The sequence below is a fragment of the Salmo salar genome, chromosome 09, assembly GCF_965601325.2.
Source record: "Salmo salar chromosome 09, fSalSal1, whole genome shotgun sequence".
Classification (NCBI taxonomy): Eukaryota; Metazoa; Chordata; class Actinopteri; order Salmoniformes; family Salmonidae; genus Salmo; species Salmo salar.
In genome coordinates, this window is record NC_138299.1 from 120,263,564 (window position 1) to 120,491,063 (window position 227,500).

Genomic DNA, 227,500 nt, shown 5'->3' on the forward strand with positions numbered 1-227,500 from the left:
AAATGGTGGTCCCATGGTGAATGAAGCATGTTTTTATTCTCTCTGTATCTGGGTCAACATTTCAACATGAATTCAGTCTGCCACTTACATGCCGACCACACGGCTCGCATCGCAAAATAAATGTACACATACATGTGATTCAATCATTGCACCCACACTGCTCGCGCGCGTCAACGAGTGTCTGCATTGCCAGATGCTAAAATAGAACTTGGTTCTATTTGTGATGCTTGACACTCTGCAAGTCCTGCCTCTCCCATCACCTCATTGTTTTTTTTAGGAGCATATTCCCACGTGGGTGATTGAAAGAGGGACTGAGGTCCACTGTAACATCTGCTTCCAACTCACTGTCAAACACATTGATCCCCTGAACGCAGCTCACTCTCCAGATCCCAATCACCTGAATTCTGATCACCTGTTCACACACCAGTAGGTCATTTACACACACTACTTCGTTCAGTTCCTTGCACCCCATCATTGCGAGGTATTGTTTGTTTTTGTTACACGTTCTATTCGGAGCTCTATTTATTTCCGTATTAGTCCTCCCGTGTATCATAGTTTTTGGTCATCCTCACTAACGACGCCTTTTTGCCTATTCCCTGTGTGTATATTTTTACCTATTTGATTTCCTGTCATCACCCTCTTGCCTGATCTCCCGGACTACATCATTAGCCTTTTCCCTGCCTGTACTGTTACCTGTTTGGACTCCCTGTGTATGAGCTTCTCCTGGACCCAGCTACCTGTCTCCTCCTGTGGTCCTTTCCTAATAAACACCTGCTGCACCCTGCGCTTGAAACCAGTGTCTGTCTCCCATCATATTCATTACATCCACACTCCAGTCCAGTTGGTAGTGGTAATGCACCTTAAAATTGGTTGCCACCAGCAATATAAATTCTGAAGAAGAAAAAGAAGCCTGAAGGAGGAGAGCTTACTAGAGCTTACTTTTATCTGTGTATTAGTTGTCAGAGTAGAGGACCTTGTGCATTTCAGGTAAAATAACAACCCAATGTTTATATTCCAGGAAAAATAAGCTAGCAACAGCAAGCTAGCTAGCTAAATTGCCATAGTGTTTAATGCTTTTCAACCTGTCCCCAAATTAATATAGTTGGTTCAGAGTTCGTTTTGATATTTCAACCTGCGTGTCCTGATTGCATCTGGCGCGGGTGGACAAAATCAGTCTGGTCAGCATGTTAGTGTAATTAAAGAGCATGTGAGCTCATTTGAAAGGAGTTATTACGCTGAGGAAATTAGACTTCTGTTTCTATACCACAAGCTCGTAGAAAGACCACAGGGGTTTGTTTTAGGATATAATTGACTCAAGCCTGAAAGATTTCCTCTTCCTCTCTTCCATACATCAATTAATCAACGGGCCCCTCAATGCCAAACACACTCGCACACACCCGCACGCACCGGCACATGCAAATGTGCACTTGAAAAGAGACAGACACAGACTCAACCACGTATACACATACACACACATTCCTGGGCTGATATGAATGGCGGACATTGATTTTTCTCCCTTTGAGGCCTGTTCCCAGTGTGAATGTTGTATTGAACAGGTAAGTGGTAGTAGGTAAGCTGATCTGCCCCTGGGCTCTCTCCCCTCTCCTACAAACACACTGCTATTGTTCCCACTCCATGTTTTCCCATGTCTACCTGCTTCCTGGGCCCCTCTGCTACCTGCCGGCACATTCCAGCCTGTCCTTTTCAGCTCTTTGTGTGTTCTCTTTCTCTCTCTCTCGCTCTCTCTATCTCTCTCTGTATCCATCTCTCTCCCATCACACATCACAAACGCTTGGATTTCAAACGCCGCATCGGACAGCTTCCCACCTACGTACACGGTCATTAAGACCTGTAGTCAGAGAAAAACAAGGCCACTTTCTTTGGATATTTCTTAAAATTATATCAAAGTATAAACAGATTCAGAATGATTTGTGCAGCAGTGATATGAGACATCCGGGAGAGGGGGTTGAATCTGAGAGTCTGTAACCAGTCGTTATGGTTTTGCCCTGCAGGGTTGGATGAAGTGGCTCTACTGCCTGATGATGTGTTGGGGGAAATCTGGCAGCTTTATTGCGGCTCTATACAGCCTGTAAGAAGGCCCTGGGAGCATTAATGGGCAGGTGAAGAGAGAGATTTATAGCTTGGGATAGAGACACCTCTGTCTATCTCACTCTATCCATACCACCTCATCACCCCCTCCCCTCCATAACCCACATAACTCCATCCCACTTCAATACACCCACAACAACCTTTCCCAAATGACCTTACCCTGATGAAATTCCATAACTTTAGCTTGTGGAAAACGTTGATAAATATCAGCTAGTGAATTTAGCGTGACACCAAATGAAGTTGACATTAAAAGGTCAAACCACTTTGAAGATACTTACTTCCACCATCTTTAAAATCTGCTTTAATTCCTGATCTTTACTCTGAGAGACAGATTGTAAGAGAGGTGGGGGAGGCGAGTAGGACAGATATAAAGACAAAGTGAGGAGGCAATTTGGATAGAAAGAAAGAAAGAAAGAAAGAAAGAAAGAAAGAAAGAAAGAAAGAAAGAAAGAAAGAAAGAAAGAAAGAAAGAAAGAAAGAAAGAAAGAAAGAAAGAAAGAAAGAAAGAAAGAAAGAAAGAAAGGAGAGCTGGGACAGATGTCAGTATTTAGGATCTGCCTGCCTTTCCTGTAGTCCTTAATGAAGTACTTAGTGACCCCCCACTCAATAGTTTGAAAGTTTAAAGCCCTTTTCACCCCTACCCCAATAACCCTCCACCCATCCACCCTGAGGCTCCAGTACCCCCTGCTCTAATCTCCTCTTCCCTGCCCCAGTGCCGGTGATGGGACTCCCCCACTCTGGGATGGGACTGTCCCCTGACGTCCCTCACCCTCCCTTCTCATCCCCCTGGGGGCCCCTCTAAGAGCCTGGATGGGTGGTCCTCTTTAAGGGTCAGGGGTTAGAGGTGAGCCCCAGTGGTGTGTGGGAAATGTGCTGCGGTGCTATGAGGAAGGGGTGCAGGCGGCCCGATTTCCTCCCTGAACCTTCAGAGTTTGTTTAATTGGGCTCTCAGGGTCAGTGGAACACGGGCAGGGCGGCTGGTGTCTGTTACAGTAGTGATTTATTGTACCAATTTCTTCTCCAAACGTGCGATTGTTTGGGTAGGGCCGAGTCAGAGCAGACTGTCTTAGGCTGGGGGATCAACAGCGTCGCCACAAGATGATATGAGCACACGTGTATGTGTGTTTGTATGAGTGTGTGAGATAGAGAGAGAGAGAGAGAGAGTGTCTGTATGTGTGGATGTGTGTGTATGTCTATGTGTGTGTGTGTGTGTGTGTGTGGGGGGGGGGGGGGGAGGTGGGGTGGTAACAAAAATATCCCATGCTGTGTGCTAACTCAAAGCATTTATTAGGACTGTCTAGCCAGTGTTGTGTCAAGGGGATCTTTAGTGTGATTTATTTGAATGACTAGTAGCTAGTTATTTAACTGGCAAATTGCTGTGTGTTTTATAAACTACGGACTCAGTTCATTCTACTGGGGAATAAAAGTGACAGGGAGGGAATACCTGGGGGTATTCAGACAGACAGACTCTTCTTAGGCCTGGTGTTGAAAAATGCATGCATCGATGCACAGATGGCACACACGCATTGGGAGCGTTTATTACAGTACACTTTGATTTGATGACATTTTATTTTTGAAAGAGTGTATGAGACTCAACATGTAGTGGGATGCATAATCAGACACTAGAGTGATGACTTGGTTCATACCGGCCTCTAGTCAATGTATGGCTTTTCACCTCTTACTTTGGTAAACACAAATTAAGCATATCTGTGTTATGTGCGTTAGTCTATACGTCAGTTTTCCATTGGAAACATGAAATGGAATGTTGTTTGTGCACTTACGCTTTGTTTTGTTTTAGACCTGAGAGGCGTAAATGGAAAATGTACCAATGGAAAACTTTGTGGGACCCTCTCATTCCAAAGCAGTCTGATAACATATGTCAAATAGGATGTGCTTCTAATTGTCCTGTTTCACTCCATGTACAAGTGGGTAACCTTTACGCGTGTGAGACTCCGTCTGAGAGTGGGGTCACAGCGGCTGATCAGCCATTATTGACTGCGACCCTGGAGCAATTAGGGTTAAGTGCCTTGTGCAGGGGCAGATCGACATTTTTTTCACCTTGTCAGCTCGGGGATTCAAAACTGTCGTCACACATAAAGAAATGGGGCCTTATAGGCCTAATATTAGCTGCTCAAAGCTATCACACGGCACCCAGCTAGCACATAACGTTCTGAGAACCATATGTTTCTTAGTGCTTGATGAGAGCGTGATTGTCCTATGGTTATTTTGCATAAAACCTTCCCACAACATTCTGGGAACGGTGCAGGATAGTTGCTTGACTTTGGAACATTCTCAGCACATTTAAGGAACTTTTTTTTTCTTGGTGTTTCATTACTTTAACAAAACGTTTCCTAAAAGTTCAAACATGGTTAGATTTAATTACAATTTTGGTCAAGTTCTAGGAATGTTCTCCAACTGGTTTGACTTTGGGAATGTTCTCAAATTGTTCCGAGAACGTTAAGAAGCAACGTTCTTCTGTGGGAATTTCAGAACTTCAGCATAATGTTTTCACCAGGTCACCTTTTGATTCTATTTAAAGTCATAATCTCAAAATGTTCTGAGAATGTTAAGAAAACTTTCCATAAAAAACTGAAGAAAACATTATTAACATTCAGAGAACATTCCAAAAATGTTATTTAAACAACCTGATCTCATACTTTTACTTTGGAATTTGCTGTAATTGGATGAACGTAATTTTTTTGGACTCATTCATTCTGCATGGTTACAGAGTTACTTCTGCATGGTTACAGGGTAAATACAGAAACAACTCAAAGAGTTAAGTGAAGTATTAATTACGAGTGGTTAAGGTTAGGGCAATGGTTTGGGGAAGGCTTAAAACAAAATAATTAAAAACAATGCGCTTTTCCGTGAAGTATCATCAAGTACTTTCCCTGCTTGCTAGAGAATTGTGAACTTCCATGGTGCAGTGGACTAAGCAGTGTGCTCTGGCTCTGAGCCTCATGAGTTTGAGCCCAGTACTTTGCCATTGTTTTTTGTGGGAGCAGGTGAGCACTGACAAAGTCATATATCAACGTCCTCCAGGACCTTTTCAATAACTTTATTTAAAATGATCTGTTCTCAGCATCAACAAAACTCTCTCTATCCTCTATCTTTTTAAAAGTGTTCAGGTGTGTTGGCCGCACCCCCTAATTGGCCACACCTGATCTTAATGCGTCAATCTAAGTAACATAATAAAAAAACATTGAAATCCGTCAGTTTAAGCTAGAGATATCAGTTTTTGCGTGGGCTGCGTCACAATCCAATGCATACGCCTATGTCGGCCTTGTGCGTCTGCGGTGGAAGGTGGCCAAGCTACAGCGCCTTTTGTCAGACCATTAAACCTCCTGAAAATTAGTCTTCTCACAAAAACGTCTGTGGCACCCAAATGTTTTGGCCAACTATTATGACCACTCTATGGAAACGGGAGACTCTCATGAACTGTAACGTTCGTCAAAAGGAGTTGACCAAGGTGCAGCGTGGAATATGTTCATCTCGTGATTTATTTAAAAAAAGTCATGAACAAAGAAAATACGACCGTCACGTTCTGTAGGCACACAAGCAATACAAAAATAAGATCCCACAAACACAGGTGGAAAAAAGGCGGCCTAAGTATTGTTCCTAATCAGAGGCAACGATAGACAGCTGCCTCTGGTTAGGAACCATACTCGGCCCAACACAAAGAAATACAAAACATAGAATGCCTACCCCACACCCTGACCTAACCACATAGAGAAACAAACCCTCTCTCTCAGGTCAGGGCGTGACAGTACCCCCCCAAAGGTGCGGACTCCCGGACGCAAACCTGAACCTATAGGGGAGGATCAGGGTGGGCATCTATACTTGGCTGCGGCTCTGGTTCAGGGCGTAGCCCCCACACCGCCCGCTGATCCCCCCGCTTCTGTGTCGCCGGAGGAACCAGACCATGGATCAGCACCGGAGGCTCTGAACTGCCGACCACCGCTGAAGACTCTGGGCTGCAGGCTGCCGCTGAAGACTCGGGGCCGCAGACCGTCGCTGAAGACTCGGGGCCGCAGACCGTCGCTGAAGACTCGGGGCCGCAGACCGTCGCTGAAGACTCGGGGCCGCAGACCGTCGCTGAAGACTCGGGGCCGCAGACCGTCGCTGAAGACTCGGGGCTGCAGACCGTCGCTGAAGACCCTGGGCTGCAGACCGTCGCTGAAGACCCTGGGCTGCAGACCGTCGCTGAAGACCCTGGGCTGCAGACCGTCGCTGATGACCCTGGGCTGCAGACCGTCGCTGAAGACTCTGGGCTGCAGACCGTCGCTGAAGACTCTGGGCTGCAGACCGCCGCTGAAGACTCTGGGCTGTAGACCGCCGCTGAAGACCCTGGGCTGCAGACCGTCGCTGAAGACTCTGGGCTGCAGACCGCCGCTGAAGACTCTGGGCTGCAGACCGCCGCTGAAGACTCTGGGCTGCAGACCGCCGCTGAAGACTCTGGGCTGCAGACCGCCGCTGAAGACTCTGGGCTGCAGACCGCCACTGAAGACTCCGGGCTGCAGACCGCCGCTGAAGACTCCGGGCTGCAGACCGTTGCTGGAGGCTCCGGACTGGGGAGCGTCGCTGGAGGCTCCGGACTGGAGAGCGTCGCTGGAGGCTCCGGACTGGAGAGCGTCTCTGTAGGTTCCGGACCGGGGACCTTCGCTGCAGGCTCCGTGCCATGGATCATCACTACTGGTTCAGCGCCATGGATCATCACTGGAGGCTTTGTGCCATGGATCATCACTGAGGGCTCCGGGCCATGGATTATCACTGGAGGCTTCGTGCCATGGATCATCCCTACAGGCTCCAGGCCATGGATCATCACTGGAGGCTTTGTGCCATGGATCATCCCTACAAGCTCCGGGCCATGGATCATCACTGGAAGCTTCGTGCCATGGATTATCACTACAGGCTCCAGGCCATGGATCATCACTGGATGCTTCGTGCCATGGATTATCACTGGAGGCTTCGGACCATTGATCATCACTGGAGGCTTCCTACGTAGAGCTGGAACCGGTCTCACCGGACTGGGGAGACACACAGGAAACTGGGTGCGCAGAGCAGGTGCAGGGCACACTGGGCCGTGGTGGCGCACCGGAGGTCTGGAGCTCAGGGCTGGCATACCCCGTCCTGGCTGGATGGTCACTGTAGCCCAGAAAGGGGGGGTGCTGGTACAGGACGGACTGTGCTGCGCTGGTAAACGGGGGGTACCGTGCGTAGAGCAGGCGCAGGATAACTTGGGCCGTAGAGACGCCGTGGAGACCAGATACGCTGAGCCGGCGCACTTCTTCCTGGCTGACGGCCAACTCTAGCACAGCAAGGATGAGGAGCTTGTACCGAGCGCACCTGGCTGTGAGTGCGCACTGGCGACACAGTGCGCATCAACGCATAACACGGTGCTTGCTCGGTCACTCGCTCCCCACGGTAAACACGGGGAGTTGGCTCAGGTCTTAAAACCGCCTTAGCCAATCTACCCGTGAGCCCCCCCAAAAAATGTTTTTGCCGCTGCCTCTCGGCCTCCTGTTGCTTGCCTAGCCGTTCTTCCCAGTATCGCCGTTTCGCTGCCTCTATCTCCGCCGGTGAGCGGCGATACTCTCCCGGCTTTGTCCAAGGTCCTGCCCCATCCAGGATCCCCTCCCAGGTCCAGTCATCCGGCCCACGCTGCTTGATCTTTTTGTGGTGGGATCTTCTGTAACCTTCGTCAAAAGGAGTTTACCAAGGTGCAGCGTGGAATATGTTCATCTCGTGATTTATTTACTCAGAACACAATGGTGTTCTCTGTGTCATGGGACTCGTCTGAAGGCAACCCTTACAAACAAATGGAAGTATGGTAGTTATGTGCCAATAAAAGTAAAGGGTTAAATACATTGTGTCCAACAAAAAAAAAAAAATATTTCCTGAGCTTTCTTATATCTCCTAGAACTTCCATGGAACCAAATGTGTTACCTGGTGTAGTGTCTTTGGGGGTACCATTAAACGGAAGATATGTTTATCAATTAGCTCCCTGTAATTATTATCACGCGATTAAACTGATTAATCGTTTAATTGTAATTAACTAGGAGATCGGGGCACCAAGGAGAATATTCAGATTACAAAGCTATAATTTTCCTAATATAACTTTCCTGTACTATAATATTATATTCTATTATAGTATAGGCAGATTATCTTCTAGTTTAATTGGTGTATTTACCTCTAGTCCAGTCTCATAACAAACGTCGTAAATTGTTGTATCTGCACGAACCCAGTCTTTACTAAAATCATCCATACATCAATTGTCTTAAAATCATTTATTTACTACACTAAGTAATTAACAGAAAAACATACAAACAGTCATTATCATCACAAAGGATTGGTATCGGAATGTGCCCTACTGGCTAAACAGGCAGGTGGGCCTGTTGAACAATGGATCATAAAAGGTCGGCTGAGAAGTTACACAGGGTTCATTAATATTAACAATTGACAATTGAAGGCTCACTCATTCGGGAACAATTACAATCAATATATATTTACGCTCAGTGTGTCGTTCTGATTCTTGTTGGAGAGTAGTTCTGTTGGGGAGTTTTGTCCGTGTTCTCTCTCTCTCTCTCGGTTAGAATGGATCTTTCAGAGCGACATTCATTAATGTCGTCATCGAATGGTTGGTTCGTTGGTCTTCGCGTTCAATGATATAATTTACTTAGCTGCAGACTAATAATTAATATCAAAGACTTGTTCTTATTCTGTCAGTATCGATAGTCTAAAAGTTAACCACGTGGTATGGTTCACTTTCAGTAGAGGAATTGGAAGGTAAAACGGAGTGTAGGCCTGGTCTGGGGGAAATGTAAATCAGGGGGTGTTTTATAGTGCCCATAGAACAGCTTGTCAAATGACGCCTAGTCCTGTATGGGTCCCTGGGGGCATGCCTATGACTGAGTTAGATTTGGTTACAGAAATACAATTCTATCACATTACATCAGTACATAGCATCTCAATGTCTTACAAAAGCTTTATCCTTATTAATACATTCTATACAACCATTATGATGCTATTATATAAACAGTTTTATGGTAATATGGCTATATTGTCTCTTCTGAGTATCACAAAATTGTACCAAGCGGATTAGTTCGTAGCTGGATTCTTCACCAATCTTACATACCTTCTCCAGAACACAAAATGTCGCTTGGCTCTCCAATTCTATGAGTTGGAAGAATTTCCTTTGTCTCTCTATGGGCCATGTGGCCAGAGACTCTCCTGGAATTTTAGAGTTTTTACGACCCTTTACACACAGGGTCGATTGGGGGGGGGGGGGGGGTAGGTTGGGTGGTGGTGCAACAGGGAGGGGGTCAACTGTCCTCCCTGTACCAAAAGAGGCCAACGTCATGACATACCCCCCCTGGTGGTTTGGATCTTGTTTATCCTGCAAGTTACAAATCAACATAAAATCATGACCACGTGATGTCCCATTGGTAGATCATCGTTGCAGTCCTCTCTGGTGGTTGAACTTGGTAGGCTCTCTGAAAGTGGAGCCGTCCACCACAAGGATGGGCAGTTGATGTCCGGTTGGTGATCGCCTTTGCGGTCTCCTCAATTGGTGTACCTTGGTAGGTTCCCTGGAAGCTGTAAAGTACCCCAGGAAGGGCCAGGGGATGTCCTGGTTGGTGATCGCCGTTGCGGTCCCCCCCTCTGGTGGTTTACCTTGGTAGTCTCTCTGACAGCGGGCATGCCGCCACAAGGATAGGCTGAGGGTGTCCGGATTTGGGGTCGCCGTTCCGGACCCGTCGTCCAGACTGGAAGATCTGGGCAGTAACTTAGGCAGATGTTAACAACGCACACACACTCATGAAATATATATAATTACATTCATTCCCCAATGAGCGGCGTTGTGGCACTAAGTGATGGTTGTATGGGGACTTTGTTTATGGCTCTATCACTTCCTAAGTGTCAAAGGAACTGAACCGAAAAGGAATGAAAGCATAAACAAAACAAAAATATACAAAATATAGTTCACACAAAAAATCATCTAATTGGACTGTATTCTATATACGTCCAATGTTCTGGCAGAATGATTATCATGGCATTGTCTCTAATGCCATATCTAGGGTTTTCCTACTTGGTGTGTTGCTTGGGCGCTATCCTAAGTTGATAACTATATGATAAGTCTACAGCTGTAATGCACTAGTTTTGGGCAGTCTACAGGTATGACCTACGGACTTCTGGGAAGAAAACTGGTGAGTGCTGTAGAGTCAAAGGCCTAGAAGTAAATGTTCAACTTTACTAAGGCTGGTATATTGCTTGGGCCCTTAAGTGGTCCTAACATAAATCCTAATTGGATGTTCCGTTGTGCATGTGCGTTTATGCTTACACAAGCGCGCATGTCAAGGGAAGAAAACCAAGTATCCGGGCAGATTACAACTTGTTCAGAATGAGTCTGACGTAGTCAGGTAATTTTCAGGTCAATGCCTGGAGGTCAGTCAGAATTGGTGTCAAGGGAGTCTGTAGTAGTTTTCTACAAGTCACTGTCTTCCACTATTGTAGTGGCGATAGGTATGAAGTCTATTTCATAGCTATGTTATCCACGGAGGAGCTAACCTCACGACGGAAGTACTCTTTAAGTATTGGACCAGTCATACGTGGTGTGATCATGGTTCATGACTTCTAATAATTTTACTCCTGAATGGAGGGTCCTATTTATTAGTGACATGTGTGTTAACCATTGGAAGAGTGCACTGGAGATTCCCCTCCACGTGTTGCACTCTGAGTGACTCCTATGTCGCTGTTGTCAATGGTAATTTGATTGGTTAAGTCTCTAACCTTCTTACTGATTGTAGCTGGTATTGGTACTGGTACTCAAGGGGACCAGTTATCCTACCGATTTATTCTGAAATATTATCTACCGGAACACATGATTGGAGCATTTTACTAGTTGTATTGTAGTTGAACCTACGCATGGCAAAGAATGATTATTGATGCCATTAGTTTTGGAGGTGGACAAGTCCACTGGACTTCCTTTACGACCAGTGTGGTACACCTCAGTACTATCTTAGATGTCTTCTAAGATAATCCCCGTCTAGGGGCCTGTCTGCTCCTCACTGTTCTCATAGGAGAGTTTACAACTAGATTTGATTTATGCTCTGGCGGCCTCGTACGGTGTTGTCCGTAGTCTTGACCCCCCCACCGGCCTCGATGAGGCTCATCATGGGTCTGGGCTACTATTCCCCCCCTTTGTGCCTCGGGACCCCCCCACCAGCGGGTGGTGTTGGTGTCCGATGCGCAAATGAAAAGGTCGGACCCTATGTACGAGTTGTCAGCGGCCGCGTTTTTATGAGAGTGGCTGTAACCTTTCAACCAAATCTCCTGGTGTTTGTGCTTCAAAACGCTCAGTGGCTGTCGAGGCATGTCAGTCACCACCGCGTCCGCGTGTGGCAACCTCTTCATTACCTGTGAACTGAGACGAGGATATCGGTCTGTGATATCGCAAAGTGTTTCACAAGTGGGAGTCATCGGGTCAGTTGCTGGACTGACGCCATTAGTGTCATTGTAAGGGGTGACAGTCCCCAACAAAGCGGAAGGTGTATCATCGGAAGCAGAGTATACTCTGCGCATCAATGTTTTTCTTGCTGGGACGGCCGCAGTGCTTGCGGAAGTGTCCAAAGGGAAAGAAAAGTTCATCTCAACTACCGTATTACATGACTGCAAGGAAGAGGGAAGTTGCTTATTCACAGAGACAGCTGGCTCGAAATCATGAAAAGAATGGTCAATCAGGTTGGCTGATGGAATGTGTCGAGATATCGTACTATCTCCGTGGATCGGATTTTGTACCAAGAGGTTTCTAAACGTCTTTTTCTCAAGGGGTGCTTTCGACAGATACCCCTCGTGAAGGACTGCGTTGCAGCTAGCGTTAGGGGGAGATGGTGTGGTCAGTGGAGAAGGCACTGTGGCCTGTGACCATACCTGGTTGGTTTTCCAATCCATCAATGGGAGTAACCGATCCATCAAGTCTGCTCCAAGTAGCAGGGTTACAGTTTCGAGGCTGGTAACATACACAGGGTGAACGAGCGATACGTCCTGGAAGTGTAGTTTCAGCATGACTCTCAATGTGAGAGGCGAGGTAGTCTGAGTGACCCCTCGAAGTTTAGTGTCGCATCGTTCCACTTTTAACCAACGTTTAGTTGGTTTCAAAGCCCTTTTGAGATTATCAAACAATGTTTGAGAGATGAGTGATATTGTCGCACCCGAATCAATTAGCGCATGACAAGCTAAGCAGTCCTCCAGGACTGTTTCCAGGTATGGCCGTTTAGATTCGTGGTTAGTGGACATATTCCCCACAAAGTGGAGTGGTCGTTCGCAACGACGTGATGTGCCATGTCTGTTCAAGTTGGAAGCAGATTGACTTTTCCGATTTTGAGTGGGCTTGGCTTTAACCTCTTACATCTAGACGTTCTGCTAGCGGAACACCTGCTCCAATATCCAATGATAGGCGTGGCGCGAATTACAAATTCCTCAAAAATACAAAAACTTCAATTTTTCAAACATATGACTATTTCACAGCATTTTAAAGACAAGACTCTCCTTTATCTAACCACACTGTCCGATTTCAAAAAGGCTTTACAGCGAAAGAAAAACATTAGATTATGTCAGCAGAGTACCAAGCCAGAAATAATCAGACACCCATTTTTCAAGCTAGCATATAATGTCACAAAAACCCAGAAGACAGCTAAATGCAGCACTAACCTTTGATGATCTTCATCAGATGACACACCTAGGACATTATGTTATACAATACATGCATGTTTTGTTCAATCAAGTTCATATTTATATCAAAAAACAGCTTTTTACATTAGCATGTGACGTTCAGAACTAGCATACCCCCCGCAAACTTCCGGGGAATTTGCTAACAATTTACTAAATTACTCACGATAAACGTTCACAAAAAGCATAACAATTATTTTAAGAATTATAGATACAGAACTCCTCTATGCACTCGATATGTCCGATTTTAAAATAGCTTTTTGGTGAAAGCACATTTTGCAATATTCTAAGTACATAGCCCAGCCATCACGGGCTAGCTATTTAGACACCCGGCAAGTTTAGCACTCACCAATATCAGATTTACTATTATAAAAGTTTGATTACCTTTTGTTGTCTTCATCAGAATGCACTCCCAGGACTGCTACTGCAATAACAAATGTTAGTTTGGTCCAAAATAATCCATCGTTATATCCGAATAGCGGCGTTTTGTTCGTGCGTCCCAGACACTATCCGAAATGGTAAATCAGGGTCGCGCGCATGGCGCAATTCGTGACAAAAAATGTCTAAATATTCCATTACCGTACTTCGAAGCATGTCAACCACTGTTTAAAATCAATTTTTATGCAATTTATCTCATAAAAAAGCGATAATATTCCGACCGGGATTCTCCTTTTCGGCAAACAGAGGAAAAATCACAAAGACGGGGGCGGCCAGGGCACGCGCCTAAGCCCACAGTCCCTTGATTGGCCACTTGAGAAAGGCGATAATGTGTTTCAGCCTGGGGCTGGGATGACGACATTCAGGTTTTTCCCGGGCTCTGAGCGCCTATGGACGACGTAGGAAGTGTCACGTTAGAGCAGAGATCCTTTGTAAAAGATAGAGATGGCAAAGAAGTTCAAGAAATGGTCAGACAGGCCACTTCCTGTAAAGGAATCTCTCAGGTTTTGACCTGCCATTTGAGTTCTGTTATACTCACAGACACCATTCAAACAGTTTTAGAAACTTTGGAGTGTTTTCTATCCAAAGCCAATAATTATATGCATATTTTAGTTACTGGGCAGGAGTAGTAACCAGATTAAATCGGGTACGTTTTTTATCCAGCCGTGAAAATACTGCCCCCTAGCCATAACAGGTTAACGAAGCGTTTGACCTTTTTCTTCGCAACTTTTGTATCAGAGTCTATAGACAGAGCCCGGGGGCTTGTTTCTTGATCAAGCGGGCCCTGGATAGGGTCTTGAATGAGAGCGGGAGAAATTTGAACTTTAACGTCCTTGCTATGGGTGTTAATTCCTGCAGACCTGGTGTCCGGTAATTCCCCGTCTAGTCCTTGTGACTTATCTTTTACCCTTTTATCAAATTGTTCTCGCTTAAGTTCTTCCCGTAGTGGGACTTCTGGAGAACATTGGTCTACGTTTTGATCGTCCTTCAACCCTTTGTTACCCTTGTGCTCTGACACTTTTTGTGGGTTGGGTGCAGGAACGTAGCGAACGGGTCGATTGTAGCGGTAGTCATGTTGATGGCTACGTACTTTACAGTTATTTTGACCGCGGAGGTTATTGGAATCATGGTTTCGTGGTAGAAACTGTTGTTGTGCGTCATCTCTCGACGCTCCAATACCTGATAATGCACCCTCTAACTGGAGTGAGTGCTCCTGGTTAAACTTCAAAACTGAGTGGTCAGGGCTCTTAGCGTTGTGAACTTTTGATGCCTCAAAAGCTGTGCTTGCAAGCTCTCTGAGTTGTAAGATAGGCAAGCCAACGTGGGCTGCAGGGCCCAAGTAGGTAATGAAGGTGGGATACATGTTTGACAGAAACATTTGTTTGAATGGTAACAGCTCTTCCATTCCTGTTTCAGTGAGTAGGCCAAAGTAAGCTGAACGAAGCCTATGATAGTAAGCTTGTGGGTGTTCGTTCCGAGCTTGTTTGACGGTGTTAGCCAGTGAGCTATCGTGTTTGCGAGTCGCAGAACCACTGAATTCTAATTTCAAAGCTGTGGCAAGTTTAGCATAGTCATTTAGCACGTGTTGCTGTTGTAGACGAATGAACCTCGTCACGTGTCTATTCGACTTTCGCTTCAACAGGTAAACCCTGTCAGAACCCGTAGCGTTCGGGTAGCCACCCAACGCGTCCTCTATGTCAGCTAGGAACATCTCAGTATCGTTAGGCTGACCTGGAACGGGGTCAAAGGTGGGGAAATTCTTGACGAGTTTGTCAAGGTATTCCGCGCCAAGCGGGCGGAGAGGGTTGGCTTCATCCTGTGGAGAGATTGGGGCCGAAAGGCCAAGAGAAGAAGCCAAGCCTTGTTGTTGTTGGCCAAGAGGCGCCATATTACTCAGTGCCGAAGGACCAAGAGGAGAAGACTGAGGGACACATGAGGGAGGCAAGGTCTGAAACCTATTGTCTCCACTCCTGTGAGTACAGGGCTCCGGTTGCTTGGATGGGAAGTCGCGCTGTAGAGCGTGACCATTCTGGATTTCCTCCAGATGGTACCTAAGGGTGGAATTCTGCTGCATTGCAGAGTCCACTTGAGCGCTTAGAGTACTGATTTTGGACACGTGAGTGTCACACCTGCTCCTTTCGGTCTCAAACTTATCTGTCATGGTTTGCAGATAGAGGTCTTGAGTACGGAGCGAGAGATTCAGTGATGAGATTTCCTCTGCTTGCTTAGAAATCAATATTTCCAACCTCATCACCTGAGTTCTCTCATCATTCATTTGGTCAGCGACTTCAATAAGTTCTGCTGATTTATCATCCAACTTTGTCATTGTGTTCATTAACTGATCGTCTTTGGTTTGCAGCGCTTTGAGGAGCACCGTGTTATTTTGAGTAATGCATGTTGTCAAGTTGAGCGCTCCTGTTTGTAGATAACTCTTCAGATTTATCTAGTTTGGCATGGACATCATCGTATTTAGTTTTGGCTAAATCGAGTTGTTCCTGTAGAAAACGATTTTGTTGAAGAGCTTGTGCTTGTTCATCGTCATACGTTTTTGCAATTACATTTAATTGTTCAGTTTTCGAAAACAGTTCCATAGCTAGCAGAATTTTTCCCTTGTCTGCATTGGTCATTGGTTTCCCGGTTCTCTCCACCTGTCCCTTTATGTCTACCGTTACCTGCTCGTGCTTCAGCTGTGCACTGCGGTATTGGACAGATGGCAATCTCGGATGGCAAGACAGAGCTAGACTGGAGAGAACCTTTACGAGGCCTGCGCCCGATGGTTGATTTTGGAAAACATTGTTGTCTGCTTTTCCACTAATGGCATAATTAGGGTTCTTATCGCTGCTGAGGTCAGAGATCAATCCATTTACGGGTGGAGGTTCACTAATTAGCGGGCGAGTGGGGACCACCCCCTCTGATAGCCTGCACATTATTAGAACATTTGAAAGGAAAAAATGTTTTTCCTAATTTTCCAAAATTTTGGAATGTGGGGAGCTGCAAAGACGATTTTAATCTATTTATAGACGTTAATGAACCATCAGTACTGTACAGTACTGTGGAAGTTGGACGTGAATGAATTTGCAAAAGCAAATTGAATTAATCAATGCCAATGATTAGTCCTACCTGGGTAGGCTATCTGGGTATTAAACTTGAATTACCTGAGAGGTTGCTTCATCCCGGTTAATATGCAAAGTTTAAGTTGTCTCATTTAATTGGAAGAACCTAGAAAGGTATGTTCGACAATTTAACTAAATAAATTGAATGAGACGATAATCCATACAATCTCCATTGATTGAATATCATAAGTGTAAACCGTAGTTCAAATGTTGGGACCCTTCACCACTAGGGTACGCTCCTCCCTGGGGCTGAAGCCACATGGGATTCACCCCCGTCAGTAATGGGTTTGGTGAATGTGCTTTGCTAAAGCAGATTTTACTGATTCATCTATTTATGATATATCAAACATGTATAGGCTATCTGGGAATTAACTTTGAATTACCTGAGAGGTTGCTTCATCAAGGTTAATATGCAAAGTTTAAGTTGTCTCATTTAATTGGAAGAACCTAGAAAGGTATGTTCGACAATTTAACTAAATAAATTTAATGAGACGATAATCCATACAATCGCCATTGATTGGATATCATAAGTGTAAACCGTAGTTCAAATGTTGGGACCCTTCACCACTAGGGTACGCTCCTCCCTGGGGCTGAACGTCAGTAAAGGGGTTTTACTGACTGTGCCTTGCTAAAGCAGATTTTACTGATTAATCTATTTATGATATATCAAACCTGTATAGGCTATCTGGGAATTAACTTTCAATTAACCTGAGAGCATTGCTTCATCTAAGTTAAGTTTGGAAAAAGTTAATCATGTCTCATTGTAGACGCCCAATCAATTTTGGATATTATTTGAAAGATCCACTTGAAAAGGTAAATCTGGCAATTTCACTTGTTAGTTAAATTGAATGAGACGCCATATCCAGTCAATTGTGATTGTCTGGATATGTTACCGTGCTCCACGTTTGAATTTCCCCTAGAGATGTACTGGCAATTCTTCACCACCAGGGTGCAGAATGCTGAAATTAAACGGAAGTACAAAGGTCGGACTTCCGTCGCGCTAGCGGAGAAATTTTAAACGTGTTACGGTGGAGGGTAAAATGTTCCCTCTCTGTTAGCTTACCCGTAATGCTAAGCTATTGCTACTTGGTTCAGGAGTATCCTTCCAAGCACCAAAATAGGAAAGGGTGGGTTTTCTAGTGACGTCTCACCTTAACCCCATTCAGCATATTCTGCTAGCGTTTATGCTGACCGGAGCGTCACGGTACTTAAATATCGATGCGCATACGGTCTGCCCACACTGTTTTAGTGCGGTAGGCAAATTATTCGGCTCGGTTTACCGGACAGTTAACTTCTAATTTCTAACCTTACTCTAGAAGTTAATATTGACCGACAGAAATAGTACCGTTTGGCCTAACGGACTAAATCTGGAATTTAATCCTCACTGCTATCGACATAAGACCGGAGCTACTCTAAATAGCTTCTCTCAATGGAAAATGCACAATCACTTTGTTTACATAGCAGGGTGTTTGTACAATTCTGTTTGCACAATTAATATATAGAATTTCACAGCAAAGTCCAATTCTATCTTAGATTCCTCGCACGGGGGCTCCAATATGTCGTGTCTTTGGGGGTACCATTAAACGGAAGATATGTTTATCAATTAGCTCCCTGTAATTATTATCACGCGATTAAACTGATTAATCGTTTAATTGTAATTAACTAGGAGATCGGGGCACCAAGGAGAATATTCAGATTACAAAGCTATAATTTTCCTAATATAACTTTCCTGTACTATAATATTATATTCTATTATAGTATAGGCAGATTATCTTCTAGTTTAATTTGTGTATTTACCTCTAGTCCAGTCTCATACCAAACGTCGTAAATTGTTGTATCTGCACGAACCCAGTCTTTACTAAAATCATCCATACATCAATTGTCTTAAAATCATTTATTTACTACACTAAGTAATTAACAGAAAAACATACAAACAGTCATTATCGTCACAAAGGATTGGTATCGGAATGTGCCCTACTGGCTAAACAGGCAGGTCGGCCTGTTGAACAATGGATCATAAAAGGTCGGCTGAGAAGTTACACAGGGTTCATTAATATTAATAATTGACAATTGAAGGCTCACTCATTCGGGAACAATTGCAATCAATATATATTTACGCTCAGTGTGTCGTTCTGATTCTTGTTGGAGAGTAGTTCTGTTGGGGAGTTTTGTCCGCGTTCTCTCTCTCTCTCTCGGTTAGAATGGATCTTTCAGAGCGACATTCATTAATGTCGTCATCGAATGGTTGGTTCGTTGGTCTTCGCGTTCAATGATATAATTTACTTAGCTGCAGACTAATAATTAATATCAAAGACTTGTTCTTATTCTGTCAGTATCGATAGTCTAAAAGTTAACCACGTGGTATGGTTCACTTTCAGTAGAGGAATTGGAAGGTAAAACCTATTAGCCAATGGGAAATGGTCTGGGGGAAATGTAAATCAGGGGGTGTTTTATAGTGCCCATAGAACAGCTTGTCAAATGACGCCTGGTCCTGTATGGGTCCCTGGGGGCGTGCCTATGACTGAGTTAGATTTGGTTACAGAAATACAATTCTATCACATTACATCAGTACATAGCATCTCAATGTCTTACAAAAGCTTTATCCTTATTAATACATTCTATACAACCATTATGATGCTATTATATAAACAGTTTTATGGTAATATGGCTATATTGTCTCTTCTGAGTATCACAAAATTGTACCAAGCGGATTAGTTCGTAGCTGGATTCTTCACCAATCTTACATACCTTCTCCAGAACACAAAATGTCGCTTGGCTCTCCAATTCTATGAGTTGGAAGAATTTCCTTTGTCTCTCTATGGGCCATGTGGCCAGAGACTCTCCTGGAATTTTAGAGTTTTTACGACCCTTTACACACAGGGTCGATTGGGGGGGGGGGGGGGGGGGGGGTAGGTTGGGTGGTGGTGCAACAGGGAGGGGGTCAACTGTCCTCCCTGTACCAAAAGAGGCCAACGTCATGACACTGGGCATTCGAGTGATTAGTTATTTTAGCACCACATTGTATTTTTTGGATTGGATTGTGATAATAAACTATGGATTTCACTCTGCCGAGTTTACAATATAAATCTTAGAAAACGAGGCTATGTCCCAAATGACCCCCTATTCCCCATAAATTGCCATCTGGGACACAGCCAGTCACCCCAGGCAAAGTAAATGATTTCCTGAATCTCACTGTTTTATTTTCCTGAATGTAGAGACCAACACAGAGAAATCTGATTATCTCCAAAACCCCAAACAACAGCAACAATGTAGAAGAGATCTTATCTGGACCATGTGACAGCTCTCAGTAGCATTTCTCTCTCTCTCTCTCTCTCTCTCTCTCTCTCTCTCTCTCTCTCTCTCTCTCTCTCTCTCTCTCACACACACACACACACACACACACACACACACACACACATCATTTACAGTAAAGTAGCATGATTCAGAGGCTAAATTGAGCTTATAACGAGGTGGGAGGTTGGAGGGACCTCTCAGAGGTGAGATTGTGACATCATGGAAAAGTGAAGCCTGTGTGACTGTAGAACCCAGGTGAGCGCTTTGATTGGGTCCTGACACCGAGTGTGTGTGTGTGCATGTGTGCGTGTGCCCATGGTGGAGCTATAGAGGGGAAGGCAGGTCGTTGGGGCTGCTTGCCCTAACCTCCTGCCAGTCTCTGCTCTGTTTCTTATAGAAGGAAGGCTGATTCAGCACAGCTACTGGTAAACCAATCCAAAATAAACCCCCTCCTACCTGCGTAACACAATGACACACACACATGCGCTCGCACACAAAAAAATCACCCCCCCCCCCCCACAAACACACACACACACACACACACACACACACACACACACACACACACACACACACACACACACACACACACCACACACACACACACAAATATCCTGTTCCTCAGGCTTGACAGCCAGCAATGGAAGCAGTGATAGATTTGCCCTCTATTGAGATTTCACCTCAGAACTCAGACGTTTTCCAGCTGAGTTGGATTTTCCATCATGTAAAGATTAGATTCTGACATCCTCCTCGGCAACCCTGTAGGGGTATCCTAGGATCCTACTGTGTCCCAGGACCTGGGGATGACTGGAGGGTCTATCTCCCTCAGTATGAGGGCGGTAAACCACTTCAACAGCACTATTGTCTCCAGGGTCGAGAAATGATCGATACAATAGAGCCTTTCTCCCTCAAGTGTGTAACTACTGAACTGACACACAGAGAAAAAGGTGGTAACAGATAAGAAGGGGGAAGAAATTGAGAGTATGTATTGGAAGTAAGCAAAGTAAATGAATATGTGTGTGTGTGTGTGTGGGGGGGGGGGGGGGGCACTGTTGTCATGGTAACATAAAGAGACGAGGTCAGCCAAAAAATGACTTGGGATCAAAAGGACTCCCCCTCCCCTCCACCGGTTTCTAAACTGGTCACTTCCACAATACCTAATGCTTCTGTCCCATTGTGTCCATTCAACTCCTCTTCCACCCCCTGGAGCCTCTCAGAGTGGTGTGCTGTGCTAATCTAATCCCAGGCTCTCAGGGCCTACTGTTTGGTGTGGGATTTACCTTATTAATTGAGGGTCTTTCAAGGCAATGTGTCAGTCAACGCCACTCTGGCCCTTCAAACAATCCCTAACTGTCATTCCAGTAAGGATAATAGTGATGGAGAGGGAGACAATGGGGGCTGGAAGGGGTTTTGACTTTTAATTGAACCTAGATGACATGACTGTGCCTTGTTTGCTGAGTGAGGGAGAATGAAGCTAAATGAAGGGGAGGGGTTAAAGCTCCCTCACGACGCCAGGACAGCGGAGTCAATCACCACCTTCCGGAGACACCTGAAACCCCACCTCTTCAAGGAATACCTGGGATAGGATAAAGTAATCCTTCTAACCCCCCCCCTTAAAAGATTTAGATGCACTATTGTAAAGTGGTTGTTCCACTGGATATTATAAGGTGAATGCACCAATTTGTAAGTCGCTCTGGATAAGAGCGTCTGCTAAATGACTTAAATGTAAATGTAAATGTAAAGTCAGCCAACAGACACACAGTGTCACTCCCACTGAGTGGGACACAGATAAAGGCCCCTTTTAAACTACAAAACATTCACAAGAGTTATCAAAAGAAATACCCATGGATATGCATAAAGATATAGAAGGAGTAGAATTGCCATGTTGAATAGACAGCCATATAGCTACTGTAATTATTATATTTCTATGGGGACAGACATGTGGGGAGAGAGAGCAGAGTAGACACAGTCTCTGTGTACTGGAGATAAAGAGTCACATCTGGACCAAGGCTCTTCCCCAGACAGACGGACTGACAAGGTCCCATTCAAATAATGCCTCATTCACTCCCTGCCTACAAGTTTCAACATGCTCCCCCACGTGTGTGTGTGTGTGTGTGTGTGTGTGTGTGTGTGTGCGTGTGTGTGTGTGTGTGTGTGTGTGTGTGTGTGTGTGTGTGTGTGTGTGTGTGTGTGTGTGTGTGTGTGTGTGTGTGTGTGTGTGTGTGTGTGTGTGTGTGTGTGTGTGTGTATACAGGCACATGAATTGGTGAGACAGACATTAGAAACAGTAATTGGACAAAAAAAGCCAGGCATACTGATGAGAGACAAGGTGAGAAAACCAAGGCAGGGATGCATGGAAAACACCCGTGCACGTGTGAGCGCGCACACACACACACACCTGCACATCTTTGTGTCAAAAATACAAGGAAAAGACCGTGATGCATCTGTTGGTGCTTTTATTACTAATAACTGTAAAAAAATATATATATAAAAAACCACACAAACACTGTACTCATCCGCTGGAGAAGAAAGGGAAGACAGAAAAGAGATTAGGAGGGGTAGAACAGTGGTGAGCTGGAAAGTGTATGAAGAGAGCCTTCAGTGGAGGGGGGATGGGCCACACACTTCCCTTTGTCCAAGCAGGTAGAAGGGAGCACAGGTGTGGAGGTGGTGCACCTGGGGGACTGTGTCATAGCTCGCCCGAGACTGACCTGTGACCTGTGGCTGTAATAGAATGGTCACTAAAGCAGAATCAGCAGTAAAAGCTGCATAAGGAAACATTTGATCCCTTCAGCAGTTATCTTTAAGGATCAGTCCACAGCCTCATGTCACTCTGAGATTAGCTTTGTATGGCTATGAGAAAAGTGGTACCAGTTTGTTGGAGATAACGTCTTTGCATCTGTCGAGTTGTCAAGCTCTCTTTAGCATTCTTTAGATCAGGGCTCTCCGACCATGTTCCTGGAGAGCTACCCTCATGTCGGTCCTGTGCAGCTCAGTTGGTAGAGCAGCGGCCTGTTTACCACCAGGGTTGTGGGTTTGATTCCCATGGGGGACCAGTACAAAAAAAAGGATGAAAATATATGAATGCTCTGGATAAGAGTGTCTGCTAAATGACTAAAATGTAAATGTAGGTTTTTGCTTTCACCCAAGTTGGGCCCCCTGAGTGGCGCAGCAGTCTAAGGCACTGCATCTCAGTGAAAGAGGCATCCCTACAGACACCCTGGTTCGAATCCAGGCCGTATCACAACCGGCCGTGATTGGGAGTCCCATAGGGCGGCGCATAATTAGCCCAGCGTCATCCAGGTTTGGCTGGTATAGGCCGTTATTGTAAATAAGAATTTGTTCTTAACTGACTTGCCTAGTTAAATAAAGATTAAATACAAAAATAATAATAATAACTTGCTTAACAACCATCTAATTATTATAATCAAATGCGCTAGATTAGGGTTTGAGTGAAAACCTACAGCTCTCCAGGAACAGGGTTGGAGAGCCCTGCTTTAAATAGTTATGATGCCACACTGAGGTAGGTAATTCCCCAGAGCGGGTGTCTTCATGGTGAGGTAGGTAATTCCCCAGAGCGGGTGTCTTCATGGTGAGGTAGGTAATACCCCAGAGCGGGTGTCTTCATGGTGAGGTAGGTAATTCCCCAGAGCGGGTGTCTTCATGGTGAGGTAGGTAATTCCCCAGAGCGGGTGTCTTCATGGTGAGGTAGGTAATTCCCCAGAGCGGGTGTCTTCATGGTGAGGTAGGTAATTCCCCAGAGCGGGTGTCTTCATGGTGAGGTAGGTAATACCCCAGAGCGGGTGTCTTCATGGTGAGGTAGGTAATTCCCCAGAGCGGGTGTCTTCATGGTGAGGTAGGTAATTCCCCAGAGCGGGTGTCTTCATGGTGAGGTAGGTAATACCCCAGAGCGGGTGTCTTCATGGTGAGGTAGGTAATTCCCCAGAGCGGGTGTCTTCATGGTGAGGTAGGTAATTCCCCAGAGCGGGTGTCTTCATGGTGAGGTAGGTAATTCCCCAGAGCGGGTGTCTTCATGGTGAGGTAGGTAATTCCCCAGAGCGGGTGTCTTCATGGTGAGGTAGGTAATACCCCAGAGCGGGTGTCTTCATGGTGAGGTAGGTAATTCCCCAGAGCGGGTGTCTTCATGGTGAGGTAGGTAATTCCCCAGAGCGGGTGTCTTCATGGTGAGGTAGGTAATTCCCCAGAGCGGGTGTCTTCATGGTGAGGTAGGTAATTCCCCAGAGCGGGTGTCTTTATGGTGAGGTAGGTAATACCCCAGAGCGGGTGTCTTCATGGTGAGGTAGGTAATACCCCAGAGCGGGTGTATTCATGGTGAGGTAGGTAATTCCCCAGAGCGGGTGTCTTCATGGTGAGGTAGGTAATTCCCCAGAGCGGGTGTCTTCATGGTGAGGTAGGTAATTCCCCAGAGCGGGTGTCCTCATGGTGAGGTAGGTAATACCCCAGAGCGGGTGTCTTCATGGTGAGGTAGGTAATTCCCCAGAGCGGGTGTCTTCATGGTAAGGTAGGTAATACTCCAGAGCGGGTGTCTTCATGGTGAGGTAGGTAATACCCCAGAGCGGGTTTCTTCATGGTGAGTGAGTGTGCAGATGCATGACCTGCTTGTGGACACATGGACTCTGTGGTCGGTGAAGTCATCCCTCATGGCACTGTCATCATCCTTGGGGGATGACTGTTTTCTCTCACAGACTCGGCCACAGGCTAAGTCTCTAGGACATGCACACACACACCAGAGCACATACTTTTACACATGCACTCTAGACATACAAACTCAGCAAAAAAAGAAACGGCCCTTTTTCAGGACCCTGTCTTTCAAAGATCATTCGTGAAAATCCAAATAACTTCACAGATCTTCATTGTAAAGGGTTTAAACACTGTTTCCCATGCTTTTTCAATTAACCATAAACAATTAATGAACATGCACCTATGGAATGGTCGTTAAGACACTAACAGCTTACAGATGGTAGGCAATTAAGGTCACAATTATGAAAACTTAGGACACTAAAGAGGCCTTTCTACTGACTCTGAAAAACACCAAAAGAAAGATGCCCAGGGTCCCTGCTCATCTGCGTGAACGTGCCTTAGGCATTCTGCAAGGAGGCATGAGGATTGCAGATGTGGCCAGTGCAATAAATTGCAATGTCCGTACTGTGAGACGCCTAAGACAGCGCTACAGGGAGACAGGACGGAGAGCTGATCGTCCTCGCAGTGGCAGACCATGTGTAACAACACCTGCACAGGATCGGTACATCCGAACATCACACCTGCGGGACAGGTACAGGATGGCAACAACAACTGCCCGAGTTACACCAGGAACGCACAATCCCTCCATCAGTGCTCAGACTGTCCTCAATAGGCTGAGAGAAGCAGGACTGAGAGCTTGTAGGCCTGTTGTAAGGCAGGTCCTCACCAGACATCACCAGCAACAACATCACCTGTGGGCACAAACCCACAAGCTCACAAGCTGGACCAGACAGGACTGGCAAAAAAGTGCTCTTCACTGATGAGTTGTGGTTTTGTCTCATCAGGGGTGATGGTCGGATTCGTGTTTATCGTCAAAGGAATGAGCGTTACACCGAGGTCTGTACTCTGGAGCGGGATCGATTTGGAGGTGGAAGGTCCGTCATGGTCTGGGGCGGTGTGTCACAGCATCATCGGACTGAGCTTGTTGTCATTGCAGGCAATCTCAACTCTGTGCATTACAGGAAAGACATCCTCCCTCGTGTGGTGCCTTTCCTCCAGGCTCATCCTGACATGACCCTCCAGCATACAATGCCACCAGCCATACTGCTCGTTCTGTGTGTGATTCCCTGCAAGACAGGAATGTCAGTGTTCTGCCATGGCCAGCGAAGAGCCCGGATCTCAATCCCATTGAGCACGGCAGGGACCTGTTGGATCGGAGGGTGAGGGCTAGGGCCATTTCCCCCAGAAATGTCCGGGAACTTGCAGGTAACATCTCACAGCAAGAACTGGCAAATCTGGTGCAGTCCACGAGGAGAAGATGCACTGCAGTACTTAATGTAGCTGGTGGCCACACCTGATACTGACTGTTACTTTTGATTTTGACGCACCCTTTGTTCAGGGACACATTATTCAATTTATGTTAGTCACATGTCTGTGGAACTTGTTCAGTTTATGTCTCAGTTGTCGAATCTTGTTATGTTCATACAAATATTAAGTTTGCTGAAAATAAATGCAGTTGACAGTGAGAGGACGTTTCTTTTTTTGCTGAGTTTAGATGCACCATCAGGCAAATGTGCACACCCATCCCTAGACTCATAGACTGAATTTTTCTAGACTGTTTCACTGACCTAGATTACCTCCTGGACTACATTACCCTCTGAGTGCTACTGTACGTCTGGAAAATTGATAACTTGGACATTATTCCATCATTCATGGGGAAGACAATACAATGACATGAAAAGATTTGGAAACCAGCTATAGCTGAAATCAGGGCTTTGTTTAATATCACACTTTTCTATTTCTTCATGTTACGCAAATATAGATGATTGATTCTATAGTGTAAAGTCAGAAATGGTTACACAAGTTGCCTTTACATAAAACGGTGCTGTAATCAGGTAATTATGGGATTATGATTGCTGTGTGGAGAAGAGGACTTCTCAGGTGTATTGACAAGTGAGGGAGAAGATAGAGGGTGGGGGACAGGGGGTTAGGTGTATACTGTGCCTGGGGGGTGGGGCACCTGAAACTCCCCTGTGCCTCTCTCAGAGCGTGAGAGGTGACCGCTTGAGCTGCATGTGTTAGTGTGGCAAATAGAGGATCAGAGGTAATCCCGAAGAGAGAGAGAGAGAGAAGAGAGAGAGAGAGAGAGAGAGAGAGAGAGAGAGAGAGAGAGAGAGAGAGAGAGAGAGAGAGAGAGAGAGAGAGAGAGAGAGAGAGAGAGAGAGAGAGAGAGAGAGAGAGAAAAACAGAAACGTGAAGTGAGTATTGTCTGGGTGAGAGAGTGAGAGAGAGAGAGAGAGAGAGAGAGAGAGAGAGGGGAAGAGAGAGAGGAAGAGAGATAATAAGAAAGCTTTAGAGACTAAATTCCCCCCCCCCCCCCCCCCCCCCCCGCAAAAGCAAAGGTTGAGATTGTTTTTCCACGTGCCGCTTGGTGCATGTGTGAGAAGGTAAGGGTGGGGATGGGGGTTCTGGAACTGAAGGTGCTGAAAGATGGAGTGACATTTATGCTTGCATAATATTCCATAACACATATGAGCATTTCTGAATGTTTACTATGATGGAGGGAGTAAAAATCAATCAATGCCTGGACACGAAACAGACAAGAGTTGAGTTGACTGACAAACAGTCTGCGTTACATTTGGGGTGCCTTGGCACTTGGGTCACCATTCCCCTCAATGCCCCAGGGACCTGCCAGCTGAGATAAGTTACATCCAGCATAAGCCTTTACGCATTCAGGGCATCCAGCAACCCATAAGGCTCCCCATACGTTAATTGTGTCATAGGGCTGAGGCAAGAATATGATTAATGGTTTTAATTGAAGGCACATTTTTTTTTTACATTTTGCTATTCATGTGCTTATCGTTCTCGATCCCTACTTCATGATTGGCTTGCAATGTGCAATGACTTACGCAATGGTGCTTCATGCCAACCCTATCTTGTGGAAATATGAATTGAGAAACAATGTGCTTCAGCTATCTTGCAGTTTGTATTTCTTCTTAAAGGTTCTTTAAGGTTAGAAAAACAGCACACAGACCATTGATGCTAACTATGGTGGTGGCTAATGGCAGTGGCTATGCTCATTCTGTGTAGTCCCCAGATAATTATACCACTGTGTTCTCTGTTTGCTTATTGCGTAACGCTATTGTAGGCAACGCAGATTGTGGAAACCTAACAACTGGAACATAAAGCAATACAACCAACATTGTCTTTTCTTTCAGGATGTAGCTGTCATCACTTTTCCCTCATTGTTCCTTTTCCTGTCCCTAACAATTCTCTATTCCTCCTTCCTCTCTCTTCATGTTTCTCTCTCCCGTGACCACAAAGCATGTTATTTTACAGACTTAGCACAAATATACTCAGCGTATACATTAGTGTGCATATTATGTCTGCCAAGGCACCCCAAACAAAGATTATTCCATGTCTCTGTCCCTTTCACCTCTAAATTGTTCTCGTTCTTTAAGAACACAAACACATTGCAATCAGTGTAAAGTTGGTGTTACCAAAACACTTCAACAGCAAAAATGACTGGTTCCCCACCCACCTCACTCCCTATCCTTTCCCCAGGGTGTGATGTGACAGTGTGAAAATAGGAAAAAGAGGAGGAGGAGGGGGTGAGTGTGGAGGTGAAGAAGGGTGAGTTTACAGGCTGTAACTCATCCCTGGTTAGATAGGAGGATACTGAGGATCAGATAGCAATCTGGGACTGAAGGGGCCAGTGGATTCTTTCCACTAGACATGGCCTGGCCTGTCCATACCCTTAACCCGCTCACCTCAGCCTCCCTCCCTCCCTGCAGCCCCAGGTTCCCAGGGTAACCCAGCCAACTCAGCAGAGAGAAGATCTGAGAAACATGTGTCACGTTTAAGCATGCAGGCCCTGCTTAGTACTCTGACATCCACTCACAGTGTTACCATGGCTTTGGGGCGGTAGTGAGAGGGGGTCGGGGCTGTTTCCCCCTAGGTTTCAATAGATCCATATGGGATCAGCAATTACTGAAACCCACTGCAGAACCTATTAATGTCCCAAAGCTGCCATATTGTATACATTTACACGTTTCTTGAATATGTCAATGCACTAATAAATGTTAAAGAGCGACTGCCCCTAAAAACCAACGAATCCCTTTGAAAACAGCCTATGTGGCATCGATATGAGTCAGAAATATTTATTATAGTATCAAAATTGACTACAAAGTGTAAACAGGATCATTTTTGTCATAAAGTCAGTCTTGTCTAAAACTGAGTTTGTAACCTCAGTGCCTCACAACAAGTAAATGAAGGTTGGGTTTGGATTAAGCTCCACGTGCAAATCGCACCTCCGCCCGCTTCGTCTTCCCTTCATGGAATGGGGCTCCGTTGTTTCATTGCCTCCAACCAACGCATTCAAAGGATCACGGCTGTTTGAGACTGATAGCCATACACTCTACGGACTGACCATGCAATGCATGCTTCCAGCAGGATGCACAGTCAACAACTATGGTTTGCATGCCCTGCCGAAGGACCCTATATCATGCGCAATAGGTGGTTGGAGTTCGTTGGTCCACAGTGGTGGTGACTATCCCGGTAACTACACCATAGACTGGGGAAAGGGGGGATACCTAGTCAGTTGTACAACCGAATGCCTTCAACTGAAATGTGTCTTCCGCATTTAACCCAACTCAAAACACCAGTCTCAACGTCAACAGTGAAGAGGCGACTCCGGAATGCTGGCCTTCTAGGCAGAGTTCCTCTGTCCAGTGTCTGTGTTCTTTTGCCCATCTTAATTTTAAATTTTTACTGTCCAGTCTGAGATATGGCTTTTTCTTTGCAACTCTGCCTAGAAGGCCAGCATCCCGAGGTCGCCTCTTTGCTGTTGATGTTGAGTCTGGTATTTTGCGGGTACTATTTAATGAAGCTGCCAGTTGAGGACTTGTGAGTTGTCTGTTTCTCAAATTAGACACTAACATACTTGTCCTCTTGCTCAGTTGTGCACCGGGGCCTCCCACTCCTCTTTCTATTCTGGTTAGAGCCAGTTTGCGCTGTTCTGTGAAGGGAGTAGTACACAGCGTTGTACGAGATCTTCAGTTTCTTGCCAATTTCTCACATGGAATAGCCTTCATTTCTCAGAACAAGAATATACTGACGAGTTTCAGAAGAAAGTTCTTTGTTTCTGGCCATTTTGAACCTGTAATCGAACCCACAAATGCTGATGCTCCAGATACTCAACTAGAAGGACAGTTTTATTGCTTCTTTAATCAGGACAACAGTTTTCAGTTGTGCTAACATAATTGCAAAAAGGTTTTCTAATGATAAATTAGCCTTTTAAAAGGATAAACTTGGGTTAGCTAACACAATGTGCCATTGGAACACAGGAGTGATGGTTGCTGATAATAGGCCTCTGTACGGCTATGTAGATATTCCATTAAAAATCAGCTGTTTCCAGCTACAATAGTCATTTACAACATTAACAATGACTACACTGTATTTCTGATCAATTTGAAGTTATTTTAATGGACAAAATTCTTTGCTAATGAACAAAACAAAGACATTTCTAAGTGACCCAAAACTTTTGAACGGTAGTGTATATATATATATATTTGCAAAATATATATGGGGGATTGGAAGTGATGCAGACAATTACATTGATGGAAGCTACAATCTATCTGCAATATTAAAGCTGATCTACCACTTTAAATATATATATCTATATATATATATATATATATATATAATTAAAAGAAAAAAACATTGCCATCTCTCTAAAGTCAATTTGACAACATCCTAATATGGCAAAGTTGTTTCCTACTATACTGAACAAAAATATAAACGCAACATGTAAAGTGTTGGTCCCATTTTTCATGAGCTGAAACAAAAGTTCCCAGAAATTGTCCATACGCACAAAAATATGATTTCTCTATCAAGAAGCTGATTAAACAGCATGATCATTACACAGCTGCACCTTGTGCTGGGGACAATTAAAGACCACTCTAAAATATGCAGTTTTGTCACACAACACAATGCCACAGATGTCTCAAGTTTTGAGGGAGTGTGCAATTGGAATGCTGACTGCAGGAATGTCCAACAGAGCTGTTACCAGAGAATTTAATGTTAATTTCTTTACTATGTGTCTTGTCTTTTTCGAGAATTTGGCAGTACATCCAACCAGCCTCACAACTACAGACCACGTGTAACCATGCCAGCCCAGGACCTCCACATCCGGCAGGATCTTCACCTGCAGGATCGTCTGGGGAGAGGGAGTGCTGAGGAGTATTTATGTCTGTAAAAAGCCCTTTTGTGGGGAAAAAACTCATTCTGATTGGCTGGGCCTGGCTCCCCAGTGGGTGGACCTGGCTTCCAAGTGGGTGGGCCAATACCCACCCAGGCCCTCCCATGGCTGCCCCCCTGCCCAGTCATGTGAAATCCATAGATTAGCCCCTATTGAATGTATTGCAATTGACTGATTTCCTTCTATCAAGTGTAACTCAGTAAAATCTTTGAAATTGTTGCATGTTGCATTGATATTTTTGTTCAGTATAATTATTTGCCTACGTTAGCAATGTCATGGTATTTCGATGTCACTCTAAGTTAGAGTAATTTAGATGAAACAGTCACATTAGCCACATTAGCCATGTCTAGGGCACAAATTGGATACAGCTATGGTGGTACTAGCTTACTCATGTCTGACTACACCAGTGTTCTAACTAGCAGCAACAAACTCAAACTAACCCAGGGCCATAGCAAAACATGCCACAGTTGGTTGCATAGTGTAAGGGCGTCACCGGCCTGAATCTAATCCAATCTGGAGCCAGTCAGTCTACATCTATAAAGCATAGAATTAGCTTCCAAACAAGATTATGTTCTTTCTCGAGCTATGTTTATATTTGAGGTATGATGATAGATGTTGACCGTGTTTTTTATTTTAGACAAAGTGCACAGTTGGGTGCCAGAGTTATCCCCTGGTCATGAACGGATGCCGAGACCTACCAGAAGGAGCAAAGGTGGGTATCATAACATATCCAGCAATGTGATTGCAATGGCTTAGCGACCTCCAAAAATAATTGTATTCACTGTTCACCTGCTATTGTCACAGCTTGTCTGGCAAGACCTCAGAATAAAACTGTGCAATGCGACATAACTACCCTCGTGACACCTCCTCCATTGTCGCCAGTCTCCCTCAAATCCTATGTCAAGGACAGGCCCTCATGATGACACAGACGGCTTCATCAACAATGACAGGTAATGATGTGTGTTATGTGAAAAGTTGAATTTAAAAAAAGAAACCGCTTGATAAACTAGTAGGCTAATTCCCCAGCCAAGCAGCTACAACTAGTAGGGTCATTTTGGTTGTGAAGTGCAATAGAAAAAGACTTTGGCTGTTTATTATATCACCGTGTCACAGACTCTCCCAGTCAATGCCGCCTCATAAGATTGCCTGCTGCAGTTGTTCGAGAGCTGTCCAGTTTGAATCCGAACATGCAGCATAGAAAAGACCAGTAAGGGGGTCCATATTAGCATCATGGAGACAAGCCCTCGCTGTGAGCATTCCTATGAATGGAACAGTCAGCCATATGTTGGCAAGTATCCAGCCAGCAGCCTTCACCTGTCAACAGCAACAGTTTTCACAAGCACATCATTTGTACAAATACAGAAGGTAAACCACTTCATTACTTTGATACCTTTGATAACCCAATTGTGAAACAATTTATGTAAACGGACATTATTTGTTGCTTATTTTCTACTTCTTAGATGCATATAACGTCTAGAGCATAACCAAGCCTGGTGGAACCAGCCTGATCGAAGTGAATTAGAATGGTGAACGCAGCGTTCAGCTTGGTTCCACCAGGCTAGTCATAACCATCATAACCACCACTGATAACGTAATCAGTGCTGTGCGTGTGTGACGGACCAGTATCTTTGATGAGTGGCCAGGAGCTGATCTACGCTGCTATGTACATCAACAGGGCTCTGGCAAAGACCTCACCTCCAGCCTTGCCTCTTGCCTGCTCACCAACGGTGGTCGATGGCGAGAACAGAATTAGGTAGGTTTAGGTAGACCTATTCAAACTTCAACATAGCATATGTTTGTGTCAGATATCACCTATCCCTAACTGCCGCTGGTAATAGAACAGTGTGTGTACCTGTTCACAGATGCATAGAGACCTGACGCTCAACCTATCCACTCATTACATCCACAATGAGGTGATTACTAATAATACAGTACAGCCTAAATGTCCAGTAATAGCAACACCCTTTTCATTCCATGTGTCGCTGACGAACTCTGCTTCAACTCTGCCTATTTCTACAGACGGACTGGAGATGCATTTGCCAGACGGCAGCCTCAGTCGTTTGATGGGGAGACCATAATTGGGTAGGCTTTATCTGACCTGTTCAAACTTCAACATAGTACCTGTCTGTGTGTCAGATATGACCTATCCCAACTGCCATTGGTAATAGAACAGTGACTATGTGTGTATGTGTTCACAGAAACAAATCCAGACTGAGAGAGACCTGGCACTCTGCATTCAAATTTTTACGAGACACAACGTTTACTTTGAATTATTGAATTGAATGGTATCAGTCAATATTGGGAGAGAAAAACCCTGTGTGTTCTGCACCAGGATCAGGAAACTCCTGTTGTATACTGGGCACCACACAGGAAGTTATGACTACTCTGACATGTTTGCCAAGGTAGCCCCATTACCATCAGACAAAATGTTGATAGTCACAGTGTCTGTATCAGCTGGGAATGACAATGAAAGACGAAAGGTTAACATTGTTATATTAGCAAAACACTGCTTCTATGGTATTATGTAAAGGGTTGATTATTCTTCATGGACCAGTTACTACATTTGAAAGTTATCAAAACACGTACTTTAGAATATCTACATGAATGCTGCAATTGCATTCTTCTCATAAATCTGTAGGCTATTGACCTATTCAAAGCTTCCTCCGGCATCTCACCATACATCTGCCTGTAGTTACTGAACTCAAACTGCAAGAGTTCTTTTGTTGTTGTGATGGCGTTTGGGGAAGCAGCTGCTGGCAAGGTGAGTTTGTCTTGGTGGTGGCAAGGACTCCTCAAGAAACACCCTCATTAAACTACACCCCCAAAGCAACTCATGTTTGGCTTCTTTCATGGCCGCCAGCATTTCTTGAGGAGAAAGCCAAAAAATGAAATCAGCGGATGCAGTTCCACTTTAAATGTCATGAATTGTTGGTTAGCAATAGAAAACAACAACTTTTTGTGACAGATTATGTTTCTCTTCCTTTTCTCGTTTAAGTCAATTTCAGTCCTCTATTAAAGCCCACCAAAATCTAAGTTGAGATATTACTAACATATACTGCCGTACTTCCTTGTAAGAAAAGTGGAGATAAAATGGAAGCTGAATCACTCATGTGACGTTTTAGGATGTAACTTTTTTTTTAAATTGTAAGACATCCAAATATTTGATCAAATATGTGAAAAATCCAGACTAGGCTTTATGGGTACTGAATGTGTACTGAACACCCATGGGTGTTCCAAATAATCCCACCTCTTAAACAGTCTATTTGAATTCATTTCCAAATGTTAAAACGTACAAATGATTTTAATAATCTCCCTTAAAGTTATTAAAAATAAACTGACGATTACTATTCATCATGAAAGTTGCACTCTGCCAACCAGTAAACACCTGCTTCAACTTATCAACTAAACAGAGACTTCAATCAAGACATGATTAGTTCAATCAGGTGTGTTATTACTTGGTTAGAGCACAAACCTCTGTCGATAAGACGCCACCACGCACAAAGACCATAACACACACAACTTTCAACAAATTATCTGAAAGCTGATTCACATTTTCTGTACTGCTATTCTTGTTAATTAGTTCAACTTGTCTTCCTAAAGCCTGTCTGAAGAAAGTTTAAAATATCCCTCTCCGCTGTTGGATTATAAAAGGCACACGTAGGGGACAATATTTCTTTTTATCTCCTGCATGAATGAAGGACAACAATAGGACAAATCCCCGACCCAAAATGCATGAGAAGTCAGTCGTCCAATAGTCATCTTCTTTTCTCTCGTTTGTTTGCATTTTGGTCCACCACTTGAAGGTCTTCTATCCCTGATATCCTTCATCCCTGATCTAATTATTCTCTATCTGCATCAATGACGACCTGTCCACTCCAAACATCTTGGAGAGAGTTCAGGAGTTTCTAATTGTTCCAAATGGTTTCTAATCTTGTTAAAGGCATCATGGCGACATGCCTAATACGCACAACTGTAGTTTTTGTGTGTTTTAATCAACTTAAAAACAACAAAAAAACATTTATGCTCAGGTTCATTGAATATTACAGATATCAACACACTATCCCCATGTGTTTCAATGCAAACCGGGCTTAATAGGATCATACAGTGCCTTCAAAAAGTATTCCCAACCCTTGACTTTGTCTACATTTTGTTGTGTTCCAGCCTGAATTTAAAATGGATATATATTGAGAATGTGTGTCACTGGCCTACACACAACACCCCATAATGTCAAAGTGGAATTATGTTTTGATTAAAAATGAAAAGCTGAAATGTCTTGAGTCAATAAGTATTCAACCCCTTGGTTATGGCAAGCCTAAATAAGTTCAGGAGTAAAAATGTACTTAACAAGTCACATAATAAGTTGCATGGACTCACTCTGTGTGGAATAATAGTGTTTAACATGATTTTTGAATGACTACCTTGTCTCTATACCCCACACATATAATTATCTGTAAGGTCCCTCAGTGAATTTCAAACACAGATTCAACCACAAAGATGAGGGAGGTATTCCGATGCCTCGCAAAGAAGGGCACCTATTGGTAGATGGGTAAAAAAAATATATATATATAGCTTTGAGCATGGTGAAGTTCTAAATTACACTTTGGATGGTGTATCAATACACCCAGTCACTACAAAGATACAGGCGTCCTTCCTAACTCAATTGCCGGAAAGGATGGAAACCGATCAGGGATTTCATCATGAGGCCATAGGTTACTTTTAAACAGTTAAAGTGTTTAATGGTTGTGATAGGAGACAACTGAGGATGGATCAACAACATTGTAGTAACTCCAAAATACTAACCTAAATGACAGAATAAAAGCCTGTACAGAATGAAAATATTCCAAAACATGCATCCTGTTTGCAATAATGCACTAAAGTAAAACTGCAAAAAATGTAGCAAAGAAATAAACTTTTTGTCCTGAATACAAAGTGTTATATTTGGGGCAAATTCAACACATCACTGAGTACTATTCTTCATATTTTCAAGCAGGGTGGTGGCTGCATCATGCTATGGGTGTGCTTGTCATTGGCAAGGACTAGGAGTTTTTTTAGGATAAAAAATAAATGGAATAGAGCTAAGCACAGGCAAAATCCTAGAAGAAAACCTGGTTCAGTCTGCTTTCCAACAGACACTGGGAGACAAATTAACCTTTCAGCAGGACAATAACCTAAAACACAAGGCCAACTATAAACTGTAGTAGCTTACCAAAACGACATTGAATGCTTCTGAGTGGCCTAGTTACAGTTTTGAATTAAATCGGCTTAAAAATCTGAAATGTCTCGAAGAATATAAAAAATAATAACGTGCAAATATTGAACAATCCTGGTATGCAAAGCTCTTAAAGACTTACCCAAAAAGACTCACAGCTGTAATCGCTGCAAAAGGTAATTCTAACATGTATTGACTCAGGGGGTATGTAAATTAGATAATATTTCTGTTTCATTTTTAATAAATGTACACAAATTTGGGATATAAATATACACTATAGACTACAATATTATTGATCATATTGAACCATAATTATTTATTGACATTTACATTCTGTATAGAGGGTGTGCTTTTTGTGCTACTGTACCCTTTCATTTAAGCCCACCTGAGAGAAATGTCAAATTTACAAAAATGGCATCTATGTTCAAATCAAATCAAATCAAATGTATTTATATAGCCCTTCGTACATCAGCTGATATCTCAAAATGCTGTACAGAAACCCAGCCTAAAACCCCAAACAGCAAGCAATGCATGTGAAAGAAGCACGTTGGCTAGGAAAAACTCCCTAGGAAAAACTCCCTAGAAAGGCAAAAACCTAGGAAGAAACCTAGAGAGGAACCAGGCTATGAGGGGTGGCCAGTCCTCTTCTGGCTGTGCCGGGTGGATATTATAACAGAACATGGTCAAGATGTTAAAATGTTCATAAATGACCAGCATGGTCAAATAATAATAATCATAGTAGTTGTCGAAGGTGCAACAAGCACGTCCGGTGAACAGGTCAGGGTTCCATTGAAACTGGAGCAGCAGCACGGCCAGGTGGACTGGGGACAGCAAGGAGTCATCATGCCAGGTAGTCCTGAGGCATGGTCCTAGGGCTCAGGTCCTCCAAGAGAAAGACAGAAAGAGAGAAAGAGAGAATTAGAGAGAGCATATTTAAATTCACACAGGACACCGGATAAGACAAGAGAAATACTCCAGATGTAACAGACTGACCCTAGCCCCCCGACACATAAACTACTGCAGCATAAATACTGGAGGCTGAGACAGGAGGGATCAGAAGACACTGTGGCCCCATCCGATGATACCCCCGGACAGGGCCAAACAGGCAGGATATAACCCCACCCACTTTGCCAAAGCACAGCCCCCACACCACTAGAGGGATGTCTACAACCACCAACTTATCGTCCTAAGACAAGGCCGAGTATAGCCCACCAAGATCTCCGCCATGGCACAACCCAAGGGGGGGGCGCCAACCCAGACAGGAAGACCACGTCAGTGACTCAACCCACTCAAGTGACGCACCCCTCCCATGGACGGCATGGAAGAACACCAGTAAGCCAGTGACTCAGCCCCTGTAATAGGGTTAGAGGCAGAGAATCCCAGTGGAAAGAGGGGAACCGGCAAGGCAGAGACAGCAAGGGCGGTTCGTTGCTCCAGCCTTTCCGTTCACCTTCACACTCCTGGGCCAGACTATACTTAATCATAGGACCTACTGAAGAGATAAGTCTTCAGTAAAGACTTAAAGGTTGAGACTGAGTCTGCGTCTCTCACATGGGTAGGCAGACCATTCCATAAAAATGGAGCTCTATAGGAGAAAGCCCTACCTCCAGCCGTTTGCTTACAAATTCAACAATTTAACAGGAAAATAAGGCAAAATGAATTCAAAGATGTAAGCCGTGAATGCCTGAAATACTGTATGTTATCTTGTTGTAGTTCACCAAGTTATGTTGCCACTGTGTGACTTTGACATGCAGGCATGACTCCAAGCATGAAAACACCATATTTTCAATTGGCAAGAAATAGTAATTAATGAATGCCCGTGAAATATGATATCGTGTACATATATTAGCACATTCATCTCTTAATTTTACATAATGTATGATCACTTATCTGAGAAGGTACTAAAACTATCTGAAAAAAGTGTTTATCGGAGGGTCGCCTCAACACCGGAAAATGTTTGTTTTTGTTATTTTTATTTGAATCCAAAGATGGAAGTGAGCAAAATGGGTACGTGGGCTATTAAGGTACACTTACCCTATCAAATTTGCCATTTGGTTTGTGTGTTGTCTTTACCCCTTTGTACCCTTCACACCACTGTCCTATGGTGCCACCTTAACCCTCACATCAATGCCCCCTTGGACCCATCTCCAGCCATGGCCTAGGATCACTATGCTTACTGAACCAGAAGGGGAAGCAGGAACTTCAGGTGAGACCGAGAGCCAGCAACAACACCTGCTGTTTACATTGTAAATTACGATGCCTCATGTGTTCCTTTCTTCTTGTAGTATTGTTATTTTCCACTTAAACACAAGTCTACATATTCAGTGGATTATCATCTATAAAGAAGTGCTATTCAGTGGACCATTAACAGCTCCCCAAAACACATAAAATGATCCAATAGAAAATCTAAGGAACAGATAAAGGTCCAGGCATTCAAGGGTGGCAAAATAAACATCATGGCTTTTCCTGTTTAATAAATACAATAGATCTCCGGGTAGGTTCCGATGCCTCGATCCTATTTTGGAACCCTTGCATCAATAGCATAGTTTCTTCCTGTTGTGACTCTACCAAAATTCACATTTTAGAATGTGACCTTCTCTCCAAAAGTCAGATTCTCAAAGTAGAAGCTAGTTTCTCAAACCAGCTTCTCCAATCAGATGCCAGATAGCAGTGTGTCCAACCAAAAACAACTTTTTCAAACCAGGTGCCAGGCCCTCCAATCAAAAGTCAGACTCTCTTGTGAGAATGTAAGCATCAATGGGGGGGGGGTATCAGTACGGGGCATAACCAGAACCCCACCTATTCTGATCCTATTCCGATCTTGTTGCTACAGCAGGGTCCCACGTGCAGCTCTGGCAGTGCAGAGCTTCCTACCACAGACTTCAAGCATAAACCACCTCTAATCTTTTATTACACCTTTATTTAAACAGGAAGTCTTATTGAGATAAAGGAGATAAGGAATCTATTTTCTAAAGGAGACCTTTATAAAGTGGTGATAAGCTCTGTACATAAGAAAGAGAGGTGACGTGGAAGCTAAGGCCCAAGGCCTTTCAAGTTTTAACCCCTCAGTGGTGAAATGGTAGGCTTATAGAAAAAGGGACCTAGAAATGGATGACAGCAGATTCACAGTACATTCCAAATACGGGCTTTTAGTTTGACTCTCCAATTTACAGTGACCCACGGAATGACTTTCAAGCATGCTTGCACGCTCTTTATTTTGCGACATTTCTTCTTCAAAGATATTTGTCTTTGTTAAGGTGTCATTTTCCTCTCCTCGCATTTCTATGCTCCTCCGTGGATGAAGCTAGTGGAGTAGATAGGCTACTAGATGCTGTGGCATGTGCCACACTGACCCGCAGTGTTACACAAGCAGAAGGCATGGTAAATACATCCCTTCAGAGCAACTCAGAGCAGCTCTATTCTCTCACCCCTAATGGTGTCTCCACTCACTACTCTGACAGAAAATAGGTTTGATTTGAGTCCTTCTGTTCCTTTCCACACTGCCTCCAGAGAGCTCAGAGCTTTGACAATGCTTTCAATATAGAGTACATACAATATACACAATATGTGTACATATACAAAGCACATATCATCACAGCTATTTATTCCAAAACCACTTTGTCTCTCTATAAACAGCAGGTGTTTCACTGAGTTGCTGGGATGACTAATGAAATGTATACCTTGTTGTTTATAACCATGTCTGCCAAGTACTCTGTGGCGCTCACCTGGGGTGATTCACTGTGGTTCTGCAGTGGAAAATGATTCATTGTTGTTAACACCATGGATCTTGTGTGATTGTCTGAGCCTGAAGGGGGCTTTTCAGCTAGCACATAATGTTCTGAGAACTATACCCAGCTAGCACATAATGTTCTGAGAACTATACCCAGCTTGCACACAATGTTCTGAGAACTATACCCAGCTAGCACATAATGTTCTGAGAACTATACCCAGCTAGCACATAATGTTCTGAGAACTATACCCAGCTTGCACACAATGTTCTGAGAACCATACTCAGCTAGCACATAATGTTCTGAGAACTATACCCAGCTAGCACACAATGTTCTGAGAACCATACCCGGCTATCACATAATGTTCTGAGAACCATATGTTTCTTAGAGCTTGGTGAGAGTGTCGTCGTCCTATGGTTATTTTGCATACAGCCTTCCCACAACATTCTGGGAATGGTGCAGGATAGTTGCTTGGCTTTGGAACATTCTCAGCACATTTAAGGAACTTCAAAAAATAACGTTATTTTGGTATTTCATTACTTTAACAGAACGTTTCCTAAAATTTCAAACATGGTTAAATTTTATGTAATTTTTGGTAATGTTCTATGAATGTTCTCCAACTGGTTTGACATTGGGAATGTTCTCATAGTTAAGAAACAACGTTCTCCTGTAGGAATTTCCATGCTTCAGCAAAACATTTCCACCAGGTTTCCTCATGTTTCTATTTAAAGTAATGTTCTCAAATTTTTCTTTGAATGTCAAGAAACAATGTTCTTCTGTGGGAATTTCAATACTTCAGCATAACGCTTCCTACAGGTTTCCTCATGGTTCTATTTAAAGTCATGTTTTTACAGTTGCGTGTATTGATGGATGCTAAGGGAAGCCAGGCTTCCCCAAATGTTTGACCAATAAAATAAACAATTACAAAATCATTCATCTTTCGTCTCTCTGTGTTTTTATAATTTTACATCAATTCGCAAGTGGCTGAATCTCACTGGAGAAATCATCTGAGCGAGGGAAACAGTGCACCTCTGTCTCAGTATGTGTAGCCCATGTATCTGATGCTTTCTGGAACAAAAGAGAATGACGTTGCCGCTGTAGCATTTAATTGATTGACGCCAGCAAGGATTTGGCCTCCCTTAATAAATAAATAATAATAATTAGATAATCAGTGTTGAGCTGAGCTCAACTGTGGGTTGTCCTGGTGCAGCAAAACACACCCCCAAAGGAGGCCAGTTTGGATTTGGCTTTACACAATCAAATCACATCCTAAGCAAAACGTCATCATTGTCAGACACACGTGTCTGTTTCTGGTGTACTTGCGTTGATGTCCTGCAGTAGCTAGCTTGCTAAATCGTCCCTTCCTAAACCATGGATGGAGATGGGGATTTGGACTTGTGATTTTGACTTAATTCTCTGTACAGGCCAATGATCTAACCATAAATTAATATATTGTGCTACTGGACTGAGACGATTGAAGTTTAACGCACGCACAGACACACACACGCAAAGACAGAAATCAGTATCATGGACAGCCTCATGATATTTAGCAACACTGATTGGACTAAATTGTTTTTATTATCTTTAGGTTTGTTTTCAGAGTATTAAACTAAGTATATTCTGCCACTGTGTGACTGTTGCCTTTTTGTTGTCATGGCCATACTGTATATCACGGGGGCGTATGAATGAATGGGTTATAGGGCAAACAAAGCAAATATCACAAGGTTGTAATATGGCTTTCTTATTGGCTTGGCTTGGCTTTCACAGTGATTTTACCCAAGCACCCGGTACTGTGTTCTCAGAACGTTCAGAGAACATTAAGAAACAACGACGTATTTCTGTGGAAATTTCAGTACTTCAGTGTAACGTTTTCTGCAGGTTTCCTCATGGTTCTATTTAAAGTCCTGTTCTCAAAACATTAAAATAACTTTCCATAAAAAACACAAGAAAACATGAGTAATGTTCAAAGAACGTTCAAAGAATGTTATTGAAAACCATATACATTCTGTTCTCAGCGTCAACAAAACTCTCGCTATTCTCTATCTTGTTAAGTGTGTTCAGGTGTATTGGCCGCACCTACTAATTGGCCCCACCTGATCTTAATGAGTGCTTGTCTACTTTGAAATGGTGGCTGAATAGATAAACAGTTTTGTATAAGTAAAAAAAACATGGCATGCTATCTCCATCCTGGTGGGGCAGTGGACTAATTCTATGGATAGAGAACAGAAGATCAAAGGTTTGAATCTCGCTGATGCCGTGCCCCAATAAAAAAAATACATGTTTGTTTGCATGATTAATGCTTAAGCAAAATAATGTAAATGTGTTGTACCTCTGCTTGGAGTTACAAACAGTTAACCTAAGCTAGCAATGTTATTAAATGTCTTATTGAAACATGTTCTCAGAATGTTATTTAATTACCTTCAAATAACCTATGTTCAAATAACGTACTTCCTCAGAACGTTTATAAAAACCTCCCAGGTTTAAAGTAAAACATTCTCAAAACCTTCCTGCAACGTAAACATTTACGTTCCCAGAACATGCAAAATTTTCACTTTCATTCTCAGAACATTTAAAAAACATTGTTTTAAATGGTCAGGAAATGTATAGGGGCCTGTGATTTCTTAATCCGGGCCCTGGAGACAGCATTGAGATAGGAGAACAGGGAGAGGGGGAGAGAAGATAAGAGACAGGGTGTGTAGTAGACCTCCAGCGGTTTTTCCACAGAAGAAAAAACATACATTTTTTCCCTCCCCCACACCTCAGACAGTGTGTAGTCGAGTAGCGACCACCTTAAGAAAACATCCGTGCCCCCACACGACGTTGTGCCTTGCTCTTCCTTCTCTCTTTAATGTCAGTGAAAAGGCCTTTTAAACAGGGCTGGGGAGGCTGAGGGGGAATCTGACAGGGCAGAACAAAGGCAGGGAGGAACCAGGGGAAATAGTGGTTGTGGAGGGCTCTGTCATTTATCACCTGTTGTCCTTGGGCGGTCCTCCCCTCCATTCTGTGCTTTGAATGTGTGTGTGTGTGTGTGTGTGTGTGTGTGTGTGTGTGTGTGTGTGTGTGTGTGTGTGTGTGTGTGTGTGTGTGTGTGTGTGTGTGTGTGTGTGTGTGTGTGTGTGTGTACGTGTTTAACTATTCTTGTGGGGACCAGAAGTCTCCAGAAGAATAGTAAACAAACTAAAATTTGACCAACTGGGGACATTTTGTTAGTCCCCACGAGGTCAAATGCCATTTCTAGGGGTTTTAAGGTTAAGGTTAGAATTAGTGTTATGGTTAGAATTACGGTTTTTTTTTATATCTTTTTTTTCACCTTTATTTAACCAGGTAGGCTAGTTGAGAACAACTTTTCATTTACAACTGCGACCTGGCCAAGATAAAGCAAAGCAGTACGTCACAAACAACAACACAGAGTTACACATGGAATAAACAAACATACAGTCAATAATACAGTAGAGAAAGTCTACATACAGTGTGTGCAAATGAGGTAGGATAAGGGCGGTGGGGCAATGAATAGGCCATAGTGGCAAAATTATTACAGTATGGCAAATTAAACACTGGGGTGATAGATGTGCAGAAGATGAGTGTGCAAGTAGCAGTACTGGGGTGCAAAGGAGCAAAATATATAACAATATGGTGAGAAGGTAGTTAAATGGGCAATTTACAGATTGGCTATGTACAGGTGCAGTGATCTGTGAGCTGCTCTGACAGCTGGTGCTTAAAGCTAGTGAGGAAGATATGAATCTCCAGCTTCAGTGATTTTTGCAGTTCGTTCCAGTCATTGGCAGCAGAGAACTGGAAGGAAAGGCAGCCGAAGGAGGAATTGGCTTTGGGGGTGACCAGTGAAATATACCTGCTGGAGCGCGTGCTGCGGGTGGGTGCTGCTATGGTGACCAGTGAGCGGAGATAAGGGGCTTTACCTAGCAACGACTTATAGATGACCCGGAGCCAGTGGGTTTGGTGATGAATATGTAGCAAGGGCCAGCCAATGAAAGCATACAGGTCGCAGTGGTGGGTAGTATTTGTGGTTTTGGTGACAAAACGGATGGCACTGTGATAGACTGCATCCAATTTCCTGAGTAGAGTGTTGGAGGCTATTTTGTAAATGACATCGCCGAAGTCGAGGTTCAGTAGGATAGTCAGTTTTACTAGGGTATGTTTGGCAGCATGAGTGAAGGATGCTTTGTTGCGAAATAGGAAGCCAATTCTAGATTTAATTTTGGATTGGAGATGCTTAATGTGAGTCTGGAAGGAGAGTTTACAGTCTAACCAGACACCTAGGTATTTGTAGTTGTCCACATATTCTAAGTCAGAACCGTCCAGAGTAGTGATGCTGGACGGGTGGGTAGGTGTCGGCAGCGATCGGTTGAAGAGCATGCATTTAGTTTTGTTGCATTTAAGAGAGTTGTATGGCATTGAAGCTCGTCTGGAGGTTAGTTAACACAGTGTCCAAAGAAGAGCCAGAAGTATACAAAATTGTGTCGTCTGCGTAGAGATGGATCAGAGAATCACCAGCAGCAAGAGCGACATCATTGATGTATACAGAGAATTGAACCCTGTGGCACCCCCATAGAGACGGCCAGAGGTCCGGATTACAGGCCCTCCGATTTGACACACTGAACCTAAGGGTTAGGACCTAGGGTTAGTTTTAGGGTTAGGAGCTAGGGTTAGGTTTAGGTTTAGGGTTAAGGTTAGGTTTTTGAGTTAAGGTTGGCATTAGGGTTAGTGTTAAGGTTAGGGTTAGGGTAAGGGTAAGTGTACGGGTTAGGGTTAGGTTTAGGGGTTAGGGAAATAAGGATTTTGAATGGGACTGAATTGTGTCCCCCCACAAAGTTAGCTGTACAAGACTGTGTGTACGCACGTGTGTGTGCTAGACAGTATGGCAAGGTGATGAATGAGAATGCAGGCATTCTTCATCAAAAGCTCAAAAGACACTGCTTTGTTAAACTTTTTCAAAAGAGAGGAAGAGTCAACTTCTTGCCAGCCCCTGCAAGTCCACACACCCAACCCCCCTCCTAACACACAACCAGACTTCCTGGTAAAATAAAGGTAACAGAAAGACTAAAAGACAGTAGTACATAAACACACTTAACCACAAACCTATGGAACACTATACAGACTGGTCATATAATGACAATACTAGAGAATAGCTTCTCAGCTAGATATACAGTGGGGCAAAAAAGTATTTAGACAGCCACCAATTGTGCAAGTTCTCCCACTTAAAAAGATGAGAGAGGCCTGTAATTTTCATCATAGGTACACTTCAACTATGACAGACAAAATGAGAAAAAAAATCCTGAAAATCACATTGTAGGATTTTTAATGAATTTATTTGCAAATTATGGTGGAAAATAAGTATTTACAGGCCTCTCTCATCTTTTTAAGTGGGAGAACTTGCACAATTGGTGGCTGACTAAATACTTTTTTGCCCCACTGTAGATAGGTAGCCAAATGGTTAGAATGTTGGTCTAGTAACTGGAAGATTGCAAGATTGAATCCCTGAGCTGACAAGGTAAAAAACTGTCGTTCTGCCCCTGAACAAGGCAGTTAACCCACTGTTCCTAGGTTGTCATTGAAACATAGAATTTGTTCTTAACTGACCTGCCTAGTTAAATAAAGTTAAACTAAAGAAAACATTGAGCAGTTTATATTCTATTCCAAAAATATTATCATTAAACTTAAACAATTATATTAATTCAGGTTTAATGTCATATCATCATATTATATTTAATGTAATTTCATGTCTTGTCGTAGGCCTGTCAATGTTTGGTCTAATAATTCTCAGATCTAGCTCCATATACTACAGGCACAAACCCTTATCTGTGCCTGCCATCGCGTGGCCAGCTATTGCAACTAAATACAATGCAGAGCTGCCAACGCTCACGCACTGACCGTGAGACACACGCATTTAACCCTCACACGGCACACCTCATATCTCACGCATTAAAAACGACTGCTTTTATTTTTATAAATCCATTGTATAGTGCGTGAACTTTTCAAGTGTAGGCTACTTCAAATCGTTATGAAATCGGAGCATCTGCGACTGGAACCTGTATCGTTGTCCTGTCCTTCCATAGCAGTGTGAACCGCGGCACATTGAAGCATATGATTGGTCTAGTTATGTAAGGGACCAAGAGGATTGGATGCGCGTTTTAATGAAACGCCCCTCAAGATTAGAGTGGCGCTGAATGGAGAGATAAAACGTTCTCCGCTGAGTTTATAAAACTGTAAAAAGAGTAGCACGGTAGCGCTGTTTTATGTACAATTTTGTCAACAAAATTAGGTGGCTTTTACTTCGTTCCAAATAGACTTTTGACAGCATGTACTAAAGTAGACATTCTTACCATATTTCTCCAATGTCAAACCAGTGTCTTGTTTGCAACAGCTGTTTGCAAATAATAAAATATTAGACATCCTTATGAATTTAAGCATGACACTTTCAAAAGTGACCTTTCCACTCAGACAGACGCCTGAGCAGAAAAATGTGACAGTATTGGAGGATTTGGCTAAACCAACATCTATGGATAGAATAATTGTGTTTGTCAAACAGGCAGGCCAACCACGTTTTTAATAGGAAGAAATAGGCTCCAATTCTATATGACAAAGGATCCAATTACATATGTAATTTTATGATTAGGCCAATAAAAATATTTAGTGCGTGCGTCCACATATAGGAGGTCCCTCACCGGGCAAAAATGAATTTTACTTTAACCCCATGCATCGGAGAGTTACAATGTTGCAATCACTATGCAGCCAGCTGCCGACAGTAGGAAACCAAGTTTCTTACTAATAATGTGACACCTGTTATCACACATGGCACGACCCCACATTTGTTACAATAAAATTACACTTTTATTTGACATATAATTTCATATTCCTGTAGAACTGTAAAAAGAGTGAGATAATTTGAGTTTTGGAAACAAGTGCTTTCATAAATGCATGGCGGGGCTCGTTTCGCTAGATCAGTGTAAAATAAGCTTTCTGTCAATGTATTTTTATTTTATTTTTTTAAACATGTATTTAACCAGCCAAGTCAGTTAAGAACAAATTCTTATTTACAATGACAGCCTACCCCGGCAAAACCCAGACGACGCTGGTGCAATTGTGCGCCACCCTATGGGACTCCCAAACACGGCAGTGACACCTCTATGCACTGAGATGCAGTGCATTAGACCACTGCGCCATTCGGGAGCCCAATGACACAGCCTTAACGAATTTCGTTTATTTGCATATCGAATTTGATTGTCGAACATCAGTTTCAGCATTTCTTCATTTCGTGGCCCGCCTGGAGTGGCCTCTTTCGCTGCTGTGGTGCTGCATTGCAGTCAGCGATATTTTCTCTCAGTAGCTGTCCATGATCCTGAAATCAAATAATCAGAGAGAGATTAGGATGTAGTCTATTTAAGTCTAAACAGTATATAACAAACAGGCGATAGATAATTAAGTAATCTTACAAATTACTCAGTGATAGAATTATTGAGAGTTTATGATCAACTCTTACCTTTTCAAAGACAAGTTGACTCGCCTGACCTTTCTGGAAGCAAAAGCATGCACTGCTTCTTGGAGTGTCACGCCCTGATCTGTTTCACCTGTCCTTGTGATTGTCTCCACCCCTCTCTAGCTGTTGCCTATTTTCCCCAGTGTATTTATCCCTGTGTTTCCTGTCTCTGTGCCAGTTTGTCTTGTATGTTAGTCAAGTCAACCAGCGTGTTTTTCCCGTACTCCTTTTGCTGTTCTCCTTTTGATAGTATTCCTGGTTTTGACCCCTGCCTGACTCTGAACTACTTTCAGAGGTGAGAAGTTTGAGTCTCCGGTATCCGGGAGAAAGGTGGCCAGCAAACTGCTTGTCAAAACTCCCGTAGTGTGGCAGACTACGCGATGGGCTTTTGCATGTTGGCCACCGAGAGTGCCTGGAATCTGGAGTCTCTTTTCGATACTTTTCTGCACAGATAATCTGAGGAAGTAAAGGATGAGCTAGCTGCTCTTAAGCCTATGTAGTTGGGGAGAACTAGGCTATGAGTTTGGGAGCGCTCACGGAGGATGAATAATAACTGTTGTCTGTACTGTGGAGGGGCAGGACATTTTATAGCTACCTGTCCTATTAGGAAACCCTTGTCCATAGTGGGTACCAGTACTATGGTGAGTCAGACCTGGAGTTCCCTAATTCCCATCACCTGCACACCCTTTTTTTTGTGCTTCTGTTGTGGGGAGACCAATCTAAGTCTCTGAGTGCTCATTGACTCTGGGGCTGATGAGAATCTTATGGATGCCACAATTGTTTCAGAGCTTGGTATTCCCTCTCAGCCTCTCTCTGTCCCCATGGATGCTAGGGCACTGGCACTGGATGGCCGCTCTATAGGGGAAGTCACCGATAGTACTGTGCTCGTTCAATTACGGGTTTCTGGTAACCACAGTGAGACCATACAGTTCCTCCTCATTGCATCTCCACTTGTTCTGGTTGTTTTGGGATTTTCCTGGCTCCAAAAGCACAATCCTGTGATTGACTGGACCACAAGCTCCATCCTGGGTTGGAGCCCATTTTGCCATTCCCACTGCCTTCAAGCAGCACAGCCTTCTCCTAGTCGTCTTCCTCATGATGTTAACAAGACTGTGGAGGTCTCTGCTATTCCCCACGGAATACCATGACCTCCTGGAAGTGTTTAGCAAGGCATGTGGGGTGGGGTTATATCCTTCCTGTTTGGCCCTGTCCGGGGGTATCATCGGATGGGGCCACAGTGTCTTCTGATCCCTCCTGTCTCAGCCTCCAGTATTTATGCTGCAGTAGTTTATGTGTCGGGGGGCTAGGGTCAGTCTGTTACATCTGGAGTATTTCTCTTGTCTTATCCGGTGTCCTGTGTGAATTTAAATATGCTCTCTCTAAATTCTCTCTTTCTGTCTTTCTCTCGGAGGACCTGAGCCCTAGGACCATGCCTCAGGACTACCTGGCATGATGACTCCTTGCTGTCCCCAGTCCATCTGGCCGTGCTGCTGCTCCAGTTTCAACTGTTCTGCCTGCGGCTATGGAACCCTGACCTGTTCACCGGACGTGCTTGTTGCACCCTCGACAACTACTATGATTATTATTATTTGACCATGCTGGTCATTTATGAACATTTTAACATCTTGACCATGTTCTGTTATAATATCCACCCTGCACAGCCAGAAGAGGACTGGCCACCCCTCATAGCCTGGTTCCTCTCTAGGTTTCTTCCTAGGTTTTTGGCCTTTCTAGAGAGTTTTTCCTAGGGAGTTTTTCCTAGCCACCGTGCTTCTTTCACATGCATTGCTTGCTGTTTGGGGTTTTAGGCTGGGTTTCGGTACAGCACTTTGAGATATCAGCTGATGTACGAAGGGCTATATAAATAAATTTGATTTGATGTGCTACTTCCCTTCCCCCGCACCGTCCTTATGATTGTGCCATTGATCTTCTCCCAGGCACTACACCACCTTTGGGTCAGTTGTACTCTCTGTCTGAGATCATTGCTATGGAGGAGTACATAGAAGAGTCTCTGGCCACTGGGACGTCCGTCCATCTGTATCTCATGCCGGTGCAGGGTTTTTCTTTGTTGAGAAGAAGGACAAGACCCTGCGCCCGTGCATTAACTACTGGGGACTTAACGATATCACTGTCAAAAAATCATTACCCCCTACCTCTCCTCGGCGTTGAACTTCTCCAGGGGGCTACCATGTTTTCCAAGTTGGACCTTCGGAATGCCTACCACCTGGTTCGGAAATGCGAGGGGATGAGTGAAAGACAGCCTTCAACACAGCCAGTGGACATTATGAGTATCATGCCATTTGGACTCACCAACGCCCCCGCTGTCTTCCAGGCTTTGGTCAATGATGTGCTTTGGGACATGCTAAACCGGTTTGTGTTCGTTTACCTGGATGACATCCTGTTTTTTTCCTGATCTGCCCAAGACCATGTACTCCATGTCAGACGGGTCCTTCGGCACCTCCGGGAGAACCAATTGTTCGTGAAAGCCGAGAAGTGAGTTCCACCACTCTTCTATCACCTTTCTGGGATATGTCATTGCTGAAGGCAATATTCAGATGGATCCTGGAAAGGTGAAGGCAGTGGTGGATTGGCCTCAACCAACGTCCAGGGTGCAGTTGCAATGGTTTCTTGGGTTTGCAAACTTCTACCGCCGTTTCATTAGGGATTACAGCATCCTGGCGGTCCCCCTCTCGGCACTCACCCACCTAAGGTACCGTTCACTTGGTCTCCAGCTGTCGACAAAGCCTTTGTGGACCTGAAGCATCGGTTCATAACAGCATGTGGGTGCTTCGGATGTTGGAGTGGGGGCCATCCTGTCCCAGCGACCTGCCCAGGACCTGAAGCTTCATCCCTGTGCCTTCCTGTCCCATCGTCTCAATCCTGCTGAGAGGAACTACGATGTTGGCAACCGAAAACTCCTGACGTTGGAGGAGTGGAGGCACTGGCTGGAAGGAGCAGAACAGCCATTCCTGGCCTGGACCGACCATAACTTGGAATATCTCCGTTCAGCCAAGCGCCTCAACTCAAGGCAGGCTCGGTGGGCCCTCCTGTTTCCCAGATTCAACTTTACCATTTCCTACCGTCCAGGGTCTAAAAATGTGAAGCCTGATGCTCTCTCCCGCCTATACAGTTCCTCTGGTACACCCTCGACTTCTGAAACCATTCTCCCTACCTCATGCCTTGCTGCCACTGTGGATTGGGGTATTGAGAACCTGATTTGCGAAGCTCAACGCTCCCAGCCTGAACCTGAAGGGGGCTGTTTGTCCCTAACCCAGTCTGGTCCCGGGTCCTGGAATGGGCTTATTCCTCCAGGCTGACCTGTCATCCAGGGTCCCGTCGTACACTAGCCTTCCTTCAACAACTTTTCTGGTGGCCCACAATGGTCCCTGACGTCTCTGCCTTCGTCACCACATGCACTGTGTGTACTCGAAACAAGACTCCACGGCAAGCTCCTTCTGGCCTCCTGCAGCCACTACCGGTTCCTCATCGTCCCTGGTCTCATATCTCTAGACTTTGTCACTGGGCTCCCTCCGTCTGATGGCAACACTGTCATTCTGACGGTAGTCGACCAGTTCTCCAAGGCCGCCCATTTCATCCCTCTCCCCAAACGAACTTCTGCAAGGGGACAGCCCATCCGGATTCCATCCCCAAACTAACGATTAGTCAGAACAAGCCAACCAAGACCTGGAGACCACCTTAAGGTGCCTGGTCTCAACTAACCCCGCTACCTGGAGCCGTCAACTGGTCTGGGTGGAGTATGCCCGGAACACTCTTCCCAGTTCTGCCACGGAACTCTTCCCCTTTCGAGTGCTCCATGGGGTATCAGCCTCCACTCTTCCCTGAACAAGAGCAGGAGGTCAGCGTAACCTCGGCCCAGATGTTTGTCCGCCGCTGTCGACGTACCTGGAGAAGAGCCAGGGTGGTTAATCTGAGTCCAGGTCCCAGATAGTAGGGTGCCTGCTGGCATTGTTTGAAGGTGTGTCCACCCAGAGAGCTGTCATCATCGGTGGAAGTGGATGGCTCGGACTCCTCTGTTTAGCCCTCTTTGCTGCTAGAATCATTGAACGAGGGCTCATCCATCTCAGCGACTGAACGGCCTGTCTTAGGAGGCATGTTGTTCTACACACTGGCTGATGAACATTGCTGCATGAAGCAAATCTCTTTGGTTTAGAGATTGTGGTGCTTTTCTCTTTCGTTTTTTAAAAAGATTCGCTTCCTGATAGTTTTTGTCTCTTAGACATGGTAGAAAATTTGGTTTCAGATCTCTATAGCTTACTTTTACCAGAAATGATTTCCTCTAGTAGCTTGCTAACGTTAACAGGCTAGGTTCGGCTACAGCCTTAATTACTGATCTAAACAGGATAGGTTAGGCTACTGCCTTAATCACTAATCGTCTTTGTCACGCACAAACATTAAAAAAACAACACAATAGTTTAATTGGCACATTTATGTTTCACAGTTGAATAATCCCGTAAAAATACACACATAGCTACCAAGGATAGTGGGAATGGGGGAGGGGGCAAACTGCAGTAACGGCTATGAGCTGGCGGCTGGGGCGCCACCGACAGTGTAGTAGACAATAAGGGGCGCCGGAGGGTGGCAGCCAATTTCCAAAATGTCGCCATAGTCGACCGCCTAATCTTGCCTAATGGGAGGGCCGGCCCTGGTCCCCTCATTTTGTGATTGGCATTTAGGATGTGACAATCAAAAGGGAGCAGACAGACCTACTGTCTGTTTTAGCAGGGAAGTTTGGTAGGGTGACCTGATTTGTAACTATAAAAATAATTTGCAAAACAGATTGTGAACCCAAAAGTGTACATTTGATTCTAGAGTGGGGGGAAAATAAATATAACAACTATTTGGTTAGGGTGTAGGGGCAAATCTGTCATCAGGATATTTTATTATTATCAATTTACTTTATTTAGTCTGATCAGTTGAACAATTCTCATTCTTAACAAAGGGCTAAAATAAAGGGTAATTTGTCTGGTGAGTCAGCAAGAAGACTACTGTTATTTACCACACTTACAGTATTTTATTCCACATCTTCACAATTTTACCAATGTCTGATATGCCTACTTGTGTCTTTGAAATGAAATATATGAGGCTATTTATTTTTTGCAGCCATTCATGGACAGTTTTGAATAAGTCCTAAAATAACTTTAGATATTCATTGCTCCGGGCCATTTTAGTATTGTGCACATGCTAGGCAGAGATGGTAGGGGGACTCACAACTCATAAACACATCATATATTGTGTCTATGTAGAGTAAGATGATGGAAAGGATTTTCAACTAGTTGGCATATACCACCTGAATACTGATATTCATTTGATCTTTTTTTTTAAGGTTGGGGGATTGAGAAATTAATTGTTATTTCAAGAACATTTTCAAGCACACATTGGGAAACATAGATCAGGGGTGGACAACCCTCCTGGAGAGCAAGCAGGGTTTTCTTCCAGTCCTATTTAAAGTTCACCAAAATTACAAAATGTTTGTGTCCTTACCTTGAAAGCAGTCTATGGACAAGGAAATGCAATCTATGATTTGGTTACCCACTGACATCAACCCTTTAATATGAGTATTTCCTGTGCAGAGCATTCCCACTGGCCTTCCCACTGTTTCTCCCATTTGCCTGTCTCCCCATCTAATTGCATTACTGTCTGAATAAAGTGTCAAACCACCGTCAAAAATATTAGCATACTTTACATTTTATCCCCAAAAATCTCAAAGTAACAAAGTCGTCGAATTTTGAGTTTTCATTTAATGTTCAAAGCATTCTGAATCACTAATAATAATTGCTGTCCATAGACAAAATTCTTGACCAATTTGTTAAGAGACTGGATTCAATATACTTTCGTTACTCACCAAAATAAAGAAACTGTTTAGCATGACAAGGAGTGGAATGTTAACTCAAATGCTCTCTGATTACTCTGATTATGCTATAGAGATCCTATTAAATTAAGTATTCTACTTTCCAAATATATGGATTATGCCCTGAAAAATCACGTAATGACGTATACATTTACCCGTCATAACGTAAGTGCGTGGTTGTGTTGTTGGAGGAGGAAGGGGAAACGGTGTGGCGAAGTCAGAAATCTAAAGGGAGGTGTAATTGCTACTTTAAAAAACACGAAAAACAACACAACATCCTTCACATACGGTACGAAGAAACCAACTAAGAAAAGCCGTCTAAGTCCATCGTTTTTAAAGCGGGGGCCGACATGTCTGAAACATACGGTACGTTTACTTAGCCTGCCAGCTAGCTAGCTAGCCAAAGATGGTGGATAAATGAAGATAGTTCGCTCAGGCTGTTTATAGTTGAACAAAAATGATCAGTTCCGGTCTACTTAATGGGGTGGGTCTCCTATAGACACAAATGGAATAGCAGCTGGAGCTCGTTTACTTAGTTCGTTGATTAAACCAGAAAAAACAGCGAGTGGGCTGTCTCGCTTCCTCATCCGTCTCTGAGCTAGGAAGCTAACGTTACGTGTATAACTTCTGCTGTACCTGCTTGGGTCATGACGCTTGTTTGTGTTTGCAGATGCATTCAGCACCGTCATTTCCACTAGGTGTCTTGAAAGTGGGTAGAGAGAAGCGTGGTGTGCTTCCTAAAAGCGTCAAGAAGTAGCTTTTGGACACAACATCTGGAGTCTTTGTATTGTTTGGGACTCGCAGAGGGAGTTGTGAAGTTGGTCAAGTAACTTATCAAAAAATTGGCATAACTAACTTGGGTGGCTAGTTTACGGTAATAAGCGTAGTAATCACTAGAAGCTTTATTTGCAGTCGTTTGGCTTAATTTAACCGACCCCCTTCAGATTTAGCTAGCTAGCCACGTGTCCTTGGGATTTAAAATTTGGAAGTGGTGGGGTTAGCTAACATGTCAAGTTATGCAGTGTTGCCTTTTGCTAACGACCTGTCATGTATCTATCACAGGGCTAGTCAACCATATTTCTGGAGAGTTAAAATCCTGTAGGTTTTCACTCCAAACCTTAATCTAGTGTACCTGATTTATAATAATTAGCTGGTTGATAAACTCAATCAGGTTAGTTACAACTGGGGTTGAAGTGAAAACTTACTGAAGGGTAGCTCTCCAGGAACAGGGTTGGAGAGCCTAATCTGATGCTGTTGCATTGACTCCACAGCCCCAGGGGCCAGATAACAACATCCTCATCACTAGCTTGTTACATTTTTCTTCAGATGAGATCTTATCTGGAATTACATGATTAGTCAGATGTAATATAGTAGCTAGTTCGATTAAAACGTTTACTTGCTTTGCAAGAAGAACGATTTCCCAAATATCCCAGTTTTACATGGGAACATCTGAAATCACTCTAAATGCAGAAAATCGGCAATCAAAATAAATGTTCTACCACGTTATTTTTGGGAAGCATACTTAATTCTGAGTTCGGACATATAAAGTTTGTGTGTGAACTACTTCTAAGACGCATACGTTAAGTTGTTCCGAACACACTTCACTTGCGCTAAAGAGGGAGGCTCGTTCAGCTGGTGCTAGCAGATGCTCAGATCAAATACACTGCTGGAACACATATTAAGGTGTTTATATGTCCTAATAATTTGAAAGATTCTTCAGAAAACCAGGTGTTTTAATCGGTGTATGCTTACTTCGATTTTGACCTTACACCGATTTAAGATGAGCAGAGTTAGGCGTTTACATTACTATTGCATAATCTGCCTTCTGACATCAGTTTAATATCAAATTATTTGTGTGCATGTAAACACTAATTTTTAAGAGGTTTCAAAGCCTGACTGGTTTTCAGAACGGTAGAAATCCCAAAACAAACATCTTTTGTCGTGTGCGTGCATGTTTACATGAGCTGTGTATGTGCGGGGGGCATGTATGCTAGCTTGACTTGTAAGGTAGAATGGGGATTCTGTTAATTCTATTCCACATTAATCCAACCTCCTGAATGTAAACTCTTCTCATGTCATTTTTAAAAAACTACAATGTAACCTACATCTTTTAAAATCAAAACAAGGTAAGTGTTTGTTGGCCCATTTACATATACAATTCTATGGGGGCCAATCCAAGACATTTACATTGGTTTGTTAGTAACAAACCAATCTTTTTATTCTCACCAATGGAAAAATTGCAGTGTTATCTTCCTTTGACCACTCTCTTGGAATCTTTATTCTTAAATATTAATTTGAACTTTGTAAGCATGCTTTGGACATGGTGTCCAGTGGTAGCTAAGTGTTGTTTTACTGTAGCCAGGCCTATTCATTTTCTTATGGTGTGGCTGTGGTGAATGGATTGGTTTTTGCCTCAGCACACCATGCATACTCTCCTCTCTACTGTTGCAGCTTGCTCGACCCCCTGCTGACACGTCTCTCTCCATCTGTCTCCCTCACTCGATAATTATGTAGTCTTTCCTTGCTCTCTTCTGTTTCTGTCTCTCTGAAATGCTACACCAGCAGGTCAACATTAGAAGTGGAGTGCTCTACACTAATGTTATATAGACGACAGCTGTAATAGTCTTCATTGATTTCCTGATTGGCTTTTTTCCCCTTACTACTAGAAGGGATAAAGGAGGGTAGAACAACAGTGTCACAGGGGAGCCACGTGACTACACAAAGCAGACTGTAACATAAGCTGCATTCACTAATTCACTTTGGCATGTAAAGTACAGTAGGAATGGGCCTGCTTTACACAAAACATCACACAGTCTTACGGTTAGGTGAGAGGCTGACTTAGTGTGTGTACACACACACACACACACACACACACACGGATGAAGCCCAGCACTGTAAGAGATTATATGGCTTGGCTCCAGAGGTAACACAGGGGTCTCATTCAGAGCAGGTGGACTGAAGGGCAGACTGTAGAACAGGTGTGTGTGAGGTCGTGCTCTTATTCCTGCCAAAACCTACCAACTGTTTACTATCGCTTATACACAACAAAATTATTGTTGTTATTATGGTGTAAATACAATATGACTCAACTACTTCTAGACAGGCTTTTTCCATCCGTCACATTCGCACACAGGTTGTCATTGATAAGTGTGGCCGCTGAGAGACAGAAAACAAGGTGTGATAAGGCCTTTAGTGGGTACCTACCTTGCTATGAATGTGGCCTCAAGGTTATGTTGGTTGAGTAAACAACACACACACACTAGTATACATAGGCCATGGTTGATTTATGGGTTGGAGAAGAGCTGGCTGCAGGAGAACTGTGTTTTAAATGTCACAGAAGAACAAAGGATCAATCTCATCCCCTGCGCTTTCCTTTCATCAGTAATTTACTCCAGTTGCCATATTGACTCTGTATTTGACTGGCCTGCTTTGGCACAGTGGCACATGTAGCCTAGCTGATTAGCTTACAAGCAGCAGAGTGGTAAATAGCATCCAATCTGCAAATCAGTCAGAAAGTTGAGGAGAAAAGTTTGGCACTGACAGAGTTGGAAATGTAATTGAAATAACAAGGCTTGAAACTCAGTGAGGGGCCATGCCTCCTGTGTGTTTCTCCTGCAGCCTGACTCACTCCAGTGTGTGAGAGAGAGACTTATGGATGCTGCACTCTATGCCACTGCTGCCCCTGTCCACACACAGCCAGCCTCTCCCGCTTCAATTCCCCATTGTTCCTTGTATGGCTTGGTGGAACCCTGGGCTGCGCATGCAAATTGCCATTGCCCTATCTGTGGTCACAGCACAAAGACCATCTTTGGACCGCTCTCTGTCCCACACATCAGGGCCTCAGCCAGATGGTCATGTGCGTAGGACGGGTCAAGTACCAGACCCGGTCCAACACATCACCAGAACTTTGCAGCTGCCCAGTGTAACCCATCTATATTGTGCAGATGTACTCGGGCCGGTTGGCTATGCATAGAGTGTTTGTGAATAGACTGCCTCCATTCCTATACACTTGCCGTCAAGTAGCCAGCTCAGTGTTTCCACTAGGATCTTTTTCAGCAGCGGTGTCAAAGATAGAGGAGGGGTAGTGGGTGTGGCAAATGTTCTATGAGATTGAGGTCAGGGCTTTGTGATGGCTACTCCAATACCTTGACTTTGTTGTCCTTAAGCCATTTTGCCACAACTTTGGAAGTATGCTTGGGGTCATTGTCCATTTGGAAGACCCATTTGCAACCAAGCTTTAACTTCCTGACGGATGTCTTGAGATGTTGCTTCGATATGTCCACATAATTTTCCTACCTCATGATGCCATCTATTTTGTGAAGTGCACCAGTCCCTCCTGCAGCAATGCACCCCCACAACATGATGCTACCACCCCCGTGCTTCACGGTTGGGATGGTGTTCTTTGGCTTGCAAGCGTCCCCCTTTTTCCACCAAACATAACGATGGTCATTATGGCCAAACAGTTCTATTTTTGTTTCATCAGACCAGAGGACATTTCTCCAAAAAGTACAATCTTTGTCCCCATGTGCAGTTGCAAACCGTAGTCTGGCTTTTTATGGTGGTTTTGGAGCAGTGGCTTCTTTCTTGCTGAGCGGCCTTTCAGGTTATGTCGACATAGGACTTGTTTTACTGTAGATATAGATACTTTTGTACCTGTTTCCTCCAGCATCTTCACAAGGTCATTTGCTGTTGTTCTGGGATTAATTTGCACTTTTTTTCCGCACCAAGGTACGTTTATCTCTGAGACAGAACATGTCTCCTTCCTGAGCGGTATGACGGCTGCGTGTTCCCATGGTTTTTATACTTGCGTACTATTGTTTGTACAGATGAACGTGGTACCTTCAGGCGTTTGGAAATTGCTCCCAAGGATGAACCAGACTTGTGGAGGTCTCCAATTTTTGCTCTGAGGTCTTGGCTGATTTCTTTGGATTTTCCCATGATGTCAAGCAAAGAGGCACTGAGTTTGAAGGTAGGCTTTGAAGTATATCCACAGGTACACCTCCAATTGACTCTAATGATGTCAATTAGCCTGTCAGAAGCTTCTAAAGCCATAATACCATTTTCTGGAATTTTCCAAGCTGTTTAAAGGCACAGTCAACTTAGTGTATGTAAACTTCTGACCCACTGGAATAGTGATACAGTGAATTATAAGTGAAATAATCTGTCTGTAAACAATTGTTGGAAAATGACTTGTCATGCACAAAGTAGATGTCCTAACCGACTTGCCAAAACTATAGTTTGTTAACAAGAAATTTGTGGAGTGGTTGAAAAATGAGTTTTAATGACTCCAACCTAAGTGTATGTAAACTTCTGACTTCAACTGTATATCTACATAGGCATACAGAGGCCCATTATCAGCAACCATCACTCCTGTGTTCCAATGGCACGTTGTTAGCTAATCGAAGTTTGTCATTTTAAAAGGCTAATTGATCATTAGAAAACCCTTTTGCAATTATGTTAGCACAACTGAAAACTGTTGTCCTGATTTAAAGAAGCAATAAAACTGGCCTTCTAGTTGAGTATCTGGAGCATCAGCATTTGTGGGTTCGATTACAGGCTCAAAATGGCCAGAAACAAAGAACTTTCTTCTGAAACTCGTCAGTCTATTTTTGTTCTGAGAAATGAAGGCTATTCCATGCGAGAAACTGCCACCGAACTGAAGATCTCGTGCAACGCTGTGTACTACTCCCTTCACAGAACATCGCTAACTGGCTCTAACCAGAATAGAAAGAGAAGTGGGAGGCCCCGGTGTCACAACTGAGCAAGAGAACAAGTACATTAGAGGTTCTAGTTTGAGAAATAGATGCCTCACAAGTCCTCAACTGGCAGCTTCATTAAATAGTTCCCGCAAAACACCAGTCTCAACGTCAACCGTGAAGAGGCGACTCCGGGATGCTGGCCTTCTAGGCAGAGTTGCAAAGAAATAGCCATATCTCAGACTGGCCAATAAAAGATTAAGATGTGCAAAAGAACAGACACTGGACAGAGGAACTCTGCCTAGAAGGCCAGCATCCCGGAGTCGTTTCTTCACTGTTGACGTTGAGACTATCACTGATGCTATCTGTCGCGTACACCCTGAGACAAGCCATACCAAACAGATAAGCTTGGTTTTTCATTGAGGTAAATCGGGGTTAGTTCCAAAGCCTGAGGAGACCGACAGGATGATACAACTCAATCTCTCTCAAAGCGAGGAGCGATGACCTACGGGGTCACCTGTCAGTGGTTGACAACACAACGTCTCTCATGGTTAGTTTTAGAAGTCTCTTACCCCGTCCTCCTTTAGCTCGTCGCTTAGCAAATTAGCGTCAATGTTTACATGCCATCACACTCACACGCAAGGTAGTGATTAGCCAGCTAATTTGGGACCATTGGCAGCTCTGTTGACAGGGAGCAGCTCACAGTCACAGGGAGACTTAAGGATTGGTCTCAACAGTTTGAGCTGCTGGTGTTGTATTGATTTCTGTCCCCGCTCTCTCTCATTTCAGACTTCCTGTTTAAGTTCCTGGTGATTGGCAGTGCTGGGACAGGGAAATCTTGCCTCCTGCACCAGTTCATTGAGACCAAGTGTAAGTAGTACCAATGCTGGTCTCCCCTTGTCCTGCAAGTAAACGACACCCACATGCATTGTTTATGCACGATAATATAGAAACGTTACGTGCATCTCTGCACACTGACCCGCACATACATACAGTGCATTTGGAAGGTATTCAGACCCCTTGACTTTTTCCCACATTTTGTTACGTTACAGCCTTATTCTAAAATGGGTTAAATAGTTTTTTCCCCTCAACAAAATGTGGAAAATGTCTAGGAGTCTAAATACTTTCCGAATGCATGTCCACACACACACACACACACACACACACACACACACACACACACACACACACACACACACACAGATGTGTAAATGAGATTAAGACCTCTAACTCCCAGTGCTGTCAGTAGTGTGAGAGAAGGGCTTTGACTGTGTTAATATCTGGACCTGGGAGAGGCAGTAGCTCCCCAACCCTCTGGTATGCTGAAGAGGCTTCTGAAGAGGCTTCTGAAGAGGCTTCTGAAGAGGCTTCTGAAGAGGCTTCTGAAGAGGCTTCTGAAGAGGCTTCTGAAGAGGATTCTGAAGCTAACTGTTCTGGTCTTTAAACAAGCACAACGCACCAGCACAATATAGATCAGCACTGTGACTCTGGGAATTAACCAGGAAATGTTTCTGTGAAGTCTTGGCAACTTAGGCCTAATAACTAGGCAGTCACACTATTAGGTGTTTTACCTTTCAGTCAAGGTTGTCTTTCACAAACCAGCCATCTGGAAAAACCGACATATTTGAATAAAATATATAGGAGACAAACAGTACAGTGATGGTTGTGGCTTCTCTCCTGGTCTGTCTCTGGCTGTGCAGTCAAGCAGGACTCCAACCACACCATCGGGGTTGAGTTTGGTTCCAGGGTGGTCAACGTCGGGGGTAAGACGGTTAAACTACAGATCTGGGACACAGCCGGACAGGAGCGCTTCAGGTAATGACCTCCGATTGGTTACCCAGAGGGGCCGTTACCTCTGACCCGTGCTCTCATTGGTTGACAGATTGTATTCTGGTTCTGTAATTGGTTAACGGTGCTGTCTGTCTGCCCTCCCCCAGGTCTGTGACTCGCAGCTACTACCGCGGAGCGGCAGGGGCGCTGCTTGTATATGATATTACAAGGTAGGTCAGCCTATGATAGACCCATGAGAAAAGCACGTTGGTTTCACTGGTCGCTCGTACACACACAGAGGACGTGGGAGTCGGCATAGACAGAGCACAGAGAGACCGAATAGAGATGTTGAATTTCAACAGGCCCATGGAGAGTGGGTCAGGAGCACGGAGTCAGAGATAGACGAGGTGTATGGCAGCACCAAGCCAAGGGTTTTTATTTAGTCAGCCCAGAGTTGCCATGTTGCATCATCAAGATGGAGTGAATTGTGTAATGTTAGGTGACAGAGCTTTAATAAAGTGTGTGATGCAGAGTGACAGTGCTGTAATAAAGTGGTGTCTCCAGGCAGGCGGCAGCAGCCCGGAAAGCAAAACTCCATTAGACAGAGTGTCAACTGAGCGAGAGAGAGAAGGACGGGAGTGTGGAATAGAGAGAGCAGGGAGGGGGAGAGAATATGTTGGAGAGGGAGAGAGATGGAAGCAAAGTGTGGGAGGAAGGGAGAGAAGAGGGAGCCGTGTTCAGGTCAAAGGAATAGAAAGAGAGGAGACCGAAAAGCGTGTGGTGTGAGAGCTACACCGAGGCAGAGGGGTCGTCATCGCTTAGCTCTATGCTGACGTCATGGTTCAGCCGCCTCACTGCAGCTGTGGGACAGTAGTCTGACCCCTTCTGCTCACTGTTCTCACATTGCCATGGACACCAGCATGCGGTCACCATGGTGATGGGTGATTTCACCCCCACCCCCCCAAAAAAATAGTTTCTAGGAGGTGGGAGCTGGTAATCAGACTCCATCTGTCCTTGAAGAGGGGAAAGGCAGGGATGATTTTCTGTACTTCCTTTCTCATTTGGAGCAAAAATAACATTAGCCCAGAGGTATATATTGAAAAGTGTACGTTTTGAAAACTGCTAATATTCTCAATGTCTATCATCTCTACCTCCTAAATTCTTCTTGTATTTGACCTCTTATGTTGTAAGGAACGCACAATTAAATATACTGATTTTTCAAAAGTACTATCCCATCCTACTGAACATTCCTGTCCTAATGAAATGCTTCATGCGATTTAACTCAGTTTTCCCCTCGTCTGTATCTGTCTGTCGTGTCTATCTGGCGTGTCTCTGTCCTCTAGTCGGGAGACATACAACGCCCTGACCAACTGGCTGACAGACGCACGGACGCTGGCCAGCCCCAACATCGTCATCATCCTGTGTGGGAATAAGAAGGACCTGGATGCGGACCGAGAGGTCACCTTCCTCGAGGCGTCCCGCTTCGCACAGGAGAATGGTAACTGTCCGTCTCTCCTCACCCCTACTCAGGCCATTTCCCCTCCCTCTCATTTCATAACTGTCTCTCCCCCTTCCTGTTCTCACTCCATCGCTCCCCTTTTCGGGCAACTCTCTATTCTAAGATAGTAGTTTCCATCAGCTTTTAGGCCTGTATTAGTTTTCCTAGGGAGTGAGGGAGTACTGACTGTGTTGACTGTTACAGAGCTGATGTTCCTGGAGACCAGTGCTCTGACAGGGGAGAACGTGGAGGAGGCCTTCCTCAAAACTGCCCGCACCATCCTCAACAAGATGGAGTCAGGTAAGAAAACGGTACATGTGTTTACTTCTGAGATGTGTGTGTGCTAAAACGGTGTATCTGTTTGATTTTGTTCATACAATCATATGTTGAGCGTGTATGTGGATGTCTGTGTGTTTGCTCATGTTGTTTACACCTGTGTGTGTGTGTGTGTATTGTGTGTCCTTGTCTTTCTTCGTATATGTGTGTCAGGTGAGTTGGACCCAGAGCGGATGGGTTCAGGTATCCAGTATGGAGATTCTTCTCTGAGGCAGCTGAGACAGCCCAGAGGTTCCACCTCACAGATCAAGCAGCAATGTAACTGCTAGGGGCCGGACCCCCACCCTCACCCTTCAACCCCACACTCACAGGACACCCCCTAAAGGTCAGTAGACTGCCATGCTATGCTTCGATTAAATGTGGCTTTAGAGAATAATTTGATACAAAATATATAAACATTTCTATCCCTCTCAGCTCTAGGTGTTTTGGGATGTGCAGGACTCCCCCCCCCTCTCCCTTCTGCAACCCCTTACACACTTACAGCATACCTGGACCAGTCACCATGGAGATGACCTGCAACCCCTGACCATTGGTAAGAGTATATACTTCCTGCCAAGGGAGTTTCCTCGGTCCTAGGCCGGGAGACCCTGTGGTGTGAACTGTGCTGGGAACATAAGACAGTCAATATCTGGGATGACTGTCAGGGTCAGGGGTTGTGTGTAGGGGATGTTCCGTTTTTACCCTTTTGTTGTTTTTATCAACACACGCTTGCATGCACGCACACATACACACCACCTGTAACTGAAAGTTCATGAAGGATGAATTGCAAAACACACATGGTCAACTTCCTCATTCATACGCAGCCTGTTAGACTGCACTATCAGGTTGTTTGACAGTTGAAGTTCTTGTGTTTTACCCATCACTCTCTATTATTATTATTATTATTATTATATTTCTTATCAGCTGAATTTAACCTTTGTTTGCACTGAGCACTACTTCTTATCAAGCCTGCTATTCACCTTCTGATAACCAGGCAAACCTAAGTCTACCCAAACTTGACTACTCTGCAACCCGAAAAGAGCCGTTTACCACCAACACCCAAGCATGAGCTGGTTGTTGGGTCAGTTGTGAATGCTTCCTCAATTATTGTCCAATCTTTTCCCCTGATTGTTCTCCTGGCTTCAGATGTACACATGTCACTGATTCCACCGGTCGAAATGTTACCACATGTAACTTGACTTTGGGTAAAAATGGCATTGATTCTAATCTAACGGACAACTTCTCCAAGGTTTGATTTCAATTAATGAAATTTATCAAGTGGAGTAGAGAAATGCTTGACGTTGTGGATGTATACAGTCCCCTCAACGCCACCCTCCCCCCCAAATTGTCATTACTAGCACTTCCCAAAGGGAAATCGATTCAGGCACTCAAAGGCCTGCGGGTCATGTCCATTGCACAAGGATGAGTAAGGTTTCAGTTCAGTCTTCTCTTATGGTTTTCCAAAGGACCCCAATGACCACTTGTTGTTCCCCATTATCAGCTGCATATCTAATGTCATATCTAATGCTTGCCTTTGCCATGTAAGGGTTACACTCTGTCTCAATCTCAGGCTCTATCGCGCCCTGGGGGTGGGGAGGTTATCTCTGAGAATGTAAGCCCATCTCTGCCCTCTTCATTTCTCTGCTGCTCTGAGTTCACATCTAAAGACCGGTCACAGGAAGCTAGACTGGTTTCAGTGTCACTAGTGGGAAATATTCAGGTTACACGGCCAGGCTGCAGTCTGTAGCATTCAACTGCACTTCTTGTTTTTACATGTCTTACATCTTGTCTTACATCTTGCCTCTTCCACCTATCATTTTCTGACTGTCATATAGAATCAGGTTATGAAAGACAAACATTTAGAATTTCAGGCCCTTACCTAGGGCCCTTATGCACCCTTACCTAATTCCTAAGCAATGCTACTGTTTGGACTCCACTAAGAGCAGTTTATCTGTTACACTGAACCAGCCTTGAGAAGATGGCTATCAAAATGCCACTGTGACATCATCAACCTGAGAAAGACTGGTCCCATTTTGTGTAAACAAACGTTTTTTTTTAAGTCTGCTTTGTTACTTTTCTTTCTTTCTCCTCTGCAAGTGCACTTTTACGTGAGATTGTTTTGTTTATATACTGTATCTATAGAATTGTACAAATTGAAATATATACTGTAATAAAGAGCAATTGGAGAGGTAATCATTCCTTACTAAAGAACAACTGAGATTTTGTCCTTTCTCTCCCGGTATCGACTGACTGACCCAAGCCTCCTGTTCTATTCTCCCTCTCCAGGGTTGTGGTAAAATGATTCACTCTGTCAATTTTTTTGGGACTCGTTGTTTGTAGCTTCCTGCTGCCGTTGTAGGGGTGATGTAACACTTGGCAATTACTGTGACTTCCTGAGCCCGGGTGAGTGTGCAGACCCACAGACTGACGGCAATCAGTCAGGTCTCACAACAGTAGTGATGCACTCCATGCTGCTTGACCCTAAGACCATTGAACCGTGGCCTCAATAATGTCTTGTGTATTCTATCGTAAGCACTTAATCACATGGCCATTAGCCTATAACTAACTTCCTTCAGTCTCCTGTCATTTCGAAACGGAGCAGAAACTCAGTTGTTGCTTAGTAACCAACGTGGTGGAATCATTTTAGGAACTACTGTACATCTGAATAATCTATGCTGTAAATACATTTTCAGATTGTGTTTGGCAGGGAAGGGTTGCTTGTTCGTTTTAAGATGTATTCTAAATAAACATAGCTTTTTAACTCTGTGGTGAATTAGATTTATTACAGATCATGTCTTGACGTGTGTGTGCACACATTCATTGTCAACCTGGTTGCCTATCCGCCACAGACCTCACAGCAAGAGTAGGGTTAGTGTATCAGGAGACTACATATGGTAAAAGCTTTGTCTGAATTTCAATGGAGTAACAGGCAGAGTGCGTTAATGTAGCTTAAGTGGATATATTGATTAATTTTATAGATCACTGGGAGGCTGCAAGAATGACCTCAGAGGGCGGATTCCAAAATGTGAAGGCTAGGCTGGATTAATACCACTAGATGGCACTAATCACAAATTATACGTTTTCCAACTTCAGTACTTAATCTGATGTTCGTCACACAAACATTCACAGTATAAAAAGCACAGGTTTTAACATTTTATTTAGTACTTTGATTTTTATATATATATACACACACTGACTGGGTAGTTTAGCAACAGGAGACCTCAACACATCTTTCAACCATCTCAGACAGGTGGAGAGGGGAAGCAGTACATCGCACTAAATCCAAATAAAAACTAACAAACCATAATAGTAACATGTGAAACCTGTGACGTGTCGGGAGGTGCAAGACTGGACATGGTTACAATGACAGACGAGTTACAAGGCGGTGTTGTCACAGACCTACTAGACAAGTGCCTCTAGAGTTTTGGTCATATCATTTGGCCTCTGGTTGTTGGAAACCCCATTTATGTCGTGGGAATATTAATGGAATTTCCTCCAATTCAGATCTGTGTATTAAAACACTCGGTGAGAACGAGACAGGCTGGGGAATGGCCAATGGTTTCACACATAAGATACTGTTTTTATGTACACCATACAAAACAAACTTCACAGTACTGCTTTACTTAAAATATATATCACTGTATAATTTCCCTTAAAGTATTTGTGTGTATTTAAAGTTGAACATATCTGGATGTGACTAACAAGCACCATATGTGGAGTGGAGACGCATTGTCTGATATACAACCTGACATGATACTGACAGTTATTTAAGACAGGAGAACCTATTTAATATCACAGAGTAGCTACAACCCTGCACAGGTTGCCATTACCAGACCTCTCAACAGCACACTTAGAAAGTGCACTCCACTGAACTGTGAACCATCACGAGAGGTCAATGGCTTCGATGGGCATTTGTAGCGGTGGTTTAGTCACTCCTCAGCTCAAACTGTGATTCTTCCAGACAAGACGTATGGTGCAGAGAAGACAGGGATATCACAGGCAGTTTACAAGGGTTTTCTGATGTTTTTTTATTTTTTTATATAGCTACTGTAGTGACAATGGGGTTGCCAGAACAGTGAATCCTTGTCATCCTCTCTCCACTAGTATAGGTTTGATGGCGGGATGTACAGGTGAATAACTGGCAACCTTAATCTAAGTGCAGCCTCCAGCTTGAGACAGGGCATAGAGAGAACATGTATTTTCAGTGCTGCAAATATACTCATCCAGATAACTTTACTTGAACTGGTGGTTAAGAGCCGTATCTGCAGCATCAAAATACAGCCTTTCTGGGACATAAGAGGTTGAAACTTTCTCATTGTTGCAGATCGAAATGTAATGTGTAGAGCCGACTCGATTCCGATTCTGCATGACCCGAAAACGATGTCTGTTCTACGCCATGCATTTCTATCTGAACGTTCTGTGACTGCACCCTCGTGAATAAGCCCCTGGTTTCTGTAAGGGGTGGAGGATGGCAAATGAGAGGGGGTCCTTTCCAGAGTGACATTGATGGTGGGTGGGTGATGGACTGGTCAAGATGGCTACTCGAGGGACTGGAGCATTAGCAGCTGCTTGAGGACCTTGGTCTGGCTTGTCTCTCTGATCTCCCCCGCCAGGAACATCTCGTCCACCACCGTGTACACCTGGGACAGAACACACAGGACAGGTTGAGGCAGGTTAGGTCAGAGGTCAGCCTACTGCACTGGTCAAAATCCCTGTGCGCACACAGCTTTAACCTCTTTGGGCTGGGGGGCAGTATTTTCACATTCGGATGAAAAGCGTGCCCAGAGTAAACTGCCTGCTACTCAGGCCCAGAAGCTAAGATATGCATATTATTAGTAGATTTGGATAGAAAACACTCTGAAGTTACTAGAACTGTTTGAATGATGTCTGCGAGTATAACAGAACTCATATGGCAGGCGAAAACCTGAGAAAAATCCAACCAGGAAGTGGGAAATTGAGGTTTGTTGTTTTTCAAGTGATTGCCTATCCAATATACAGTGTAAATTTGGTCAGATTGCGCTTCCACTAGATGTCAACAGTCTTTAGAACATTGTTTCAGGCTTCTATTGTGAAAGGGGAGTGAATAAGAGCTGTTTGAACCAGTGGTCTGGCTGAAAGCCTTTAGTTTAGTCACGCGCACGGCCGTGGGCACGAGCTCCGTTCATTTTTAAAGACGAAGGAATTGTCCGGTTGGAATATTATTGAAGATTTATGATAAAAACATCCTAAAGATTGATTCTATACATTGTTTGACATGTTTCTACAAACTGTAATGGAACTTTTTTGACTTTTTGTCTGGACTTAGACAAATGCGCCTTGTGCATTTGGAATAGTGAACTAAACACGCAAACAAAAAGGAGGTATTTGGACAAAGATTAACTTTATTGAACAAAACAAACATTTATTGTGGAACTGGGATTCCTGGGAGTGCATTCCGATGAAGATCAAAGGTAAGTGAATATTTATAACGCTATTTCTGACTTTTACTGACTCCGCAACATGGCTTGTTTAGGTGGCTGAGCGCTGTACTCAGATTATTGCATGGTGTGCTTTCACCGTAAAGCTTTTTAGAAATCTGACACAGCGGTTGCATTAAGGAGTAGTTTCTTTAATTTTATGCATAACACTTGTATCTTTCATCAACGTTTATGATGAGTATTTCTGTAAATTGATGTGGCTCTCTGCAAAATCACCGGATCTTTTGGCAGCAAAACATTACTGAACATAACGCGCCAATGTAAACTGAGATTTTTGGAAATAAATATGAACTTTATCAAACAAAAACATACATGTATTGTGAAACATGAAGTCCTATGAGTGCCATCTGATGAAGATCATCAAAGGTTAGTGATTCATTTACTCCATTTCTGCTTTTTGTGACTCCTCTCTTTGGCTGGAAATTTGGCTGTATGTTTTTTTGTGACTAGGTGCTGACCTAACATAAATCGCATGGTATGCTTTCACTGTAAAGCCTTTTTGAAATCGGACACTGTGGTTGGATTAACAAGAAGTTTATCTTTAGAATGGTGTATAATACTTGTATGTTTGAGGAATTTTAATTATGAGATTTCTGTTGTTTGAATTTGGCGCCCTGCACTTTCACTGGCTGTTGTCAAATCGATCCCGTTAATGGGATTTAATCCCTAAGAAGTTTTTAAAAAATGGAAGTGTTGGGAGAACTGTATAGATCCTGCAGATTCATCTCCACCCCATTATGTAAATTAGCCTTTCTAACAGTGCGTAGGCCTTGCTGCTGTGGCACTAGATCTAATAGAGAGGGGGTTGATGTTGAGGCAAGCTGTTTGCCATCATGTCGCTTTCTGACACTTTCTGTTTTATTCGTGAATCCGAAGACATCACAGAGCGTAGCAACTTTTAGCGTGGGCTGCGCTTCTTTAAGGTTCAGCGAGTGGGCGAGTACTCAGAAATGCCTTACGTAATTGACACGATAACTGCTTAAAGGGCAGTCATCAGAGGAGTCTTAATTGCTTAACATTTCTGGCAGAGGGAAAAACAACCCCCACCAAATTGATGTGGATGAGCCTAGTTGACTGATTGTTGTAATTATGCATCCCATCCTCGTTGCCATAGCACCCCCCCATTGCAACGAAAGAAAATAAATTAAAATGGTATTTTTTCACCTCCCCCGGGTTTCTTCCTCTCCTTTCTGTTTTTCCTCTTAGCACAGAGTTTGTGGTTTTAAAATTCATCTCAACATTTTTTACTCTTACCTTGTAAAAGTTGAACACCAGGTCCAACTCGCACACATTGTGGAAATACTCATTCAACACCTAAAGGGGGAAAGAGGACACGGGGGTCAGGTTTTGTTACATTAACTATTTAGTCTAATTCATAGCTAGGATACAGTGTAATCCATAGTACAAGGCTGTGGTCTGAAGTAGTGCACTAGCCTAAATGATTCCCTAGTATATAGGGAATCATTTAAGGGCCTGAGGAAGTCCAGCATTCCAGGTTGCGGTGCTCTTGAACCCGAGTGTCAGGAATCTCTGCTGTTTTCCTTCACGGCCACATTCCGCCTGCCCCTCGGACAGGGAGCACAGTGCGAGCTGTTCCGCCATTTCCCCTCGGCCCGGGACGAAAGCCACTCAGGCAATGCTTTTTGGGAATATGAACGAAGACCACCAGAGAGATTCATCCTTCCCCCACTTTGGTGTTTTGGTCTTACTTTTGCGTCGAGTCAGACTCTATATGGGGCGTATTACACTGGGTAAGAATGCATAGAAAATAGAGCCCCACAGTCGAGGTGTCATAATACCCATAAGACCTAGCGGTCAAACAGGGAAATGGTTCCAATTTTTCCACCAGGCATTTTTTTTCCCATAGGGGATTTTAGAAACACTTAAAATTAGTGATGCACCGATATCTGATATTTTCACTTGCCAAAAACCCCAATACCGATATTAAACATTATATAATGCTTAAAAGGCCGCTAGTACAGTTAAATAGTTCACACACACACACACACACCGGTTTAAGGCACTGCATCTCAGTGCAAGAGGCGTCACTACAGTCCCTGGTTCGAATCCAGGCTGTATCACATCCGGCCTTGAATGGGAGTTCCATAGGGCAGCACACAATTGGCCCAGCGTGGTCTGGTTTTGGCCAGGGGGAGGCCATTGTAAATAAGAATTTGTTCTTAACTGACTTGCCTACTTAAATAAAAAGGTTACACAGACAAACACAAGCTTGTTGACCAATCAGGACCTGAATATGACTGAACGTCACATAATAATTTAACGCGTTCATACATTTTGTACGTAGTTATTACACATTGATTACACTAACACCAGTATTTCACATGTCACAACGATTCATCGATACGTATGCTATGATGCTGGTAAAGTTGTCTCGCGCACCTACAGTGCTGGTCATAAAAAAAGCTAGCTAGCTCATGGATGCAAACAATGTTCTTCCCCAAAAACATAGGAAAACGACAACCTGTTTCAGTAGCTATAGTTAGCTAGCTAAGTATATAGCTAGTTATCATCATCATCATCTAAAAGAAGATCAGTCTTATAAATTAGGGTTATTTGATTAATGGTGGTCGGACCCACCTATGAAGCTAGCCACAAGGATTAGCCACAAGTATGCCATTGACATTGACAGTGATGCAAATTAATACAAATAGTAGAATTATGCCATAATTGAATAGATCATGCTAAATAAGGTTGGAATGTTATATAAAATCAACAAAAGGCAATGTTAATTTGACAAATCTGTTAATCACACTGGATGTATTATACTTTAGAATTGGATTGGGGTCGTACTTATTTCACTGTTCAGCCTTACCTATGGATTGTGGATCAGTGACATGCGGTATCAGTCTACTCAGTGACACCCAGAGGACATTAGCATCGTAGCTCTTATTGTGGGACTCTGAAACAACTGAATTGAGCCAAATTTATTATCAACCTGTGTGTATTGAACACTAGTGCCTAGGAAAAACAATACTGTGTGGATGTTTTGGAGTCTGATAACTCCGAGGAGGACGTTGGGGGAAAAAATTGGGTATTGATTAGACTCTCACCCATTTCATTGATCCCCAATCCTCAGGGAAAGCTGTACATTGCAATATGAATGCCAATATACACAATAGGCTGACTGGGGAGGTGATTTCACAGTCACAGTCCTGCGATAAGAGCTACAACGCTAATATTTGCGTAAATACAGTTGTGTTCTGTGGGTGTCACTGAGTAGACTTATAACCCATTTCATTGCTTCACATCATATAGTCTAAATATGGCATGATTCCACCAATTGTAACCTTCTGCATCACTTTCAAAGGGGTACTTTTATTTTGAAGGCAAACCGCAAATTCCACTATAGTGCCTAATCCTTATTGTGGCTAGCTTTACAACACATAACCCGGTTGAGGCTCACTAGCCAGATGAAGCTAGCTGGCTGCTTATAACATTAGCTTTGGGCAACAGGGTTGAGTAGCTGGCTAGCTATTTATTTTCATGAACTGAAGTTCAATTTCAATAGGCAAACAACAAGGGACAACCTAGCTAATACTTACTCACAAGGATTCCTAAATCATTTCTAAGAATAGTGAAAATGACTGCAGTTTCTACTGGTAATTGTTTTCAGCCTGGTTGTATTTGTGCCAGCTAGGTACCAAGCTAAAGCTAGTTAGCTACCGCAGAAGTTGCGGTCGAACAAATAATGCTTTACTACCAACGCGGTGTTGTAAAAACATCGTTCGTGGCCGGTGTTTGCAGACTTTTTTGTACAGCTTTGCTACTGATAGTAGTGGTGGCGTTTGGCTTGCACGTGCAAATTCAGAACACAACATTCTACAATAGAACAGTGTTATTTGACATGTGAAATTAAAAGCTTCAAATAGTGTTATTGTCAAATACTGTTATTTGACACACAAAGACCCAAACGGCGTTCCATAGTATGTCGTGAAGCTTATAGCAGTGACGCTATTACTATGTAACTCCGGTAGGGCAACATCTGAACAACAGCACACTTGGTAACGTTAGTGTGTACCGGTGCTCGACCAGTCGCGAAAGCCAAAATCACCCATGACAGAGAACGGTTGATTGTCAAGGGCAATGAATTCCATTATCTTGGATTTCACCTTTGAGTTGTCTCGCTGAAATGTTGTTACTCTTTCGGATGACTGCTTGATCCACACAGCAGACATTGTGGGCTAGGTTAGGAAAGCAACATTTTACGTGCGTCATTACATCATATAGGTATGCACGTCAGCTTTGACATCGGTTTTTCACATCGGCGTGAAACTAGACACCGGGCCGATACCGATGTTGACATTTTTAGCAAATATTGGCCGATTCCGATATGTTCACCGATATATCGTGCATCCCCACTTAAAATAAGGGCTGTGTTTCATGTAGGCTTACCCTGGAGTGACGATTTGATAACCAATTAAATCTCTCACGGACAAGGTGACTTTTCAATACATTCGGCTCTATTTACTCTCAGATTCGAAAATGCTAATTAGCATCAAAGTAGACATCATGCAAGATTACAAATCCCTGCAAGCTCCTGCACGTCATCTCTAGCTGACACCTTTGTTAACAGGTATTGTGTCCATTTAAAACTTGCACAAGACAGTTCACAGAGTTGTCAATTAATAGAAATGTTGCCAATTTATTCATTACTATATTTAGCTAACAATCGATAGTTAATCCATATATTCTTACCTGTGCTTCTAGTCAGCAGACTCATCCAAATCATCATAGCATTTGTAGTTCTTTATGATAGCCACATTAACAGCCACATTAGCAGCTAATTAGGATTTCATTTTGGGGGGTAGATACAGGCGAATATATTGATGAGGCACTATATTCGAGAGATTTATACGGTTATCAAAACGTCACACCAAGGCAAGCATACACGAAACACAGCCCTTATTTTAAGCGTTTCTAAAATCCCCTAGGGGAAAAATGGTGGGAAAACGATTCAAACTATTGCCCTGTTTGACCGCTAGGTTTTATGGGTATTATGACTCATACTGTGGTACTCTATAGGTGTGTTCGTAAATTCGTTCTGGCTATCTACTCCGATTTCAGAGCACTCGCGTCTGAGTGTACCAGAGTGCAGAATAACTGATGAATATACGAACACTCAGCACCCGTTGAATATGGCCAGTGTCAGTAAACGTTGGCAAAAAAAAGCGTAATTAAATAATTGTTGCCAGCAGCACAGTTACAGTCACCAATGCTCTGGATAACCAGCTCGGCTAGGGTGAGTAGAATGGTCAGAGTGAGGTGTTCTCTCATTTATGTCTGGAAGTAGCTAGCATGCTAGCCAACGTTAGCTTGGGTGCTTGACTGCCGTTGTGAGGTCAGAACCCTCAGATCAACCCTACTCCTCGGCCACAGCATCCAGTGTGCTTCCTGAACACTCCAAGAGTGAAACGCTCAGAATTTACAAACAGACAATCTGACAACGCTCTGAATTTACGAACGCCTAAAGCGCACTCCAGATTAGAATATAGGGTGTGTGCATAAATTCAAAGAGCTGTAGGAGCACATCGATACGATCATTTACCAATAAAACATGAATAATCATTCAGCTATGAATGTGGAGATTTGATGAGCCCACATTCCTTCACATAACCAGCCAAAGAGTCGTGGACATAAAACAGCCCCCACATTGTGTGTCATCGTAATAAACAGTCTACGTCTGAGTTAATGTCATATCATACCTCCACAAAGTTGTGAATGCCCTCCAGGTATGCCAGGTTGTTGTCTGTCACATCCACACAGATACAGAAGTACAGACCAGCATAGCGCCTATAGATGATCTTGAAGTTCCTGAACTGAAGACAAGACAATTGTCTCAATATGTGCTTTTTCATTGAAGAATAATTAATAGCATATCGAATTCAACCTGGTTAACCAATTAGTCCCGTGTGGCTCAGTTGGTAGAGCATGGTGTTTGTAACGCCAGGGTTGTGGGTTCGATTCCCACAGGGGACCAGTATGGGAAAAGAAAAAGATGTATGAAATGTATGCATTCGCTACTGTAAGTCGCTCTGGATAAGAGCGTCTGCTAAATGACTAAAAATGTAGTATATCAGTGGAAAATATAGCCTATTATCCACTGCCTCTTCAGTGTCACAATGTATGCTACAATTTAGGCCCATGTCACTGTAAAGCCAAGTAAAAAGTACGCCAAATGCAGCTCCAGACCTTGAGTTACTGTACCAGGTAGCTTCCAGCCTTGCTAGAATGGCCAGATAGTGACAATGAATACAATTGCCAGAAACAAATAGCCTACATTAGGGCACCCACATGGCATCGAGTAAATCCTTCTGCCTTACCTCCACAAAGTTAGTGTGCTTGGCATCACGGACAGTCACCACAGCGTGCACCTCCTCAATCAGCTTCTGTTTCTCATCGTCATCAAACTGCATGTACCACTTGGCCAGTCGGGTCTTCCCTGCTCGGTTCTGAATCAGGATGAAGCGGATCTGAATGACAGGAGCAGGGGAGGAGAGAAAATGAAGAATGAGAAATGCTCTGCAGTCCGGGAACAGGGTTGGAGACCCCTGTACCAGAGAGCTACCCTCCTGTAGGTTTTTGCTCCAACCCCAGATGTAACTAACTTTGTTCAGCTTATCAACCAGTGTGCTAGATTAGGGTTGAGTGAAAACCTACAGGACTGTAGTTCTCCAAGAACAGGGTTGGAGAGCCCTGCTATAGTAACTTAGCTAACTACATCACAACATTCTGAACTCGGCATATAGCCAAGCTAGACTAGGCCTGAATGTAATGTGGCTATAGAACTTGATTTTCCCGTTCTTCTTGTCAGAGAGTCAAAGTTCTACACACTTAATTTCCATTTGAACATTAGGAAACATTGAACGCTCGCTAGCCTTGTCTTGAATACGGCTTCTCAGATCTAACTATAGGTAAGTAACGTTAAGCATTTCACAGTAAGGTCTACAACTGTTGTATTCGGTGCATGTGACAACATTTTATTTGGTTCACTGGATGTTCTCACCACTCATGCATCATCAGTTTCACCTATAACCTACAACTATAACAAACACCAATAACAGTGCATTTCTGAGCATGGATTGGTTAAGTGTGCAGACAGATTCGCATTCCTTTACAACACCTACCGTTAACTAGTAATCTAACGTTAGCTAGCCACACCCTTCCAGGTCAAGATATATAGCTAGCTATGTTAACTAGCTAGGTGGCTAACTAGTCTAACGTTACTGACAAATGCAATCCAGGCAGTTGCTACTTTTAAAAAAAAGTCGGGAGCCGGATGTAGCTAATCGATTCATTTAGTTAGGTTTGTTTGTTTAATTCGAATATATAACGTTATCTAGCTAACTATACTTTATAGGCTTCTCATACATTTCACAGGAGAGATTGGCGAACGACATTGGCTAGCTAGCGGCTATGCTAACGTTAGAGCAAAGTAATTGGCCACATAATGTACCCAATTGCAAACATACCATTGTCTTTTCTTTGAGTCAGTTGTTTTTAATCAAATAGGAATTCCCTTAGCCTGATGACTTTTATTAGATTTTTCATAAATTCTCCAAATGACCAGGATTGTTTTGACGACCGATTGCCCGCTATCTTACCGAGCAGGGTGTACAGGAAAAGCTAAAGGCGCAAGGCATTGCGGGAAATTTAGTTTTATTAGACCAGTAAATTCGTTAAATTAAAAAGTTAAGAGAATGATATATCCCTACAAGAACCAGCATGCACCCCTCTCCAGCTTCTTGTGTCAACTGCAGATTCGTGAGGTCATGTCACATGAATATTTGGCTCAGGTTTGGCCAATCATGTAAAAAAAAATAAAAATCTGAAGGGGAAAGTGCAAATTTTGTAGTATAAATAATTTACAGGCACTTATTGTAATTTATGGCACATTATATAACGGGTAAATCAGTTCCTGAATTCTGATAGTTACAACCGCATTCCAGCCGGTCTATTCCACAAGTTAGCGCCGGCTAAAACTGACATTTAAATTGCCTATTTACTCTGTTCCATTTGACTGTGCAATCCACTGTCTCATCAACCCAGCCGGGTTATTTATGAACCTAATCCCCACTATTAAAAGCATCTAGACATGATCTCACATTCATTTTAGACTAACATTCGTTTTCAACGGGAGATTTGTATAAACCTTGCAGTCTGTCTCCGACATTTGCAACACAGTAATGAACGTGTCTGGATTTAGGCAGGCAGCGTTTCTCAGCTGGCATCTTTTTTATGGATAGAAACAAATAAATATACATTGAAAAAAGGTACAACTAAACGAAGTTTAGGTAGTTTGCAGTCTTTCAAGCTTCAGTTTGAAGTGATTGTTAGCTGTGTTGTTGGCGAGCTCCTCTGAACAATAGCATCCTGACGATTGAGCACATTTTCTATGCCAGGCGAAATCACGCCGCATTCGCTCATTGTTATGGATGTATCCAAATAAATGTCACTAAAAAAACAGCTTAAACAAATGTGGCTACTTTGTTGTACTTTTTGCCGTGACCGTAAATTAGCCGTAGTTGGCTAGCTAGCAAGCAAGGGTTAAGAACGTTGCCAGCCAGTATTGCAATTGAGCATTCAGAATGAACGACTGGGTCGTATCTAGATGCAGAACAAAGAGACTTCCCTGGCAACAGAACGAACGACCAGCTGGCTTGGGTAGCAACCCTTGATTTGTGTCGGGACTATATATTGTGGAAGGATTAAATAGTATGAATAAATTCGTCAAAATAACGTTTTTAATGGAAATATTGCAATCATTATTTGAATATGTTGGTAACCCCTTTGTGTAAAAGTAATAATGCCCTCGAACCCAGTGTTTGGAGGATATATTGGTACGTTTGCCGGCCCGAGACAAAGTCTGGGGCCTAACAACACCCGTGTCAATATATCCTCAAAATACCGGCTTCTCCGGCATGATCACTTAGGGTGTGTTCCTAAATTCAATCTGGAGTGCCAGAGTGTGTTCTGGGCGTTCGTAAATTGGGGGTGTTCAGAGCGCACACTGGACGAACTGGTCGAGGAGTAGGGTTGATCCGAGCGTTCTGACCTCACATCGGCACCCAAGCTAACGTTGGCTAGCTACTTCCAGACACAAACGAGAGAACACCTCACTGTGACCATTTTATTCGACCCAACAGAGCTGGTTTGGCTCTTTCCATGTTATCCAGAGCGTTGGTGACTAACTGCTGCTGGCAACAATTTAATTACGCGTTTTATTGGCTGACGTTTACTGACACCGGCCATGTTCAACTGGTGTTGAGCGTTCCTAAATTCATCAATAATTCTGCGCTCTGGCACACAGACGAGTGCGCTCTGAAATGAGAGTAGATAGCCAGAGTGAATTTACGAATGCACCCTTAATTATACATTTGGTTGACGTCACTTCAAGTACGTTGATAAAGTATCACTTCAAGCTAAGTGGGGGCTCCCGAGTGGCGCAGCTGTCTAAGGCACTGCAACTGGTTCGAATCCAGGCTGAATCACATTGTGATTGGGACACACAATTGGCCCAGCATCGTCCAGGGTTGGCCAGGGTAAATAAGAATTTGTTCTTAACTAAAGTGTTATGGTCTTTGTGAGTTGCTGTATCCTATGAGGAATCCAATTATCTGAAATAAAATGGAAAAATGCAATATAGTCTACCACTGTGCTTGATTATGAAAAGGAAAAAGAGCCAGATATATTTTTATTTAACCTAAGAACAAATTCTTATTTACAATGACGGCCTACCAAAAGGCCTCCTACAGGGTCTGGGATAAATAAACAAAAATATATATAATAAAATAATTTTAAATATGAAGTTTACATACACTTAGATGGGAGTCATTAAAACTAGTTTTTCAACCACTCCACAAATTTCTTGTAAACAAACTATAGTTTTGGCAAGTCGGTTAGGACATCTACTTTGTGCATGACACAAGTCATTTTTCCAACAATTGTTTACAGACAGATTATTTCACTTATAATTCACTGTATCACAATTCCAGTGGGTCAGATGTTTACATACACTATGTTGACTGTGCCTTTAAACAGCTTGGAAAACTCCAGAAAATTATGTCATGGCTTTAGAAGCTTCTGACAGGCTAATTGACATCATTTGAGTCAATTGGAGGTGTACCTGTGGATGTATTTCAAGGCCTACCTTCAAACTCAGTGCCTCTGCTTGACATCATGGGAAAATCAAAATAAATCAGCCAAGACCTTAGAAAAAAGATTGTAGACCTCCACACGTCTGGTTCATCCTTGGGAGCAATTTCCAAACGCCTGAAGGTACCACGTTCATCTGTACAAACAATAGTATGCAAGTATAAACACCATGGGGCCACACAGCCGTAATAGCGCTCAGGAAGGAGACGCGTTCTGTCTCCTAGAGATGAATGTACTTTGGTGCCTAAAAGTGCAAATAAATCCCAGAACAACAGCAAAGAACCTTGTGAAGATGCTGGAGGAAACAAGTACAAAAGTATCTATATCTACAGTAAAATGAGTCCTATATTGACAAAACCTGAAAGGCCGCTCAGCAAGGAAGAAGCCACTGATCCAAAACCGCCATAAAGAAGCCAGACTACAGTTTGCAACTACACATAGGAACAAAGATCGTACTTTTTGGATAAATGTCCTCTGGTCTGATGAAACAAAAATAGAAGTGTTTGGCTATAATGACCATTGTTATGTTTGGAGGAAAAAGGGGGACGCTTGCAAGCTGAAGAACATCATCCCAACCGTGAAGTTTATATTGAAGCAACGTCTCAAGACATCAGTCAGGAAGTTAAAGCTTGGTCGCAAATGGGTCTTCCAAATGGACAATAACCCCAAGCATACTTCCAAAGTTGTGGCAAAATAGCTTAAGGACAACAAAGTCAAGGTATTGGAGTGGCCATCACAAAGCCCTGACCTCAATTCCAAAGAAAATGTGTGGGCAGAACTGAAAAAGCATGTGCGAGCAAGGAGGCCTACAAACCTGACTCGGTTACACCAGCTCTGCCAGGAGGAATGGGCCAAAATTCAGCCAACTTATTGTGGGAAGCTTGTGGAAGGCTACCCAAAACATTTGACTGAAGTTAAACAGTTTAAAGGCAATGCTACCAAATACTGAGTATATGTAAACTTCTGACCCACTGGGAATGTGATGAAAGAAATAAAAGCTGAAATAAATCATTCTCTCTACTATTATTCTAACATTTCACATTCTTAAAATAAAGTGGTGATCCTAACTGACTGAATACAGGGAATTTATACTAGGATTAAATGTCAGGAATTGTGAAACTGAGTTTAAATGTATTTGGCGAAGTCGTATGTAAACTTCCAACTTCAACTGTAGATAAGGACAAAACACACATCACGATGAGAGAGACAACACAACACTACATAAAGATACCTAAGACAACAACATAGCAAGGCAGCAACACATGACAACACAGAATGAGCGCAACACAACATGACAACATGGTAGCAGCACAAAACATGGAACAAACATTATTGGGCACAGACAACAGCACAAAGGGCAAGAAGGTAGAGACAACAATACATCAAGCAAAGCAGCCATAACTGTCAGTAAGAATGTCCATGACTGAGTCTTTGAATGAAGCGGATGAGATAAAACTGTCCAGTTTGAGTGTTTGTTGCAGCTCGTTCCAGTTGCTGGCTGCAGCAAACTGAAAAGATGAGCGACCCAGGGATGTGTGTGCTTTGAGGACCTTTTAACAGAATTTGACTGGCAGAACGGGTGTTGTATGTGGGGGATGAGGGATGCAGTAGATGTCTCAGATAGGGGGGAGTGAGGCTTAAGAGGGTTTTATAAATAAGCATCAACCAGAGGGTCTTGCGACGGGTATACAGAGATGACCAGTTTACAGAGGAGTGCTGTGATGTGTCCTATGAGGAGCATTGGCGACAATTCTGATGGCAGAATGGTAAAGAACATCAGTCCGCTCGAGAGCAGCCTCACCTGTCGATCTATACATTATGTCTCCGTAATCTAGCATGGGTAGGATGGTCATCTGAATCAGGGTTAGTTTGGCAACTGGGGTGAAAGAGGAACGATTACGATAGAGGAAACCAAGTCTAGATTTGACTTTAGCCTGCAGCTTTGATGTGTGCTGAGAGCAGGACAGTGAACCGTCTAGCCATACTCCCATAATCAAGATGTCTCACATAATTTTGACCTATTCCATTATCATTGATTTCTGTTCACCATATTAAACCCCAGAGGAAAGAAGCCATGCTACTTTTACATTTTTACACAATGAAACGTACATTACAAACCCTCGGACATCATGCCTTCAACCACAAGGCCTATTTGTAGGGTGTAACATAGGCCATTATACAGGAAGACTGGGGCACAACCCTAAATCTCAGCAAAAACAACAAAACACACGTTGTCTTTCACAGCCTGTGACTTTCACACCAAAGGCAAGGAATACACTTTTGTTCCCAATCCCACACCAAGCAGTAACAGAAAGGAGAGTCCGACATTTATGTTACATCCCTTTGGCTGTTTTCTGCAAAATCATGGCCCCTGGGTTTGTTAACTGGTCTGGTGGGTAGCCGAGCCGCAGCAGAACATTGTCCAGACAGCTTGGACAGCTCCTCTGTGCTGTGCGTTAGGCCGGGGAGGCCGAAGGGGGAGGGTGGTGATTGTCAGGGATTGCACAACTGTGAGTGGGAGGAATGTGTGTGCCCCTGGGACCCAGAAATATTTCAGCTGCAAAGCGAGTTGAGATGGGATAGAGAGAGTAAAGGGGGAAACCAAGTAGAAGCAAGGCAGCTTCTTTCTCTCGTTAGACTGCTTTGCTGTCTTGTTTTCCAATGGGTTTTCCAAGGCTGTTGTGGCTTTAAATGAATAGGAGCGTATGAAACAGTTCAGAGCATTTCCTCAATTTATACTCTGGTTAAAAACCAAACAACGTTCAGAAAGGTCTTGGTCAGAGAGATTGGTATAGCTGGGCCAGCTTGTCGCAGTGAGTATCCCAGTAGTAGTTCAGTAGTGAAGGAGAAAATGAAAAACGGGGATAAATTATGAATGAAACTTTGACCGCTGCTAGTCTTGCTCTGTGTGACTGGGTTCATGCAAATATTGCCGTGAACTCACTGACTAATATGATTGGACAGCAAGCAGCTTGTTGACTCGGAATGCTGTACTTTCAACTTTGTTTAAATGGAGGATGTTCACCTAAAACATTTAAAATACACAGATCAAGAGTAACTGTTAGTATGTGGGCTGTTTTAGAATATTTAGCAAAGTAATTATGATAAAATGTTCTGCCAATAAAGAAAGTTATCCAACACCCAAAAGAATACATAAGGGTCAGTTAGTCACAGCCTGATTCGGACTGCATGTTGTAAGGTGTTGGGGGGGGCTTTCTCAGATCTTGCGGGGGGGCATGTGAAACTGCAATACACCTGTGTGTGTGAGAAACAGGGAGAGATTCAATGTGTAACAAAGTCCCCAAGCCACTAAACATCTGAGTTGTAGAACAAAAAGCTGAAGAACATAAGCACATCCAGGTACTTTCTGAAAGGTGCTGGAGTTGTAGACAAACTCATGGAAAAGAGAAAGGAAAACACTGCACACTGCTGCTCATGCTCCCAGGTGATATTTATTTACAACCTTTTGACCCGTAGGTCTTCATCGGGCATTGTAGAACAACAATCATATTTAGTATTGCAGTACATCATTTCTGTCTCTGTGGAATCTCTATCTTTAACTTCCATGTGTTTGTGGTTTTATATTGTCAAGTCGTATACTCGTGAGGAAGGCCATAGAATTTAAGCTGACATGTTAAAATCAGGACTACTGAATTCTTCTCAGGAGAAAAAGTTATTTCCAACAATTCAGTGAACAGCCATATGGCATGAGTAAGTCTAGAGGACCGGGAATAACCTTTTTGAGTTTATAGTTTTTCTGAATGGCTAAATCATAATATTCTCTTTCCCATTCTCCCTGTGTGCTGGATCAGATATATGATTAGTTAATATTGGGAAGTACGATTTGTGAGTGTCTGAAGCCAGTGAAGCTAGTAAGTTAGACATCCGTAGCATTTTATATCAAATACATCAAATGCAATACAAGTATGCTATTTAACTGAGTTTACGTTTGTGGTGAATGCATAACTGACATGATATTGTGAAAATGGTTTATATCTTTAATTGCCAAACATGGATACATGTGTTCTCCTGCTAGAGTTTTTTTTAAATACACATTTGCTGGAAGTGTTTTTCCAGTTCTTGCAAGTTGCATCTAATTTCTTGTCCTAAATTGCATTGACCTAATTTCCTAATTAATCTATCAATTAAAGGCATGTGCAGTTAAAGGGGCAATCAGCAGTTGAAACAATAACAACGCTTTTTCCCAACCCCTGTTTTGAGCCAAAGCTGAGGGATGAGGCTGGAGAAAAGTAACCACTCTACAATTCATAGACAGAGCTATGGATGCAAGGACTGACTGTCCATGATATCAAAATTATACACTGAGTATAGCCAACATTAGGAACACCTTCCTAATATTGAGTTTCACCCCCCACCTACCATTTTTTCCAAAGAACAGCCTTCATTCATCGGCAATGGACTCTATAAGGGGTCGAAAGCATTCCACAGGGATGCTGGTCCATGTTGACTTCAGTGCTTCCCACTGTTGTGTCAAGTTGGCTGGATGTCCTTTGGGTCGTGGACCATTTTTGATACACATGAGAAACTGTTGAGCGTGAAAAACCCAAAAGCATTGCAGTTCTTGACACAAACTGGTGTGTCAAGAACTGGCACCTACTACCATACCCCATTCAAAGGCACTTAAATATTTCCACCCTCTGAATGGCACACATACACAATCCAGATCTCAATTGTTTCAAGGTTTAAATATCCTTCTTTAACCTGTCTCCTCCCCTTCATCTACACTGGTTTGAAGTGGATTTAACAAGTGACATCAATACGGGATCATAGCTTTCACCTGATCATGTCAAGGAAAGAGCAGGTATTATTAATGTTTTGTATACTTGGTGTAATTTGACCACGTTTTGAGTTATAGTGTTTTACACTTACTTTGTTTACAAACATTGTATTAAAACAAGCTTATAATTTGCGTCCTGATGGGGTCTGACAGTTAAACCGAGCTCCTGAGGCATTTATATATAAGCTAAATTCTTCAAGAATCAATGGGTATATCCAAAAATGGATGTAGAAAATGCAGATTGCCCCTTTAATTTTTTTTAAAAGTATATTATTAATACAGCAAAAAATGAAAACGAATTATGATGACTCACTAATTATTAGGAAAATATAAGCAATTATTGTATTTAGAAACATAATGTGCGTGTTGTAATTGTGTCCATGTGCCACTGGGCGAGACTACAGCTCTCTCTCTCTATCTATTCTCTCGGAATAGGACGGAGGAGGAGAGGCTATATTCGGGAGAAGGGCCGGGCCGCCATTATTGGGAAGCTGAAAAAAAAGATACATTACACACGGTCATACATTTGGGCAGTCTGTGAAGCGATACTCATAGGAAACACAACATTTAGGGTTGTAATTATGAATTGAGCACTGCGCATCAACTAACACCGCATATGATGTGTACGCGTATGGGCATATCTGTATATTGGACACAACAAAGGAAATAACAATTGGTCAAAACAACGTGGTGAACAAAAAGGAAAACACAACGAATCAAGTATTTTCAACGCCCCTCTTTCCTAACGCGAACATCCAGGGGACAAGAAATTGAAGTTCAGCATTTTTCGAGATAATTTAGGTGTTTTGTGTCCAAAGGCAAGAAGAGGAACTCCACATGCAGATGGTACCGAAAAGTTAATAGGCTACTTGTGAAAATGGAGTCTTGATTTCAGGGTAAAAAATATACCAAGTGTTCAAAAGGGGAATATAGATATTTATGTGACTGTTCGAGGAGTAGAATTTCCTCTCTTTGTTAAATTCTCGAGGCGTTGGGAGTGCTGTTTTTGCGAGTTGCGAAGGAGGACATTGGAGAGAAAGGAGTGAACGAGAGAAGAGGGAGGAATGCTATGGTATGTACCAGTTCATTTAGCCAATGTGTTATTTGGTTAAACGGTTCAAAAATGAAAACAATTTACGTTAACTGACTATGATGGTGTGGTGTGGCATGGAAAACAATGTTCCGCATAACAGTTATTTTCCAGGATTAAATGGGTAGTTGGGAGTGAAGTGGGGGTAATAAGTGAATCTCGTTCAGACAAGAAAAAAATGTGTAGTAAACGGGTTTGCAATCTCTGTGTGGACTGGGGCTTGGTCAGGCCAGGCCAAGCTCTTCTGGGAGATTTAACCCCTCTTGCGTAAAACAAATCTTAATTCATGTGCCCAATTAAACAATAAGTGTACTTTTGGAATAGATAATTGTCAATGCGTTTATCATCTGTGTCAATTACTGGCAGTGTTCTATTGTTTTTCATTCATTTGTTCACAATTACATGTGAATGGACAGAAGGTAGCATTCATTGGCGAAAATGTCTTCAGCAATTTGGAAATATAGTGTCCCCATGCCATGCGTAATAGCCCTATGTTATGGGCCGAGAAAGTGTAAATGTTTTTTGACGAATAACAAATAAAATCAGGTCTTATTGTTGGCTACGTTGCATCACCTTCCGATCTGTCATTTCCCCTCTATTCAGGGAGAATTTTACACTAGTGGTCGGTCAAGGCCCCATGTCAAAAGAGTTCTGGACGCATAATATTCGTAAGTTACTGCGTAATAGGTTATAGGCTAGACTATCCTATCGACATTTTATTTATATGGCAGTTACTCTTGTTTCAAAGCTTACGGCATAATGCCAATATTCCCATAGTATCCCACTAGTTTGGGGCAGCTGGAGTGCAAGGCATGTTTTTAATCCGTCACCATGTTTTGATATTTGTTTCCTACAGAAACTGAACGGTTTCGGGAGGACGTTTTTATGGCCTACCCATCGAAATGTTATGACCTATTTTAATCTACAATTTCCAATCCTATGAAGTCGCATGTCTCGAGTTCGTGCGTTTTCTGTTTTCAGTGAACATTCATTTTGAACTTCAAAATGGAATGTTCATATAGACTGCGCACCATACCCATCATTGTTTGTGATGCAAGTTGCAGCATTGTATATCTAAGTGTCTTACAAAAGCAAGTATTTCGTCCAATAATGTAACTCCACAGATAGGATGACATTTCCCTTAATAAATAGGCGTTAATTTGCGCTTTCGCTGAGAATGAGTGAAGTCCGCATTGTGGCCACTCCTATGTTGGAGTGCGTGTGGTATCGTGTCCTATGCTATCCAATATCGCTCAGCGCATAGAGCAGTGAATTTGTGAGCGGTTTCCTCTACCGGTGTAAAGGCTCTGTGACATATTGACAAACAGCCACGGTTTGTTTGCCTTCCCGGTTCTCCACTCTGTCAATTGTCACTGTTGTATTTATGTCTGCCAGTTATCAAGTTCGAGACGGTCTTGTAGTTAGACACACGTCTAGTTTTACACATTTTGGTGAATTGTAGGCTATTAGGACCTATAGATTTTCTGTCGTTTTGTAACCAATCTCTTTGCATTCAGAGGTCGAGTTAAGTCTGACTGTTTTGTAGTTCTTCAGCAGTGTTTGTTAATATGGGATGCCGTTTTGTTTCGTTTCGAGGAATAGTCAGATGGCTATGTAAAATTTCAACAGGCCTGCGCAATAGAGGAATTTGGTGACCACAGATAATTGAGTTGAAATTAGCCCATTCCTCGGCTAAGGTCAAGTAGTCAAAAGTTTATCAAACCACAATGTGTGTGTTTGGTGAGTTTGCCCTTTGGAGAGTTATTTTCACTGCTACAAAACAAAAACAAATGCTGATCAAAAGAGTGATTTGTTAACCACAGCCTACCAGTGGAGGCTGATGGGAGGAGCTATAGGAGGATGGGCTCATTGTAATGAATGGATTACATAGCACATATCAAACATGGAAACCACATGTTTGACGTGTTCCGTTCCAGCCATTACAATGAGCCTCTCAATATCCTAGTACTTCCAGGCCGTTTGAGTAATGAATTGGTAGGCTCCCTTGTCTCTCAGCCCTGCTTCTGCAGATAGTAGGATCTGAGTAGACCTCCCACCACCCAGGGTCTGTGATATGGAGTGCCTGCTAAGAAAGGAATGCAGGAAGGGTTTGACCTGCTCTGTGCTGGGGGGCCCGGAGAGGAGCCAGGGCAGGAATAATAATTATAATAAGATTTATTTTATATAGTGCTTTTCATTACAAACAAGAATCTCAGTCTCTGAACACATGGAGGGAGGGAGGGATTGAGCTCTCATTCCTCCCTCTGTGTGGAGAGGAGCAGAGACGTGTTTAGGTTTTATTTGAGGGAATAAGTTTTACAAAGGTCAGAGGAACTACAGCACCTTCAGAAAGTATTCACACTCATTGACTTTTTCTACATTTTGTTGTTACAGCCTACATTTAAAATTGATTACATTTAGATTTTGCCACTGTCCAACACAAAATACCCCATAATGTCAAAGTGTAATTATGAGTCAATAAGTATTCAACCCCTTTGTTATGGCAAGCCTAAATGCGTTCAGGAGTAAACATGTGCTTAACTAGTCACTGAAGTTGCATGGACTCGCTCTTTGTGCAATAATAGTGTTCAACATGATTTTTGAATGACTATCATCTCTGTACCCAACACATACAATTATCTGCAAGGTCCTTGCCTAGTTAAATAAAACATTTACGTGAATTTCAAACAAAGATTCAACCAAAAAGACCAGGGAGGTTTTCCAATGACTCTACATTGGTAGATGGGTAAAAAATAAAAAAGCAGACATTGAATATGCCTTTGAGCATGGTGAGGTTATTAGTTACACTATGGATGGTATATCCGTACACCCAGTCACTACAAAGATACAGGCGCCCTTCCTAACTCGGTTGCCGAAGGAAAACGCTCAGCGTTTTCACCATGTCTCCAATGCTGACTTTAAAACAGTTAGAGTTTAATGGCTGTGAAAGGAGACAAACTGAGGATGGATCAACAAACATTGTAATTACTCCACAATACTAACCTAAATGACAGAGTGAAAAGAAGGAAGCCTGTACAGAATAAAAAATGGTTGTCTAGCAATGATCAACAACCAATTTGATAGAGCTTGGAAAATGGTACAATCCAGGTGTGCAAAGCTCTTAGACTTACCCAGAAAGACTCGCAGCTGTAATCGCTGCCAAAGGTGATTCTAACATGTATTGATTGACTCAGGGGTGTGAAGACTTTTGTAAATTAGATATTTGTGTATTTCATTTTCAATAATTTAGCAAAAATTTCTAAAAATATGTTTTTACTTTGTTGTTATTGGGTATTTTGTGTAGATGTTTGAGAGAAAAAAATTATTTAATCAATTTTGAATTCAGGCTGTAACAACAAAATGTGGAATATGTCAAGGTGTATGAATACTTTCTGAAGGCACTGTAGCAGGCTCTCAATACTGGATCATTGGTCATGCCAGGGTTGTATATGTGGATTTCACTTCCTCCTTGAGGCAAATTCCGCAACCTGCTCCAGATAGGAGAGTAAAGGTGGACGTGGAGAATAATCTTCTGCTGTGTTGGTCTATGATGGCCTGCTATATCGGAAAATGGATGACTGAACATTTTCCTCGATCTCAATCAACCTCATAGGAAAGACCTTTCTCACTGGACACTGCACAAACCCATGTGTCAGACTCATGTGAACACCACCAATAACATGGAGCTGCTATATGGTACCACTCTAAATACTTTACCAGTATTTAAATTCTACATTCTATCCAGTTATCAATCTACTCTTCTGAGGAAGGGTTACAGGCTACATTATCCCCGTGAATTCAACTGCACTCGTTTGGCTAGTTGCTCTTCCACTGAACCGATCACAAACCCACTTTTGGTTTTGTCGCTCAGCTAGCCTGCCTCTCTGCACCCAGGTAACGTATTAGCAGTCAGGACTTCCTGGTCTCAGCCTGATTGGGCCCTTTGCGGCACAGTCACACCTCACCAGGAAGCCGCGTCCCTCACAAACAGCTGTACCGTTTGCTCAAGCAGCAGGCCCTCCGCCCTCCTGTACCCGCTCGCCCTTGCCCCTCCCTGGGCCGCAGGTTGTGCCGCGAGTCCTTGGTCCGCCTCCTCATCCACACACAGCGGAGGGCCCAGGCCATGTCATAGACATCAAGTCCCGGGACGTACTGATTTGGGTCGATACAGACAGTGATATATATTTTTTTATACGAGGCCTCACCACATGTTTCAGGGGATAGGAACATCAGAGGTCTTCAGCTTCTCTAGGAGCAAGAGCACCTCTCCACCTCCTCGCCATCGTCCTGTTTATTAGCAGGTCCTGACCGTCACAATACACCTGTAAAAGATTTTCAAGGCTTATACTATACATGCTGTAAATAACGAGGTCCACTAGTTCTGAAGCCTCATTTCCCCATCTACTAGCCCACACAGCCATGCACGTTCAGTCCCTTTGGTTCTGACAATGACCAATCAATGGGTCTAACATCTATTGTCCAGCCTTCCGAACAGACTAACATTGTGTAGTGTTCAGATCACAATTCAGCTATCAGCAGAGTTAATGCACACAATTCATGTATTGTGTAATCTATTGTAAAATGTACTTTACTGTTTTTGCTGGACCCCAGGAAGAGTAGCTGCTGCCAATGTATGGGAATGCATAATAAATACAAATATTGTCCACGAAACCCTTAAATCTATCCAACAGTAACCATGCCACATCTCATTAAGTGATGACACACACTGGTTTCTCAAACCACCTTGCCTCTGAATGAAATTATCACCTGTTCATTCACAGATCTCACATTGCCGCCAGCCTAGGGAGACGCCATATTTCGTGGGAATGTTTCACAGAGCGGGAGCTGTTAAACCGTCCCTGTGTCTTACTAGGAAAAGTGTTGTTTTTGAAAAGTTTGATTGAAAGTGGAAGCCAGTGTTTTGATAGAGCTAATTATAGGCAGCAGCTTGAGAATTTGTTGGCCAGATTAGTGGCTCGCTTCTGAATGGCTGCCTTGTTTGAGACCCGAGTATAAGGCGGGGGAACGGCAATAAGAGACGATTTTTATCCGAACCATTAGAAAGTGTGCATGAGTTGAACTGGTGTTTCTTCCATGTTTTCTTCCCTAAATCATTGCTGATTTATGGATGACGATAGCTTGTTACAAAGGACTCCAGGTTCTTGTGCTGGTCCAAAGTCAGTTTGATCTGTTGTCTTTGAGTGGTCAAGGCCAGAGTTGGGAGAGGAAAACTGACCCCACTGCAGCATAGGGGAATATATCTCCTCAAGGTTTTATGGGGTTGAACAATAACTAGTCCTGTCCTGCAGAAGCCCATATAACCAATGTTTCCTAGAAATCCTTGTACACCCGTAAGCGTGTAAAATATTTCCCAGGACATCAATAAGAAAGTGGATGCAAGGTCTCCTCTTATCGATCACAAATCCCCATCCCTCCCTGAATTGCAAAGATGGTATATGCCCACGTTACAAATACTGCGAATGGAGCGCTCCAGTGAAAGGTATGGGTGAGCTGTTGTGTGAATAGGGGTTATCGGCCTTTGTGAGGGGAGTTTGAATTGCCCGCCATGTCCTGGGTGACAAAAGGGGGCCATGATGTTTAGATGAATGGTGACCATGGAGATGGAGGCCCAGGATGTGGGCCACTGTTCGCTGCAGTGCTCCTCGAGACAAGATACAATTGCAAGAGGGAGAAAGGGGAATGAAGGAGATTAGAAACGAGAGCAAGAGAAAAAGGAGTGATGGAACGAGGGAAGAATGCAGGATTTAGTCAACAAGGAAAGAGAATCGAAAGGAGTAAAAAGCGAGGGAATGAGACTCGGAGCGATGGGGAAAAAGTGACTGACAGAGAGAAATGCACATTTAGTGAGCTGTTCCAATGATGTAAGGCACAGTTGGCCCTTTAGGCTGTGTTCCTGGTAGGTGCCCCCTCAGTTCTGTGCTGAGGGATCAGCAATCAATGGCAACCGTCAGTAACCCTGCTGTCTGGCTATTGGCCACAGGGGATTACTCAGCACATTCAGCTGAGGCTATGAGTAATGCTGGCGAATAAGATGAGGGCTCTGAACTACAATGGGCAGGAACAGAGATGCAGACATCCAATGGGAGTTCTAACGTTTCTTTTCCAAAGCATTCTTTGGCCTGATTGACAGCAAATGCAGCCTAAAGTATATCTCGGAGTATATCAGTACAGTTCCAGTGTATCTTAGTGGGGCTCAGGAACCTCCATCTGTGGTTGTGAGTGACTGAGCCAGCTGTTTTATCTGGGGCACTTTGTTTCTGAGAGGCTAGAGACCCACAGGAGCACAGTGGAGTGCGAGATCATGGGAAGAGCTCTCAGCGAGAGGAACTCGCGCATTCCACCCACACGGAGTTAGCAGGCTAACCAGAAGCACGTGTGGGTACCTGCATGTGCATAAAAGATCTTATTAAAAAAAATATCGCTCCAATATATTTTCTACATATTTTAAATCTGGTTTGAGTCGTTTAAGTTTACACTGAAAACATTTGACCATCCCACCGCTGCAAAATGAATATAGGGGAAACACTGGAATTGGACTTTTGGGTGTGGAATTGGGCCTCCTTTTCTGTGATTTAGTACATTCACCAGTGGAATGGTCCCATGTGCTTTCTGAGTTTGGGGAGACTTGCTTTAGAGTAGATCCCGAGTCATTAGAAATCCATAGACCCTTCTAGAACATGACCTTAACTGATGTTTAATTTGTATTATCTGTTCCCAGCATCTGAGGGATTCCAGGTTCTCTTATGTACTGTCACCGCTGGAAGCGTTGTCTTTTATTCTAACTGTCTGGTACGTCGCTACACCTGCAGCATAGAGAGAGCGCACTGTTCCACTTCCACCATATTCTAATTAAAGGTGACAGGTTTAATCACCGACTGATAAGCTGCCAGGAGAGGAGGGAAAAGAGCCCACAGACGACTAGAGGCCTTAAACAGCCACTCTTCTGAGCTTAGCTCTTTCTTTTGACCTCTCTCTCTCTCCCGCCCCCATCTGTCTCCCTCCAGCACTCCACATCTCTTCGTAGAATCGTGGTGCTACATTAGTGTCAGCAGTGGTACAAGACAGTGGAAGGGCACCACCTTGTCACAAGGCGTTAGTGTGGGATGCCATTTCGGGAGTTCTCGTGACCAGTATGTTGCTCTTTACCACTTCCCCATTGGCCCAGGCAGAATGAGAGGAGAGGGGCACACACAGGTTTCCTATCAAACCAAGTGTGACTTTGTGTTTTATGTCTAAGGTCATTTCCATGTAAAATGACCCATGAGCACCAAATGAAAGCAATCTTTTTTGGGAAAGAAAGGCCTAGATATGTTTTTCCATTGAAAGTAAAAGACTCAACAACAATACTTAATAACGGGACACATAGAAATAGTGCACATAGAACAGATTTACCGCTTCTTAGACTTGCTTTCAATGAGAATTACAGATCTATAACTGACATTTCTATGTGAATTTTTGGTCGGGTTGCCCATATAGTTAAATATTGCCACTTTTTTTAATAGGATATGATAGTGCTAAGTCTGTGTCAGTTCCTCTTTTTAAAGTCTCCTTTAAAAGCTCAAACAGTCCAAACGGCTTTAAGATTATCTGGAAGGGCGTTCCATAGGTGTGGTATGTGGGAGGTAGACATGATCCCCCATTGTGCGTTGCCTGGTCCTGGGGGCATGAAGCGGTTTGGCGTGGTTTGAAAGTAGGGTGCATGTAGTAGTCAGAAACCACAGTTGCAGTAATATACGCTATTGTACTGTATTTAACTATATGTTACTGTAATGTACTGCACTCTACTACTGTGCTGTACTCTGATGCCCAAACTTGTGAAACATAGACATCTATGATTGGTACAGATTTTGTCTTGTTTGGGGGTGGAGCTCATTAGAATAATAGCCAGTGTGTAGAATAATACCCAAGCATGAGGATATTACATTTTTCTACCTTTGTGTACCTATTCAGGATATCACCATGAAGAGAATGACATTCAAACACTGAACAATAATATAAATGCAACAATTTAAAAGTTTTTACTGAGTGACAGTTCATATAAGGAAATCAGCCAATTGAAATAAATTCATTAGGCCCTAATTGATGGGTTTTCACATGACTGGGAATACAGATATGCATCTGGTCGCAGATACCTTAAAACATAAAAGGTGCGTGGATCAGAAAACCAGTCAGTGTCTGGTGTGTGAGCACCGTTTGCCTCATGCAGCGCGACACATCTCCTTCACATAGAGTTGATCAGGCTGTTCATTGTGGCCTGTGGAATGTTGTCCCACTCCTTTTCAATGACTGTGCGAAGTTTCCGGATATTGGCGGGAACTGGAACATGCTGTTGTACTTGTCTATTCAGAGCATCCCAAACATGCTCAATGGGTAACATGTCGGGTGAGTATGCAGGCCATGGAAGAGCTGGAACATTTTCAGCTTCCAGGAATTGTGTACAGATACGTGCGACATGGGCCGTGCATTATCATGTTGAATTAGGTGATGGCGGCAGATGAATGGCACAACAAGGGGCCTCAATCTCATCACCGTATCTCTGTGCATTCAAATTGACATAGAAAAAAATGCTATTTTTTTTATCCGTAGCTTATGCCTGCCCATACCATAACCCCACCGCCACCATTGGGCACACTGTTCACGACTTTGACATCAGCAAATCCGTAAAGAGCACACTTCTCCAGAATGCCAGTGTTCTCTGTTGGCCATTCCTACAGTCAGCATGCCAATTCCACGCTCCCTCGAAACGTGAGGCATCTGTGGCATTGTGCCGTGTGACAAAACGGTACATTTTACAGTCACCCTTTTTATTGTCCCCAGCACAAGGTGCACCTGTGTAATGATCATGCTGTTTAATCAGCTTCTTGATATGCCACACCTGGTCAGGTGGATGGATTATCTTGGCAAAGGAGAAATGCTCACTAACAGGGATGTAACAGATATTTGTGCATGAAATAAGATTTTTGTGGACATGGAAGATTTCTGGCATCTTTTATTCAAGCTCATGACAAATGGGATCAACACTTTACATGTAGCGTTTGATATTTTTGTTGAGTGTAATTATGCTTTTCTGTATAATACAGATCAAGGACCCATGATGTCATTATGTTATCTTCATTCTGTTTCTGGGTGTTGATGCACTTCACTTACTGTAGTTTAAAATAATATTTTTTGTTGTTGTTTTTTTCTTAACTCAAGGTGTCATGTCATAGCTGATGCCCCATTCTTTCAGCAGACATCTTTGAATCTTAGTTCGGAGTAGATATTTCAGTTTTAGAAAAACGTGGTCACCTAAGAAATGGAGGGAGATTGGTAACGGTAAATGACCGTACCAAACTTTGCGTCTGCACTTTTCCTCAAGTAAATGTGTTTTAGTGACGTCTGCATATACAGTGCATTCAGAAATGATTCAGACCCCTTGACTTTGTCCACGTTTTGTTACGTTACAGCCTTATTCTAAAATGGATTAAATAAAATAAAAAATACTCATCAACCCACAACCCCATAATGTTAAAGCAAAAACTGATTTTTAGATAGTTTTGCACATTTTATTTAAAATGAATAACAATACCTTATTTACACAGGTATTCAGACTCTTTGCTATGAGACTTGAAATAAAGCTCAGGTGCATCCCGTTTTCACTGATCATACTTGAGATTGATTGACTGGAGTCCACGTGGTAAATTCAATTGGTTGGACATGATTTGGAAAGGCACACACCTGTCTATATAAGGTTCCACAGTTGACAGTGAATGTCAGAGCAAAAACCAATTCATGAGGTCAAAGGAATTGTCCGTAGAGCTCCGAGACAGGATTGTGTCGTGGCACAAATCTGAGGAAGGGTACCAAACATGCCTGCATAATTCAAGGTTGCCAAGAACACAGTGGCCTCTGGGATTCTTAAATGGAAGAAGTTCGGAACCACCAAGACTCTTCTTAGAGCTGGCCGCCCGGCCAAACTGAGCAATCGGGGGAGAAGGGCCTTGGGCAGGAAGGTGACCAAGAACCTGATGGTCACTCAGACAGAGCTCCAGAGTTCCTCTGGTGGAGTGCTGCAGAGATGGTTGTCCTTCTGGAAGGTTCTCCCATGTCCACAATCAGGCCTTTATGGTAGAGTGGCCACTCCTCAGTAAAAGGCACATGACAGCCTGCTTGGAGTTTGCTAAAAGCCACCTAAAGACTCTGACCATGAGAAACAAGATTCTCTAGTCCGATGAAACCAATTTAACTCTTTGGCCTGAATGCCACATCTTGAGGAAACCTGGCACCATCCCTACAGATGGTGGTGGCAACATCATCATGCTGTGAGGATGTTTTTCAGCGACAGGGACTGGGAGACTAGTCAGGATCGAGGGAAAGATGAACGGAGCAAAGTACAGAGAGAGCGTTGACAAAAACTAGAGGTCGACCGATTAGGATTTTTCAACGACGATACCGATACCGATTATTGGAGGACCAAAAAAAGCCGATACCGATTAATCGGATGATTTATTTTTTATTACATATATATATTTGTAATTATGACAATTACAACAATACTGAATGAACAATGAACACTTTTATTTTAACTTAATATAATACATCAATAAAATCAGTTTAGTCTCAAATAAATAATTGAACATGTTCAATTTGGTTTAAATTATGCGAAAACAAAGTGTTGGAGAAGAAAGTAAAAGTGCCATGTAAAAAAGCTAACGTTTAACTTCCTTGCTCCGAACATGAGAACATATGAAAGCTGGTGGTTCCTTTTAACATGAGTCTTCAATATTTCCAGGTAAGAAGTTTTAGGTTGTAGTTATTATACGACTATTTCTCTCTATACCATTTGTATTTCATATACCTTTTGACTATTAGATGTTCCAATAGGTACTTTAGTATTGCCAGCCTAATCTCGGGAGTTGATAGGCTTGAAGTCCTAAACAGCGCAATGCTTGAAGCATTGCGAAGAGCTGCTGGCAAACGCAGGAAAGTGCTGTTTGAATGAATGCTTACGAGTCTGCTGCTGCCTACCACCGCTCAGACTGTGCTATCAAATCATAGACTTAATTATAATGTAATAAACACACACAAATACGAGCCTTAGGTCATTAATATGGTAAAATCTGGAAGCTATCATTTCGAAAACAAAACGTTTATTCTTTCAGTGAAATACGGAACCGTTCCGTATTTTATCTAACGGGTGGCATCCCTAAGTCTAAATATTGATGTTACATTGCACAACCTTCAATGTTATGTCATAATTATGTAAAATTATGTGTTTGCTCAGAAAACCAGGTGTTTTAATCTGTGTATGCTTATTTCGTATGCTTATTTCGATTCAATCCAGCAACCTTTCGGATACTGGCCAACACTCTAACCACTAGGCTACCTGCCAGGCTGAGTGGCCCAGCCAGAGCCTGGACTTGAACCCAATCGAACATCTCTGGAGAGACCTGAAAATAGCTGTGCAGCAACGCTTCCCATCCAACCTGACAGAGCTTGAGAGGTTCTGCAGAGAAGAATGGGAGAAACTCTCCAAATACAGGTGTGCCAACCTTGTAGTGTCATACCCAAGAAGACTCAAGGCTGTAATCGCTGCCAAAGGTGCTTTAATAAAGTACTGAGTAAAGGGTCTGAATACTTATGTAAATGTGAAATATCAGTTTTCTAAAATCCTGTTTTGCTTAGTCATTATGGGGTATTGTGTGTAGATTGAGGGGGGGGGGGGGGGGGATCATTTTATAAATTTTTGAATAAGCCTGTAACATACAAAATTTGGAAAAAGTCAAGGTGTCTGAATTATTTCCGAATGCTCTGTAGGTGTATGTTTGTTCAACTTTTGAATCAGAAGTTTTTGCTTGGCATATACTTTTACACTTTAAAAATAAGTTATCGTGGAATTGCCCCTTACACATGTATTTGTGCGTGCACGCTCACAGAATATTAAGTGCGCACACACAAAAATAACATTTTGCAAGTAGGGATGGCAGGTGAGGATCCATTTCTAACTGGAAGCTTGTTTAAGGTACTTTTACCTTCCAAATTATTACCTACTTGGGGATCTTTTATTTTAATTTGTTTACCTAGTGAATTTAAACTCCGAGCACAGAGACACTGATATGTTGTCAACGAAGTCTCGAAAGCTGGAATTATGATTTATTTAAAGCAATCACAAGGACATCTAGATAGATAGCGCAGATGACACTGGCCCCAACCCATTACACACACACACACACACACACACCACCTTCACCACTGACCCCTCTTTACCACTGATCCCTCTTTACCTTCCCCCACCATCTTACTGCCCCATAACCTATCGCTCAGAGTTGTTATAGCTATTACATGACCGTGGATAAGAGAAGGTGGATGTTCATAGCCATTCTTTAATATAGCGGCCGACACATCCCTTATCTTGCCCGGGTCCAGGCCAGGCCCAGGGCTTGCGGGCCTCTGCTTAAGGATGACTTGGCCCGGCGTTATCGATCGGCCTGTCATCTCGCTACCACTTAGCTAATGATGTCAGTGTTATCCAGCCGGGAAAAGGGCCATAAAACCACAAGCGCCGCCACCCAGAAGATGGATGGGGCGCTCCCAGGACAGGAGTCATGAGCCGCTCGACTACGACCGCTTCACACGGTCTCTCTTCTCTCTCTCGTCTCTTTCCTATCCCTGTCCCCTTTCTCCCCTCTTGCCCTCGCGCTTTAGTGTCTCTCAGACCAACCTGTGCAAAAGTCTCTTCTTTGTTGTTGATATGGCCAAGAAGACATTTTGAATGATCGCTGTGAGATGCCAATGTCGTGCCAACAAGCAACACATTCAGTCACATCAAATCCATTATTACCCCAAGGAAGTTACCCCAAAAGGCCTATGCTTTAGGCTAGCTGTGGTTTTGGGGAGGTGATGTGGATCATCAATCAAGGGCAAATCATCTTTCGGCATCCTGATTCCCCAGGATGCAGCAGGACTCCCAGGATCCAATGCTTTTACATCACAGTTAATTTCCTTTTGTAGTTTAGAGGTATTTGAGCTCTACCATTTTGTAACAGCCCTGTGAAAACTGAAGAAATGGTGACTTGGATGATAAGAGCAAGAAAGACATTACATTATCGAGTAGATACTAGGTCAAAGACTAAAGGCAGATAAGGGCAGGACCATTTATTGCAAGTGGTTCATCATTGGAGTTCAACCCCATGCCAGGGAGGGCACCTAGTTGAACTACAGCTCACATATAGACATTGGGTACAGTTACATGCACACAATAATGCGATTTATTGTGGATAGTCAGATGAATATAATAGCTAGGTCGATTTTTAAGATGTTTACGTGCTTTGCAAGAAGAACGATTTCATCCTGTTTACATGGACACATCTGAAATCACACTACTTGATGGCACTCAAAATAAATGTTCTACCACAGCGACCATGTTATTTAAGGGGGACCAATTTGTTTCTGAGTTCGGACATATTTCAATGTGAACTATTTCTAAGATGCATACTTTCAGTTTTTCAGACCTCATTTCACTTGCGCAAAAGAGGCTGGAGCTCCGATTTTTAAAGGGGTTACATGTCCTAATAATTTGTAAGCTTGCTCAGAAAACCAGGTGTGTTAATCTGTGTATGCTTATTTAGATTTTGACCTTATGCTGATTAAATGGCGCCGACGGATAGGGCTCTGGAGTATTTAGTTTTTTAATGTGTTATTTCTTACATTATTAGCTCAGGACATTTTTTTGTTTGTTATTATATACAGCCGGGAAGAACTTTTGGATATCAGAGCGGCGGTAACTCACCAGCATTACGACCAGGAATACAACTTTCCCAAATCGGATCATTTGTTCGTACCCCCCAGGGCAATTGAACTGATTCCAGAGGCTGTTCCAAAATACCGCCAGTGGAAAAAAGGTACTCGTAGGGGACTTTTAGTCTGACTCAGGAGGCTCCCAACCACCCACCGATTCCGAGTATATTACTCGCTACTGTTCAGTCTCTGGACAATAAAGTTGACGAGCTCAGGGCGAGGATTTCCTTCCAAAGAGACATCAGGGATTGTAACACACTCTGTTTCACGGAGACATCTCTCTCGGGATATACTGTCCCCGTCCATACAGCCAGCTAGGTTCTCAGTTCATCGCGCAGACAGAAATAAAGAACTCTCGGGGAAGAAGAAGAAAGGCAGGGGTGTATGTTTCATGCTTATCTACTCATAGATTGTGGTAACATACAGGAATTCAAGTCCTTTTGATCACCCGACCTAGAATACCTCATAATCAAATGCCGACCGTATTACCTCCCCAAGAGAGTTCTCGTCGGTTATAGTCACAGCCGTGTATATTCCCCCTCAAGCCGATACCACAATGGCCCTCAAAGAATTTTACTGTACTTCATGCAAACTGGAAACCACATATCCTGAGGCTGCATTTATTGTAGCTGGGGATTTTAACAAAGCAAATTTGAGGAAAACATTACCGAAGTACCCGTGCTAAGGACTATTCAACACTGGTCTGACCAATCGGAATCCACGCTTCGATTGTTTTGATTACCCGGACTGGTATATGTTCAGGATAGCCTCCGCGAACAATGTAAACTCAGTCATTGTATCAGTGTATTCGTCTATCAGGAAGTGTATAGGAGATGTTGTACCCACTTTGACTATTAAAATCTACCAGAAACCCTGGCTTGATAGCAGCATTCATGCAAAACTGAAAGCACAAACCATCACATTTAACCATGGCAAGGTGACTGGGAATATGGCCGAATACAAACAGTGTAGTTATTTCCTCTGTAAGGCAATCAAACACAAACAGGAGAAATGTCAGTATAGAGACAAAGTGGAGTCACAATTCAACGGCTCAGACACAAGACATATGTGGCAGGATCTACAGACCGTCACGGACTACAAAGGGAAAACCAGCCATGTCGCGGACACCGTCTTGCTTCCGGACAAGCTAAACACCTTCGCCCACTTTGAGGACAGCACCGTGCCACCGACGCAGCCCGCTACCAAGGACTGTGGACTCTCCTTCTCCGTGTTAACCCTCGAAGGGCTGCTGGCCCAGACAGCATCCCTAGCCGCGCCCTCAGAGCATACACAGACCAGATGGCTGGAGCGTTTACGGACATATTCAATCTCTCCCTATCCCAGTCTGCTGTCCCTACACACTTCAAGATGTCCACCATTTGTTCCTGTACCCAAGAATGCAAAGGTAACTGAACTAAATGACTCTTGCCCCGTAGCACTCACTTCTGTCATCATGAAGTGCTTTGAGAGACTAGTCAAGGACCATATCACCTCTACCTTACCTGACACCCTAGGCCCACTTCAATTTGCTTACCGCCCCAATAGATCCACAGACGATGCAATCATCATCGCACTGCACACTGGCCTGTCCAATCTGGACAAGAGAAATACCTATAAGAATGCTGTTCATTGACTATAGCTCAGAATTCAACACCATAGTACCATTGACCATAGCTCATCATTAAGTTTGAGGCTCTGGGTCTGAACCCCGCCCTGTGCAACTTGGTCCTGGACTTCCTGACGGGCCGCCCCCAGGTGGTGAAGGTAGGAAATAACACCTCCACTTTGCTGATCCTCAACCCTGGGGCCCCACAAGGATGCGTTCTCAGCCCCTTGCTGTACTCCTTGTTCACCCATGACTGCGTGGCCACGAATGCCTCCAACTCAGTCATCAAGTTTGCAGATGACACAACAGTAGTAGGACTGATTTACCAACAATGATGAGACAGCCTACAGGGAGGAGGTGAGGGCCCTGGGAGTGTGGTGCCAGGAAAATAACCTCTCACCCAACGTCAACAAAACAAAGGTGCTGATTGTGGACTTCAGGGAGCACCCCCCCTATCCGCAGTGGAGAAGGTGGAAAGCTTCAAGTTCCTCGGCGTGCACATCACTGACAAACTGAAATGGTCCACCCACACAGACCAGTGTGGTGAAGAAAGCGCAACAGCGCCTCTTCAACCTCAGGAGGCTGAAGAAATTTGGCTTGGTGCCTAAAACCCTCACAAACTTTTACAGATGTACAATCGACAGCATCCTGTCAGGCTGTATCAACGCCTAGTACGGCAACTGCACCGCCCACAACTGCAGGGCTCTCCAGAGGGTGGTGCGGTCTGCCCAACGCATCACCGGGGGTAAACTACCTTCCCTCCAGGACACCTGCAGCACCCAATTTCACAGGAATGCCAAAAAGATCATCAAGGACAACAACCACCTGAGCCACTGCCTGATCACCCCGCTATCATCCAGAAGGCGGTCAGTACAGGTGCATCAAAGCGGGGACCGAGAGACTGAAAAACAGCTTCGATCTCAAGGCCATCAGACTGTTAAATAGCCATCACTAGCACATTAGCGGCTGCTGCCCTAATATACATAGACTTGAAACACTAGTCACTTTAATAATGTTTACATCTTTTGCATTACTCGTGTGTGTGTGTGTGTGTGTGTGTGTATACTGTATTCTATTCTACTGTATCTTAGTCTATGCCGCTCTGACATTGCTCGTCCAAAGATGCATATATTCTTAATTCCATTCCTTTACTTTAGATTGTGTGTGTTAGATATTACTGCACTGTTGGAGCTAGAACACAATCCTTTTGCTACACCCACAATAACATCTGCTAAACACGTGTACGTGACAAATACAACCTGATTTTGATAAGCAGAATAAGGAGTTAACTCCGTACTCAGTCTACTGACATAATCAGTTTATTGAATTATTAGTGTGCATGGAAACGTACTCGTTGTCTAGTTCAAAGAAGGAAAATGACCAGAATTCCATGTTGACTCTATTTGAGGTTCTTTTCCACCATGTTGATTTGTCATGTACTGTATGTCATAAGTCATGGAGATGAAAGGGGGAAACATGGTTGAAGAATGAAAACATTTCTGTGAGGCGGTTGTTTTGAAATGTGGAGGGAGCTGCTCAGAGTGCTAGCAAGATTCCGCACCGTGGCTTGGATTAGTCGCGGCCGGGCAGGGGAACACAATGGAGGCCTCGTCACCCAATCGGGTAAAAGGCGGTTCAGAATGCTGTCCGTCTGGTTGGGATGTGCTAGGCCCTGTTCTATTCCACTGTGACTGACTGGTTTGACGATGGGAGGGTGTGACGACGAGAGCGGGAGGTGGAGAGATGAGGCTCTCTTTAATCTGCATGGGGGTGTTGACACAAACGTGTCTAGTTTGTGACGTTGCTTTGTGTGTAGGACAGTTGTCTGTTTGTGTGGAGGTTTTTATGGTCGTGCTTTCTGTGACTAGCCTGCCCTTGAACCAGAGATTGCCTGAATTATACATTAGTCCACATACACTCAGTTTTACACTTCTATGATGGTTTGATAAATGAGGGCCATTGAGTGCAAATAGTTACATACTCATGCTATGTCATCTCTACATCCTATAGTGCCCTGTACCTCTAAGTCCCACTATGTTGCCATAGTTGCGCAGTTTCTGGAAAATTGTGCAATGCTGAGCATACACGCATCCAATTTATGGACCACTGAGCCCAATAACACATCCATGGGGCCTCTCCCCGCCATCCCTGGGGGTCAGAGTTTGAAGGAGATAGTCCTCATGGTCCGGGATGTAATTCCGGAATAAGGGCGGGAAGTGGAGGGGGAGGAGCGGCCTCGCTGTTGCTCAGTTTGTCAGGTTTGGGCTGCACTCTAAAGGTGTTGGCATGCTTCAGTTCGGCTGGCGGGTAGCCGAAGTCGGCTAGGCGAACCCAACGAGTGTGCTCGCATACACTCTTAAAAGACATTCACTTGAAAAATGAAAAAAAAGCAGCAATAGTACTTTGTCCATTTTGAGACGCCATAGCCTCAAAATAGTCATAATTAATCTAACTCAAGAAATCTGTCTTTAATGTTGATGTTTTTGCAGAGGAGATCTTAGCCGTGCAATTTTACAGTAGATGGTGCAGTATTTCTAAATGGGGAAAATGCATGAAAACGAGTCGTCTGTCTATGAATGACAACAGGCTTTACTGAATAATCCCTACTGTTGACCAATCACCGACGAAGGGACGTTGACTTCAGCTAAATATGGTGTGCCTGAACAACCCCCCCAAAAATACTAAATAAAAACTCCAGTCCAAAACGAACGGAAACTGCAAAATGTCATCATAATATATGCCCACACTCTACCAAACTGTTTTGGCTGAAGTGTGTGTGTAGTGATGTTTGGCGTAATGAGCATTGGCATTTTGTGCAAGACCCTCTGGTTCTTACTGGGATCCTATGACCTCTAAACCCTGACCACTATGGCCCAGAGGTGCAGTGATGACTAAAGGCCACGGCAAATAATAAAAAATGAAGGGCAAGTACACTATTTGTTCTTAGTTGAGGGTTCGAGTTAGTAAATGTTAGCAATGGGGACGAGGTTCAGATATGCCTTGAAAAGCATGCTTAGGAAGTGCCGGCCGTGTCTCACTTCTACGACGACATTTCTCCGCTTCCAGGACTGCACAGCTAGGTCTGCCTGTTTGTTATTTTATCATCTATTTTCTGTTGAGTTGTTTTGGAGGGTGGGGGGTGTTGTTTTGCATGCTGCAGGGGATGTTGATGGCTCAGACTGCTGTAGGAGGCTGTGGGGCGATACTCTAGGGGCTGGCTGGCTGATGTACTGTGGTAAATAATGCAATGTAATCACAGCTGGAGCACGGTGACAGTTTCCTGCAGCGCGTGTGGAGAGATCTACAGAAAGTGAGAGAGCGGCGAGGGAGAGTGACTGACTGGGAGGTAGTTCGAGTGAACGGAGGGATGCTTTGAAAGCTTGCGGGGCAGGACACAAACTGATAAAGGGCGAGGGAGGGAAGGAACGAGAGGGGAACTGATTCTACATGACAGACCTTCAGATCTCACACACGCACATACACGCTCATCATCATCATCATCAGTGTGTTGAATCTTGGGGCGGAAAACATAGCAATAATAGCGCTGTGTCAAATCCTATCTCCTGGATGTGTTTGTTAAGAGGTCTCCCAAATTCAGCTCATAAAGACAAGGCGGAGGACAAGTGAGGGATGGGGTTTTGTCGTCTTATCTGGCGCCAGATCGGGACTGATGGGCTTCAGCAGAATGGCTTAAGTGAATTACTGTTCCAGCAATGAGCAAATCCCTCCTATCAGATATGATCTTTCTCTATCCCCTCCATGTCCCTCTTTCTCTTTACTACATCCATCAGCCTCTGACACCATCTCTACCTCACTCCTTTCTTCTCCTCTCTAGTTTTTCTCGATCTCATTCGCTCTCATTCCCACCTCACCTTGTTTTATTTCTACCTTTTTCTAGGTGGGCCTGTGTGGTGTAAGTTTTTGTCTCGTTCAGCCAAATATCTCTCTGGGATATTTTCTTCTCTTCTCTCCATGGCGGGAAACGCTTCCATGTGGGAGGTTGAAATGGAGCGTCCCGGATTAAGTTCTGTGGATTTATACAGTCTACTCGTCAGTCATACTAACTCTTGTCTTCTAATCCGATCAGTGAATGTTGAACTACGGTTTTAGGGATACTTCGGGATTTTTGGCAGTGAGGCCCTTTATCAACTTCACCAGAGTCAGATGAACTAGTGGATACTATTTTTAGCATGTTGGTAGATAGACTTCCAGTCATTGCGCTAAGGGTAATGCTAGTTAGCATTGGATAGCGAAACTACTTATAACTTTCTTCATACTGGACAGCGACATAAACATGGTATCCACAAGTTCCTCTGACTCTGGGGAAGTAGATAAAGGGCCAAAATCCCGAAATATCCTTATTAATAGGACAGACCCGTTTCTGAGGCTGTAGCAATCTTGCCTGGCCCAGTGGTGTGTAATCACATTGATGATGTAACATCCTGTCTCGGTGATGGAGGTAGTACTTGTGTTTAGGTAAGGGGGAGTGTGTGTGTGTGTGCGTGTGCATGTTTTAACTTCCTAGCTGGCCTGAAGGAGCTCTGGCATGGCAAACACGCTGAAGCGAGACCCCCTGATGTCTGAACAGTGCCTTCAAACGGCGATGGCCACAAAGCTGCCACGGCTCCAGGGTGAAATATGGTGGCTGACGTCAGCCATCCAACCACGCTGGGCTGCTGTTCCCTCTGCGCTTTTAACCGCCACCAACCAGCTAATTACAGGTAGCACCGACCGAACTCCCTAGTGACACGTTCTGCGTCTCATAACGACACAAACTGCATGCACCTCCGGTGTCAAAGGTTAACAACCACCTTTTTGTCAATGGAATGGGGTGCGACATTAAATGGGTGGTTGTATCTTTTGGGGGTGAGTAGTAGCCTCAGCCTTGGTTGTCAAATATGACATTATAAAGAAGATGCTATTATGAAGACCGTTATTGGTAAGAGGGAGGTTGCTAGGGACGATCCGCCATGTTGCGCACATCCACGCCTCCTGTTGTCTCGTAGAAGTGTCTGCCCTCTCCGATGCCAACGCCTCTGCATGAAGCTAATCTCCTTGGCATATAAAGGACACGCAGAATGAATTTGTGTAGTTTGCCACTGGAAGAAAAGGAAGAAATCTTTTGAACAGGTTGACAGATAAGGCTCTTCTCCTTTCTGTGTGGCGGTTTTAAGCCACGTTAAGCTGCTTAATTAGTCATAATCTACAGGCCCCAGGCTGAGGCTGAACTAATGAAGTTAAGACGCAAATTCCATCCCACCATCACCGCCGGTGTTGCTGCCCGCCCACCGCCTGGAGTTGGACATGACTGGAGGAGAGATGGAGAGACTCGTCCCCCAGAAGGAGGGAGGGAGGGAGACGAGGGAGGGGGGACAGCACAAGGGGTTAGAATGCATAGGTGGAGAGAGGGGATGATTTGGTTCAGAGAAGGTCATGGATTTTGATAGGATAGTTGTCCTATTGGAGGACTATTTAAGGACCACACCAAGCCTTGTGTGATCATTTCAGTTAGGATCAATTTACACTGTTTGCAAAGCCCACTGTATGTGATTAAACATGTTTTTGTGTTGGTCTGTGCGTGTATTAGGAGTGATGTGTGTACTGTATAGGTCGTTAACCCTTAGTGTGTTGTGAGTGATCCTGCCCTGGGGCTGTGGCTGCCCTGCTCTCCCCTCCCCCCATGGTAGAAGTGCTTCTCCTGTTAGTGACACACTTCCTGCCTTTCCCATCTGACCCTCAGGCTGCCCTGGCCCTGCCCACTGATGTGTCTGTCCGTCCTATTCCCCTTTCACCTCTGACCCCGGGGCTGCTCTCCTCTCTCTCTCTCTCTCTCTCTCTCTCTCTCTCTCTCTCTCTCTCTCTCTCTCTCGGCCCACTGTAGGCCTAAGTAGGTCTCAGTCCATAGTCCCCGCTCTCCCGTCCCCCACTGTGTATCATAAGGGCTATAGTTTACTGTCCCTCTCTCAACGCTTGCTATAGCAAAGAGGCTACATCCCAACATCCCAAATGGTCAATGATGGAACAGACGGGAAATGTAGGCTGGAGGATTGGCCAAAATGTACTGTAGGTCTGGGCTTTCCTCATCCTTCGTTCCCTCTTCCCCTACAAACCATGATTGTCTTAGAAATGATCATTACAAGCTCTGCAGCAACAGTGTGTTTTATTCTATAGTGTTTTGTAACTTAGCTGTTATTCTTTTAAACTGCGGTCACTTTGTTTCAGAGGAGTGGCCTCTGCTCGCTCCAAACATGCATTAGCTGTCTGAGAGAGATTTCAGTCATCCATTGTTGAGTTTCATCAGAATGAATGCAGCGCTTTGGTGGAGAAATGACCTCGCACTTCTTTTTTGAGGCCCTTTTTCTTTTCTTTTTTTCCCCCTTCTCTACCTATCCGTCTTCCTCTCCTCTTTCTCCCCCGTCTCCCATGCACCACCTATCCAACTCTCTCTCTCTCTCTCTCTCTCTCTCTCTCTCTCTCTCTCTCTGTCTTTCCACCTCCCTCTCGCTCCCCTTCTCTCTTTCTCGCCCTCGTCTTAAGGACGGAGACCATTCCCACGGCTCCACAGTATCACATAACCACTCAGTGAAGCACAGGGTATTGTGGTCTTACTTGATTAGAGTCATTACTGTGTGTGACGCTGGAGGCCGCTTTGTTTTGCTGCTGAACGTGCCGCTCCACCGAGAGGATAGAAGGAGAGCAATGACCTCTACTTCTGTGGAGGGGGAAGATAGCTCTGTGTGTTTAGAAATGCTTAGGTGGACAAAAGCCGTATCTTCCACAAACACAGCACCTGGTAGCCTGCCTCCTTCCCTTCTATTCATTGACTTCGGTGGGCTTGTGCGTGTGTCAGACGAAAGGCACATGTGCAATTGCTTTGAAAAGGAGAGCACACCCTTCATCTCTTATTACGTTAGTGTTCCTTTTTTACAGAACACGCGAACACATGCGCACACACACGCTGAATCCCTGCAGTGCAGCACTTTAAAACATGCATGGGGAGGTTTCGTGGCAAAAACAGAAAGAAAAGACTACAAAATATGATTTATTGTTACGTACACCGGATATGTGCAGTGAAATGTCGTTTTTGCAGGTTCACCCGTAGTATTTTGGCGCCCCTGAAACAAATTAGGGTTAAGTGCCTTGCTCGGAGACATCGTTCGATTTTTCACCTTGTCGGCTCGGGTATTCGAACCAGAAACCTTTCGGATACTGGCCCAACGGTCTAACCGCTAGGCTACCTGCTGCCCTTAACCTTTGGAGGGAGGGGCCAGGTCTGTGCAGTACTTCCTCTGTGTGGTGAGAAATACCAGCATCACATTAGCATGTTACTCTGTTAATATCATCCACACAGTTAAACACCACACGCACTGTCTGCTCAGGACGCATTGGACATACATACAGGCATATAGACTATTGGGTGACCTAGAGCGACCGAAAGTTAACTTTCAGAGGGCTTTTGGAAGACCTTACTATGCACACACCATCTGTACCTCCACCAATCCCATCAGACAACTCCGGGTTAACAAAATCCCTGTCAAAAATACACACACACTACGAAGGAAAGCGTTGTTTACACTCACAAAGCCATCCACGCTACTATTGACCGCTAATCTCTGGCTAACCCAACCAATATTTTAACTGTCCATCAGTCTTCTGTTTGTCTGTGCCCCTGCTCACAAGTCCAGTTCATATCAGGGGAAGTGAGACACCAGGGTCAGGTTGACAGTTGGTAGGGTAAAGTATAGTGAGTGCTATTGGCTAGACTGAGAAGTTAAAGCAGTGGTACAGAGTGTCTCAGGGTGCTCCCAGGACCTCATTGGTGTTACAAAGGTGTATTTTGGAGAAAGTAGGGAGATTACCCTTTTGATCTCACTCCCCCCCTTTTAATTCCCTTTCTCTCTTCCCTTTCCCTTCATCCTGTCTCCTAGTTCCTTCCCCCTCTCCTTTTTTTGTAATTTCCCCCCTCTTTTTAGTCCTCCATCTCATTTTTTACTGTCTCTCGCGTCCTTGTACAGTCAGATAGGGGAGAGAACATGCACACACACAGAAGGCTGAAATAAAGAAGCCCCCTTATCTTCCCCACCAGAGTCTCAGTTAATGCACTCGCATACAAATGAACATGTCCCCGCCCCCCCCCACGCAAACATGCGCCACACACACGCCCCTCTGCTCTATCTCTGTGGTTGCAAACGCACACACAGGCTGTGCCTTGTGCTTGTGTGTGCTGTATGCTGTGCTTGTGTGTGCTGTATGCTAAGCTCTGTGTGTGCTGTATGCTAAGCTCTGTGCTTGTGTGTGTGCTGTATGCTAAGCTGTGTGTGTGTGTTCCCAGTACACTGACTCCTGTCACTGTGAGGGAATGTACTGTCTCCAGGGCCAGACAAGGTGATGGATGGGAGGGTTTGTCACAGTAGTCGGGTCCAGAGCAAGTGCGGTCCGCTTGTTTGGGCATTCATGTCTTTAAAGTGTGATATGTTTCTGGGGGGAGTTTCTTTTGGCAAATATGAACTGTGTGAGAATGTTAGCACGCTTCTGTGTGAGGGTTTGTGCCTTCACACGCCGCCTTGCGTGTGTGCTCGCGCCGAGGGTGTCTGACGTCCCCATTTTTTTGTTTTGTCGCAGTCACACCTATGGTAGCATGTGATGACCTGTGGGCCACACCCACTGGATCAGATCAATGCTCTGTTCATTTGGACGAGTGATGTAGGCAGAGATGATGGGGGGGGGGGGGGGAGAGATGGACCCCGGTCTCTCTCGCGCTCGCTCTCACGTCTTGGAGTGAAGGAACCTTTTTTTAAAAAGGGCTGTCGTGGCAAATGACACTGTCTACACACACATTGAGAAAAGGTAGTATGAACACATTTACCCTACGATGTGAAATGTGAGCAGCGTCTGTTTTTAGCTGTCCTTTTTTACAGCTGTTTGAGACGCTTGTATTCTAGTCCCATTAGGACTACTTCAAGAGAGGAGGAGGAAACTCCTGTTTCTGTAGTCTCCCTCTTCTATGTAGATCACTCTGGATCAGCCTACGAAAGGAATGTTTCTCAACACTTTGGAACTGTGGCTAAGAGTCTGGCCTATCTGTATGCTTGTTTGTGTCTCCCTTTGTCGGACTGTAACCTGTGTCTTTTGGGTTGGTCCTGCCTGTGTGTAAGCTGTCATTGCACTCTAGGAACCTGTCTGACTGTGTCCTGTAGGAACCTGTATGTTGTTATCCTGTCTGTGGGCTATATTTTTAATTATTTAACCCGGCAAGTCAGTTAAGAACAAATTCTTATTTACAATGACGGCCTACCATGGCCAAACCCGGACGACGCTGGGCCAATTGTGCGCCGCCCTATGGGACTCCCAATCACGGCCGGATGTGATACAGACTGGATTCGAACCAGGTACTGCAGTGACGCCTCTTGCACTGAGATGCAGTGTCTTAGACCGCTGTGCCACTCTGGAGCCCATGGAAGCCTGTCTGTCTGTTAGCTGTCAGTGGGCTGTAGGAATCTGTCTAAGTCTGGTGTAGGACGCAACGTTCACAGGCCTGTTCCAGGGGCCTCTCTCATGCCATTAGCGGAGCTCACTGGAGACTTCCAGATTTTCTCTGTTTTACCATAGTATGTGTGTTTGGGGGGGTTTAATGTAACAAGGGTCAGGTGTAACAGGTAGGCCCACATTATATTCACAGTACATGATCCTTGGTTGGCTGAGTGCCAGTGGCAAAATTCAAGACATTCAAGATAGCCTAATGTTTGTGATGGGTAACCCTCAGCCTATTTATTTATAGCTGCTATGCTGCATCAGATGGCCCACTTCAGGTGATAATGCTTATTGCTGAATAGCACACCTGATAATATGGACCAATATGTTATTGGGCTCATTTCTGAAGGGGGGGATTTATATTTTTAGATCTCAGCATCATTTTATTTTCATTCATTTTGGAGTAGAATGGCCTTTTTATCACCAGAACGTTCTCACAGTCATGCTCCTCCCCAATATTCTAGCATCTAAATGGGACTCTAACTGTGTGTAGACATGTGGCTTGATGAGGTGCATGGCACACACAGACTGGCTGATGGCTATTGAGAGTAATTTACTGCTGAAATAAACATGGGCACAGGAGGAAATGTATAGGTTCCCTACATGCTGGATATGTATTGCCATAAGGCAATATTTTCTTTCCATTTAGTTTCTTGCCTCAGTTGTTCTGTTGGTCCAGATATATACTTTCTTTAGTCAAAATGTTTGGTTTTATTTAGCCTAGCTCTTTCACTTCTTTCTATTGTTCCTAGCTGTTTTTCTCAGGCTAAGTGGCTCCCTTGGAGAACTCAACACTAGAGGAGTGGCCCTCCTGGGATGTTGGCCAGCCACACTGCTGGTTACCACACCATTTACCATAGCCAGTAAAACATAGTTGGACAATTCTAGGAACATTTGAGATAGCATATGAGAACATTTCACTGCGTAGGCAAGTGACGTTGTTAGAATGGGTGTAGTAACTGGTTTTTGGTCTCTAGAGAAGACTTCCATTGGCCTCTCACCACTCTCTTTTTTTTTTTTTTGTCTTTCACCCAGTTCCTTTTGAAAACCTTCTTTCCTCCTTCCCTCTTCTCTCATTCATAGCATTTCGTCTCCAGAGTGCAGTGGGAGCAAAGGTTTTAATTTGTTTATTTGTTTCTATCCGGACCTTTTTTCCTCCGAGTAGATTTTATCACGTTTGCTTGTTTTCTTCCCCCTCCTACAGCTGGCGTTATGAATGAACCCGCTCAAGGTCGTTTGGTCAGTGTTCCTGTCAAGTCTTACGGAGAGCTTGCACGTATTTTCCTTATCTCCGAGAAAAATCCAGAAGTTGTTGACTCTTCAACCCAACACCCCCCCCTCCGCTCCCTCTGTTCTCGAATCCCCATGGAGACAGGAGAGAGGGAGAGGCTTAAGTCCCCTACCGCGGAGCAGACACCCGCAGCGTAATCCTTATTTTCCACCACATGACAATCACAATAATGACCTTAGCCAGGGCTCATTGATGGAGAGAACAAGACAAGGGCAGGCAGTTGGAGGGTGTGCGTGTGCGTGAGGTGGTTTTTGACAGCCCTTTGGCGTCTCCTATATCTGAGCCCCTGGATTAGAGCGCTTATAGGTGGAGACCCCAGATGTTTGTGTTAGAGGTGTGCTCTAACTAAGGTGACGTCACATCAGTGATGGAGTATCTGTGTGGTCTTCCATTACTGGCTGCAGAGGATGCCGTTATCTGTGTTTGTTTGGTTAGTCGAGTACAGGATAGTAAAAACCTCCTAGGCCATCCAACGACAACATTTATTTTCCATTCCAGAAGCCTTTTGATGTCATAGGGCTTGTAGGCTCTGCTTAATTGGTCGGTAATTCGAGGCGAGAACCCTGGTAAGTGAGGTAGCGGGGAGCAGCGGTGCCAGTCATGAGGCACAGACTGGGGTTTGAGGAGGGGGGGTTGGCATTTGCATGCTGCCTCTAAGCAAACAAATTCAACAGGTGGGGTTCTAAACCACACGGATCAACACAATCAAGGCAGCTGTAAAATAATGTTTTAAACGCCGTTTCCCCTCCCCTCCCCCTTCTGTCCTCTGAGACTGGCGTTTGAGGACAGGCCAGACTGAGCCTTGAGGACAGGCCAGACTGAGCCTTCTTGGCTGGGTGGTGGTGGTGCTGACTGCGCTTCACTGGTTTAACGCCCCCCCCTTCCTCTTCTGCTCCATAGCACCCCTTGGCAGAGGAGTGTGGTTTTTGCACAGGCAATGTAGAACTGTTTCACGGGAGCTGGTGGCCTCCAACTGCCATGGTCATGAGGGGAGGGGATAGAGGTGATCTTTGATTTGGGCCTGGTAATTGTACAATTCACACATGAGGTGTTCATATAGCCTGGTCCCAGATCGGTTTGTGTTTTTGCCTACTCCATTATAATTCGCAAGCCAAACATGGCGTGACAATTTCATAAGGAGTTGGCAAGAGAGCAGAAACAGTCTGGCACCCAGGCTAGTGTTAGTCCCTGACATGTCCGCTGCCTACTAGTCCATAACAGTGAGAACCTCCCTTAACACCTTCACCCAACCCCACACCAGAGATGACCCTTAACCCCCAGCGAGCAACATTCCTCTGAGAGTGTTGTGGGTAGGGGCTGGGCAGTGGACAGATCTAAGTAAATTTCAGCCCTGGACCGGCAGGCAGGCAGGCGGAGAAGGCAGGAAGCAGGGCAGAGGCAGAGCTCTAATGGCCGTGCTCCCCCTCTGTCTGGAGGCTCATTTAAAATGGATGAGCAAGCGTAACCCTCCAACCTCTGGACTGCTGTCTGCCCCAGGGCCTGTCAGCTTCCTCCCGTATCTGCTCACACTGGAGGGAGGTCAGACCGCAAAATAAACGTGCACGCGCACACAAACACATATACTGGACAGCGAGTTAGGCTGCAGGAGAAACACACATGGGGTCTCCTCATTCTGGGTTTCAAGCGTAGCTGTTGCAGGTCTAGTTTGTTTTACAGAACTGAAAAGAGGATGCCATTTTAGCGAGGGGTTATTAAAGCAGGTAAATAGGCTGTTTATCAGTTTGCCTTTTTAGTTCCTCCTGCATGAATCACACAGGGGAGAGGGGAAAAGAGAGAGCTGGGGGGGGGGGGTGCATCTGCAGCCATCTGCCTTTGCACCAAGAGTTGGTTACTGTGGCAACAAGTAAAAAAGTAATTATGTCTAATTGACACTATTGCAGGTTCAGGTGTTTTCAATTGTGTCATTTGCTTTTCTCACTGCAGAGTGACTCATCGTCTTCTTTGGCCGCTCTCCGTAAATACTTTCTCTCTTTTTCCCCCTCATTCCTCGCTTTCTGTGCATGGCGTGTATCTTTTGGCAGCGCAGAGTGATTCAGGGCGTGGGTCCCTCTCTTCTCTGTCGGTGAGGTCCCCGCCCCACTGCCTCTGCTGTGTTATTCATCAGAAGGAGAGGGTGCGAGAAAGGAGAGCGAGAACGGTTACACATGTCCCTGGGTCAGGGGTTTTCCTCCACGTTGAGGCTTTCGAAGTGCATGAGCCCTAAGTAGCCCTGTGTGCCATTAGCCAAGCACAAATGCTAAGTGTTTACCTGAAGCCCGTGTTAACCCTCGTCCTCCCATGCTCCCTTTCTCTCCTCCTCACTTTGTCTTCCTCTTCCTCATTTTGTCTTCCTCTGTGTTTTGTCGGCTTTCCTTTATGCATCCCTTGCTCTCTTTTCCTCTCATCTCTTGCCCTCTGTCCTCCTCTGTGTGTCCGGTAAATCATGTATTGGGCCTGCCCTGGCTGTGTATCAGAAAGCTTTTAAAAGCTCGGTGTTGTGGACCAGTTTTATTACTCCATCAGCTGGCTCTATTAGTCCTGTATGGAGTTGAGATTGGAGTGGAAGTGGTGCATCTATTGCTTCCCGTTCCATTGACAGCAAAAGGTAACACAGGGTGGCAGTTGTCCAGGCAACCATGTTGACGCCCGTAGCTCTTACATACAAAAAAAAAAAACATTGGATATGAAAACAGACACACACACACACACACACACAACCCCCTATATGTTTGCTAACACCCTGCAGTGTTGTTACATGCAACATGTTTAGTTATTCTGCTGTACTCTTTCCCTCCCATTTATCCCCCCCCCCCCCCCATCTTTCGTTCCATATTCTGTTTTAATTGGTCTCCGGCAGGGGTGAAGGTAGATTTAACTTCTTCCTGGTACGTGACCTCCTGTGTGTGCACGCACGTGCAATATTATTTTTGATGGGAGGCAGAACGGTGCATCACACCACACAATTTCAACTAATATAAGGTGTGTTTGTCTCTTTATTGACATATTATAGCTTACATGTCAATTATTTGCAACCCGGAGAAATAACAAACATATACAACTTACAGTGGCATAATTCATATCTTCAACAAAATTTAATATTTTATGGTGCTCTCACATGTTTCTTTTGTTGAATTTTAGATTTTCTTGTAAAAATCCCTCAGGATGCTCCCATTTTTCAGCTCTCACGACCTCTCATTACCACGAGCTGACATGCTGAAAGAGAAAACGCAAAAGAATTACTTTTTTTTAGGTGAAAATGATCTATAATGCACCATAGGTTTAGGCTAGGCCTACTCCACCCCTCTCAATCGTAAAATTTTTTTTTTAAACAGTTGACAAAAAAAATGCAACCTACGTTTTACCTCATGTGAAAGAAAGTCTTCAAGCTGTTTTGAAGTAGTTCTTAACCATATCTCCAATTGGAAGGTTTTGACACCGATACATGTCTCTGACCTGAAATAGTAAACAACAAACAACATGAATATAAATATTGATGTGATTACATGAATAATAATTGAATAATAAACTACAGCTAACAAATTAAATGGCAACAAGAACGTACACATTCCGAATAAGTCATGTTTTGTCTAGCAAGAAGATCTTGGAGCTCCCCGTGTTTGATGGTTTTCCATTTCACAAGTGTCACGATTTGTTGGGAGAGCTCGCTGGCTAGTTGAAAAGCAAGGCTCAGTGTCCAAAGCCCCCCCACCTGTAATCACAATCACACCCTGTGTAACAATGCAATTGAATCAGACTAACAATTCAATTGTAGCCACTCATGATCTCTTAAGCATCACCTCTAGTGAACACGTTGGACCATTATCACTTCTGCCTCTTGGATACAGCCTCTTGGTGTCCTCTCCTAGAGCACACACAAAAGACACCATATCTGAGTTTAAAACAGCTGAATATTTGTGAATGAATCAAACTCCAATAGTCATCTATTTTGAGGTCTGGAATAAATAACGCGGGATCTCACAGTATATATGCTACAGCCTATGTTCAGAGCCGTATTTCTAAATATGTCTCTGCCTATAAGGTCCATTTGTAACAGGTTAAAGAAATTGACCTACCATGGCAAGATCATTGAGGGTCTGGCGAGTTTGACAAAGATAACACATTTCCTCTTTTCAGTTACTGCCTTTTAGGATACGCAACTGTGTAAAGAACAATTATACACAGATGATGCACCAGAAGGGACACATTAAGAGTTACCATATGTACAGTTAGTTGATAAATCCCTGAACACTTCTAAACGATGGGCTACCAACCCTACCTTGTTTATAGCCTCCCTCATTGAAATGTCATGAATGAGGTAATATGTAATTCCCAACGTCTAAAATTCTGTTCATTCACCTTGCGTTGCTGTTTAGGATATTTAGCATTCCTGTCCTCTGTGTGCAATGATGCTCAAAGGCGAGGGTAGATTACATTTCTTCCCAGTATGGCACCGTCCTGTACACCTTTTTATTTTAATTTACATTTTATTTAACTAGGCAAGTCAGTTAAGAATAAATTCTTATTTACAATGACTGCCTACCAAAAAGCAAACGCAACCTAGGGTGGCAGAACGTACAGAGTCGCTTTGGCCCTAGGCGAGACAAAACAATTGGCTCCCCGCTAAACTAGAATGGTTGATTTGATGAAAAACAGCTTGCTATCAAGAGAAAATGTTTCAAAAGATAGGTGGATAATGAAAATAAGTTTCGCGGAAGAATGGACAGAAGTCATTCATATTTCTCCAATTTCAAACCAACAGTTGCTGTATACATCCTTATGAATCTAAGCATGGCACTTTTCAAATGTTACCTTTCCTCCCAAACAGAGGCTCGATCGACCCAGATACATTTTCAGCTTCAACTGCTGGCTACGCATCCAGAAGTGCTTCCCTAAAAGCTGTCTTGGTTTAAACATTTTCACTTTCTGAAAAGAGAGAATCTCAATTAATAGGGACAGAATAGCAAAGTAAATGTTTTGTCTAGTATTGAAGGCCGCAGCTCAGCTTCAGAATTATTATAGAGAAGAATCTATATATCTCCATGTTGACCAGTCATGTCATTTGTGGTCATTTTAAAGCTTGTTTCTAGCATAAGGCATCAGAGTTAAGCATTGTTATAGAGTGCTTTATATTATCTGGATACTTTTATTTATTTCAAAAATATAAAGCAAACGATAGGTATTATGTCTGTGGTACATTTGGTCTGTGGTCTTCAGAAAAAAACACAGGCTACTACTGTAGACTACATCATTTATCTTAAAATGATTTTTGATGGAGTGTTGGTGGAGAGCTGCGTCTCTCCGACAGCACCCTGGAGAGGCGTACTGGGAATCGACAATCTAAATATTTTGCTCCCCTGCCTTTGGCAAAGTGGGCACTGCTTATCATGGGGCGACATCAGCGCTCACCTAAATAGCCCTCGTGCCACTGGGTGACAGAAGTTATGATTGTTCTCGGGCTAAATAATGTGAGGTGCTATGTGTCGTTGGAGATGCGTCTTAGTCTGTTTAGCTCGGAAAATGGCGCCCTAGACGGCGGTATAATGGGTGGGCCAGCCGTCGGGCCTAAACAGTTATATTTAGAATCCCTATGAATTCAATAGCATCTCTGTGGGCCTAGACAAAGATTTTGTAATTTTACTTTTAAAATTGATTACCTTTTATTGTGGCATAAACTCAACCAATTTTGATGTTTTCATCTGATTGTCAAAGTCAGTTCAAATGGCTCCTTTACCAGGCTAGCAGCGCACGTTCATCCACTTCCAACATATTTCAAGCCTCCAAACAGTGGTGAATGCAAAGAGACATCTGTTACACAGAACACCAAAAAGTGTAATGATATTTGCCGATTGTCATAAGGCCAGAATAAATGCCTCCACTGCTGTCTACGCACGTCTCTGTCAGCCACTCATCTATGCCTTTTCAAAATATCAGTGTTCTCGTCGAACCACATCGCGTTTTGGAGCATAGGCTATACCACACGTTTTCAAGTCCATTCTCAAATCTTTCATGCCTCTGACATACGGTAATGATAAATAATGTTGTAATAGCCTCCAGTTTTCTTGACATTTTCGTTTTAATTATTGTGATAGGCTCATGTTTTACCGGTACGGCATACTATCTCTTTTGCTGGGATGCCTTACTGCCTTACTTTCACCCCTGGTCTCAGGATTCAGTAGTGCATGAATGTTTCTTGATAAAACGCTCTCATTTTAAGTAGAGGGCATGATAGTTAATGTGTGAGCAAGTGTGAATCTCGGGTATCTTTGCTGGAGCATATGGTGTGCCATGAGTGTATGTGTGAATCTGCGTTTACGCGTGTAAAGGCCATCTGTCCCCTAGCTATGGGTATTGGGTACAGAGCTTTCTCATTGGTGTTACTCTTTAAAGCCTCCCCCAGGACTTCACAACACCTGTTTGGTTCCCATGAAAGGTTGCAGGTCCAGGCAGATTACTACTGAGTAAGACTCCTAACCTAGATAGCAGCTGTGCGTGTACTGTGGGGAATATGAATGGACACTCTGTGAAAACTGTCTAGCGATACAAGTCACTCTGGCAGGAAGCTAATCATAATATTTCAGCAGCTTTCTTTCTTAGAACCAGCTGGGAAATGCCCCTGACAGTTCCCATTAGCCCCGACTCTGGTTCAGTTCGACGTCTCTGCTGCTAATAGTTTGGGTTAGCATTTAGATGTGGATCAGCAGGTCTGATGTCAGCGTTTTTAACAGTGGTTCTGATGTAAGCAGAGCCTCAGTGATTGGGGGAGGGGGGTATAAAGGTACAACACCTGTGTTGTCAGACCAATTACACAATCAATTAGCCTGCAAAGCTCTGACAATCATGCGGGTGACTGGCATCTGGATGGGGAGATATAGCTACCCCAAAGGAGGAGGGAGATGCTGGGATATTTACAGTTCTCTACGGCCCCCGCGGCCCCCCGGGCCCCGCCCCGCGGCCCGCTCTGTGCTCTCTCGTCTCGGTGCCCCCCCTCGTGTGCCTCTCTCTCTTTCTCTGTGCTCTCTCTCTCTCTCTGTCTCTGTGTGTCTCTCTCTCTGTGTCTTTTCTACCTGTTTATTTTATGTGGCTAGGTGAGTGAAAGATGCATGCCTGTGTTTATTATTAGTCGTCTGTCTGTGTAGTGCATGGTTTGTTTGCACTCTGTATTGAGTTTGGCTGGGACGGTGGCTGTATAAGGTGTCTCTTCACACCGCGTTTTGCTGACAACCCCTTGACTCCAGAGTGAGATCAGATGTGCTAATGCCAGCTCAGCCTCCCTGCTCGTCTGACAGGGACTGGGTTTGTAGGGTTAGGCAGGAAGACACGCAGCTCTACTAGGAGAGAGCGAGGGCATACAAATAACTCTTTGTCCCGGAGAACAGACAGTCATGTCTCTCTGACCTGCTGATGTCTTGCAGCTGTTGATGTTGTTGTAGCTCAAACCTATCTTACCATGTCGGCACGGGCAATTTTGAGTGACAAGGAACGCTGTGTTTTAAATGCACACTGACCCAGAGGATGGTGGGTAGCATTTCTTGCAGTGGGATAATGTCAGCTGAAGGTTGTCGGGCTGTCGGTGTAGGGAGTCGCCTCGTGGCTAAGCCAACGCTTTCGCCCTGGCACTGCTCGACTCAGACGTGGTGTGTGGCCGGAGAGGGAAGGACTCGTCACTGAAGAACGTGTCGTGTGGGTGGGATTAATAGCTGTCACCGTGCATGTTCCTGACGGGGTCATTTGACTTGTGTTGTCAAAGAGGCCTCATGATGCTTTGGAAGGGTTAAACTCGGTGACACCATCTTGATCTGCTCAGCCTCTCCCTCATTTCCCCCTCTTTCTCTAGTAGGCTCTTAACCCCCTCCCTCTCTGCTAGGGCTGGGCGATTTTTATATCGAATTAATTCGATTAAATTTGAATTTGCTTTTGCTCGATATTCCAGATGCCTGTATTGCAGAGTCCATTTTTTGTTGTCGTATTTTTCGATTTTACATCCACTTGTCTTTTTGGTCTCGTCTCGTTCGCTCCTTTCTGTGCTGTGTACACCTTCCCATTTGCCCCAGTTACAACTCGCTATTTGCATTTGAGGTTTGTTCCAACAGAATCGGTAATACGGACACCGAAACACATGGAGACACAATTTTACTGTAATAGAGGAAGTTAAACAGGGTATGGTTAGAAAGGTTATGTTTCAACTCCTCAAATTTCAAGCAGAGCAGATACTACTGAAACAGATGTACCAATCAACATTGCCTCTGGAAAATGAATGCTCAGTTTGTTGCTCGTGCATTACAGTACCACGTTTCACTAGCAGCATTTTGGTCAAATAAAGATTGTTATACTAGCTGTTTAGTCTGTTTAAGAAATGTGCAATAAGCATAAAATAATTATGTTATTGGCAACTCGTTCTCATTCAGAGAAATAAGGCAGGCCACTTGATTTCAACCTCTGAACACAGTGAACAGGCTAGCATGCTGTTCAAACAGTTGGAGACGGACAGAAGGGTGTGTTCATTACTAGTCAACGGTTTTGCCTTGTTAGTTGAATTCAGAGCTTGTGAAATTATACCTAGATCCAAATTGGTTAAAATTGAAATGTAAATATTAGCTGGCCACTAGCTAGCACGTGGGCTTGTGCTTGAGAGATTGTGTTAATTTTCTATAATGCCTGCTACATTATTAGTGAATGTGCATTATGCATGGTTCGGGTTACATTTGTAACAAAAATGTCATTTTTAAAGACATACCTGAAAGCCAGATCAGTGATTATTGCAAAAAAAGCAGGTAGAAGTATTTTGATAAAATAAATTATTACTGGGTCTCAAGGTTGTGGAAAGCATATATTCAGCCTAGGTATAACTACACGAGCTCTGAATTCAATAGGTTATTGCTGACTGTTTTAAATGCAGTGGATTTGACCTTTAATTATACAACAAAGCTTATTTAGAGAGAACATAACAAAAATCGATATCTCGTGAATCGTTTGCAAAAATGGCGATATGAGTTTGAAGCCATAATCGCCCAGCCCTACTCTCTGCTTCTCTCTGTGTTAACCAAACAATGGTTTCTCCATCTTTTCAATCTACGACACCTTCCTTTTCCTCTATTCCTCCCACTCTCCCTCATGCAGTCATTCTCTCCCTCTCGTCCTCCTCTCTACTTTTCTCTACATATTTAACCAAACTATCTTTTTCTCTCTAGGGCTCTTTCCTTTTTATCTCCTGCTCTTAAACAAAGCAATATTCTACTCCATGTTCTCTCTCCCCCCCCCCCCCCCCTTTCTGCTTTCCCCCTCTCCTTCCATCTCTCGCTACATAAGAACACAGTGGCCTGCCCTAACACCAACTCTATCTCTCATGCCCCAGGCAGGGAAGAAAAGGAAATTACCTCAGTGTGGTGTCTTGTGTGACAGGGCATGGCAGGGTAAAACCCAATGAAATAGCTGCTGGACTTTGGCCTGGCAAAGGTCACACAGTACTCTGCTAGTAAACAAGCTGCTTGCTGGGAGAAAAGCCACTGCGGAGAGCTCCACAGAGAACCCTGCCAGGATTTGATGTACTACAGGCCTGTTTTATTAAGGAGTGTTAAAGCGTTACAGAGCTTTTTTTGTGTATGTGTGTTATCCAGTGGTTTGACAGAGCATCCTAAGGGGATTTGGGCAGCAGATCTCTGGCTTGATGCTACGTGAGCAGAGCATCGTACTAATACATGCTGTGATAAATGAAATGTCAAAATGCAAAGGGCCCTGGTAATCCAGAGTTTGTGTAATCCCACTGCTATCTGACCATCCTTCCTGGTTTACTGCCCCTGTGAGGTGTGCGTGTGTGTGCGTGTACTGCAATGACATCGGCGTCAAGTGTGTGTGTGTGTGTGTGTGACTGTGCCTGTTAAGATAATATCATGACAATGGTGACCTCTGGAATTAGTGAATACATGACTTGTGCAGAGTTTGTGTTACATGTTTGTTTACTAGGAACAATTTGTGTGTGCTATATTTGGAAAAGTAGTCTGTGGTTTGTTTGTTTGCATGTGTACACTGCATTAGTGATAGAATAGGGGTGTGTGTGTTTCCTGTTGGTAAATGGAAGAGGGATTCATTGCATTAGTGAAAGAGGTTAATGATCTGTTTTAATTTATTTGTGCTTGCGTCACTGTATTAATGTATTACAGTGCATACGTTTGTGTGTGGAGAGAATCCGTGACCATTGGGTCGATGCAGATTAAGAGGGCACACAGGGAGGGAGTACATTCTCTGCTCTGGTTATGCAGAGCGGTCATCACAGACACACACACACTGAATTTATCTCTCCCTTCTTTCCACACCCCTCCCTTCTTCCCTCCATCTGTTTTCTGTGAGAGAACCTCGCCTAGGCAGGAAGTGGTGTCCGTGTGAGAGTTCTCTTCCCCTATGCCCTCACTAATGGAGGGCAGGTCTCCTGTGAAAGAGAGAGAGGGAGAGAGAGAGAGAGAGAGAGGGGGAGGAGGGAGAGAGAGAGGAGGGGATATGATGAGGGCGAGAAGGATGAGAGAGATGTATGGAGGGGATGACTGAGTTCAAGTTAAAGATAGAGATTGAGGACGAGAGGGAGAGCGAGAGAAGGAAACGTGGGTAGAAGATGGATGGATGTGGAGCAGTTTGGCTGTTAGCAGTGCATTAGAGCAGGCTGTGGGAGAGAGAGAGATGGGCCCAGAGAAGGCATCATTCTCAGTAAGGGGGGTTTACCTCTGCTACAGCTCTCTATCATCATCACCATCAGAGGTTATGATTATTTTATGAAATATGGTATTGTCAATGACAACCCCCGGTCCCCTGATATATGAAAACGGCGGCAGCTCTTTCTCAGAAACCACTCCGAGAGAGTTTTCTAGTGTGAAATATCGGAATAACTCAATGTGCACAGTGAAGTATTTTTTTCCCCTCTTAACAAATCAGGCACAGCTCATAAAGATGTATGCCTTGCATACATAGGCTTAGGCTAACATTGTCTTAGTTCTCATGGCGGTTGGTTCTCAGGGCTATGGGTTATTTGACAGGCCTGAGAAGACCCAATAGACACCGGCTCAAAGTCAGGCCTTGTTGACAGTCTCTGGCTAACGCCCTGTAATGAACCATTGGAATGCTTGGATCCTGTGGGCTTGGCCCTTTGGCTAGTCAGCTGCCCTCTGACACGCGTGTTAGTAAACTTCACGCCCTGGTGGCCACCGCGGCACCGGTCCCTATCGTTCCTGTGCTTCTGCTTATGGAAGAAATGATGCGCCTCTCCAGGCCTAGCCCCAACCTCATCCCTGAGGGAAGGAGAACAGCTCGTATGACCCAGGTCTCTGACCTAGCGCCCCCCCCCCGGCCGACCCGCTCCCCCCTCCATGTATTTCTGGGTCGGAGGTAGATGGAATGTAGACCCTAACCTATCCCCTTCAGCCAGGAGCTAGCGGTGAGTATGTGGCAGGACATGCGCACCAGACACACAGAGAGGGCCTCAGGCTGCACTGGAACACTGTCTGTGGCTGGACAAACGGAATCTGGATAGTATATAGCTAGCGCTGTACATTCTTTCCCTTTTACAGATATATTACCAAACTATCTTGACGTATGTACTCTTGCAGGGTAAGGTTAAGGCTAAAGACTCAAGGCAATATTTTGATTTATTTCATAGTTGCCGTTTACCCAGGAACTGTTTTATGAATTGTTTATGGTAGAGTTATTTTGTCATTTAACATGCTAATCTGTCAGGGACTATTTTCCTTGGTCTCTATTATTAACGGTCTCACAACAGTTTAGATGGAATGCTGCTGGTTTCAGTTGTTTACTTCACCTTTCCTTGGCCTGTCACAAGAGCAGCCCGGAAAACAGGAAAAATTGCATTACAACTGTTTTGTTTGGCCTTCTTGCGTAGGTTGTTTCTGAAAATATTGCTGAAATACCCAGCTCTCAAGTATTGTTGCAGTAATAAGTGTGTGTGTGTGTGTGTGTGTAAACATTTTGGCTATCAAGGAAGAGCTTGGAAACGTGCAGCTGGGACAAGTCAAGCAGATGTTAGCAGCACATATCCGGGTGCCTGCTGAACTGTATGGCTGGGCTTCAGACCTGAGGGGAAACTATAGGAGAGGTCCCTTCATTTACACCAGTGACTCACTCAATTCGGCATGAACCAACAGGCCAGGCTAACTTAGTCAGTACACCTGACCCAAATGAGTCTGTTGTTCCCACATGCTTCAAGATGTCCACCATTGTTCCTCTACCCAAGAAAGCAAAGACAACTGAACTAAATGACTATCGCCCCGTGGCACTCAATTCTGTCATCATGAAGTGCTTTGAGAGACTAGTCAAGGAACATATCACTTCTACCTTACCTGACACCCTAGACCCACTTCAATTTGCTTACCGCCCCAATAGATCCACAGATGATGCAATCACCATCGCACTACACACTGGCCTATCCCATCTGGACAAGAGGAATACCTATGTAAGAATGCTGTTCATTGACTATAGCTCAGCATTCAAAACCATAGTACCCTCCAAGCTTATCAATAAGCTTGAGGCCATGGGTCAGAACCCCGCCCTGTGCAACTGGGTCCTGGACTTCCTGACGAGCCGCCCCCAGGTGGTGAGGGTAGGAAACAACACCTCCACTTCGCTGATCCTCAACACTGGGGCCCCACAAGGATGCGTGCTCAGCCCCCTCCTGTACTCCTGTTCACCCATGACTGCATGGACACGCAGGCCTCCAACTCAATAATCACGTTTGCAGACGACAACAGTAGTAGGCCTGATTTACCAACAATGACGAGACAGCCCACAGGGAGGAGGTGAGGGCCCTGGGAGTGTGGTGCCAGGAAAATAACCTCTCACCCAACGTCAACAAAACAATGGAGCTGATGGTGGACTTCAGGAAACAGCAGAGGGAGCACCACCCTATCCACATCGACAGGACCACAGTGGAGAAGGTGGAAAACTTCAAGTTCCTCGGCGTACACATCACTGACAAACTGAAATGGTCCACCCACACAGATAGTGTGGCGCAGATGGCGCAACATCGCCTCTTCAACCTCAGGAGGCTGAAGGAATTCGGCTTGGCCCCTTAAACCCTCAAACTTTTACATATGCACAATTGAGAGCGTCCTGTCAGGCTGTATCACCGCCTGGTACGGCGCAACTGCATGGCTCTCCAGAAGGTGGTGCGGTCTGCCCCACGCTTCACCGGGGGCAAACTACCTGCCCTCCATGACACAGGAAGGCCAAAAAATATCATCAAGGACAACAACCACCCGAGCCACTGCCTGATCACCCCGCTATCATCCAGAAGGCGGTCAGTACAGGTGCATCAAAGCTGGGACCGAGAGACTGAAAAACAGCTTCTATCTCAAGGCCATCAGACTGTTAAATAGCCATCACTAGCACATTAGAGGCTGCTGCCCTAATATACATAGAATTGAAACACTAGTCACTTTAATAATCTTTACATATTTTGCATTACTCATCTCAGATGTATATGCTGTATCCGATTCTGCTGCTCATCCAAATAGTTATATATTCTTAATTCCTTTACTTTAGATTGTGTGCGTTGTTAGATATTACTACACTGTTGGAGCTATTTCGCTACACCCACATTAACATCTGCTAAACACGTGTATGTGACAAATAAAATGGTGTGTGTGTTTTACATGGTTAGCGCATGTGGGTCATTGCTAATCTGTGTGGTCACTGCAGATGTCGTGGTTATTTGTTAATGTAGCCTTTTCCATGGCACTCCAGCATGTTGCTACTGGTCATTCCCACGTAAAAGGATCAATGAGCACCAATGTGAAGTTTTATAGGAGCATGTCAAATGAAAGCTAAGAGTCCATCTTTAAGAAATATATATATTTTCCCATCCCAAAATGTAGGAGTAAGTAAAGTCTTTGATTTATGGTCAAACAGATGGAAAAGGGGTCTTAGAAAATATCTAGCAGAATAAATCACAACTTTTTTTTTATGCACGTGAACGAACGTTCACACGCTGGTTGACGTAATGCGCTTCAGTTCGAAAGCAAGTCTGTTTGTCGTCACGTCTTCGCGAAGCAATGCCGGTAAAGTGAGCGGATAATTTGACAGAAAATAGAATGTTTGTTCATTGTTACGTCTGGAATTGTGACATGTGTAGTTGTTTATTTAGCGTTGATACGTTTAGCTGCCAGTGCCAATAATGCATATTTGAAAACAATAACTTTATGCCTACCTTGGTTGATTTCGAGCACAGGCATATAGCCTAGACTGGCTATAGCTGGGAAACGCAAAGAACTCCGTTCAAGATTGAATACTGTGTATGTAGAAGGAATGAGACTAGCTAAATTCTTTATAAACTGATAGGGTGTTTTAGCTACAACTCTCCTCACATTCTTGAGGCAACGTAACAGGAGGCAGGTACGGTGGCTCCTGTAGGACATATAAGGTGAGACAAAAGGAACACGCAACAATAATTCACAAGGGCAACATAGCGAACATAACAAATACAACTGTTTATTATAGATTCGAGTGACAGACTGCGTAGTGTATGCTAACTTAACTATCTGAATTGATGCTCTACTCTCATGCGCAAATTTTGACTCCGTTGATGGCGTCTTTTCCGTGCGATTTCGGCTTAAGTATTAAAAGGTATCAGAAATGCATCAAAACACAATGTTGAAGACCCCTGCCAACTAATATCGACAGTTGTATTTAGAAATGTTTCTGCCTTCTGTAGTTTTTGGAAGTTCTCTTACCCAAAACCCACACATCTTTAAGATATTTTCACATTTCTCTCCCTCATGAGGGAGGATTATGAAATGTCACAGAAGTGACAAGTAAAGGTAGACCTATCAATTAGTTCGTGTTTTTACAGATATACATTTTGTTTATTAATTATTACGTGATTTAAACTTAATTTCGTTACCTAGTCGGTAACGGAATTTCTGCAATTGAATTGGCTACAATGGGAAATTATAGTAGTTGCAGAACCATAGTTCACAAGTTAGTACAATAGAGTACAGTAAAATAAGTACTGTACAGTTCTTTACTGTAGAGTACAGTAGTGCACATTAGAGTTGTACTGAACTATACTTTACTGAACTATGCTGCGCTGAACTGTGCTGCAGAGCTCAACATTAATGCTTGCCTGGGGCAAGTGGGGGAAAAAAAGTTGGACAAGCAGATTATAGATTTTAAATTGTCCGATTGGATAAGTAAAATAAATCACTATCAAACAATTGGGCTACTCCGATCATAATTGTATCATAATTGTATCAGTGTCCTCCGGATGCGATGTTTTGCTCACTGTCCACCCAATCTCTGCAGAGTGCATCGGAGTATAATTATTGTAGGCCTGCATTGACAGGCATGAGTGGTCTTTCAATCATGCAGTCGCGAGGTGCGTTTTTGAGATCCAAGCGAGCATAGCCACGTTTTAAACATTGGTTGATTAATTATTGCTAGATTAGTTATTTGCCCAGTTATAGCTAATTTTTGGTCAGCAATGAAAATCCTGGAAAAAGTCATGGTGAGGTGAGATGCACAACAGGTAAAGTGATATACAACAGAGTAACTGCTGTAGATAACTAGCCAGACTACACTATGATTTGAGTTGGCTATCTCGCTAGCTAACTTTAGCCTTTTAACATGTTTTATTCCACTGGCACAAGTGTATAACCGCAAATGGCCAACGCGCAGTTAATGAGTGCAGTTGATGAAAACAATGCTGTATACTCCGATAGTCAAGTGCTCAAAATTGGCTAGGATTGTCCTTTATTCAATACTGGCCATGTAATTATAGCAACGTTAATTAATTAGTATTACAATAGCCTAATTGACAAAGTAACCTATGCTGTCAAGATCCCCTTGAACACTGAATATTTTAACCTTACAAATAGACAAACATCTTAGTTAGCTACCTCACTCACCTTAGCCATTTGATTCCTGGTTCATTGAATGAGGGAATTATTTTATAAAGACATAAAAAGTATTTGGTTGTAATTGTAATGTAGCAGGGTGGCCAACCCTCCTCAAAGAGATTCCAGGAGAGCTAGTTCGTGTGCAGTCTTTTGTTCCAGCCCTGCTCGAACACAAGACGTTGTAAAAAAAGAAATCAGCCGCTCAACAGGATCTTGATAAGCTGACTCTGGTGTGTTTGAGCAGAGTTTTATAAAAAGCCCTGCCCACCCAGTAGGTTTCTAGATGGAGGGTTGACGAACCACATGCGTTTTCTACTGTAGCCTATCAGTGCAGTATTTTACTTTGAGGGGGGGTTAAGTGCCTTGCTCAGGACATATAAAACATGGGATCATAGAGCAGCAGCCTTCCATTTCAATACCAGTGATAGTAATGAAGGTAAAATAATAAAAGTGGTTCCTAGCATCATACAACACAATTCTGTCACCTTTTTGGTCTGTGGTGTTACAGACCTGTTTTTTTGGGGAGGGGACAAGTCACGTGAGCTTTCGGACAAGTAAAAAATCTGTCCTACTTTTCCGAAGGACAAGTGGCTAAAAAGGTTCATGTAAAGCCCTGCACTGTACTTTGATGTCCAAACTTGTGAAATATAGAAATCTATGATTGGTTCAGATTTAGTCAGGTTCGGACCAACCAAATTTGGTCTTGTTTTGGGGCAGTAATAGCCAGTGTGTAGTGAAATAATAGCTAGTGTGTAGAATAATACCCAAATATCAAAAGGAGGATATAGCATATTTATACCTTTTGTGTAGGATACATCACCTGAAGAGAATGACATTCACATCCATAATTATGCATTTCTGTGATTTTACAGATTAGGGACCCATGATAAATTTCCATTAACGTAATTCCGTTACCGGGTTTAAATCCACTTCACTTACTGTAGTTCAATAACCAAAATCAATTTTTTCAAAGTCAAGGTGTCATGACACCCCATTCTTTCTTCAGACATCTTTAATTCGAAGCAGATATTTCATTTTTGGAAAACGTGGACACACAAACTGAGGGAGATTTTGCCATTCTGTTACCAAACTTTGTGTCTACACAGTTCTTTCAGTAAATGTGTTTTTGTAAAATCTTAAGTGTCAATTGTTAAGTGGTCTTTGTGCATACAGTTGTGTGGTTTGTTCAATGGTTTTTGTATGGCGTACATTTTAAGTGAAAAATCTTGAGTTTCAGCACAATTCCATTCCCGTGGAATTGCCCTACTACAAAACATATCATAGCAACTCCTTTGCGTAGCGAACCATTTTCACATCCCTGTTTATATTTAGCATAGCCTACCTTGATTTTTCTACATGCCAAGATTTGCATAATGGTGTTCCGTGCCACCTGTTTACCACACACAGTGGAACAGGTCAGCCCAGGAATTGTCATCAGTGTGGATTACACTATTATCAGTGGTAACGTAACATGAGGGACTGATGGATACTGAACATCTAATGGAATGATGGCTGTCTATCTAATGGGTTCTGATGCCTCTGATCTCAACCAGGCAGGGATGATGAAGGCAGGTAAGCATTGTTGTCCTTTAGCCTATCGTTAGGCTCAGGTCAAAGAGGTTTAATATGTAACTAATTGAGACGATACTCTCTGTAGTCTGGACTGGAGCTGGTCAGTGTTGCGGTAAAGGTCCAGTTATCCCTGCTGATGATAATAGCATTCTACTGGAGGTCGGATCAAATCTAGAATGGTTATGGCACTTTATTCCACATGGAATGCGTTTGTCTATGCTCTCAATTTCTATGCCCTGTCAGTTTTGTCGAACATTCTATCAACTGAGCACGGCCCTGGTGTGGGCATGGCTAAATGCCAAATGATGCTTGATCCGAAAAGGTGGTCGGAGGCTCCGTATGGAGGGTATGATGCAATTGCACAGCCTCCGGAGGCATGCCAGAAGCCAAATTGAGCTCCGTACCGCATCGCTGTGCGCCTCCCAAATTTTGAAACGATGCGGAGGACTCCGTATTGCGCCACATTGACCTGATTGGTTGACGGTAGGTGAGGGCGGAGGTCCTGTATAAACCCAAACTCACTTCCTTGACAACTGTCTTCACAACAGCTTTGTGCTGCTCCGCGACGCGCAGGAAGTATGAATTCCATGACTTCTGCAGAGGCCGTGTCACCGTAAATACTGCACAGCCAATGCAGACATCGGATTGACCATGCAGCGCCTTTAAGGGGACTAAGGGGACCAAGGAGACTGAGGCAATGCCCAGCCCTGCATTTCAGGAAGTACAATCCACTGGCTGCTTGACCTACTGAGCAGCAAGCGGAACTGCCCCTTTCTACCTTCAGGCTATGCGCAAACCCTACACCCCAAACCGAGCACTCTGTTCTGCCACCTCTAGTCTCTTGGCCGTCCAAGCCCTACGGGAGTCAGCTCTTTGTCCTGGTACCCCAATGGGTGAACAAGCTTCCCCTGACGCTAGGACAGCAGAGTCCCTGCCCATCTTCCAAAAATATATAAAAACAATTAAATTCACTTGTCTTTTCCAATGAGCACTGTCTTTGCTGTTAACTTCTGCTTTATTGTGGAGAAATGTATTTACTACGACTGTGATATGTGGTTGTCTCACCAAGCTATCTTAAATATGTAATCCACAGTAGGGGGAAACGGCGCCGCAGGCCCCCCCCACCCCCCACCACCACCACCGTTGTTATTGTTTTTGTTGCCGAGCTGAGGATTGTTGTGCTGCATTTTCCAAAAAACAGAGAGCACAATATGCACTGCAATCTCACGTGCAAGGATGTAAACGGATGTGGCTGTTTCATCATTAAGGATTCCAGCTTTAAGATGAATGCGCTACTACTGTAAGTCGCTCTGGATAAGAGTGTCTTCAAAATGACTAAAATGTAAACAAAAATATGTGTTGTCCTGCTCTCTTTTCTCTGTGAAGGGCTCATTGATCTCTGGCTAATCACTGCTGGCCAGCCCAGAGCCCTGCAGCAGGATGTAGAGCAATGAATTAACCATGGGTGCCCAGGTCTTATCACCAACCAGCCCGCTATCGACCTGCAGCCCAGGCACAGGCTCCCTTCGTTACACAGACTGGGTGTACTGGATCTCTCAGCCAGACCCCTTTTTTTGATGCATGTTTTACTCTGCAAATATCAAAACACAAGACATTCCTTTTGATATTGATCTCTTTTGTGCTGCCACTTGGTGATGCACCTACTGTAGTAGGCGTGTGCTGCTGTAGTGTTACAGTAAACAGAGTCTGGGTAGCTGGAACTTGCTTTGCACAGTAACTTTTGAATCCCTTATATTATTGTCCCCGTTCTACTATTAAACCTACAACCGTCCTACCTGTGGTCGTGGTGTGTGTGTATATTATCTACAGTGTCTGGATTCGTCTCTGTCTCTCTCTCTCTGTGATGGACTTTGAACTCTTCTCTTTCTCTGCAGATAGTTCTCTTTTCATAGTGACTCTCTGACTAACTCAATTCAGTGGGTATTATGTATTCTCCAAACCCTGCCTCAAAAGCCCCATTCATTCATCATTAACAGTGGTTTTAATGTGTTTACTAAATACATGGATGAATTACCGTAAACTGGGTGTGGGTTATTTTTACTGTACACAGCTGTCTAGTGCTTTGGGGCTTTGTCTAGTGGTTTTCTTGTTCCCTGCGAGCCTGACTGCTTAGATAGGGCCTGCCTATCAAAAACAGCATGAATGTTATCTCTCATTCATTTCTACCCATAGGAGCTCTATTTATGATTTGTAGGCCTGTGTTCTGCCAATAGGATCTGTTGTGTAGTGATGAACTTTTTTGCTCTGAGGACATTGTGCGAGGCATGGAAAGAAACATCTGCAAGTGATATCTCCAGACGGCATGATACCAAATTGAACCTCTATTACATCTCGGCAAATGTGACGAGACATGCAATTTGAGATCATAATTAGTGATCACAGTCTGTCCGCGGAGTCTTTTTTTCAGGACCAGAGGAAAACATTTTTTTTGATATAGAGGAAAGCAGCGAACATTCAATGCAGCCTTTTAAAAGGCAGTTTGGTCTTCCCTAGTTGCCCAATTAGTATCTCTCTCCTCTCTCCCGCTATGTATGTGGATTTGTGTTTGCGAGAACTATATCATCACGTCTTTTAGAACTGCTGCTGGCTTAGACAACACTGTTAGATGTGAGATAATTATGTATCGTTACATAAGGTCCTGTTCTGCTTTGTAAGTTTTTCAAACAAGCCATAAGGAAACTACTTTAAGGATGGTGGGTAGTAGAATGTCAAAAAGAGGTTAAATGTGAAGGAATGCGTCAGTTAATAGTGACTGTACTGCAGTTGTCTTAAGTAAGGTGTAGCGTTCCAACAGCTTTGCTTCTGACCTCAATCTCTTCAGGAAACATTCAGCGCTGAAATTTACATTTACATCATTTAGCAGACGCTCTTATCCAGAGCGACTTACAGTAGTGAATGCATACATTTCATACTTTTTTTTTTTTTTTTTTTTTTTTTTCTGTGCTGGCCCCCCGTGGGAATCGAACCCACAACCCTGGTGTTGCAAACACCATGCTCTACCAACTGAGCTACAGGGAAGGCTGTAGCAGATTAAACATTGACATCACACAGCAACGATGTGGGAATTTAAATGAGACATGGAACACCCTCCAAATAATGAATTGAATAATGACAATGAATCTTTCCCACAGTCTTTCTTATTTATATATTTTGTTCTCTCTTTCTCTCCTTCTCTTGTAGGGTCAGACCCAAGGCCAGTAAGAATCTTTGCATGGAAAGATCGTCCGGCAGCCTCCTCCCTAGAGCTTGTGGGCATGGCAGGATGAGTGCCTGCGTTCGATGATGATGGCAAAAAAGCAAGATGCAAAGGCGCCCACCTACAACCTGGTCGTGGTGGGCCTGTCCGGCACAGAGAAAGAGAAGGGGCAATGTGGTGTGGGCAAGTCCTGCCTGTGCAACCGCTTCGTCCGCCCCAGCGCAGACGACTTTTACCTGGACCACACCTCCGTGCTAAGCACCAGTGACTTCGGGGGACGTGTGGTGAATAATGACCACTTCCTGTTCTGGGGGGAAACGGGGCGGGTGCTGGAGGAGGGGCCGGAGTGCAGGATGCATGTGGTGGAGCAGACAGAGTTCATTGATGACCAGACGTTCCAGCCACACCGTTCCACAGCCCTCCAGCCCTACATCAAGAGGGCTGCCTCCAACAAGCTGGCCTCTGCAGAGAAGTTGATGTACTTCTGCACGGACCAGCTAGGGCTGGAGCAGGACTTTGAGCAGAAGCAGATGCCAGAAGGGAAGCTGATGGTGGATGGCTTCCTCCTCTGTGTGGACGTCAGCAGGGGCATGAACCGCAACTTTGACGACCAGATGAAGTTCATCACTAATCTCTACAACCAGCTAGCCAAGAACAAGAAGCCAGTGGTTCTGGTGCTCACCAAGTGCGACGAGGGGGTGGAGCGCTACATCAAGGACTCTCACACCTTCGCCTTGGCCAAGAAGAACCTCCAGGTGGTGGAGACATCAGCACGCTCTAACATCAACGTAGACCTGGCCTTCCTTACCCTAGTGCAGCTGATAGACAAGGGCCGGGGCAAGCCCAAGATCATCCCCTACTTTGAGGCCCTGAAGCAGCAGAGCCAGCAGATTGCCTCGGCTAAAGACCGCTATGAATGGCTGGTCAGCCGCATCGTGAAGAACCACAATGAGACGTGGCCCAACATCAACCGGCGCATGCAGACCTCCTCAGAGTACAAGGAGTATGTCTTCCTGGAGGGCACGGCTAAAGCCAAGAAGCTCTTCCAGCAGCACGTCCACAGGCTCAAACAGGAACACATTGAGCGAAGGCGAAAGGTCTATCTCAGCACCCTGCCTCAAGCACTGGGTTCCCTAGTCCCTGAGCTGGACGAGATCGACCACTTGAGCTGGTCCGGGGTCCAGAAGGTTCTGGAGACTAAGCAAGACTTCTCCCATTGGTTCGTTGTGTTGGATGACACCCCCTGGGAGACCACGCCACACATAGACAACATGGAGGACGAGAGGATTCCCCAGGATCTCCTGGAGACCCCTGTGGCTGAGACGATTTACGAGAGCCACCTGGAGCACCTGAAAAATGAGCGCAAACGGGCGGAGATGAGGTGGGAGTTCAAGGAGAAGCTCATTGCCTCTCCCTTCATCACAGCAGGCAAACCCTGGGAGGAGGCACGCAGCTTCATCATGAATGAAGACTTCTATCAGTGGCTCGAGGAACCAGAGTACCTAGACATCTACAACAGGCACCAGAAGGAGATCATTGACCGAGCCAAGGAGGACTTCCAAGAACTGCTGCTGGAGTACTCGGAGCTCTTCTATGAGCTGGAGGTAGACGCCAAGCCCAGTAAGGAGAAGATGGGGGCCATCCAGGAGGTGTTAGGGGAGGAGCAGAGGTTCAAGGCCCTGCAGAAGTTGCAGGCAGAGAGGGACGCTTTGGTTCTCAAGCATATCCACTTTGTCTACCACCCCACCAAGGAGACCTGCCCAAATAGCCCCCACTGTGTGGACTGTAAGATTGAACAGGTTCTAGCCTCCAAGTTCCCCACTCGATACTCCTTCTTCGATAGCCATAAACCGGGCGACGGGAACGCAGATCGGATAAACCTGGTCATTCTGGGTAAAGATGGCCTTGGTAGAGAACTGGCCAATGAGATCAGGGCTTTGTGCACCAATGATGACCGGTACGTGCTGGATGGGAAAATGTATGAGTTGTCCCTCCGGCCCATAGAGGGTAACGTGCGTCTGCCGGTCAATTCCTTCCACACGCCTACCTTCACCCCCCATGGCGTCCTGTGTCTCTACAACTCTAAGGAGTCACTATCCTACATTGTGGAAAGCATTGAGAAGCTCAGAGAGTCCACGCTAGGCCGAAGGGAAAACAGTCTATTTCAGCTGCCCATGAACCTGCTCCTAGTCACCAAACGGGGAGTAGGGTCCATCAGGGACATTGGGGGGGAGACGGCCCACACACTTATTCTCCAGGGGCAGCAGGTGGCTGGGAAGCTACAGTGTGGTTACCTAGACCCTGCCTCCCCTGGGGTGGGCTATGGACGCAATGTGAACGAAAAGCAGATCAACCAAATGTTAAAAGGTCTGTTAGAATGCCGTAGGCCCCCTGGGAGCATAGGCAGCAGCTCCCCTCCTTTACCTCCTTCCTTCAGAGACTCTCACTCCCAGCCCATCCCCGAGACAGACCTGCGGATAGTCATGTGCCTGATGTGTGGGGACGATTATGATGTGGAGCAGCTCCTCTCGCCTCTCCTGCTGCCCCAGCACTGTCGGCCGGCCTCCAGCCTGAGCAGTGGCACGTCCGTGCTCCTAGAGCTCACGGTGGGGGCCCAGAGGCACACCATCGACCTCTCCCTGCTCTCCTTCCACTCCTCATTTGCCCTACGGAAAAGCCGGCTGGTGCACGGCTACATTGCCGTGTATTCTGCCAGGCGCAAGGCGTCCATGGAGACCCTGTGTGCGTTCCTATGCGAGGTGCAGGACATCATCCCCGTGCAGTTGCTTGCGGTGGGGGAGAGCCAGGCTGAGCTGTCGGACTCTGAGGTGGCCAGGGACCAGGTGAGGCAGGGGGAGGAGCTGGCCCGGGAGATCGAGGCCAGGTTTAACACAGTAGTGTGCGGGCCTGGAGGGGTGGTGGGAGGCCTGCACAGGATAGACCTCTTCCAGCCCTTCCTGAAGGAGGTTGTGGAGAAACGCACCATAGTGGAGGCCACACACATGTACGATAATGTAGCAGAGGCCTGCACCACTGAGAGCATGAGCCCGGCCCGCTGCAATTCCCCCAGCCCCATCAACACCCTGCTAGACTCTGAGGAGGACGTGGAGCCCTCGCCTCCCTACCCTGACGTTACCCTCACCTCCCACCTGGGGGGCTTCAAGCTCCCCGACCTGGAGTCCAGCGACGCCTTCTCAGTCATCTCCGAGATCAGCACCTTTGAGAGCAAGCTCAACAACAAGGTCCCCCCCCAGGTGCGGCCCAAGCCCACCATACGGAAAGTCAACCTGGGGCCCTACATGGACCAGCAAGGGACCAACCGCCGCTCCTTACCCCCTGCTGTCACCTGGGCACCGGGCAGCGACGGTGGCTATGACCCATCGGACTATGCCGAGCCCGTGGATGCCGTGACCAAACAGAGGCCCACAGAGGAGGAGAGCATCTACTCAGTGCCCCATGACAGCACTCAGGGCAAGATCATCACCATCCGCAACGCCAACAAGCATTCTAACGGCGGGGGCAATGGCTCGGATAGCGAGGCTGACAGCAGCTCCCTGGAGCGGAGGCGGAAGATGTCTGCTCTGGGGGTGAAGCCGCGGCTGTACCGCGACCGCTCGAAACGCCTGGGCAAGTTCAGCAGCTTCCGCACTAGCTTCTCCATCGGCAGTGATGATGAGCTGGGGCCGCCCAAAGCACCAGAGGAGCTGGGCGGGGCGCACAAAGGGGACAACTCCATTAACGAGGAGGGTGAGGACCCCAAGAGAAGGAACATCCTCAGAAGCCTGCGCAGAAACACCAAGGTATGTGCACCAGTGTGTTTATGTCTGTGTATTGTTCATCAACATCACGTCAGGTTGCATACTTTCAGTTTTTGTATTATTTATACCGGTGACATACTGTATATAGAGCATCTCGAGAAAGAGAAAAACAGCTGTGACTCATTTAGATTTCATCCTATGACTGACTTCATATACAATCTCTATCAATCTATTATAGACTACTTAATGATTTTCATCTGTTTAATAGGGTTTTGTCTTCACCTACCACCCTTTATCAAAGTTACCTAGCAACAGTGTTCCTAATGCACTGATCAAATCAAATCCAATTTATTTGTCACATACACATGGTTAGCAGATGTTAATGCAAGTGTAGCGAAATGCTTGTACTTCTAGTTCCGACCATTCAGTAATATCTAACAAGTAAACTAACCTAACAATTTCACAACTACCTTATACACACAAGTGTAAAGGAATGAATACGAATATGTACATAAAAATATATAAATGAGTGATGGCTGAACGGCATAGGCAAGATGCAGTAGATGTTATAGAGTACACTATATACATATGAGAAGAGTAATGTAGGGTATGAGAACATTATATAAAGTGGCGAGTGATAAATTGATTACATCAATTTTTCCATTATTAAAGTGGCTGGAGTTGAGTCAGTATGTTGGCAGCAGCCACTCAATGTTAGTGATGGCTGTTTAACAGTCTGGTTTTGAGATAGAAGCTGTTTTTCAGTCTATCGGTCCTCGCTTTGATGCATCTGTACTGACCTCGCCTTCTGGATGATAGCGGGGTGAACAGGCAGTGGCTCGGGTGGTTGTTGTCCTTGATAATCTTTTTGGCCTTCCTGTGACATCGGGTGGTGTAGGTCTCCTGGAGGGCAGGTAGTTTGCACCTGGTGATGCGTTGTGCCGACCTCACTACCCTCTGGAGAGCCTTCCGGATATGGGCGGAGCAGCTGCCGTACCAGGCGGTGATACAGCCCGACAGGATGCTCTCGATTGTGCATCTGTAAAAGTTTGAGTGCTTTTGGTGACAAGCCACATTTCTTCTGCCTCCTGAGGTTGAAGAGGTGCTGCTGCGCCTTCTTCACCACGCTGTCTGTGTGGGTGGGCCATTTCAGTTTGTCCGTGATGTGTACGCCGAGGAACTTTAAAACTCTCCACCCTCTCCACTACTGTCCCGTCAATGTAGATAGGGGGCTGCTCCCTTTGCTGTTTCCTGAAGTCCACGATCATCTCCTTTGTTTTGTTGACATTGAGTGTGAGGTTATTTTCCTGACACCACACTCCGAGGGCCTTCACCTCCTCTTTGTAGGCCGTCTCGTCGTTGTTGGTAATCAAGCCTACCACTGTAGTGTCGTCTGCAAACTTGATGATTGAGTTGGAGGCGTGCGTGGCCAGGGTGAACAGGGGAGTAAAGGAGAGGGCTGAGAACGCACCCTTGTTTTTACCTACCCTCACCACCTGGGGGTGGCCCGTCAGGAAGTCCAGGACCCAGTTACACAGGGCGGGGTCGAGACCCAGGGACTCGAGCTTAATGACGAGTTTGGAGGGTACTATGATGTTAAATGCTGAGCTGTAGTCGATGAACAGCATTCTTACATAGGTATTCCTCTTGTCCAGATGGGTTAGGGCAGTGTGGTTGCGATTGCGTTGTCTGTGGACCTATTGGGGCGGTAAGCAAATTGGAGTGGGTCTAGGGTCTCGGGTAGGGTGGAGGTGATATGGTCCTTGACTAGTCTCTGAAAGCACTTCATGATGATGGAAGTGAGTGCTACAGGGCGGTAGTCATTTAGCTCAGTTACCTTAGTTTTCTTGGGAACAGGAACAATGGTGGCCCTCTTGAAGCATGTGGGGACAGCGGACTGGGATAAGGATTGATTGAATATGTCTGTAAACACACCAGCCAGCTGGTCTGCACATGCTCTGAGGATGTGGCCGGGGATGCCGTCTGGGCCTGCAGCCTTGCGAGGGTAAACATGTTTAAATGTTTTACTCAGGTTTGCTGCAGTGAAGGAGAGCCCGCAGGTTTTGGTAGCGGGCCGGGTCAGTGGCACTGTATTGTCCTCAAAGCGAGCAAAAAAGTTTAGTCTGTCTGGGAGCAAGACATCATGGTCCGCAACGGGGCTGGTTTTTCTTTTGTAGTCCGTGATTGACTGTAGACCCTGCCACATACCTCTCGTGTCTGAGCCGTTGAATTGCGACTCCACTTTCAATGTACTGACGCTTAGCTTGTTTGATTGCCTTGCGGAGGGAATAGCTACACTACATTTACATTTAAGTCATTTAGCAGACGCTCTTATCCAGAGATACTTACAAATTGGTGCATTCACCTTATGATATCCAGTCAAAAAATACACTGTTTGTATTCGGTCATGTTTCCGGTCACCTTGCCCTGATTTAAAAGCAGTGGTTCGCGCGTTCAGTTTTGCGCGAATGCTGCCATCAATCCACGGTTTCTGGTTGGGGAATATTTTAATTGACGCTGTGGGTTCAACATCACCGATGCACTTGTTAACCTGTTAGGGCTAGGGGGCAGTATTGACACGGCTGGATAAAAAACATACCCGATTTAATCTGGTTACCACTCCTACCCAGTAACTAGAATATGCATATACTTATTACATATGGATAGAAAACACCCTAAATTTTTAAAACTGTTTGAATGGTGTCTGTGAGTATAACAGAACTCAAATGGCAGGTCAAAACCTGAGAGATTCCTTTACAGGAAGTGGCCTGTCTGACCATTACTTGAACTTCTTTTCCATCTCTATCTTTTACTAAGGATCTCTGCTCTAACGTGACACTTCCCACGTCTTGCATAGGCTCTCAGAGCCCGGGAAAAAACAGAATGTCGTCTTTCCAGCCCCAGGCTGAAACACATTATCGCCTTTCTCAAGTGGCCGATCAAGGGACTCTGGGCTTATGCGCGTGACCCGACCGCCCCCGCCTTTGTGATTTTTTTCCTCTGTTTGCCGAAAAGGAGATTCCCTGTCGGAATATTATCGCTTTTCTACGAGAAAAATGGCGTAAAAATTGATTTTAAACAGCGGTTGACATGCTTCAAAGTACGGTAATGGAATATTTAGAATTTTATTGTCACGAATTGCGCCATGCGCGCGACACTTCTTTACCATTTCGGATAGTGTCTGGAACGCACGAACAAAACGCCGCTATTCGGATATAACGATGGATTATTTTGGACCAAACCAACATTTGTTATTGAAGTAGCAGTCCTGGGTGTGCATTCTGACGAAGACAACAAAAGGTAATCAAACTTTTATAATAGTAAATATGATTATGGTGAGTGCTAAACTTGCCGGGTGTCTAAATAGCGAGCCCGTGATGCCTGGGCTATGTACTTAGAATATTGCAAAATGTGCTTTCACCAAAAAGCTATTTTAAAATCGGACATATCGAGTGCATAGAGGAGGTCTGTATCTATAATTCTTAAAATAATTGTTATGCTTTTTGTGAACGTTTATCGTGAGTAATTTAGTAAAATGTTAGCGAATTCCCCGGAAGTTTGCGGGGGGTATGCTAGTTCTGAACGTCACATGCTAATGTAAAAAGCTGGTTTTTGATATAAATATGAACTTGATTGAACAAAACATGCATGTATTGTATAACATAATGTCCTAGGGTTGTCATCTGATGAAGATCATCAAAGGTGAGTGCTGCATTTAGCTGTCTTCTGGGTTTTGGTGACATTATATACTGGCTTGAAAAATGGGTGTCTGATTATTTCTGGCTTGGTACTCTGCTGACATAATCTAATGTTTTGCTTTCGTTGTAAAGCCTTTTTGAAATCGGACAGTGTGGTTAGATTAACGAGAGTCTTGTCTTTAAATAGCTGTAAAATAGTCATATGTTTGAGAAATTGAAGTAATAGGATTTTTAAGGTTTTGAAAATCGCGTCACAGGCTGCAAGTGGCTGTTACGTAGGTGGGACGAATTCGTCCCGCCTAGCCCAGAGAGGTTAATGAACTCGCACACCGACTCAGCGTATTCGTCAATGCTGTTGTTCGCCACAATGCGGAACATATCCCAGTCCACGTGATCGAAGCAATCTTGAAGCGTGGAATCCGATTGGTCGGACCAGCGTTGAACAGACCTGAGCACGGGTGCTTCCTGTTTTAGTTTCTGTCTATAGGCTGGGAGCAACAAAATGGAGTCGTGGTCAGCTTTTCCGAAGGGAGGGCGGTGGAGGGCCTTATAAGCGTCGCGGAAGTTAGAATAACAGTGGTCTAGGGTAAAGCCAGCCCTGGTAGCACAATCGATATGCTGATAGAATTTGGGGAGCCTTGTTTTCAGATTAGCCTTGTTAAAATCCCCGGCTACAATAAATGTAGCCTCAGGATATGTGGTTTCCAGTTTACATGGAGTCCAATGAAGTTCTTTCAGGGCCATCGAGGTGTCTGCTTGGGGGGGAATATACACGACTGTGATCGAAGAGAATTCTCTTGGTAGATAATGCGGTCGGCATTTGATTGTGAGGAATTCTAAGTCAGGTGAACAAAATGACTTGAGTTCCTGTATGTTGTTATGATCACACCATGTCTCGTTAATCATAAGGCATACACCCCCGCCCTTCTTCTTACCAGAGAGATGCTTGTATCTGTCGGCGCGATGCGTGAAGAAACCAGGTGGCTGTACCGACTCAGATAGCGTGTCTCGAGTGAGCCATGTTTCCGTGAAACAAAGAACGTTACAGTCTCGGATGTCTCTCTGGAATGCTACCCTTGCTCGGATTTCGTCTACCTTGTTGTCAAGAGACTGGACATTGGCGAGTAGTATGCTCGGGAGCGGTGCGCGATGTGCATGTCTATGGAGCCTTTACCAGAAGACCGCTCCGTCTGCCCCTTCTACGGCGCTGTTGTTTTGGGTCGCCGACTGGGATCCGATCCATTTTCCTGGGTGGTAGGCCAAACAGAGGATCCGCTTCAGGAAAGTCGTATTCCTGGTTGTAATGTTGGTGAGTTGACGTTGCTCTTATATCCAATAGTTCCTCCTGACTGTATGTAATAAAACCTAAGATTACCTGGGTTAACAATGTATGAAATAACACAGAAAAAAACGAAATACTGCATAGTTTCCTAGGAACGCGAAATGAGGCGGCCATCTCTGTCGGCGCCGGACATAGAAACTGCAAGGCTGATTTAAAGAGCATAGGTGTGTACTTCCTCACCTGTGTGAGTGCATGAGCTACGCACAGGTTTTCTGTGTTGTCTCTGCTCACTGGAGCCCATCTCATTGGAGTCTGACTTGCTATAGAGGGTCTAGGTCTGGGTTTCCTTCCAGGCTCTTTAAATCAGCCTTGCCTTCTCTCACTCTGTGGGCCTACTTTTCTCCTGCTTCACAGTAGTCCTCCAAACTAGCCCAATCATGGGTGGAAGCAGAGAATCTTCAGCTGTTGAACTCACCCAGCTCAGGAGAAACTGTTTTATTGAATCAGGAACACAGTGGACGCTCAGGCTATGGCTAGTTGTGTATGTGTGTCTGTTTCCCTTCATATGCGTGCGTGTGTGTGTTTTGTAAGTGTTTGTGTGAGCTGTCCATTATTCCACAAACAGACAAAATTCTCATACTTGAATCCATGCTGACATGGCTCACTATAATTTGACACAAACGCCGTTAAAACTGAAGGTACATTTTTTGCCAGCATAGTTTGACATTTCTTTCACCGGTCCCCCGAATGAGGGCATTAACTACAGTAAAAAGAGAGAATTATTATACCGGTCTCTCTGTACAGCAGTTTTGTTTTATCCTGGATTAAAGCAGCCCTAGCTCTAACCCACTCATTACAAATTACAAACCTGTTACTGCCACAGCCCTAGCTGCAGTCCCATAGGCTGGCTTGTTTTTAAAACACACTCTTTGGTAAGTAGATCTGTGCAGATTAGACCCAATGGCTTTATGAAATGCTTTGTTCAGAGGTAGGCTTTTCATTAAGTGAATAGAGAGCGATTGGCAGCTGAGTGATCCAACTGTGCGCCACCAAAACATGCCCAGAAACTAGTGGGACATGCCCAGAGACTAGTGGGACATGCCCAGAGACTAGTGGGACATGCCCAGAGACTAGTGGGACATGCCCTGGGTTTATTTTCTCCTCCTCCCACACATTCTCCTTCCCTCCCCCATTCCCTGACTGTCTCCCTCTCTTTACCTTCCTGCTGATGAAGCAGAATACAGTGAATATAGGACTCATACATGGGCGTCACCCTCCCTCCCTCCCTCCCTCCAACACTCTGCAGTGAAACATTTGACCCAACACCGTCAGTCTTATCTGCCTGCCATAGCTCTCATTCACACAGAGAGGCTGACACGTAAGTGCCACCTAAGTGGGAGCGAAGGCAGTGTATATGATTAGACTGGCTGGGAGAGAGACACAAACCACCCTGTCGCTGTGTGTCTGGCTGTGTGTGTGTGGGTGATAATTACCATGGGTGTCAGTAGGGAGGACAGGGTGATTTATGTTTTCACACACAGTAGTGATGTCCCTCTACTCCATAAACCATATAAGTGTTTAGTTGTATACTGTATGTCCTGAACGATGCTCCGTAACATCACAAATCTAGAGTGAATTTGGTTGGCGGAACCAGTATAGGGGAAACTTAATTTAAGCCACCAAAACAAAACTGCTTAATGGGACTAAGATGGCGACTCCCCAGACTGCAGAGCACAGCCTTAGGGCTGATCTGGGGCCTGTGTCTCCGCTCCACTTACATTAAAGCCTTTATTACTTAATGGGAGCCATAATGTCATCAGGTTCCCAGGTCAGCTGTCACTCTATTGATGAGGGTCGCTATAGAAGCAGCTGTAGCCTGGTCAGTATAATAAACAGAGAGTGTCCCTGTAAGTCTGATCTGAGGTCAGGGTAGAACCAGCCAGTCTTGTGTCTGCCTGGCCGCCGTTAGGCCTCAGCAGTGAGTACACAGTAGAAACTAACTAACCCTCTCTCCCTGTTCAAATACATTCACCCCAGGCTGTGGCCGGCTGACTTGGCAGAGGTCTCTCTCTGCCTTGTTCATTCTCTTCTCTCCCCAGCCTTTTTAAAACCTCTTCAGCCGACAAGTGGAATAATTTAAATTCCTGCATCACCTAGTTCCATTCTAATACGCCGCACACAGAGAGAGGGAGACATTGGTGGAATCCTGGTCTCGTGTTTTTTACTTTTATTATTAAGGACGTGTATTATTTTCCTTGTGTGGTAGAGGTATGTTGTCTTCTCAGCGTTGGCCACATCCTGTCTCAGTAAAAGAAAAAGAAGCAGAGCAGAGTTTTGGGTTGTGACTATAGCCGGGTGAATGTAGGGTGGTGGGCAGGTCGGTAGGGTGGTGGGCAGGTCGGTGGTGGTGGTGGGTAAAGTAATGGGGGGGTGTAACTGGAGCAGAGGGGGCTGGTCTGAGAGTATCATGCTGCTCTGCTCTGCTCTCGCTGTCTGGGGTGGGGGTGGGGGGGCGGGCTTCTCGGGACAGCAACACATTTCCGCTGAACACCATTTAAGTGCACCCACCGTACAAGTGAAGTTACGGCTTGAACGGCACAGAAGTAGCTGTAGTAGCTTATAAGAACAAATGAAATGCTGATAACAGCAGGAGGTTAGCGGCTTACTAGAAACGATGATTGCGTTTCGGTAGGGACAATGTTCGAGGGATGCAGTGTAGAGGAAAGGGAGTATGACAATGGAGAGGAAAGAGTGCAGAGGATAAAGAAAACAGAGAGAGGTGAAAAGTGGAATGAAGGTGTGTTATCACACCCACAGCTAGAGATAGGAATGTACGATTCTTATCAGCTTGAGAAGAATCTACTGCAAGGGCGTGTATGTCTGTTGTGCTGATTTGATACAGTAGATGCCCATGTTAAGAATGAAAGTATTAAAATTGCGTCCATATCTATGGTCCACAAATCTATCCATGTCTTGGATGGATGATGAACAGAGAGGATAACACCGTTCTCATCTCTCTCCCCCTCTCTCAGAAACCGCGGCCCAAGCCCAGGCATTCCATATCCAAAGTAGAAAGCAACTACTTTGGCGTGCCATTGGCCAACGTGGTGACACCTGACCGACCCATCCCGCTCTTCATCGACAAGTGCATCCGATATATTGAGGCAACAGGTAAGCGTGCACGTGTTACACAGAGGCTGGATTGTTGTTCTGAATGGATGCTGTTGATTACTGAGACTATTGAGGAGATCAATATAATGGCATATAGATGGAGAAGGTGGCTTTATTGATTTACTCCTGTACTCGTTCCATATTACTATTCAGGGAGCAAAGGTTGCAAGCCTCAATATCAGCAAGGTGTCTGTCGCTCTCTCTCTGTCGCCTCTCTCGTCGCTCGCCCTGCGCTCGCTCTCTGTCGCTCGCTCTCTGTCGCTCGCTCGCTCTCTGTCGCTCGCTCTCTCTCTGTCGCTCGCTCTCTCTCTGTCGCTCGCTCTCTCTCTGTCCCCCATTGGCATGGGAAACATGTTAACATTGCCAAGCAAGTGAAGTAGATAATAAACTATAAAAATGAACAGTAAACATTACACTCACACAAGTTCCAAAAGAATAAAGACATTTCAAATGTCATGTGGCTGTGTGTGTGTGTGTGTGTGTGTGTATATATATATATATATATATATACATACAGTGTTGTAACGATGTGCAAATGGTGAAAGTACAAAATGGAAAATAAATATGGGTTGTATTTACAATGGTGTTTGTTCTTCATTGGTTGCCCTTTTCTTGTGACAACAGGTCACAATACTTGCTGCTGTGATGGCACACTGTGGTATTTCACCCAGTATATATGGGAGTTTATCAAAATTGGGTTTGTTTTCAAATTCTTTGTGGATCTGTGTAATCTGAGGGACATATGCGTCTCTAATATGGTCATACATTTGGCAGGAGGTTAGGAAGTGCAGCTCAGTTTTTACCTCATTTTGTGGGCAGTGTGCACATAGCCTGTCTTCTCTTGAGAGCCATTTCTGCCTTTGGCGGCCTTTCTCAATAGCAAGGCTATGCTCACTGAGTCTGTACATAGTCAAAGCTTTCCTCAAGTTTGGGTCAGTCACAGTGGTCAGATACTCTCTCTCTCTCACTGTGCACTCTCTGTTTAAGGCCAAATAGCATTCTAGTTTGCTCTGTTGTGAATTCTTTCCAATGTGTCAAGTAATCACATTTTTATTTTCTCATGATTTGGTTGGGTCTAATTGTGTTGCTGTCCTGGGGCTCTGTTGGGTCTGTTTGTGTTTGTGAACAGAGTCCCAGGACCAACTTGCTTAGGGGATTCTTCTACAGGTTCATCTCCCTGTAGGTGATGGCTTTGTTATGGAAGGTTTGGGAAACGCTTCCTTTTATGTGGTTGTAGAATGTATTGGCTCTCTTCTGGATTTTGATAATTAGCGGGTATCGGACTTATACTGCTCTGCATGCATTATTTGGTGTTTTACGTTGTACACCGGGAATATTTTTTAGCAGAATTCTGCATGCAAAGTCTCAATTTGGTGTTTGTCCCATTTTGTGAATTATTGGTTGGTGAGCGGACCCCAGACCTCACAACCATAAAGGGCAATGGGTTCTATAACTGATTCATGAATTTTTGGCCAGATCCTAATTGGTATGTCAAATTTTATGTTCCTTTTGATGGCTTAGAAGGCCCTTCTTGCCTTGTCTCTCAGATCGTTCACAGCTTTGTGGAAGTTACCTGTGGCACTGATGTTTAGGCCAAGCTATGAATATTTTTGTTGTTGTGTGCTCTAGGGCAACGGTGTCTAGATGGAATTTGTATTTGTGGTCCTGGCGACTTACTGGGATTTACTGTCAGGGGGCCCAGGTCTGGCAGAATCTGTGCAGAAGATCTAGGTGCTGCTGTAGGCCCTCCTAGGTTGGGGACAGAAGCACCAGATCATCAACAAACATTTAGACATTTGACTTCAGATTCTAGTAGGGTGAGGCTGGCTGCTGCAGACTGTTCTAGTGCTCTCGCCAGTTCGTTGATATATATGTTGAAGAGGTTGGGGCTTAAGCTGCATCCCTGTCTCACCCCACGGCCTTGTGGAAAGAAATGTTTTTTTTGCCTATTTTAACCGCAGCGGACATGGATTTTATAATATCGTATGTTTTTTCCAAGGTAATTGGAGAATCCAGTGGGATCTGGTAGTTTTTATTAGTCGATTCTAAGATTTGTATTTGATCATGTATATGTTTTTGCTGTTTGTTCGTTGTTATAGAGCCAAAAAGATTGGCTCTCAAAGATCGGCTATGAAAAAGCCAACTGACACTTACTCTTGAGTTGCTGACTTGTTGCACCCTCGACAACTACTATGATTATTATTATTTGACCATGCTGGTCATTTATGAACATTTGAACATCTTGGCCATGTGCTGTTATAAAATCTCCACCCGGCACAGCCAGAAGAGGACTGGCCACCCCTCATAGCCTGGTTCCTCTCTAGGTTTCTTCCTAGGTTTTGGCCTTTCTAGGGAGTTTTTCCTAGCCATTGTGCTTCTACACCTGCAATGCTTGCTGTTTGGGGTTTTAGGCTGGGTTTCTGTACAGCACTTTGTGATATCAGCTGATGTAAGAAGGGCTTTATAAATACATTTGATTTGAAAAAGATTGGAGAAGTGGTTTACCCATACATCTCAATTTTGGATAGATAGCTATTTGTGTTGTTTGTTTAGTGTTTTCACATTTTCCCAGAAGTGGTTAGTCTGTGTATTCTTCAATTACATTGAGCTGATTTCTGACGTGCTGTTCCTTCTTTTTCCGTAGTGTATTTCTATATTGTTTTACTGATTCACCATAGTGAAGGCGTAGACTCAGGTTTTCTGGGTCTCTATGTTTTTGGTTGGACAGGTTTCTCAATTTCTTTCTTAGGTTTTTGCATTTTCTCTCTCTTAATCTTTCTTTCTCTCTCTCTCTCTCTCCCCTTTTCACAGTTTTCACTTTCAGCCCACATACCTCTACCTTTCCATTCCTTCTTTATCTCGTTCTATTCCTCTCCCTCTCTTATCAATCCCAAGTCAGTGATTTATCAGTAGTTTCTGGTGGGACTGTGGTTCTCCCCGGAGGAGGCTTCTGTAGTTTTCTCTAAGTCAGAGCTGTTCCTGTGATAAGAGAGCAGGATGTCTCTCTCTCTTCCCCTCTGCTTCGCTCTCTCTGTTGGAATTGTTCTGCTGTTCGTGTTTGCCCGTGGCGCTGTAGGAGGCCATAGTGACAGTCAGCAGTGGCCCTGGGCAAAAGTAGTGCACTATGGAGGGAATAGGGTGCTATTTGGGAAGCGGCCTCTGTTGTATTGGAAACTTCCTGGGAGCTGTGTTCGTTGTGCTGTGTGGTCTGCATTAGTTCTGTACAAGGGATAGTTTTATGCAGTGCTTCTGGGTTAGTGTATGTTTGTGTGTGTGTGCACGTGCACATTGATGTGTGAGAGTTTGACACTGTGTGTGCTCGTGTGTGTGTGTGTGTGTGTGTGTGTGTGTGTGTGTGTGTGTGTGTGTGTGGAGCAGATTAACCTGGCACAGGTTCCTTGACTGTTGTGTGTGTGTGTATCTTTCTGTTTGTCGGTCTGTCTCTGTCTGTGTGTGGAACTGGGTGCACAGATGGGCCTGTGCTCAGTTAACCCTGCTGCCACACTCTGCTCTAATGCCCCTTCATAATACCTCACTGCCCTGGGCCCACAAGGGGCACGTCGCTCAGCCTAACATCAGCTGTTACTCAAGCCTCCTAGGAGACTAGCGCGTGTGTGTGTGTGTGTGTGTGTCTCAGGAAGGTGGTTGAAGTGACAGGTCTGAATACACAGGGGAGTTATTATATGGAACCTCTTTGACACTCTAGCAGGAAACTGATTCCATGATGCGAATGTGAGCGTTGACTGTAGAATGCTAAATCGAGATCACAGTATTCTGCGTGTTGCTGTGTTTGTGTGAGGATGCAAAAGCCATGACATGCCTTATTGACATTCTTGGCAGTGCATTCCTGGGTTATCTCTTGTCTGATTTTTAAACCTTTCCCACACAGGGATTAAAGTCAGACGCCTCTGCGCTGTCATGTGCGGGTAAAGGGGCCAGAGATACGCACTTGAGTCAGGGCACCAGCGAGGCGCTCGCTGCCACCCTTGCCTACCTGAGTGCATATAGCTACCACAGGGGGCAGAGTGGAGTGGCACACACACACACACACATCACACACACACACACACACACACACACACACACACACACACACACCACACACACACACACACACCTGCTCCTTAGTTCACCTCCTGCCTGCCTCCATCACTTTTTCACCTAATCCACCATTTCCTCTCCTCTCTTCCCCTGCAGATTCCCTTGTGTCCTCGTTTGACCCTCTCTCCATCTAGTCTTTCTTTTACTCACTTCTCTCTACCCCACTGTCCTCATCTGCTTAGTTTTTTTCTACACCCCTGTCTCTCTTCCTTGCACGCTCGCTCTCTCTCCCCTCTCGCTCGCTCTCCTGCGTGATGCCAATGTCTCTGTCTGTGTTCAGGGGTAGTGGTCATTTTCTGCCCTATAGCTCCCTTCGTCAGATCGATATCACAGAGCAGGAAATTAGAACAAGCTCAGCTCTTTTTTTTTTTCTCTGTGTGCAGCAGGAGGGAGGAGGAACCCACTGCAGCAACACAACGCACAGCCCTTAGCCACATCCTCTGATTACACTCTCACTATGGAGTCCGTGTGTTCACACACACATATGAATAAATAAAGGCATGCACAAAAATATGCACACACACACACAAACGCGCTCAGATGGCGATACACCCAAATGTTTTACATGAGATACACTAGCAATAAATGGGAATATTCTCACTGTGAAACACAGTTCTGCTCTAACTCACACACTGACACACACACTCCGACTCAAACTTAAATGTGCCGTCCAGTTTTATAAGTCATGGAGGCTATTTTAAGGATGATGTTGCCAGTGACATTCATGTTTTTGATCATGACGGCATCGTGACATTCAATGGTGTTAGTGTCCAGAGAATGTTGTTCAACACTTTCACTACAATTTACTTATTACGGTAGTGTACTGTAATATTATTTCTGCGAAGTAAACTTAGTCGGGTCGTGTGTGTGTGTGTGTGTGTGTGTGTGTGTGTGTGTGTGTGTTAGAGGTCGACCGATTATTATTTTTTTTCACCGCCGATACCGATTTATTGAAGGACCCTAAAAAGACGATGCCTTATTAATCTGCCCATTTAAAAAAATATATATATATGACAATTACAACAATACTGAATTAACACTTTTATTTTAACAATATAATACATAAATAAAATCAATTTAGTCTCAAATAAATAATGAAACATGTTCAATTTGGTTTAAATAATGCAAAAACAGTGTTGGAGAAGAAAGTAAAAGTGCAATATGTGCCATGTAAAAAGCTAACGTTTAAGTTCCTTGCTCAGAACATGAGAACATATGAAAGCTGGTGGTTCCTTTTTAACATGAGTCTTCAATATTCCTAGTTAAGAAGTTTTAGGTTGTAGTAATAATAGGACTTATAGGACTATTTCTCTCTACCATTTGTATTTCATATACCTTTGACTATTGGATGTTCTTATATGCACTATAGTATTGCCAATCTCGGGAGCTGATAGGCTTGAAGTCATAAACAGCGCTGTGCTTCAAGTATTGCAAGCTGTTGTGCTGTTTGAATGAATGCTTATGAGCCTGCTGCTGCCTACCACCGCTCAGTCAGACTGCTCTATAAAGTATCAAATCATAGACCTAGTTATAATATAATAAACACACAGAAATACGAGCCTTAGGTCATTAATATGGTAAAATCCGGAAGCTATCGTTTAGAAAACAAAACGTTTATTCTTTATCTAACGGGTGGCATCCCTAAGTCTAAATATTGCTGTTACATTGCACAACCTTCAATGTTATATCATAATTCTGGCAAATTCAATTACGGTCTTTGTTAGGAAGAAATGATCTTCACACAGTTCGCAACGAACCAGGCTGCCCCAACTGCTGCATATAGAGAAGTGACGCAATTTCCCTAGTTAATATTGCCTGCTAACATGAATTTCTTTTTAAATAAATATGCAGGTTTAAAAAAATATACTTGTGTATTGATTTTTAAGAAAGGCATTGATGTACATTGGTGCAACGACAGTGCTTTTTTTCGCGAATGCACTTGTTAAATCATCACCTGTTTGGCGAAGTAGGCTGTGATTAAATGAACAGGCACCGATTTGATTATATGCAACGCAGGACACGTTAGATAACAACTACACATGGTTGATGATATTACTAGTTTATCTAGTGATTATGTTAAGATTGATTGATTGTTTTTTAAAAGATACGTTTAATGCTAGCTAGCAACTTACCTTGGCTCTTTGCTGCACTCGCGTAACAGGTGGTCAGCCTGCCACGCAGTCTCCTCATGGAGTGCAATGTAATCGGCCATAATCAGCGTCCAAAAATGCAGATTACCGATTTATGAAACGTGAAATCGGCCCTAATTAATCGGCCATGCCTTCCTTGTGCCCCCCTCTTTTTGTTGAGTGTGACGGAGGAGAGGCAGAGGACGGCTCTATGATTGTAACACTAAAGGTGTCCAGGGCGTTGGGGATAAGTGACGTTATGGATCAGACCTACATCCTTCCCCTCTCCCTCACCCTATACCAAAAATACATACCCGCCCTACGTTATTGTCCGAGCTGCCCACTGCTCTCCTATACACATCCTCTTATCCTTCCTCCATCCCCCTCTCAATGTCTGTGTAAGGGCGCTCCCACCACCCCCACTCGTCTTCCAACAGTCTCTCCCTCTGTCCTCCCTCTTTACCTTCATCCCTCTCACACCTTTGATAGTTATTCCCTTTCGATCCATCTTCCCGTACTCCTCTCCTTTTGCATTCCCTCCTTTTTGTACCCCCACTTCTTTTCCTCTAATTTTACTTTCTCTTTCTTCCACCATCTCTCTCGCTCTCTTTCTCTCTCTCCATCCCTTCCGCTCCATACGGAGTAAGGTTTCTGTTCCCACCCAGTGAGTTGTGTGTATTGAGATGATGAATGCGTGTTAGCGTGCGTGAGCACGTCTCCTTGTTCTAGCGAGCTCCATAGCGACGTAAAGGGCAGCAGCCAGTGATGGCCTATGAAAACGGCTGCTTGTTGCCAGCGGCCATGAGACCCTGATACAAACCCCACATCTGGGCTGAGGATCAGTCTGACCCTTGTCAGAGATGCTTTGCCAACACGCCTCCGAAGCCAACTGCCACTCTCTTCTGTGTGTGTTTGTCATGATGAATGAGTGATAGGAAGAGAGCGAGAGCTGTTCACACATTCTCAGTTTAATGCTTATCGTGGGCATGTTTGTGTTTGGGACATCACTTGATGGTGTCTGATATACTGTAGGTGGAAAAAGACTGGGAGAGATGAGGGGAAGAAAATGTAATAAAAATATGTCATGATTATGAGATGGGATAGTCCTGTAGAAGCAGGAGATGGTTGCTCAAGACAGGATGTAGATGAGCTGTTCACAGGAAGTGCTAGTGTTTGGTTTGACCCCGGTCGCTGCAGAGGAAAGGAAACTGGTCCAGAGCTGCTCTCAGAACAAAGAAGGTGATGGAAGTTGACCTTGACATCACGCTCTCTGACCTCTGCATTTCCACTACCATCCTCCCTCTATCTCTCTCCCCCTTCCTCCCCTGTCCTTGTTACCTCACTCTGGCTCTGTATGGTAAGAGCATGGCGGTAGCTTGCCAGAGTAGTGCTGTGGCGGTCATTACATTTTGTAAGCAGGTGATTGTTATGCCTACACCACAACAATAAATCTATTTATTTTAGGCAGGCCTAAAGAAACATGATATGAAGGAAATGTAGTCTATTTCAGAAGAACAGAATAGCATACTCTGAGTCGTCCTTATGTTAGGTCCTGATCTGACTATGGCTGTGGGCTACACTATAATTTCTGTGGCATTATTTTAAAGTAAGAAGAATACAATTCAACATAGCTAAATAAAATAGAAAGGATATTTTTCCTAAACGATTTCCCGAGGGAGTGCGCGCATGCGACTATTCTGTTTTGAGCTGTTAACAAAGAAACAGATCCTTCTATATGCTTCATTTAGTTGTTTATGCAACTTTAGTTGTGCTACAAACATCAGGCTATATGTTTTGATGTTTAATACATTCTAAGTCTGCATGATGTGACTGTAATGATGATTTGAAAAAAGTTCCATGAAAGACATGCTATGCTCTCTGCTGTTTCTTGTGCAGGCTGCACACACTTCGTCAGTCTCTCATTCACCTGGATTCATCTGGTCAGTCTGTCATGGAAAGAGCAGGTGTTCTTAAAGGAATAATCCACTCCCAGAAATTAATATCATAAAACTCGATTTGGTGAAAGCCTATATTCTGTCAGTGGGTAGGTAAAATACATGTTTTTGGCATGATTTAAATTCTAAGTGGTCCACCTGTGAAAATCAGGAAATCGTGAAGGAAGGCGTCGTAGCTAAATGATGATTGTCACTGGAGATGGGGATACCACACTATCATATTTCACACCGCTTTTAAAACAATTACCTGCACTCCAGATTGCCAAAATCAGCCAATAGATGGTATGGGCATTTTTGTCGAACACTTCCTTCTGTTTTATATCGTCATGACAAAGTACATATTTTTATTAATGTGCTCAATCTAAACAGTGTAACAAATTATGAATTTGCATCTGTCGCAATGCGCCGTGTCTGTAGGAAATGGAGATAGGAATCCCATTATGAAATGAATGGAGAAACGGCTCACCCGACTGACTGTCGACCCAACGCATTCACATTGTCATGCTGCGTCACGCTGTTGCCAAACTAATCATCACGCAATCCGATCCTAATGGAGTTTCCATCCCCTCAAAATGATCTCTGTGGGAAATCAACGTAATGTTGTTCTCGCTCAGGGCAGAGACCCCGTTTTATAGCTCTGTGGCAGAGACAAACTGCAAGTTGAACTTGGTAAGTTAGACTCCTAAATTGATTGACCGGTTTGTTTTAGGTAATTTTACAGCTAATTAGCTTCTTCACATGCTCATATTGAGTTTGGTATTATTGTGTGTGTAGCTATATTTTCTAGCTAGCCAGCCATTCCAGGGAGAGAGAGAACATACAGTAGAATTGTGGGTTTTTGTAGTAGACTTGAGCTGCAACATATTTCTCCAAAATGATATTCGCATGTTTCTACCAACCTTGTTATAACAGCAAAATGAAACATTTGTTCACAAAAAAATGTGTTATTTAACACGGTTTAACACTCTTAACAATAGGAATTTGTAGTTTTGGGTGGATTATCCCTTTAATGTTTTGTATACTCTGTGTGTGTGTGTGTGTGTGTGTGTGTGTGTGTGTGTGTGTGTGTGTGTGTGTGTGTGTGTGTGTGTGGAATAATTTTTTATTTACAATGGCCCACAAAAAATAAAATTCATCCGTAACCTGCACTCGAATAGCAAATGGAGGTTACGTGTGGTTACGTTTTTAATATGCCAGGCAGGCTACATCGGTTGTAAAGCGGATGAATGTGCTTCATTTTAAGAATTTAGTAATGAATATAGCATCACAAAAGCTGGGACCCTCTTGTAAGAACACATTTCACTAGGCTTTCTGTAGGCTATGGGCTCTCCAAATATGTTCCAGGGGTCCTAGGCCTATCGGTTACGTTACAGTTATTTGGCCACTTTTGTGATACAAACCTTAACAAAACATAGGCCTATGGGCTAGGCTACATGTTGCATGCAACTATGATTTTTGAACAAGTCACAAAAATAGGGAATTCACTTTTTCTTCCCTTAGACTGCATGAGCTGGGTATTATTCACAAGTGATAATATTCTCACCCATCTGAATTTTCTCACTTTTATCTTATCTTTACATAAACGAAATAAAGCTGGAACCGAGAGACAGTTTCTATTTCAAGTCCATCAGACTGTTAAATAGCCGTCACTAGCCGGCCTTCACCCAGTACCCTGCCCTGAACTTAGTCACTAGCCGGCTACCACCCGGTTACTCAATCCTGCACCTTAGAGCCTGCTGCCCTACAGTGGTTCCTTCTTAAAAAGTTGTGAACTTGCACCGCGGGACTTGGAGGTACACAGTGCCACGGCTTCATTGCTCTAGACCACCACAAGGGGGGAGGTAGAGCACTCATTATGCATTTGGGTCCCAAAGTTTTTATATGACCAATCATATCGAGTGGTTCCAATGATGAATTTTGAATCGAGCCACCCTTGCCTTGTGGTGTTTTTCAACAAAGATGGCTGATTAAAACATTACGGTGGAACCAGATGTAAGTTGTTATAACGTCATAACGAGTCAAGGAACATTTTTACAATTGAGAGCAAAATGTTACTTAATGTAGAGATAAACGTTTGCATATTTTTTCGTCATAAAGTTAACTTACGAAAATCGCTATTTAGCAAGTTATCTGACTAGCTAACATTAGCCAGCTAGCTAGTGTTAGAATTCATTTGTAATTCGTGTTATTTAATGTTTTTAGGGACTCCTGGGAAAACCAGCAAACCAGGCTGTTGTCTTGTGAAATAGTGGATGTAAAGAATCTAGCTAGCTAAAGCATTTACTGCAAATTGAATGTACAATTGTGTAAGCTTGCCTTGCAATGCGGCTGAAGTAACATAGCTAGCTAACTATTTACTTGCTTATTGTGTAGTGGAAGATAAAAATAACTGTATGCCTATGGATGTGTAGACGATCTGTAAATGGACCCTGAAACGTTAGGTTCTGAACTAATATTCAAACCAATCTATGAACCTCAGCTATCATAGTTGTTGTATCAACTTCAAGTGTGAATGGCATTAATGAAACCATGGATAGAGTAGAATATAACTTTATTGTGCCAAGGATGCAAGTCCTATATACACATGTACTGTAGTTATTACCACGCATTGTAGCCTGTACATTGTAGCCCACATTCCCACATTGTAGCCTGTACATTGAATGTATTCTTCCTTGGCAAATAAAGGTGCGAATGGCAAATTCAGGTATAAATCTGAGACATTCTTTTTCAAACGCCATTATTTGAATGATGCTGTGTCTGCATGTATGTATTACAATTATACACTTCAACGGTGTTTACCGCTCCTGGGACGTCAATGATTACACATTGTAACTATGCAATAGACTAGAAACATGATTGATTTGTAATCCATATATACAGAGAGAAGAAAATATGCATATCTAACTCCCTCCATCTGCATTAATCTGAGGACACAGGATACTATTTCAATGAGATTACTTAATTTCAACCAGTGGAGAATGTGAAACGTTTTATTGAAAGAAGTTCATTATCCAGGTGTTATAAATGCATTATAATTCTAATTGTAATATTATAAATATGAGTTCAATCTGTACTTCAATGCACATATGGTGTGCATTATAAAACGAGGAAGAAAGACGAGGTGGGGAGAGAGGTGTAGAAGACAGAAAGCCTTGGGCCCCCAGTTTGGCCTGAAGGTTATCTTAAGAGTGGGTGAGGTGGTGATGACGGGACTGGCTTCCTCTCTCACATCAAAACATACCTGCAGACGAGAGAGCATAATTAAGCTTTTTTTTAAATTTTATTCGAACATTGTCAGTCATCTTAAATCAGGAGGTGAAATACAAAACTGACCTTGGGGACATTAACTCTGGGACTACTACAGCTCTGTCTGTATTTCAATGTAAAGCATCTCTTTAATAATACTTCCTGTTGACCCGACCAAGTGACATCTCACCTATGATCATTCTGTGTCAGCCTGTTCAGATGCGGGAGGGGTTCACCAAAACAGCTGATGTAACCTAGCGTATTTGGGGAGAGAGAGATGAAGTGAAGGAGAGAGACTGTTATTGTGTGTGTGGTCTCACCTTGTGTCCACACTAAGTGGCTACAGAGTACTTTATGCTGAAAAACAGACACATGAGGACAAACAATAGAAGATACTGTATGTGACGCGGACACCCATCGGAGTGTACCTGAAACATTTAAATATAGAGGGTTATGTGTCTCACCACTTGGTTATTGCAAGGCTAACCCCCAGGGAAATCATGACTTGGCAGCAACAGATAGTCCAGTGAAAATGGCTGTGTTTATGTGATGTAAATCTGAAAATTAGCAGCTGACATCTGAAGGGTTTTTTAATTCATGCACGTGAGACAGGTTCCATGTACAACAAGACAGGCAGAGATGGAGGAAAAGAACACAGAACAGTTTAATTACCTTTGGTTATGGACACTTTTGCCAGCAATAAAGCTTCCACGGTCTGTTCCTCGGACAGTGAACATCTGGCAATATATACATTTTCGACCCCTTGGTCAGCTCGCTCTCAGCTTATTTTTTTATAGATATTAAAACAATAACTGAGATATGACCATTCAATCTAAAGCAACAGATGTCATTTTTAGGATACATCAATACAGCCCAGTGCTGTTTACCTGAGATGCCATCTTCTTAGGTGGCTGCTTTGACTTAATTTGTGTCTGGAAGAAAAGTTGCTTTCAGAACAATTATTTTTGATAGAAAATGGAAAAGGTTTTGCTCTCGACAAAGACACAAATGTACCTCTATAGCATATACCAATTTGCCTGTGAATAACTACACCTTCATACAAACATGCTACTGTATGCAGAATTCTTGACGCACAACCGAAGATGCTGCCATATCCTGCCAGGACGCCCACAAGCGAGTCACTCCGGAGCACAATGATGACGCGTGGAAGAGGGAAAGGAATGAGATGGAAACAGCAATTTGTTGCAAGTTGAGGAGGAGGGCTAAAAAAAATATTTGCCCAACGACCAAGCGGTAGCTTGCTACTCAATGTAATAAAGTAATGACTTTTCAAATAAGTTGCCTTACACGTTATGTTGGCTGACAATTTGTTAGCAACACTATCATTACGAACCACAGCATATCATTACAGCAGTATATACCGGTATGTTAGCAGGCTACCTAACGTCAGTAGTTATACATCAAACTTGCCAGTATATTAACTATAGGCTATCTAACTACACAACGTTTATTGACTTGATTATTCTCGTCATTCTTAGCTTAGCTAAATGGTATAGTCGTGCTTTCTCAATGGACATTCGGGTGCTTTTGTAAATTTGCTCTGGCTATCTATAGGCCGGACAATAGAACGAGTCAAAATTCACCCAAGGCTGAAAAACTGCTTAAGAACGTTGGCTAAACTGGAACACTAGCGCGAGCCCATAGCAAATTAATTGAATCGAACGTTCGCAGAGCCTGTTTTGACTGGAGTGATGCTTAGAATTCCATAAAAAATGTATCCCTTTTTATTTTAACACAATCTGTATGTCAGACAACTGGGGGGGGGGAAAAAAACTTGTGTAGAAAGTAAACATCCGCACCTCGATGGTGTTAACTGTGCTTATGTCTGCGTAATGAAAAAGTAGGGAAAACATTTACTTCTGACTATTTCTGGTCTAGCGATCGATGACAAACGAGCACGCTGCCCAGACTTACATAATTACAAAGAGGAGATGATTCCCGTGTAACAGTTCTGCTTCCGTCCCGCTCCTCGCCCCTACCTGGGCTCGAACCAAGGACCCTCTGCACACATAGACAACGGCCACCCTCGAAGCATCGTTACCCATCTCGACAAAAGCCGCGGCCCTTGCAGAGCAAGGGGAACAACTACTTCTAGGTCTCAGAGCGAGTGACGTCACCGATTGAAACGCTATTAGCGCGCACCCAGCAAACTAGCTAGCCAATTCACACCTGTTACACCCGAATTGAAAAGAAAATCTAAATATACACATTACGAGATATTTGGCGAAATAGACACATACCTATATTTCCCCCATAGGAAACAATGGGAAGACCGCAGAGTTCCAATATTATTTTTGTTTACATTTTAACTATAAAATGTGGGCATTGTGACATTGAACAATACGCTGGGAATAGAATGTTCGGAAGGCGAGTTGGTGCCATGGTGCTCAATAGAACTAATAGGAGCTGACAGGGTGAAAAAGGCACTAAAATAAGACCTTTTTTTTTTTTTGCGACTACTTCAAAACGACGGCCTTACCAGCTCTACTAGGGCGAGTGAAATGGTCAGAGTTGTCTCATTTGTGTCTGGAAGTAGCTAGCCAACATTAGCTTGGGTGCTTGACTGCCGTTGTAAGGCCAGAACGCTCAAATCAACCTAACTCCTCGGGCCGAACGTCCAGTTTGCTCTCCGAGAACGAAATGGCCTGAATTTACAAACGGACAATTTTTCTGTGAATGGAAACACCCTAATATTAATCAAAATAATTAAGCTGAATTTCTTAAAATCAATCCCATATACTATGTTATTAAAAAAAAGGTTTTAAATTCTCTGGTAATGCCGATACGGAATATTATCAAACGCTTCTCAAAGATGCCCTCTGGTGGTCAAACTAGCAATAACTTGCAGTAACAGAAGAAATGGCTGAGAATTAAATGATGTGCCACAGAATGCTGGGTATGACGTAACTTTTAAAGGAGGAACCACTGTATGTAGATAGACATACAGTGAGAGGAAACAAGTTTTGTACATTTACCCACTGACAAAGAAATGATCAGTCTATAATTTTAATGGTAGGTTTCTTTGAACAGTGAGAGACAGAATAACAACATAAAAATCCAGAAAAATGCATGTAAAAAATGTTCTAAATTGATTTGCATTTTAATGAAGGAAATAAGTATTTGACCCCCTCTCAATCAGAAAGATTTCTGGCTCCCAGGTGTCTTTTATACAGGTAACGAGCTGAGATTAGGAGCACACTCTTAAAGGGAGTGCTCCTAATCTCAGCTTGTTACCTGTATAAAATACACCTGTCCACAGAAGCAATCAATCAATCAGATTCCAAACTCTCCACCATGGCCAAGACCAAAGAGCTCTCCAAGGATGTCAGGGACAAGATTGCAGACCTACACAAGGCTGGAATGGGCTACAAGACCATCGCCAAGCAGCTTGGTGAGAAGGTGACAACATTTGGTGCGATTATTCGCAAATGGAAGAATCAAAAAAGAACTGTCAATATCCCTCGGCCTGGGGCTCCATGCAAGATCTCACCTCGTGGGTTGCAATGATCATGAGAACGGTGAGGAATCAGCCCAGAACTACACGGGAGGATCTTGTCAATGATCTCAAGGCAACTGGGACCATAGTCACCAAGAAAACAATTGGTAACACACTACGCCGTGAAGGACGAAAACCCTGCAGCGCCCGCAAGGTCCCCCTGCTCAAGAAAGCACATATGCATGCCCGTCTGAAGTTTGCCAATGAACATCTGGTGAAAGTGTTGTGGTCAGATGAGACCAAAAGGGAGCTCTTTGGCATCAACTCAACTCACCGTGTTTGGAGGAGGAGGAATGCTGCCTATGACCCCAAGAATTCCATCCCCACCGTCAAACATGGAGGTGGAAACATGCTTTGGGGGTGTTTTTCTGCTAAGGGGACAGGACAACTTCACCGCATCAAAGGGACGATGGACGGGGCAATGTACCGTCAAATCTTGGGTGAGAACCTCCTTCCCTCAGCCAGGGCATTAAATGGGTTGTGGATGCGTATTCCAGCATGACAATGACCCAAAACACACGGCCAAGGCAACAAAGGAGTGGCTCAAGAAGAAGCACATTAAGGTCCTGGAGTGGCCTAGCCAGTCTCCAGACCTTAATCCCATAGAAAATCTGTGGAGGCAGCTGACGGTTCGAGTTGCCAAACATCAGCCTCGAAACCTTAATGACTTAAAGAAGATCTGCAAAGAGGAGTGGGACAAAATCCCTCCTGAGATGTGTGCAAACCTGGTGGCCAACTACAAGAAATGTCTGACCTCTGTGATTGCCAACAAGGGTTTTGCCACCAAGTACTAAGTCATGTTTTGCAGAGGGGTCAAATAATTATTTCCCTCATTAAAATGCAAATCATTTTATAACATTTTTTACATGCGTTTTTCTGGATTTTGTTGTTGTTATTCTGTCTCTCGCTGTTCAAATAAACCTACCATTAAAATGATAGACTGATCATTTCTTTGTCAGTGGGCAAACGTACAAAATCAGCAGGGGATCAAATACTTCATTCCCTCACTGTACGGTGCGTTCGGAAAGTATTAAGACCCATTGAGCTTTTACACATTTAGTTACATTACAGCCTTATTCTAAAATGGATCAATTAAAACAAAAATAAATCATACATTTACACGCAATACCCCAGAATGACGAAGCAAAACGTTTTTTTTTTGTTGCAAATGTATTAAAAATTAAATACGGACATCACATTTACATAAGCATTCAGACCTTTTACTCAGTACTTTGTTGGAGCACCTTTGTCAGCGATTACAGCCTCGAGTCTTCTTGGGTATGACGCTACAATCTTGGCAGACCTGTATTTAGGGAGTTTCTCACATTCTTCTCTGCAGATCCTCTCAAGCGCCGTCAGGTTGGATGGGGGGCGTCGCTGCACAGATATTTTCAGATTTCTCCAGAGATGTTTGATCAGGTTCAAGGACATTCAGAAACTTGTTCCGAAGCCACTCCTGTGTTGTCTTGGCTTTGTGCTTAGGGTTGTTGTCCTGTTGGACGGTGAACCTTCACCCCATCTGAGGTCCTCAATAATCTCTCTCTACTTTTCTCTGTTCATCTTACCCTCAATCCTGACTAGTCTCCCAGTCCCTGCCACAGAAAAACATCCCCACAGCATGATGCTGCCACCACCTTGCTTCAATGTAGGGATGGTGCCAGGTTTCCTCCAGAAGTGACACGTGGCATTCAGGCCAAAGAGTAGAGTCTTGGTTTCATCAGACCAGAGATTCTTGTTTCTTGTGGTCTGAGAGTCTTTAGGTGTCTTTTGGCGAACTCCAAGCAGGCTGTCAAGTGCCTTTTTACTGAGGATTGGCTTCAGTCTGGAGACTTGGTGGAGTGCTGCAGAGATGGTTGTCTTTCTGGAAGGTTCTCCCATCTCCACAGAGGAACTCTAGAGCTCTGTCAGAGTGACCATTGGGTTCTTGGTCACCTTCCTGCCCAAGGCCCTTCTCCCCCGATTGCTCAGTTTGGCCGGGTCGGCCAGCTCTAGGAAGAGTCTTAGTGGTTCCAAACTTCGTCCATTTAACAATGATGGAGGCCAGTGTGTTCTTGAGGACCTTCAATGCTGCAGATATGTTTTGGAACCCTTCCCCAGATCTGTGCCTCGACACAATCCTGTCTCGGAGCTCCATGGACAATTCCTTCGACCTCGAGGCTTGGGTTTTTGCTCTGACATGCACTGTCAACTGTGGAACATATATATTTGTGTGTGTGCCTTTCCAAATCATGTCCAATCAATTGAATTTACCACCGGTGGACTCCCAAGTTGTAGAAGCATCTCAAGGATGATCAATGGAAATAAAATGCACCTGAGCTCAATTTCAAGACTCATAGCAAAGGGTCTGAATACTTAAGTAATTAAGGTATTTCTTTTTTGTATTTTTAATACACTTGAAACAAATTCAACCTGTTTTTCTTTGTCATTATAGGATATTGTGTGCAGATTTTTTTTTGTTAATAGATTTTAGAATAAGGCTGTAACATAACAAAATGTGGAAAAAGGGAAGGGGGTCTGAATGCACTGTATATACGCTACATTACCTAAAGTATGTGGACACCTGCTCGTTGAACATCTCATTCCAAAATCATGTGAATTAATATGGAGTTGGTGTCTCCTTTGCTGCTATAACAGCCTCCACTCTTCTGGGAAGGTATGCCACTAGATGTTGGAATATTGCTGCAGGGACTTGCTTTCATTCAGCCACGAGCATTAGTGAGGTTGGCACTGATGTCGGGCGATTAGGCCTGGCTCGCAGTCGTTATTCCAATTCATCCCAAAGGTGTTGGATGGGGTTGAGGTCAGGGCTCTGTGTAGGCCAGTCAAGTTCTTCAACACAGATCTTGACAAACCCTTTCTGTATCGATCACGCTTTGTACACGGGGCATTGTCATGCTGAAACAGGAAAGGGCCTTCCCCAAACTGTTGCCACAAAGTTGGAAGCACAGATTTGTCAAGAATGTCATTGTATGCTGTAGCGTTAGGATTTCCCTTCTCTGGAACGAAGGGGCCTACCCAAACCATGAAAACGGCCCCAGACAATTATTCCTCCTCCACCAAACTTTACAGTTGGAACTATGCATTGGGGCAGTTAGCGTTCTCCTGGAAACTGCCAAACCCAGATTCGTCCATTGGACTGCCAGATGGGGAAGCGTGATTCATCTCTCCAATGGCGGCGAGCTTTACACCACTCCAGCCGACGCTTGGCATTGTGCATGGTGATCTTAGGCTTGTGTGCGGCTGCTCGGCCATGGAAACCCACTTCATGAAGCTCCTGACGAACAGTTGTGTTGACGTTGCTTCCAGAGGCAGTTTGAGTGTTACAACCGAGGACAGACGATTTTTACGCGCCATGTGCTTCAGCATTTGGCGGTCCTGTATTGTGAGCTTGTGTGGCCTACCACTTTGTGGCTGAGCCGTTGTTGATCCTAGACTTTTCCACTTCGCACTTACAGTTGCCTAGGGCAGCTCTAGCAGGGCAGAAATTTGTCGAACTGACTTGTTGGAAAGGTGGAATCCTATGACGGTGCCACGTTGAAAGTGACTGAGCTCTTCAGTAAGGCCCTTCTACTGCCAATGTTTGTCTATGAAGATTGCATGGCTGTGTGCTCAATGGTATACACCTGTCAGCAACGGGTGTGGCTGAAATAGCCGAATCCACTAATTTGAAGGGGTGTCCACATACACTACCGTGAAAGAAAAGCAAATTCTTAGTCCATTTAAAATAAAATTGATCAGAAATACAGTGTAGACATTGTTAATGTTGTAAATTACTATTGTAGTTGGAAACGGCTGATTTTCTTCTTTTTTTTAAATGGAATATCTACATGGGTGTACGGAGACCCATTGTCAGCAACCATCACTCCTGTATTTCAATAACACGTTGTTGTTAGCTAATCCAAGTTTATCATTTTAAAAGGCTAATTGATCATTAGAAAACCCTTTTGCAATTATGTTAGCACAGCTGAAAACTGTTCTTCTAATTAAAGAAGCAATAAAACTGGCCTTCTTTAGACTAGTTGAGTATCTGGAGCATCAGCATTTGTGGGTTCGATTACAGGCTCAAATTGGCCAGAAACAAATAACTTTCTTCTGAAACTCATCAGTCTATTCTTGTTCTGAGAAATGAAGACTATTCCATGTGAAAAATTGCCAAGAAACTGAAGATCTCGTACAACACTGTGTACTACTCCCTTCACAAAACAGCGCAAACTGGCTCTAACCAGAATGGAAAGAGGAGTGGGAGGCCCCGGTGCACAACTGAGCAAGAGGACAAGTACATTTAGTGTCTAGTTTGAGAAACGGACGCCTCACAAGTCCTCAACTGGCAGCTTCATCAAATATTTCCCTCAAAACACCAGTCTCAACGTCAACAGTGAAGAGGCGACCGCGGGATGCTGGCCTTCTAGGCAGAGTTCCTCTGTCCAGTGTCTGTGTTCTTTCACCCATCTTAATATTTTTATTGGTCAGTCTGAGATACAGCTTTTTCTTTGCAACTCTGCCTAGAAGGCCAGCATCCTGGACACCTTTCCTTCGGTTCATTTTCATGCCAGCCAGGTAGGCTATGCCGATTTTTATATATATTTTTTAATTTTTTAATAATTATTTTTTGTTAAAAATTTTAGGTTAATTTTTTTTTTAAGTGAAGCAATGTGCTTAATATTAGGAAAGTTGAGAAATAAATATAGTTATATAGCTTATAGAAAACTGATGAGATCCTCTTTTTAATAGAGGCTATCAAAACTCTGTTTTCTCACACGATATCCTAGCGTCGCCTATAGAAATGTCGCGCAACATGGGCTTATATGAACACTTATTTAATCCCATGCATCAACCGGCTATTGGGAGCTGTCTCTCGCTGAGCAACAGGTGATCCTATTCCGCTCAAACTCTGAATGCCAGGGCTCTCCTGAAGTTTGATTTGATTTCCAATAAATTTGCATTGATGTCAGAGTGGTTAGAGGGATAATAGAGCGCTGAGTACCAGGCCATTAGCGACTGGACGTTAGCAAGTTTGGTAGGCTACTAATGACCATCAGCGGTTTTGGAGAAGCCTGGTTACCATGACTCAGCGGTCACGTGGAATTTGACTATGGTCATGACTCGTGAGTGGCGGTAATACGGTCACCATAACAGCCCTACGCCAGGGTCGTGGGTTTGATTCCTGCTGGGGCCACTAATGGGAAAGGGTTTGCACTCTCTGTTGTAAGACGCTTTGGATAAAAGCCTCTGCTAAATGGCATGTATTATTATATAGTATGTCTCTTCCTCCTCTCCTTTTGCTATTCTCTTCTATTTTTCACTCCCTCCATGTCTCCCTTCCACTTCCCTCTGTCTCCCTCCTCCCCTCTCCATCTCGCTTTCCATCCCCTGTTCCCCTGGAGTCTGGCTAGAAAAGCTTTTGTGGATAATTGATCGACAGAAGGAGGGGATCGATGCCGCTCGTCTTGACTGAGAGACTAATTTCCTCCCGCCTCTCCCTGTCTCGGGATTTGTCTTTGTCTGTCTCCCTCCCTCCTCCTTCTCTCTAGCTCTCTCACTCACCATCTTTCCACACCCTTGTCCTGTCCATGACTGTGGTAAAGGCATGGATTGCAGAGAGAGGAGATGATGATAAGCAAAGAGGAGGAGAAAGAACGGGATAATGAACACATGGGACCAGAGTTCATTAAGTCATTTTTATGGATCTTGAACTCTAGTAGCCCCAGTAGGACCGAAAGCACCGGAACACTTTCTGCAAGCCTGCCCTGGTGCTTTATGAGTTTCATTGATAGCGCTTATGATCTGTCTCGGTGGGAGGCCACTAATAGACTCTCCAATGTGTCTGTTGTTTCATTACTACACAATCTCTGCATAGAACACTGCTTCTAACAGCACTCTATTGGACCTGCTTATGCAGAGGATATATAGGGGTACTTGTCGATGTCTGCGAGTGTGTGTGTTCAGACTGTGAGTTGGATTGATGATAAAATGTCTTGTTGAAAGCATCAGGTGGATAAAGTGTACTGAATCTCTCTCTCTCTCTCTCTCTCTCTCTCGCTTCTCTCTCTCTCCGCTCTCTCTCTCAGGTATCACTACAGAAGGGATCTACAGAGTGAGTGGGAACAAGTCAGAGATGGAGAGCATGCAGAGGCAGTTTGACCAGGGTGAGTCACCAGAACCTCTCTTTTTGACCGTAGACATTCAACACACACACACACACACACACACACACACACACACACACACACACACACACACACACACACACACACACACACACACCAACAATATGAATTGTCAACAATATGCTATACACTCAGTGACCAGTTTATTAGGTTCACAAAAACGGTTCACCCCTACAGACAGTCATGTGGCTGACTATATAAAGCGGGCAGACAGGGTTTGAGGCATTCAGTTACTGTTCGATTGAACATTTACAATGGGCAAAACAAGTGACCTAAGCAACTTTGAGTGTGGTGTGATCATCGGTGCCAGGCGTGCCGGTTCCAGTATCTCAGAAAGGGCCGGCCTCCTGGGCTTTTTACCCGCGAGTGTCTAGGGCAAGTTTTCCCAAACTCTGTCCTCGGGACCCCAAGGAGTGCACATTTTAGTTTTTAACCCTAGCACTACACAGCTGATTCTAATAATCAACTAATCATCAAGCTTTGATAATTTGAATCCGCTGTGTAGTGTAAGGGCAAAAAACCTGTACGTGCACCCCTGCACGCTGGTCTAGGGTTCACTGAGAACGGGGCGACAAACAGAAAACAGTCCTGTGGGTGAAAACATCTCGTTGATGAGAGGTCGAAGGAGAATGGCAAGAATCGTGCAAATAACGGCGCAGTACAACAGTGGTGTGCAGAACGTCATTTGATAAAGCACAACTCATCGGTCCTTGTCATGGATGGACTATTGCAGCAGGCGACCACACCGGGTTCCACTCCTATCAGCTAAAAACAGGAACTGGCTGCGGTGGGCACGTGCTTACCAACACTGGACAATTGAGGAGTGGAAAAACATTGCCTGGTCAGACTGAGTGTAATTATTGTAGAGTCGTCAGACCCCGTGCCACCTGTGGTCAGTGCCTATGTGCACATACTGACCTATGCGCGCACACACACACACACACACACACACACACACACTCACCAATACACAGAAACACACTCACATACCTAGGCACAAACAGGCCATGGAGGTGCAGTGTTAGTGTGTTGTATCTGTCCAGAAGCCTGTTGTCTAATGGATTCGCCTAATTAACCTGGGAGCATCTGTATCATGGATATGCAGGAAGGAGAGGCCTTCCTCACATCGTAGCGTAGCGTGTGTGTGTGTGTGTGTGTGTGTGTGTGGGCTGTTAATTTCCTCCCAGATTGGTTTGGTTAATGAAGCATGCTCGCGCGCGCGTGTGTGTGGGAGAGAAATCAGTGAGGCTGAATCCGGCTGAGGTAATCAGAAGCGAAGTCCTGTGTCCAGTCGAACAGGACCCTAGACCAAGGTGACAATACAATTACACATGAAATTACAGCACCGGTAGACCATAGCACCCAATCAGCTGTCACCTAGCCACCCCTTACAGCAAAGGTAACCCATGGTGATGGAGCCACACAGCCAGTTCAGATACAACAGCCGAGACCAGACTAGTTTTAGAACTTCTCATGTCGGCTGCTGGAGTTTCCAAAGTTCAACATGTCAAATCTTAGCTAAAGACTTGGGATGAGACGGATTTGTTTAGCCAATTAGAGAGCAGTGCCCTGACGTTCTGTGTTTAGCCAAGCAAACCGCTGTTAGCTATTTTGCTGCCGTGATATTTATCTGACAAGTCCGTGTGCCCTGTTTCTGGTGCATGTATTTCATGATACTTGTTCACTACAACACCGTGCTATAACAAGTGGCAACTTTGTATCAAAGTTGTATCGAGTCATTGTGAAGATTCCCTGTTACCGTGGAAACAGTCAACTACCCATCTCGTCTTCTTGATCTGAATGCCCTGTCTTTAGTGAGCTATTCTTCCACACATAATTCTAAAACTGGCTAGTTCTGTCTCGTCTCTCCTTATGTCGGCTGTTTTTATCTAAACCGGGCTTCAGGAGCACTGAGATCTGGAGCTCACTCTGAGGCCTGGTCTGAGAACAGGTCTGAATCGGAAGCACTAGGCATTACTGGGTGAGAACTGACTAGGGACCAGTGTTATCACTGAAGCTGCTCTGTTATGTACACAACAGGTCCTATTTTCCTTCTCTCTTTTTTCTGTCTCTTTCATCCTTCCTCGCTATCCCCTCTCCCACACCATTGCCATCTGTCTAACTCTTCCATAATCAATCCCCTACTTTCTATTCCTCCCCGCCTCTCTTCCTCCACATTTGTCATAGATAGGAGAGAGTAATCAGAGAAGGGTTTTTAACAGTGTATATATTCTTATCCTTTTCTCCCCTCCTTCACCCCTTCCTTCTCTCACACTTTTTCTCTGTGTTTTGAACAACAAGCCCGTGGCAGCAGGACAGGCGTCGCCTGTGATTACTCTTGGTTTATAGTTTTAATCAACAGTTGTGCTTCTGGTGCTGCTGACCTCGTTCCCATTCTCTCCCATGTGGTCCCTTATACTGACCTGCCACACTGAATAAAAGAGACTCACCGAGGAGCTGGGGCCAATTGGGTGTAGTTCCTTCTAACGGGATAAGCGGTGTTCTCTAAGATATACGGAACTTGTATTGTGTGCTGGTGTTGTGGTTTGTTTAGTCAGGTATTTTAGTCTATCACCAGGTGGGGTGATACTATAGCAGTAAAACAAATGAGTTTAAGGCAGACCTTTTGTGTGTGTGTTTCATATTGTTGTCTCTTGTAGATCATGTCCTAAATCAGGTGTCTCTTCCATGTCTTATTCTAATGAACCTCTCTCTCTCCTGCTCTCTGTCTCCCTGCTAGACCATAACCTGGACCTGGTGGAGAAGGACTTCACTATCAACACGGTGGCCGGGGCCATGAAGGCCTTCTTCTCCGAGCTGCCAGAACCCCTGGTGCCCTACAGCCATCAGATCGAACTGGTGGAGGCCTTCAGTAAGACATGGGTCTGGGGAGAGGGGACAGAGGGGGCTGGGTAGAGTGGGGTGGAGAAAAGGGAGCTGGGGAGAGGGGGGGGGGGGGGTGCGGGAAAAGAGGGCTGGGGGGGGGGGGGGGCTGGGCTGCGGAGAGGGGTAGAGAAGGGGGGGCTGGGGAGAGGCTTGGGGAGTGCTGGGGCTGGGGAGAGAATGTATTAGGGTTGTCCTTGCTCTATGAAGAAACCAGTGGCGGTCGGTGCTGTTTAAGATGAGGGAGGACACTTTTTCTTATTTTTCTTTTTTCTTTATGATCATGGCCTTATTTCTATTACAGCATATTGGATGACTCATTCATATTCCATTCACCCAGCTTAATGTAACATCGTTAGGTTTAAGCCACTACATGATACTCAAATTTTCCCTATACCCATCATGAGGTTGCTACAAACTATGAATGAAAGTTTACAACGTAGGTGCACAGGTCAAGAGAAATGTGACTAATCAAGGTGACAGACACATTCAATACCGCCTTGCGCTCTCTTGCCTGCATCTAGCTGATCTAGAGTGTAAACATTAGTCCAACAGTTGCAAACGAGAGTTTCTATTGGACATAAGCAGGTATGTTTATCCAAGTTTCGTTCCGTTTGCTTCCGTTTAAGATTGTTTTTTGTTTTTTTTAAACTGAATTGGCGGAATGAATACACCCCTGATCACACGCAAAAACAATTCACTTTCATAGCAGCCACATACAAACAGCATGATCCTTCTGATCGTTGTATAATTCCTTCTCGCATCTACCTGCTCTCCTCCTCTCACCTTTTCCTTTCGCTTGTGGACTTCAGTGTACAACACATCAGTTTTCTGTGACCAGACAAAAAAAACGTTCCAAGCCAAACCTTCATGTCATAACCGCTAACCGCTCCACACAGCCTATATTGTCACCATATTAACATCATGGTCAACATGGCTACTAGAACTAACGCGTTAGTAAACCCGTTACAATCATGCAGTACAGTCAACAGCAAGCAGTTTATCAGTTTCACCGGTGGGCCCTTGTTCCCATAAATTAATAAAACAAAAGCTTACCTTACTTGGAAGGGTTCCAGTGTTGGATATCTAGCTAGCTAACAGCATCCCTCTCTGTTTGAGCCGGGTGTTTGAATAGGCTAAACTAGCTAGCTGCATTTACTAGCAAAGAAAGTGGGGAAAAAAAGACAACTAAAAAGCTCTCTTGCTTCTCCTTCATTTTTGAAGAAATTACTTTAACTGTTCAACTATTGTCTTTCTGTCTCTGAGTCAACTACTCACCACATTTTATGCACTGCAGTGCTAGCTAGCTGTAGCTTATGCTTTCAGTACTAGATTCATTCTCTGATCCTTTGATTGGGTGGTCAACATGTCAGTGCATGCTGCAAGAGCTCTGATAGGTTGGAGGTCGTCCTCCGGAAGTTGTCATAATTACTGTATAAATCTATGGAAGGGGGTAAGAGACATGAGCCTCCTAGGTTTCGTGTTGAAGTCAGTGCACCCTTCCAAGATGGCGCAGCAGTAAGATGTTTGTTTTCGTCCCATGTAAATATTGTCTTTTTTGTATACATTTCATTATATTTCAATCTCTTTTTTTCCATTTTTGAATTAAATATACCTTCCTGCAACCCGCCTCACACAATGTGGTCCGTATCTGCTATTTTTTTAGACCTTATAACTGGAACTTCCATCAGAAGCTAGCCAGCTACTTAGCTACTAGCTATTTAGTCATTGTTAGCCACTGCTAGCGGTCTTTACCTTTAGCTTCTCCACCAGTCGCTTTAGCCCGGAAAACACCTGCCAGTCTGCACAGAGCGATATCAGCCCTGAGCATATCGGACTTATTTTTTTCCACACTACATCACCGGATTCCTGTCGCAAGCTCTGGACCAATACACCAGATCTTCGCAGCTAGTTAGCTGCTACCGAGTGTCTACTGTGGCTAACTCCCTTGTCCAGAAGCATGCACCAGTTAGCCTCGAGCTAGCCTCGAACTAGGCCCATCTCCCGTCTAGCAAACGAAGTACACCAACTACAATACCTTTCTTGGCAGTTGACCTGGACCCTTTGTCAACACAGAGCCCCGCCGATCCATCACGACTGGTCTGCTGTCGTAATTCGGCCGATGTGCTCTCAACCGGCCTCTGCGTCGTGGATGTTGGTGATGAACCAACTGCTAGGCCTGGCCCACTAGCTTCCTGAACGCTGTGTCTACCGCTCGCCTAACGTAGTAATCGACTACCAAATGGCTCCCTGTTTCATCTATTGCTGCACATTGGACCCTATGATCGCTCGGCTACACAGCTGATGCCTGCTGGACAACATGGTACTTCATTTTGTTATCTGTCGGCCCCAGCCTCAAACTCTTGCCCTGTGTGTAGCTAACTGATCCTCTCTGCTCATTCTGCCCATTTACCCGTTGTTGTTGTCCTAGCTGTTTACCCATTGTCTCACCCGTTGTTGTCTTAGCTCTCCCAATCAACAACTGTGATTGCTTTATGCCTTTCTCTACTGTCAATATGCCTTGTATACTGTTGTTTAGGGCAGCTCTCATTGTTTTATTTTACTGTGGAGCCCCTAGTCCTGCTCAACATGCCTCAGGTAGCCCCCTTGTCCCGCCCCCTTGTCCCACCCCCACACATACGGAGACTGCACCTAGCTTAACTGGCGCCTCCAGAGATGCAACCTCTCTTATCGTCACTCAATGCCTAGGTTTACCCCCACTGTTCTCGTACCCTACCATACCCTTGTCTGTACACTATGCCCTGACTCTATCCTACCACGCCCAGAAATCTGCACCTTTTATTCTCTGTTCACAAAGCACTATACGACAAGTTCTTATAGCCTTTAGCCATACCCTCATCCAGCTCCTCCTCTGTTCCTCTGGTAATGTAGCGGTTAACCCAGGCCCTGTGTGTCCCCAGGCGCTCTCATTTGTTGACTTCTGCAACCATAAAAGCCTTGGTTTCATGCATGTTAACATCAGAAGCCTCCTCCCTAAATTTGCTTTATTCTCTGCTTTAGCACACTCCGCCAACCCTGATGTCCTAGCTCTGTTTGAATCCAGGTTTAGTTCGAGCTTCTATTTTTAAAGATCCACCAAAAATTCTGAAATTTCCATCCCCAATTACAACATTTTCCGTCAAGACAGAACTGCTAAAGGGGGCGGAATTGCAATCTACTGTAGAGAGAGCCTGCAGAGTTCTGTCATACTATCCAGGTCTATGCCCAAACAGTTCGGGCTTCTACTTTTAAAGATCCATCTCTCCAGAAATAAGTCCCTCACTGTTGCCGCTTGTTATAGACCCCCCTCAGCTCCCAGCTGTGCCCTGGACACCATATGTGAATTGATTGCTCCCCATCTATCGTCAGAGTTCGTACTGCTAGGTGACCTAAATTGGGATATGCTTAACACCCCGCCCGTCCTACATTCTAAGATAGATGCCCTCAATCTCACACAAATTATCAAGGAACTTACCAGGTACAACCCCAAATCCGTAAACATGGGCACCCTCATAGATATCATCCTGACCAACTTGCCCTCTAAATACACCTCTGCCGTCTTCAACCAGGATCTCAGCGATCACTGCCTCATTGCCTGCGTCCGTTATGTGTCCGCGGTCAAACGACCTCCCCTCATCACTGTCAAACACTCTCAAAAACACTACTGCGAGCAGGCCTTTCTAATCGACCTGGCCCGGGTATCCTGGAAGGATATTGACCTCATCCCATCAGTAGAGGATGCCTGGTTGTTCTTTTAAAAGTGCTTTCCTCACCATCTTAAATAAGCATGCCCCTTTCAAAAAATGTGGAACAGATATAGCCCTTGGTTCACTCCAGACTTGACTGCCCTTGACCAGCACAAAAACACCCTGTGGCGTACTGCACTAGCTTCGAATAGTCACCGCGATATGCAACTTTTCAGGGAAGTCAGGAACTAATACAAACAGTCAGTTTGAAAAAGCTAACCATAGCTCTCCTAACAGAAATTTGCATCCTGCAGTACTAATTCCAAAAAGTTTTGGGACACTAAAGTATATGGAGAATAAGAGTACCTCCTCCCAGCTGCCCACTGCACTGAGACTAGGAAACACTGTCACCACTGATAAATCCACAATAATCGAGAATTTCAATAAGCATTTCTCTACGGCTGGCCATGCTTTCCACCTGGCTGCCCCAACCCCGGCCAACAGCTCTGCACCCCCTTCAGCAACTGCCCCCCCCCCCCCCCCCCCCCCCCCCCCGCTTCTCCTTCACCCAAATCCAGACAGCTGCTGTTCTGAAAGAGCTGCAAAACCTGGATCCCTACAAATCAGCTGGGCTAGACAATCTGGACCCTCTCTTCCTAAAATTATCCGCCGCCTTTGTTGCAACCCCTATTACTAGTCTGTTCAACATCTTTCGTATCGTCTGAGATTCCTAAAGATTGGAAAGTGGCTGCGGTCATCCACCTCTTCAAAGGGGGAGACATTCTAGACCCAAACTGTTACAGACCTATATCCATCCTGCTCAGCCTTTTCTAAAGTCTTTGAAAGCCAAGTGAACAAACAGATCACCGACCATTTCGAATCCCACCGTACCTTCTCTGCTATGCAATCTGGTTTCCGAGCTGGTCACAGGTGCACCTCAGCCACGCTTAAGGTCCTAAATGATATCATAACTGCCATTGATAAAAGACAGTACTGTGCAGCCGTCTTCATCGACCTGGCCAAGGCTTTAGACTCTGTCAATCACCGTATTCTTATCGGCAGACTCAACAGCCTTGATTTCTCTAATGACTGGTTCACTAACTGGTTCACTAACTATTTCTCAGATAGAGTTCAGTGTGTCAAATCGGATGGCCTGTTGTCCGGACCTCTGGCAGTCTCTATGGGGGTACCATGGGGTTCAATTCTCGGGCCGACTCTCTTCTCTGTATATATCAATTATGTCGCTCTTGCTGCGGGAGAATTCTTTGATCCACCTCTACGCTGACGACACCATTCTGTATACCTCTGGCCCTTCTTTGGACACTGTGTTAACATCCAAACGAGCTTGAACTCCATACAACACTCCTTCCGTGGCCTCCAACTACTTTTAAATGCTAGTAAAACTAAATGCATGCTCTTCAACCGATAGCTGCCCGCACCCACCTGCCCGACTAGCATCACTACTCTGGACGGTTCTGACTTAGAATATGTGGACAACTATAAATACCTAGGTGTCTGGTTAGACTGTAAACTCTCCTTCCAGACTCACATTAAGCATCTCCAATCCAAAGTTAAATCTAGAATCAGCTTCCTATTTCGGAAAAAAGTCTCCTTCACTTATGCTGCCAAACATACCTTCGTAAAACTGACTATCCTACCGATCCTTGACTTCGGCGAAGTAATTTACAAAATAGCCTCCAACACTCTACTCAGCAAATTGGATGCAGTCTATCACAGTGCCATCCGTTTTGTCACCAAAGCCCCAAATACTACCCACCACTGTGACCTGTATGCTCTCGTTGGCTGGTCCTTGCTACATATTCGTCGCCAAACCCACTGGCTCCAAGTCTTTATAAGTCTTTGCTAGGTAAAGCTCCACCTTATCTCAGCTCACTGGTCACCATAGCAACACCCATCCCTAGCACTCGCTCCAACAGGTATATTTCACTGGTCATCCCCAAAGCCAACACCTACATTGGCCGCCTTTCCTTCCAGTTCTCTGCTGCCAGTGACTGGAACAAATTGCAAAAATCACTGAAGTTGGAGACTTGTATCTCCCTCACTAACTTTAAGCGTCAGCTGTCAGAGCAGTTTACCGATCGCTGCAGCTGTACACAGCCCATCTGTAAATATCCCATCCAACCAACTGCCTACCTCATCCCCATATTTGTTTTGTTTTTCTGCTATTTTACACACCAGTATTTCTACTTGCACATCCTCATCTGCACAAATATCACTCCAGTGTGAATTGCTAAATTGTTATTACTTTGCCACTATTGACCTATTTATTGCCTTACCTCCTTACTTCATTTGCACACACTGCATACAGATTTTTCTATTGTGTTATTGACTGTACGTGTGTTTATCACATGTGTAACTCTGTTGTTTTTGTCACACTGCTTTGCTTTATCTTGGCCAGGTCGCAGTTGTAAATGAGAACTTGTTCTCAACTGGCCTACCTGGTTAAATAAAGGTGAAAAACAAAATAAACAAGAGGACGGAAGCTAGCTGTCCTCCAGCTACACCATGGTGCTACCCTACAGAGTTACTGAGGCTACTGTAGACCTTCATTGCAAAACATTGTGTTTTAATCAATTACTTGCTAACGTGAATATAGTTAGTATAGTTTTATGAAATTCAACGAGTATGGTCCTCCCCTTCCTCCTCCAATGGAAGATGCACAAATTTTCTGTGAAGCAAACAAAATTCATACAGAATGTTAGATTATCAAGTACACTTCTTTCCTCTCTGTTCTTTCACTGCCATTGCATTTTGTAATCCGTTGTCGTGGAGACTTAAGGTGTAGCGTCGCGGCCCAGAGATTTACCTCTACTCCGGAGGGCGGTCATCATTCAGCGAGCGGAGTGAGTGTGTGTGCGAGGCCCCTGAGCCGTGACAAAACCCTGATGAAACCCTGCGGCCTGCAGCAGGAGAGAGACTCTACACACACCATTTAAAGAGTAGTTAGAAAAGAAACACTTACAGGATGGATTGCAGAACTCGGCGTATGACCCTGTAGACTGCAGAAGAAGTGAACACATGGTTTGAAAAAGGAGCTGGATAACATGTGAAATGGTGTGTGTGTGTGTGTGTGTGTGTGGCTCCATCTGCCTCGCTCACATGGAGACACAAGACTGGCTGTGTTGGAGTGCTGATATCAGCTTGTCTGACTCACTCCTATCGTTGGGCTCAGCACACCCAGAGGACCTGTGTGTGTGTTCATGTGTGGCTTTAGAACTCTGTGTGTGTGAGATCACTGCTATGCATTGTTGAGTCATCTCTGACTCTCAGCTGTGATTTCAGATTGTCTTCAGTTTGTGTGTGTGCGCTTTCGTTCTTTCCCTCTAACCTCTCCTGTCTCCTTTCGCCCCAATCAGAGATCAACGATCGGGATCAGCGAGTTCACGCCATGAAGGACATCCTGCGCCGCTTCCCCAGGGAGAACTACGACGTCTTCAAATACGTCATCAATCACTTGAACAAGTGAGTGGCTCAGTGACAGGGCTGTGACAGCCATGCTGACCACAGTAACAGTCGTCCACCCCGCAACCTTTGACCTTCCACCCTGCCAGCTACACCCCTGGCTCTATTGAGTCAGCTTTATATGCAGTCAGTTGAGTCATAGCACAAACACTGGAGAGTTTAGATTTCTAGATTGTTACTTTATGATTTCTTGAACAACTTACATTGTTTTCTCTCTCTCTGTCCCTCCCTTCCTTTCTCAGGGTGAGCCAGAATAACCGTTTGAACCTGATGACTAGTGAGAATCTATCCATCTGTTTCTGGCCCACTCTGATGCGGCCTGACTTCACCACCATGGACGCCCTGACGGCCACGCGGACCTACCAGACAATCATCGAGTCCTTCATCCACCAGTGTGCTTTCTTCTTCTACAATCAGCCCCTGTCTGACACCCCTGGCGGGCACGCCTCCCCCACAGCCACCATCTCCTCCCACGGGGGAACCTCGGCCTACTCCTCCTTGGCCTACAACTCTCCCTCCCTCACACCGGCCCCGGCCCCTTACGTCATGCCCGCCACGCCGCCCGTCATCCCCCACTACGGGCCGCCCCATACCCATACCCAGATGTCCCCGCCCCACACCCCCCAGTCCCCCATCCAAGCCCTACTGCCCCCCCTGCACCCCCATCACCCTCCCACGGAGCAACACATGCTGTGAACCAGTGATGGAAGGAAAGAGAGATTTGAGAGGGAGATGGAAAGAGTTTGAGATTCAGAGGTATGAGGGAGCGGTGAGAGAAGAATGTAAGTGAATGAGATTTTGAAAGGGTGGCGAGAAGTATGGAGGAAACGAGAGGAGAGAGAGTTTGAGAGACAGGGAAAGCGAATGAGATGATGAGGGGGTGAGTGAGATGCAGTACATATAGGGGAAAACTGTTGGGAGAGGGGGTTATCCAACCCCCATTTGCGTTTTAAAGATATACACACACACACACACTACACACGGAAGGGGGTGGGAAAGAGAAACTTTTGGGCCACTAGTACATGCGTCTTCCCGTACCACTGTAGTCTCTTGACTCTTCTCCCTCTACCATTTCTTCTGCCCCCTTCTCCACTGCCTTGGAGAGTACCTCCCTCTTTCCCCATCCAACACACACAAACGCCACGTGTCCATGTCCCTCCCCAACCATAAGGGACCTCAGAACTGCTGACCGTAGCCAAGCAGGGTATCTGTGGGGGAAGTGTGGGAGGACATTGAACTATATGGACCTCCTAGCTGGACTCTAAAACCACTCCCCAGCGCCCCACCTTTCTCGCCCCACCACTCCTCACTGCGATGGGGCTGTGGTTTGCCAGCGACTGCCCTGTCCTCCCAGGTTGATCCTGGGTCCAGGTGGAGGGAGGACCTGACCAGTAGCTTCTCTATGTTTATTTGACCACTGTTACCAGGAAATGGACTAGAGGCATGCTTCACCTCTCCCCCATGGACTAGTTTCCACTTCAGTAGACTCATTCCTAAACCTCCGCTTCAGTGTCTGCTACAGCCAGAGATAATTTAAAGAACAAAAGTCTCAACTAACTGGATCTGCAGGGAGGCTGGAGCACGGAACTTTGGGTGCTCTCACACCCTCGGCATCTTGGGAAAGCTCCTTCCATTCCTCTCTCTCTTCTGACACATGCCCCCGAGCCTCCAGGCAATGCTGGAAGACTGTTGTTTTTCTTTTGATTAAAGAGGATATCTTTTACCCCCCCAGTTTCTTCCTGATGTTTAATGTTCCACCTTTCCTCTTTCGTTCCCCCCTATGCTCCCATTTTTTGATTTTCAAACTGTGGATCAGTTTTGGAGTGTTCCGTTGATGACTGACCAATCAGAATGCACTCTCACACAGCAAGTCCCTCCCGTCAGATATCAGTGCTTACTTCTTATTGGCCCATGTGCTTTCTGTGAAGGGTGGGAATAACTGTCAGGGAGATGTAGGAAGGACTGGGATATGGATTGGGATTTTGAAGGGGTGGGATTCAGGGATGCACTTTACGGACTCTAAAAGGCATTTTGGGCTCTTAGACACGGAATGCCAAGAGGAACAACCATAACGATTCCCATAAGGATCCCAGGAGGCATTGGGAAGTGGTGGCAGGGAATTCATACTTCCTCCTGTTACCAATGAAAGGTTTGGAAGCCTGGAGAGACATGGGGGGCATGACCTGTGTGTGTGTGTGTGTGTCTGCGTACATGTGTGCACATGCTTCTAATATGGTAGAGAGCGGGAGAGTCATTAGTGTAGAGCTCTCTGAAGTTTATTGAGATTGAGAGACTGCAGAGCACTTTTGGGATCCTCTTTAGTGCGAAGTGCGCCAACACTTTCTCACCACGTCTAATGCGTTGTGAAGTCGTGTAGCCACCTTACTGAGAACACACCATTGCCATCTGGTGGATAACATAGTTACTGCAGCTATGACCTCACCCACCACTGCATGGGCGGAACACCATTCCCCCCCCCCCCCCCCCCCCGGGTGTAACATTAGATCTTTCTACATTCGTAATCCCTCATATTTACCAATTGAATGTCAAGTCAAATGGGTTTATTGAGCCCAATAGGAATTCTTTGTATATAACGTAAATGGAGAGTCTATACTATGAAAGCCATATAAACTGCATTGAGATTAGCCTGTGGATGAGGATCATATCTGTTGTTGCTAGGCTGCCAGCACTTTGCTACAGATGTATATACTCTCCAGAGTGTGGTGTTGAAGGAGTGTATGACAACATTTCATGTCAGCTGTCCATGATGCACACAGTCCAGTGACTAGTCCAGTGACTAGTCCAGTGTCCAGCTGGGCTCTGCTAGTTGGCGGTATGTGGTGATGTGTAGTCATGTGTTTTTGTACTGAGGCTTGCTCTGGATAGCTGTTCAGATCCATTCCAGCTGACTATGACCGGGAAGGACACGAAGGAAAGGAGATGAGGAAGCTCGTTCAGAGTATTGAAACGCAGCCAGTGGTGTTGATAGTCCCTCAATGCCATCCTGTGTTTATTGGTGTCCCACTTCCTGGTTGGCACCACTTGGTACCCCTGCCCTCTTTTGAAACGGCACCGTTCCCTGGTCCAGAGAGGCGCTCCGGGATGGAGCAGAACAGACCATCTATTCATCTGTGTTGATGACTGCGGAATTCCATGGTTCTGTCTGTGGTTGTCATAGAAACCTGTTTGATCGCTAGAGTGTGTGTGTGTGTGTGTGCGTGCGTGCGTGCGCTCGCACACGTTAGAGTGAATCCAAGGTCATGTAATTTGTTTCATTTTGACCCTGCGCTTTACACACTCATGCCTCTCTCCAGTTCCCATTTGTCTTGAATGACAGGCCTCCCTTCCAATCACTGGAGTTATACCCTGACGCCAACCCAATGGCCTATCATGCACTACCTATATGACGTTTGTCTGTGTTAAGGACTGATGTCATTTGAGCTGTCGTCAGTAGCCAGACATCAGTGTAAACTCGACACTTAAGAAAGACCATGTCGCTTTATAGCGGAGAATGTATTTATCCTCACGGTCATTATCCCACTTAATGTAAACTGGGCCTGACCACAGTTATCCTCTTAGTTACCTATAGGTTTACTTTTCACAGATGGAGAGTGAGTCAGTGAGAGAGGTGAATGGGATCATTATTTGGGAGATGAAGGGGGGGGGGGGGGCAAACTCTGGTACTTTTGAATGCCGGCCAGTGGCATTCCCTGTGTATATCAATGTGTTAATACTGAACAGACTGTGAGGCAGCCAAAGACTGTGCAACAAAAAAAAAGGGTGGGGGAGAGAGGAAGCAAAGCGACAAGTGGAGAAAAAAAAACTATCGTATTAAAAATGTGACTTTGGTTCTGCAATCTTGTGGCTGCGTCGCTTTTCTTTTTCTTTATTCTTTGCAACAATGGTGAGAGACGGTCTGTTAAGTTAAAATGAGAAACAAGCAAACTATATTCAAATGGTTGTTTATTTGTATGTTAGAGGGTCTAACACTTTGCCCTTTAGTCAATGGTGATAGAATTGTTTTTCTTTTTTCTTTTAATAATAAAAAAAACCCAATGTTTTTTGAACAGTTTTGTAAATGGTGAAGAGACCAGCCTGGTATAGTGCATGACATTTTCCCAGGCAAGGGAGGGGGCTCGACCACTCTCAGTATTTAAGACAAGAAGATTAAAAAACAATGAAATAATGGGGGAAAAGTTAACCTGTATAAAAGATAAAATGAAGTAAACTGAAAAAATACGTCAACACAAAAAAATTGCTGTCATTATTTGCTAAGAGTATGGTAATTTGTCTCAATAGGAATGGTGTATACAGCAAGGCCTTACGTGACCTGTATTCTAGTTAATAAATCAATCTTGTAAAACCTGCCTCCTGTCTGTCTGTCTGTCTGTCTGTGCAAAACCCACTGACTCATCTCCTGGCACACCACACACAGCTCTGCATATACATGTAGTATTATCAGTGTGTACTGTGAGAATAGGTGTCAAAGATTAAACTATGGATTCATACATACGGCCATATTTCATTGACTGGAAAATGAATGAAAGGAATTTAATAACTTATTTCCACAGAAATAATCGGCTACTCCTGGAACCAAGTGGAGAAAACTGCCCAATGTTGAGTTCGCTAGAGAGACCGGCGTCGTTAATGGCCTATGCTCCGTGGGGCGACGGGCCTAAGTACTTTTCTACAGTTGACAGGTGTTTCTAATCATTACATTCTAAAAAGACAGAGTTAACTTCTAGTGTAGTCAAGTGACTTTTCCCAACGAAAATTGCCTAGAACATTAGAATAGCTTTACTAGAGTAACGATTTGCTACATTTGACTTAATCTCTTTCAGTGGTGTAAAGTACTTAAGTTGGATCTGTAAAGAAAATGTACTTTTCACTCCATACATTTTCCGTACATTTTGAATGTTTAGCAGGCCAGGAACATGGTCCAATTCACACACTTATCAAGAGAACATTCCTGGTCATCCCTACTGCCTCTGATCTGGCGGGCTCACTAAACACACATGCTTCGTTTGTGTTTGGAGTGTGCCTTTCTAGCCGTAAATTTAAAAAAACGAGAAAATAGTGCTGTCTGGTTTGCTTAATATAAGGAATTTGAAATGATTCATACTTTTTTTTTTACTTAAAAAAAAACTTTTGATACTTAAGTATATTTTAGCAATTACATATAGTTTTTATACTTAAGTGTGTGTGTATGTATATGTGTATATATACTGCTCAAAAAAATAAAGGGAACACTTAAACAACACAATGTAACTCCAAGTCAATCACACTTCTGTGAAATCAAACTGTCCACTTAGGAAGCAACACTGATTGACAAATGTCACATGCTGTTGTGCAAATGGAATAGACAACAGGTGGAAATTATAGGCAATTAGCAAGACACCCCCAATAAAGGAGTGGTTCTGCAGGTGGGGACCTCCGACCTCTTCTCAGTTCCTATGCTTCCTGGCTGATATTTTGGTCACTTTTGAATGCTGGCGGTACTTTCACTCTAGTGGTAGCATGAGACGGAGTCTACAACCCACACAAGTGGCTCAGGTAGTGCAGCTCATCCAGGATGGCACATCAATGCGAGCTGTGGCAAGAAGGTTTGCTGTGTCTGTCAGCGTAGCGGCCAGAGCATGGAGGCGCTACCAGGAGACAGGCCAGTACATCAGGAGACGTGGAGGAGGGCAACAACCCAGCAGCAGGACCGCTACCTCCGCCTTTGTGCAAGGAGGAGCAGGAGAAGCACTGCCAGAGCCCTGCAAAATGACCTCCAGCAGGCCACAAATGTGCATGTGTCTGCTCAAACGGTCAGAAACAGACTCCATGAGGGTGGTATGAGGGCCCGACGTCCACAGGTGGGGGTGTGCTTACAGCCCAACACCGTGCAGGACGTTTGGCATTTGCCAGAGAACACTAAGATTGGCAAATTCGCCACTGGCGCCCTGTGCTCTTCACAGATGAAAGCAGGTTCACACTGAGCACGTGACAGACGTGACAGAGTCTGGAGACGCCGTGGAGAACGTTCTGCTGCCTGCAACATCCTCCAGCATGACCGGTTTGGTGGTGGGTCAGTCATGGTGTGGGGTGGCATTTCTTTGGGGGGCCGCACAGCCCTCCATGTGCTCGCCAGAGGTAGCCTGACTGCCATTAGGTACCGAGATGAGATCCTCAGACCCCTTGTGAGACCATATGCTGGTGCGGTTGGCCCTGGGTTCCTCCTAATGCAAGACAATGCTAGACCTCATGTGGCTGGAGTTTGTCAGCAGTTCCTGCAAGAGGAAGGCATTGATGCTATGGACTGGCCCGCCCGTTCCCCAGACCTGAATCCAATTGAGCACATCTGGGACATCATGTCTCGCTCCATCCACCAACGCCACGTTGCACCACAGACTGTCCAGGAGTTGGCGGATGCTTTAGTCCAGGTCTGGAAGGAGATCTCTCAGGAGACCATCCGCCACCTCATCAGGAGCATGCCCAGGCGTTGTAGGGAGGTCATACAGGCACGTGGAGGCCACACACACTACTGAGCCTCATTTTGACTTGTTTTAAGGACATTACATCAACGTTGGATCAGCCTGTAGTGTGGTTTTCCACTTTAATTTTGAGTGTGACTCCAAATCCAGACCTCCATGGGTTGATAAATTGGATTTCCATTGATTATTTTTGTGTGATTTTGTTGTCAGCACATTCAACTATGTAAAGAAAAATGTATTTCATAAGATTATTTCTTTCATTCAGATCTAGGATGTGTTGTTTAAGTGTTCCCTTTTATTTTTTTGAGCAGTATATATATATATATATATATATATAAAAAACACTGTTAGACTTTTACTCAGGTTGTATTTTACTGGGTGACTTTCACTTTTCCGTTAGTCATTTTCAATTAAGGTATATTTACTTTTACTCCGGTATGTTTTGTATCAAAAAGTAGGTTGGGCCTCTTTGTATGTAAGGAGATAAACAAGAAAATGCTGCTATCTCCAAATAATCTACAAAGCATAAACTTCCTATGTATTTATCATTAATTCAATTTCCAAACGACCTTCCCAGTCTCAGGCTTGGATAACAGTGAAGGCCCCTTCAGTCTCCACAAAGTTGGGTAAAGCTGCTTTTAGGACTATACATGCTTTTCTGTGAGATGTAAGACTTTCTCGAGAATTAACTATGTTTTAACGTCTACTTATATTCCAGGTAACGTGGAACTTATAAAAACATTACCGGCCATTCGATCTGATCATAATCCCATTCTTTGTCAATTTCAAATCTTCCCAATGAACAATTGTGCACTGAGATGGAGGGTTAAAAATACTTTACTACACAACTCTGACTTCATTTTTCAGTTTAGATCTAATTTAAAATTATGTTTTGGAATAAATTACTACTCAGTGGACTCGGCTATAGTATGGTTAGCTGTAAAATGTTTCATAAGAGGAAACTACACATTTTCCCTCTAATTTATAGCAATTAAGACTTCAGAAGATCAGTGAATTTGAAAATCGTTGTAAAATGCTGGAAGATTCTCTTTTAAAACAACTATTCAACAGAGAGAAATTGAGCTAAAAACAAGTAGATTGGAACTTAATGACCTGTTGCGACGTAGAGCAGAATTCATTATGCAGAGGGTGCGACAAAAATACTATTTTCAAGGGAGTAGCCACTTACCACCGCTGCAGCTGAAACAAGATCATCAATACAGCTGATCAGATCTCCTACTAAGGGACTGATATCTAATCCGACAGAAATAAATACAACTTTTAGAGCATGTTGTTCAGATTTATAGAGTTCCTCACAGAGCTTTATTACTTCTGCTTGTCGGTAGTTCTTGGAGGACCTTACGTTGCCCAAACTCAAGACGAAACCGTTTTATTAGAGGAACCTGACACTTTATCTGAACTGAAAGCTGCTTTTAAAAAAATATGAATAAAGATAAAGTGCCTGGTATTGAACTCATTCTCAACTTTTGTTATGAGCTAGGACCAGTTATTCTTCAATCGCTTAACATTGCTATTGAAAAAAGACAATTCTACAGAGACATCAATACAGCTATTATATCCCTAAGAAAGGAAAATACCTCACAAATTGTGCAAATTTTCAGCCAATCAGCTTAATTGGAGCAGAAATGAAGATGTATTCCAAAGTTCTAGCCCTGAAGAGAAAGTTATTAACAAGCTCATACATCCTGACCAAACAGGGTTTATAAAGGGTTGTCAGGCAGCCGATAACATGCTCCACTCGTTTCATGTGGTTGCTGAGGCTTCCAATCTGGATACCCCGTGTGCTGTGTTATCATTAGATGCAGAGAAAGCCTTTGACTGCTTAGGGGGAGAATATTTATGGCCTTGTTCTTGAACATTTTGGTTTTGGAGCTAGATTTATACATATGATCTGCACCATGTATGTGAATCCTTCTATTATATCTACTGGAACTACCCATTCTAATCCATTTATCATACAACAAGGATGTAAACAAGGTTGTCCCGCCTTCCCTATGCTATTTGCTCTCTCTTGAACCACTGGCACAAAGCAAACGTCAAAATTCGGCTTCCTCACATTTCAAAATCAAACAAACTGAACAAGCAATTTCTCTGGACGCAGATGACACTGCTCTACGCCGCAAACGCTCAGAAATCCCTCCAGCCAATAATGTCTATTTTCACAGCATTCAGCTCATGGTCTGGTTACAAGATCAACTGGTCTAAATCAGCTCTACTACCTCTTAACTCAGCTATGGGAAGCGTGCAACTACCACCCATGATCCCAGTGAAGAAACAAATCAGCTAATTAGGCATCACCATATCCCCCTCTATTCACACTACTGGCAGGAAAAACTACTTAGAAACCTTTCAAAAGATCCAAAAAGACATAAGATGGTCCGCTATGGCCACTTCTGTGCATGCTATTAAAATTTATGTCCTCCCTAGTGTCATATTTATGGGTTCCATGTTTCCACTGCCTCCTCCTATATACCATTGGTCTAAACTTGACTCTGTCATAAAGAAGTTCATTTGGGGGAGAAAGAGGCCACAGATTAAATATGCAACACTACAGAGAACAAAATCTTCAGGTGTACTTGCAGTTCCAAATAAATGTTTTTATCACCTATCATTCCAAATACATTTCCAGAACACCTAGTTAAACCCAGAGGTTTCTGTTCCTTGGTGTGCTATAGAAGAGTCAATAGTTTCACCAATTAGATTACAAGATTTATTATTTTCTGGATTGACAACTAAAAAATGTGCATTATTGTTTGGACCCATTATAGCATACTCAGTAAATGTGTGGATATCTACAGAGAAGCATATGTGATCTAATCTTAAATGGCATTTATACTCTCCAATATTGTGTAATAAAGAATTCTTAGCGTGTAAGAAACCATTTATATGAGATTCTTGGTCTAAGAAGGGTATTTATACTTTCAAAGACATATTCAATTTGAATGGACTCCTCAGTTTCCAGGAAATCCGCCAGTGTTTTAATGTCCCAGGCTCATCATTTTGTCTTTACCTTCAACTCCGCCTATCCAGCAGAACTAGCAGTACACCCATTGGTCAAACTTCTAATGGACAGATGCCCCTCAAAAGGAGTTGTTTCTAATAGCTATAGTCAATTAATTCTAGCCGTACAAACACCATTACCTCTATCCAATGTACTGGAAATATGTAAGAATAACACATAAAAAAAATACATCAGATGGGTTTTAGTCCATCGGCTTAATGTGAGTTCTGCACCACAGGGGATCTTGGTACTTTTCAGCATGTGCTGTGGAAATGCCCGAGGGTGGTTTAATTCTGGGGGAAGGCCAACGATGTCATCTCTGTACTTATAGGGAAAATACTGCCATTAGATCCAATTGTGATATTGCTTTGTGATTACTCTGATTTGCACTTGTCAGAACGCCAAAGGAGAGTGTGGTTGGCAGGAACCACAGCTTTTAAGAAAATGAAGCGTCACAGCTCAGTTGAAAAATATATGGCAAATAGAAATCCAATATGGATTGTGTTGAGAGATAGATGAGAGGTGTTGAATAGAGCTGAAGGGTGGGACTAATAACACCAAGATAACAAATGTAAAACATATTGGGTCTGTAAAATGTATATAGGTTCAGGACTTTTGTGAAATAGCACAGTTACAAAAATATGGCAACTATAAATCAAACTGAATGGACATGAGAAATGAAGGGCCAGGAATAAAAACAAACAAAATATAACTATTGTCAAATAGATTGTGTCCGTAAAATGTGTATAGTATGTACAGTTGAAGTCGGAAGTTTAAATACACTTTAGCCAAATACATTTAAACTCAGTTTTTCACAATTCCTGACATTTAATCCTTGTAAAAATTCTCTGCCTTAGGTCAGTTAGGATCACCACTTTATTATCAGAATGTGAAATGTCAGAATAATTGTAGAGAAAATGATTTATTTCAGCTTTTATTTCTTTCATCACATTCCCAGTGGGTCAGAAGTTTACATACACTCAATTAGTATTTGGTAGCATTGCCTTTAAATTGTTTAACTTGGATCAAACGTTTCAGGTAGCCTTCCACAAGCTTCCCACAATAAGTTGGGTGAATTTTGGCCCATTCCTCCTGACAGAGCTGGTGTAACTGAGTCAGGTTTGTAGGCCTTGTTGCTTGCACATGCTTTTTCAGTTCTGCCCACAAATTTTCTATGGGCCGGGCTTTGTGATGGGCACTCCAATACCTTGACTTTGTTGTCCTTAAGCCATTTTGCCACAACTTTGGAAGTATACTTGGGGTCATTGTCAATTTAGAAGACCCATTTGCAATCAAGCTTTAACTTCCTGACTGATGTCTTGAGATTTTGCTTCAATATATCCACATCATTTTCCTCCTCATGATGCCATCTATTTGTGAAGTGCACCAGTCCCTCCTGCAGCAAAGCAACCCCACAACATGATGCTGCCACCCCCGTGCTTCACGGTTGGGATGGTGTTCTTCAGCTTGCAAACCTCCCCTTTTTCCTCCAAACATAACGATGGTCATTATGGCCAAACAGTTCTATTTTTGTTTCATCAGACCAGAGGACATTTCTCCAAAGACTACGATCCTTGTCCCCATGTGCAGTTGCAAACCGTAGTCTGGCTTTTTTATGGCGGTTTTGGAGCAGTGGCTTCTTCCTTGCTGAGCGGCCTTTCAGGTTATGTCGATATATGACTTGTTTTACTGTGGATATAGATACTTTTGTACCTGTTTCCTCCAGCATCTTCACAAGGTCCTTTGCTGTTGTTCTGGTATTGATTTGCACTTTTCACACCAAAGTGCGTTCATCTCTAGGATACAGAATGCGTCTCATTCCTGACTGGTGTGACGGCTGCGTGGTCCCATGGTGTTTATACTTGCGTACTATTGTTTGTACAGATGAACGTGGTACCTTCAGGCGTTTGGAAATTGCTCCCAAGGATGAACCAGACTTGTGGAGGTCTACAATTTTTTTCTGAGGTCTTGGCTGATTTTCTTTAGATTTTCCCATGATGTCAAGCAAAGAGGCACTGAGTTTGAAGGTAGGCCTTGAAATACATCCACAGGTACACCTGTGTGTATGTATGTATGTATGTATGTATGTATGTATGTATGTATGTATGTATGTATGTATGCATGTATGCATGTTTATATATATGTGGGTATGTATGATTGTGTATGTGTATAAATATATTTCCCCCCAAAACTCTATGGGGGATTGGAAATGATGCAGACAATTACATTGATGGAAGCTACAATCTATCTGCAATATTAAAGCTGATCCATCCCCTAAAGAAAAAAAGAAAATTATTGTACAGTTACCATTGCAACAATGACTGCTCACATTTAAGGAAATTGTACTTATGGAGCTCTCCACAGCCAGGATCCACAGGGCCAAGGTGTCCACTCTGGACACATAGAAAAAAGTATGTATGAATCCTATGAATTTAAATAATAAAAACTTGATGTAAAAGTAGTATTTTACTAGATGATTTTCACTTTTAGGTGTCTTTACTTTTACTCAAGTATTACCATTTGGTACTTTTTACACTACGGGTTTCTTCCTATGATGGGTTTGTTTGGAGGTCACAGTGGCAAAGCAATTCCCCTAGTCCCTGTGAGGGTGCAGGGTTGTGTGCCATTTTGGGATGCCCTTCCTCTGACTTTTTCATCCAGTCAAATGCAAAGTATATCCATTTTCATGACCTTTGTCATGCGTCTTTTCATTCTGGCGCTGCAAAAAAAGAGCTGATGATTGGGACTGAAAAGGGCAGCCTCATGAGCGCACAGGAAGACTGACCTCTGAACTACGACCTTTAGGGGGTGTCAACGGGGAGTTGTGGATGGTTTGATGACCTGGAGATGGAGCCACCATCGCATTAATGATCAGGGTATAGGGACTCGGTTAGAATAGAGGTTGTGTCTAGTACGCCACTCCTCATTTCCTTCCCCATTAGTAGGTCAAGGTCTGGATTGGACTTCATCTTTTTGGTTTCAACCAATCAAGTCATCTTAAAGAGAGACAAGGACAGTGATGGTAAGGTTTCTTACCTAGACCACTTACCAGCAGGCAATAGAATTTCCTGATTTAACAAAAATATAAATGCAACATGTAAAGTGTTGGTCCCATGTTTCATGAGCAGAAATAAAAGATCCTAGAATTTTTCAAGACGCACAAAAAGTGTATTTCTCTCAAATTTTGTGCAGAAATGTGTTTACATCCCTGTTAGTGAGCATTTCGCCTTTGCTAAGATAATCCATGCACCTTACAGGTGTGGCATATCAAGAAGCTGATTAAACAGCATGATCATTCGGGGTCTCCCGAATGGCGCAGCGGTCACAGGCACTGATCAGTGCCAGAGGCGGATCCCGGGCTGTGTTGCAGCCGGCCGCAACCGGGAGACCCATGAGGCAGTGAACAATTGGCCCAGCATCGTCTGGGTTAGGAGAGGGTTTGGCCGGCTGGGATGTCCTTGTTTCCTTCACGCTCTAGCAACTCCTTGTGGCGGCCGGGTGCATGCACGCTGGCTTCTGTTGCAAGCTGTACGGTGTTTCCTCCGATACATTGGTGCGGCTGGTTTCCGGATTAAGCAAGCAGTGTGTCAAGATGCAGTGCAGTTTGGCGGGATCGTGTTTTGGAGGACGCATGGCTCTCGACCTTAGCCTCTCCCAAGTCCGCACAGGAGTTGCAGCGATGGAACAAAACTGTAAGTACCAATTGGATATCACAAAATTGGGGAGAAAAGGTGGTAACAAGTACCATAAAACAACACGATCATTACACATGTGCACCTTGTGCTGGGTACAATAAAAGGCCATTCTTAAATGTGCAGTTTGTCACGCAACACAATGCTGCAGATGTCCACATTTTCAGGGAGCGCGCAATTGGCATTCTGACTCAGGAAAGTCCACCAGAGCTGTTGCCAAAGAATTTAATGTTAATTTCTCTACAATAAGCCGCCTCCAATGTCATTTTAGAGATTTTGGCAGTACGCTCAACCGGCCTCACAACAGCAGACCACGTGTAACCATGTCAGCCCAGGACCTCCACATCCGGCTTCTTCCCCTGCGGGATCATCTGAGACCAGCCAACCAGACAGCTGATGAAACTGAGGAGTATTTCTGTCTTTAATAAAACCCTTTTGTGGGGGAAAACAAATTAAGATTGGCTGGGCCTGGCATCCCAGTGGGTGGGCCTATTCCCACCCATGGCTGCACTCCTGCCCAGTCATGTGAAATCCATAGATTAGGGTCTAATGAATGTCTTTCAATTGACTGATAGGAACTGTAACTCAGTTAAATCGTTGAAATAGTTGCATTTCTATTTTTGCTCAGTATAGTTTGATTTTGAGCGTAAAGGACATAATTGTGGTAAAATACATCTGTTGTCATATATAGGCCTACAGTACATTGGCCTACACACCAATGATGTATGTAAACTCAGCAAAAAAAGAAACGTCCTCTCACTGTCAACTGCGTTTATTTTCAGCAAACTTACCATGTGTAAATATTTGTATGAACATAACTAGATTCAACAACTGAGACATAAACTGAACAAGTTCCACAGACATGTGACTAACAGAAATGGAAAAATGTGTCCCTGAACAAAGAGGGGGGTCAAAATCAAAAGTAACAGTCAGTATCTGGTGTGGCCCCCAGCTGCATTAAGTACTGCAGTGCATCTCCTCCTCATGGACTGCACCAGATTTGCCGGTTCTTGCTGTGAGATGTTACCCCAACTCTTTCACCAAGGCACCTGCAAGATTCCGGACATTTCTTGGGGGAATGGCCCAAGCCCTCACTCTCTGATCCAACAGGTCCCAGATGTGCTCAATGGGATTGAGATCCGGGCTCTTCGCTGGCCATGGCAGAACACTGACATTCCTGTCTTGCAGGAAATCACTCACCGAATGAGCAGTATGGCTGGTGGCATTGTCATGCTGGAGGGTCATGTCAGGATGAGCCTGCAGGAAGGGTACCACATGAGGAGGAGGATGTCTTCCCTGTAACTCACAGCGTTGAGATTGCCTGCAATGACAACAAGCTCAGTCCGATGATGCTGTGACACACCACCCCAGACCATGACGGACCCTCCACCTCCAAATCGATCCCGCTCCAGAGTACAGACCTCGGTTTAACGCTCATTCCTTCGACGATAAACGCGAATCCGACCATCACCCCTGGTGAGGCAAAACCACGATTCGTCAGTGAAGAGCACTTTTTGCCAGTCCTGTCTGGTCCAGTCTGGTCCAGGCGACGTTGTTGCCTGTGATGTCTGGTGAGGACCTGCCTTACAACAGGCCTACAGTCCAGCCTCTCTCAGCCTATTGCGGACAGTCTGAGCACTGATGGAGGGATTGTGCGTTCCTGGTGTAACTCGGGCAGTTCTTGTTGCCATCCTGTACCTGTCCCGCAGGTGTGATGTTCAGATGTACCGATCCTGTGCAAGTGTTGTTACACGTGGTCTGCCACTGCGAGGACGATCAGCTCTCCGTCCTGTCTCCATGAAGCGCTGTCTTAGGCGTCTCACAGTACAGACATTACAATTTATTGCCCTGGCCACATCTGCAGTCCTCATGCCTCCTTGCAGCATGCCTAAGGCACGTTCACGCAGATGAGCAGGGACCCTGGGCATCTTTCTTTTGTTGTTTTTCGGAGTCAGTAGAAAGGCCTCTTTATTGTCCTAAGTTTTCATAACTGTGACCTTAATTGCCTACCTTTGGTAAGCTGTTAGTGTCTTAACGACCATTCCACAGGTGCATGTTTATTAATTGTTTATGGTTCATTGAACAAGCATGGGAAACAGTGTTTAAACCCTTTACAATGAAGATCTGTGAAGTTATTTGGATTTTTACGAATTATCTTTGAAAGACAGGATCCTGAAAAAGGGACGTTTATGTTTTTGCTGAATTTATTAGTGTTGCGCGGGTTGACTCATAACCCATGGTTATATCTGCTTGGCAGCTGCATTTAAGATCATTAAATATTGTGTGGACGAAGGGTGGCGGGCCGGTTAAATAAAGAGAAAACAATACCTTAAAAAAATCAAAAAAAAATTCATTCTTGTGCAATTTATATCTATATGCTTTTTCATTATTTTAGGCTATCTAGCATTAGTGCATAAGCATTAGGGCCTCACTGTACATGCCCAAATAGCCTACACGCCAATCACCAAATGCTTTTGGTAACAGGCAGAAAAAGTTAACGTCAATCCACGGAGGCAAAAAGGACAATGTCGGAGTCAGTGGAAGTCGGTGCCATTTAAGATGAGGGATGCTATTTTTGAGCATGGCCTTATTTCTATTACAGCATATTGGATGACTGTCATTCATATTCCATTCACCCAGCTCAATGTAACATCGATAGGTTTAGGTTTTGACATGATACTCAGATTTTTCCCTATACCTATCATGAGGCTGCTACAACCTAGCCTAGGAATTGAAGTTTACAACATAGTTTAGAGAAATATTTTAGTATTCAATGTGACAGACAGTGACACATTCAATACCACCTTGCACACTCTTGCCTGAATCTAGCTGATCTAGGGTGTAATCATTAGTCCAACCGTTGCAAACAATAGTTTTTATTGGACAAATTCAGGTATGTTTATTCCCATTTAGTTCGGTTTGCTTTAAGAAAAATGTTTTTCAACAGAATCGGCGGAATGAATACACACCTAATCACCTGCAAACACAGTTCACTTTCATAGCAGCCACATACAAATATCATGATCATTTTGCTCATTGTATAATTCCTACTCACATCTACGGGCTTCCTCCTCTCACCTTTTCCCTTCGCTTGAGGACTTCATTGCACAACACAACAGCTGTCTGTGACCAGGCAAAAAAACTTTCCAAGCCAAACCTTCATACCATAACTGCTAACCACTACACACAGCCTACATCATTGTCAACATATTAGCTAGCATCATAGTCAACATAGCTACTAGAACTAACGCATTAGTAAACCCGTTACAACCATGCATTACAGTGTACAGCGAGCAGTTACACCGGCGAGCCCTGGTGGCAATAAATTAATAAAACCAAAAGCTTACCTTGACTTGGAAGAGTTCCAGTGTTGGATAGCCATAGCCAGATAGCTTACATAACACCCCTCTTTGTTTGAGCCAGTTGTTTGAGTAGGCTAAACTAGCTAGCTGCATTCGCTAGCTATGTAAGCGAAAGTGAAAAAATGTATTTGTTCAAAAACTGTTCAACTATTGTCTTTCTCTTTGAGTCAACTACTCACCACATTTTCTGCACTGCAGTGCTAGCTAGCTGTAACTTATGCTTTCAGTACTAGATTAATTCTCTGATCCTTTGATTGGGTGGAAAATATTTCAGTTCACGCTGCAAGAGCTCTGATAGGTTGGAGGATGTCAGGATTGTCATAATTACTATAATATAATAATAACCATGAGCCTTCTCGGTTTTCAATTGAAGTCAATGTACCCAGAGGAAGATGGAAACTAGCCGTTCTCCGGCTACACCATGATGCTACCCCAGAGAATGCTGTTGAGGCTACAGTAAACCTTCATTGCAAAAGTGTGTTTTAATCAATTATTCGGTGACGTGAACATATTTAGTATAGTTTTATCCAAAAATGATTTTTTAAATGAAATTCACTGAGGAGGATGGTTCTCCCCTTCCTCATCTGAGGAATCTCAACTGGTCAGAGTTTAATTCAATAAGAGAAAAGGTGCAAAAGGAGAGTTGAAAATAAAGAGAAGAGAGGATCAGAAAAGTAATGTTTGGGAAAGATTTGGTGAAGTGGTAAAAGAGGACGATAGCATAACGATGTTATGTGTGATGATTGTGAGGCGCTATACAAATTCGACAGTCACAAGATGGGGACCTCAAATAGGCATATGGCATTTCAAGGGATCTGTAGCCTACTGTTCAGATGGGTTAAATGGGAACTGAAATCTGGACACTGACTTTGGGTCTATAACCTCTGATAGTCTTAATATTAACTCCTGCAAAATTAAGCTTTTTTTTTGCACTAAAATTATACACCAAATGTACTGTAGGCAAAATGTTTACTCAGGAAGAGGAGTGGAGAAATATTATTTATTTATTTCAACATCTTGAGAGAATGCAAATGCTCAGTTAGATACCATCTGAAGAGGTGCTATCATTATCAGCATCATAAAAGCTGATAGTATTTCAACCACATAAAATATGCTTAGAAGCCAAACTGAAATATGATCAGAAACATGTTGGGTCGTTTTCACAGCTTTCTATTACTTTACAACTGGTCAAACTGATGCAATTTGGAAATTTTGCACAGAAAATCATTCCAGTTTTTTGGGAGAGTTATTGCATTTACTCCCTTGTCCCTAAACGTATTTGCCCCCCGAAAAAGATGACAGAGAAAACGTTACCAATGTCAACTAGATTGAAACATTCATTCTATTGATGTATGACATTATTCTGGTGATCAAGGGTTTATTTAGACCTCTAGAGCAACAGAGGAGAAGCTGCATGTATCTAATTATAGACAAGTTGATTAACAAATAGCCTACCAAAATGTTGAAAAGTATAAGCAGAAACATATCTAAATCACGCCCCAAAAAATCCTGCACCCCCTGTCAAAAAATCGTTCCGTCATCTTTGATTGCAGCCTACAGTGGGCCTCATATTTTTACTTTATAACATAGTAGCGCGGTTGCTGATGGGCTATTAGCAATTGCGGACGGCTGCGGGTGAACAAACAGTTGACCCGCGCATCACAGGTATATGTAGGCCTCATACCGGTAATTGGCCTACACGCACTATGGGTCTGTACTTATTTACCATTATGAACACTGCCTATGTTTTTGACATGAAAGATATAATATGTTACTATTGCAATGATAACAAGACCACTGAAATTATTGTTAATTTTTTTATTCTTGTTGCCAAATACTTCATACACAAACAAAAATCCAAAATTCTATACCAAAGTTACACATTTTTCTGATTGAATTCAACTATCTTATTAAAACATTAACCCTAGTGAATAACAACAAGAATAACATCTTCCTGAATCATTATACTAAGATTTTTTCAGAGTGAATACAATTGCACTAAAATTGTTTATATTTTTGTATTATTTTATTGATATTTTTTTTATGTTTGAGTATTTTCTTGTTAATACCTGTGTTTTGTTTTGTTAGACATGTTTGATGTAGCAATGTAAGTTGATTTCTGTATTATGAAAAAAAATAAAAATAAAAGGGGTCTGTGCTGCGCTTACCCACGGCTACCACTAGGCGGCTTCCTTGTCACACATTCAGATTTTCTGTCTCATTGCCTCTGTGCATTATTGCCAGTGAGACAGGAGTACGTGGGCCGAGGTTTGGGTGTTAACTCGGAGACAACGCTTAATACGGCACATTGTGACCAATATAATTTAAGGCGGCCCATCTCAGATGTATAATCTTGACGTTAAACCCTGACTCTACTTCTCTCATAGCATGAACCGTGAAGTTCAACCCAGAAAACTGCAAAAGCAGCAGGTAGGCCCTCTGCACAGTGCTCAACCCAGAGATGTTAAACAATACATTATCCTACTTCGAAAGACAAAAAAAAAAAAGGTCATTTTATAGGGCTACGTAGCCTACCGTTGTTTTATGCTACAAGGTGTGATTGAAAAGTTCTGGGGAAAGTGGAGGAGAAAGAGAGAGAATATTATTGGTTCTGGTCCGGCTGCTCTTATGATCAGTCGAAGCACGTATCTCCGTTCATCCGTGTCTTTCTGGAGCTCACTTGCAGCTGCTGGGGGTATTGAATTCAGATGAGGCAGTCTCCGGCTCAAGCGCTCCCATCGCTACAGGTGGAAATGCTCTTATCAATAGCGCTGTCCAAGCCTGACTTGGGGCCGATCACTCTCATTGATGCATTTTGGTGCCCTCACTCTCCCCCAGGTAGGCATCGATTTTAATTCCGCTGATTCTGTTGCAAAACGTTTCTTTAATAGAAGCAAACATAACGAAACGGGGATGGACCTACCTGAATGTGTCCAATAGAAACTCTCGTTTTAGTTGCAAAACGAAACTCTTTTGCAAGTGTTTGGACTAACGATTACATCATGTTGTAGCCTAAACATATTTATGTTACATTGAGCTGGGTGAATGGAATATGAATGACAGTCACCCAATATGCTATAATAGAAATATGGCCATCCTCCTTAATCTTAATCGGCACTGACTGCCACTGGAATTTGACCAGTGTCCATGACCCCTCTTGCTGCCACATACAGTATGTAAGCCTCAACCCCCATTAACGTGTACATCAACCCAACCATCCCAGCGAGCGCTCCCAGTGCACATTACCGAAATACCACACTGACCCAGAAAATCAATGCCTACCTCGCACACACAGTGGGATGGAATCTTCTCTTTGTGCCAGACTGGGTTAAAGTGACTTCTGTTTCCGTTTTCTTTTTTTGTATTCATTTATCTGTCGGGGGGGTGTATGTATGTATGTAGTGTATGTATGTATGTATGTATGTGTTATTTTACTGCTCTAGGGATGTAATTATTGTTTGGATAACCTTATTGACTATTATGTATTGATTTTTCACTGCGCAATGCAGAGAACACGGAAGAATAATTATAATTGAATTACCATAGTGAATTATTGTTATGTTTGTTTATGGATGGACTGCCAATTGGCGATTTGACACGAAAATAAAATGTCATTCATTCATTTACAGTTAATTTTCATAGCAGCCACATACAGCATCCTCACTTTTCCTATTGTATAATTCCTTCTTGCATCTACGCGCTCTTCTCCTCTCACCTTTTTCTTGAGCTGTCTCTGTGACCGGGTGAAAAAACCTCTCCAAGCCAAACCTTCATAACATAACCGCTAACCGCTACACAGCTACATCATTGTCACCATATTAGCTAGCATCATAGTCAACATAGCTAGCTACAAGAACTAACACGTTAGTAAACCCACAATTCAATCCATGTTTACAATCACATAGTAAAGTGCACAGCAAGCAGTTTAGCAGTTATACCAGCGGGCCCCGCTGGCAATAAATTAATAAAACCGAAAGCTTGCCTTGACTTGGAGGAGTTGTAGTGTTGGATAGCCTTAGCCCACTAGCTAACGTAAACAAAATTCCATTCTGTTTGAATCAGGTTGTTGAGTAGGCATTAGCTAGCTAAGCAAGTGAAAGGTAAACTAAAATGCAATTATTTCTCTCTGCTGCTTCTACCTTAATTTTTGAACAAATTAATTTGTTCAAAACTGATCAACTATTGTTTTTCTTGTTGAGTCAACTACTCACCACACTTTATACACTGCCGTGCTAACTGGCTGTAGCTTATGCTTTCAGTGCTAGATTTACTCTCTGATCCTTTGATTGGATGGACAACAAGTCAGTTCATGTTGCAAGAGCTCTGATAGGTTGGAGGACATCCTCCGGAAGTCGTCATAGTTACTGTGTAAGTTTAGGGAAGGGTGTGAGAACCATGACCCTCCTAGGTTTTGTATTGAAGTCAATGTACCCATAAGAGGACGGAAAATAGCTATCCTCTGGCAACACCAAGGTGCTACCCTAGAGGGTCCTGTTGAGACTACTGTAGTCCTTTGTTACAGAACAGTGCGTTTTAATCAGTTATTTGGTGACATGAATATATTTAGTATTGTTTTATCTAAAAATAATATCTATATATCTTTTTTAGTCGTTCCTGAAGGAGGCCCCCCTCCTCTGAGGAGCCTCCACTGTTTTATAATAGTTCAATGCCGTCATGTGTAAAATGTGCAACTGGAACGTAACATAATAGTAAAGAGCGATAGTAGCTGCTGATAGTTACGTTCATGTCATGAGGAGGGAGAGTGAAGATGATAATGTGAAAAATAAACCGTTAAGTCAAACTGATACCGGGGGCACCTTTAGGGGTCAGTGGTCCTTCAAAATGGGTGGCTGGCCTAACTGTCGTGTGCTGTGAATTAGTTGGCCACAACATGTGCGCTGATTGCGTTTTCCTGAAGTGGAAAAAATGCAAATAATAAATGTATGAGCTACAGTACGTGCTTGTTTTTTGCTTGATTAATTATGCTGTTTAATTCTAGGTCCACCAAGCTCTGCCGTAATTTCCCCATGGTCTTTCTACTGTTTCTTCTCCGTCTCTCTCCTCTTCTCCATTCCCGAAATCAATCATGGCTCCAACCATTCCCACCCAGGGGAGAGCGGCGTGAAAGCGAATGAGCTGACCGATCATGAGAAAAATAGTTTCTACACACAGATAGACAGAAAATGACCTGGCTCATCGTGTTGTGTGGCAACATAATGGCATCTGTGGTTTGGCTCTCATGAAGTTAAAACAAACACAGGCTTGTATCTTTATCCACACCTTACCTCAAGTCATGATAAACGCATTATGTGGGAGACACAGAGCGCCACTCACATCACCCTGCCCCTACCATTCCCAGGCTGGCCGCCCCTCATGCTGCCTGCTGACAGTTACAAGTTAGCATTTTCCCTCTCTTCCCGACTCTCTTTTCTCTCCCCTTATTCTCCCCTCTCTCATCCTGACTCTCCCCCTGATTCTCCCCCTGGTTCTCCCCTCTGGCTCTCCCAGGTCTTTCCTGAGAGTACTGTTCAGATCCAGGCCTCTGAGCCCCAAAGCCGGTCCTAATCCTCCCAATCGATCACCCTGAGAATTTCCTCTAGGGCACAGCAGGCCTCCACTCCACAGCGAACACACACTCTCTGACCCTACCACTTGCTCCCAGGAAGTGAAAGAGGGGGAGAGAAAGAGAGGGGAGGGGGAGAAAGATAGAGAGGAAGGGAGAGAGAGAGCGGTAAAGGGACCATCAGTGAATAGAAGTCTTGCAGATGTTTTAAATTCATGTGTCTTTCGATCTGACCTTTCCTCTGTCTCGTGACTCATTGGATCATTGTCCCCCATGATGAAATCGGGGAAGGGACTGTGGATCTCCATCCAGCCGTCCATCTGTCTCCAATATCTCAGAAGCACTGGCCCAATTTTGACGTAACTTGGGTGAATGATGCGTCTTGCCATAGAGATCCGGCATTTACAAAATGACACAGATTGGCCCAAGGCGGGAGCTGTAGTAATTAACTGAAATGTGTTAGTCACAGACAATATCTCAATTGCCCCAAGGGGGGGTGTTGCAACATTTGCGGGGGACGACATGTTTATTGTTGCCTTGTTTAATATTGCGTCATTGGAACAGTCATTGTACCTTTTCTGGCAGTTGCGGAGGGTGACTTGCATTTATCTATAGTTGTGATCAGAGGCTCTCCTCTTCCAGGATTCTGTCTGAGACAGATTCAAACAGTAACCACTGGCAACCGATATTAGCATCTTCAGCTGTGTGAGGTAGGCCATCGCGCTGGATGCTAGAGTGAGGAGGCAGACAATGATGGTAGCCTACGGTTTGATTGCCCAGGATGTGGCTTTCATTAACAGTGAATTTGAAGATGTAAAGTCAAGCAAAACTGTGTTCAGTATAGGCCTGTTCGACAAAAATAACAAGCAGGATGATGAAAGGGACATAAACTGAACTGATTTAAAATATAAGTAGGCTAGCGCTCTTTCAAAATAAGACACAGGCTTCAAATATGCACCGGCATGCTGACATGTCCCTCTGTCTGGCCAAGACAGTAATGACCAGGTTTAAATAGGACACACCTTACCCAGAATGCAACCAGAGCATACCAATTTCCTAATTAACCATAAGCAAAACTAGAGCATAGGGATACAGACATGCTCTCCCTGAGAATTAGAAACATTAGCCTGACCAGCAACACTGGATAAACCTTGCACGCTCAAATGCACTTCTGTTTGCCTGTCAAACTGCGACCTGGAAACCTGACGAATCCCCATTTTTTTGGGGAAATATAGCTAAATTATATATTTTTTAAAAAACATAATCACATCGTAGCTCAGTTGTAAGCTTTAATTAACAAATGCAAGAATGGAAACCGAGTAGGAATATCTAATGGAGCCCAAACAAAGGTTTGGCACCAAAACCAATCCGGTTTGTGAGACAATATGTCTTTTCAATAAACAGTTTTGCTTATTTGCTTGTTTAAATTGATCAGTCACTGAAATCATAACCGTGTCCAACTGTGGACCTAGCTGTATGCACTATAAGCCCTATTCTATTTTGGGACTGGAATGTGATGTGGCATATGCATTAGAGAACAACAATTATCGGCCAAGCCGATATATCTGGCTGATATTGGCCTTTTCTAGTCTATCGGCTATCGGCCTTTCTCTATCGGCTTTGCTGAAATACCCTCTACATAGCAAAACTGCTGCTATGCCACAAGCTCTGCACAATGCCGAGAAATGTCTAGCTGGGAAATTCATCATCATCAGCAAGCTAGATCATTCTCCAACAGAAAAGTGCAGTATTGAGAAATGGATGAATTCACAGTGACTAAGATCAGTTGAAAATATTAGTTTAGTTAATTCACTAATAATAAGGCTTGTGTTGACATGCCCTGACATGCATGCAATAAGCAAGTTAGTTAGCTAGCTAAGCAGATAGCTATGTGACCTGTTAGCAATATTACAATACTTAACCCTTTCATCTGTGGTGTTAGCTAGCTAGCTTGCTGGCTAGATAAACATAGTGCTAAGATATCAGATAGGAGCTAATTGCCAACGTAGATAGCTAACGTTAAATGCTTATCATTTTGAACATGCACAATTTTTGCCAACGAGCTATCTGACTTGCAGTGTAACGTTAGCTATTTACTGATGTGCTGATATGAGCATCCCCAATCGTATCCATAAATGTACAGCTGATAGTTGAATTAGATGATTGTGGTAATAGGAAAAAAGGAAGTGTTTTAAAATGCCTAAATAAAGGTTGGCAATAGGTTTAGCTACCTGCGAATCTTCCTGCATGTTCATGGACCAAGAAAGCTGTAGATCAGCGCTCATATGTGAGTTCTCACTTCTCAAACTATGGGCAGGTTTGAGTCATTCAGACAGAACGTGTAGCGTCAACTTTTTTACTGCCCTCGCTCTCCTTGTTAGATATTATGCACATTGATGGCTTGTTGCAAATGTCATCTCCATTGAGCTAGTTCTCATAGTAGCAGTAAACAGCAGTAAGTGATACGAGCGATGGAGAGAGATGTGAGGAGATTTGAAAGGGAGAAGATAAAGCCTGTATCCAATTGTAGCAGTAGGATCAAATTACAACCCGCCCATTTCTTGACAGATAGCTGAAATTGCCAATTGAGTTGTATCAAATTTCATCCTGGCAGCTGCGTTGTTTAGAGATACTTCCTGACAGCTGGGAAAAAATTTACTTTGTCCTGATCACAGACAATGACTAAAAACACTCGTTTCATAAGTAGCCGTGATCACAAATCATGATGTTATGGTGGTCGGTCCCATTTGCATTGAATAGATGTTCTTTCATATTCTCAAACTAACAGCGGTGCCTATATGATGTCTTTCTATACAGGCGTGACATACTGGGGTGATACTTCAATGCAAATGTTGCTGATCAGTAGGCTAATATAAGTCCCAGATGGAAGACAAACAGATTGTTTGTCATCTGTAGCACCATAGACTCCACTGATCAGCCAAAACAAGCTCAATAACTCAATGCATGCACACACTCAATGCATGCACACATATTGAATATGCATACCTGTATTGTGAGTATGCCTATGCCATATTCATTTTCCCAGTTTATCAAAAGATTTACCATTCAAATACAATTATTACCATTATGTTATCTAGTTAGATTGGTAAAAACAAAGTCAAATGTATTGTTTGATTTTAAAATTGATGCGTTAATGCATACATGGCTGTCTCTGGGAAATGTTGTCATCAAAACACAATATTTCCAACAGTTTTCTAAGAATTGGCAGAAAGCTGATAGGTCTGCTGTTAGAACCAGTAAAGGCCGCTTTAACACTCTTGGGTAGCGGAATTACTTTGGCTTCCCTTCAGGCCTGAAGACAAACACCTTCCTTCTCTAGACTCAGATTAAAGATATGACAGATAGGAGTGGCCATAGAGTCAGCTACCATCCTCAGTAGCTTTCCATCTAAGTTGACAATGCCAGGAGGTTTGTTATTAATGATTGATAACAATAATTGTTCCACCTGTCACAAACTAACTTCCAATGTTTTTCTTTCATTATTCGTTTTTTTATGCATGAATGCGATGGCTCACTGCTAGTTGTTGGCATTTCCTGCCTAAGTTTGCCCACTTTGTCAATGAAGTAATCATGAAAATAATTGGCAACATCAAATGGTTTTGTGATGAATAAGCCATCTGATTCGATAAATGATGGAGTTGAATTTGTCTTTCTGCCAATAAATTCATTTAAAGTTTTTTTTCCCATTATTCTTAATATCATTGATCTTGTCTTCATAATACAGTTTCTTCTTCTTTTTGTTGAGTTTAGTCACATCATTTCTCAATTTGCAGTAAATCAGTCAGATGTGCATGTCACGAGTGCTGTCTTCGAATTCCCTGTCATAAATTAGCCAAGGCGCAGCGTGCCAGTAGTTCCACATATTTTATTTGTGAACTCGAACAAAACAATAAACAGGTGAAACTGAAACAAACGTGACGTTCTGGGGCTGCACAAACACAGCTGCACAAAAACAAGATCCCACGAAAACGCAGGGAAAAACAGGCTGCCTAAGTATGGCTTCCAATCAGAGACAACGATAGACAGCTGCCTCTGATTGGAAACCATACCCGGCCAAAACATAGAAACAAAAACATAGAATGCCCACCCACCTATCACACCCTGGCCTAGCTAAACAGAGAAAACACAGCTCTCCTAGGTCAGAGCGTGACAGTGCAACCAGGCTTATTAGCCACTCATTTTGCCCCATCTCTTTCAACCATACAGTTTTTCAATTCCTCATCAATCCATGGAGCCTCAATAGTTCTAACAGTCAGTTTCTGAACAGGTGCATGTTTATCAATTATTGGAAGAAGCAATTTCATAAATTCATCAAGTGCAGCATCTGGATGCTCCTTATTAATCACAACAGACCAACAAATATATTTTAGATCATTTGCATAAGAGTCACAGTCGAGTGTTGGACCAGTAACCGAAAGGTTGTGAGATCGAACCCCCGAGGTGACAATGTAAAAATCTGTCGTTCTGCACCTGAACAAGGCATTTAACCCACTTTTCCTAGGCTGTCATTGTAAATAAGAATTTGTTCTTAACTGACTTGCCTCGTTAAATAAAGGTTAAATAAAAAATCTCTTATACAGTATTTTAGGCCCAGCTTTTGGAACCTTGGTTCTCCAAGATATAGCCACTATATTGTGATCACTGCATCCAATGGGTACGGATACAGCTTTAGAACAGAGTTCTACAGTATTATAAAAAATATGATCAACACATGTGGGTGATCTTGTTCCTGTAGTGTTTGTAAACACCCTGGTAGGTTGATTAATAACCTGAACTAGATTACAGGCACTGGTTACAGTGAAAAGCTTCCTCTTGAGCAGACAGCTTGATGAAAACCAGTCAATATTCAGGTCCCCAAGAATGTAGACCTCTCTGTTTACATCACATACACTATCAAGCATTTCACACACATTATTTAGATACTGACTGTTAGCACTTGGTGGCCTATAGCAACACTCCAATAATTGGCTTTAGATGAGGCAGGTGAACCTGCAGCCACAGTACTTTAATGACACTTGACATGAGATCTTGTCTAAGAATTACAGGGATATGGCTCTGAATATATACAGTTCCAGTAAAAAGTTTGGATACACCTACTCATTCAAGTGTTTTTCTTTATTTTTTACTATTTTCTACATTGTAGAATAATAGTGAATAAATCTAAACTATGAAATAACACATATGGAATCATGTAGTAACCAAAAAAGTGTTGAGATTCTTCAAAGTAGCCACCCCTTTGCCTTGATGACAGCTTTGCACACTCTTGGTATTCTCTCAACCAGATTCACCTGGAATGATTTTCCAACAGTCTTGAAGGATTTCCCACATATGCCGAGCATTTGTTGGCTGCTTTTCCTTCACTCTGTGGTCCAACTCATCCCATATCATCTCAATTGGGTTGAGGTCAGGTGATTGTGGAGGCCAGGTCATCTGATGCAGCACTCCATCACTCTCCTTCTTAGTTAAATAGCCCTTACACAGCCTGGAGGTGTGTTGGGTCATTGTCCTGTTGAAAAACAAATGATAGTCCCACTATGTGCATAACAGATGGGATGGCTTATCGCTGCAGAATGCTGTGGTAGCCATGTTGGTTAAGTATGCCTTGAATTCTAAATAAATCACAGACAGTGTCACCAGCAAAGCACCATCACACCTTCTCCTCCATGCTTCACGGTGGGAACCACACATGCAGAGATCATCCGTTCACCTATCAATCAAATTCAATCAAATTTATTTATAAAGCCCTTCTTACATCAGCTGATGTCACAAAGTGCTGTACAGAAACCCAGCCTAAAACCCCAAACAGCAAGCAATGCAGGTGTAGAAGCACCTAGTCTGCGTCTCACAAAGATACGGTTGCAACCAAAAATCTCACATTTGGACTCATCAGACCAACGGATAGATGTCCACCGGTCTAATGTCCATTGCTTATGTTTCTTGGCCCAAGCAAGTCTCTTCTTATTATTGGTGTCCTTTAATAGTGGTTTCTTTGCAGCAATTCGACCATGAAGGCCTGATTCACGAAGTCTCCTCTGAACAGTTGATGTTGAGATGTGTCTGTTACTTGAACTCTGTGAAGCATTTATAACTCTAATGAACTCATCCTCTACAGCAACGGTCACTCTGGGTCTTCCTTTCCTGTGGCAGTCCTCATGAGAGCCAGTTTCATCATAGCGCTTGATAGTTTTTGCGATTGCACTTGAAGAAACTTTCGAAGTTCTTGAAATGTTCCGTATTGACTGACCTTCATGTCTTAACGTAATGATGGATTGTCGTTTCTCTTTGCTTATTTGAGCTGTTGTTGCCATAATATGGACTTGGTCTTTTACCAAATAGGGCTATCTTCTGTATACCACCCCTACCTTGTCACAACACAAGTGATTGGCTCAAACGCATAAGAAGTTAAATTAATTTTTAACAAGGCACACCTGTTAATTTAAATGCATTCCATGTGACTACCTCATGAAGCTGGTTGAGAGAATGCCAGGAGTGTGCAAAGCTGTCATCAAGGCAAAGGGTGGCTACTTTGAAGAATGTCAAATCTTATATATATATTTTGATTTGTTTAACACTTTTTTTGGTTACTACATGATTCTATATGTGTTATTTAATAGTTTTGATATCTTCACTATTATTCTACAATGTATAAAATAGTAAAAATAAAGAAAAACCCTTTTGACTGGTAATGTATATAGCAACACCTCCCCCATAAGCTTTCCTGTCTCTTCTATAGATGTTATATCCTTTGTCGTGTCTTTGGGGGTACCATTAAACGGAAGATATGTTTATCAATTAGCTCCCTGTAATTATTATCACGCAATTAAACTGATTAATCGTTTAATTGTAATTAACTAGGAGATCGGGGCACCAAGGAGAATATTCAGATTACAAAGCTATAATTTTCCTAATATAACTTTCCTGTACTATAATATTATATTCTATTATAGTATAGGCCGATTATCTTGTGGTTTAAATGGTGTATTTTACCTCTAGTCCAGTCTCATTCCAAACGTCGTAAATTGTTGTATCTGCACGAACCCAGTCTTTACTAAAATCATCCATACATCAATTGTCTTAAAATCATTTATTTACTACACTAAGTAATTAACAGAAAAACATACAAACAGTAATTATCGTCACAAAGGATTGCTATAGGAATGTGCCCTTGTGGGCTAAACAAGCAGGTCGGCCTGTTGAACAATGGGTCATAAACGGTCAGCTGAGAATGCACACCTACAGAGTTCATTAATATTAACAATTGACAATTGAAGGCTCACTCATTCGGGAACAATTGCAATCAATATATATTTACGCTCAGTGTGTCGTCGTGATCCTTGTTCGAGAGTTCTGTTCTGTTGGGGAGTTTTGTCCGCGTTCTCTCTCTCTCTCTCTCTCTCTCTCTCTCTCTCTCTCTCTCTCTCTTGGTTAGAATGGATCTTTCAGAGCGACATTCATTAATGTCGTCATAGAATGGTTGTTTCGTTGGTCTTCGCGTTCGATGATATCATTTACTTAGCTTTATTTATTCTGAAATATTATCTACCTGAACACATGATTGGAGCATTTTACTAGTTGTATTGTAGTTGAACCTACGCATGGCAAAGAATTATTATTGATGCCACTAGTTTTGGAGGTGGACAAGTCCACTGGACTTCCTTTACGACCAGTGTGGTACACCTCAGTACTATCTTAGATGTCTTCTAAGATAATCCCCGTCTAGGGGCCTGTCTGCTCCTCACTGTTCTCATAGGAGAGTTTACAACTAGATTTGATTTATGCTCTGGCGGCCTCGTACGGTGTTGTCCGTAGTCTTGACCCCCCCACCGGCCTCGATGAGGCTCATTATGGGTCTGGGCTACTATTCCCCCCCTTTGTGCCTCGGGACCCCCCCACCAGCGGGTGGTGTTGGTGTCCGATGCGCAAATGAAAAGGTCGGACCCTATGTACGAGTTGTCAGCGGCCGCGTTTTTATGAGAGTGGCTGTAACCTTTCAACCAAATCTCCTGGTGTTTGTGCTTCAAAACGCTCAGTGGCTGTCGAGGCATGTCAGTCACCACCGCGTCCGCGTGTGGCAACCTCTTCATTACCTGCGAACTGAGACGAGGATATCGGTCTGTGATATCGCAAAGTGTTTCACAAGTGGGAGTCATAGGGTCAGTTGCTGGACTGACGCCATTAGTGTCATTGTAAGGAGTGACAGTCCCCAACAAAGCGGAAGGTGTATCATCGGAAGCAGAGTATACTCTGCGCATCAATGTTTTTCTTGCTGGGACGGCCGCAGTGCTTGCGGAAGTGTCCAAAGGGAAAGAAAAGTTCATCTCAACTACCGTATTACATGACTGCAAGGAGGAGGGAAGTTGCTTATTCACAGAGACAGCTGGCTCGAAATCATGAAAAGAATGGTCAATCAGGTTGGCTGATGGAATGTGTCGAGATATCGTACTATCTCCGTGGATCGGATTTTGTACCAAGAGGTTTCTAAACGTCTTTTTCTCAAGGGGTGCTTTCGACAGATACCCCTCGTGAAGGACTGCGTTGCAGCTAGCGTTAGGGGGAGACGGTGTGGTCAGTGGAGAAGGCACTGTGGCCTGTGACCATACCTGGTTGGTTTTCCAATCCATCAATGGGAGTAACCGATCCATCAAGTCTGCTCCAAGTAGCAGGGTTACAGTTTCGAGGCTGGTAACATACACAGGGTGAACGAGCGATACGTCCTGGAAGTGTAGTTTCAGCATGACTCTCAATGTGAGAGGCGAGGTAGTCTGAGTGACCCCTCGAAGTTTAGTGTCGCATCGTTCCACTTTTAACCAACGTTTAGTTGGTTTCAAAGCCCTTTTGAGATCATCAAACAATGTTTGAGAGATGAGTGATATTGTCGCACCCGAATCAATTAGCGCATGACAAGCTAAGCAGTCCTCCAGGACTGTTTCCAGGTATGGCCGTTTAGATTCGTGGTTAGTGGACATATTCCCCACAAAGTGGAGTGGTCGTTCGCAACGACGTGATGTGCCATTTCTGTTCAAGATGGAAGCAGATTGACTTTTCCGATTTTGAGTGGGCTTGGCTTTAACGAAGCGTTTGAGCTTTTTCTTCGCAACTTTTGTATCAGAGTCTATAGACAGAGCCCGGGGGCTTGTTTCTTGATCAAGCGGGCCCTGGATAGGGTCTTGAATGAGAGCGGGAGAAATTTGAACTTTAACGTCCATGGATGTTAATTCCTGCGGACCTGGTGTCGGGTAATTCCCCGTCTAGTCCTTGTGACTTATCTTTTACCCTTTTCTCAAATTGTTCTCGCTTAAGTTCTTCCCGTAGTGGGACTTCTGGAGAACATTGGTCTACGTTTTGATCGTCCTTCAACCCTTTGTTACCCTTGTGCTCTGACACTTTTGGTGGGTTGGGTGCAGGAACGTAACGAACGGGTCGATTGTAGCGGTAGTCATGTTGATGGCTACGTATTTTACAGTTATTTCGACCGCGGAGGTTATTGGAATCATGGTTTCGTGGTAGAAACTGTTGTTGTGCGTCATCTCTCGACGCTCCAATACCTGATAATGCACCCTCTAACTGGAGTGAGTGCTCCTGGTTAAACTTCAAAACTGAGTGGTCAGGGCTCTTAGCGTTGTGAACTTTTGATGCCTCAAAAGCTGTGCTTGCAAGCTCTCTGAGTTGTAAGATAGGCAAGCCAACGTGGGCTGCAGGGCCCAAGTAGGTAATGAAGGTGGGATACATGTTCGACAGAAACATTTGTTTGAATGGTAACAGCTCTTCCATTCCTGTTTCCGTGAGTAGGCCAAAGTAAGCTGAACGAAGCTTATGATAGTAAGCTTGTGGGTGTTCGTGCCGAGCTTGTTTGACGGTGTTAGCCAGTGAGCTATCGTGTTTGCGAGTCGCAGAACCACTGAATTCTAATTTCAAAGCTGTGGCAAGTTTAGCATAGTCATTTAGCACGTGTTGCTGTTGTAGATGAATGAACCTCGTCACGTGTCTATTCGACGTTCGCTTCAACAGGTAAACCCTGTCAGAACCCGTAGCGTTCGGGTAGCCACCCAACGCGTCCTCTATGTCAGCTAGGAACGTCTCAGTATCGTTAGGCTGACCTGGAACGGGGTTAAAGGTGGGGAAATTCTTGACGAGTTTGTCAAGGTATTCCGCGCCAAGCGGGCGGAGAGGGTTGGCTTCATCCTGTGGAGAGATTGGGGCCGAAAGGCCAAGAGAAGAAGCCAAGCCTTGTTGTTGTTGGCCAAGAGGCGCCATATTACTCAGTGCCGAAGGGCCAAGAGGAGAAGACTGAGGGACACATGAGGGAGGCAAGGTCTGAAACCTATTGTCTTCACTCCTGTGAGTACCGGGCTCCGGTTGCTTGGATGGGAAGTCGCGCTGTAGAGCGTGACCATTCTGGATTTCCTCCAGATGGTACCTAAGGGTGGAATTCTGCTGCATTGCAGAGTCCACTTGAGCGCTTAGAGTACTGATTTTGGACACGTGAGTGTCACACCTGCTCCTTTCGTTCTCAAACTTATCTGTCATGGTTTGCAGATAGAGGTCTTGAGTACGGAGCGAGAGATTCAGTGATGAGATTTCCTCTGCTTGCTTAGAAATCAATATTTCCAACCTCCTCACCTGAGTTCTCTCATCATTCATTTGGTCAGTGACTTCAATAAGTTCTGCTGATTTATCATCCAACTTTGTCATTGTGTTCATTAACTGATCGTCTTTGGTCTGCAGCACTTTGAGGAGCACCGTGTTATTTTGAGTAACATTCAACAAAACAGCATGCATGTTGTCATGTTGAGCGCTCCTGTTTGTAGATAACTCTTCAGATTTATCTAGTTTGGCATGGACATCATCGTATTTATTTTTGGCTAAATCGAGTTGTTCCTGTAGAAAACGATTTTGTTGAAGAGCTTGTGCTTGTTCATCGTCATACGTTTTTGCAATTACATTTAATTGTTCAGTTTTCGAACGCAGTTCCATAGCTAGCAGAATTTTCCCCTTTTCTGCATTTGTCATTGGTTTCCCGGTTCTCTCCACCTGTCCCTTTATGTCTACCGTTACCTGCTCGTGCTTCAGCTGTGCACTGCGGTATTGGACAGATGGCAATCTCGGATGGCAAGACATCAGAGCTAGACTGGAGAGAACCTTTACGAGGCCTGCGCCCGATGGTTGATTTTGGAAAACATTGTTGTCTGCTTTTCCACTAATGGCATAATTAGGGTTGTTATCGCTGCTGAGGTCAGAGATCTCCTGATTCCTGCTTACAAGCAAAACCTGAAGCAGGAAGTACCAGTGACTCTCTCAATACGGAAGTGGTCCGATGACGCAGGTGCTACGCTACAGGACTGTTTTGCTAGCACAGACTGGAATATGTTCCATGATTCATCCAAAGGCATTGTGGAGTATACCACCTCAGTTACCAGCTACATCAATAAGTGCATTGAGGACGTCGTCCCCACAGTGACCGTATGCATATATACCAACCAGAAGCCATGGATTACAGACAACATCCGCACCGAGCTAAAGGCTAAAGCTGCCGCTTTCAAGGAGCGGGACACCAATCCGGACACTTATAAGAAATCCTGCTATGCCCTCAGACAAACCATCAAACAGGCAAAGCATCAATACAGGATGAAGATTGAATCCTACTACACCGGCTCTGACGTTCGTTGAATGTGGCAGGCCTTGCAAACTATTACAGACTACAAAGGGAAACCCAGAGTCTACCAGATGAGCTAAATGCCTTTTATGCTCACTTCGAGGCAAGCAACACTGAAGCATGCATGAGAGCACAAGCTGTTCCAGATGACTGTGTGATCACGCTCTCCGTAGCCGATGTGAGCAAGACCTTTAAACAGGCCGCGTAGCCAGACGGATTAGCAGGGCGTGTACTCAGAGCATGCGCAGACCAACTGGCGAGTGTCTTCACTGACATTTTCAACCTCTCCCTGACTGAGTCTGTAATACCTACATGTTTCAAGCTGACCACCATAGTCCCTGTGCCCAAGAGTGTGAAGGTAACCTGCCTAAATGACTACCGCCCCGTAGCACTCACGTCGGTAGACACCAAGACAAAAGGAACACCTATGTGAGAATGCTGTTCATTGACTACAGCTCAGTGATCAACACCATAGTGCCCACAAAGCTCATTGCTAAGCTAAGGACCCTGGGACTAAACACCTCCCTCTGCAACTGGATCCTGGACTTCCTGACGGGCCGCTCCCAGGTGGTATGGTCAGGCAACAACACATCTGTCACACTGATCCTCAAAATCGGTTTCCCTCAGATGTGCATGCTTAGTCCCCTCCTGTACTCCCTGTTCACCAACGACTGCATGGCCAAGCATGACTCAAACACCATCATTAAGTTTGCTGATGACACAACAGTGGTAGGCCTGATCACTGACAATGATGAGACAGGGAGGAGGTCAAAGACCTGTCAGTGTGGTGCCAGGCCAACAACTTCTCCCTCAATGTGAGCAAATAAAGGAGATGATCTTGGACTACAGGAAAAGGAGGGTCGAACAGGCCCCCATTTACATTGATGGGGCTGAAGTTGAGCAGGTCGAGAGTTTCAAGTTCCTTGGTGTCCACATCACCATCAAACTATCATGGTCAAAACACATCAAGACAGTCGTGAAGAGGGCACGACAACACCTTTGTCCCCTCAGGAGAATGAAACGATTTGGCATGGGTCCCCAGATCATCAAAAAGTTCTACAGCTGCACCATCGAGAGCATCCTGACCGGTTGCATCACCACCTTGTATGGCAACGGCTCGGTATATGACCGTCAGGTGCTACAGAGGGTAGTGCATACAGCGCAATACATTTCCTGTCATCCAGGACCTATATACCAGGCGGTTTCAGAGGAAGGCCTCAAAAATTGTCATAGACTCCAGTCACCCAAGTCATAGACTGTTCTCTCTGCTACTGCACGGCAAGCTGTACCGGGGCGCCAAGTCTAGCTCCTTAACAGCTTCTGCCCCCAAGCTATAAGACTGCTGAACAATTCATCAAATGGCCACCTGGACTATTTACATTGACCCCCCCCCCCCCCCACATTGTTTTTACTCTTCTGCTACTCATTGTTTATCATCTATGCATAGTCACTTTACCCATACCTACATGTACAAATGTACAAATTACCTTGACTAACCTGTACCCAAGCACATTTACTCTGTACCGGGTCCCCTGTATATACAGTAGCCTCGTTATTGATATGTAATTCTACTCTGTTACTTTTTATTTTTACTTTATTTTATTTGGTAAATATTTTCTTAACTCTATTTCTTGAGCTGCACTGTTGGTTAAGGGCTTGTAAGTAAGCATTTAATGGTAAGGTTGTATTCCTGTTGTATTCGGCGTATGTTACAAATAACATTTGATTTGATTTGTTGTGTAGTAAGATGTTAGTAGCCCGTGTGCCTCTCCATAATAATTTGGTCTATTTACCCCTCTTAATTTTGCTTACTGTTCTGACTTGGTAGTGCACATGTAGCCTATGACCTGTTTTAAGAGAAATTTTATCATTGAATATTGTAAGAGCTTTCATTGTCTGCTTATATGCCGCCTTTATTTATCCTACGGTTCTGACTTGGTGTACAGGGAGAACACTGTAAGAACGGGCCATGTTCTGAGTTCTGTCGCTGTACATTTTAAAAGTGCTAAACAAATAGTTATATTGACTACGTCCATCCTAGCTCGCTCATTAATGTCTTAATCGAAATTATAAATTGCCTCTTATCCGCTTGTCATCCCTTTATGCCATAGTTTGTACATCTCAATAGTCATTGAAACCACATTTGTTTAAGCAAGTCTGCCATATCAGCTATATATTTTTTCAAAGGCAGTAAATGAGGCTGAATGAACTGTTTCACTGCCAGGCAAGGCTCCACTGATAGCCAGGTGTAGAGGTGGTAAGATGTTGGGACTGCTGTTGGGACAGCTTTATGTAGGCCCTAACAGTTTCTGGGCAACGTTTGTCACCACTATAGTGCAATTAATGTATTGGTTAGTGTTGTGTTGTGTTGTGTAGTGGCTTTTCTGGCATGCATCCCACTTTCTTTTTTGTTGTTGTCCCACCAAGATTTACATGTTAAAATTGCCACTGACCATGGTTATGCATGTGCTTTCCATATTTCTTCAGTAAGAAACATTTAAATTTAGCCCTATCCATATAGGCCAATTCCCACAAGTGTAAGGGGTTAAAGAGTTATGTGTTTTACGTGACTGAATAGCCTGGGATGTTTTATGAACTTGGCCTACCTCTTGTACTGCTATTTTTAAACAGGTTGCTGTACTTTCTCTCTCTCTCTCTCTCTCTCTCTCTCTCTCTCTCTCTCTCTCTCTCGCTTTCGCTCTCTCGCTCTCTCTCTCTCTCTCTCTCTCTCTCTCTCTCTCTCTCTCTCTCTCCCTCTACCTCCTCCCTTATCGCTCCTTTTTTTGCATCTCTTTCATCACTCTCTCCACTGTTCTGCCATCCCTCTCTCTCCCTTTTTCCTTTAACCTTACATTTTTCTTCCCTCTCTCTCTACCTTCTTTCTCCCTCCCTCCCTCTCTTTCCTCTCTCCCTCCCTCCACCTCGCCTCCTCCCTCTCCTCTCTCTCTCTCTCTCTCTCTCTCTCTCTCTCCCCCTGTCGTTATTCATTTAGCAGGTTGTTATTCTCCCTGCCTAGCTGTGCTAATGAAGACGGGATGCAGATGAGGGCGGAGGTCGTCTCTGTAGGATTCGACCCCGGCGCCCGTAGCATGCCACTCTGACTGCCACAGGTCAGTGGCAGCTGTCAATCAAACACACGCACACACATACACACGCATGAAAACCACCAGTATACACACCGTAAAGTCAATTTACTCACTGCAAATACACTGCATTGCACAGCAACTGCGGCACCGTCGGATTTAACACAGCGCACATAGACAGACACTTCTTCTTCACCTATCTGAAAGATACTGTACAGGAAGGCTCATTAACCACATTGTTAGTGTGCACTCACAATGTAGCCAATAAGCCTTACTGTACAGTGTATTTCAAATAGGTCAAGAAGACCTATCTTCAAGAAGACATCTGCCTCTGTATATCAGTGGGGCACACTGTGTGCCCCACTGATATCCAAGGTCAGAATTCACTGCCCCCCAGTCCCACCATACCCCCTGGGTCACTGCCCTGTGAACAGTTGAGGCCCTGCCTAATGTCCCTCCTTGCCCACCGTAGTCACTGGGCCACAACCTCTGCTTCTCAACCCAGCAGGCAAAGGAGTCATCATAGACTCTTTGTTTCTGTGTGTGTGTGTGTGTGTGTGTCCTGTTATGTGTATAAACTGTACAATGTATGCATATTGTAATGTATGTGTAATATGCATTTTCATCTATATAAACACATGTGTGAAGGTGGGTGTGCTTGGGTACGACTACGAGCATACGAGCATGCATGTCTATGCAGACACACAGGCGCACACACACGCACGCGCACACAGCTGCCACACTCACACACTCACAAGCACACACACCCACCAGCACACACGTCTCTATTAGCAGTAGTGCTGTTACGCCACCTTTCCTCCATAGCTCATATCTATGCAAAGCCGGGGCCCTGCCAATCAGTCACCCCGTTGACACGGAGCCCCACCTCCCCAATTAGAGCTGACAGGGCAAGATTAGGAGGGGGCCCGCCCCCACCCACCCACCCACCTGCCTACGTGTCAATCACGCGCCCGGGCATCCGCACGCCTGTTTACTGTCAGATCCCATCGCCGTCTGTCAGATGCCACGGCGACCGTCGCCGAGGGAAGAGAGTGGGCGGGAAGAGCAGGTAAGGAGGGTGTGGGGGGGGGTTCTGAATTAACTATGCTTCGCCCTACAGACCGGCCGCACTTTTAATTCATGAAAGGGATGAGAGGAGAAGGTGAAAAGATGGAGAGAGCGAGAGAGAGAGACAGCGAGAGAAAGGGGAAGGGAGGGAAAGAGGGTGGAAGAGCGTTTAACACCCTGAGCAGGATTGTCTTTGAACGTTTTGGAGTGATATTTCCTTTCTTCTCTTCCCTGCCATCCATCCCCCGGTCCTGACTGTCTCTTGTCTCTGTGAGGGAGAACACCCTGTCTGGTTGGACCTCTCAAATGAATATTTAACACTGCTCTGTTTGACGATTAATAGGATATTCCACTCCTTGCCAATCCTTGTCATGCCAAACATTGCTGTGTTTGCCATGTTTGGCATGACAAGGAGTGGCAAGAAGTGAAATGTTAGTTATCACAACAGACTGGATTTCTCCAGGCTACCACAGATGTTCAGTTCCCTCATAAATGTTAGAACATCTGTGGTAGCTAGAAGAATAGAAGATATAGTCTGGTACAAACAGAAAAGATGGGTGGAATCATTTGGTACCTGCATGGGGTTATTTGCACTTTAATGAGTTGACATAGCTGACATTGAACCTGAAATTGTTCCCCCGTTTATGGTAGTGTAGAGGTCAAGATACTGGTCCCATTGTGAGACCAGTGTGTGATACGTGTGTTTCAGGATAGTTAGTGGTTTTGAACTGTTGCCTGTGCACACACTATGTAAATGTGTGTGTGTGTGTGTGTGAGGGGGGGGGGGGGGGGGGGGGGTGTGTGTGTGTGTGTGTGTGTGTGTGTGTGTGTGTGTGTGTGTGTGTGTGTGTGTGTGTGTGTGTGTGTGTATTCAAAGGGCATTAAGCAGTGCTCTGTTTACAATTATGCAAATTAGGGTGTGTGTGTGTGTGTGTGGCCATGGTCCCAGGCCATTGGTCTGTGTTCTGTGTTGCGACCACAAGGTGAACACACTCTAATCCCTGACGGGGGCTGATGGGGGCTGGGCCTGGAGCTACTGCCAGGATTACAGGGCCACAGAGTCAACCCTCAGGAGAGAGGCGGATAGAGAGGGAGAGGAAAAGGAAGGGGAGAGGAGAGAGAGAAGAGGGAGCAGGAGAGGGGGCCAGAGAGGGATGGAGGAGAGGGAAGAGTCACTGATGGGGAATGAGGGTATAAGAGCAGTGTTGCTCATCGGAGGCGTGTCCACCACTGACACATACACACACACACACATGCACACACACACTCCAGAGTAGGCTGGTAGGATGAGCTATAGGAGGACAGGCTAATTGTAATGGCTGGAATGGAATGAATAGAACGGTATCAAACATATGGAAACCACGTTTGACTCCATTCCATTCCTTCCATTCCAGCCTCTACAATGAGCCCATCCTCCTGTAGCTCCTTTCTGTAGTGTATTGATCATTTGCAGAGATAGTAACAAGAAACATGTTGCCTGCGATACCATGTGGCGAGCAGCTGTTGGCCATGTTCACAGCAGCAGTATTAGAGGCACGTTCACCATGTATTTATTAAGTTCAGTCTGATACAGAGCCCAGGTGCCTCTCTCGCTCTCTCTCTCTCTCGCTCTCTCTCTCTCTCTCCTCTCTCTCTCTCTCTCTCTCTCTCTCTCTCTCTCTCTCTCTCTCTCTATCTCTCTTTTCTCTCTCGCTCTCTATCTCTCTCTCTCTCTCTCTCTCTCTCTATCTCTCTCTTTTCTCTCTCTCTAGCTCTCTCTCTCTCTCTCTCTCTCCTTTTCTCTCGTTACATCCAATTGCACTGTACGGAATAAGCTAATGCAAGGAGCCACTTGTGGATCTGACATCTCTAACGCAGTTCCACTTCCGATCTGATAGAATCTAGCCCTTCACATTGCATTATCCAGTAACCTTTAGTACACATCTTATACACATTTCAATATTTTGTGTATCTTTTCTTCCATAGGGTAATGAATACTGACAAATAACTCAAATGGTCATAATATTTTATTGATGAAGTATTCCACTAAATGAAAAAATATAGAAATTCACTTTTGACCAATGCCAGCTGACAATATTTACTCTTCAATCTGCGTTGCGTTCTTACATCTTATTCAGTATGCGGTCTGGGACGTACGCCATGGGATTTTCTTTGCCAAATGACTTTTTCAACAGCTTTTCTCTTTCTTTCTCCCTCTGTTTCTTTTCGTTATAGATCCTTGCCACCTCGTCTAGGTGGGCTTTCACCCTCTCCTTATTCTTCCTGACTTCTTCCTTACTAGCTGCTTTTCTAGCTCTGAGCAGCTCTTTCACTTTGTTCTTCTCCAACATCTCTCTTTCTTTCCTCTCCTTTTTCTCCTGCTTTGCCCTGACTATCTGGGCAATTTCCATTTCCATCTGAAAGAGAAAGTCCATATATGTTAGACAGTGATCTGAGATATTATTGTTACTACTTCTCTAGCATGCAGGCAACTTAATCCATTGAATCTGATAGTGTAACCATTAGGAGGTGGCTTGTGACCTCCCTGAACTGTGACTGGTTAAATGGAGTACTGTACCTGTGCCTGCTCTTGCTCTCTGAACCTCAGGACAGTCTGCATGTGGTACAGCTTTACGTGTGCCTCCTTCGTCCGCTCCACAATATCTCTCTTCTCTATTGCCCATCTCTCTTTTAGCCTTTGCATTTTCTCAATTTCAGTACTCTTTCTCTCCCGCTCCCCTGTAAACTCCAACCTCTCCTTTTCCATCTCTCCCTTTTCCATCTCCCATCCCTTCTTCTCTTGTCCATGCAGGCACAGAATCCTCTTCTTTTCTCTTTCCAGAGCCTCTATCGCTCTCTCCTTTTCTCTCAGCTCAATCATCCACTCCTCCGCTGCCTGCGTGCTCCTGCTCTTAATCTCCTCCTTTTCCTTCATCCACCTTTCCCCCCGTTGATCCAAGAGGCTTTGTAGGCCAGCCTTGGCCTTGGCCCATCTCCCCTTGTCCTCCTTCCAGCCAACTAGGGTCTGATTCCTCTCCTGGTCTGCTTTGGCCAAAGCTGTTTTCAAACCATTTTTTATGAGGTTCCATCCATTCCTCTCTCTCACCCTTTCCTTCTCTGTCCTTTCATTCTCAGCTAACAGCCTCTTATTGTCCTCTACTGTCACCTTCCATAACTTGGCCAAGCACATCTTCACCTTTGATATCTTGTCCCCCAACGTTTGTGTGTCGGCCGCTGCGCTTTCTCTCTGTTTGTCCAACACCTCACGCTGCCTTTCATTCTCAGCTAACAGCCTCGTGTTTTCCACGGTCAACTTCCCTATCTTGGCAAAGTGCAGTATCTTCTCCATCGTCACCTTTGTCATCTTGACTTCTATATTTTCTTTGTCTGCCATTAAGCTTTCTCTCTGTTTCTTCAACATTTCTCTCTCCCTTTCATTCTCAGCTAAAAGCTTGGTACTCTCCACTGTCACCTCTCCTAACTTGGCCAAGTTCAGTATGTTCTGAACCTTTAGCTTTGCCATCTTAAGCTCCATCTTTTTTCTGTCTGACACTTCACTTTGTCTCTGTTTCTCAAACAACTCTCTCTCTAGCTTCCATTGGTAGTGGTGTACCTCAATAGAAGCCTCATTCTCCCTGATCTGTCTGAGCAACTCTTTAATTAGCCTTTCTCTTTCTTGCCCTGGTTCCACCCTCACCTTGTTGACTTTCTCCAACACCTCTCTATCCAGCTTCCATCGGTTGTGGTCTACCTTGTTACAAGTCTCAATCTCCTTTCTCATTCTCAGCAGCCCATCCATTTCTCTTTGTCTTTCTTTCTCTTGTTCCATCCTCATCTTGTTGCCTTTCTCCATCTCTCCAGTCATCTCTTTCTCCATCTCACTGACTCCTCTCTGCATCGATATATATGTGGAGAAACATGTATTCCTTGTTTTATTTATTCCACGTGAATCTTTTATTATGTCATTTTCTTAAAAGTTTTCTAACTTCAGTTACCTTCAGGCTAATTGGTAGAACATATGAAATGCTAATAAGTAAGCAACCTTCTCTGATTTCCTTAGAAGTCAAACACTTTTACACATGATTCTTTTCTGACTCACCTGTTTCAGTGTCACCTCTCCTCCTTGATTTCTGTCCAGTTAGGAAGATTTTTAAAATGTATGCACTTGAGAAGTTAAGACCTGATGAATGGATGTGTTGGTTGTTTTCTTTGGTTTGGAAGTTGTTGTAGCCACATTCTGAATTCTATGGTTGCAGCCTAGTCTAATTGTTGAGTCATAATGAGATTGGAATGTTGGCTTGAACTCTGTATTCTGGCCTAAAATCTCAGAATTCTGAAGATTTTAGAATTATTTTTCAGAATTCTTATGTGTAATAGATTCTAGATGCAAAATTCTAGCCCATGGATATTGTCTGAAAGTTATATATTTCACATTCTTAGCCAAAGAAAATAAAGATGACTTTGTAAGTGTTGATTGCCGTGGTGTAGAGAGCTCTGTAAATATTGTTGATTTAAAAGAAATATATATATATTCTGTATTTGAGGGTTGAGCTACAGTATCTGGTGGTTACCCATGGATTTGCAGGACTGACGGTGGCAAGTCTTGGCTTGGCTAGCTAGATGGCTACTCTAAATTTGAATGATGCACCGGCTTTCTGTTAGGAAGAGGTTAAGTCTTGGATGCACAACAACTTCCTCAAACTCAACAGCAGCAAGACAAAGGCAATGCTGATAGGCTCCACCCAGCAGATCACCAATTCCTGCAGCATCCACCCTGCTATAGATGGCCACATCATCTTCCTCTCCTCAGTCATCACAATGAAATTCGACCCTGCTCTCTCCTTCAATTTCCTCAGTAAAATGTCATTCTTTCACCTGAACATCTCCCACCTAAGACCCTCTTTCACCAATTCTGACGCAGAACAGCTTATTCATTCGTTTTCTCCAGAATTGATTATTGGAATGCAGTACTTGGGGGCCTGCCTGCAAACTTAATTCATAAATTACAGCTCATTCAAAACAGCCCCTATGAACCTCCATGCACCCCGCGGTCAAGCTACACCAAAACTGCTTCATGCCCCAAGGACCCGGCTCCAAACAGTGGGGGAGCGTGCCTTTTCCTCCCACTCACCAAGCCTTTGGGAATTCCCTTCCTGACAATCTCAGGGCTGTTCAGACTGTTTCCGCTTTTAAAGCAGGCCTGAAGACTTATCTTTATTGGCTGCCCTACCCTTCCTCCTAGTCTTGATTGCTGCTTTTATGAAATTGTTCTATATATATATTAGCTTTTTAGATTTCCCAACCCTGTTCCTGGAGAGCTACCGTCCTGCAGGTTTTCACTCCAACCCTGTTCCTGGAGAGATACCGTCCTGCAGGTTTTCACTCCAACCCTGTTCCTGGAGAGCTACCGTCCTGCAGGTTTTCACTCCAACCCTGTTCCTGGAGAGCTACCGTCCTGCAGGTTTTCACTCCAACCCTGTTCCTGGAGAGCTACCTTCCTGCAGGTTTTCACTCCAACCCTGTTCCTGGAGCGCTACCGTCCTGCAGGTTTTCACTCCAACCCTGTTCCTGGAGAGCTACCGTCCTGCAGGTTTTCACTCCAACAGTGTTCCTGGAGAGCTACCGTCCTGCAGGTTTTCACTCCAACCCTGTTCCTGGAGAGCAACCGTCCTGCAGGTTTTCACTCCAACAGTGTTCCTGGAGCGCTACCGTCCTGCAGGTTTTCCCATCCAACCCTGTTCCTGGAGAGCTACCGTCCTGCAGGTTTTCACTCCAACAGTGTTCCTGGAGAGCTACCGTCCTGCAGGTTTTCACTCCAACCCTAATCTAGCACAGTTAATTCTAGTAATCAGCCGCTTGATAAGCTGAATCGGGTTAGTTACAACTGGGTGTGGGTTGAAAACCTACAGGAGGGTACTGTAACTATTCAGGAACAGGGTTTTAGAACCCTGGTCTAGATGTCTCTGTGTTACAGGCCCTATCACCGGGTGATGATGCCAGTTTCTGATGGTTAGGAACAGTGATCCTGGAGACAGCCAACAGAGAGAGGGAGAGAGGGGGAGAAAAGAGGGAGGATCTGTATTGGCCAGGGAGCTAATTCACAAAGTATCTCAGAGTAGGAATGCTGATCTAAGATCAGTTCCCCACATTTTCGCTCATTGTGATCTACAAGGCTAAATGGATCCTAGATCAGCACTCCTACTCTGAGATGCTTTGTGAATACAGGCCTTGGTGGTTAGGAACAGTGGTCCTGGAGACTGAGCCCAGTCCAGAGAGAGAGAGAGAGAGAGAGAGAGGGAATACCTGTATTGGCCAGGGCAGTTTGATGCCTTTAGCTAAATGACGGTGGCAGACGGAGGGATTGCTTTGTGAAGTTGTAATCCATCATGATTTCAGATGGACTCACAGCAGCGCTATGTTTTTGGGGTTATGGTCTGGAGCTGTGATTGATGTGATGTGGAGGCTGGTGTAGTGTGTGTTTGTGTGTGTGTGTGTGTGTGTGTGTGTGTGTGTATGTGTGTGTATGTATCTGTGTGTGTGTGTGTGTGTGTGTGTGTATGTATGTGCGCGTGGTGTGTGTGTATTTTTGCCTTTCAGCATTTTCACTGTCTAAATGTACACCTGTGTGTACAGCGTGGTACGTGTGTGTGCTCATGCATGTGAATGTGTTAACCATGGTTTGCCAGGACGCTCCGTTGCCGTGTGTGTGTGTGTGTGTGTGTGTGTGTGTGTGTGTGTGTGTGTGTGTGTGTGTGTGTGTGTGTGTGTGTGTGTGTGTGTTATTGTATTTCTTTAAGCTGAAGCATTTGTCTGTGTCTCTCTCTCTTCCCCCTACAGGTTGAAGTCACACCCAAGTTAATTCTTCAATTAGCGTGAGCCAGATATTCCGGGAAGATCGGAGGGCCCGCCAATCGATGTCCAATTAGCGAGGCCTCGTGGCCCGGGTGAGACAAGGGGAGAGGGGGACCTCACCGGGCATGTTAGGGGGGGAGGAGGGGAGAGCGGGGAGCGGGAGGAGGGGTCGTGAGGGTATTCTGGAGGGGGTATGTGGATGGATGTTAGATGCTCCATCAAGCTGTGCGGAGACCAGTGTAATTAATCCATTTAAGACGGCTGATTGCAGATGACTTTGGGAATACAGGAGTGACCAGCCCTAAGAGAGAGAAAGGGCGAGAGAGAGGAAAAAGAGAGAAAGAGAAGCAAAGAGAGAGACAAAGGGAAAGAGTGAAAGACAGAGAAAGAGCGTAACATTGCAAAAATCAGAAATTTTCTGTCCAAAAATGACGCAGAAAAATTAATCCATGCTTTTGTTACTTCTAGGCTGGACTACTGCAATGCTCTACTTTCCGGCTACCCGGATAAAGCACTAAATAAACTTCAGTTAGTGCTAAATACGGCTGCTAGAATCCTGACTAGAACCAAAAAATTTGATCATATTACTCCAGTGTTAGCCTCCCTACACTGGCTTCCTGTTAAGGCAAGGGCTGATTTCAAGGTTTTACTGCTAACCTACAAAGCATTACATGGGCTTGCTCCTACCTATCTTTCCGATTTGGTCCTGCCGTACATACCTACACGTACGCTACGGTCACAAGACGCAGGCCTCCTAATTGTCCCTAGAATTTCTAAGCAAACGGCTGGAGGTAGGGCTTTCTCCTATAGAGCTCCATTTTTATGGAATGGTCTGCCTACCAATGTGAGAGACGCAGACTCAGTCTCAACCTTTAAGTCTTTACTGAAGACTTATCTCTTCAGTAGGTCCTATGATTAAGTATAGTCTGGCCCAGGAGTGTGAAGGTGAACGGAAAGGCTGGAGCAACGAACCGCCCTTGCTGTCTCTGCCTTGCCGGTTCCCCTCTTTCCACTGGGATTCTCTGCCTCTAACCCTTTTACAGAGGCTGAGTCACTGGCCTACTGGTGTTCTTCCATGCCGTCCATGGGAGGGGTGCGTCACTTGAGTGGGTTGAGTCACTGACGTGGTCTTCCTGTCTGGGTTGGCGCCCCCCCCCCCCCCCCCCCCCTTGGGTTGTGCCATGGCGGAGATCGTTGTGGGCTATACTCGGCCTTGTCTTAGGACGGTAAGTTGGTGGTTGGAGACATCCCTCTAGTGGTGTGGGGGCTGTGCTTTGGCAAAGTGGGTGGGGTTATATCCTGCCTGTTTGGCCCTGTCCGGGGGTATCATCGGATGGGGCCACAGTGTCTTCTGATCCCTCCTGTCTCAGCCTCCAGTATGCAGGGATGTGTTTTAGCATAATCATCTGTGGAAATGGTTTATTAGGTACCGTCAAAATCAATTGTTAGCGTGTCTGCTCTTGTATGTAGTGTAAAAATGTAGAAGTGACAGGCGGAAGCACAGCCCTCCAGCAGATGTCTTTTTGTTCTTGTGTATTAATAGGTCGATGGATGGATGAGCCACGAGTGTCTCATCATTCCAATTCCAATGCATTATTCCAATGCTATTTACAGCTTTGTTAAGACTATTCATTTTTTTATATGCATTTGTGCCTGCTTTTTGGCAACTCTAATGTATGTACGTGTTTTCCTTTAGTTCAGCTACTGTTGCACATTCATCTTTATATAGTTGTATGATTTTTACCGTTTAGAAGCTGAGGCACATAATACCATTTTCTTTGTTCAAGCTGGGCCAAAGTGCATTTAGGGAAGCTTTCATTCCATCACAACAATTTCATTTAAATACAAATGTTCTATTTTGGGGATTGGGAAAAGTGCTTTATGAATGGAATACAGTGCTTACTTATTACAGTATTATGTCCTCGTCCTTAGTACAGTGACCTACAAACGTCCTATTGTACACTTGTTCTCTGTGTAACAATGTTTAAAGTCACCTCTAATGTAGACCATTATTGTATGGCAAAACAACATGATTCTGTGTGTGTGTGTGTGTGTGTGTGTGTGTGTGTGTGTGTGTGTGTGTGTGTGTGTGTGTGTGTGTGTGTGTGTGTGTGTGTGTGTGTGTGTGTGTGCTGTCACCTAAGCACCTGCTCTAGCAGTATGTGTCAGTAAATTTGAATATCTATTGATTAGCTCTGACACTGTCTGATAGACGGATCTATGTTAATACCACTCAAGACAGCCACAATGTCACACGTACAAACACACACACACACACACACACACACACACACACACACACACACACACACACACACACACACACACACACACACACATACACACACACACACACACACACACACACACACACACAAATGCACACAAATACACACACACACACACAAATGCACACACAAACACACACACACACACACACACACATTGCCGACGGCCGTGGTTTGAGCCATCCTATTCGCCCGCGGCTCTCCAAACTGAACAACACTAGCTGACAGAGAAAGACAGAAAGAGACAGGAAAATAGACGGAGATAGAAAAGGAGAGCAAGGGAGATACACAGTAAGAGAGAGAGAGGGAGAAAGAGAGATGAGGTAAAGAGTTCCTGATAGAAATAGGTAAACAGAGAGAGGAGGGGGAAGAGAGAAAAAGAGAGGCAGAAAAAGAGAGCGTGAAAGTGAGTGTCCGCCTCTCTCCGCTACCGCCAGAGGCGAACAGACAGCCACTCCGCTGCAGGAATGCTAATTCAACAAACTCTTTTTTTCTCTCATTTTACCTCCCTTCTCCTGTCTATGGGAAGTTGAGGCCATCAGAGACAAGACTGTTTTATGGGCTTTGATGATGGTGGTGCTGCCACTGACATACATGATGAAACAAGGCTGGGTGTGGGTGTGTGTGTGCATGCGTGTGTGTTTGGGGTCTGGGACAGGCACTCTTTCACCCCCTTCCCTCCTTGTTCCCTCCTCCCTTCCTCCATCCTAAAGGTTTCCCTATCTCCCTGCTCCACTTCCATACCCCAATCTGCCCCCATGCCCACCCCCGGCTCATTCAACGACATCATGTTTGTCTGTGGCTCAGTAGCCATGGCGACGGTGTTCTCGGTCGGGGGTTGTGGGGTCAGGGGCCAATCGCAGGTCACTTAGTTGACCTCTATCTGTCTGTGTCACAGGGCAGTCATCTTTGACCCCTACCTCCCAGCCCTGTCTGAAACATGAGGCAGAGAACAGTTGTTTTGAGAGACATCCAAGAGGATAAATGTCTGTTTGTTTTATCACCCAGGCCAGTCATTCTATCATTTGAAGCATTCACATCACAGCGCAATGCCCCCCAGTAAAAACTATTGTTATTTCTCCCTTGAACTTATGCACAGAGCCCTGCTGTTCAAACTGTCATCTGTTAGATTTCACGATGTAACCTTGAGACTAGCGTCTCCCCCCATCTCCCCCTGGCTTTCGGCAGGCCCATGGCATCTTCAGAGGTTGCAGACTCTTGACGTGTGAACCATTTAGATAGTGCTCCGTTTTTTCCCCCCGTGCACACAACCACTCATGCACGCTCGCACGCACGCGTGCCCGCGCGCATACACACACATGTGAGTGCGCGCGAACACACACGCGCAATTACGCACACACACTCACGCAATCACACGCATACGCGCAGTCATGCAGTTTTTGGGGGGTTTAAAGTCATCTCAGATAAGCTTGACAGACGGGTAGTAAATGTTTGGAAAGTGTGTGTCGCGAGTTATGGTTATATGGGGGTTAGAGCGTTGGACTTGTAACCGAAAGGTTGCAAGTTCAAATCCCCGAGCTGACAAGGTAAAAATCTGTCGTTCTGTCCCTGAACAAGGCAGTTAACCCACTGTTCCTAGGCCGTCATTGAAAATAAGAATTTGTTCTTAACTGACTTGCCTAGTTAAATAAAGGTAAAATAAAAATATGCTTCTTTAAAACAGACAGGGAATAATAATCTTTATATTTTCAGGGTTTCAATTTCAGTTTGAATGTCTGCTCATTGCTTTCTACTTCAGTTCAAATACATTCTGTTGTCCAAATCATCCCCATCTGGTTGTTTTCCCCACATACGCTGTATGTGAAGGTTTAGATTGAACATTCCAGCCTTGTATATCATCTCACTTACATTCACCTCACTCCAGCCCCACATCTCCCCATGCTCTGTCCCTCTATTTTCTTATCTGTTTTCCTCTCTCTCTCTCTCTCTCTCCTCTCTCTCTCCTCTCTCTCTCCCCTCTCTCTCTCTCTCTCTCTCTCTCTCTCTCTCTTTCTTTCTATCAGTCTGTCTTTTCTCTGGCTCCTCTGGCTGGTCCCCCTGTGGCACACCATGTCGTGTCCCTAATTTATTTATAATTAGTGCTCTTTGTCGGGATGCGCGGGGAATGTTAAAGTACAAGCCACTCCGCTTTGGGTACAAATGGGCTAGTGTTCCTGCCTCTCCTCAACACAGCGACCCAGTAGGGAGAGCTCTACTGCAAGCCACAACCACAGCCCAAGACATAGGCCAGCACCTTAGGACCCTGGGCACACACACACGTACACGCATGGACGGGCGCGTGCATACACGCACCCAGATATACAGGTAAAGGGTTGAGAAGGCTTTTCTGTGCAGTATTCAACGTTTATTTATTTGCCTACCAAAATGCAAAAGGCCTCCTGCGGGGATGGGGCTGGGATAAAAATAAAAAATAAATAAAATATAGGACAAAACACAAATCACGACAAGAGAGACATCACAACACTAAATAAAGAGAGACCTAAGACAACAACATAGCATGGCAGCAACACATGACAACACAGCTTAGTAGCAACACAACATGGCAGCAGCACAAAACATGGTACAAAAACTATTGGGCAAAGACAACAGCACAAAGCACAAGAAGGTAGAGACAACAATACATCACGCAAAGCAGCCACAACTGTCAGTAAGAGTGTCCATGATTGAGTCTTTGAATGAAGGATGGAGATAAAACTGTCTAGTTTGAGTGTTTGTTGCAGCTCATTCCAGTCGCTAACTGCAGCGAACTGAAAAGAGTAGTGACCTAGGGATGTGTGTGATTTGGGCTTTAACATAATGTGACTGGCAGAATGGGTGCTGTATGTGGAGGATGAGGGCTGCAGTAGGTATCTCAGATAGGGGGGAGTGAGGCCTAAGAGGGTTTTATAAATAAGCCTCAACTAGTGGGTCTTGCGACGGGTATACAGAGATGACCAGTTTACAGAGGAGTATAGAGTGCAGTGATGTGTCCTATAAGGAGCGTTGGTGGGAAATCTGATGGCCGAATGGTAAAGAACATCTAGCCGCTCGAGAGCACCCTTACCTGTCGATTTATAAATTATGTCTCCGTAATCTAGCATGGGTAGGATGGTCATCTGAATCAGGGTTAGTTTGGCAGCTGGGGTGAAAGAGGACAATTACGATAGAGGAAACCAAGTCTAGATTTAACCTTTGCCTGCAGCTTTGATATGTACTGAGAGAAGGACAGTGTACCGTCTAGCCACACTCCCAAGTACTTGTATGAGGTGACTACCTCAAGCTCTAAACCTTCAGAGGTGGTAATCACATCTGTGGGGAGAGGGGCATTCTTCTTACCAAACCACATGACCTTTGTTTTGGAGGTGTTCAGAACAAAGTTAAGGGCAGAGAAAGCTTGTTGGACACTAAGAAAGCTTTGTTGTAGAGCGTTTAACACAAAATCTGGGGAGGGGCCAGCTGCGTATAAGACTGTATCATCTGCATATAAAAAGATGAGAGAGCTTCCTAGTGCCTGAGGTATGTTGTTGATGTAAATTGAGAAGAGCGTGGGGCCTAGTATCGAGCCTTGGGTTACTCCCTTGGTGACAGGCAGTGGCTGAGACAGCAGATGTTCTGAATTTATACACTGCACTCTTTGAGAGAGATAGTTAGCAAACCAGGCCAAAGACCCCTCAGAGACACTAATACTCCGGCCCACAAGAATGGAATAGTCTACCTGGGCAGGCCTGGGCAACTCCAGTCCTCGGGGGCCTGATTGGTGTCACACTTTTGCCCCAGCCCCAGCTAACACACCTGACTCCAATAATCACCTAATCATGATCTTCAGTTAAAAATGCAATTAGTTTAAATCAGGTGTGTTTGCTAGGGATGGGGGAAAAGTGTGACACCGATCAGGCCCCCGAGGACTGGAATTGCCCAGGCCTGGTCTACCGTATCAAAAAGCTTTGGCCAAGTCAATAAAAATAGCAGCACAACAACATTGCTTAGAATCAAGGGCAATGGTGACATAATTTAGGACCTTTAAGGTTGCAGTGATACATCCATAACCTGAGCAGAAACCAGATTTAATCCCAGAGAGAATACTATAGACATAAAGAAAGCCAGTCAGTTGATTATTGACCATTTTTTTCAACGCTTTTGATAAACAGGGCAAAATAGAAATAGGCCTATAACAGTTAAGATCAGCTTGATCTCCCTCATTAAATAAAGAACGCACAGTGGCTGCCTTCCAAGCAGTAGGAACCTCCCCAGAGGGGGGAGAGAGGTTAAAAAGTGTCAACCAAAGTGCAACCAAATTTCTATTGCTTGTTTTAAAAATAACAATATTTTGGAGATGCTTTCATTTTCAAATAACCGAAAGCGAGAGGTTGTAATCTGAATAACAGGGAAAAGGACATTATTGAACATGGGGTGAGACATTCTTACTTATTTGCTAGAGAACTAGTTTGGATTTAAGTATACATTTTGTATAACTGACGCCTTTAGTGAGAGGTCTAATTTTTTATATTTAATACTTTCTGCCCCCCGAATTCATATTAATTATATAAATAGGCCCGTTTAATTTTGTCTGGCTTGCCATTCCAAATAAAATTGAATATTTTTTGCTCATATAATTTCAAAAACAGGTCACTAGGTGTAGGCAAGGCCATAAGCAAATAGATAAACTGGGATATGACTAATCAGGGTGATTTTTCCACAAATAGACAGGTATTTTCCTTTCCATGGTAGCAAGATCTATTTTTGCTAACTTTCTACTTACTTACTTTCAGGATATGTATACCGAGTATGTCCACATCCCCGTCAGACCATTTTATTGGTATAGTACACGGTAATGTAAATGTTAATTTTTTTATGTAACATCATTTGGTTTTAATCCAAAGATGTTCTAAAAAGTATCTAGATCCTCTATGAGGCTGTGGAGGGATTCTAATTGTGGATTTAAAAGAAAACATGAATCCATCAGCGTACAATGACACCTTTGTTTTTAAGCCCTGGATTTTTAACCCCTTAATATTATTGTTGGATCTGATTTTAACATTTCGATGGCAATAATAAATAGATATGCCGATAATGGACAACCTTGTTTTACTCCTCTTGACAGTTTAAAACTTTCTGAGAAGTAGCCATTATTTACTATTTTACATATAGGGTTACTATACATAACCTTAATCCATTTTATAAGAGATTCTCAAAAATGTTAATATTCCAGGCATTTATATATTAACTCCAGTCGTACTTTATCAAAGGCCTTTTCAAAGTCAGCTATGAAAACCAGGCCTGGTTTCCCAGATATTTCATAGTGTTCTATTGTTTCCATTACGTGTCTTATGTTATCTCCAATGTATCGTCCATGTAAAAAACCTATCTGATTAGGATGAATAATATCCGACAATACCTTTTTAATTCTATGCATTAAGCATTTTGCTTGAATTTTTATATCACAACACTGAAGTGTCAGAGGCCTCCAATTTTTTTACCCTGTCCTACTTAATTTACCTCAGCAAGAATGACAGTAGTGACAGGAAACGCACGCAAGCAAGTACGCACACACGTGCACGCACACACATGCACGCACATGCACTATCGCACACACACATACACTTGTGATCAGCCAGCAGGAAGAGCTTTTGTCCTTGGGCTGGGAGGGCACCTGGCTCCTCTCCCATCCTTGTGATCTCTCCATTCCTTCCCTCTCGTGCATTCTATCCCTGCTCTATCCCTCTTTTCCTCTTCCCCCTCTCTTCTCCTCGGATCCCTTCATCCCCCATCACTCTCTCCTCCGCCCAAGGCAATGCCGTCCTGCAGGCTTTGATCAGAGGGCCAGGGAGGAGAGAGGAACTGGGTCAAAAAGTTGTGCTGGAGACTGCAGGAGAACAAGGCTGGAATATCGAGTAGGTGAGACCGAGAGAGAGAGATAGACAGAGAGAGAAGGGAGGGAGATAGAGCGAGAGGGAGAGAGTAAGATGGGGTAATCTAGAGAGAGTGGAGAGAGAGAGGGAGGGGATGAGTGGGAGATGGGGAGATATATAGAGAGAGAGGGAGGGAGAGAGAGGGGGAGAGAAGGGAAGAGGATGCCTGAACCAAGGGAGTACAGAGAAGATAAAAATAAAATGAAAGGAAGCAACAGGAGGGGATAGAGGAGAAGGACGTGGGAAAGGAGAAGTGTCTTAATTTAGTGAAAAGAAAAAGGACGACAAAGCGTTTATCTTGGATGTGACGCTCAGCATGTAAGCAGTGGGTCAGAGGATCGGGCTTTCACTACACCACAATGTAGAGGACAGAGCTTGTGTGTGTGCGTGCATGCGCGCGTGTGTGTGCCTAGCCCTGTGTGTGTGTGTGTGTGTGTGTGTGTGTGTGTGTGGTGTGTGTGTGTGTGTGTGTGTGTAGCCCTGTGTGTGTGCCTGGCCCTGTGTGTGTGTCTGGCCCTGTGTGTGTGCCTGGCCCTGTGTGTGTGTCTGGCCCTGTGTGTGTGTCTGGCCCTGTGTGTGTGTGTCTGGCCCTGTGTGTGTGTGTGTCTGGCCCTGTGTGTGTGTGCCTGGCCCTGTGTGTGTGTGTGTGTGTGTGTGTGTGTGTGTGTGTGTGTGTGTGTGTGTAGCCCTGTGTGTGTGCCTGGCCCTGTGTGTGTGTCTGGCCCTGTGTGTGTGCCTGGCCCTGTGTGTGTGTCTGGCCCTGTGTGTGTGTCTGGCCCTGTGTGTGTGTGT

At 44.2% G+C, this 227,500-nt stretch overlaps 3 protein-coding genes, 1 long non-coding RNA gene and 1 other non-coding gene across 7 annotated transcripts; 3 read left to right on the forward strand and 2 right to left on the reverse strand.

Annotated features, from left to right (window-relative positions):
* Positions 1-53,106: 53,106 nt before the first annotated feature.
* Positions 53,107-64,983, forward strand: LOC106612374 (RAB4B, member RAS oncogene family). Its single transcript, XM_014213454.3, has 8 exons — positions 53,107-53,309; positions 59,429-59,509; positions 60,340-60,454; positions 60,577-60,639; positions 61,753-61,907; positions 62,112-62,207; positions 62,397-62,568; positions 62,658-64,983. The coding sequence occupies exons 1-7, from the start codon at positions 53,294-53,296 to the stop codon at positions 62,510-62,512; spliced, it is 642 nt and encodes a 213-aa protein (XP_014068929.1). The 5' UTR covers positions 53,107-53,293; the 3' UTR covers positions 62,513-62,568; positions 62,658-64,983.
* Positions 64,984-65,362: 379 nt separating this feature from the next.
* LOC106612373 (adaptor related protein complex 2 subunit sigma 1) lies at positions 65,363-75,479 on the reverse strand. Of its 2 annotated transcripts, XM_014213452.3 has the most exons (5): positions 75,190-75,478; positions 74,041-74,190; positions 73,423-73,536; positions 68,954-69,013; positions 65,363-66,862 (listed from the first exon to the last, which is right to left on the reverse strand). In XM_014213452.3, the coding sequence occupies exons 1-5, from the start codon at positions 75,190-75,192 to the stop codon at positions 66,761-66,763; spliced, it is 429 nt and encodes a 142-aa protein (XP_014068927.1). In that variant the 5' UTR covers positions 75,193-75,478; the 3' UTR covers positions 65,363-66,760. The 2 variants fall into 2 exon arrangements, with proteins under 2 accessions (XP_014068927.1, XP_014068926.1); XM_014213451.3 differs by lacking the exon at positions 65,363-66,862 and having other exon boundaries at positions 68,678-69,013; positions 75,190-75,479.
* trnat-ugu (transfer RNA threonine (anticodon UGU)) lies at positions 73,624-73,706 on the forward strand. The gene has a single exon. It is a non-coding gene; the product is annotated as a tRNA-Thr (tRNA).
* Positions 74,536-178,107, forward strand: arhgap35a (Rho GTPase activating protein 35a). Of its 2 annotated transcripts, none has more exons than XM_045724377.2 (7): positions 74,536-74,631; positions 130,649-134,464; positions 142,435-142,573; positions 163,590-163,667; positions 166,429-166,560; positions 173,635-173,740; positions 173,983-178,107. In XM_045724377.2, exons 2-7 carry the CDS (start codon positions 130,748-130,750, stop codon positions 174,434-174,436), a joined length of 4,626 nt encoding a protein of 1,541 aa, XP_045580333.1. In that variant the 5' UTR covers positions 74,536-74,631; positions 130,649-130,747; the 3' UTR covers positions 174,437-178,107. The 2 variants fall into 2 exon arrangements, with proteins under 2 accessions (XP_045580333.1, XP_014068924.1); XM_014213449.3 differs by lacking the exon at positions 74,536-74,631 and adding an exon at positions 83,076-83,742.
* Positions 112,969-124,708, reverse strand: LOC123744719 (uncharacterized). Its single transcript, XR_014378869.1, has 4 exons — positions 124,189-124,708; positions 113,783-113,847; positions 113,548-113,694; positions 112,969-113,438 (listed from the first exon to the last, which is right to left on the reverse strand). It is a non-coding gene; the product is annotated as an uncharacterized LOC123744719 (long non-coding RNA).
* Positions 178,108-227,500: the final 49,393 nt, after the last annotated feature.

What these genes read in the sequence shown, in the direction of transcription:
- LOC106612374 (XM_014213454.3), top strand. An exon ending in GCCGGACAGGAGCGCTTCAG is followed by an intron (nt 60,455 to 60,576) that starts GTAATGACCTCC and finishes GCCCTCCCCCAG; the next exon opens with GTCTGTGACTCGCAGCTACT. An exon ending in CCTCAACAAGATGGAGTCAG is followed by an intron (nt 62,208 to 62,396) that starts GTAAGAAAACGG and finishes TATGTGTGTCAG; the next exon opens with GTGAGTTGGACCCAGAGCGG.
- LOC106612373 (XM_014213451.3), bottom strand. An exon ending in AGCACACTAACTTTGTGGAG is followed by an intron (nt 73,537 to 74,040) that starts GTAAGGCAGAAG and finishes TCTTGTCTTCAG; the next exon opens with TTCAGGAACTTCAAGATCAT. An exon ending in GCATTCACAACTTTGTGGAG is followed by an intron (nt 69,014 to 73,422) that starts GTATGATATGAC and finishes TTCCCCCTTTAG; the next exon opens with GTGTTGAATGAGTATTTCCA.
- arhgap35a (XM_045724377.2), top strand. Translation starts at nt 130,748, where the DNA reads ATGATGATGGCAAAAAAGCAAGATGCAAAGGCGCCCACCTACAACCTG. An exon ending in GCCTGCGCAGAAACACCAAG is followed by an intron (nt 134,465 to 142,434) that starts GTATGTGCACCA and finishes CCCCTCTCTCAG; the next exon opens with AAACCGCGGCCCAAGCCCAG. An exon ending in GTCATCAATCACTTGAACAA is followed by an intron (nt 173,741 to 173,982) that starts GTGAGTGGCTCA and finishes TTCCTTTCTCAG; the next exon opens with GGTGAGCCAGAATAACCGTT.